Consider the following 288,358-nt stretch of genomic DNA (forward strand, 5'->3'; position numbering starts at 1 on the left):
AAAGAAACAATGTCCAATATGAAATATTAAGGTCCAAAGTTGTAATCCAATAACCGAAACACTCACTTTGCCAGGCAAAGTGAGGGGAGATGACAAGGTCCTTTAGTCCATGAACTTGAGCAAGGCTAGAAAATAACTTGATACTTGAAAACAAGGCTTGAATCGTGGAACAAGGTAACGAGGAACAAGAACAAGGTCCGTGGAATAACTTGGTAAAATCCGTGAAACAAGGCAAGGTTTAGTCCTGGGAAACAAGGCAAGGTCCGTAGGTAAACAAAGGCTGGGAAACAGGAGCGAAGGCTGGAAACAAGGACAAGGCTTGAGCAGGAACGAGGCTTGAAGCGGAGCGCGCTGTTCAGACACAACTCGCTCCGGAGGCTGACGAATTGACTCCGCAAAGTTACTCCGCGGGTAAAACACCTATATAGAGTCTAACTTTCCCGCCGAGAGCAGTTCTCTGGGAACCAGAAACGAAAGCTAATCTCTGAGACCAGATGTTTGACTCCTTAAAGATTCTCATGGAAAGCAGGCTTAATTGGCAAATTCTTAGCAATTATTCTCGCACTCCTGCGCGAGGCTGCTTCCAAACCTCTCTGTTGTTTACAAAACTCATGGCGAGAAAACACTGGAGATGTAGCCTCAGTATTTGTTTGACATACTTCTGGAACATAATCCTCTTGCAGGTGCAAGGTTCCCAGATCTGGCTGGGAAGAATCTGTCTGGGAAGAATCCAGTTCTGACTGGGAAGGTAAAAAACCCAAGTTTTCTTCTTCATCAGGCATCACAATGTCATGAGCAGGACTACAAGGCCCATGGGTCATCACACTATCCCCCTCCTCAAGCCCCCTCCCAAACTGGGACTCTCTCCCCGAGGCGCGAGGTCGTGGCTTGGCGGGATAGGTCTGATGGAAGCGACGGGTTAGATCAGGAGCGTGAACTGTGGAAGCGTCTTCCCAAGAGCGTTCCTCAGGGCCAAAACCCACCCAGTCAATGAGATATTGCAGGCGGCGGCGGTGAAAGCGAGAATCCAAAATGTCCTGAACCTCGAACTCGTCCTCCCCATCCACCAAAATAGGGACGGGGGCCGGCCGGTCTACATCTGGCCGCACACCATCCGCCGGAAGGAGCAGGGAGCGGTGAAACACTGGGTGAATGCGCATTGAACGCGGAAGTTGGAGTCTGAAAGTCACGGGGTTTAATTGCGCCACCACTGGATAGGGGCCAATGAAACGGGCATCTAACTTCCGGCAAGGGCGATGGGAGGGCAAAAAGCGAGTGGACAGAAAAACCCGATCTCCTACCTTGATTTCGGGGCCCGGCTGGCGATGTTTGTCCGCGTGACGTTTATAGTCCTCCTTGGCTTGTTCCAGTTGCTGGAGCAAAAGTTGTTGCACCGCTGTGAGTTCCTGCAGCCAATCTTCTGCTGCGGGAACTTCTGAAGTTTCAATGACAGGGGGAAAGAAACGTGGATGGAAGCCCTAGTTTGCAAAGAACGGCGTTTCTTTTGTAGAAGCCTGGACTCCATTGTTGTAGGCAAATTCCGACAGTGGTAACAGAGAAGCCCAATTGTCCTGTTGGTAGTTTACATAACAGCGAAGGTACTGTTCCAAAGTGGCATTGGTGCGCTCCGTTTGCCCATCCGTTTGGGGATGATGAGCTGAAGATAAACGAGAGTCTATGCCCAATAGTTTTTGTAGTGCCTTCCAGAAACGAGAGGTGAATTGGGATCCACGGTCTGTGACCAAACTCTTGGGCAATCCATGTAGTCTGAAAACATGTTGGAGGAATAAATCTGCAGTCTCTTGGGCCGTGGGAAGACCTTCACAGGGAATGAAATGGGCTAACTTGGTGAAAAGGTCCACCACCACTAGGATCGTGGTGAATCCACAGGAAGGTGGTAAGTCAGTGATAAAATCCGCAGAAATTATTTCCCATGGGCGAGATGGGTTAGGAAGGGGGTGTAGAAGCCCTGAGGGCTTCTCCCTTCTTATCTTGGAGCGCTGGCATACTGGGCAGGTGTTAACATATTTTTCCACATCCTTGCGGATCTTGGGCCACCAGAAATCTCTTAGGATCAAATGCATGGTTTTAAATAGTCCGAAATGCCCTGCTGGTTTGCAGTCATGACACAGATGAAGTGCTTTTTCCCTGCCCGGTCCGGGTGGGATATAAACATGATTTCTATAGCAAAGCAGTCCATCTTTAAGCGAAAAGGGAAAATGCAGACCTTGACGAAGTTGGTCCTGCGCCCAGGCATCTGCTTGCTGACTAGCCCTGATTTCTTGAGCACAGATGGGCCCTGGAGTAGAGGGAGTTGAATCAATGGGAGTGGATTTGGTGTTCCCCACTGTGAGCGTGGCAAAGTTCTCGGGTTGTAGTAGTTGGGATTCAAAGGTCTCCTTGCGTCCTGCAGCGTATTCCGGTTTACGTGACAGGGCGTCTGCTTGCTTGGTTTGGGCTGGGGTCACATAATGAATCTGGAAGTTGAAACGTTCAAAGAATAAAGCCCAACGTTGCTGCCTCTGATTTAGCTTGCGGGCAGTTCTTAGATGTTCTAGATTCCGATGATCAGTGTGGACTTCAATGGGAAATTTGGCCCCTTCTAGCCAATGTCTCCAAGTTTCAAAAGCTGCCTTTATGGCTAATAGTTCTTTTTCCCAAATGGTATAGTTCCTCTCTGGTGCGGTTAGTTGACGAGAATAATAGGCACAAGGATGAAGGTGATCTCCCACCGGTTGTAGGAGCACAGCCCCAATTGCCACATCAGAGGCGTCCGCTTGCACCACAAAAAGGGTTTCAGGATCTGGATGCTGAAGGATTGGCTGGGATGTGAATAATTTCTTTAGTTGCTGGAACCCTTTCTCTGCTTGATCAGTCCAGCGGAAGGGCTGTTTTCCACGGATGCAGCTAGTGATTGGGTCAGACCAGCGGGCAAAATCTGGAATGAACTTGCGGTAATAGTTCGCGAACCCCAAGAATCGCTGCACCTCCTTCTTGTTAGTTGGCGCCCGCCATTCCAATACTGCTGAAACCTTGGCTGGATCCATGGAGAGCCCTAGAGGCGAGATACGGTATCCAAGGAAATCTACCTCTTGTAGATCAAAAGCGCATTTTTCCAGCTTGGCATAAAGTCCATGATCCCGCAATCGTTGTAACACCATTTTGACGTGGTTCTCATGTTCTGATTGTGATCTAGAAAACACCAAAAAATCGTCCAGGTAGATTATCAAGAACCTATCTAGATAGTCCTGGAAAATGTCATTGACAAAATGCTGGAACGTTGCGGGAGCTCCGCATAATCCATAATTCATAACTCGGGACTCGAATAATCCGAATTTAGTCTGGAAGGCGGTCTTCCACTCGTCCCCTTCTCTGATGCGAACTAAGTTGTAAGCTCCCCGAAGATCCAGCTTGGTGTAAACCTTGGCTCCTCGAAGTCGGTCTAGTAGATCCGAGATTAAGGGCAGGGGATAGCTGTTCCGCTTGGTGATATTATTCAATGCTCTGTAGTCCACCACCAAGCGTAATTCCCCTGACTTCTTCTTCACAAACATCACTGGGGAGGCGGCTGGGGATTGAGAGGGTCTGATGAATCCCTTGCGAAGGTTTGTCTCTATGAATTCCCTGAGAGCTTCTTGCTCTGGTTCAGTCAGGGAGTAGAGATGCCCTCGCGGGATCGGGGCCCCCTCCACCAAGTCAATGGCACAGTCATAAGGTCTATGTGGGGGTAATTTTTCGGCTTCTTTTTCATTGAATACATCCCAATACTCGGAGTACTTCTTTGGCAAGGTGATAATGGGCTCGGTGTCTGTGGCATTGTCAGGACCCAGGCTGCAAAGGCACCAATAACCAAACACAGAGGCCAGAATCTAACTAATATCTTTATTGTAGGAATATATAAAGTTAATAAAAGCAAGTATATGAAATTGTCCAAAAGCAGACCTTTCAGGAAAGGTCTCAATTAGCCCAATAAAGCGATGTCCAATATGAAATATTAAGGTCCAAAGTTGTAATCCAATAACCGAAACACTCACTTTGCCAGGCAAAGTGAGGGGAGATGACTAGGTCCTTTAGTCCATAAACTTGAGCAAGGCTAGGAAATAACTTGATACTTGAAACAAGGCTTAAAACGTGGAACAAGGTAACAAGGAACAAGAACAAGGTCCGTGGAAGAACTTGGTAAAATCCGTGATACAAGGCAATGTTTAATCCTGGGAAACAAGCAAGGTCCGTAGGTAAACAAAGGCAAAAACAGGAGCGAAGGCTGGAAAGCAGGGCAAGGCTTGAGCAGGAGCGAGGCTTGAAACGGAGCGCGCTGTCCAGACACAACTCGCTCCGGAGGTTGACGAATTGACTCCGCGAAGTTACTTCGCGGGTAAATCACCTATATAGAGTCTAACTTTCCCGCCGAAGCAGTTCTCTGGGAACCAGAAACGAAAGCTAATCTTTGAGACCAGATGTTTGACTCCTTAAGGATTCTCACGAAAAAGGAGACTTAATTGGCTGAATTCTTGGCTGCTATCCTCGCACTCCTGCGCGAAGCAGCTTCCAAACCTCTCTGTTGTTTACAAAACTCATGGCGGGAGAACACAGGAGAAGTGGGCTCCGGATTTGTTTGACATACTTCTGGGTCACAACTTTCTTGCAGGTGCAAGGTTCCCAGATCTGCCTGGGAAAGATCTGACTGAGAAAATTCCAGTTCAGACTGGGAAGGTAAAAAACCCAAGTTTTCTTCATCATCAGGCATTACAGTGTCATAAGCAGGACTACAAGGCCCATGAGTCATCACAGGCATGGCAGACCTTGGCTACGAGGCAATGGTTTTGGCAGTACTTTGAAGCAAACTGCAGTTCTCTGTTGGACCAGGAGATGCTTGGGTCGTGAAGTGTCAGCCATGGAATCCCCAAAATCACAGGGAAATGGGGAACCTCAGTAACAAAGAAGGAAATCTCTTCCATATGTTCCCTTATCCACATCCTGGTGGGTTCCGACCACTGGCTTACGGGGCCCGTCTTGAGAGGGCGGCCATCGATGGCTTGCACCACACGGGCATTCTTGAAGTCATGATATTGTAATCCCAGAGAGTCGGCATACTCTCTATCAATGAAATTGTTGGTAGCTCCTGAGTCTATCATGGCGTGGATCATGACGGGTCCCTTTTTTGCTGACCATAAGGTGACCACTAGAAGGAACAGGACCCCGGTTGGCGGCTCTTGAATGGGTTTCTTGACCGGGTTGGCGAGCCTCTCTACGCCCGGTCGTTGGCTTCCCCCGCCGGCTGTGTGCCAGCCGCCTCAGACGCCTTCGTCTCCGTGGAGGACGCCGCCGCAAGACGGGCGGCGGGCTTCCCTTTGGCTGGGCACTCTCTGGCGAAGTGGCCCCCATTCCCGCAATACCAACAGAGATTTAGGCGTTGGCGGCGGGCCTTCTCGGCGGCATCTAATCTGGGACGCACATTGCCCAACTGCATCGGCACCTCCTCGCTCCCTCTGGGGTATGGGGATGGTGGTGGGGGTCTCCACACTGGACGCGGCTGAACGCTGGCGGGAGCGGGGGGTTTTGCCCCAGCTCTACCGCTCTGGCCTCGTACCCACTGTTTCCTGTTGGCAATCATGACTTCAGCCCGTAAACATTGATCGATGAGTGCTTCCAGCGTTTGGGGAGGATCCACCTTGGAGATTTCCTCCAGCATTTCAATGTTGAGACCCTCCCGAAATTGTCCTCTGAGGGCAACATCGTTCCAGCCGGTGTTGTGGGCCAGCACTCGGAACTCGGCTATGTACTGAGACATGGGTCTGTCTCCTTGGAAGAGGCGGCGGAGTTTGTGCCCGGCTGCCTCCAAATTGTCCTCGATTCCCCAGGTCGCCTTAAGGTGGTCCAAGAAATGTTGCGCTGACCTTAGATGTGGGGAGGCTTGGTCGAACAGAGCCGTCGCCCAGTTAGCCGCTGGCCCGTCTAGGAGACTGTAAATCCACGCCACCTTGATGTCTTCCTGGGGAAACTCGGCATCACGGGCCTCTAGATAAGCTTGGCATTGGCGACGGAAAACATGAACCTTAGAAGCTTCTCCAGTAAACTTGGTTGGCAACGCCATGGCCGGAAGACGGATTCCGCGTTCCTTCAAACCCTTTATTTCCCCATCCTGTGCATTGAGCTTATCACGGATTCGGTCCACCTCATCCTTGTCGATGGTGTAGGTAATCGGCTGGCCGCTCGGCCCAGGTACGGCTCCGGTAGACATTCTGGCCGAGGTTAATTGGTGCTTTTGGTGGCGGAGTCAAACTGTCACGACCCAGGCTACAGAGCACCAATAACCATACGCAGAGGCCAGATTCTATCTAATATCTTTATTAAGGAAATATATAAAGTTAGTAAAAGCAAATGTAAAAGTTAGTCCAGAAGCAGACCTTTCAGGAAAGGTCAAAATTAGTCCAAAGAAACAATGTCCAATATGAAATATTAAGGTCCAAAGTTGTAATCCAATAACCGAAACACTCACTTTGCCAGGCAAAGTGAGGGGAGATGACAAGGTCCTTTAGTCCATGAACTTGAGCAAGGCTAGAAAATAACTTGATACTTGAAAACAAGGCTTGAATCGTGGAACAAGGTAACGAGGAACAAGAACAAGGTCCGTGGAATAACTTGGTAAAATCCGTGAAACAAGGCAAGGTTTAGTCCTGGGAAACAAGGCAAGGTCCGTAGGTAAACAAAGGCTGGGAAACAGGAGCGAAGGCTGGAAACAAGGACAAGGCTTGAGCAGGAACGAGGCTTGAAGCGGAGCGCGCTGTTCAGACACAACTCGCTCCGGAGGCTGACGAATTGACTCCGCAAAGTTACTCCGCGGGTAAAACACCTATATAGAGTCTAACTTTCCCGCCGAGAGCAGTTCTCTGGGAACCAGAAACGAAAGCTAATCTCTGAGACCAGATGTTTGACTCCTTAAAGATTCTCATGGAAAGCAGGCTTAATTGGCAAATTCTTAGCAATTATTCTCGCACTCCTGCGCGAGGCTGCTTCCAAACCTCTCTGTTGTTTACAAAACTCATGGCGAGAAAACACTGGAGATGTAGCCTCAGTATTTGTTTGACATACTTCTGGAACATAATCCTCTTGCAGGTGCAAGGTTCCCAGATCTGGCTGGGAAGAATCTGTCTGGGAAGAATCCAGTTCTGACTGGGAAGGTAAAAAACCCAAGTTTTCTTCTTCATCAGGCATCACAATGTCATGAGCAGGACTACAAGGCCCATGGGTCATCACACTTATATACTTTGGCATACATAGGGAATCCACCAGTTATGTCAAAACCACTCACTTACTGTCTGTTTTATTTCCAAATTAGTTGGTGTTCAGTCATCTAAGCCAGTGGTTCTCAACCTGTGGGTCCCCAGGTGCTTTGGCCTACAACTCTCAGAAATCCCAGCCAGTTTACCAGCTGTTCGGATTTCTGGGAGTTGAGGGCCAAAACATCTGGGGACCTACAGGTTGAGAACCACTGATCTAAGCTCACTATGGAAGGGCCAGTGCTCCTCACACACTCCCCTGGTGTTCTTCCCCTCTTATTTGATGCTGTAGTGAAAAAAAAAAGGAAGATCAGGGACAATTTCAGTGGTCTACAAGAAACAATTTCCATATAAGAGCATATTGTTTAGTCTAGTAATCCAAAGTAAAGTTGTTTGGATTTCTGCCATCCCATCCTTTTTTAGTTCATATTATCTGACAGTTAATATGCAGTGGAAAATCAGATGCAACAGTATATGATAGCACATGACATTTCATATGTTAAGCAGTCAAGATTAAACCAGTATGTAGCTGGGGGGAAAGAAAGCATTTTTAGAATCAAAATTATATAATTTCACAGCTAAAGTGTTGATTTAAAAATTGAAATTTATTATTCAAAGGATTCATTTTTGACTCTTGGCTGTCATTCAAGCAACTTTTTCTAAGATGAACTCAGCGTGGCATTCATGGTTTTATTCCATCTCATTCCTACTATAGGCTTGTAAGGTCAGCAGTGCTGAGAGTGAATGATTCAAGGCGATCTAATCACAAAATAAACAAATAGATAAACAAGTATTTGAACAAGCAGGAACCTCATGAAAAATACAACCTCATATTTTGTAACATTCTAGACCTGGGGTGAGCAAAGTGTATCCAGGGAGCTCAGCAGACACAGTCTGGATCTACACTGCTTTGAACTAGATTATATGAGTCGACACTGCCAAATAATCCAGTTCAAAGTAGATAATCTGGATAAACTGGATTATACAGCAGTGTAGATGATGCCAAAGATATTGGCATTATCAGTGGGAAGAATGATATCTCTCAGGACCTCTTCACATGGGACTTTTTAGCCTCGTTTTGCTGCCTTTAAGCACGGCAAAGGTGGTCCTTTGACGGGTTCTGCCAGGCGACATCAGACGATGCATGGCAGGCCTCACCCATTTTTCCTCCCAGAGTTGAGGGGCGGGGGAGCACCGAAAGGAGCTACTCAAAACATGCTTGCCTTCCCAGGCCTGTGGTCCTAGCTTAAATCACTAAGATTAGGCTTTAGAAAAAGGAGAGAAAGGAGTAGGAGATGAGGGAGTGAACAGAACCTAGAGGCATGCACTCCTTTTTACTGTTCTTCCTCTTAATGTTCTGCAAAATATTGCCAAAGTCAAACTCCCTAAGATTTGTTGGCGCTGTAGGTGGGGTGTGGTGATGTTATGCACTATCAAGTGAAACACAGTTTCAGAGGTATACAACCCAAAGTAATTTTATCTGGTCTTAAAGAAAAGAATCCTTCCTATTTTTTTTAAATTGACAATTTTAAAAGCTGTTTCCTGTGAGATCCATATTTCTACAGGCTTGCACATATATAGAGAGAATGTTTAAAATTAAAGCTAGTGAATTTTAATGGCAGGGAGATGGGCCAGGGAGGAGGGAGTTCTCTGTTTGGGTGGATTCAAATCTCAGTCAAAGGAGATTTTGGAGACTAGTGAACTTCACCTCAGTTTCATAACAGCCCTTAACAAGCCCCTTAAATATGCTTCCCATGTTTGTTTTAGGACAGTGGTTCTCAACCTGTGGGTTCCCAGATGTTTTGGCCTTCCCAGACATCCTAACAGCTGGTAAACTGGCTGGGATTTCTTGGAGTTGTAGGCCAAAACACCTGGGGACTCACAGGTTGAGAACCACTTTTTAAGGAGAATATTCCTAGGACCTGTAGTGGTAGATACTTCACTTTTGCTGATTTTTCTCTCTCCGATGAACGCAGAGGAGCCCTTGGTGGCACAGCAGATTAAACCACTGAGCTGCTGAACTTGCTGACTGAAAGGTGGGCAGTTCAAATACGGGGAGTGGGGTGAATTCCCGCTGTTAGCCATAGCTTCTGTCAACCTAGCAGTTCGAAAACATGCAAATGTGAGTAGATCATTAGGTACCACTTCGGCGGGAACATGGTGCTCCATGCAGTCATGCTGGCCACATGACCTTGGAGGTGTCTACGGATAACGCTGGCTCTTCAGCTTAGAAATGGAGATGAGCACCACATCCTAGAATCGGACACAACTGGACTTGATGTCAAAGGGAAACCTTTATCTTTATCTATGAAACACAGAAATAATTTGTTTCAGATAGAATCCTTTCCTCACTTTCACAAAAGCTTTGTTTCCAAAAGCTGATGTTATTGTCTTAATTGCCTAATTTGTCCCTGAATCCTGCTCCCCAATTAGACCGTTTAAGTGCAAAGTGAACTGATTTTGGACCAGATCAGAAACAAATTTTACAGTTCCTTGATTTTCCCAACCAATAGGAATTCTTTGTTTTGAACCCTTTTTTTCTCCACAAGCTTTAACCATATCCAACACGATTTTCTTTCCTCCTAAATAATATTTTCTTAGCCCTAATAGTGAATATATAATGTATACAACGTTCGCTCACTGCTTCATCATCATCTAGTGGATTGATTTGTCACAGATGGTGTATTGGAAACACTATAAAATCCTGGAATAGGGAATCAGGAAGCAGGCTTTGAAACAATACATCTTGATCAAGTATGCCTTGCACTGTGGTCCTTCTTGCAGCCAGTACCAAAGCCAGATGAGATCCTCAGAGCTGCTCAGGGCATGGATGAGAAACATGTGTGTGAGTGGTGTCTATACATCTGACTCTGGCAAAGGTGGAAGCGGAGGGGGGGGGTGTCACAGATTGCTTATATCCTCTTAAATATAAGGCAGCTGGTTGTTTTGGCTTGAACTCCCTATTTAACCATAAGAACAGCAGTATTCCAGACCTCTATATTCCTATGGTTGCATATTGATAGCATTGTTATTGTCTGCTTCCCAGTGCAGTTCTGGAAAGAAATGATGTTTTGCTGGCATGTCCATTTTAATTTATAAAATTCACACACACCCCTGAAGATACTAGTAACACAGTCCTATACATGTGTACTGAGAGGAATAAGTCCCATTGAAATCAATAGAATTTACAGTTAAATCAGTCTTTGCAATTGCTTGCTGCAAGGCAGGATATAATCATATAATACTAGGTTTAATGGGGGAAAGTATTTCGTCTGGGCTCTGTTGATATACTTGAGGGAAATAAATCAGACCAGGTGCTTTGTTAAATATTTTGCCCAACATTTAATCTATTCCCCCCTTTCACCGTGCAGAACCCCTTATATGTTATTCTGTTCTTGTTTTGCTTGCATTTTACAGTTTTTGTTATTCTGTAGGTAAGACACAATGTGGCCACTTTTAACACCAAAAAAGTATCATTGAAATACTTTGTATAAAATAAACAAGTAAATAATACAATGAATTCCATGGAAGGATGTGTATCAGTGAATAATATTCCAGACAGAAACTTCCTAAAGATGAGTGATTGTCTTCCCTTTTACTCTGAAATTTATGGAGTGATTTCTGGAAATCACATCAAAACCAGAGTGTGCCTACGGCATACTGGAAGCATTAAAGATGGCAAAATATAGTGCTCTCTTTCTCTATATGTGGTGTTTTCCAATGTTTAATTCTGATGTCTTGTAAATAACAAAGGAAATGCCACACATAAGAGCTCAGAAAGAAACAGTAGTGCCAGCAATCAGCTGGGAACCATTGACATTCTGGGATATCAACTCTATCCAAAGAGCAACACATGAAATTAGACTTGCTGTGTGCTTGTTTTACAACCAATCTTCTAGTCTTTTAAAGGAAGGAGCACTATCTTTTGTATTTTTTAATAATTTAAATTAAGATTTATCCAAAGTATTTCTTTAACTTTATTTGGTTAAAGCAAAATCTTGAAGGAACTTTGATCATATTTCTTCAAAGATTAACTGACGTCCTCTAAAAGTACATCAGTTTCTTTTTAGGCAGGTATTTGTTTAGCTCATAGCAGGGTGTTGAATGTTAATAGACTTATACAGTTTCCTAGACTTCGCTGTAGATTTCCTTAAGACAAAGTGCTGACATCACGAAGTCTCCTTTCAGATTCCCTCCCCTCCCTTTGGTTTCCTCATTCAGGTAATTCCAACTCAAAACCCTTAGTAACTTGATTTTGACTGACAGTGAGGCCAGGGAGATCTAGGGTGGAGTGAAAAGGAAGGAGGGCTTTCAGAAGCATACATATATACATTACCTGAAGGATACGCCTTCGATGAAGAACCATCCGACTTGTTGTGAGAGTCCTTTGAAGAAAGAAATCTGAACCTTGCTCCTTTACAGGTAAGAGGAAATTATTGAGAGGAATGCTTTGTTGCTTGGCAATACTTGAAAAACTTTGCACAGAAGTGCAGAGTTGGCAAATTAAGACTTGTGTTCAATAATGATGTTTTTTTAAAACCCTTTTAATGTTCCTCAGAATACCATGGAAGGGAAGCTTGCTCAGAGTTGACTTTACAGAAGGAGCATAAAGGTAAGTAGTTCTTAATGGGAAGAGAAAAAAAATAGGAGTGTAATGCTTTATTCCACTGATGTGTGGTGCAGCTGATGCTGTCTTGGTGTTGGTGAAATCTAGGATTTTCTTTTTCTTGGGGTATTGATCCCCTCCCCCAAATGTTTATTCTTCTCAAAAGATCTTGATACTGTCTTCTCTTTCCTTTTTTTTTAAAAAGCAACTTAATGGTTATAGTTCTTAATTTGATCGGAACATTTTAAAGTATCTACTGCAGTATAAAAAAGTATTCGGTAACAGGTTTTGCAATGGATGTTTAAAAAGAGAGAGGAGAAAACCTTACGTGGAGAACATGATTATTGTACTTCAAAGCTTATAAAGTCAAAATCTGAGTTGCAAATGTCACCATTCTTCTAGACCAACTTGCTCTAATATTCCTACTGTTATTTATCCCCATTTAGAATATGTGCCTCATACAGATTTATAGTTAAAATAATATTTTCTCGATGTCTTTCAGAAAAGTGCTACTATCCATAAGCCAAAGTCAGTTGGGGACAGGGTGTTGTAAAGTGTATGGATCTTAGTGCACAATTTATTTTCAGTTCCCATTCATTTCTATGGCAAAGTTCAGTGTATGGGTCACGTGTAATTTGTTGAAATAGAAGGGATTTAAATCTTTCAGTTTTTCTGCCTTTTCTGTTATACATATAAAAGGAATATAATATAATATAATTGTGCCAATCCTCTATAACCTTCAATCACTTTTGTAAACAAGTGATTATAAGCTAGAGATAAATCAGTTGTCCTGGGTATTATATATATATACTGTATATACTCGAGTATAAGCCTAGTTTTTTAGCCCTTTTTTAAGACTGAAAAAGCCCACTCGGCTTATACTCGGGTGAGTTGGCTTATATTTGGGTCAGCTTATACTCGAGAATATATGGTACATTTATTATTTTTCTCTATTATGATTGGTATTATTACATTTATTATTTTTCTGTATTATTGTTGCTACTATTACATTTATTTTACTCTATTTTTATTATTAATAATACATTTATTATTTCACTCTGATCATATTATTATTATTATTACATTTATTATTTTACTCTATTATTACTTGTATTATTTTCCTGTATTTATCATTATTATTATTATTATTATTATTATTATTATTATTACATGTATTTTTTTACTCTATTATTATTATTAAAAGGATACATAAGCACATTTACATTGAAGAAGATGAGAATAATGATTTGATTAGCGTTGGACATTCTTATCTTAAATTTGAGCTTTATGTAAATATTCAAAAACATTTAACCTACTGATACCTCAATTAATGTAATTTTATTGGTATCTATTTTTATTTCTGAAATTTACCACCCTCAGCTTATACTGGAGTCAATGTTTTACCAGTTTTTTTGTGGTAAAATTAGGTACCTCAGCTTATATTTGGGTCAGCTTATACTTTGTCGTGAAATGCTTTTGACACGAAATAAAAAAAAATAAGCTTATACTTGAGTATATATGGTATATATGATCTGAGACATATATACATGTGGATAAGTGGATATTTGTGTTCAAGACGGCTTATGTCTACACAGCCAGCAGTGTATTACACAAGAAAAGGTAGAAGGATGTAGTGGAAGAATTTTCCATTCTGTCATAGCCGATACCTTACTCTCTGAAGTGAAAGCAATCAGAATTTTAACATTATATTTTGTTGCCTTTTTCCTGCATATTTATTACCTATTTATTTTAAAATGTTTCTTCTGCATAATTTTTCAGACCACTGATTTTCTAAACAGTTTACAACACATTAAAACAAAACAAAGTTTTAAGGGAAATTGGTCCTTGTTCCTGGTGGTTTCTAACTCCTCTGATGATGTTGGAACAGAGCTTTCATAACCAATAATTGGAGATGAAGTTTAATTCAGTAACACCCGAGGACCCAATATTATGATCAATCTACCCTGTGGCAAAATCTGGGATGTCTTCCCGCACTTAGTAATGTGTAAAATAGCTCCTGATAACTGCAATTTAGGGCAAAGGGAGTAGAATTGTTCTTGAACAGTTAGGACAATGACTCACAATTTGATTTGGGCTAACTGAAAAATCTGTTATTTTGAGTTAATGTGCAAATACAAAAGCTAAGACTGTATGTGTTTTAAGATTTGGCCTCAATGTACCCACATAGGTTCCAAAGTTCAGAATTTCCAACCAGTCCTGGTTAAAACAGGTTAAGACAGAATTTTTAAACTTGACCAGTCAAGCAAAGAAACAAGTCAATGTGACAGTCATCAACTCAGAGCTCAACAAACTTTTTTTGTTTGCTTTGATTTTTCTGATAATGCTGCTTCTTATATGTTATGGCCCTAGAGATCTTTAGCTAACAGACAGCTTGCAGCCACTTGTAGAGAGTTGAACCTTGAAGTACCAGACTGTATTGAGGTCCTGAGGCCAAAACAGCAGAGTTTAACTATTCTGCTCACTGACCCTGTGAATGTGTTTTCAAATCAACCTTAATTTTCTTAAAATTACAGATAAACTAGGCAATATATTAGGCTTTTGATTACGTTTTTAACTGTCTGCACCAAAAAAGTTGGTTTCCATATAAATACTGCAGGGACAAGCTTATGCAGTACTCTATAGTTAAAAAAAATATCATGAAAATCTTCTGGAAAGAGTTAATATCAAACTGCGCTCATCTTAGAGCCCTTCCCCACAGCCCTATATCCCAAAATATCAAGGCAGAAAATCCCACAATATCTGCTTTGAACTGGGTTATCTAAGTCCACACTGACATTTATTCCAATTCAAAGCAAATAGTGTGGGATTGTATTCAGCTGTGTGGAAGGAGCTTTACAGAATGCATTCAAATGTCAAGTGCACGGAGGCTGCAGTGCTGTTGTTCTTTTCCTAATCTGTTGGTAAAAGAACACTCATGAATGAGTTATGATAGTTTCAAGCAGAACTTTAAGGTTTTGGTTGGATGATTCATCGTATGGCAAAGAAAAGAAGAAGAAAGTATCACCCCCCCCCCCCAATGCACCTGTCAAGGATCAGGGTCTTTTAGGAGTTATCTGTTAAGAGCTGCTTGTTGAAGGCGGTAATACCAGAATTAAAAGTGAATGGAGTCACCCTCTTTGATACTTTTTGCCTTTTTCTCACTTTTGAACTTACATTGAAGGGCACAGGTTGCTCACTTCGGCCTTAAATTCTCACATCTTCCAAGGTGTGTGCGAAAGAACTGCTTCCATCAGATGTTTGGGAAATTGTGGAAGGATATTGTTGCAAGATGCATATTTGCACACTCTAGCTACTGATAGCTGGGTGGTCATCTGTCAGGAGTGCTTTGATTGAATGTCCCTGCATGGTAGAGGGTTGAATTAGATGGCCCCTGTGGTCTCCTCCAACCCTATGATTCTATAAGTGGGCCTGCTTCCACCGTCAGAGCTTAAACAGTCCTTGGATGCATTTATACAGTAGAATTAATGCAATTTGACACTATTTCAGTGCTATAATTGTGTAGTATGAAAGTGACTGGTTGCAAAGAATGTATGTTGCCCCACCATTGCTGGTTTATATGAACTGCCAGATCTGATTCCTTTCGTCCCATTTATCATCACATGATATGTGTTATGCTGTGAAGATGGTAGATGCCCTATTATCTTAAAAGAAGTTAAAGTGGAGGAAATCAACACCTTACTCCATTTTCTTCAGCAGTTAGGACTGGGGCAGAATAGGGGCAAGTGGGCTTTTTGCTTCCTTTTAATCTAATGGCTAACCAGAGCAATGAGGGCTTAAATCTTTCTATTATCTTAAAGCTGCCAGATACCCATTGGTAGTAATGAGTTCTTGTTTCAAGACTACACAGTAGTTTATTATAATTTTCCAGAAGTAATTATTTACTTTTTTATCTTTGCAAAAGGTCAATGTTAAAACATCCGTGATAATAGTATATATATAAGTAGTGCACACACATACACCCTGTACCTGAAAAAAATCAAAACAGTTACTGCTATACAGTAAAAGGGATGCATTAGAAATAAATCATTTGTATGTAATTAATTACAGTACTTCCAAATTCTGGATCCATGGCCCATGGATATCCGTGTAGAGGGGTTCTTCCTTCCTTAAATATTCTGTTTCCTTGGGTTTCCTTTATTAAACCCGACATTCACATGTATATGACTGCCTCTGCTTTTGACATAATCATCACTATAAGAAGGAATGATTTATCTGGGAAGACGTTTGTGACATTGTAATGAGAGGCTTTTGGAAGACTTGATGGGAGCTATTATTGGCAGTGTGTGTGTGTGGGGGGGGGGGGATTTCTACCTGTGGGGAATACAGAATTCCTTTCAGACCTTTGAGATTGACTAGAATATTTTTTCATAAGATATATGGAGTGAAGCTTCTATGGATAGACTTTTATACCAAAGGGTGGACAAGGTGGAGAGAAGTGTGAAATGTGATTATTGAGTACAGGCTGGGCCATCATCTACTCTGACTTTCCCATTTTCCCACCTTAATTCTGTTCCCCTCATGACAATCTAGGGTGAGCAAAGGGATGTGCAAGGGAAATCCAGATATAATATCCTTTCCTTTATACTTACATAAAGCCTACTAGCTAAGCCTGTAAATGTTATCTTTTGGACTGCTGCTTCCAGAATTCCCTGGCTGCCTGTATATGTTGGGGGGGGGGGGCAGGGTTGACATACAGTTAGGCAGTTTTACCAACCAAATAAAATCCTTTATGCATGCAACAACTCTGCATAAAATAAATGTGTACACAATAAACATGCATAGATATCTTTCACACATTCAGTCACTCTCTCTTGATATATCATGTAAACAAGGCTAAAGTAAAACTTGCAGCTGTTTTATGTATTTGCTGAGCTGAATCAGATTCTGGACAGAATCCAGAAAACCGAGAACCAGTTGATTCCTGTAGGGCACTGCTTCTTAAACTGTGGGTTCTGACCTCAAACGGGGGTTCCCTTAATTCAATAATGGGGGGTCATGAAAAATTTGGCAACAAGAAAATGTTTCTGAACACCATCCATTTGCACAAATCTGTTAGCAACAACATGCAATGTTTACAATGCACTGTGGAAAAGTTTAAGACACCTTGCTCTAGGGCAGGCCTGCACAACCTGTGGCCTTTCAGGTGTTTGGCCTCCAATACCCAGAAGCTCTAGCCAGCTGTTCCAATGACTAGGAATTCTGGGAGCTGAATTCCAAAACATCTGTAGATTGTGCAGGCCTGCTCTAGGGGATACTGAACTTTCCTATTGAAATCCATGAGAAAGATAGTGGGCTTTATCTGGGTTATTCCTTTTCTTCCAGGGCATTGTGGTCTTCCACAGAGGCAGTTCACAGTGCTTTTTCTTAGACAATTCATCTTTCAGAAAATCTTAATGAAGAAGCTTTTTCCAGAAAATGATTAATTACTATATCTGGGGAAGAACTTTCCATCACCTGTGTAAAAGGGGCTGACATGTTTGTGTGTGTGTAGGGGGGAGGGGGAGTATATATTTGTTTTTGCTTTCTTCCTTTGCGGAGTGGATCAGTTAGTATGTTGCTTTTGCTCTCTATCCACTATAACATGCAGCATCCTACAGAATCGTGGAAGTTTGTTGTTGAATGAGGCACTGTAGTGCTCTGGCAAATCTAAATTGCAAACCTCAGGATTTCATAAGATGTTGGCATGACAGTGAAAGTGGAATTGTGTAGTGTGAAATGTCCCTGTTATCCCTAAGTGGATCAGCCTGAATGCATTGTGGTGGCTGGGTAGGAAGACCAGGTGCAAACAAGTGGGTGTACTCCCACCAGAGAGGTACAAGTGAGGGCAGGAGAGGAGGAATGTACAGAGAAACAAGCTGCACTTCCAAAAATTCCATCTTTTACACAAATGTGTGAAAAAATTGAGGAGTTTTGTGTCTTTTTGGTACCTCTGTGCGACTCTTATATCCTGTTCCATCTGTTTCTTTCATGGTTTTATACCGTTTCATCCATTTGGATTGCACGGAATGGTACAACCCCATGGGAACAAAAGAAACAGTGAAACAAAAGACAGAGGGGAATGGTAGACATTTGGTTGACTAATATTTTTTTGCTTGGCTGTAAGCCCTGACTCATAGGGCCTTCAGCCAAGCACCGGGCACTTGATGTTCGTAGGCCCTGCCTGCCAGGCCTATGAGCATCAAGTGCTCAATGGCTCATAGGCCTGGCTACAGTCAAGCATCAAACACTCAATGCTCATAGGCCCGGCTTGCAGAAACGGAAATGGGGCCATATGAATGGAACAAACAGAAACGGTCAATAATTCCATACAAATGCACAAGCCTATTAAATATCTATCCTGTTTCCACCTATAAGATTGAATATCCCAATCAGAGCAATAATTTATCTGAATAAATGTCTGGAAGAGCTGAGAAATGATCCATGTGTTTGGCAATGGAAAACACATAACCTGGATTATCTGGCAGTGTAGAAGGGGCCTGAGAGTATAGTCCAAAAATATAGTTTTTCCAAGCTCTGATCATGTAGGCAGTCTATGTGAATTCTACAGGGTCCTTGACGTGGAACATCAAACTGAATAGATAGGAATAGATGTCAGAGTTGACTCTTCCCAATGTGACAGAGAGGACAAGGCACATAATGGTGTCCACACTTTCATGCAAATGAATTGCAAAAGGGGACATGAGTAAATAAGGTTGTTGCTCTCTTTCTGCTTTTGCGATATAGATAGCTAGTCCCTTCAATGCATTATAAGTGCTGAACATTTACCAAAGCCTGAATTCTCACTGGGAGCCAAAATGACTTGGGGCCCTTCTACACTGTCCTTTAATCCAGATTATCAAAGCAGATAATCCACATTATCTACTTTGAACTGGATTATATGACTCTACTCTGCCATATAATCCAGTTCAAAGCAGATAATCTGGATTTTACATGACAATGTAGAAGGGGTCTAGATGAAGACTATCAAACTTCAGGTATATCGTGACATGATCCGAGTCTGCAGAAAAGACAGTAATGTTTGGTACGATGGAAGCCTGCAGGAAAAGATTGATATAATCAAGGAAGCCACTGCTGCTCCACATTTCGAAGCAGTGAGAGGGCTGTTAATGACTGAGGCTCATGGAAGTCTCTTATTCATAAGATTACTCCAACACATAAAATGTTATGCTTTGGAGTTTCCCAGTAAAAGTGTTGGTGCGTGTGGATTTTGGATTTTGTTACATTTTGCTGCGTGATCACTGTCTAGATAGCTAGTCCCTTCAATGCATTATAAGTGCTGAACATTTACCAAAGCCTGAATTCTCACTGGGAGCCAAAATGACTTGGGGCCCTTCTACACTGTCCTTTAATCCAGATTATCAAAGCAGATAATCCACATTATCTACTTTGAACTGGATTATATGACTCTACTCTGCCATATAATCCAGTTCAAAGCAGATAATCTGGATTTTACATGACAATGTAGAAGGGGTCTAGATGAAGACTATCAAACTTCAGGTATATCGTGACATGATCCGAGTCTGCAGAAAAGACAGTAATGTTTGGTACGATGGAAGCCTGCAGGAAAAGATTGATATAATCAAGGAAGCCACTGCTGCTCCACATTTCGAAGCAGTGAGAGGGCTGTTAATGACTGAGGCTCATGGAAGTCTCTTATTCATAAGATTACTCCAACACATAAAATGTTATGCTTTGGAGTTTCCCAGTAAAAGTGTTGGTGCGTGTGGATTTTGGATTTTGTTACATTTTGCTGCGTGATCACTGTCTTGAGAAAATCGTAAGAACAACTGCTTTTTAATTTATCCTTTAGTCCAGACAAGGAAGGTGGGAAGTGGGGTGGGATTGTTTTCAGCACATCTGGAATCTTGATTGAGCAATCATTTATCAAATGACTTTTACTGCATTCAGAATGTTCTGCCAACGCAACTATGGTGCCATATCAGTGTTAAGATTTATTTCTCTCCACTGCTGCATAACTTTATTTCACCACCTGTTGGTATCTACCATCAAACATTATAGTATTTGGAAAAGACTAGTAAATTTGTGGTTCTGTTACAACAGGTGACTTAAATACACCACTGTCTCTTTCCTTAGGTCTGCAACAGTAAGTGAAACAGGTGACTAGGTATTTAGAGCATCATATCACAATTCCCTGATTATGATTAAAGGAGAAATCTGTAGATCTACAGTCAACAATGTTAAATTATTTAGTGCAATAATTTCAGGAGTCAAAGTTTGATATTCTCAAGACTGTTGAACTTTTGAGCAGAGACAGGGCAGTAAAGGAACAGTAATAAAGATAAGATAATGTGGAATGCAAATAAACAAGAACTACCACCCCACTTCACTTGGGTGCACTTGATCATGCAGAGGGTTTTTTTTTTTTTAAAAAAAGTTTCTGTAGGAAGGGAACACTGCAAAACTTTCCACAAAAGATGCTCACCTAAGCCTTGATACTCAAATTATGTTTCAAAAAGCACACTTAGGATTTCATCCAACTGGTTTAGGGCTCTTTTTCCATGTGGTTCTGAAATGGAGCCCCATGGAGCCTGACGTAGGCGTAGCACTTCCAGTGGGACTCCGTTTTTGCAGTGTATGGAAACGGAGCCCTAAATGCATTTTCAGGAGTTGAGTGTCACCTGACTCCAAACTGAGAAAAGACCGGGGAAAGACAGGCAATTACGTGGTAAGGACATGGGGTGGCTGGCCATCCAAAAAGATAGGGAAAGATGGGAAGGAACATCTGCTTTCCTCCTCCTTCCTCTCTTTGTGGGATGAAGTCCTTATTGTTAGTTAATACAAATTCTCTGGTGGTGATTTTTGCTTTGTTCTGTTCAATGTAGCTATATAGTGGCTTTTTTTTAACCTTCAGGCATTTATCAAATATCTCACATTAAGCATACTTTAACTGTTTTTCAATACATGGCTTAAAAAGGCTCAGCAAGCCCTTAGGACAGTGGTTCTCAACCTGGGGTCCCCAGATGTTTTTGGCCTTCAACCCCCAGAAATCCTAACAGCTGGTAAACTGGCTGGGATTTCTGGGAATTGTAGGCCAAAACCATCTGGGGACCCCAGGTTGAGAATCACTGCCTTAGGACATACATCTGTTAGTTTCAGGTGCTACAAGATCTCTTTGCCTACTGATCCAGACTAACACAACCATGTATTTGGGTTGGCTTTGACTGAAAATAGAATATGCAATAGTTTTCACTCATTTTCACCAAACCCAGAAAAGCAGATTGGGAAAGGAAGCATTACACCATCGAGGGCCAACAAAGAGGAAAATGTGGGTGTATATAGCATCAGCATATGGATATGCATGGATTTAGGACATACATAAGGCTTCTTTGACTTTGGTCCTAGCCTCATATCTTCCCAACCATTAGAATGGAGTAGGCAATATTGCTTGCTTAAAGTCTGGATAGGAGTGTTTTTTAATCCAGTGAGGGTGAATGACCTTGTCCTGTGTATGTCTCTTTGACTTCACCTGCCTGCATACCCAATGCATACTGATTTTATTAAAGTTTTAAGCAGGACGGAGTCAGTTTTAAAAGATTGGACAGCTACACGGCCCTGTAGGAAAGTTATTAGATAATCAAAATGATAATAATAATAATAATAATAATAACAACAACAACAACAACTTTATTTTTATACCCCGCCCCATCTCCCCGAAGGGACTCGGGGTGGCTTACATGGGGCCTGGCCCGATAAAACAAACAAATAACAGTAACAAAGCAATAAAACAATTATCCCAGTAAAAAACATCAACATCAATAAAAACAATCATTAAGATCAACAAGCAGGATACAGTATTAAAAACAGGAGACTAAGTCGTAGATCCCAGGCAAAGTGCAGAGTGTTGCGAAATGGGGAAAGGAAATTTCACAGTTGAATGGACAATAAAGTGCGGTATAAAATGGCAAGACAACAACAATGGGACTATTATGGAATGGACAGATAGATCAATCCAGAAACAATTAAACATCGAAGGCCTTTTGGAAGAGCCAGGTTTTTAAGCTGTCCTGGTAAGTGTCCTGAGGCATTTTAACATGAATGAAGTTATTTTAGACTTCTTTTCACAAACGGAGCTTAGCAGGAGAACCAACCAAATAACCGAAAAGAATATTTCAGCTTTTTCTCAGGGCCTATAATAGGATCACATATGCTACAGCTCCCATACCTGCAAGACTGGTATCAGCGATTTCACTTATCTGCACCCCCCAAAATAAGTTCTCTATAGGCACTCTAGGCATTTCTTAGGTCATTTGGTGCAATTATATGGTATGACTACTATGTTAGGATCCCCTTGGCACTGCCATTGCTGGTCTCAACAGGTCACAGAGCTCACGCAAAGTCCACAGCTTCATCCATTTTGTCTCTTAGGCTTCAAATGATAAGGAAAGGAGAACACAGTGCTCTCTCTGCCTTTTGCAAAACATGGATATCTATTAATATGCTTTTAATTAAGGAAAGGATGTGAAATAACAGCTGAAAGGTATCATTTCATTGTACAGTGTCCAATCATTTCCCTCTTATTGAACTTTGATGGTTTCACCTTCCTTGTAAAATATCAATGAAATTAAGGATGTTATTGACAAAGTATTGAAATGAAACAAAGAAGCATATAGCATTTCACACCCCTTCCATTTTATCATTATTTCAAGATCATGGCCATACATTTTCCCTATTTACTTCCAAACCTCATACCTAATGTCAAACAGGATAGGTTTCTTGTAAAATAAACCTTAACTCACCATTAGCACCTGAACTTAGCTAGGAAACACATTCAAGTTTCCAATTTGAAGTAACAGGTATATAAGAAATTCCTCTGGAGGCCCTTCCTTCCTTTCTTCAAGAATGTTCAGAAATGGAAAAAAAGCAAAAAGAGAGGACATTTTTCCATTAATTTTACGGAGAGAAAGAAAACTTGGCACAGTCACCAGGCATGTACTGGAATTTGGGTGGGTCTCGGAAAAAGCACAGACTTCAGTGGAAAACATATATGGGTGTGCGTGTGAAAAAGTATTTGAAACCATAAATTGACCACATACATAGATTGGTGAGAAAAAAAATCATCCAGTAAAGGTCCATAAAATATTGCTAGCAGACAGGACTGAAAAGAAGGATGAGTTTCCTTCTAAGAAAGCACCATTGATATTTTAATATTTCCATTCTGAAAAAAAGTTTACTGCTTCTTTAAAAGGAAAAAAAGCTATAGAGAGCTGAATATGTAAACAAACCAAAAATGGCTAGAATTAGGAACACATTCATCTGCTTCCAGTCCATGTCATTTTTACATGGTGTCTCATTTATGTTTGTTTCATTCTGTTTCTATATTAAGCTATATTTTGTTAAAATAGTAAAAAAAATCGTATTTACAGATGTATTTTTAAATCCACTTTCTCATTTTACAAAAATGTTTTTAAATAGAAAATTCTTTCAAAATAGGCCTTTTAGATTTTTTTTCCAGTTGATGACTATGCCAGGACCTTGGAGAAGTGCAAAAATGGGTGGATATAACTAAGGCCATGAGCTGTGCAGTAATTTGGGCAGTGCAGATCAGGTTCTTCATATTGGAAGTCACAAAAAGACTGAACTCTATAAGCACTCCTACTTGGAAGCCTACTTGGCAGCAGAAAATGTCATTCAATTAAGAAGGCATTAATAAATACAAATATGATAAACATATATGAAAATAAGCCCAGGTGATCAGACAACTACTGTCCTTAATATTCCAAAATTGATGTTTTTGTAATAAAAGGTTCCAATAAATAGTTTTACACACACACACACACACACACACACGTCATACATTTTTCCTGTTGCTTATGACATGAAGCACAAGAACAACGTATCTTTAGTTAGGGCAGTAGAAGGACTGAGGCACTAGCTTGTTGTTAATTCGTTCAGTCACTTCCGACTCTTCGTGACCTCATGGACCAGCCCATGCCAGAGCTCCCTGTTAGCCATGGCCACCCCCAGCTCCTTCAAGGTCAAGCCAGTCACTTCAAGGATATCCATCCATCCATCCATCTTGCCCTTGGTTGGCCTCTCTTCTTTTTTCCTTCCATTTTCCCCAGCATCATTATCTTCTCCGATCTTTCCTATCTTCATATTATGTTCTTTTAAAAAAAATTAAAATTTTATTACAGTCCATGAACCCACAGCTGTTAAGTGGATAACATACAGGAGTTTACAAAACATTCTCATTATATGGCCAAAGTACTTCATCTTTGCTTCTAATATCCTTCCCTCCAGTGAGCAGTCGGGCTTTATTTTCTGGAGTATCGTGTTGTGACTACGCCTTCGGGGATTATGGTTGATGGTGATGGAATTCGAAGAGGAAGAAAAAACCCTCGTGATGAGGGTTCACTAGAGGAGTTGCGCAGGAAGCGACTTAGAGAGCTATATGGGGGATCTTCTGAAGAAGATTCAGATGGGGAGATGGATGCTGAGGAACAGGTGGTGGCTGGGGAAGCGGGCACTGAATGGGCACAGCCACCGGAGATGTCTGGGGATTTGGGGCCTATGGATACTTCTGAAACTGGGGTTTCTGCAGGAGCTGATCCCAATTAGGATGCTTGGAGAAGGGAGGATGGTTCTTTAAGTGTTCATGGGGCTAAGTGTGGGCAGGATGATTGGGACTCCGACGAATTGCTAGGTACTCAAGATCCACGAGCTCTAGCTGTGTGGAGTTCAGACTCTGAGTAGATTTGGGACACCTGGTGTTTGGGTGTGAGTGTTTGGTCACCCAGGAGCAAGGGGAATAAAATGGGAATGTTTGGCCACTGCACTTTGCATGTGGCAAGGTGTTGCTGAGGCGCCATTGGGATCTCTGTGTTTCCATGAAGACTGGATTTGGACTATGATTTGAATCTGCTGATATCACCTAGCTTGGCTCTCGCTGTGTCTTATCGTGGACCTGTTTTGGATGACTACACCCTCTTCGGACTTTGGATTGAATTTGACCTGGCTTCTGTCTACTCCCTCTGACTGACGGCTACTCCCGGCTTCTGACTATTGGTTTGTCTTTCGGAATTTCTGCTGCCTCCTGACCTGACCTTGGATTCTTCTGACGACGGCTATTCATCATCCCTTTGAGGCTTTCGGCTTATCTGCACCGTGGAAGCAGCTTTATTGCTTTTCTAGTTTGTTTATTTTCCAGCAATTAACTCTATTTGTTTTCCAAAGCTGAATTGAAGCGTTATTTAGTTTTTTATTGAATGCCAGCATGGGAAATTAGCGTGACTCGTTTTTGAGTTATTATTGTCCAATCTACTCTCGAAACACTGAAAAGTGAAGTGTTTCAAGGATATTTCCTGTGTTTATGTTATTTTCTGGCTTATCTTCGGAATAAACTCTGTTTTGTATGTTGACTGGCGTCTGACTCTTGACATATCGACTGGTTGGATTTTCTTGCATCTATCTTTCTTCACACAGCCATCTTTATGATCTAGCTCTCACATCAATAGGTTACTACAGGGAATACCGTTGCATTAACAATGCAGACCTTCATTGCCATGTCTCTACTCTTCACTATTTTATCAAGATTGATGATTGCTCTCTTCCCAAGAAGAAAACGTTTTCTGATTTCCTGGCTGCAGTCCACGTCTGTAGTAATCTTTGTGCCTAGAAAGTCTGTTACTGCCTCCATGTTTTCTCCCTCTATTTGTCAGATATGAATCAGTCTGGTTGCCATAATCTTGATTTTCTTGATGTTTAACTGCAACCCAGCTTTTGCACTTTCTTCTTTCACCTCCTAAGGCTCCTCAGCTCCTCCTCACTTTCAGCCATCAAAGTGGTATCATCTGCATATCTAAGGTTGTTAATGTTTCTTCCAGCAATTTTAACTCCAGCCTTGGATTCAACAAGCCGCACGGCACACGATGTGTTCTGCATACAAGTTGAATAGGTAGACAAGGCAGTTTACACAACTATTCTTGTAAGATTACAATTTAAAACATGCAAAAACTCAACATTAAATCGAAATTGTTAAAACATATGCCCTAAAAAGATTTTAAAAGTTCAACAATGTAACTTAAAAATTATTATCACTTATAACCTTTCAATTCTAAAAGTCTTATATCTGAATAAAAATGTCTTTGTAAAGGGCAGGACAGCAAGAGCCACCAGAGCCTCTCTAGGGCGGGAGTTCTAAAGTCTAGGGGCAACCACTGAGAAAGCCCATCCTTAAGTGCTACTGTAAAAGTGATAGGACTGGGAGAAGGGCTTCTTCTATTGTGGATTTCAGGATCTGGGCAGGGGAGATATGGTCTGTCAGGTAACCTGAATCTGAGCTTTGAGGCTTTATTGATCATAACAAATGCTATGCATTATGCCCAAAACCAGACTGGCAGCCAGTGGAGACAATTGGAGCCTGGGAGTTGTATGATCTCTGTTGGCAGCTACAATTAATGCTCATGCTGCAGCTCTTTGTCCTAACTGAAATTTCCAAACACTCTTCAAAGGCAGCCCCATACAGAGCATGTTGCAGTAATCCAAATGACATATAACCAATGCAGATGTTTCTGTGGCCAAATCAAGCATTTTAAAAAAATGGTTACAAATGGTGCATACGCTTTAAGCTTATAAAAGCACTCCTGGCTACTGCAGAAACTGGGTACAGCTTGAATATTTCTTAATCACAGGCAGCTGAATTTCTGCAACACTTTTTGAGGATATATGCATACAAAAATGTAGATGAAAACATAAGTACAGAATGCATTGGAAGTGCACAGTGATGTGTCCCTTCCTTTTGTATATACTGTATTAAGAATGAACTGGGCAAAGTGTAGGGTCTGTCCACGATGTTTTATCTCTTGCTTGTGTATAACTCTGTGAGTAGCAGATTCACATCCAACTATCAAAATGCCTCATAAGAAAAGCCACTAGGCTCTGGGGAGAGAGGGTGGTATTTAAATCAAGTTTTATTATTACAGTATATTATTATTTTACCTATACAGCTAAAGTTGTTATTCCAAAACAAAGTGCTTGTTTTCTTTAAGCAGTTGACCATTGGCATGTGCTTTGTTACTATTTCAATTCCTTGTTAAATGACAAAACTGTAGTTAGGAGCCAAAACATGTCATTGGGTTAGTGCACTGGGAATTAGTCTGTTTTTAAAATAATAATAATTCCTGCCATTCTTAAACTTGCATCACACTCTACTCTGGAAATTCATGAGATTTTAAAATGTGGCACTGGGAGTTGCTGTTTGCTCAGAGATGTTTGCACAGTTTTCTGGCTTGTGCTGGGAGGACCAGTTAAGATATTATTGGTGTTCCTGTGAACAGAACACCACATTCTCCAACTGGCAGCACTTCCTGTTTATTTCACTAGAATGGACCTGCTGCCCAAACACAGAAGTATACACAAATTAGTTGTTTCCTTCTATTGAAATTAATTGGACAGCCTGCATTTGTGCTGGTTCGATATGTATCTCTGAGCCCAGGCAAGTCTATATCTTTGAAATGTTCTACAGATAAAGGTAAAGGTTTTCCCCTGACATTAGGTCTAGTCATGTCTGACTCTGGGGGTTGGTGCTCATTTCCATTTCTAAGCTAAAGAGCTGGCATTGTCCATAGACACCTCCAAGGTTATTTGGCCAGGATGACTGCATGGAGCACCGTTACCTTCCCACCGGAGCGGTACCTATTGATCTACTCACATTTGCATGTTTTCAAATGCTAGGTTGGCAGAAGCTGGCGCTAACAGCGGGAGCTCACTCCACTCCCTGGATTTGAATTGCCTGTCCTGTAATACTTCAGAACTCCCCACCATTTCAGCTGAGGTTTGCTATCAAGAGCCTCTCACTTTCTGGTTTTCATTAGCATTGTACCTTGATGACTTACATTTATGGATCATGTCTATTGATAGCCAGCAATTATGATAGACATGTACTATCTTCATTCCCATGAATGCCAGTCTTTGGGGGAAACAGAGAAAGAGGTCTATGCGCTTGTGTCCTGCTTTGTATAGACATTTGATTGCCCATTGTTTGAAACAGTTGCTGGATTTGATAGTCTATTCCAACAGGAATCTTGTTATGTTTTGAGGTTTTTTACTTGCCCTTATTCTCTGGTCCAGAAAGGATAAACAGTGTCAGGAGGAAGGCATGGAAACAGCAGCTGCCAGAAACTCACATACTTTCCAGGCTTGCTGTCTGACTGCAAGTGAGCAAATTACAAGGCTGAAGAATAGGAGCAGCAGCAAGACAAACTGGTCGCAAATACAGGAATGGGAGTGCAGATGGGAGCATGCTGAGGAAAGGGAACAATTGGAATTGTTTTGCCAACTGTGGTTATCAGTGACAAGAACATATTTTTATTTATATATATATATATATATATATATATATATATATATATATATATATATATATATATATATATATAAAAACATAATTTTAAAGCGTAAAAACATAAAGCATAAATAACTACAGTAAAGAAAATATACAAAGAAGTTAACAACTGTGACTCTACAAATTACTAAACAACACATCTAAGAAAAAAAATTATTTAAAGGGGACCTTGACAATGGCTTAATAATTATAAGTGTTAAAATGTCATACTTTCTATACTAAAAACTATAAATGAATTTCTCCATATGATTTTTCTACTAATCTTCAGGTCCTACTATTGATAGTTTTCCAAGTAGTCCTGAAAGAAAACAATCAGTATTAAAATTTGCTTTATGAGTTTTCTATAATCAAAATATTCAATTTCCCAATTTCCCGTGCAAATTCATTAACTAGTCCCTCTGTGGTGGAATATCCATGTCCTTTTGTTTCTGCACATACAGCAATCTGCACATATAATAATATAGTGCATTGTATTTCCACAACTCTTCTCAACCTGTTCATCCATCAGGCCCAGCAGGAAAAGTTTGGATTTCAGCTGAAATTGCATTTTCTGCATTAAGCTATGAATCTATACGTAATATTTTTTTTCCTTTTTTCTCCATGTCCAACATATGATTAAAAGTTCTCTCTTGTTCACATTTTCACTAGCTATAGATTTTGTGATGAATTTGTGGTAAAACCTTTAAATAGACTTTACTCTAATGTTTATTTCATACATTTTCTTATATTTGTGTGTATAGGGAGAATTCTGCTCTATTTCTTGCAGCCTGTGTTAACACCTTATGTGTTAAATAAAAGGAAATACGTATGTCCATAATTTTATTATATATTGTAAGATGCACTTAGCAGAGGTGTGTTTATACTGGTTAGCCTTGGGAAACAGGAAATCATTTGGGAAAAAAATAAAATCAAAAGTCTTCCTCTCAAGAAAAGATCATGCACAACATATCTGAAGACAAACTAATACAATGACCTAATCAGAAAATCAGAAATGAGTTGCACTATGACTTTTTAAACTTCTCTGTGATTTCAAACATTCTTGGTTAAAGAATAACACGCAATGCAATTAACACAACACTGAGTTCCACTGATTTAAAGACCCCATTTAAGATGCCAGATATGTCCTTTACAGTCCTAAATGGTGTTAGAATCAGTGGTTCTCAACCTGTGGGTCCCCAGGGGTTTTGGCCTACAACTCCCAGAAATCCCAGCCAGTTTACCAGCTGTTAGGATTTGAAGGCCAAAACATCTGGGAACTCACAGTTGAGACCTACTGGGGTATATGAAGGAGTGCCTCCTTCCACATGATTCTGACAGTCAACTGCATTTCATCCTATGTATCTCAGGACTGCCAGAGGCAAGATATTCTCAAGACAAGAGCAGTCTTGGTCCTTGTACCTATGTTGTGGAATTCCTTTTCTAAAGATTTTTGGTTGGTCCTCTCTCCTTTGGCCTTTCAGTGAAAAGGCATTTGATTTTGCTTGATTCCCTCGGCTATTGTTTAAGTATTAATTTGTACTTTTTCAATTAAAAATATTTTATGTTGTATGTCACATAAAAAACTGAACCCAAAAAGTTTTAGAACTCTACTATTGTCATAATCAATAGTAGAGTTCTAAAACCTTTTAGATATAGTTTTGGTTTGCCTGGCACTTAAGAGCTCTGTTTTCTTCCATCTTCCAGTGTCAAGGACAGGACTTAGGAAAGTTACTATTTTTGGACTACAGCTCCCAGAAGCTCCCAGCCAGAGTGACAAGTAACTGGAGATCCTGAAAGGTGGTTCAAGAAATAACTTTTCAAAGGTCTAGTTGGGGATTCTTGTAACCTTAATATCAGAAATAGCAATGTGTTGAAACAAGTCATTAAGATGAGACATTTACATTAAAATCCAGGTCAAATTAGCAACATGCAGTTCATATTGCATATTGCATAAGTAATTACTCAGCATTTGGCTTGTCATAATTGCTGCTGCTCCTGCTATTACTATTCTGGAAAATCTTATTTGTGCAAAATAAGTTTGCAATGCATTCATAGATAAGGACCAGATGAGAAAGCCCTCTATACTTCAGATATACCTTTGAGTGACTTCCAGGGTAAATGGGCATGAGATTGGTATCTAAAGCTGAGTTTTTCTTAAGGTTGCACGGTGAGTTCATAGCAGAAGCTAAACCCCTTTGATCTCCAGACCCAGACCATTCTGACTAGCACTTCACAAAAGGGTGGGTGGTGGGTGGGAAATACACTCTACTCCCTAAACCCACATATGGCATCAGTACACAATCCAAATGATCTTTCTGGCTCCCATGAACTTTATTTTGAGAAGGAAGTAAAAAAATCACATAGCTTGGACATTCCCCAATATGGGCCCTATTTGTCATGCATTCTAAGTGAGCCTATGTATTAGTGGAAGAGTAAGCACCAGTCAATGCCTGAAATTAGGTCAAGGTCTTCTGCCATTAGATCATAGTCATGGCCAATCCTGCCACTAAGTAAAGTAAGATCTCAAAATCCTATAGAGCAGCAGCTTGGTATATATAACATGTTCATTTCTTGCTGCAATTTGCAAAGACAGTCCATAAATGATTATGGATTTAATTGGCTACCTTTCTCTTTCCATCCAAGGCTGTCCCCAAGTCTTAGGTGTTGGTCCAAAAATTTCAAGGCCTAAGAAGACTCTGAACTGGCCATTCTGTTTAATTAAGGTTAGGTCTGCTTGGAATTAAAATGCAACAATATCTGGAAGATATTTGCCCCAGACTGAAAGGCTTTCTTCCACTTGCAGACACTGGGTCAATCTAACAATGCTTCTGCCAGTGCAGAGACCCAATTATCTGTGAGATAATTTCAGAGAATTAGAAGCTTCTTCTGAAGAATGCAGCTATATGGGTGGGAAAAACTGAATGGATTTTTCCCAGTGTAAGTAGCAGTCACCAACTTTCAAGCCACTGACTGAAATAAAGGACATGGGATTTTTTTACCTTTTTGGACAATAGTTCACAGAATCCGACAACTATCATAGTTATCTTTTACCTGTAATCTGTCCAAATAACTCATCCAAGTTGCCTACAACTTCTGTTGTTCCTGTCACATTGAATTTATAATTTAGTAATGCTTCCTGAGCATTCATACTCCATCAGTATTAAGAATCCGACAAACTGAGGACCCATCCTAAGGATACTTGGGCAGATGTCGAAGGTTTTTATGGCTGGGAATCACAGGGTTGCTGTGTGTTTTCCGGGCTGTATGGCCATGTTCTATGCCCACATCTATGGCAGGCATCCTCAGCAGTTGTGAGGTATCAAGTAGGAGAAGGTTAAACAGAAACTACATTGCTTTCAAGTGCTGTAAAAACTCATTATCATCCATGCATGATGGGGTAGGGGTGCAAAGATCTGGATACAAAAGATTTGCATCCAGTCTGCATCTTCCAGACTACTGTGTGGATCTCAGTGCAGTTATCTTTTAGAATATGTACTTTTCAGGATTGTATGGTGCAGTTCTCAGCTTACAGACTAAACCAAATAGTATACTAAAATGCATATTTTAGCATTTAAAATAGTTCATATTTGCATACTGAGAATGTTATAGGATCTTCCTTTGACCTTTTGGCTGGGATCCCAGAGGCAGTCGGATATATTAGATTTCCCTTTTAGGACAGAGAAAGAGCACCATTCCACAGTGAAAACAATAAACCTCAGATTCCCCATCCCAAACTCTCAAGGAATAGCCATAGTTATCAGTTTTTCAACACCCAAACTCCAACATCAGGAAGTGGGGAAAAGAAGAATTTATATGTATGTGGGATGGTGTTGGTTGTGATATGGAGAGGCAATAGATCCCAGATCCACAGTTCTCCTTGTCTCTGACTTTACCAAACCAGCGAGTAATCTATGTTAGCTTTGGAGACAATAATAAAATAATAGTTGGAAGGGACTGCAAGGGCTGTATAGTCTAACCCCATCATGCTGGAAGATGTAAATAAAGTAAAAGAAATAAAGCAAATTGGGAGGGGGGGAGATAGACAAAAAAAAAAAACACCCAACAGCATTTAAAGCTCTTGTGGCCAGTAAGTAAATCTTAGGAGAGTCATTTCAAACTTCTAGAAAGGAAGAAGAAACAAATGTTATAATACACGCAAAGCTGCTAAGTTATGGTGTCACAAGGAAAAAATGCTGCTCATTTGGGAGATTAGGTCAGGTTGCCAAAAAAGCCTGAATTGCAACAGGGTCTGAAGTTCTCCTTTGGCTTAAAGCAGTGATTCTGAACCTGTGGGATCCCCAATGTTTTGATCATTACATCCCAGAAATCCTAACAGCTGGTAAACTGGCTGGGATTTCTGGAAGTTATAGGCCAAAACAACATGAGGACCCACATGTTGAGAACCACTGGCTTAAATCATAGAAATCCCACCGCTGGTTGGAGGAAAGAAAGAGCAAAAATTCTGTTCTTACTTCCCTTCCATCCTGCTGGCATCAACCTAGCAGGGCTTAGGACATCTCTTTGAAATAAAGGCTAAGAATAATTTGTTTGGTGAGAAAATAAGTTCAGAATACATAAAAACCCACAAATCAAGGCAGAAATAGGATAGAGCGAATTTGTAAATGGATGAACCTATGTGAAATTTGGACTGGAAACAGACAGGATGAGCCAATTCCCTGTAGCAATCAGGCCAACCTTTCACCCTCCTTGATAAATGATCTTAATTGACAAGCGAAGGAAACATTTTGAGCCGAACAGATCAATGGGCTGGAGGTGAGGCAGCAGGACAAAGCACTTGTCTCTATGTAGCTCTTCATTAACAAGCGGAAGAGTCTGCAGAGCGTGCACTGAAAAGAAAAGAGAGACCAGAGCATGGAAAAAAAACAGAGGATGCCAGGGGGCCCATCAAAAATGAAGGGGAACGGGAAGGCTGGAAACTAGAGTTCGGAAAGGGGATAAAAGGCTAGTAGTGATGCCTGCCTTTTTCTTCTTGGCTCTGCTCCTCGGTCATCTTTACAGGGATCTGGATGAGATACTGACCACCCTAGGCTCCCTTCCTCCTCTGTAAGTAAAATGGAGATATTGATACTTGCCTTCTCTGCAGGATTGTGGTCAGGACTAATTAATGTTTGCATAGCACTTTGAAGCTGTAAAATGATACAGAGCTGGAGTGCTTGGTATTGTTTCTGGAAGCACATGTGGCTGATAAGATCTCTTTGTAACCTGCAGCTTTAAAACTGACACGTGGACCTGATTTAATGGAATGGAAAGTTTAGTCATTATGGTGAGCCAAGGTTTGTTGAAACTTGCAGTCTTAAAAAAAAGAAAGAAGAAGCAGCAGAAACAGCAGGTAGTGTGAACTGGAGTGAGGGTGAGAGAGGGAAGTGGAAAATCGTTCATCTCAGCTTTGAGTATCTAGTGTGTTAATGAAGATTAACGGAGGTGTTTGAATGCAAGGAAGTTGGATACCATATCCTGGCAAGAGAGAGCCTTGAGTAATTTGTAATTCCGGAAATGTCATTCATAAAAAAAAAAAAATCTGAATGCACAGCAGGGTAGGGGGAATTTCTCATAGAAACCTCTATTCTAAGAGCATTGTTAGAATGTTTGTTAAATGAATAGCTGCAGATGTAAACGTCTTTATAATTTTTATTTAAAATTGAATTTGATCCTACGAGGGGGTAGGGTGGAAATCCAGACCAAGAAGCATCAAGCATAAGAAAGCCTGTTTAGTCAATCAGTAACAAAAGCCCTGCACAAACCTTTCAAGAGAGATTATGGTGGTAATCCTGAAGACTTTCCCTGCTTGTAATTCTCACTCAAATCAATAGTTTTGTCTCAAAGAAGAAATAGTTTATGAAGACAGGCTATATCCCATAAATCTGTTGGCATAGCTTAGCACCTAAGCTCCCCCTCTAGGTAAAAGATACTGTTCTATATGTGAGCCTTAACTGGCTATGAACCAAATACAAGTCATTCAAACTATAGGAACATTCTTTGATTCCCAAGCGGGACCCTCTTAAATTGCTATGTTTAGAAGCTGGAAAAGGAATCATTAGAAGATATTTATATCGGTGTGAGGAAGCACAGCTATTTTTAATGAGAAAGGCATTCAGCGTTTCCAAATACATGTACCCAGTCTTTTGATCAAAACCTTTGTATTCAGGCAGGCCATTGGCACATGGGCTGATTTATTATTGAAAGGCCTCCAAGTGGCTGGGTGCTGGCATTGTCTTTTATTGTTGTTTTAATGGAGGTTTTTAACATGTTATGAATAGAATCATGATTTTGTTTACAATCTGTGTTTTATTGTTATTTTGAGAGCCCTGCTTGGCAAAAAAGGGGGAAATAAATAAAATCAGTAATGTTAGCTACCTGCAATACAAACAACTGCTGAAGTTCATTAGCGGGCCATAGATGGCACAAGCAACTGAACCTCAAAGACTGGCATCCAGAAACACAACTATAGACACTCCAACATTTCATGGCTGAAACTTGGTAGCAACATCAAAGTGTAGTTAAAAATGCAAAATATATTAATGAGGAAGAACTCACAAACTAAGAGAGGCTGCCACAATTTGCTTTTGCCTCAACCTACTGGGAAGGGCAAAAATTCCACTGCTGCAAACTACTTTTACACTTTTAACTCAGTTTTTTGCTATTGAAATAAATGGAGGACAAGGCGGGTGTGTATGTGTGAAAGGGGTTATTTTTAAAGCAATTGAAAAAGTAGGAATACAGGGGATTATTCAGAAGTGTACCTGACAAATTGAGAGAGTTAGTGGGTATGTAAACAACTCAAGACACACTGATTGACAAATCAGCTTTGAATTAGTTCATGTGGAAATCTCATATCTGAATTGGTCCCTGATCTTGGGAAACCACTTCATGTGGCAGGTGGCAACACAGATGTTGAAAACATTAGACAGTGGTTTTAGCATTTTGCCAAAATAGAGTTCCCAAACTTGTTTTGCTCTGATAGATGGTATAAGAGCACAATATGTAGCAGCACATATTTATGACATCATAGTTTTTCTCTTTCTCTGTGTGACTTTTATCTCTCACACACCTTTTTGACAGCATCCCAGCTACTTCTCTTCCAGTGATCATTCCTACCAAGATTTATCTCAAAGCATAGAAGAATCCATTTTTAATGATAATTCTCAGTATCCCCAGTATTCAGGACCTGTAATCTAGAAAGTAATTTTCTGAGGTCTGCCTTAACCCTGTCTTCAAAGTTTGTCTGTTCTGTTATGCCTTAGATCCTCAATATACATTGAATACCCCGCACATATCTGTTCTTTCTTTCAAAAATGTTGGCTCCTTCTTTGGAGGTTTTTAAGCAGAGGCTGGATGGCCATCAGTCGGGAGTGCTTTGAATGTGATTTTCCTGCTTCTTGGCAGGGACTTGGACAGGATGGCCCATGAGGTCTCTTCCAACTCTATGACTTTATGATCTCAGTAGGGGGAATACAAAATAGGCAGATCCAGAGAAGTCATTTGTCTGTGCAAGATCAAAGGAGTACTGAGTTCCTTCAAAAGGAGAATGTCCTCTGGCAAAAGGTAATATTTTCCATTTCAACCCAGAAATCAGACTGGAGTCTCACCACAACAGTGACAATGACAAGAAAACAGGGCACGTTTATAGGAGGAACTGGAATATCCAGTGTTACAACAGAGAACATTGGAACAAACAAAGCAGAGGTTTGGAAAGAATGCAATCTTTCATGCTTCCAGGCACAAGTCAGTCAAGTTGGGAGGGAGAAAGTGGGGATGAGGGTCGACTTTGTGGGTATGTTTATTGCTTGCTTCATGGTCATTATTTGTAATACTGCGCAGACTCACTGCCCTCATTACCATTTAACTCTGGATCTAATGGCCCAATGCAGCTTGCTAGTCCTTGGCAGTCCTCTCGCTAATTTGACAAGGATGGCAGAGAAAGATGGGAAATATTTCTTCAGCCAAAGAATCCTACACAAATTTCTGTGGGCTCTAAAGATATAAACAACAGGAATTCAGGATCACATGAGAAGAGAGATGATGAAAGAAACAGAATGCAGGAAGTGGAGGGGGAGAAAGGCCAGGATCGGATGGGATCCATTCCAGGATAGGAAAGGAAGTGACTAAAATGATACGCGCATGTTACCTAATAAAGAAACACAAATGGAGAGAGGAAGACACCAAGGACTGGTGAGATACTATTCTAATGCTTATTTCACAGAACAGGGCCCAGAAAATCACAGATTTGAAGCACTGATAGTAGAGAAAGAATCACTGCCTTGAAAACAGTGAGAAAACAAAGATCACTGGGGTCCTGGCAGGACTGGAGGCATGAGGGCGTTGTCTTTATAGGTCATACAGGGATGAATTGGTGGGGTTTGGTTCTTTACTCATGTTAAGGGACAGCCTAGGGGTATATTACCTGAGAAGCAATTTGGGGGAAATGTGTTACCTTGCCATGGAAATTCACAAGACCTCATTAAATAATTAGAAGAAGAATGCTGCTTAATTTGATCTTTTGAAGGCCTAGGGGGACTGGCTCCTCATTGTTCCAGCTAGATCTTTTAAGAATGCCTGATAAGATCTGGGATTTGAGTTCGAACAGTGCAAGCAACGCTGAAAGAAATTCTTGGTGGTTGCTCCCCAGGACTGGAGCTCCCTTGCTCTTGTGGGACACAGCTTCCTTAAAACTTTAAAAGAAAAATGATACATGCTAAGCTAGGAGTTGGGGCAGTTTAACATGTATAATTTTTCTTATTGTTTTCTACTCTTTTGCTGCTGTGTTTCTTTTGTTCCATAAGTGTTTTGTGATATTCTGGTTCAAACAAGTTTGTTTTTCAAATGTGCCAAACTGCAGTGTAGAGGCAAATTTTGAAGGGAAAGAACCAACCATCATATTCCCTCATAGCATACCATCTAACTCAAGAATGGGCAAACTAAGGCCCTGGGGGGCGGATGCGGCCCCTTGAGTGCTCACCTCAGGTCCTCCTCATTTTCTCTGTCCTTTCAGCATAAGGATGTGGTGGTCTGCAGCATCCTTATGCAGAAAGAATGGGGTAGGAAGGCACCCAGCAGTTGAGAGCCCTGCAGAGTGCTCTCACACGTCGCCTGTCTTGCCCTTCTCCTGGCAAAATGCCGAGAGGACAGCCTGAAGATCAAGGAAGGAGTATTGGGGAGGAAGTCCCTGCATGTCTCGTTTTCCTCCCGGCATTTCCTTCTAGTGAGCAGCCCTGTCCTTATGCCAGGAGGACAACCCCTGCACCGCCCCCTCTTGACCACGCCCTCTCTTGGGCCCTCCCCCTCCCAGGCTCATTCCACCCAGCATGTGCCTGGCCGCCCTCCCTTCTGGCCTGGCCCTCCTGGCCAGGCCCACAGTGTGGCTCCAAGGCAAAAAAGTTTGCCTATGCCTGTATTCTGACTTGGCAGGGAAAGCTCCAATCAGTCCTCCATTGTCCTGCTGCTTCAGCTGCTTCTAAAATGTTCCAGTTTGTCTTTTCCACTTTCTGCTTTCCTTCTTTGAGCTTACTTCAATTACTACAAATTAAGTTCAAAGTTCAAAAGTGACTTGTACCAGTAAGCTCAAATGAAAGCAAACTGCTGCAACTTCTCTTAGCTTGTGTGTTCTTCCTCAGAAACCATTTTTGCCACCTGGACCACATTGCTGTGTTGCTTAGACACATAAATGGCTAAGATGTCTTTTTGTCTGTGAATCTTTTTGGAGAGTATGCCATAGCTACATCTTCTGGGAGAGTCCACAGCCAAATCCAAGTTTTCAGCAATTCTGCTCAAGCTTCTCAAAATGGTGACAGAGGTCCCACCCCCTGAGCAGCCAGCCATCATCTCAAATCCTCCTGGTAGTTGTGAGGTGACTTCTCCTAAGGTTGGAAGAAAAGCTCTGGCTATGTGCTAACTGCGCAACCAAGGAATCTTGGGAGTACTTTTCTTTATGGAGAAACAGCAAGATAAATTCCTTCCCTATTGATAGCTTTTCTCATCTATCCTTCACTCAAAGGGACCATGCAGGGGTGCACCACTGGTTATCACTGTTAGAGGATGCTCGATCCATCATGTGCCAACTCATGTGTTAGCTGCACTGTTGTGGGGAGAAGAATTCCTTTTTTTCTCTTCCTACCCACCATAACTTTGAAAAGTGAAGAGGACTAGACCAGTTCCTATTATTCAGGAAACACTAAGAAATGATCCCAATGGAAAGAGGTAATCTACAACTGCCTCTTCTTGAGAAGATCACGTGTGTTGAAAGTAAGCAACGCAGGTGGGGATGGGCAGGGATGATTTCTCTTTACCGATTCCTGCGCTGTGTTTGGGAAGCAGGGAGTGATGGTAGTGAGAATGGAGAATTGTTACTTTGGACTGAATGGGAATATAGCAGAGACCAGAAACGTGAAATTTTAAACAAGATCCTCAGATTCTACCAGCCAGCACGGGTACTGGGTCTTGGAGCCCCAAAGGCAACTTTTTGAAACTGGAATATAGGCAGGTAGTCTCAGTAGTTCCTTGTGGGTTCAGGAGTTTTAGTAGGCTAAGGCAGCTGTTCCATCACAACACATGCAAGAGCCTTCTCAAGCATTTTCATTCCAGTGTGATTTGCTGTCTCACTAGCAGGGATAGATTAAATGTTAATTTTGCTTTGTCCCACATTTCACACTTTTGAACGCTCAAAATCTCTACCAATTTCCATTTATGAGGAAATTGGCAGAGATTGGAATGTTCTTCATAAAAACAGACTGAATGATATCCTCACCCATCTTCATTGAACAAATTCAGTGTGGGGATATTTGGTATTTATATCAAGCAGAGTGTATTGTAGCCAGTTCTACCTTGTGGTAGAAAACAGGAGAGAAATACTCAGAATGCTCTTGTAAAACTGAAAAAAAGTAAACTTGCATATACTATTTCAAGAAATCCCTCTAGAATAGAAAAGAAGTTAGATACCTATATTTTGGTAGAAGAGCCCCTAAAGCTGGCTTTTTGGATATAAGCCATCATGAGGCAGGAGCCTCATCAGTTCTGCCTTCCTAGACAAAGGAACATAAAAGACTAACTTTTTGGAGGAAGGAGGAAATGACTTATTCTTGGTGGTTGCAGGTAGGAAGAAAAAATATTTGAGTCCATAGATCAAAGAAAGAAACAGAGGAAACAGAAAAGGGCCAGCACACTCTCTAGAGTCCCTTGTGTTAATACAGGTGTTGATGCTTCTTCCCTTCTCATCCAGTTCTTTTCCGTATGGAGAAGCAGTTGTTGTACTTACCTTCCATTTCTCCCACATGTGATTCTTTAAACATTTAAACCATGTTCTTTTTGTCTGCTTAATGATTACATTTCCAAATCTCTTTTGTGTGTGTGTGTGTGTGTGCGTGGGGGGGGGGGGGGGTGATAATTCTTATTAATTGAATAAACAGTTCACTTCAGCGAAAAAATATCCAAGAGCTCCATTTGCACTGCAGATACAGGACAGTTTCCCACAATTTGGAGCCTTCCAGATGGGTTAGTCTGAAACTCCCATTATCTCCAGGCAACAATGGACCCATATACACTGGTGATTTAATATTGCCTCAAGCCGGTATTGAAGAATGTTTTGCTGTGCAGATAATTACCTAGGAAATCCTGGAACCAGTTTGAGGCCCAGATGTTGATTACACAAACTATAGAGCACTGATATTATTCAGGGCTTTCTTCCACACATTTTGGTGGGAATTTGTTGTCTGGACATGTAGTTTGGCATGCATCTAGCTTCAAATTGCATTAAATGGTCAGTATAGATGGTATCCTTGACAAAAGTCATACCTGCCGGTGGCTCTGTGTATGTGTATCTTTGATAACACCTATAGTTCAACATCTCTAGAGATTGCTGGAATGGAGAGATTTAGCCATTAAACTTAACAAATGTTTTCTATTTTAAATATATAAAAATTAAGTGTATTTTTATTACTGAAAATGGATAAGAAGATCATGCTCGCCAACTGTCTTGATTTGGCAGTGTCAGTCCCAATTAATTCTCTCTCATCCCACTTTAGTTGCTTTTAAAATGTCCTAGCTTCTCTCTCCTCCCATTTTCTCACTTTACTCTCAGCTTACTTCACTTGTGGCTGAGTGAATTCAAAGTGCAAATTCACATGGCTGCAAATTGCTTTTTCATGCAGTTAAATCAGCACATGGTAGAGGTGAGGAGGGGGCAGAATCTTTCCCTCCCCAGTAGACTCAAGCAAAGGCTTCTGATAGCATGTGCGTTCTTCCTCATTAATATGTTTTGGCTATATTGTCTCCACTTTGATATTGGTAAGCCACATGACTCCTGCTTTTCTGCTGTGAAATTCTGGAAGATATAACAGTCCTTCAGATTCACTGTTCTAGAGATTCCTTTTCTAATAGCTTTCTTTCACACTTGCTTTCCTTGCAGTTTTATGTCATTCCTTAACATGAGTTTCCTTTTTCCTGTGTCTCAGCTCTCAGTGTGATTGTACAGTATTTTCTCATGGAATATCCCTCTTGCCTTCTTTACTATGCTTGTTCACAGCACCAGGATTTTTTTCCTGTTTATTATATTGACAGGCTACATTGAGCATGTACATGTATGTTGATTTTACACTCACACAAAGATATTTTTATAGAAATCTCTATTATTTTGAGCTTTGTAGTATAAGCCTGAGGAAACAAAAATTAATATTGATTTACCAACAATCTGCCAATAATGATTCAGTCATGAGTATAAACATAAATATTCTTCTGACAAACAGGAAAGTTTCATTAGTGAATTTACATTACTATCTCAGCCAGGCCACACATACCTACTAGAACTATGCCTTTGGTTTCCAGAATTTTTCTTTTAAGCAGTTACAAGGGGAAATTATCTTCTTTCCATGTGATTCATAAAAATGAACCACTTATTAAGGCCTTCTCTTGAAGCCAAACAATAGAACAAAACAGTTCTAGCAGCACAAAGTGCCAGAATACAAAGGATGTAAGTTTCACAGTCTTTTTTTTAAAGAGCAGGAAGTTTTGTTATTGGAAACTCCTGCTAATGCAGTATGGTCTTGCACGACGTAACCCACTGTCTGGTCCTGGAAACTGTCTTTTTTGTTGCATCAAGCTGGCAATGACAAATTCATCCTGCTCTTTGTGTGCTTTCTTCAGTCTTGAATGTAGACACACTTAATCTTCATCTGGACCATGCGGAGATCACAGTAAACAAACCTGAAGAAGCTTGTGATCTAGTGCCTTCTCTGTTTGCAGAGGGCAGGGCCAGAGTGCTAGAAAGCTGAAGTTGTGAATGACCTTCGTTTCTCCACTGACTTTCTGAAGCTGGAGAGAGTCATGGTGTAGGCAGCCTTGCAGAGTTTTCAGGTGCAAAGATTTCTATCATGAATCTTTTCCTACATACTCCTGAGCATGCTTGCTTTTCTTTCTCCTCTAACCCAACTACATGCTCAAGAAAGTATTTACTTGTAAAAATCACAGTTCAGATCTGTGTTTCAAAGATAATTTGTGCTAACATTCTTAGAAGATAAATAACTGAAGGACTTATATATAGATTAAAGATAATGAAAGGTCATTTCCTCATGTGTCTGAATCAGTTTCAGTTTATGTATCTGAACCAGCATGGTAATAACCTCTGTGGGAAAGAGTGATTTTGATGGCATCCATGATCAGAAACCTTAAGTGATGCTGGTTGCCAGAATGCAGCATGTGATGAGGATGTTGCATTGTGACAACCCTCCTATTGGATTGTGACAACCCTCCTATTCTCAGTGCAGTTTTCTGGTCACTTTGAAATCAGGTAGAATTTTCATTTCTTTAACCATGGATTTTTGCCCACTCTATATTGATTCTGAGGGACTTTGACAATTGGCTGAGAATTGTGTCTGTAAAATGTGTGTGTGTATGGGGGGGGGGCAGGATTTAAGGTGATAGTGTATCCTGGCACTTCTTTTGGTGAAGAGTACAATTCTGGAAAGGTATCCACAGGTTCTGGTATCTGAAGAGTAGTCTACGTTTGAGGCAAACATATGGTTTTGATCTCACTTATGAGGTCCTGAGACTTCGTGGGAATACTTGGAGTTTACCTTTCAATAAATGGCCAGCTGTGGAATATCCCACTTATTGCATTGTCCAGGTAGGAGATCCAAAGTATTTTACCCAAGGGAGGTAGTTATTGTAGACACCTGGTCTCTGGTGGACCCATAACAGATTACTCTCCCTCTTGTTCGTTTCAGATCAAATTAACTTATATATGATACAGGCCAAATAAAATGACTCTATTTAACTCAGTTTCTGTGCATTATCTCATTATTCCATGGTTGGTAACCAGTGTTTGTTAAAGATGGAGTTCTTCCCTTGTGTTATAAGTATAAGAACTATTTACATTCCATGTAGGCATTCGGTAAAAATATTCTTCAAACTTTGAGATGAATTGTATATATTGACTTGGAAATCAGGGAAATAATTCAGTTCCCTTCAGCTCATGAAAGAAATAGCATGTTTGAGCTGACAGCTTTCAAATGTAGCAGCTTTCTGCCTATACAACTGGAGGATAAATATAAACCTGTTATCATATCTGTGTTGTTTTAAAATAACCATCCAACATGTTTCTCTCTCTCTCTCTCTCTCTCTCTCTCTCTCTAGGCCTGAGGCATCCGCTATGGAAGCAACACACATAAATATGTCCCAAGCCCCACTAGTTAATGGGGGCATCACTGCCAAGATTAAGAAACGCAAACCTCGTGTGATGTCCAAAAGTGGTCACAGTAATGTGCGGATTGACAAAGTAGATGGCATTTACCTGCTTTACCTCCAGGATCTGTGGACCACTGTCATTGACATGAAATGGAGATATAAACTTACTTTGTTTGCTGCAACATTCATAATGACCTGGTTCCTTTTTGGAGTCATTTATTATGGCATTGCTTTTCTTCATGGAGATCTGGAGGGGAACAAGTTGCCCTGTGTCATGAAAGTTGACTCACTAACTGGGGCATTTCTCTTCTCTTTGGAGTCCCAGACGACCATTGGTTATGGCTTCCGATACATCACTGAGGAGTGCCCTCATGCCATTGTCCTACTAGTGACCCAGTTGGTTGTCACAACATTAATTGAAATCTTCATCACTGGGACCTTCCTGGCCAAAATTGCTAGACCCAAGAAAAGGGCGGAGACCATAAAGTTCAGTCATTGTGCTGTTGTAACCAAACACAATGACCATCTTTGCCTTGTGATTCGAGTGGCAAATATGAGAAAGAGTCTTCTGATTCAGTGCCAGCTGACTGGAAAACTTCTTCAGACCTATGAAACCAAAGAAGGAGAAAGGATTCTACTAAACCAAGCCAGTGTCCGATTCCATGTTGACTCTTCCTCAGAAAGCCCTTTCTTGATTTTACCTCTGACTTTTTATCATATATTGGATGAGAATAGCCCTTTAAGCGATCTTACTCCCCAAAGCCTGAAAGAAAAAGATTTTGAGCTTGTTGTCCTTTTGAATGCCACAGTGGAGTCAACGAGTGCAGTTTGTCAGAGCCGAACATCATATATTCCAGAAGAGATCTTCTGGGGTTTTGAATTTATGCCTGTAATTTCTCTCTCTCAGAATGGAAAATACGTTGCAGATTTTAGCCAGTTTGAGCTGATCAGAAGAAGTGCAGATTTTACCTTATATAGTTCAGGCTCTGAAAAGCAAAAACTAGAGGAGCAATACAGAAAGGAAGACCAGAGAGAGAGAGAACGCAGAACAATGTTGTTGCAACAAAGCAATGTTTGATTTATCATCTATTCCAAACTATAACAAAGTTTGGACAGTAATCTGCATGGTTTCACTGCCCTGAAAATGGAAAGGGAGCAAAAATATATTTGACCAGCTGTGAGGTAGAAAATATCCATCCTATTATCATAGGAGAGAGTTTTCTGGGTTGGGAGCCCACATTGGATTCCCTCATCCCACTAAGGGCCACATTGCTGCCTCACTTTATGCTAAAATTTAGCAGTAAGTGCAATAACTTTCTATGTGCAGTGCAAGAGAATGCCAGAGCATCCACCCATACCATAGAGTACTTTTGTTTTGCAGTCCAGATTGTCTCTGTACTTTATGGAAGGTAAAAACAAATAGGAGGACGTTAATAATAGTCTAGGAGCCAAATATGCATATAGATTGCATGTCTTTCACCTCTTCTTTATACTAGGCATAACTAATAACATATAATTGTGGAATTATATGTTATCATAGGGCCTAAATACATTGAAGGAACGAGATCCCATCTGATCTTGAAAGCTAAGCCTGGTAAGCCTTATTTAGGACTTGGATGAAGACCACCAATGAATACCAGGTGCTGTCAGCTATATTCTAGAGGAACTGGCAAATTCCACCCCCTTTGAGTATTCCTTGCCAAAGAAAACCCCATGAAATGCACATGGTTGCCATAAGTTGACAGGCAACCTGGAGGCATGCAAATATGCTATCATAGCTGAGATGATGTCTCCTAGAAGGAAGATACAGACTGAGACTATTGGCCCACTTCTGTTGATTGACTACTGTTGTCTAACTGGCATCTTTCCCAATTCTACATGGATCTGTCAACAATTGAACCTGGGCCATTTTTCTTGTAAAGCCAACACTCCACCATGGACTTACAGTCTTTCTCTGTCTTTTAACAGTCTTCAGCATGGCAGGCTCCATAGCAGACAATGTTCAAATGCCATCAAGATATGGAGACTAATATATTAAGCAAATTCTCCAGATATTTATTTGACATAGTTTAGATATATAAGTAGGATTAAATAACTGATTATGAAATTTTATATTTGTGTGTGTGGAAGGCATTTATTTACCAATATTTCACACCTAGATCTAAAAACATTTATTTTATGCATAAAAATTGTAGAGACTGAAGTAGTGAAATATTTGGAAAATTGTAGGAAGCAATGAGTGGCTTCAGTTTAATAAGGTTTTGTACTTTAGGATTAAACAGCAATCTGTACTGAACACCCTAGAATTTCCAATATGCCCAAGAGATATTCATACCCATCTGTGAGAAAAAGGCCTTTATCCAGTTTGGTCCCAACTAGAGTAGACATATTGAATTAAGAGAACTTACCTAAGTGTTCGTTTACCAAATTCTCATTGAGTTAATGAATCTATTTGGGTTGGAAATATCAATTGTCTGCCCTGGACCAAAGTTATTTTATGTACTCGACTTAAATGTAAAGAACCAAAATGAGAAAGGACAAAGTGAGAAAGGACACAAAGGACAAAGGGGAAGTATATAGTATTGTTCTGGAGAAATGATAGAAAAATATTTCAAAATGGGGGGGGGGGGGCAATGTCACAAAACCATGCTAATGTGAATCATGTTCAACAGCCTGGCCCTGACAAGAAGCCCTTTCTTTGTTTCCCCCACCAAATCCCTGTATAGTTCTTGAAATCTGTTCCTTCATCTCTTCCCCAAGACTCAGAATTTTCTTGCCTACCTACAGAACAGTCAGGTAATTGCCAGATTAGAGCAAGGAGCAGTTGAGGATCAGTTGGTTATGTTCTTTTGCAAAGCCCACGACAGTCCTGGAATCCCTCAGTACCTCCTGGAGTCCTATTGAAGTCCCAGAGATTATGACAAGAGATGTACCAACCAACCATCAGAGTTTTGCTAGATGATAATTTGGGGAGGGGGGGGGAAGGTGGCTTCTACATGGCTGTAGACAGGCAAGAAAACAGTGAAGCTCTGAAATGAGTTTTTTTTTTTTTTACCAATTGCAGTTTTTGAATATCCTATCATAGTCAGGAGAATATTGAATGAATGGTTTCTTTTCTTTTGTGGGAATGAAATATTAAAATCCCTATGCTGGACTTTCTTGGATATTGTATTTGGTAGAAGCAAAATAGAAAGCAGAGACCTGCTACAACAATGAGTTAAGAGCTTGCCTCCTGCAAAAAGAAAACAAAAGGCTCCAGGAATCAATGTGCTTGTTCCTTCCTCATCTGCCGTGCAAGGCAGGGAGGATCAAGGCATGTCAATGGGTTTAATTGTAAGAATATATTCTGCCACAGAGTGTGTTTTTCTCTCTCTACACTCACATATTTCCAAATTAAAGGAAAGTCTAAATATGGGGTTACAACAGAGCCAACAAGGACCAGAGTAAACCCATTGAATCAATGGCAAGGGAACAAACGTATGTTCCATTTATTCAATGGTTCTAGCCTATTTTGGAGGAACAATTGGACTTTAATCCAAAGTTTAATCCAAAGCAAAAAAGTTGTTTTATCTACTAACAACACTAGTCATGTTATGGAATTTATACAGCATTAATGTATTTTAAAATGTTGCTTGCCTTGTTTTGTATATTTGTTTAATATTCTCAAATAAAGTTTGAAACATACCTTGTCAGGTGTTTGTGGGTTCATTACTATTCAGCTACACTTTTAATAAGCCAGAATCCTCCTGATAACATATACTGGAATAATTTAGTTACTTTCTTAGATGTTGGACAAGGAGGTATCTCATACCTTCTAGTTTGCCGTTTTCCCACAGGCTGCACAGTGAGATATATAGCACTGGGTTTAACCTTGCTCCCAATCCAAATGGCCACTGTTGTTCAGAGAGATGCACCAGGAGAGCTTTTTCTTGCTGTAAACCCTCCTCCCAGACTTCTTCCATCCTTTGCAGTTACACCTACTGTATAATGTGGGAAATCTCCACATTTCACAGCTTAGCCATGATACAGGGAAGAAGCATGGGGGATGTGGGGAAGTGTCTAGTTCATGGAAGTGATGACAGGGGAATGGAGGAAATCATACTCATGCAATAGTTTAATACATCTCAAATGGGAGAAAGTACCAGTTGAAATGTAGTTTAGTGGTAGCACTAATTACCTCTTCATATGGGCCGGTTTGCCCGTCGTAAGCTGCTTCCCTCTACTTTCAGCACAGAGCGCATTATACGACGCACAGGCACTTTTCGCTGGGCTCTATGCCGAAAAAGGAGAGGAAGTGGTGCACCCCACTGCAGCAGCAACACGGGAGCCTTCCTGTGGTGCCTTACTAGCAATGGGGGGAAGCCAGGTGGTGATGGCTTTCCCCATGGGATGAGGGATAAGCCAATTCATACAATGCAGGGTGTAAAAATGGGTTCTCCATGCCCCCTGCTGGGAACCCACAGATTTGCTACAATGTGGGGTGAATCCATGGGCCTTTAAGTTACACTACAAGCTGTCAGTATATCCCCAACATTTACTGGCCATTTGGATGAGCCCTGAAATGATTTGTTCCTAGTCATTTGAGTGTATTTGCTAGCCTGTAGTACAAAAGCATTAAAAGAAACTATTAAACAAAATTCATGGAAAGTCAAATATTGGATTACATTTTGCAATATAGAAGGGACAAATGTTTTTACTGGCTGTTCTATGGTATCAGATCTGTTATTCTTTTTCATAGATTACCTCCCCTGAACATTTATCTTAATAGTGTCTTTAAAAACCACATTGTTCTTCTATTTGCCACTAGTGGTGTTAATATAAATGATAAATCATGAAGAAGGGAGAGAATATAGCACCTTCAGCTTGCTTAAATAGTAGAGATTTTTATGGGTTTTCCTAAATCAAAATGACACCATAAAATCACCAAATAGTTATTGCTCGCATGAAAAAAAAACAAAGCCCATTCTAAATTGCTTCTACAAAATTGTCACTTGACAGATACATGTACATGTAAATCAGCTTGGCATAAGCAAAAAGAGATGCATATATTATGATATTTTTTTTTAAAAAAAATGTAAACAGAAGTCATATAAATACAGGGAGAGTATCCTTTATCCAAAATGAATGGGACCAGAAACACATGGATATGTCTCATATACACATCATACACAGAGCCTGAATGCATTTTTATACAAGATTTTAAATAATTTTGTGCATAAAACAAAGTTTGTGTACATTGAATCATAAGAGAAGAAGTGTCACTATCTCAATTACTCATGTGGCTAATTCTGAAGTATTTGTATCTTGTAATTCTGGATAAGAGATACTTAACCTGTACTCTGAAATTCCAGGAAATTTTTCAGAGGGAAATCTGATTACACCCTTCTTCTTCTTTATTCGTTCAGCTGTTTCCAACTCTTCATGACCTCATGGACCAGTCCACGCCATAGCTCCCTGTCTGCCGCCGCTGCCTTCAAGGTCAAGCCAGTCACTTCAAGGATACCGTCCATCCATCTCGCCCTTGGTCGGCCTCTCTTCCTTTTTCCTTCCATATTCCCCAGCATCATGATCTTTTACAAGCTTTCCTGCCTTTTCATGATGTGGCCAAAATACTTCATCTTTTCCTCTAATATTCTTCCCTCCAGTGAGCAGCCATGCATTATTTCCTGGAGGATGGACTGGTTGGATCTTCTTGCGGTCCAAGGCACTCTCAGGATTTTCCTCCAGCACCAAAGTTCAAAAGCATCTATCTTCCTTCGCTCCTTATGGTCCAGCTCTCACATCCATAGGTTACTATGGGAATACCATTGCTTTCACTATGCGGACTTTCGTTGCCAGTGTGATGTCTCTGCTCTTCACTATTTTATCGAGGTTGGCCATTGCTCTCCTCCCAATAAGTAAACGTCTTTTGATTTCCAGGCTGCAGTTTGCATCTGCAGTGATCTTCACGCTTGGAAATATAAAGCCTTTCACTGCCTCCATGCTTTCTCCCTCTATTTGCCAGTTATCAATCAGTCTGGTTGCCATAATCTTGGTTTTCTTGATGTTTAACTGCAACCCAGCTTTTGCACTTTCTTCTCTCACCTTGGTGATAAGGCTTCTCAGCTCCTCCTCACTTTCAGCCATCAGAGTGGTATCATCTGCATATCTAAGGTTGTTAATGTTTCTTCCAGCAATTTTAACTCCAGCCTTGGATTCATCAAGCCCTGCATGTCACATGATGTGTTCTGTGTACAGGTTGAATAGGTAGGGTGAAAGTATACAGCCCTGCCGTACTCCTTTCCTAATCTTGAACCAGTCTGTTGTTCTGTGGTCTGTTCTTACTGTGGCTACTTGGTCTCAGGAGACAGACAAGGTGACTTGGTATCCCCACACCACCAAGAACATGCCACAATTTATTATGATCCACACAGCCGAAGGCTTTAGAATAGTCAATAAAGCTGAAATAGATGTTTTTCTGAAACTCCCTAGCTTCCTCCATTATCCAGCGGATATTGACAATTTGGTCTCTCGTTCCTCTGCCTTTTCTAAACCCAGCTTGGACATCTGGCAACTCCCGTTTCATGTATTGCTGGAGTCTTCCTTGCAGGATATTGAGCATTACTTTACTGGCATGGGAAATAAGTGCCACTGAACAGAAGTTTGCATGGGGGATCACACCCTTACTAATCACAATTTATAGAGAGCTTGCAAATCAATGGAAAGGTACTGTTTTATGATCATGTAGGAAATGAGATGAAAGAGTCTGGCAACATTTTCCATCTTACATAATGGAGGAGAAGAAATGTGCAGAAACCACTAAAAGGTGGTATCAAGGTGAAAGGAACTGAACCATCTGAGAATCTGAATCCCAAGAGGACTGGATTTAGTCTCAATGCCAGGATCCTCCAATCCTTTTTCTTTACCCAAGCAAAAGTTGACCAGCATAATGACCACTGAGTTTACAGTACTTACTGAACTCCTTATTAGATTATCCACCACCTTTATATTTTCTTTATCTCCTCTGCAAGATTGCTCATACTTTCATAAACCTTATTTTTAATAAGCAAACTGATACCTGTATCTTGGCCATCCACTGTGCAATTTTGGCAATCCAGCTAGTTGAAAACTGAGTTTGCAGTATGAACATACAAAAACACAGTAATGTTGTAGCAGCACATCAGACTATAAAAGTAGGAGCCAAATTAAAGGTATTTACAATCCACATTTCTTAGATTAGGGCATGTTTTTCTGTGTTCCTTTGTTGCTATCTGGAGTGTTGTGGTTAATTTTCACTTCACATTTTTGCATTGGAAGATAAAAATAAAACTTTTTAAAAAGACAGACCAAAAGCAGAAAACGGAAAATGACACGGATCCAAAGCAAAGAATCTATGCCCTACCTTCTGGATCTGATTTTTTCTTCTGGACTCATCTAAACTTGTTTAGTAGCATGCATGGACTGGACATATTAAAAGCCCACCTATATTGCTGATTGTTCGGCAGAGATTCTGGAAAGAAAAAAGTTATTAAAAATATCCCAGATTTTCAAGCACTCCTTTATACCACAGTGCTTTTTGTAGACCAAATAGAAATAAAAACTTGAAAGCACATGGAGGAAGGGTGGAGAAATATTTCCTTCTCTAGGAAGTTATTAAGCATGTAACAACTAGGCAGCCAAATGGCACCATTTCCCCTGCCTTTCTCCTTTCATCACATCACTTCAACAGTCGGTCATGGTAAGGGCAGTTCTGAAAAATGTGACACAGATGAATGGGTCTTATGCTGGCAATGGTAAAATTCTTTGAGAGCTGGAAATATTATTGGTAGTCTCTACCAAAAATACCTTTTGGAAAACATGGAGAAAACCATAAAATGTTTACAAGTGTTGTAGCCCAGCCTGAGAATGGTCCCATTCAGCCGTTAATTGTCTCTGCACCTGCTTTGCCAGAAGACTCTGGGTTTGGGCCTGAGATGCAGCCAGAGCCTGAGATGCAGCCAGAGTTTGTCCCAGTGGATTCTGAGACCAGAGACAGAATGGTTGCAAACAGGCATTTTGAATCGCATTCCTTACTGCAGTCAAGGTCAGATCTCCAGGTGCCAGATGTAAATTCTAGTTTGGATGTGAGAGCAGAGACTCTGGAGGGGGATAATGAGTTTGACAGGAAGACAGCAATAACTCACCAGAGGACGAAAGGAGAATCTTTGCGAAGAAGCAGATGTTTGCTTTTGAAGCAATCTAATGAGCTATTTTCTCATGGGAGAAAGACCTTGGATTTCCCTTAAAATGGTTTGCTTTCCCTGCCACAGCTAGAGGTGGTAACATTGCTTATTCAATAAAGATCTTTGCTCCGCATTCCTGTGTATTCCTGCAGCCGTGTATCTTGTTTCAAGTTCCAGCCTTGCCTTGGCCTGTGATCCAGTTGGATATTCCAGTGACTTTGCTGCTTGGTTTTTATTATTTTATGCTTTCCGGCGTGTGATGGGCAAGCAGGTGATGCAGGGTTCTGGGCAATGGATTTGCCCTGCTGCTCCACAATTTGCCCCACTGCCTTACGGATTCCCCCACTGTCTTCCGAATCAAGGACCTCCATGTGATGAGTTCTTAAGTCAGGGTTAATTTGAAGACATGTAAGAACAATAAGGGCAGTTGTTAATTTCCACTTAAGATCTAATTCGCAGAATTAATGTGAAGTATTGGTCACAGTTCCCTGTCACTTGTAAGACTGATCCATTTTTTTATTTCTCTCCATCCCAACAACAAAATAAACCATAGGAACAATGCCAACCTTTGTGATGACCTCACTGTGGTATCCCTATTATTGACAGTTCTGTTTCAAAAACCAAATCCACACTATAGACAGCCCCTGGGTTACGAGCAAGATATGTTCTGTAAGTTTGTTCTTAAGTTGAATCTGTATGTAAATCAGAAAAGGTACATTTTTAAGTGTAACTCCAGCCATTTTTCCCATTTGGATAGCATAGGGAAAGGGAAACACACCACTGTAATGTTTGTTTTGCTGTCTATGCCCTTGTTCAGAAAATTTCACCTCACTTTATGTCCCTATGTCAATTGGATTTTGAAAATTTTGGCTTGTTGTGAAAACAGGGATTGGTGTTAAAGCTTCAGCTGATGTACCTTTCCTACATGATAACTCTTACAGGAACGAATTTCCCTTCCTAGGAGCAGATTTTCTCTCACTTCCTGTTGTCCCAGGGTCAGGAAGTGAGATTAAATCTTTCTGATGAGGATACAGACTGCAGTAAAATTCTCACAGTGACTCAAACCCCACGCCATACTAACCAAAACAACAACAAAAAATTGCATGGCGTTTTACTTTAAATGCAAGTTGAACAGATATTTGTCATAACATGTTATTTATTTATACCTGGGTATATAAATTCTGAATTATTTTCAAATATTGTAAAAGGCTAGTTGGCATGCTTGTTCCCATGCCCATGTTGTACTGCCACTTCTCACATTCATAACTAGGAGTCGTATGTACCGTAATTTGGATGTTCATAAGTCGGGACTGCCTGTATTTGGATTCCTAAATTATTCCTTGATTTCTAAGAAAGTTATTGTTGTTATTTACCAAATTCACTTGAAAATAATGAATGAGAAACCACTAAATATGAAATATGGCGACCCTATGAATGAGACCTATCAATAACTCTGCTCAGCTCTTGCAAACTCAGGGCCATGACTTTCGTGATGGAATTGACTCACCTGTAATGCGATCTTCCACTGTTCCTACTATCTTCTTCCAAGAATCATTTATAGTGAAACCATTTTATATATGAGGGTTCTTCAAAATGTTCCATACTTAAAAAAAAACTCTATTAAAAATTTCAAAAACAAATTACATTGCTTTTCTACATAGTGACCTTCCTTTGTGATGAATTTTTCACTGCATCGTACCAACTTTTTAATGCCATCAGCAAAAAAATGTTTTTGGCTGAGAACATAGCCACTGATGGCTCCCTCCTTTTCAAGCTATGGCCAAAACAATGTGAGCACCTGCAGAATGATAGCTTTTCACATGAACTTTTTCACATTCCTTTCTCTCTATATGCTTGTTTTTCAACTAGGTTTGCACCATACATGAACTGAACAGGTTCATTTAGCCACTTTATGCTTCTCTGAAAGTGTTCATAAAAAGTATTTATGGTCAACTCAAGGACATGGCTCAATCAAAATTCAACCATGTGAACAAATACACACAGCAACAGAGGGGAAATAATAGTTTCACATCCATAATTGTTGAATCATAACAAATTTATGTTCAGAGCAAAGTGAGCTAGAAGGTGCTCGATTACTACCTGTTGGCATCTCTACAAGGAAATAGCAAAATGTATGCAGGTGACAACAGTGTGTTAGATTAGTTTTTAAAACTAGTAACCTGTGACATGGAGAGAATAGGGTTCACTATATTTTATCACTGAAAACATTTTTAATCATTAGCTACAGTAACTAGATGGAGATAAGGGTTTTATGGGGGATTCTAACAAGCATTTTCAATGGCTAAAAGTCACAGTAAAAAAATCTCAACCTACCACTCCTGTTTTCAGTAAAGCAGAAAGACTACACTGTGCATGTGCATGTGTGTGGATGTGTACTGAGATACTGACTTATAAAACTGGTAAGAATGAAACAGGTGAGAGTGGGCAAAAGGGAAGAATTATTGTTTGCAAAGAGATTTGTTTAGGTGGTAAGTGAGGAAAAACAGTTGTGTTGGGAGTTGTTTCACACACCTGGAAAGCCACATGATTCCCATCCTTACAATAGATAGTTACGTTATTCTGGTGCTCTAGAGCAGTTTCTCAAACTGTGTTCCTCCAGATATTTTGTACTTCAGCTCCCACAATTCCTAACAGCTGGTAAACTGACAGGGATGTCTGGGAGCTGAAGTCTAAGATATCTGGAGGAGCAGAGTTTGAGAAACACTGCTCTAGAGAAACGGTTCCCAATGTTTGATCCTCCAGATGTTAGGGAATTCAATTCCAGAACCTCAGACAGCTTGACTAACTGTCAGGAATTCTGGGAACTAAAGTGCAAAACAACTGGATGACCAAAGGTGGGGAACCACTGTTCTAAAGGTCCACGTCCTTTATCACCATTCAAATTAAATGTATTTCCTAGAGTAGTTTGCACTCAATTAACAATTTTTGTAAGCCGCCCTGAGTCCCCTCAGGTGAGAAGAGTGGGGTATAAATGTTGTAAATAAATAAATAACTCAGGAGGGAATGAGAGGAGAAAAGGGGGCAGACTCTTGCCTTTTCCTGTACACCCAGGCAAAAGCAAACTGCTGCAGATACTCCTAGCTTGTGTGTTCTTTTTAATTACTGAATTTTGCCATTTTGACCACATTTTGATCTTGCTCAGTCACACATAGCCCTATTTCATCTATGAAATGTTGAAGCACACATGTTTTTCTGAATGAGTGAAAAGAAAATGCTAACACTGGACATTTATGGCAATGAGTAAGAATGTTATTTTGCTCAGCTGGAGGGCTTTAAATTACAGGCGATGCTGAGCATTACTAGTGCCCAGGCAAGGGAATAGTTTAAGCAGCTTGACTGATGTAGTGACCTCACCTTCTATAAGTGCAGCCTCAGTTTCACCTTTGTAAACTTCTTGTGATACCTTGGCAATAGAAAGAGTTTACTTACCACTCCAGATTATTGGCTACTAGGTGCTTCCAGTAACCTGTCTGGCTTTGTTTACAACTCACTGTCCACTCTTTCTTCTGAATTCTTGGTAGCAAGAATTAATCCCTACATTCTATAGTTAAAGCACAAATCCAAATACAAGTGTCTTTAAGAAATGTATTTATTATGTATTTATTGTATTTATATACCACATTTTTCACCCCGGGGGGGGGGGGGGGACTCAAAGTGCTGCACAACAGGAACTGATAGTCGTAATTTGAGAAACCATTGCAGAGCTATCCTGATGCAGTCTGGGAGTGTCTTCAGAGCCCTTTGGTCATCCAGATTGCCAGGCTGGCTAAAGGCACACTGGGGCAACCACTGCTTTCAATAGCATGTCCATCAGTGCATCTTCCTGGACAAGAAACCAAAAAAAAGTTCCTGGGTTTGATCAATCAGTGGATATTTATGGCCATCCTTGAACTGATTCCTGGGGTGCTTGTGTAGGCACTCCACAGCAAACCAGTTCTCTTTAATTCACATACTGATTCAGTTTAAATGGCTAGGTAGAATCACTCTACAGTCACTATGCAGCTTTCTGGACACTGTGGAATGAATCTAATTTCCTCTTGAGCCACATTAACTGTTGGATGCAATGCTTCTGCTGTGAATTGGTCTGTACATTGTCTGGACTCCCTGCAGTAGATGAGAAACGAGTCCACATTATCTGAGCTATGTAGACACAGCCTAAGGCTCATTGTCAGACAAAGTACATTTTGCTTCAGAAATTTGCAAGAGAGAATCTGGCAAACATTTACAAAGTGTAAATGGTTAACAAGTATATAATTAAAATACATGCAAATATGTTGTAATCAGTGATGAAACATTTACAAAAATACATACATTAGGGATAGCATCTAAGTAAATGAGCATATATACGCACACATATGAGTTTCTAAAAATACATAAGGAAAACATGTCAGAACCATTTATGCAAAAATGAACAAAGGATAGGACAGGAATTGTTGTGAATGCGCCTTCGGAGACTGTGAATGATAGTGGTGGGATCAGAAGAGGAAGGAAAAACCCTCGCGAGGAGGGCTCATTGGAGGATTTGTTTAGGAAAAGGGTCAGGGAGAGTGATGTGGAGTCTTCTGAGGAGGATTCATGTGGGGATCCTGAGGTGGAAATGGATGCTGGGGAACAGGTGTTAACGGAGGAATTGGGTATGGACTGGGCACGGGCACCGGAGATGCTTGGGGATGAATCGGGGCCCATGGATACTGCTGATGCTGGGGAAGCTTGGGTGTCTTCAGAAGCAGATCCTACTTGGTCTGCTTGGAGGAGTGAGAGGGGGTCCACAGGTGTGGATAGAGTTGGGCATGGGCAGGATGATTGGGACTCTGATGAGGAATTCGGAACACCTGACCCAAGGGCATTGGCTGTGTGGAGTTCTGATTCAGATTAAGAAGTTGAGACACCTGCCCTTTGGGCGTGAATAGTTTGGACGCCCAGGGAGACCTGGATATATTGGGGTTGTTTGGCCATTATACCTTGCGTGTGGCAAGGTGTTGCTGGGCGCCATTGGGTTTCCTGTGTGTGTTACTGAAGACTGGACTGGGACTTTGCAACGGATGTAAGTTTAATCTGGGTTATTCTGCAACGGAGGGCTGGAATTGTGTGGGTTTTCCCGGACTGCACTGTTATTACTATTTTGTATTAGCTGCTGTTCGCCCTCGTTGCTTTGGCTCTCTGTGCCTTTTCGTGATGTGACCTTCTTGAATGACTTCAACCTCTCGGACCTTGGACCTTGGACTGGAACTTGACTCAGCTTTGCTCTTCACTCTCAATCCGTGGCTTGGTGTCGTTCTCTATTCCGTGGCTGTCTGCTGTTGCTGACTACTACCTTCACTCCTGATACCAACGCTCTCTGCTTTTCTTGACTTCGGGCCGGCTTGACGATGTTCTCCCGCTCTGCTCCTTTAACTCCTGGTTTGGTGTATGTTCCAGCAGTGGTTGCTGCGAGCTCACCAGCATCTCGCTGTTTCGCTGGCTTTGCTGCTCTCAACTGGGAGTTCCCTAGCTCAGTTTGGGTGTTTATTTGTTTTGAACTCCTTTTATACTTTTGAGTTTTGGGAAAGGTTTGTGGGCTTCAATACTGCTTGCTTTAGTTCATGCCTCCGTTTCTCAGCCCATTGTGAACTTTTGGGTCAAGTTCTAGAACTTTAAATTTAACCCATATTATATCTCTGGCTAATCCGGATTATTTGCCAGTTCTTGTTTTTTGGGGTTTTACCCGCTTGTTCTACTTAATAACACTGAAAGTTAAGTGTTTTAAGTCTTTTTAGTTTGTTGAGCTATTTTTTGGACTGTTGCTTTAATAAGCTCTATTTTGCTCTCTAATTGGTGTCTGACTTTTGACAGGAATGCAGATGGAGGAATACAAAGAAATCAAGGCTAACAGTTTATAGGCCCTTCATATATGACAGAATGAGCCTTTCCTTTCCACTGTGGTATTGCATACCCCAATATGAATCAGTGGAGAGCTAGTCCCCAGAAGAATTTGCTCAATAGTCTGAAAAACCCTTTCATTCATTCTTAGACCTTCAACCAGGATCATTTGAATCTCAAGGATTGGTTCTGACTCACCAGGCAATTAGAGGAAGGATTTATTCTGGCCTGGACTGTATGTATTCTTTAACCATGTGCTGAGGAATTCGAAGAAGAGAGCCCACAGCTCCTGTAACATCAGGAGACAAAAGGCCTCCTTATGCAAGAAGTTGAAGGCCCTGCCTTAACCCGACCAAATCTGCTTACAATCAATTCTAAAAGTAGATTGTGTTCCTGTAACTGCAGAGTATGGTTCTTTCCAAATTCTTTACAGCTGAGAATATTTATGTTGCTGTTTCAGCTACTGAATGACCATCCTTTTTTGTTAACCTACAGGCTGGCTAATACTCCAGGGTGATCAGCTCATATTTCAACAGCAGAAACTAATGACCATCTCCAGATAGCTGGGAGTCTCTCTAAGGCATGTGGAAATTAAAAGAGATACCCATCAGACGCTGGAAAAATCCCCTCAAGCTCAGTGAGGGACAGACAGGAAAAAATATTTTGAATTAGAAAAAGCAGTAAGAGGGCTCTTTCAGACTGGTATATCTCTATAAATTTAAGAACCATAGAAATATAGAGCTGGAAGACACCAAAAGGGCTATCCACTCCAACCCCTTGCTGTACAGGTATCAAAGCACCCCTACTAGATTATTATCTAACCTCAGTTTTTAAAACTCCAAATATGGAGACTCCAGCATATTCTACTGTTGAACAGGAAGTTCTTCCTAATGTTTAGATGGAATCACTTATCCTGTAAATTGAACACATTGCTCCATGGTGTCGTCTCTGGAGCCACAGTAAACAAGCTGGTTCCATTTTCAATATAATATCCTTTCAAATATTTAAAAATGACTACCATGCCACCTCTCAACCTTTTCTTCTCCAAGCTAAACACACCCTGCTGTCAAATTCATCCCTCTTAGGACTTGGCTTTCAAACCATTACTCTTGTTCACTGATGAAGTTCATTATTAAGCCATAGATGGTACAAACAGCTGAGTCTCCACAGCATAAAGACAGCATCCAAAACATAACTGCAACCCTCCAACAATTCACAGTTGAACATGGGGAGCCATGAGGCCAGGATTGTGGTAAAATTGCAGAAGCTGTTAACAAGGAAAAACACACAACACAGGCGAGGTTGCAACACTTTTCTTTTGCCCAAGCCTCCTGGGAAGGAGAAAAATTCCACCCACTTCTCTCTCTGCTGGAAACTACTTTTGCACTTTGAACTCAATTTGCTGCTACTGAAATAAACTGGATAAAGCGGAAAGTGAAAGGGGAGAGCAACTAAGACATTTTAAAAGCAGATGAACATGTGAGACAATCTGGGATTAATGAGAGCTGTCCCTGACAAATTGGGAGAGTTGGAAATGCAAGCTACTCAAGATACACCGATCGACACATCAGCCTTGAACTGGTTTATATGAGAATCTTCCATCTGGAAATAACTTCATGTGCAGGGGTGGTGGCACGGGTGTTATTGAAAGCATTAGCAGACAGTGTTTTTAGCATTTTGCCAAAATATAGCTCCCAAGCTTGTTTTGCTAAAATAGTTAAAGCTGGTATAACAGCAGGACATGCAGCAGTATGCATTTATGACACATACAGTTTGAATAAAATGATAGAAACTAAATAGAGTTGGAAGAGACCACAAGAGCCATCCAATCCAATTCTATCCAGCCTCTGCTTAAAAACCACCAGAGAAGAAGACCCCATCACAATCCAAAGCAGCATATTCCACTGTTGAACAGGTCTTACCATGAGTAAATGTTTAGGTGGAATCTCCTTTCCTGAAATTTGATTGCTTTGCTCCATGTCTAAGTCTATAAAGCAGCAGAAAACAAGACTGTCCTGTTCCCAATATGACAGCCTTTCAAATATTTAAACATCCTTTCAACACGCTTCCACACCATCTTCTCTTCTCTTCTCTATGGCTTGTTGTATGTTCGAGATGAGCATTTTTCCAGTGCTTCCTTCTCTTAGTTATGTGGTAGGAAAATGACTTATTTTCAATTTACAACAGTATAGCATGTCTGTGTGCATTCATTTAATGTGAAAATCAGGGTACATGGCAACACTGTAGAATTAATGCAGTTTGACACCATTTTAAATGTTATTGTTCAGTGCTATATAATAATGAGAGCTGTAGTTTTGCAAGATCTTTAGCTTTCTCTGCCAAAGAGTACTGGTGCTTCACCAAACTACAAATCCCATGATTACATAGTATTGAGCTGATAGTATTAGTGTGCTATCAAATTGCATTAATTTGACAGTGTAGATGCACTCTAGGATTCTCAGGTAAAACTCTGAGATTTGTGGGCAAAACCTTGAGATCGAGGGACAGTTTTTGGTGATAATGGGAGTGGTGTTGGTTTCAGGTAATGTAATTAAACTTAACAGATTAAGCATGTTGATCAGCAGCACATGCCATTCAAATAAAAAAGGCAGTCTGATAAATGAAAAATATGTTTCTCTGGTTAGAAATTAAGCTTTACAATTCTGTTTTAATAACTGTTATCTCTGCTTTTGCCCACACATTTGAGTTTAAGTCTAACCAAAAAAAATTGTCCAAGGCCTGCATTAAAGACTAAAAAAAAACCCCTTCTTCTTGGTTCTGTTTTAACACTTTCCCAGGCACAGCTTTTAACAACATGTGGGAGGTGCTGTCCAACCAAATATGCTATTTCAAGAAAAAGAATGTTAAAGAACATTTAATAGACAGCATGCTGACTGCCTGGTAAACTACATTCCCCCTCTTTCTTTTTCTTTTTTCCATTTTGGCTGCAGAATCCTTCCTCATCACAACCTAACAACACAAGTAAAACACCTAATATGGAAGGACAGAAGAGAAGGAACAGGCAATCCTTTCTATGCATTCCTATTAAAATGGTTTCATGGGCTTCACAATTTTAAAATGCTTTTAATCTAACATATATATGTCATTATCATAAGGTTCTGTGGAGAGACTGAAAAAGAGAAAAGGTTGGAGATAGATCCCTTTGTCATTCATGGGCATTCCAAAATATCCGAGGTTATCATGCCTATGCACATTTCAGAAGGACAGAGGATAATGTCCTAAAAGCTTGGAGGAAACACTGTGATGCTTTTGGGGATTTTTGTGCCTGGCTTTGATGAATATCAGGTACTTCAGGAATGTGCTAGATGGATAGCAAACCACTTGATTCCAGTGCCTCTTCAAGGCAATCAGGAAGGAAAAGTTATCTATTGGACATCTTGTGGACAGGAAATTGAAAAGACTGAAAACACTTGGGATCCTTGCGAGCAACCATGAGCAATAGCAGGATTTCCTGTGGAGAACTATGGGACTATTGGTCTCAATGGAACACATCCTTGTGGCTTCTTAAAACAGGTCATTTTAATAGGCTGAAGGATGATTGATACACATGAAAATTATTTGGGAAATGTGGGAAAGATCTCCCCATTGCCACCATAATGGAATCACATCTTCCACCTGAGCTAGTTTAGATACTCTTAATATAAAGGAAGAACCAGGAACACACAGGAGGGAGGTGTGCATGTGTGTGATTGGGGCATTACTATCCCTCAACTATTCACCTGAAGTTTGAGGTAGTGACTATGCTCTGTTTAATGCTAGGACTTGTATAACATTTATTTTAAAATAAATGTTACAGTGTCTTTTAAATTTATTGTTCTTTTAAGTAGGGTAAATTTCATGGTTATTAATTTATACTTTTTGTATTTTGTTGTATTTGTATAGTGTTGTGTTATTGAGTGTTTTCTGTGGGCCACCCTGAGTTCTTTTGGGGAGATGGTGGCGGGATACAAATACAGTTGTTGTTGTTGTTATAAAATATTCTGAATTCTGTGGGTTATTATCACCCTCATGCTATAGATCAGATATGAATACAAGGCTGATTTGTGAAACAGATGTTTTTTCTGCACATCCACTTGGACACTGTTGCAACCATGACAAAGCATTGATTCTAATGGCAAGTTTTCTCTCTTATTTATTCTTTAAACAAGATAAATTAAGTGGTTTGAGTGAGTGTGTCACACAGAAATTACCAAGTTTCAAATGCTGGTTTTTAATGTGAAGCATGCATACATATCCCTTGAAAGGTGAAAACCATTGAAATACATCCAAAATAAAGGACACAGACTGTTCTAAAGAGATATCATAAGAGGTGTAGTTACAGAAAATGAGTTTTATCCTTCAAATAAAATTCGGTATGCCAATGAAATGTTCCTTCCCAAATTCCTAGACTACAGGGCGTAAGACAGTGACTTTTTCACACTTATAACTGTATTTGCTGTGTTCACATTTCCTTGGTAAATTTGCTATAAATGTGGGGATTGAAGGGAATTTTCTGATTTGGGGGTCAGTGCCATGATTCCCCCTCTTTGGGTACTAATACCACTGACTGTTGAATCTCCTGTGTTGTTTAAAGATCCTAGGAATACAGAAGTCGGAATCATATTGGTACTTCTCAACCAAAGGAGACCTTTTCCATCAAATTTTGAATGGTGAGACAATGCATAGGTGAATCTCATTGAGTCAGTGAGTTGGTTTTAGCCGAGAGTAAGAATTGAATTCAAGCTAATGTGCAAGAAATCAAACCCGATGTGCTGCTCTGGGGAAGAAGACAAATGGGATCAAAATATGCCAAATTATTGAATTCATGTTCTTCTAGTCAGAGTAGCATATGAAATCCTTTCCATTTTGTCCTCATAAGATTATTGCGAGATAGTTTGGGTTAAGAGACAGTGAGCTGCAGTCTAATGACGTTGAGAGAAACACTAGTGACCCATTCTGCATTCTACCTCCCTGACTCACTGTAGCTCTCTAAATGAGAAATAGCATGTTTAAACATTTTGGATGGTTAGTATGTTGAAGTTCAGCAAGTTGGTTAATAGAAACAGGATGGGACTTTAGAACATGATTTACTAGTGAACTATTCCTGTCCCCTATCAGAGTGAAGCCACCAGTTCCTGTGTAGTAAAAAAGAGCAGTATGAAAGCAATGCAGACCTAATCTCCACAAGAGTTGTGCTGTTTCTGATGCCAGCAAGTGTCAGCACTCTTGTTTTCTTAAATGAATTAAGATCTCTCCTTCCTCTGAATTGTTAAATGTTAATGTTTGATTGTCAAAGTCACACTCCATCATTTCCTAGTTAGGGATAAAGAAACATCCCTGTATTTCCTTATTGCATATCTTCTCTGCTATTCCAGATCTTCTATTTATTCACCAGACTTCACATTAATAGAGATCCACAGCATGTCACCAGAAGTGAATAAAACGAAACTTCAGTAGTGCAAATGGCAAATAAATATAGCTTAATGCACATATTACAAGTATCAGAAGAAGATTTGTAACAAATCTCATATAAAATAATGTTTGTGCTGTTTTATTTATTTATTTATTTATTTATTTTTCAAACTTATATGCTGCCACTCCCCTAGGGCTCGGGGTGGCTTACAAGAACAGGCTAAAATCATCAATTTAAAAACATCTTAAAATATCTTTTAAAAACATCTTAAAAACAACCTAAAAACACCTTTTAAAACATCAATAACAGAACTCAAAAGCCTGCCGAAACAGGTGTGTCTTACATGCCCTGTGGAAGGCTGACAAGTCCCGCAAGGCATGAATTTCAGGTGGCAAGGTGTTCCAGAGAGATGGCGCCACTGCTGAAAAGGCTCTGCGTCTAGTTGTTGTTAGACGCAAGGTCTTAAAACTGGGGACTTCCAATAGGTCTTGGTCCTCAGAACGGAGGGATCTCTGAGGTTTGTAGGGGGTGAGGCGGTCCCACAGGTACATCGGCCCTAGACCATGTAAGACTTTAAAGGTAAGCACCATCACTTTGAAAGTGATCCAGTACTCAATTGGCAACCAGTGCAGCTGCAGTAAGATCGGTGTTATGTGGCATCTCATCGGGACTCCAGCAAGGAGTCGGGCAGCTGCATTTTGCACCAATTTGAGCTTCCGGATAACTGACACAGGAAGGCCAATGTAAAGGGCATTACAGTAGTCCAGTCTTGGGATGACTGTAGCCTGGATCACCATAGCCAGGTTGTCCCTAGACAGATAGGGGGCTAGCCGTCTAGCCTGCCGAAGATGAAAAAAGGCGGTTTTGCTAACGGCGGAGACCTGGGCCTCCATCGTCAGTGAAGGGTCCAAGAGGACTCCCAGACTCTTTACCAGTGAGTCTTTAGTTTCCATGCTTGTTGGGCTTCTAGGAGTTGAAGTCCAAAATATCTAGAAAACTAGTGTTCTAGTGCCTTCTGCTGAACTACAGTTCCCAAGGTGGACACCTGGCAACCTTGCCAGGTGTTCTGAATAGTAGTAAAATATGGTTTATTCTCAGTGAATATAAAATAAAAGTTAACTCAGCAACAAAAATTACATCTGTCTTTGTTTTTATGAAATTACAGTTTTAATATAGATTTTTGGGTATGTACTAGTCAAAAAAGAGTCTGTACTTGACTGACTCTTCACCCATTTTGATTAATTGCTAGGGTGCCTAGGAAAACAAAATCTCTAGCATTAAGGCAGAGGAGGCCTAAATATTGTAATGGCACTAGATCCCATCTGGTCTAGGAAGCTGAGCAGAGTCAGTTCTGGTTAGTAGTTGGATGGGAGAGGGCCAATGAATACTAGATATTGTAGGCTATATCTCAGAGGAAGAAATTGGCAGAATCAACTCTGAGTATTCTTTACCTAACAAAACCCTATGAAATGGATGAAGTCACCATAAATTGACAGGTGATTTGAAGGCACACAGCAGAGGAGAAGGCACACAGCAGAGGACGTTTAATGCTATGTAATGGCTATAAATGTGTAACGTTTCCCCTTTGGGGTGTGGGGATTGATCGCCTGTTGCCCACAAAATATCGATATCCCAGGCTAAGGATTTAAGATTTGTTCAAGGATTATTCCATATAGACTTCTACATGGAAGGGGGCAATGCCTTTAGGGAGGACTGGAGGACTCAGAACCTCTATAGGGTAAATGGAGGTTCCCCCTGTTCTAATATGATGGCACCTATGATATTCCAGAACTGTAATCTGCCATTCAGAATGCTGAGGCTTGCCACGAAACTAACCATAAGTAGATAGAACAGTCAAAGCCAACATATTGAGGGAAAGATGGGCATGGGTTTATTTTATCTATATATTATCTAGGGTTTTCTGTCAATTAAGATGGGAAAGGAAGCCTGATCTAGAAAAGAGAGCACCAACGTAAGACTAGGGACAATCTCATTTCAAATGCTTGCTCACCCATTAAGCTCACCTGTTGACCTTGAAATAGATATTGTTTTTTTGACTGTTTTTCTGTTTCAGCAGAGACATGGATATGGTGACCAGTGAGGCTGCTTACAACTCTTAGGTTTCTACAGTTCTGTCCATCTCTGTCCTGGCAAAGCCGATGGGATTTTGGCCTGCATCAATAGGAGTCTAGTGTCTAGATCCAGGGAAGTCATTCTACCCCTCTATTCTGACTTGGTCAAACCACCCCTGGAAAACTGTGTCCAGTTCTAGGCGCCACAATTGAAAGGAGATGTTGACAAGCTGGAAGGTGTCCAGAGGAGGGGGACTACAATAATCAAGGGTCTGGAGAAAAAGCCCTACGAGGAGCAGCTAAAAGAGCTGTGTATGTTTAGCTTGCAGAAGACAAGGCTGAGAGAAGACATGATAGCCATGTATAAATATGTGAGGGGAAGTCATAGGAAGGAGGGAGCAAGCTTGTTTTCTGCTGGCCTGGAGACTAGGACGCGGAACAATGGCTTTAAACTACAAGAAAGGAGATTCCGCCTGAACATTAGGAAGAACTTCCTCACTGTGAGAGCTGTTCGACATTCTGCCCCAGAATGTGGTGGAGGCTCCTTCTTTGGAGGCTTTTAAGTAGAGGCTGGATGGCCATCTGTCAGGGGTGCTTTGATGCAATTTCCTGCTTCTCAGCTGGGGGTTGGACTGGATGGCCCACAGCTCTTCCAACTCTATGATTCTATGATTCTAACTGTACAAAGTATTGACTTTAAAATTGCCCCAGATTAAGCACAGCTATGTTTCCAATGATTTCTTTGCAAGTTTTCTTTATATTTCCTCTGCAATCTAAAATTAACCCAGTTTGGGGAGGGGAGACAAGAAGCATCCAAAATGTTTGTTTACTGGTTTAATGCTGTGCTAATCAAGTGTTAATCTCTATATGAATTTTGGATGCTGTGTTTGCCCTGAGATAAGCTGCATATTATAGAGAGTATCAGAAAATTCAATAAGCTGGTGACAACTTTCCACAAAAGCCCATTGCCTTTCTTAGACAACAGCTCACTTGTAGAGAAAGCCTTTTTTTTTTGTGAAAACATGTTTCCACTCAAGCCTTGACAACAGCATGTCTAGTACAATTACACACCAATGGGCAAAAGCAAAATGGCCAAAGTTTTCAAGTCAGTGGCAGCACACTGAACACTGCTCCTAAGAACAAATTGAGAAATGACCTGCGATAGTACAGCATTAAGGTGAACAGTTCAGATTGGATCCAGAATTGTCCTCTTACTAGTGGATGACAGGTAGTGGTTTTTGTTATTTCTTCCTTCCTTCTGGACTGATTCACATTACACAATTATAGTGCTATGAATTCACTTTTGCTGCCATGGTTGCATCCTATTGAATCATGAGATCTGCAGTTTGGGGAGAGACATTTAGAATTCCCAGTCAGAGAACTCTAGTATCTTACTAGACTTCAAACCTCATGATCCCACAGGATGCAGATATGCCAGATAAGATAGAATAATAACACTGTAATTTTGTAGGATTACTAATCTGCTTCTCATGATATTTTTGAATTCTCTCAAACTTGAAAAGCTTTTAAAGGGTACAAGATTTAAAGAAGATTGGGCAAAAATACCTTCTTTTCTCCTTTCTCCAGCAGACCATCAATAAGCAGAATTCTGCCAAGTGCATGTCTGGATCCAACATTTTGAAAATACTTGCCACAAAAGAACACTAATTATTTATTGTCTTGTATGCAAAAACACTCACATTCTCTCACTGAAATGCTGCAGAAGTTCTCGGGGAATCTATGCGAATTGAAATTACTATAGATGAGAGATGGAGAAATCTTTGCGTACTCTTGGACTTAAACTATCATTAGCCCTAGTCAGCATGGCTAATGGTCAGGAGTCACAGACCAGTAACATTGGGATGGCCCTATATTTCCCATTCCTTCTGGAGGCAATAGTGAACCAGATCTATTAGCTTGCTCTGTTTGAATAATTTGTAGATGCCACCCTGATTCTTCTAACCATGCTGGTTGCAGGGTACTGAGAGGATGCAGCTCTTGAGTGCTATCAGCTCCCCATCTCTGTCCTAGATGCATCACCATTTCTACTTTTTATTTGCTGAGCTTGACTTAGTCTTGGGCTTTCTGCCTTTATCTAGCTCAGAAGAAGCACAGCAATTTAGCAGCATAGCACATGTTTTGCATGCAAAGGTCCCCCTGGCATTTCCAGGCACAGTTAAAAACAACCTGGAGAATTGCAGCCTGTCAGTCTTCTGAGCCCAATGTACTCATGGTCTGACTCTGCCCAAGGCAACCTTCATTGGCAAAAACAGGTAATCCTCCTTTTTTCACAGGTATTGACTTTCTGCCAGAAAGGAGATGGTTTAGCATGATCTTATGGGTTTTATAGCCAGCAGAAAGATAAGACAATTGGCCAATTGATTCTCCAGCAGATATCTGTGCTATTTTCTTTCCTATTGATTGCTCTCTTTGCCCATTTGGACTGCACAAATATTTGGCACGTGGAACTTTGCCTAATCTGCCAATAGTTCAGGAAAAAAAAATACTGTCGGTTTGATCCTCAAAGCAATAGATTTGAACCGTCTGTCATCCTGAATTTTAATCTCAACATTTGTGCCAGACATACCACCTGTCTTTCCAATTCTCTTCCTGCAGTGTCTGCACAATCATTTTGTTTATGATGTTGTATGGCTGCTACAGAGGTCCCCCGCCAGTGGTTTCCAAACTTTCTGTCTTGAAGATATCCTCTTGATATCAATTTAGATACTGAAATGGTTTGGTAAAGATTCATAAGTATGTTCCAGAACAGTTATTCCCCATCTTTAGAATCCCAGATGTTTTGGATTTTGGCTCTTAGATTCTCTGGGGATTAGCTGTGTTCATTCTGGATGTTGAAATGTAAAATACGTGATGGCCATTAGTTGAGAACCACTGTTCTAGAACAGCCCTCCTCAGTTGGGCACCCTCCTATCATCATCCCATTAGGTAAAGGTAAAGGTTTTCCCCTGATGTTAAGTCCAGTCGTGAACAACTCTGGGGGTTGGTGCTCATCTCCATTTGTAAGCTGAAGAGCCGGCGTTGTCTGTAGACACCTCCAAGGTCATGTGGCCGACATGATGCATGGAGCGCGGTTACCTTCCCGCCAGAGCGGTACCTATTGATCTACTTATATTTGCATGTTTTCGAACTGCTAGGTTGGCAGGAGCTAGGGCTAACAGTGGGCGCTCATTCCATTCCCGGGATTTGAACCTGGGACCTTTTGGTCCGCAAGTTCAGCAGCTCAGCACTTTAACACACTGTGCCACTAGGGGCCTCGTCATCCCATTATGGGCTGCATAATTCCACAAAAAAAAAATTGAATACCAGAAAGGAATCTTTATCTTGTGCTAAAGCCAGTTCAACATGTTTTAAGAATGAACAATTTATAATTATTAATATATAGTGATAAAAAGTAGATAGATAGATAGATATATGATGATGATAGATATTTTTTAAAATGTGCAACACCCACCAGATTTGCCAATTTTTAGTTTATTGTTAAGAAAAGTGGGAAAATCAACAAAATAGTTCTATTATGAAACTTTACAGAAGCCTTTATGGAACATTAGATTTTGACATTTTGTTCTAAACATGAAGCAACCAAGGATGAAGAAACAAGAGTGAAATGATCAGATAAGCTTTCTTCTCTGTTTTCTTTTTCTCTTTTAAAAATACATTGAAAAGATAAGGGGTCAAAATTTGAATAACTTAGAAATTTGTTTTAGAGCAGGAGTCCCCAAACTAGCGCCCATGGACTGGATGCAGCCCTCTAAGGCCATTTACCTGAGGCCCTAAATTTGAGACTTAGGGTTGCCCTGAGTCTAAAATGACTTGAAGGCACACAACAACAACAATCCTAATAAACTTGACTATCTCCTCAACCAAAAACAGACCCACACTTCCCATTGCAATACTGGTAAGTTCGTTGGTTAAATATTGTACTGTTCTTTCATGTTCTTTTACACTAGAAATAAGACATGTGCAGTGTGCATAGGAATTAGTTCATGCCTTTTTCAAACTATAGTCCAGTCCCCGAGGAGTCTGAGGGTCTGTGAACCGGTCCTCTGCTTCAAAGATTTGAGGACCCTGGCCTTAGAGAAAATAATATCACTGGTCCATATTCTTTTAAGTGCAAAGAATATTCACTGAATTTGGAAAGTGGGTTGACACTGCCATCAACAGATTAATTGGCAGCTGGGGGAAAGCCCCTGTTTACAAGTGCCTGAGTTGTATACAGGCAGGCCTTCCTGGTTATGGCAAAATGACCACAGAGGGCCCCTCCCTTAATAGTATTGCTATCTTTGCATTTTGGTTCCTTCTACACACTTGCTCTTTTGCTCTGACATGAATGTATTTGACTTTCAAAAAGGAGATTCATTTGTTTCGCAATCTCCCTTTTGAAAATCAAATACGTTAGTAAAGGCAGACAGAACTTGTCTGTCTTTACTCTTGTCACTCATACTCTTCTACTATACTGCGAGGACCATTCCGATTAATCCTCTGCCATCCCACTGTTTCATCTGCTTCTTAAATGTTCCACTTTCTCTCTCCTCCTTTCTCTCTCCTCCCCATTTGTACTCAGCTTACTTCAATTCATACAAAGTGTAAAAGTACTTTGCACTCATTTATCTCAGAAGGAGAGGCTGAATCTTGCACCTTGTAATAGCCTCAGGTAAAAGCAAACTGTTGAAGCTCCTCCTAGTTCATCTTCATTAACAGCTTCCCCCCCCTCACCTTAACCACCCTCTGATGTACACAGGTGTGAAACTTAGCAGGTGTCTGGTGATACAGACTCTGATACCAAATTTGTGTGAACAAGTGGAGATGAAGGGTGAGTTGTCCCATTCCATGCAATCACAATCTTTCACAAGCCACATCAGTCTCATTAATCTGGGATAGGTACATGTGGTCAAAAATTGGCCCTCAAACCCCTGGAGTTGACTACTTCCAGAGTAAAAACAGGCTGTCAATTGAAGATTATTGGTTATATGTACTTACTGTAGAAAGTGTAACAGATCTTGCTACTGCAGAATGCTAAGTTATGTAGAGGTTCTTCATGAATTTCATTTGTCCCCAAGCAGATATTGTTAAGTTGCAATTTAATGTTTGTATTGCAAGGGAATATATACTGCAAACTTCCATTAAACCGCTTTTCCTGCATGTCAAGGGGTTGGACTAGATGGCCCATGTGGTCTCTTCCTACTCTATGATTTTATCTCTGAAGCTGGAAAACAAGAACATAGTTCTACTTTGTGAAGCTGATATATTTGAAATCAGAAACTGATGATATGGTAACTCTTTATAGTTTTGAAATTACCCTTGATGGAGATATCAGAAACAGAGAACTAACGTTCCATTCTACTGCATCCCCTAGTGGTCAGATAAAGCATTTTAACCTCACAAACACATGTCTATCAGAATAAGTAAATCCCAGTGATTTCAGTAGGGCTTACACTAAGAAAAAGGATATAGGACTGATGCTTAAAATGCTGCAAAATGTTGGCTACAATTCCCATGGCACTTGCATCAGAACTAATGCACTTGGCACAGGTGAGAAAAAGTAATCATTCATTTATTAATCAAAATATTGCTGTTACCTATATTTATTAGAAGATAAAATACTTTAAGAGAATTTTATTTAACACTGAAAAGTAAAGATGAATTCTAAATTAAAACAATGTCAAAGCATTAGATAATTCAATCATTTAATGGTTTTAAATAAGTATCAGAGTTTAAAATTAGGTGTCTGTATAGAATGGGCAAAATTGTTAAGTCTGAAATGCTTTTATAAAAAGCCATCAGTGACAATTCAAGGAGCGGGTACTATGTATCTATGGCACCAAAACAGAGAAGAGACTCTCTTAGTTCTTCATACTGTGTGTCGCTCACATTGGTGAGGTGTAGAGGAAAGCTCCTCCATGAGAGCTCAGTCCATGGACGACAGGTGATATGTAGGGAGAGAGATTTCTTAAGGCATGGCAGTCCCAGGCTCTTTAGAGTCAATACATCATAATAATAATAATAATAATAATAATAATAATAATAATAATAATAATAATAATAATAGTCTTAAATGTCTTCCCTTTCTATAGTAACTGGCAGTATTATTCTAAGGCTTAATAGGAGACCTGTAGTTTCACATTTGCATTTCATCCAATGATTTTGTCACTAAAGCGCTGTGTTCCTTCTTGACCCGTCCCTAACTGATGTTTGGATTACTTCACCCCACTCAAACCTCCAAAACTCTATATGCTCCCATATGCCTCTGTTTTCATTAAATGACAATGGAAGGTGACAGGATATGGCATGCTTGGGAACATACAGCAGATACTATCCAAGCAGCATCCTTTTACCAGTGAGTTCTGGTGCCATCTGGTGCCCAAAAGTAATATAGCAATATATATTGCAAATGTAGCTTTTTCTACTACTAAATTATGATTTAGTAGAGCATATTGTGTAGATAATTGCAGGAAAACTGATTGAAATCCGATAGGTGTCTTCCACATACATAAGTTCTCCTACGTAATCAGCTGGACATTTTTATCCAATGGGGAATGGTGGTGTTCAGCTCAAGTCTGCAAATGTAAAAGTGGGTAGGTATGTAATATCATTGCACAGGTGAGCACAGATGCACATTGCCTGCACAGATGCAGATTTGTGTTTAGTTGTGCATTGCTATACATCATCACAATTAACTAGCAATGTGCAAATTGCTGCTGAGTAACTGAGTGTAATCATGTTATTGGCCCTCCATGAAGAATCTAAACTTTTAAAAAATAAAAAAATAAAAATAAAAACAGGCCATTCCTTATGGTTTGGAAGGAAGGCGTGCTTTGGAAGTGTTCCAGGATAACTGACTAGCAGGCATGGGCAAACTTTGTTGCCTTGGGGTCACATTGTTTGTCCAGCCACAAGGGCCAGGTGAGGAGGGAGGGGGGCTGGGCACATGCTTGGTGGGAAGGGCACGGGAAAGGACATGGCCAGGAGGGGGCAGGTCAAGGCCCGGGTCATCCTCAGGTTGTCCTCCCAGCGTAAAGATAGGGCTGCTTGTCCCATTCTTATGCTGGGAGGAAGGCAAGACACATGGAGATTGCCCCGATCCTCCTTCCCACCCTCTTCCCTCAATCCTCCAGAAGGCTCTTAGCCCCGGCGTGCCTTCCTTGAGCCATCCTCCCGGTATAAGGATGGGGTTGCTCGCACTGTCCTTATGCCAGGGGGAGGGTGAGACACACAGTGGCTGAGAGCATTCCAGAGGGCTCTCAGCTGCTATGTGCCTTCTTTCCCCATCATTTTGGCATAAGGATGCAGTGGGCCACTGTGTCCTTATGCCAAGAGGCAAGGGAAAATGAGAAGGGCATGAGGTAAGTGCCCAGGGAGCCGCATCTGGCCCCTGGGCCTCAGTTTGGCCATGCCTGGACTAGTGGCTTCCATGTCAGAGAGGTGACTATTCTGTGCCAAATTTTAGCCCAAACTTCAAAAGTACTATTTACTGCTTTATATAGGATGGCCAAAAGTTACAAAAGCATCTAATGCTTTAATAACTTTTTGAATTTTTAAAAAGATTTTACATGTAGTGTGATGTAAATGTATCATTTATATATGCCATATATGATTCTATGGTATTGTAAATTAAAACAAAAAATAAAGAGGTTATAAAATATTAATACTCCTTTGTGATTTTTGGCCCACTCTATACTAAACTTCTCCCAGGACTGTTTATTACACAAACAAGCAGCGGCTTTCCAGAGTTTCAAATAGGAGTCTTTCTTTCCTAAGCCTGCCTGGAGACACTGGGGATTCAAGCTGGGCATTGTGCTCAAGTAGAGCATAGGCAAGTCAATGCAGGCATGCATCTCTGTATCTGTTAAGGATGCCTATATTTCATGGAATTGTACTTGGATAGTGGTACTCTATGAAGACAGGTGGCTGCCAGCTAACTTAAAAACTGAAATGAGAATAAACTCAATCCTACTGACAGCATCTCTCAGCATTTATGAAATTATAATGAAAGGCATTATACGTAACATGATAATACTCTAGAAATGTTCAGAGGAAGAAAATGATTGCTTTTTGCTTGCTTTTTGCTTCCAAATCTCAAGACTACCTCTGAATCTCCGCTGCAGTTTTCAGGATGAGAAAAGGAGATGATAATAATGATTCCATGTGATAGCACTGCATTCATCAAATGCTTAGGCAGCAAAGAGCAGCTTTTTTCACTCTCAATGTTTCCTTCCAGTAAATCTTGGTGTTGTCTATAGACAGCAGAGCATCAGTTTATTGTTCATTTTCCCTATTCTGTTTCTAAACTGTCCGTAGTAGCCAGATTATGAGATGCTTTATGAAAAGAAATAAAACAGCATATATAATAATCAAAATAAATGAGATAGTATAAAATAGACTACAGTATAGAATACTGTAATATAGTATCAGTCAGGAGGCTACTGAGTTTATCACATAGCAATGTCTCTGTATTTAGGTTATCGTAGTATATTACACCTCTTGCAATCCACCTTGTAACCACAGCTCTCTTCCACAACCATTACTGTGTTGTTGGACAGCAAGGGTATCAATGGGGATGTGGTCCAGCTATTTTCCTCTGGATGCTGCTGCATAACATTCTTGCAATGCACCCAACTGAAGGAAAATAGATTTTCCTGTTCTCTGATAATATGAAAATTGATATGTTGGGATAGGTTAGTTTGCTTACAAAACAAATGGGGGGGGGGGTTAGTTGCTGCATGAGAGAAGCAGAATTCCGATCTCTAAAATAACCCAAAAAGTAAGTTTCAATACTGTAACATAAGGCTGATTTATGCCAATGTAATTCAGGTCAGGGGGCCCCCTGGTGGCACAGTGTGTTAAAGTGCTGAGCTGCTGAACTTGCGGACCAAAAGATCCCAGGTTCAAATTCCGGGAGCAGAATGAGCGCCCGCTGTTAGCCCCAGCTCCTGCCAACCTAGCAGTTTGAAAACATGCAAATGTGAGTAGATCAATAGGTACCACTCCGGCGGGAAGGTAACAGCGCTCCATGCAGTCATGCCGGCCACATGACCTTGGAGGTGTCTATGGACAATGCTGGCTCTTCGGCTTAGAAATGGAGATGAGCACCAACCCCCAGAATTGGTCACGACTGGACTAACGGTTAACGTCAGGGGAAAACCTTTACCTTTACTAACTCCAACACCTTAGCAGAGTGTTGGAAAGCATCTCCATCCAGAAATCCAGCCAGGATCCAAGCATCCCTTTGTGTAGTGTAGGAGTAGGACTACAGGAACAACACAGAAACCAAATACAGTTGTTCTTTTCAAATGCAGGAAGGCTTTATCTTCAAAAGTTGCAGAAGATATTTACAGCTATATAGAATATACACTCCCCCCTCTCTCTCCTACAATTCACACCATCTATCACCATCTCCTCATCACTGAATACATGAAAGAAGCTTGCTTTTATACCTTCCCATATTGCATCAGCCACTTGCTTGGTTATGGTGACACAGCACCTTTCCATGTGGCTAGGCCTGAGTGACACAGCCATTTACCATTTTAATATGACAGGTATTTTTTTTACAAATCTTGACAATTCCCTAGTAAGATGCATTTGGAGGATTTTTTTAGTTACCCAACATTTGATACAACAAGCATGTGGAGCAGTTTTGTGAGGGAGACCATGTCCCCTTCTACATAGCTGTAACTTATCTGCTTTGAACTGGATTATATTTATTTATTTATTTATTTATTTTTCAAACTTATATTCCGCCACTCCCCTAGGGCTCGGAGCGGCTTACAAGAACCGGCTAAAATCAACAATTTAAAAAACATCTTAAAACAATTAAAAAACAATTTTAAAAACATCTTTAAGAAACATCTTAAAAAACATCTTTAAAAACATCCTAAAAGCACCTTTTAAAACATCAACAACAGAACTCAAAAGCCTGTCGAAACAGGTGTGTCTTACATGCCCTACGGAAGGCCAACAAGTCCCGCAAGGCACGAACTTCAGGTGGCAAGGTGTTCCAGAGAGATGGCACCACTACTGAAAAGGCTCTGCGTCTAGTTGCAGTTAAATGCAAAGTCTTAAAACTGGGGACTTCCAACAGGTCTTGGTCCTCAGAACGGAGGGATCTCTGGGGTTTGTAGGGAGTGAGGCGGTCCCTCAGGTACATCGGCCCTGGACCATGTAAGGCCTTGAAGGTAAGCACCATCACTTTGAAAGTGATCTGGTGCTCAATTGGTAACCAGTGCAGCTGCCGTAAGATTGGTGTTATGTGGCATCTTATCGGGACTCCCGCAAGGAGCCGGGCAGCTGCATTTTGCACCAATTTGAGCTTCCGGATCACCGACACAGGAAGGCCAATGTAAAGGGCGTTACAGTAATCCAGTCTCGATATGACTGTAGCCTGGATCACCGTAGCCAGGTTGTCCCTAGACAGATAGGGGGCTAGCCGTCTAGCCTGCCGAAGATGAAAAAAGGCGGTTTTTGGTAACGGCGGAGACCTGGGCCTCCATTGTCAATGAAGGGTCCAAGAGGACTCCCAGACTCTTTACCAGTAAAGACGGGCGTAGCACTTCGCCATCCAGGGTTGGCAACTGGATATCCCCACTGCCCGGTCGGCCCAGCCATAGGATCTCTGTCTTTGCTGGATTCACCCTCAACCTACTGGAACGCAACCATCCAATAATGGCCTCGAGGCACTGATGAAAACTGCTGGGTACAGACTCTGGTCGGCCCTCCATCTTTAACACAAGCTGAGTGTCATCAGCGTATTGATAACACTCGAGCCCGAAATCTCGGACCAGCTGAGCAAGTGGTCGCATATAGATGTTAAACAACAGAGGGGAGAGAATAGCCCCCTGAGGAACCCCACAATGTAGAGGGGACCTCTCAGAGACCAGGCCTCCCCTCTCCACTCGCTGTCCACGGTTGTGAAGAAAGGAGGCTAGCCAATTTAAAGCTGTCCCCCGAACTCCAGCAACGGCAAGGCGGTGGGTCAGAAGATTGTGATCGACTGTGTCAAATGCTGCTGTGAGATCCAATAACACAAGCAGCACTGACCCGCCCTGGTCAAGCTGGCATCGGAGATGATCCGTGATGGAAACCAATACAGTCTCCGTCCCATGCCCCGTACGGAAGCCGGACTGGAAAGGATCCAGTCCGGCTGTGTCATCTAGGAACTGCTGCAGCTGCACTGCTACTGCCCTCTCAATCACCTTGCCCAGAAATGAAAGATTCGAAACTGGGCGGTAGCTGGAGGGAACCGAACGATCTAAATCTGGTTTTTTCAGCAGAGGAGAGACCACCGCCTCTTTTAATCCCTCTGGAAAGACTCCTTGCTCAAGGGAGCTGTTTATTATCTTCAGCAGCGGGTCACGTAATCCCTCCAGGCAGGATTTCACCAACCATGAGGGACACGGATCGAGGGAGCAAGTGGTCGGTCTAGCTGCATCTATGAGCCTATCGAGAGCTTCTGCGTCCAGCAGGATGAACCGGTCAAGGGTGGGCCCAGCGAGTGGCCACGGCGTCCCAAGTTCTCTCACTGTGTCAATTGTGGCAGGGAGGTCCCGGCGTAGTAGCGAGATCTTGTCGGTAAAATAGCTCTGAAAAGCCTCGGCTGAAAGGGCCTGATCATCACTTTTTGGGACGATAGGGACCGTTGTTAAAGATCGAATAATTTTAAACAATTTTGCTGGGCGTGAGCTGGCAGATGCTATCAGAGAGGCGTAATACGCTCGCTTTGCTTCAATGATAGCATGTTCATAGGACTCCATGAAAGTCCTATAGGCTGATCTCGATACTCCGTCACGGAGTTCTCGCCACACGCTCTCTAGCCGTCTCTTTTCTCGCTTCATCGGTCGAAGTTCCTCGGTGAACCAAGGAGACCGGTTTCTGTGGGGCTGGAGAGGGCGTCTAGGGGCGATCTCATTGAGTGCATTGGATAGCCTGGTGTTCCATGAGTCCACCTGTGCATCGATCGAGTCGGTGACTGGCTCCAGATCTCTCAGAGCGTTCTGGAACCTACTGGGTTCCATAAGATTCCTTGGGCGAGCCCAGATCAGCTCAGCGCCCTTGTTGGGTGGGAAGGCATGCTCCAACTGGACTCTTAGGGCACAGTGATCAGACCATGGAACCTCTATAGTAGAGACTTGGGTCACTTGAATTCCTGTGCTGAAGATCAGATCTAGTGTGTGTCCCGCCTGATGCGTAGGCCCAGTACTACAAAGCGAGAGTCCTAGTGTCTCCATGGTGGACACTAGGTCTGTAGCCGCTAATGAACAAGCGTCCGCATCAGCGTGGACGTTGAAATCTCCCAAGACAATGAGTCTGGGAAACCTTAGGGACCACTCCGACACTGTCTCAAGCAGCTGGGGTAGGCTGTCTGCTAGTGCGCTGGGCGCACGGTACACCAGCAGGAAGGCTATACTCTCAGGAGAATCGCACACCAGACCAACACTTTCGATGCCAGAGATGTTCAGTACAGGAGCTGCCCTAAGAGAGAAGCTTTCTCGGGAGAGCATAGCCACCCACCCCCCGCTTCCCAGTTCGCATCTGGTTGGTGATTACATAACCTGGAGATGTTATTTCCTGGAGTAGGATCTCGTCCCCCTCTTGGATCCAAGTTTCTGTGATACACACTAGGTCAGCTCCCTGGTCAGTAAGAAAATCACTGATGGTAGCAGTTTTATTCCTTATGGACCTAGCGTTCACCAACACTAGAGTAGGAGGGGAGGAAACTGGTAGCCTGTCAGAAGTGCACTTGGGGATAGGCCGCAAGTCAGAGGGGGGCCAAGTCTTCCGTTGACTCAGCCTCCCTCTAATATTCGGCCTGAGCCTACTGTCATACCTCCCCCTCCCAGAGATCGTAGGAATTCTCATACACAGACCTGCTTCTCTTGGGGGTTCTCCAGCAAAAGCTAGGTGCCCAGAGTTTGACTGGCCCCCTGAAAAGGGGATGGAGCATGGCCAGTTAATAAGTGGTCATAAGGGGAGCCCTCAGGGTGATGAGGAGCAGGTGTAAAGATCAGAACACCCGGCCGGCATTGTGGGTAGGGGGATGGTCCAAGGGACGTCAGATCCAGGGTCCCTTGAGTGTGTTGGGGTGAGTTCTTAACTCCAGCAGACTGGGAGGGCAGTGTAGACTCAGATAATTCAGTTCAAAACAGAAATTTGCATTATCTGAGATTCTGGATTATATGGCACTGTAGAAGGGTCCCACTGTAAGGAATTTATGTTGCAGCTTACATTTGAGAAAATGTTAGTTCAAAGGGGAGCAACAGAGGTCCTTTGCATGTTTCTGGGCAGCAACTCCAGCCATTCCACATCATTGCTTACATCACAGTAGGGCTGTTGATAGATACAAAACAAAAACATATAGAGGACCAAAAGTAGCTCAGCCTTGTTCTAGATATCATAGAAATGTAGGCTGGGTCTACGCTGCCCTATATCCCACGATCTGATACCAGATTATCTGTTTTGAATTGGATTATGTGAATCTACATTGCCAAATAATCTGGGATAAGAAGATAATCTGAGATCAGATCCTGGGATGTAAAGCAGTGCAGATCATACTGTAGTGTTACCAAAACCACAGTTTGGATGTTATGGCAATGTCACAAATTTTATTTACTAAGTTTGGAGTTTTGCATACAAAAGGAAAAAGGGGACATTGCTGGGGAGGTTGTGGGTGAAATTCTTGTTTACTGTTTAATACTGTTCAATCATTTAAAAAAAATTGTATCTACTTTGTTTTAAATTGATCAAAGTGTGTGACTGTTAGCTGCCTTGAGTCCTCTCAAGGAGGAAGGCATGGTATAAATAATAATAATAATAATAATAATAATAATAATAATAGTAATAATAATAATAATAATGCCTGAAATTGTGGGGAAAACATTTTGAACTCTTGCTTCAGTAGGAAAAAATGTCATGAGTTGACCCAGATGCCACAAGCTTGCATATAATTTCCATGTGCTTTCTTCTATCAAACTTGGGGTTCATATTTAATTCTGTAAGCTCTCTTCAACAATCTTTGTGTGATGACTCATGGGCCTTGTAGTCCTGTTCCCAGTACTATTGTGGCAGACGAAGAGGAAAACATGGGATTTCCGCCGTTTCAGCCAGAATCGGAGCCTCTCCACCTGGAGGATGTTTGTCCTCAAGAATGTAGCCAAACAGGCCTTGGGCAGAATTCCCCCCCGTTTTCCCGGAGGGACAATTATAATAGAGATAGGGGAGCCAGGGAGGCAAATCGCCGGAGCCTGAGAATCGCTGCCAAACAATTAGCTGATTAGGTCTGCTTCCCTTGGGAAATTCTAAGGAGTCATGCATCTGGACAGAGTTGGGTTTCGCTTCTCGTTCTCTAGGGAAAGTGTTCTGTCGGCGGGAAAACGAGACCCAATATAGGTGCTGCTCGCAAGGGGAACTTTGCAGAGTCAATTGTTCAGCTTGAGGAGAGAGATCGTGTGTGGACTTCGTAACCCCAATTCCTTGTTTCCCGGATCAAGTTTCCAGCCTTGCCTTGTTTTCACGGACTTCCTTGGACTCTATTCATGTTTCGTGTTTGCCTCGTTCCAAGCCTTTGATCTAGCCAAGAATCAAGTTATTTTCTAGCCTAGTTGTCAAGCTACATTGGACCTTAAAGACTCTGTCATTCCCCACACTATTGCTCGGCAAAGTGTGTGTTTCGGTCAAGTGGATTATAACTTTGGACTCTAATATCTTATATTGGACAATACACTTCTGGACTATATTTGACCTCATCTGGAAGGTCTGCTTCTGAACTTTATTCTTCACTTGTTTTTATTGACTTTATATATTTCTATAATAAAGATATTAGATAGATGCTGGCCTCTGTGTAAGGTTATTGGTGCTCTGCAGCCTGGGTCCTGACACTTTGCTCATCAGCAATCAGCTAGATCCATCATGCATCCTCTGCCCAATTTACAATGTGGTAGAAGTCTATGGATCATGGCTTTAGCAGAGTGGGAAGGCCAATGGCACACTAAGGCGAGAGCCCTTAGAAAAAGGGTAGGAAACATACAGCCTTCCAGATGTTTTGGTATTGCAAATGCCATCAGCCCTAGCTGGCATAGACTATATTGAGTCTAACAGCATCAGGTGGGCTTCCTGATTTCTACTCCATTCTTAAAGTTCAGAATGAAAAGGGGCGCTGACCCTATACTATGGCGAGTAAGAAGGGCTGTTTGAGTATTCCAGCAAGGAACAAAGTCAGATGGAAAGCAGTAAAAGCAAGATGATCCTTGATGTTCTTCTTCCAAAAATGAAGGTGTTAATTCTGTTTCTCCTAGATCATTCTGAAGTATAGAATTAAAACAGATGTAGCCTGTAGAACAGTGGTTCTCAACCTGGGGTTCCCCAGATGTTTTTGGTCTTCAACTCCCAGAAATCCTAACAGCTGGTAAACTGGCTGGGATTTCTGGGAGTTGTAGGCCAAAAACATATGGTTACCTCAGGTTGAGAACCACTGCTGTAGAATATCTCAAAACATATTCTGAAATACAACAGAAACCGAACTACAATTCAAAAGATTGTCCACATTTAGAGGACAGGTTTCATAAAATACAGGTAAAAATAAAGCACATCAGCATCCCAGTAAATAATAATTTCAGAATATCGTGAAATTCCAACAAAATTCTAATTGTGTTGTCGAAGGCTTTCATGGCCGGGATCACAGGGTTGTTGTTTTGTTTTCCGGGTTGTATGGCCATGTTCCAGAAGTATTCTCTCCTGACGTTTCACCCACCTCTATGGCAGGCATCCTTAAAGGATGCCTGCCATAGAGGTGGGTGAAATGTCAGGAGAGAATACTTCTGGAACATGGCCATACAGCCCGGAAAACATACAACAACCCAAAATTCTAATTAATTTGATTTCAGCCAGTTTGTACCAAAACATGTGCAAGTCAAATTAAATAGTGCAAATTAGCTGCATAAGCGAATAGCATATATTGATAAAGAAGAATGTTTAGGCAAATTCTCTATTGCATTCATTTTAATGAATGAAATACAATCAAAAGAGGATGATCTCTGAATCAGAGAATCTAAAAGATGAGGAAGAGTATGAGGACAAAAGAAGCTCTGAAGTTATAATGCAGAACCAGGCACTTATAAAATATTAAGTTTATATGCTGAATGTTGTTTGTAAGTTAAGAGGACCTATGGTACTATAAGACTTTCCAGTTTTACAGAATTAATTCAGTGCCTACAGACTCCTACTGAAGTCCCCTCTCTTCCTCACAGGAACTGAATAATAGAGGAACTGTGAGCTCCATTGCATCTAGTTCCCCAAGTACATTAAGTGAAATTCCAGCTCTGCTCCCTCTGAAATCTAAAAGAAAAAAAGCAGCTTGACTATGAAATGTGGAACATTTTTTCTTCTGAACTCATTTGCATTTCTTGGATCTTCGAATTAAACTTTATCATGAAGCTTTACAGTGGTTCTCAACCTGTGGGTTCCCAGATGTTTTGGCCTTCAACTCCCAGAAATCCTAACAGCTGGTAAACTGGCTGGGATTTCTGGGAGTTATAGGCCAAAACACCTAGGGACCCACAGGTTGAGAACCACTGCTTTAAGAGGAAGCTTTGTTATTTTTTTTTTTAAAAAAAGTTCTTACTGAAAATTCAGGAAATTGTAACCATTCTACTACAAAAACATGAATTTGTTTCAATGACCATGCCTTTAAAAAAAACCTGGTAGATAATAACAGTTTTCAGGGGCTAAGGCTAATACAGTCAATTTTGGTTGAGATCAAAGCACATATACAAATACCTTAATTTAAATAATCAATTAGGAAGCAAGCATCATCCAACCAACACAGGATGCATATATGCAACACAGTGTAGTATTTGAGACTTCAAAGGCTTTTAATATTCATCTTTTAAGTTCTTGTTCTGGAACTGAATTTGGGATTAGAAGGGTATACATTCAGGAACCTTATTAGTCCAATCCTTAGTCTCTTTGATGATATTCGGCTATACCAAGAATTAGATGGCACAATGCTAGTGAGACCTGCCCAGTATTTGAACCAGGTAATTTTCTCCATTAAAATCTATGTGTCAGAGAGAGTAACACCGGGCAAACCTAAGCCACAGGCTTGTTATTTGGTTTTAAAGTAATGTTCCATCACAGTTAGTCTGGTGATAGGTTAACTCTTCCCTTTTAGATAGGAAGGAAATATCTAATTTTAAAGATATTTCTTTCCCCTACTTTCACCTGTAATCTTACCTCTTTGTGCTTTAGATAATAAACAATTTACACCACAATTTACACCAAAACAATAAAAGCAATAATGCAAATAGGCAATATATCTGAACATCTGAAGACATACTCTAATTTATGCTTTGCATTTTATTCCTACCCCAAACATGGTTTTTACCTCTTGCTGCCAAAATCAGATGGCTAAAAACCCTTACACTAAATTAAAGGGCTGGATCTTGTATTTAGAGCCAGTTTGCAAGTTTTTGATAATTTCATGCACATTCTCCATGGGTTAACACAGAACAAAACACACATTTTTATCTGTATACTAACTACTCTATGGTGGAATGGGGTGCATGCAGAATGCAGACTTACTGTTTTCTCTCTTATGATATAGTTGTTTCTTTGGGCAGACAGTATCAGCATAAAGTTTCTTTTTTTGAACCCTCCTAATTGTCCTTTGAATTTTTGTGTTTGCTATAGAAGTGTGTGTGTGTGTGTGGAGGGGGGGAATCCTGATTCACCCTCCTTTCTTTCCCATATTCCAGCTTCCAGTATGCATAATAACATGAGTTAATCTCAAGGAATAAACATTCCCCTATTTGTCTAGCTTTCTGCAGTTACTAATTCTTTCTCCTCTTCTAGAGTGATACTGATTCTTCCTCTTTTCCACCCACATTATCTGACAAATTGTTCCATTATTATCTGAAGTAGAGAAGAAATCCATCTCTTCCACCTATATCGTCCCTTGTATAATTGGCGTAAATATCCTGCCTGATCTTGGAAGCAGGGTCAGCCCTGGTTAGTATTAGGATGGGAAGTCCACCAATAAATACCAAGTGCTACAGGGCTATATTTCAGATGATGGAACTGTCAAAACTTTGCTTTAAAATGCAATGTTATTCATAGGATTGTCACAGGTCAACAGGTGACTTGAAGGATAATAAACACAGGCTCCATTTACAAGTTTGTTCATCCAGACTTATATTTCTAAATCAGCTCTATTACTGGTTAGAAAATACACTAACAGCTTCTGTTTGTGCATACAGCATCACAACAGTTTTGACCCTTAATTGTAGCTCCTTATGGTTGAAATGAGACATATGGGAAATGTCTACTTTCTGCTTCCAAGAAGAACATGAGCCTTTTGCTTCTCAAATCATGACTACCATTGGTGAAAAAACAAACAACCCTCACATAATTTAAAAGGTCATTGCATTGGCCAGTGAAACTGAATGGGATCATAGGAGAACAAGAATAATATACACCAGTCCAGGATTGCCATAGTCAAAACTGGAGAGGGCTCCTATACCTTTAATAAATGTGTAGAAGCGGGAGTTTCAACTGGTGTTGATTCTTATTTGGTTACATCTATATGCAACTATTAAAGGTAGAGCAGCCTTTTTTTGATCTGGCAACCTTATGCACACACACATGTACAAGATACTACCAAGCGGAAGGAGCAGACAAAATCTCCTGTGAGTACTCCTTGTTTAAGAAAACACTATGAAATTCATTGTGCCATTATAAATCAATGATACACACATCAAAGAAAAGGGGGAAATCTGCTGTTTTGAATTTTTCATTTAAATTCTTCCTTAGTGGTTTCAAATAATGCATTAACATTTGTTAAAGCGAAAATAATTAATGCTGGGCATGTTCTTGTTTTCAGTCTGCCACAGTTCCTTGCTGAAATAGCTAACCCTGATTTTCCTGTATCTTACCACCAGAAACTCTTCTGAGTTCTGAAAGCATTTTTTTTCAGTCTGGAGAAAATCTTCTACAACTAGTAACATTTCCAGGTCTCAGTTTTACAGTACCAGCAGAATGGGCATACCAATATTATACTCTTTTATAGCTCTTGTCAATCCAGTTTGTGGGCTGGCATTTACTCCCACCTGGTCTGTTGAATTGCATTGATGACTAACATTGAACTGTGTGGAAAATGAATCAACAATTGATGTGTCATTTTTGCTTTAATCTCCAGTATGTGCCAGATGTTCAGCTTTTGTAAAACTATCCATGTTTATAAATGGACAAAACCTTTTGAAGTCAATACAGAAAGAAATTACACATCTGGAACAAAACACAGTTAGCATCAAAGTCACAAGATGAAAATGCAGACTACAGTGTCAATTGGAATTGCCGTGCTAGGCCAAGCTTATTTTATTACATACATTCTGCTTTCTAAGTACTAGTTAAGTTCATAATGTAAACATGAAGCATACAGAGTTAAAATTCAAGGCCACAATATTTCTGATTGTCCCTTTCTGTATCTTTGGTTGGCCGAGATCAACTCGTAGTGTATAAATGCATAAGTTATATAATTATTATATAAAAAGGAAAAAAATAAGGCTGACTTGTATATTTCATTCTGACAAACGCACAGCGTTCGCGACTCAGGAAAGAAAAACTGGCGCTGCCTACCAAAAATATCTATATGTTTTCAGACTTTGGCAATAGGGGATTGTCTCTTACTTTCAAGCAGTAGAAAACAAGTTCCCTTAAAAGAATGAGGTCCTAAGTGTTACTTTTAAATATTAGACAATTCCAGTTTTACATTTTTATAAAGAGATGCATACTCTGATATGACTACTTTCCCCATTTTGGCCTTTAAAAAGTCAAGTCTTTTCTTTGATAATACTGGAAATGGCATAATACTCAACACAATATTTCTCAAGTCCAAACAAGTAATTCTTCAAGGTTCAAACACTGTCCAGTTTCAGTTTCCCACTTCATTACAGGAAATGTCTTCTCCTTCATTCATGATTGTCCTTCTCGTCCTCTGACCTCTTTCCACCTCATGTATCAGACACAGGGTTACATTAGTGCTCTTGTGCAGTTCCCATTCATTTCAACAGGGCTTGCACAGGGAACCTCCTGATGTATGGGGCCCTTAGTCTACAATCATACACTTGCCTTTTAGCACATTCTCAGTCCCAATATTTGGCTCAGAGCTCTTTAACACTGTCAAGAAATCTTAGCTTGCATTGTCTTCACAGTTTGAAATAGATGATCCCTCTTAATAAAGGAATGCACTGAAGCTCATCCCAACTAAGACCATTATACTCAAAATCAGCTCTTGCTCTAGACAAATATTTATGATGCTGTTCTCTATGTTTGTTTAAAACTGCAGGTAGTATTTTTATGCATCCATGTACTGTATCCTAGTTCAAAATAGAATTATCCTTATATCGCTGTTGTATAGTCTCAATTTTCACTTAGCATACCAACATGACTTAAAAGCTTATAACCCCTTACTGACCCTTTTTACAAAATCATTACCTTTTTTAAAACTCAGAAAGAGTATTTCATTGTTTGGTCTGTAGATTTGAAGTCAACATGGTTTACATAGTAGCATTGTTAAACCTCTTTAACATTCTGCTCTCATCCTTTTTTTATATAAAAAAACAACAACATTGTATCTTTTGGTCCTGGTCAGCTTTGGCATGTCTTTTAGGCACTTTTGCAAGTTTTTCAAATAAAATGTCATTATAATTCATTGTGTTCTATGAAGCAAGTCCTTTAAAAATAATCTTGTTTTAGTAGTAAGTGCCAAGGTGAGAAGGCATATGGGTGGTGGGAAGTCTAGTGTTAGGGTAGATACTTCCAGTTGGTGAATTCCAGTATGGAGTGGGTCCAGCAAAAAAGTTGGAGGAAGTGACTGGCAAAGCAGGTGCATGGGGAGTCACAAAGTTCATTTTCTGAGGGTGTGTATGGTAGGAACTCATGTAGGGCAGGTCTGATGGATATTTGTACATGGATGATTCTGGAGGATGTGGTTGGAGGGCTTGAGCAATTCCATGGAAGTCAAACTTGTAGGCATAACGCTTACCATGGACTTTAGTCATTATATTTTTGTCATAGTAGTAACGGAGAGCACGGCTGAGTTTGTCATAGTTCATGTTGGGTTTACTCTTCCTTTCTCCCCAGCGCCGGGCTACTTCATCAGGGTCAGTCATCTTGAACTCCCCATTGGTGCCCTCCCAGGTGATACAATTGGAATTGGTGCTATCTGACAGGAGTTCCAACAAGAACTGCCATAGCTGTATCTGCCCACTCCCTGCAGAACAACAACAAAACAGCATGGAAATAATAGTAAGTAGAAACATTTAGACATTCATTTTCAATATAATTCTGTTAGGAAATATTTGAGGGACTGTTTTTCTTGGCAAGTTACAGCCTGAGGGACACACAACCTCCATGGATCCCCTTCTCTGCCCCTGTATTTTCCTCACTTCTGCCAACTGAAGATATTCTGAATATAAACTTTTTTTGAGTCAAATATCTGACAGTAACATTTGGTAGCTAATTGGTAGAATTCGGTCAGTTTCATGACAGATATATCCAATGCAATTTTGGAATCTTGATCTCACAATATTATTTTGGAATTATACATGTCTGTACACCAGACCTAAACTATGTATATAAAGCCTGGAAAATGTATATCACCCATTCTCAATATTTAGAGTCAAGTAATGAAAAAGTCACTTTTTGCCTGATTGTCTGATGTTTGAGAATAACTTTTAAAAAGTATTTTCTTCCAGTGAAACATTAAAGAATTGTTTCTGAATTTATACTTCCTGATAATGTATTACTGTTAATTCAATAAGTCTATATGAATATAGATGTGCAACAAGAGAACAATAGCAGCTGACCTAACAGGTGTCCAAAGAAAATATTCCCGGTTATTACATTCAGAATTCAAGAAAGAGAGGAATACAGCATTACAAGAAAGCTCTCATGAAGCACGAAAAAACATTTTAGCTTGCTTTAAGAATTCCTAACTTTATTGATAACATAGTGGCTGAGAGACTGACCTATAACTTCAGAATATATAGTCTTGTTTATACAAGACTTGGAAAAATGTCTGCATAGCTCAATGGGACATATACCTTGACAAGAATTCTAAGCAAGAACATTTTAGGACTTCAATCTTTTCAGCTATAATCCTACCTACTTTTACAAGAAATAAATCCTACTAAGCCTTATAGGGCTTGCTTCTGAAAAGATACATGCAGGATTGTACTGTTAGTTTTAAGTAAACAAGCTAACTAGTATAGGTTTATGGAACCATAATCTCAACATGACAGCATTTGCTTTTCTCAAGCAGCAGCTATCAAACCCTGTGGTTACTCATTTGGCTTCTACAAGTTTTTTAAAAATCTAGTCTGCCACCTAAAATTATGCCCAGACATCTGTTCCATAAAGGAGCCTGGTGCTTCTCACAGGATTAGAACTGAATTTTATATTTTTAAAAAACGGAGAAGAACACTTTTGTGCCTTTCTTCCTCCTAACACAGCTAGAGATTATGCTGTGAACTCTAACATTATTGGGCCACTTGATAGGACCTTTGTCAATTGTCTGTAGACCTTCTTCATCTTGTCCTATCCTATATAGACTGTTAAAAATGCAACAGTGCTTAATGACTTAAAGATGTATTAGAGCAGCAGCAATAGCCTTAAATAGTCTTCAGGATTCAGAGTCTCCTCCCCTTATTCAATAATCCCAACCTATCTGAGGGCGCTTCCAGACATGCATTTATCCTGGGAATATTCACCTTTAAAAAACACGAATGTTCCCAGGTGCTTATCCACACACACACCAGAAAGCCTTCACTTTCTGGAGAGGGTGTCCAGATGTTCTCCTGGAACTTTCCAGGAGAACACCTGGACACTGTAACACCCTCTCCAAAAGCCCCCAAACCCCTTTAAAAGGTAAAATAACTTACCGGGCCTCCATTAGAGTGGTCCTGCAGCTCTCCTGGCATGTGGGAATGATGCGCCAGGAGAGCGGGGGGAGGGGGAGCGATTTCCCTCCCCCCCCCCACTCTCATGGTGCATCATTCCTACATGCCAGGAGAGCTGCAGGGCCACTGTAATGGAGGCCCGGTAAGTTATTTTGCTTTTTATAGGGGCTTGGGGGGCTTTTGGGGAGGGAGTCGTTGTCCTCACGGTTTTCTGGGCGAATTTAGCTCGGAAAATTGTAGAACTGCTGTCCAGACAGCGAAATAGTGGGTTTATCCTGCGCCTTCTAAGAAAAAAAAATCATTATCAAATTAATTTGCCACACACCAGGGTTTTCCTGGTTTGTGGCGAATTAATTTGTGTTTTTCACAGATGTCATCTAGACAGCCCCCTTTTGTTGCAGAAAATCCCACATTAAAGGGGCTGTCTGGATTCTTAAGGAACTTTCAAGTTTTTCTCTGCTCACACTCTTATTCCCATACTTCAGCTAAAAATATTAGCATAGTCCATTGGGTTATCTTATAATTTTTAGAAAGTTCTTACAATAAATCCTTAACTTGTTTCTTTAGCCACTGGTGTCTTTATTCCTTGATCTGTAATGCTGGCTACAGCAAACGCATACTCTTTATCACAAACAGCATGACTTAAATAATTACTTCCCTAATCCTTCCCATGATCATATTTCAAAACATCTTGATTAAAATGGACATATCTTGTCCATACTTGTTAAATTCAACTCCGTATCCTTCTGATCAGCACAGCTGTCTCTGCTCTTAATAGAATACAAGAACATCAACTTCACTATAATTTTAAGCTGGCAGTATATATTCATTTTGTAGATAAAAATCCTAGGGAGTATTATTTCTTAATACCTGGATTAGCAAGACGGCTGCTGGTAGGGCCCAGAATTTGGTAGGGATCTAGATAAGGAAAGAAAGAACACATAAATCATTATTAATGACACTAATGTTTTTAATCAGATATCATCAGAGATGAGCTTTAGCATGGTATACATTTGTAGTAATACGTCACTTTAGACAGAAGTGCATAAAACACAATATCATTGATTAAATGATAGTTATACTGCAGTGTTGATGTTCAGCTATGCTGGTTAGCTGAAGACAGAATTTACACTAAATTTCTGGTGACAGTGCAAGTCTAGATTATTGGAGCATATTGAATTTTTGATGATGCAGTAGTGTAACCTTATCTCATTATTGCACCAATTATAATATAACATGAAAGCCTGGGGTGATGAGAGAAATAGGCAAAGTTGGGGTATGATGGAGAACATATACTGAAAGTATCAGTTTGAGTCAGATTGTTTATTCATTGAAGACTACATCTTATATCCAGCACAGGCTTAAGTTAAAATTTTGTAACAAAAAGCACTCCCTTTAACCAAGAGTTAAATAACCTCATCACACGGGTAAATTTACCTGTCATAGAGCACTTTTACCACAGTTCAGGGATGGAGCCTGCCTGGATCCCATCAAACGAAGCACATCTACTTCCGGTGATGCTCAATCCCTGAACTGTGGTGAAAGCATCGTAAGAGGGAGCAACGAGAACATGGGAGAGTTCCCATGTTCTCGTTGCCTACAATAGGACAAGCATGGAGGGAAGTCAGACAGTGACACCTTCCCACATGTGATGGGGAAGGTGTTGCTGTGGGTGATGCAGGGTAACGGATTCTCCTGCTGCCTGTTGGATTTGCCACAATACCTGGGGAATCCCACCGCTGTTACCTGCTTTGGGCGACTGAATGTGATGCGGTCCTTATACAACCGATCTTCTGCATTTGCAGGTTTAACTTTTGCAGATTGGATTGTCTATACATTAGATATAGGCCCTTGTCAATGAATAACTGCTCAAATCTGCCTAGTCACCAGACCTGTAAGTGATTTCTACTAGTGTTCACATAAAAAAATCACGGAATCTCAGGGCTTCAAGGCATCACAACCCCTTGCTATGTAAGAATACACAACTGAAAGATACTCATCCAGCCTCTGTTTAAAGATCTCCAAAGATGGAGACTTCACCACCCTAACTGCATGAACTACAGACTTACCTAACTGAGGATGTTGGTCTTCTGTTTTGGGCACTGTTGAAGAGGATGCTTGAGCAGCTAAAAAAGAAACATGCACTTATGTTTTCATTTTGAAATAATCTACTATGGCTATTAAAATCACAAAATGCTTAATTTGATTGTATTTCATTATGTCGGACTTTGTAGTAGTGACAAGTATTAATAATTTCCTAGTATTGATAAGTATTGATACATTGCTTCAAGAAGAGCAAGTATGTAATTATTGATCACAGTCACATAGTACACTATGGACTTCATTGGAAAGGAAGCTGGGGACGTCTAACCTTCCTTGTCTTTTTTGGTAAATAAAATTCACAACATCTTGTAGAATAAATATAGGAAATTAAAGACAGTTAAAAACCATAAAGAACACTTCCCAGCCCCCAAAAATCATAGAGCTAAGAGATTGGCTTGAGGTATTTCAAAAGTTACCAACCAATTTCTATCAAATGTATGGAAGTAGAGAAATGTCTTAACCTTACACTAAAAATATGATAAGCCTGGGGCAGGTAGGTCTCCTTAAGGGCAGTATTTCTTAGACACTGGTGGGAAGGCATAAATGAAAAGCCTCATATCACTTTCTAAACCTGTGTTGGAGGAGATTCAAAATAACCAATATGCATCTGATTAGGTCAATCTCACAAGGACACGTGAGCTAGGAACTAAAAGGGTCTTAAATGAGTTGTTTTGAGTCTAAAATTTAGTTTACAGAGCTGAATTCTGTAAATTAAATTTTACATACTTCATACTATTTTCAGTGTGTTTCACTCTTGGGTCAGAAAACAACAAGAACAACAATCCTACCTGTACCTTTTGACTGGGGAGCTTGGTGACTGTGGCTTGTCCAGGCTGATCTCCTGGCTGGTTCATAAGGAATATCTGTGTTGGAAATAAATAATCTCAAATAGCTACAGCCAAAAGGAGGAAAAACAAGTAAATCTGAAATCTCTTCACACAGTATGGTTTCTGAAGGGAATAGCGCTCAAGATTGTAAACCTCCATCATATTTGATAGCTGAATTCCATCAAATCTAATTTCTAATTTCGGCAACAGTCCACCCCACTACCATTATATATAAACAATCACCTCCTGTAGTTATAATCATTCTTGTGTAACTTCTATTCTCTGTCTGCTTAACTTCTTCTTATCTTCATTCTTAAAATGTTAAGAGATTATTCAGGTGCATGCATATCTCGCTCATACCGTTTCCCCGAAAATAAGACATCCCCGGAAAATAAGGCCTAGTAGAGGTTTTGCTGAATTGCTAAATATAAGACCTCCCCCAAAAGTAAGACCTAGCAAAGTTTTTGTTTGGAAGCATGCCTGCCAAACAGAACACCAGAGCATGCGGGATTGGTAAATGTATATATCATAGAGTCTTGTATATGGAAATAATGGTAATAAGAAGAAATTCTTGATAGGATTCACAGTTTGGTCATGCTGGTTTGTGATGACAACTACTGTACAGTATATAATGTTCATTTTTTGTTCAACAATAAATGTGAATTCTTCCTCATGGAAAAATAAGACATCCCCTGAAAATAAGACCTAGCGCATCTTTGGGAGCAAAAATTAATATAAGACACTGTCTTATTTTCGGGGAAACACGGTAGTTGTGAATGGAAATATGGAATTGCCAGGGATGGACAAAGATTTTTCATGCACAACCCTCCATTTCTACTTTAAAAGAATGCTATTTATTGCTCTAAAAGTGGTTTTCTGATTTTCAAAGTCAGCAGGCTCATACCATTTTGTTCTAACATCTAAGAGAAGGATATAAAGTTTAGAAACCTGGATTGCAGCACTTTAAAAAATCCGAACATGCGCCCTGCATACCTGGCCTGGTAGTAATTCTTTGTGTTGCTTCAGGATATACTGAAGTATTTGGGAAAATAAAAGCTGCGCCTCCTGAAGACAAGAAGACGACAAAAGAAATAAGGATAATTTTGGAATGAAGCTTATGAACCAAGTATATGGATTTTGGATAATTACAGAGCACCAGATGTGCACAAGAAACTATTTCCATTCCAGGACAGTACACTGGTAGAAAACCAAGTGAGTCAGAACATAAATCCCTGCATTTTTCCAACTGGAAGAAGCTGTACTAACATGTGAACATATTATTCCATATTTTCTTTGCTTTATCTTTGTGAAGGTAACTTTCTAAAAGGGGTCTGCCAGGCATATCTTATATCAATTACTTGAACCACTGTGTAGAGATCTGGTTGCGGCTATGATTCACCATGAGCTGGACTGAGAAACATTCTAGTACCCAGAGATAAGAATAACCATTCTGCTTTTTACATACTGTTATTTCTGGTCACCATAAGTCATTAAAACCCTCAGGCATGATAATGTGAATGAAATAACCCGCACTTTTATTTCATCAGATTGAAGATATTATTTTCAAATATTGTTGTTAGTTTCTGATGCACAACTTTAAAAAGAGCTTTATTTTGATTTTCTTGCCTATAAGCCAAATTTGAACTCCCGAGAGCCAATAAGATGTCTTTTTGTCTTGCTTTGCATATATGTGTACTTGTGACATTATCTGAGGAGTTGTTGTGTACTTAATCAGTTCATGGTCTCACGAACTGGGCAGGATAATCTTTAGTGAAAGTTTAATTAGAACTAACTCAAAATCCCAAACTGACTAGATATCCATGTAGCTATATGCACAGATGTCTGTTTCCTTTTTTTTTTCCTTTTTGCTAGATATCCATGTAGGACTGGACAAGAGGAGGAAATTGGAAAAACTTCTGTTTCTTCCCTCTGCCTTCAAGGGCTTATAAAGAGAAGGATGTGTGTATCCTCAGAGCTAAGATATAGGGAGGTAATTCTTCATTACACAACAACTTTGTGATTCCAGCCATGAAAGCCTTCGACAACACTCATTACTTTTGTTTTTGAAGGAAACAACAATAATTTTAGCATTTTTCTTCCCACTGTAAGAAGTGTCAAAGACTGCAGTTTTGTAAAGACTAGGTTTTTGCACGGATTCAGTTTGGTTAGTTCCCTTCAGCCAATCCAGCTTGTTCGGCTGGCCATAACGGTAAGGGCTTAGCCTCCATGTTTTTTCCACATGGCTGCTGGGCATTGATTTTTCTCTTTTATTCAGGAGCATGTGGCATGCGCTTTTTTAACCCCGTTCCTCAAACCCAGGCTCCCTTGAAAGGAAGAAATAAAAGGAGCCCAGGAAAGATGCCTCCTTAACCATGTTCCTTAAACTCAGACTCTTTTGAAAGGAAGAAAGGAAAGGATGCTTCCTTAAACCCAATCCTCAAGCCCCTGTCTCCCTTTAAAGTAAGAAAGGAAAGGGTCCCAGGAAAGATGCCTCCTTAACCATGTTCCTTAAACTCAGACTCTTTTGAAAGGAAGAAAGGAGAGGGTCTCAGGAAGGATGCTTCCTTAAACCCATTCCTCAAGCCCCTGGCTCCCTTGAAAGGAAGAAAGGAAAGGGTCCCAGGAACAGAAAGGGGAGCCTGGAAAGTTCCCAATTGCCACCATTGGGCCAGATCTTTCCAGATATTTCGGCTACTTAGCCAAAAACAGATTTTTCCATTAGCTGATTTTCAGAAGGCTCCTGAAAATGAATCTGGGTATCCAAATGAAATTTGGATACCAGAAATGGAGTGCCTCCAGCCAAACTGCACAAGCCTAGTCAAGACTATTTTTAGTTTTTAAAAATAATTTTCTGAATATTTAAAAATATTCTTTCAATCTCTTGAAAATTGCAAATTTCTTTGCATGCATCTTGCTGAGGGGACTATATAAATTTTCCATCTCTGCAGAGAAGATGGGCTGAGGATAAGGAGGTGAAAAACTCTCAGGGCCCTTCTACACTGCCATATAAAATCCACATTATCTGCTTTGAATGGAATTATCTGGTAGTGAACTATGATCCAGTTCAAAGCAGATAATGTGGATCATCTGATTTGACAATCTGGATTATATGGCAGTGTAGAAGAGGCCTCAGTCATGATATCCATGCATTTTCTGTAACTTCACCTGCATTCTCATGTTACCCTTTATTTGCACTATATGTTGTGAGACTTTTTTTCTTCCTGCATGGCAACCCTTATTAATTTTCCACATGCTTTCCATATTCTTATGATATTTCTAATTTCTCATTTTATACACATTTCCCCAGTTAAATAAAGTATGTTTATGCATATATATATTTTTCAAATGGAAGTATGCTTAGGGGCTCTCAAGATTAAAACAGATACATGATTTCAAGCACATGAAATATACATCTTTCACAATAAATATGCACATTTCAGAAGAAAAATGGTCTTTGAGTAATTTTGGTAAGAATCTCAGAATTACTGAACTTCTTTTTCAGCTGAAAATGCCATTTTCTCTCTCTATATATATATATTAATTGCTCAAATGAATGTACGCAAAGAAAGCGATTCACTGGGGTTGCTTTTGTGAGTCTTGTTCCCTGTTCCTACTGCACTATATTAACATTTTTGCAATGGTATAAACATGATACTAGAAAAGGGATGGAAGTTGAATAGTAAGACATCCCCCCCAAAAAATCTCCATCTATAGTATCCTCTAAAATATATGGAAGTTTGTTGAACTCTGAGATCAAGTCTAGTACTTTCACATGACTTGATAAATATTTTTATTTTATTTTATTGTATTATTACAGGATGATGCTGTTGGGGTGGCTAACAGTAACTAACACTCAAATAATTAATACATAAAATCAATTAAAATAGTGAGAATGCAATCTTAATTCATAAATATGAAGACAGAGAGTGGGAGAAATAAAAAGATTAAAATACCATAAAATATCTCAAAGTAATAGGTTTAATAGGTTTAACAGAACATATAGAAAACCAGAATATCAAAGGTAAGGTTAGACTAGAACCCACTTCTTTGACTTACTAGTTTGATATGGGTCAAGATTTTTTAAAAAATTTTCAATTATGGGATACTATGCTAATATAAAATTTTCTACTGTAATGGCTAGAGCTCAGAAAAAGTTGAATGCTTCTGGTTTTCTCTTTTATTTTGATTCACTTGCAGGATGGCAGGAAACGTGCTAAGCAGTGGTTGGTATAGGCTCTCTGTGTTTGTGTTCATGCTAGACCTGGAAAAAGTTAATTTTTGGACTACAGTTCTCACAATCCCTTAGCCAGAATTTCCAGTAGCCATGCTGGTAGGAGGATTCTGGGGGTTGTAGTTCAAAAGGTCACTTTTTAAAGCTGGGATTCATGCACATGCAGAAAACATGAACACTGAATATTCTCTCTCCAAGGGGCCAATATTCTTGTTGAAGGACTTTGGCATGGACTTAATTGCACATTTGTAGCATCTGTGAGAGAAATTCACATCAACTCTAGAAACCATATTACACCCTTAAGCCTTGCCTTCCTTCTTAATTTACAGTTAGCATGCATCGGTTTAATAGAAACCCTGAACTTTAAAAATATGGCCTATAGGAAGGGGGAGCAGTGGCAGCATTACCTGTATTTCTAGCATGCATTAACCGTGGAGAGTTTTGTAAGGCCTTATCAACATCATCTGAAGTCAAATGTGGAAGAGGAGCTACAAAACAAAAAGCAACACCAAATTTTTAAAAAATGATATTCAGAAGTATCTTAATAACCACTTTCTTTTATTCTAATAGAATTGGATTTGGTGAGTCTAGCATCCTATCATTCTTCTCTTTGAGGATTTGAGTTTATGATACTCCTGAAAGCAGGGAATTCAATATACCGACATAGCCTGGTGACTAGTAAGCCTGCAAGAATGGCAATGTCATGTTGGTGTTGCACTGCATGCTTTTTTAAAAAACAGGTTTTGTTCATTCATTTTGTTTATTATGATGACCTCTATTATGTTTCTCTATGCTTCAATTAACCAATTTACCACTTCCTCTCTTACCTGTGGATATGACTTAAGATATTTGTTTTATTTCCATTGTGTGTGGGGGGTCTCTTTTTAATTTACCCATAACCATGTAACTTCCATTTTAATGGGAGTCTGAAAAAGTGCTCTTTTGTGCAGTGCAGAACACATATATTTAATCATGCCTGGAATTCCTTTACAAATAAATATGTCAATGTTATCGTTTAAAAGTAGCATGTCAATCATGGAAAGTAGAAAAAGTATGTGACCAGAAAAAACATTACTACTAAACATTATGTAGATGATGTTTACACTAACGTTGATTTTAGTAATCTCTAAAATTTTCTTAATTTGAAATCTAGATACAGTACATGCAAACATATTACTTAAAGTTGAAAACTGTAATAAGTATTACTGTAGAAAATACAGTGGACATTCATTTAAATATTTATAAATATATGAAAAGTACTTACTCTCTCTGAGGTAGTGTAGGTGTGAGAGGAGAATGTCGGCGTTATAGCTTGGTGTAAGCCTTTGGAAGTCATCTTTGGTCATCTTACACAACTCTTTCCCATCAATGTTCTGAAACAACAAGATATCCACATCTGGGAGACCATATTCCTTGACAGCCCACTCTAACCACTGGCGGACATGGTCGGTGCTCCATAGTGTGGGATCTGTTTTGAAAGAGAGTAAGTTTAATTGTGTTATGTTATAGATTATTAGCATTACTACAAAACCTATTGGCTGGGTTTGCTCCCAATGCAAACAAGCTACTGTGATATTGAATAATTTAATTATCCTGTTTCAGTGAATTTATTTCAAAAGTACTATCTATTTTATTAAAAGGAAACAACCAAATAGCAACTCAAAAGGCACTCAGTTCAACTGGAAGTGAATTGTACCTGCTGCCTAAAACAGAGTAGTAAATTCAATCTAGGATTAATAGTTAGAAAGGATCTTCAAAACTATTGTTATGTACTTTGAATAATACTTATGAGAAGACAACTGTGTTGAATGTATAGACAACTTTCCTGTGTCCTGTCTTCAGTGGTTTAGTCAGGGCATACTTAGATAGTAAATCCACTAATTTATTTATTTATTTACAGCATTTATATTCCGCCCTTCTCACCCCGAAGGGGACTCAGGGCAGATCACATTACACATATAGGCAAACATTCAATGCCTTTTAACATACCCTGTTTCCCCTAAAATAAGTCATCCCCAGAAAATAAGACCTAGTAGAGGTTTTGCTGAATTGCTAAATATAAGGCCTCCCCTGAAAGACCTAGCAAAGGTTTTGTTTGGAAGCATGCCTGCCCAACAGAACACCAGAGCATGCAGGATCGGTAAATGTACATACCATAGAGTGTTGTACATGGAAATAATGGTAGTAACAAGAAATTCTTGATAGGATTTCACAGTTTGTCTGGTTATGTTGGTTTGTAATGACAACTATTGTACAGTATATAATAAATGATCATTTTTTTGTTCAACAATACGTGTGAATTCTTCTTCATGGAAAAATAAGACATCCCCTGAAAATAAGACCTAGAGCATCTTTGGGAGCAAAAATTAATATAAGGCACTGACTTATTTTCGGGGAAACACGGTAGAACAAAGACAAACAAACATAGGCTCCGAGTGGGGCTCGAACTCATGACCTCCTGGTCAGAGTGATTCATTGCAGTTAATTGCACTGGCTTGCTCTCCTGCCTACGCCACAGTATGTAATATATACTGGAGTTTGCATCTAAGGTGCTATGCTTATCATACTTGATCATTAATCTAGCTATTTTTTTTAGAATTGTACTAAGAGAAACCTTTTGGGCATCTATACTTTAGGCTTTTGAAGGCTGCAGTTTCGAAGGCTGCAGTTATCCATGTGAAGCACCCATGGTTCGTAGTCCAGCCAGATAGTAGTGTGCCTCATCCTGCCATTTTAGGGATAAACACCTTGAGGATAAGCACCTTCCCTGTCCATACCATTGTCACACCATGGTCTGCTTTGATGTATAGCAATGTGGCAATAATTTTGAAATAGTACACTGCTTTATTTCTTTATGACGCACACCAGGCTAGCATTTAGGCTGACAAGGCATTTGAATAAATATTTCCTCTCTTCCACAGAACTAGTTTTCAATAATAACATATGAAGATGAACTCCATTCTGTCTGTGCTCAGTTGTTTTCTAACCATATGATTCTGTGCATGTGTATTCCTAAATAAGCCTCACAACATCCAACTGATTTATTCCCTACTAAATCTGTTTATGATTAGAACCTAAGCGTCAAACTAGACAGTATGCTTCACACATTTTTACAAGAGCGCTCTCTCAAGTTGTGAAAAACATCTATTTGTCATAGTACATGATATTTCTCACCTACATATCTTGTATTTAATGTGTTTTTGGCAGGTGTTTCTAAATAAGTTACACTGCAGGAGGGAAAACAAGTTAATCATAGTGAATATGTCTACTGTCTAGTTTGCCTCTCTAGTGTTGAATTTACACCTACAAGTAATACAATGGAGCATCTGAGGATCTGATGTTCATATTCTCTCTGTATGTGTATGGGACACAGAGATGGTATACACATGGAATATAACTGGAGTGAGAAAATTTTAGTACAACAAAGTAATTTCTAGTGAGTTAGCAAGGCTAATGCTTCACAGATAACTCGTAAATTATGTGTAGGAGAGAGGGAGTGTGTGTATATGCACATGTGTTTGCTTTTGTTTTGCCACATCATCTCGCAAACTGAAATGGCTGCCTATAAATGAAAACATCTGGCAGCCAGACAGTAGAGCATTACCCAAATATTTATTGTGCCGCTCCGAAAACAGCTGCGTATGCCTACAGCCCTCTTGCTCCTTGAAGTACATTTGCATTCCTTTCCAAATATATTTCTTAAGATGGATGTGGAGGGGAGGAAACCATTTGTGATCACTTGCAGTTCAAAGACTGGGATATGTATCAATGTCCAGGGTTTTGTTTTGCTTTTTAAAACACCAAAACCAAAAAAACCAAAATTGTTTTAGAAGCTGATGGCATGATATTATGGGCTGCTTCTGAATATTTTACCATTAACTGAATCAATCTGTGGTAGCTACAGAAAGCAAAATGCTATGTGAATGTGTGGAAGGTTATGCAAGAAGTGCATAGTATGACAAATAACTGACAGAAATACAGCTTGCAGTTTTAGCCGCAGCTAATGTTCTTGCAGTTTCTTGCTACTGTATAACTGTAAGAATATTAAGCAACATAGCAGAAGAAGAAATGTTTTAATTTAATTCATTCTTACTGTATTGTGAGTAAAGGTAGACTCTTATTTTCTATTAAAACTTAAGACCATACAAGTGGCTACCAGTGTACCCACTCCCAAAGTATAATTCCATTTAATACACAATAGCAAGGCAGATCAACAAGGTACAGTAAGTAAGAAAGCCATTTTTTGTGCAAGAAAGGTTGGCAGATCACTACCGTCTTCCTTATTCAACACATTAGCCACTATGTATCCTGGATTATCATGTACCTTTTCATGATTATCTCTTTCCAGACAAATATGTGGGTCTCTTAAATATAGTTTAGGATCCAGTGGCATTCATCTGTTGGATTCTGATGCGCCTCCCTCTCTTTTGCATCCCTTTGTCATGACAAAAACATATTGGGAGGATTCAAAGCAGGTTTCTAGGACACATAGGTGTTGCAAGAGAGGGTCGATCCCTTTCCACTTCTTCTGATGGAAGCAGGCATACTCTGTTAGGCCCTTGACATCTTTTATACAAATATGCAGAGAAATGTGTATGTGAAACACTGTGATTATGGGTACTTTCTTGACCAAATAGAAATCCCCTCAACTTTAAACTGCACACTTATTCTAACTAATTTCAAGCTCCTCAGAGATGTTAATGAACCAAGACTGAAGCTAACCAGGTACTGAAATGTTCAACAGCACTGCATACAAAGCATTTTGACAAGCATTTTGAACTAATTTATTTTGGAAATAAGTAACTAGTTTCTGCTGCTTCCATCAAAAGAATATCTAGAAGAAACCCAAATGATTTCTTTTAAAGCAGGCATAAATGCTTAAAAACCACCCCATTACATTTTTGATGTTTGAAGGAGGATGGGAAGGTCACAATAAGAGATAACTGTGAAATTCAGTGGAGGTCTAAGCAGCAGTAAGTCCAATAGAATTCAATGGGAATTATTCCCAAATAAAAGCATTGAAGAAATAGCAAAATAAATTAACAACAAGAGTTGGGGGGAGGGACTAACTTTTCTTTTTTTAAAAAAGAAAAAAAAGAAAAAGATCTAATTGCTATATTAGTTCCACAATTTGTGAATTGCATCATTGTTGTTTACTATGTCCTAAAAGTTCCAATCCACATTTAGCCACATGATTCACACACACACACACACACACACACACACACACACACAGACCTTATTTATTGGGTTAAATTTTTCTTTCTGACCTGAGGTGAATAGCTATAGTGGGTACAGTGGGAAAACCTCACATTCATTCCCCAAAACACTTTGAACTGGAAGTCCATTTCGTGTGTGTGTGTGTGTGTGTGTGTGTGTGTGTGTGTGTGGGCGGGTGGGGGCTCATATGGCTGAAAGACTGCATTATGTCATGTAGCTATATCTTTAATGGCACTTTCCAAAAACTAAATGCTAAAACATTAGTCCTGATACCAGATTAATTTCTGAGGTGCCGGAAAGCAGGACAGTGAGAAAGAATGCACCCAGCCTTCTTCCGGTAACAGAGTATGATGTCACAAGCAATGTCAGAGACACTTGCGCCCCAGAAATTCTTCTGTTGGGGGATTCATAGCTCAAAAGTAGGTTTTGCATGCAAAAAGTAGGTTATTCCTTGAAATAACCATAAAGGGAATTCACAGAATTCAGGTTTACAACATCATAACTACTGAACAGAATGCCTGTCATGTATTTTGATTCTGAACAGTACAAGAGGCCCTGGCAATTTATGTATTTTAAAGGTGAAATGTGTCCCACAGAACCTTCCAGGAGAGTCAATCTCTCCTTTTCTTGGCCAGAGAAAGAGCAATCTGCGGGAGCCAGAAGAAACCAAGAGCCCAAAATTCAGCTATCCAACTAACCACCCTTAAGCACTGAATGAGACTTTGGGGGTATGCTTTGCCCACTCCTCTTCTAAACTGTCACCTTCCTGTATTTATTGTTATATGTGAGAGACCACTTGAATGACTTGTGAATCAAGCCACTGCTAGTTGAGATATTGACCTTAAACATGTGTATCGTGACTGTAAAAAGATGAGAGAACAGTATGTCTTCTGGCAAAAGACTTTATGTATTTCTTTAATTCAGGGGTGGGCAACTTGTTAACCTCCATATCTCAGTGGGTGCTAAAGTCCTCTCAGCCTGAGGATAATGATCAGGAATGATGTTAGCTGCAATTCAATCACATCTGGAAGACTAGACATTGACCTGACTTAAGGGCCACCTATAAATCCAAATATTGTATACAATAAGGTATCATTATACTTGATAATTGACAACAGAAAATATGGAGTCAATTAGTTTGAGTACCATGTTTTCATGGTGCAGCCAGAATTAATCAGTTTTGATTCTCTGATTTTAAAAGGGAAAGTTAACCATGTGCTCAAATTTCCTTCTGAAATAATTATGAGACTTACAATAAGTTAAATTGGATGGATTGTGGGCTGTCTGTTTATCAGGAGGCTATATCCTGTTCAAAGTGTTTATTTAAATACACATATTTTCTCACCTGCAGGAACAATAACTCTCCGTTCATTGGTGGTCATGTTTGGTGGTGGGATGTGCTTTTCTTCCATATAATTTCCATAATTCATTCCAACATTTTCTGTGCTGCTTGTCATCTTTCCTCCTTTTGCCACACTGCAGTTATCAGGGGAATTCCTATGGAAGCAATTGGAGGTGTCATGGACAACAAAAAGAAGCTATAGTGTGTTTTAGTAAAAAGGCATGCTGCAAGAAGATTTTTTGTATGATGCTTGCTTCAATAACTCTCAATATATTAGTATCTATTATATACAGGCCTGTTTCTGGAGGCTATATCTGGTGGCTGCAGAATCCACAAAACACTAATGTGTTAAAACATATAACTCCGGATATTGAAAAAAAGCATATCATGGAAAACAATGTTTGTTTATGGGAACTAAGACTAAATGTGAATGTTTAGCCTAATAAGTTAGACCTGACAAAATTATGTCAAATTTTTTTTAAAAAATGGTATATTGTCTTACTACATTGGTGCATAAATGTATAAGACACAAAATAAAAATATTACAATTCAGCATATAACATTAAAACAGTCCTAACTGCTAGTAGTAGATTAACAGAATGCTGAACAATCAGAAAACACACTGGTTAAAACATCCAACCAGAGTTAACTCACTCAGCTCACCCAAGACCTGCAGAGTATTTGTTACCTGAAAATTGTCATACTCTGGATGTACTTACACTGAATATTTCACAAGTACAGGATCCAAGGCAAACATCCCCCCAACCCAATAACATACAGGAGGTCCCCAAGTTATGAACAAAACAGGTTCTGTAGGTTTGCTCGTAAGATGAATTTGTATATAAGTCAGAACAGGTACTTTTTAAAGTGTAACTCCAGCCAAAAAATAGATAATTTACTTTTGGATAGCAAAGGAAAAGGTTAACACCCCCATGGTGTTTGTTTTGCTATCTGTGCCCCTGTTCAGAAGATTTCACCTCATTTTCTGTCCCTGTGATCACTGGATTTTGAAAAATTACTGTGGAAAAAATAAAGCTTCATGATAAAGCTTCAGTAGAGACACCTTTCTCCCATTATAACACTTTCAGGAGTGAATTTCCCTTCCAAGGGGTAGATTTCTCTCACTTCATGTTGTCTCAACTCCATTCTCAACTAGGGATGATTTGTAAGTCAGATGTTTGTAACTCTGGGACTGCCTGTATTGAGGTTGGAAAGATGGTATGGGAAAAGCAATTTCCAAAAGTCATGCTGGGTTCAGTTTCTTTTCTTTAGAGATTTGTAGATAACAATAAGCTTCTTGACTTGGGTTTTGAAAAAGATAAGCAAGTGCAGAAAGAACACACATCTGCCTTCATTTTATTTAACATTTTTAATATACATTTATATCCGGTTTTTCTTCCAAGGAGTTCAAAGTTAAGTTCACTGGTTTCTTCCTCCTAAGAGCCTTGTGAGGCAAGGTGAGGCTGGCACAGATTGCCTCTAAGTGAATGTTATTGCTCAGTAAGGGATGTACACCTGGATTCCCCAAATCCTAGTCCAACAGCCTAAGCACTACACCACACTAGTTGTATGGTATGATCTTTTATGTTAGTGTGGAGAGCTGTTCAGAATTCTGTTTAACATTCTGCGTAATCATTGATTTCCAAACTGTTTTCAAGGGATGTCCATTTGTCACAACTCCTTGTATTAAAGATGTCATAACTCCCACTGTGAAATAAAGAGATCAGACACAGAAAATGGGCCATTTCAAGTAAAGCAATTATTAGCCAGGAAAGAGAGAAATGCTTGTCTCCTTTCCAGTAACAAAATCTGAGGCAGCATCCAATGCTACTGCTTTCTCTCACATGACAAATAAGGGAGGACCATCAGAGGTGTGGATGGACTTTAAATAGCTTGCCGATCCACCCTTGACATGTGATAATGGACAGGTGAAGCCAGCCAGCCCCAACCAAGCCTTCAAGTGCCCACCCACACCTTAGGCTTCGCCAGCCAGCTGTGGGTGGGATTTACTGCAACCAATCTTAACCAAGATTAACAAGGCACAGATGGCTGTGGCTAGAAAGGAAATAGCTGTGGGAAAGCAAGCAAGACAGACAGGCGGATTCTAGATATAGTAGGGCAGAGTAGGAAAATGTAAAGGTTAGGGGAACAGTATTTTATTAGATAGGTACATTTAGAAATTCATGAGCTAGAAGACTGCTTAGATTAAATTACTAAAATCAGAACAGAAGTTGGTGTGTGTGTTTCATAAACTTGCGTATATTATGACAGTTGTGAAGCACACAATAATTATTTCTCTTCTGATTCTTCCTTTCAAATTTTCCATTACCACTTTGGAATTATTTATATGCAGAAAAAGAATTAGTTATTACAGTATGTTATTTTAAGTTCTCCAAAACACTGTATTTGCCACCTCTGTAGTCCCCATTCACTTCTTCAGTCCAAATAAGTCAGAGACTACATGATTGTGCTAGTAACCTTAGGGGGACCTAAATTAATAAGGTACTTTTTTTATAAATGAAATTCCTTCAGATTTACATTATTAATTTTCTTTGAAAGGACCTTGGAATGTACTATAAAATTCTTGCTGTAACAATGAAGTACATCATCAGATTTTAGATTGCTATGAACAATTGTACGTTTAAAATACAATAAACACTTTTGAGTGCTTTCTTTAAAAGGCTGTGTGATAGCAATCGGAATTTGGCAGACTCTTTGGTGTTGCTAGGGTGGGACTCTGAACTAAATATAAACGGGGGGGGGGGGGGAGAGAAAAGGAGACATTTGTATTTCTTAATGTAATCCAGAAGTGTATGAATTAAGATCGTACATTTACAATTAACTATGAAAGTGTCGACTTTAGCACGTGTTATATGTGCTCCATATGTTTATGTCCACACATAGACTAGAATTATGAACCATAGAAACATTCAACGTCATAGAGAAAGTTGCTGTTGAAGAAGAAACATTTTAACACGTGAAAGCTCTTCTGCCCATCTGGAAGAACTCTTCTGGACTGCAGACGGATCATTTACTCATATTTAACCTAGCAGTAGCCTCCTAAAATGCAATTACTGTTCTATTTTGTATACTTATATATTTTGTTTGAACTAAATACAGAAATGAATCCTGTATGACTACTCCAGAAAATCCTACCCATTTTAAATGCTTATGGACCATCTACCACTGAATATGTAGTACTGTAATACGGTAAGTTTTTTTTTTTTTGCCATTTGCAGCCAAATACTATTTTTAAAAAGATGATAATGCTTTTAGAAAGCAGGAAGAAATGAGGAAAACTGGCTACAGGTAGACTTATGCAATCAAGGAAGCCATAACCCAAACCTCTCATTTCTAGGGTTGTCATAAGCAAGAACTCATTTGACAACAGGTAGCAGCAACAACAAATTTGCCCTCCCGCCCCGCCCCCCAAAAAGTGAGAAACATTCAAGATGTGAATAACATTCAAGATGTGCACCCTCTAGATGGGCCTGGCTGTCCCAGCCACCATGTCCAATAAGGATTATGGTTGCTGTAGTTTGGCACATTTGGGTGGCATCAGGTTGGGGAAAGCTGCTTCAGAGGATCCGAATATGTGTTTGACATGCTCTAGGTTCTTAATCAGAATAGGCATTATTGATACCCAAAATGTGAGGTTGTCAGATCAACAAGCAGGAAGTCACTAGCTTGCAGAATATCAGCAAGGAAGGTGCCTACAGAGTTAGAACTTATTGAAGGACAATTTGATTTATTGCCGCATTTCCAAAGGACAGACAATAATAAAAGCAAAAGCACCCTAGAGAGAACTGGGTCCAGTGAAAAGAGTGAAGTCTGGCTGTGATTCATTTAGAATTCCAGGGCTGACTGAAACCTTTATAGTGATCTGTTATTTTAGTGCTCTGTAACTGTAAGCATACTTCATCACCTGCAAAATACATGCCAACTGTTTTTTTCTCTGTTTTCCATTTCTCTCTCTTTCAAAAAGAAAAAAGCAAGAACAGGGATTCATATGTTAGTTTTGCTTTTTGCCTCACTAGATTTTTTTTTTAAATGTCCACTTTGTAATAGTTTTTAATCTTTAAACCAGACATGGGTTAGACTGTTCTTCTAGCAAAGGATGCTAATAAATAGAGAACTGTCCTCTATAAGGAAAGAAAAATGGCTACCGTAAGAGGGGTGAGTGGTTGGATCAACTGTAAAAGTTGGTTTGCACCAGGAGGCCTTGAGCTTAAGGATCAAATGGAAATAGAATGGTTCAGCAACCACAGCATATTTGTTAAATATGTCTGTGCATGCACTGAAAGTGTCAACTAAGTATTAGCTGAATAATACTTGACATCCAGTATGGAGGTAGGGATGAAACCATAATATGTAGCATATGGGCTCATTTATAGTGACCATTTCATGTGGCTCAAAGCCAACTCAAAATTGCGGCAGCCACAAACACACACTTCAAATGCGTGCTGCAGTGCAGATTAAAAGTTATACAGCACATTAAAGAAAGTTACATGAAAGTCCAGGTTTAGCCCTTTAAAGTGCTGCAGCAGAACTTGGGGCTAAATCTCATTATAGACACACGCCCTTGTTGATGCACTTTGTAGGATTTGGAAGGAAGAGGCAAGGGGACTGTTGAAAAAATTCCCAAGGGCATGGCTGGCTAGCAGAAGGCAAATGGACTCCCTAGGAGAGGTAATTTATTACCTCCATTACTGTCACTCCCCCCCCCCCCCCCCCCACACACACACTTTTTTCCACCTCCTATATCTCTGGAGCACTCTTTCCCCCTTCCCTTGCAGGTTTGAGGCCAGGTTCAATGGTAAAGATAATCACCTTCCTGGCCTCAAACTAGTTCCAGACCTGTCAATGTAATCACCATGCGACAAAACCACTTTCCCCCAAACTGCATTATAGTGTCAGTATAGGGTTCCTGGGGGGCCCTTGTGGCATAGTGCGTTAAAGCACTGAGTTGTTGAACTTGTGGACCAAAAGGTCCCAGGTTCAAATCCCGGGAGCAGAAGGAGTGCCTGCTGTTAGCCCCAGCTCCTGCCAACCTAGCAGTTCGAAAACATGCAAATGTGAGCAGATCAATAGGTACCGCTCTGGCGGGAAGGTAACGGTGCTCCATGCAGTCATGCCGGCCACATGGTCTTGGAGGTGTCTATGGACAACACTGGCTCTTCGGCTTAGAAATTGTGATGAGCACCAAACCCCAGAGTCGGTCACGACTAGACTTAACGTCAGGGGAAACCTTTACCTTTACCTTTACCTTTACTTTATAGATGTGCACTATGTCAACAATATATACAAAGCTGGTCAAGCATCTTGGGAGTTCATTACTACCTGTAAACTGATGTTTGGTCAAAATTTTACTGCTAGCTAAATTTCACATATTAGAATGGCAGCTAAATGCTACAAGTAAGTAACAATAACTTTAAATCAGAGAAATTCAAACTTATTGGGAATCATTTTTGTGATTACACTATGTGTCTTTGATAATACAATAAAATTTCTGTGAAGACAATTCTCTTACCCCATTTCATTGGTTCCCTGGTACATTCCAGCTGCTTTGAGCCTTAAGTACATCACAGCAAACTAACGCAGTCAATGTCTGGCTCATTTGAGGTCATGCAAGCTATAAATATTACTAGTGCCACTTTTTGTTTTTTCAGTGCAGAGAAACAGCTGGTTTAGGTTTTACTACACATGATCCTATCTCCATTACAGCAGACACTTCAATATTTCTTGTGCATGAGGTTAGAGTGAAGAAAAGTCTAAGAGAGTGGGAGCAGTAACCACCAGTTATGCAATGATGTTCCTTATATGCTTAATTTACAGTTTGGTTGGTGCTGGGAGAATTGTGTAATCTGATATATTGGTATCAAGACCAAAACCACAATAGCTTCCCAGTTGGCCTGTAACTTTCTAACTTGTTTCATCTTATTTTATTTTTATTATTTTACAGAAATCATATTATAATAGCAATGGATTACATTTCCCAAGTTATATTTCATTTTGAGAACATGTAAGCACATTTTGCGTGTGGTTTCATACGATACAGAGTGCACCAAAAACTATGACACTCTTATGTCTGTCTCTGTGGGTAAGGATTCAGATGCTATTTGAGCTTGTCTAAGCAGAAGTTGTTGGCCATAAGCAGACATTACTTCATGTGCAGAGATCAAAATCCTACATGTTTCTAGGAATTCCGTCAATTTATTATTTCTTAGCATTATCTGTTAGGCTGATTAAATTAATTAAAATATAAAGCATACAGGATTATCACTGAAATTTAATTTTTATAAAACTTATTTGATTACTAAAAACCTAATTTCCATCTCAGTGGCAACTCCAGCACTGGATTAAACAAGCTAAGACTTCACTTTAATTATACTTTTAGTTCTGTATGTTTTAGTAATGTGAGATTTTTATCTGTATCTGTTTTAATTTTTGTAGATTGCCTTGAGTGCCAGAGTGGAGAAAGGGCAGAATAAACAAAAATCAAATGAACAATAATATTTTGATACATTTTGGCAATCTGGAACATGATGCACATATAGCCAAAACATCAAGGCAATTGGAACAGTCTGACTTCAGGCTTTATACCATTTCTTCCCAGTTACTAGGGACCGGATACAGGCATACCCCAATAAATAAAGCATGAAGTGTTATTGCAATGAATGAAATGTAAATAAAGATAAAGAGCTAGTTAAGAGAACAATGAGTGTTTGAAGTTAATTAGAAAGCAGTCAGCACTTCAGCCAGCTAATCGCCATGACATACTACACAAAATCTGGAGCTAAACCAACAACAACCCTCTTGGTTTAATTGGCTTTTAAATCTATTATCATTTGCTTTATCCTTAGCCAGCTACAAAACAATTGACATATTTCCATTGCCTATTTTGTTAATCTCACACTCAGTGGAATACCCAATGAATTTTCCCTAAGCAGATCCTAGGAGAATTTCATTCCATGAAACCTTACCTGGACCCATTAACTTGATTTGGATTGCACTCCATCTTTATGGTTACTCTGGCTGGGGGTTGTGATAACCAGTCTTGCTGGGGAACACGTGGACTCATCTTTGATGTTTGCCCATATTCACTGGAAGAGGAGGCTGTCATTTCTGTCTTAGCAAGATGGGTAGTCCCGTAGGCACACTCAAATAGAGACTGGTCTTCGCTCACAACTGATAATGCTTCCTGAAAACCAGAGAAGAGAAAGCACCAAAATAAGGAGTAGACACAAAATCATGGGAATTATAAATAGAAACACTTTATTAAAAAGGCTTCGATCCATACATTTGAAACTAACATGTTTACTAAAATGTAATGCACATCTTTTTTGGCTTAATAGCTTAGCCAAAATGCAGGTGCGCATTACATTCGATGGCACATTAGAATTCTGACAAAATGTGCCTGTTCCCCTCAGGCTCATGGTACTGGATCTGCCACCATCCTACTAATGGAGGAACCATGACTTCCCAGCTGTCCTCATTCAGGCTTTGAAGAGGCCAGCTGGAAAGCTACACGCCTCAGCCCAGCCATACTGGGGTTGGCAGGAGGAACCACTTCTCCTTGCACCCGGCTGAGAAGCAAAGGAGAAGAAACCCCCCTTCCCAAGTCCATTTTCCATAGCCTCCCATTGAAAGGCTAAGGAAAAAGGATCCTCCCCCCTTTCCCACCTTTTTGTCAGAGAAGTAACTTCTGGTGCTCAAGAAAGGAAGATGACTTCTATAGTATATTTAAAGCTCTCCTAACTTCCTATTATGATATCTGTATTATTATTATTATTATTATTATTATTATTATTATTATTATTATTATTATTATTATTTCTGCTGTTATATTGACATAATATTATGTAATGCCCTATGGTCATAATGTCCTTCTTATACTGGGGGGATAGGATCCATCAGATAGTCTGGACCTAGGACTTTATAGGTCATAATGAACACTCATCATTGTGCCTGGAAACATTTAACAAAGGTGGACACATCTTATTTAAATGTTAAAATGATGTTTGAAAATAGGCTTTGCTACTTTCTGTGGACACTATGGTGCCACTGTCCAACACATGAGTGTCATCTTTGCCAGTATTTATTTATTTTCTCACCCCTAGGGGGACTCAAAGCATTTCCCAACATAATCAGTGGCAAAATTCAATGCCTTACATGTATAAAACATCAGAACTCAAATAACAACAATAACAATAGATTAAAATCATTACAATTATAAAACTATAAAACAACAATATATGTCCAAATAACATATGCCTCATCTGTAACATGAAACCTCTTTCCCTCTCTCTGCCTTTTCTTTCAAGGCTCCTTGAGGGAAAGGTTACCTGATGTTATTCTCCATTGCTGGAAGATTTGGTGATCTAACACTTTTTATTTTTAAAGAAAGAATTCTAAGTGCAGAGCAACACCTTTTGGTAACAAATTACAAAGAGGGCACTTTTGCCTCTTTGCATTACATTCACTAGCAAATCCTTTTTTGGGGGGGGGGGTTCAGGGTCTTGAAATTTGAGGTGCGCTTTAGATTTGATGGTGTACTAGATTTATGTAAATACGGCTACTGGGAAGGGTATGACTCTTAAAATATAATTGAGAAGGTTCTTTGATGAATCATGGGAAGTGGGCCTTTCTACAAGATTAAGGCCGCATTCTTTCCTGATCAGTACAATGGGAGAGGAAGAAGCTGAAACTTTCATAACTCCTTTTGCAGGCATGCTAATGTATTTATGATTAGGAGCAAAATGCCAGGGAAGTGAGTATTCATTGTTACTATAACATGGATGTTGTAGTTAAATATCACTTTTGAAAAATGTCTTTCAGAAATTTTGAAGTATTGGTCTCATTATAACACCCCAAGTATTATGAAAATCCCTGCTGTGTTTGTGAAGAGTCTCCTATGAGAAATATGAAGTCAGAGATCAAGTATGATGATTAGCCTGATCCAAAAATCAATGGAACTAAAGTTGAACTTCTGTACAGCGTAATCATGTTTTCAGTCTATAAATGCCATAGAGCAAGCAGAAGTCTATGTTCTATATAAGAGAAGTGGAGCAGAGGTCTCTGACTGAGAAGGGCAAGTGGTCTATGGTGTGCATCAGATTGGTTCAGGATTTTGTAGCATCTTCTCCTCTCCAGCTCCCACCCAACCAGGAAGTGCTCGATTCAGCTAATCCAGATTTAGTCTCCTCAGCTCTGCTCAACTGCACTTAATTTGACCACAAGGACTACTTTGCAGGTGTTTCAGATCCTTAGCCATGACACAACTTCTTCTGGTGGGAAAGATGCCATTTGGCCATGTGAGGTTTTTGAGATAAACAAACCACAAGTGTGAAAACTACTGAGCCAAACATTATCTTCACAAATGTAGGGAGGGCGCTTTCCCCTTGTCCCCTTTTGTTTGTGTGGGTGCAATCTTTTCTATCTCTTTACTTTGCCTAATGTAGTCTTGTGCCTCTTTTAAATTGCTCAGGCTGATTTAAAGAACTGTACCCATAAAAGTTCCTATTAGCGAACACCTTCTCTCTTCTACACAAAATACAGAATCGTAAAATTGGAAGGGGCCTCATAAGCCCACTGCTCAATACATTATCTCCAGCTACAGTATCCCCAGCAGGTACATTTACAAAAGGAATTCTAACCTTCACAACTCCTGTCTGCCTGACAACTTATATGTATCTAAGCATCTTTTCACTGTATGGAACAGCCCAGTGCTATGGGGTTTGCAGAATAAAGCTGTGGACTGTATTGAATTTCCAGGAAAGAAAGTAATATCCTAATATTATGGTACAAATGTAGTACTAGTCCCTGGCACATTGGTGGGGGGGGGGGGGGACAGCATTCTGCTAGACTAGATTGGTGGAGAGATGCTGGGGAGATCAGTACTGGCAAGAATCTTGCTAAGATCACTATGGACCTCTTCACACATGCTTTTAGAATCACCATGCATCATGGAAAATCTGGTGGTGCCTGACATGGGGCATGGGAAACCTGTCGCCCCATGCCCTGCATTGCCTGGCTCACTTGTTGCCCCATTCCATGGGGGGAATGGAAGTGTCAGCCACTCAGCTTCCCCCCATTGATCGCCATTGAACACTGGACTCCTCCCAACATTGTGGGATGGGAGCCAGCGGGCTTCATTGCAAAACTGTAGAGGAAGCAGCACATGCTGCTGAAAGACATACCATCTGATGACATTGCATGTCTCGTGTGTAAAGATTCATGGAGAGTACACTTCAAGGAAACCCACTGAAAATATAGTGCGTTTCTATGTGCTATGTTCACCCAGTGAGCAAAATCCCATTACAACATCCATTCATTCATTCACTTACTAATTCAAAGCCTTGGTAATGGGACATCACCGATAAATGTACATAATACATTGCCTTTGTAATATGTAATATGTTTGTAGTGTACATTTAAACACATATCGAGAAAAACCATAAATTAACAAATAAGGGGACAAGAAAGAAATTCTGTTCTTCTTCAGATTTTAAATGAGGTTTGAAGAAACTTTTGAGGGTTCAGCATTTGCCTCTGATTGAGGTATTAGAGTTCCACAAATTAAAATCTGGGACAAGGCAATTGAAGTTCACTGATAATGCTGATTTCTGCATGATCTGTCTGGCAGTACCTCCTGGGCACTTTAGTAAAGTTTATTTTAGTGCACAACCTCTGAACTACAGTGTCTGTATTACAAGTGGTTGGACAAAAGCACTTGAGCTGTTATATCAAAGTCAATTATAGAGGTTACTCTATATTGTAGCCTCCATGAAATTTACAGACATTGTGTATAATTCCTACCATAATCACATTGGACCGAAATGCTTCTGAAATTCCCTGTCCAGTCTAAAAGCAACAAGAACAAGGGCCATATCCACAGAGCAGAATTGTAGCAGTTTGACATCACATTAACTACTATGGCTCAGTGCTATGGAATTCTGGATTTCCTAGTTTTGTGGGGTATCTATTTACCTTTCTTGGCCAGAGACTTCTGGTGCCATAACAAACTACAAATCTCAGAATTCTCTAAAATAGATCAATGGCAGTTAATGTGGTGTTTAACTATAATTAATTCTGCTATAATTCTGCAATGTGGATGGTCTCAAGAACAATAAAAAACTCTATAAAACTTCCTCAATGAATAAAGAGACCCTAAAACAGTTGTAGAATGAAAAAGCATAAAATGAAGTATTCCAAATTATTCTACATACCAAATTCTGAATGAAGAAGATGTGTGTCTGGGTTCCAGACATTCAAAAGCATCTAGGGAAAAATCCAGATCTTTTGACTGAAGTGTTAAAAGCTATAAACTAAGCAGGAGCAGATGCTGGAGAAGTGTCCCTCCAAAATGAAAAATGCATCACTTCAGTTCTTCTAGTGTAAAAAGTTTTCAAAATGAATTGTGGTTTGCTCTTTGTGCTATCCTTTAGACACATTTTTGAAGCAGAAAGTCATTTTGGAGTTTTGAAAGCCCTTCAGTTATGAGTAATGGTAGATGCCAACAAACTGAAAATATATGAAATTTCTCCATTGCTCCTGGTGCCTTCTGAGGAGATTTAAAAAATGAAACTACCCAAGCCGAGTGGTTTAAATATTAATACCTGTAGTATTTATTGCACATATCTTTACTAGTCAATAAAGCAAATATTTACTTATAAATAAAAATATATATATATAACTTTTTATTCTGTGAATTGGACAATGAGGTAAGATGTAATTTTCTTAAATTTCCATGTTCCTCGTTTTTTGCATTGTTATCAAATATCAACAAATCTGCAATATTTGTCAACTCAACAAGTGATACAAAAATGTCTTTTAAACTGTCATGTATAAATAGTGTTTGTGCAGGATAGTAAGTGGAAGATAGCATTTAAAAAAATGTGTTCTACCTAAGGTAAGCTTGAAGTATGACATATGTATGTATAAAATGCAACACACAAAATACAATTTAAGCATTGCTTGTAAAAAAACAACAACAAAAAACGACTGGCATATGTCCAGATGACAAAGCTGAAAATATAAGCACCTGTGTCAAGAGTTGCCACACACATCAATAATGTGTTCTGCTTCAGTGAACCATTCGATAGCCACGTACCATGTTCATGACAGAGCAGACAAACAGCAAAAATGTTTGGCATGAAAAGAACAACAGACCAATGTTGTGTTCACCTCTTATCTATTTTTTTTTCAAATTGGAAAACATAACTCACTGACAAAAATATTACTTAGAAATAACTGATTAGCTCAACCAAGACACTGGTTTAATTTGAAAGCACATTTATTTATATATTTATTCAGTCAGTTTATAACTTGATAGTTCATAGCCCTTCCCTATAATATTCCTACATATTACAATGATCAAAGAACAAAATACAATAAAACATAGACAGAGCAGGAACATGGCAAATTAATAAAAGCTGGAACAATAATAGGGAGAGATAAAACAAACTATGGGTGCATTATCCCAGGTTCTGTTTTTGCTGATGTTATTTTCTGTTAAAATCAGAAACCCAATTTTATCCTGAGAGCTGATATAAAAAGTCTCTGGTTGTACTGACAGAAAATATTTTGGGATAAACAAAACAGGTGTGGACCTCCAAAATAAGATCCGAAAGAACAGGAACATAATCTGGGCTTTATTAATCTTTTTAATCAGTCTGGGTGCACCTTATGAGATGTTTGTAGGCCTCAGACAACAAAATAGAATATAACCCAACCCCCGCCCCCCCCAAACACACACACACATACACCCTGTATTTGCAAGGGATGCTTTCCTTACCAGACTGCAGGATATTGTTATTATTTCTTATATATGCCCCATTTTACTCTCTTAAATAAGACAAAATTGACTCAAAGAGATTCAACCCATAGAACACTATTAGATTACCTACGATCCCAGCATACCATAGGGTTTTGCCAGAGGATGTAGAGATTCCTGGAGATATAGCATCTCTAGCAATTTGCTAGATATTCCAATGCAATTTCATGGGAAGCATACCATAGCATCACTTGGAGGACATGGAAAATGCCTATAGAGACCATCTTCCTTGGATGCGGATATTTGTTCTGCCATTTCAGAATCTTACTGTAGTCTTTACCCCACATGTTAAAAGGTCAGATTTCAAGATAAATCCTCTTGCAAAGGAATTTCAAATATATGGTTCCACAACTAAGAAGAAGGTCCCTGGTCAGGACCTGCCTAAGTCCTAACTTCAAAGTATCTTCATGGAACACTGTAAGGTTCAGGTAGGATCCTAAGTAAAGCCTGATACATTAAAACTGATCTCCCTTGAATAAACACATGTAAATATAAATCAAAATGACAGGAAAATATAAAAGAATGTTCAGAAAATACAACATAGATGTATAGATGACAAAGCACAAAAAGATCTTCTCACTGGAATCTAATAGAGTTATCTGCTAGGAGTCACAATCCCACAGTTCTGACAGAGAGAACAATCTATTCTCCCCACTATGATCTTTACTGGAATTGTTTTACATTCTGTTTCATTTAAGGGAATGTATAAAACTTTGTTTATGTCATGTTGGCATTGTGATGAGATAGCTATGGGACATCAACTTCAAGCACAGCAGGACCATAAAACTGGCCTGCCAAAAACGGAACCATGTGTTTCCCCAGATGAATGAAAAGACAAATCCAACCCCTGGACCATAAACGTGTTTGTAAAATGGGAGTGATTCCTGGTTGCTGTGTTTACAAATCTATGGGAATAGACTAGCTGTATGATCTGAAATGCTGCAAAATACAAGGTTTGTAATTATAGGAAGGAACTCTAGGCAGACATAATTTTACAGTTAAAGTCTGTTCTGACTTCTGTGCAAGAAACATATGAACATTAGGGGCATACATGCTATTCTCTTCTTTTCACAGCATTCCTTATGCATTCTAATCAATGGATATGGTCATTTGATTGGCAGCTTTCCAATTCCAAGATTTTTTAGATTTGGTTGGAAAGTACCAGCAATCCCTGTTTGACTTTTTCCTTTTCATCCTGCCAGGGTTTTTATAAGCAACATAAATATGGGTTCATCATCATTCTTCTACAAAGAAACAATCTAGCAAAACAAATTGCAAGCTTATACAATAGCCCGCAATCCAAGATGATGCAATGTTGAGAAGCAGGGACAATTGGAAAAAAAGCTAGTTTTACTATAGTCCAACTAGAAAAAAGTCTACTTGTAGGGAGCTAAAACTCCCTACATTGCTCTCTCAAGAGAGTGTGCAGCCTTAAATACATATATAATATGAAAACATAATTAAGCTATTCACAATTTTCTTTTTTAAGGCTGCTTGAATCACTACTGCCACTTGCCAGCAAACAATAACACAGCTCGTTGAAATTCTTAAATTAAGGTATTTTGTTGTGTTACTCTGCAAATACAGTAGACATCATCTCAGTAGCAACGGTTGCCAGTCTCAGATCTGATTGATATATATTCAGGAAAAGCATGTTGCACATTTATTCACTATATCCCCTGAAAATGCAGTTTGAAGTCAGGTTGAAGTGAAGTTCACACCTTTCTAAAAATTGCTCCCTCACTTTTTAAAAATTGATGTATTAGTATATATGGTCACAGCAAGATTTCATGGTAATAATTACTGTGCTATTTTTTAAAGCTGTTTTCTGTGGCCCCTTCTACACACTGCCCTATATTCCAGGATCTGATTCCATATTATTCGCTTATCCCAGATTATATGGCAGTGGAGACTCATATAATCCAGTTCAAAGCAGAGAGATCAGCCCCCTCCCTTCTGATCTTTTGCAAGAAAGTAAAAACGTGGCTCTGTGATCAAGCCTTTAGAGAACCTGTACAGTAAACAAACAGATATGGATCCACATGTTAAGACTATAGGAATAGCCTGGTTTATGCTTGTGGATTATGTAATCCATTATGATTGTATGGTTTTAAAAATGTTTTTAATTGTTTTACTTGTATTCTATTATTTTTAAATGTCTTTTTAATGCTATACTGTTGTCAAAGCTTCGAATAGCTGCCTTTTATGTAAAGCTGCCTTGAGTCTCCTTGGGCGTAGAGAAACGTGGGATAGAAATATAGTAAATAGATAAATAAATAAATAATCTGGGATCAGATCCTGGGATATAGGGCAGTGTAAATCCAGCCTTAAAGTCAATTAAATTGGTTGGGTACTACCAGGCGCTGAAGTTTTGCACTGCCCTCTGCACTATAATTCCTTTCCTACAAAATGTGTGGGCCCCTGAAATTAATTTTTGAGCCTAAATAGCCAATAGCACGTAAATGCCTTTGGTAGGAGGGTTCAGATAGCCATCTTGCTCCATTGTCAGGTGTTTTGAAATACCTTTTTTCAAATCAGACTTCCAAACTTGGAAAACAGATTTTCTGTTCTTGTCACTTTCTGTTCCAAACAAAGGCCTATACAGTCTCCACAGGCTTTAAAAAGCAAGTGGGGTCACAAAAGCCCCCAAACATTGCTAAATAAAGAAGATTCTCTCTGCAGCTGAGGAACATTATTTGTCTTTTGAAGCCAACACCATTTGAGAAAATATTGTAAGACTTGGGGACATAAAATTGCTTATAGCTGCATGTGGCCCATAGGCTACAATTTGCCTACCTCTAAGGTTGGATCTACACTCCATATAATGCAGTGTCAGAATGTGGATTATATGAGTCTAAATAGCCATATAATCCAGTTCAATACAGTTAACCTACATTCTGAAACTGTATTATATGGCAGTGTAGATCCAGCCTCAGTTCAACTGTTAGTCCCAAAAGAATAGACCCATGACATCAATGGAACTTTAAAAGGTGTTGACTTATGAACTTCCCATTGATTCAGTGGTTCCACTCTAGTTGAAATGAATTGGATTTCTGCCATCATACACAATTGTTAAAATATGTAAAGCCAAATATTCTACTATGTTTATTTCCTATTTTTAAAAAGAAGATAAGAAAAGTTACAAAACAAAATTATTAAACAATAACAGTACCAAGGATTTTCTTTCAGGCTTATGCATTTAGCTGTGTTGTGCATTAAGACTTACATTTAGGAGGTCTGCAAGCAGTTGCTATTTTATTGCTTCCCTAAACAAACCCATTTCCTACAAATTATTCCCATATCTTTTGCACCACAGTCAACCTCCCAGAAAAACAGCAGGAAAACAAAGTGTGAACTCCAGCAACCCACTTAGACAGAACAATGCAGCATACCAAAAAGAAAGAACCTGCTTTTTTTTGGTTTTGTCAAGCAACTCGAAGAGAGGGGGAAAAATGGAAAGAAGAACTTTAAAGTAGAGTGGGAAGAATTGTGTAACTGTAGTTATGAAGCAGGCAGGTTGCCAATGATTTCAAAGGCTTTGAGGTTTCAAAATCTCCCAGAAAACCAACTGAACTGCACTAAGGTTTTTGAGCTTCCAGGAACACCACTGTGCTAGAAACCAGTAAAACTCTCTGGGCGATAAACAGCTTGATTTTAGTATAATGAGTGCAATTTGTACGTTAACAATTCAAAGAAAAGAAAACTGCTAAAATGTTCTAGTTTATGTTATGCACACCACAACATGTCATTGTATATAAATAAATGTATTTGAATGTTGATGTCAAAGTCAAGGGATTATATTCATACTTAGAGCAGGCAGACTGAAATTAAAGGGGCTTCAGTTAGTAATAGAGGAATTTAGGATTAGCCAGTACTAACTGAAGTTCTTTTCATTTCAGCCTGCCTGCTCTAATTATGACTCTCAACCCATAACTTTGACATCAACGTATTTAAGAAAATCCATGGGAAAAAAACTGTATGCAGACTCATTGAGTAGGTGAATCCATCAAATGTTTTTTCTGTTCAAATGTACTTCCCATTTAAAACAGAGAATCTGATTAATTTCCATAGTACATTAGGCATCTCTTCTTTTCCTTTGAGTGCTCAGAAAGGGTTTGTTTGTTTATAGTTTATATCTCATCTCACCTCAACCAAAATGAATGCATATGTCTGAAAAGTAAGTTTCACTAAGGGCATTCAAGATGTATTTTAACCTGTGCCTTATAAAACACCAGGGAGTGCAGACTTGGCCAAGGAAAACATCTACAGCCTTTATCCCTTGTTGCACGGAACATAGCTTTTACACAATACATTGGAGATGGGCCAGCTTTGCTTCCGTTCAGATGTTCTTTGAAAAATAATATTTAGCCTTGCATGCCTGACAGTGATGCTTAGTATAAATCTGCAAAATAAGGACATAAAAGGAGCTCTGCTAGATCTCACCAAGGGTCCATCTAGTCTAGTATCCTGTTTCCAACAGTAGACAGCCAAATCTATTTGAAAAGCACACAAACAGAACAGGAAGGTCACAGAATCCCCCCCCCCTTTTATCCCTTAGTGACTGTAATTCAAAACAAAGTTAATTTTTGAATGACAACTCCCAAAAATCTACAGCTACTATTTCCACTGCTGATCTCTGGATAGTGACTGGGGGGAGGGGGTGTTTATAAAATTGTAGAGTTGGAAAGAGCCATTGAGCCAACCCACCGCTCAGTCCAGGATCTCCAGCTAAGCATCCAAAGCAGGTTGCTGTCCAGCCTCATTTTGAAGATATCCCGAGAAAGAGACTCCACTACCTGGCAACTGGTTCCATTAACAAACCACCCTTATTGTGAAGACATTATTTCGAAAATTTAATCAAAATCTAATTTTAATCCATTAGACTGGGACCTAACATTTGGGGCAGCAGAGAATACATCTGCACCTTCCCTTCTGTGATAGACCTTGAAGTATTTAAAGACATGTCAATGAACATGCCCAACTCTTTCAACCTTTCCTCGCATGTTTTGTTCTCCAAAATTCTTGCTTTTTTGTTGCTCTTCTCTGACACTTTTCCAGCTTGTCTACATCCTTTTTAAAATGAGGCATCCAGGGCAAAACTGAATGAACCCTGGCTGGTAGAGAATATAATGGGAGTATTACTTCCCTTGTGTTTGAAACAATGGTTCTATTAATGCTAGCTAAAGTCTTATTTGCCTTCTTTGCTGCAGCATCACACTGCTAGGGCATGTTCAATTTATTATCAACAATAATCTCAAGGTAGAAACCGTGGTGGCGTAGACTAAACCAGGCATGGGCAAACTTCGGCCCTCCAAGTGTTTTGAACTCCAACTTCCACAATTCCTAACAGGGGGTTTGTTTGCCCATGCCTGGGTTAATCCTTATGCCGGCTGAACTGCTGACCTGAAGATCTGAAGGTCAGCAGTTTGAATCCATGAACAGGGTGAGCTTCCATCTGTCAGCCCCAACTTCCATGTGGGGACATGAGAGAAGCTTCCCACAGAATGATACCACTTCTGAGCATCCCCTGGGCAACCTCTCTGTAGATGGCAGATTTTCTCACACCAGAAGTGACTTGCAGTATATTCTCAATTCACTTCTGACATGATAAAAAAAATCGCAAGGTTCTTTACATTCTGAGAGCAGTAGTCTAAAAACCTATTTTTCTTAACCTCTGATTTAGAAGAACTTGATATGGTTATCTGACAATAACCACCACTACACATCCTTCATGAATGTTGAACTTTTTCTTAAAGTCATACTGTAAAAAAGCGACAAGTTGTAAAGCCAGTGTCTACTAAACTTGCTAGGTAATTAATGTAAATGTGGTGGAAGGAAGAGCAGGAAAATCTGATGCATTGTTTCCAAAATATTCACAGTTTTACAAACTAAACCCATGGCAGCCAAGTTGAGTTCATTCTTTTCAAACTTTTATTTTTTTAATCACGACTGTTTAACTCTTTCTCTACAGGATAATGCTCTGAAATTTTGGCGACTTGAGCTGTCCTTTCCCATGTTTATGATCACACAAGTTTTGACTACGCTAAATAATTTGATGCTAAAAATTCCACTATATAAGCTTGCTAGATTGTTTAATACTAAGCCACATAGCACGAGTCTGTATATACAGACTCTGTGACCTCCTTGCTTCTTGCTGCTTATGTATCAGCAAATGTTGGCCAGGAGCTCAGATTACTAGATGTGGTGCTGATGTCCAGCCTAAACCACAAATTGGGCTGAACGCGATCTGATCCTACTGTCCAAATTGCTGAAGCAATCTCCAGACTATCTCCTACCTTTTCCCAAAGCAGGGCAAAGTTGGTTTAAAGCAGTGGTTCTCAGCCTGGGGTCCCCAGATGTTTTTGGCCTTCAGCTTCCAGAAATCCTAATTGTTGGTCAACTGGCTGGGATTTCTGGGAGTTGTAGGCCAAAAACATCTGGGGACTCCAGGTTGAGAACCACTGGTTTAAAGCAGAAACCTGAAGGCACTCACCAGATTCTGCTGTGCATCATGGGGACAGTCAGCAGTCCGGAGATTGTTTGTTTGTTTGTTTTGCCAATATAGACAACCCTGAATAGTTACAAGGAATACTTATTTGAAGTATAGTGACTCTATCCACATTTGGATAGAGTTAAATAAGTTGTGAATAAACATATGTTGGCAACATAACATGTCTGTATGTCACTTGCTTCTTTTGCCTAATCTAGGACAGTGGAGCAGATTCAGATTTTATGTTTTAGAATAAAGATATATGATAAATCTAAGGGTTTCAAAAATTTATTCTCACCACTTTTGTTAGTGATAATGTCTTTTGCTGAATTCAGGAATTATACTTGTGGATGATGGACATGCTTGTCCAACCTATAATTTGTTTTAATGAATTACAGCAGAGATACTCAAAGCGGTGGTCCCTAAGCCATTTGCTCTTAGTAACTGGCAATGATAAGACCGATACAATTGTAGCCATGTAACAAATATGGTGCCCATCCCCGGAACATTGGGATAAAAATTAATTGCTGATTTTCTACTTCAGCCTGAGAAATTATTGTATATTGAGCCCGCCCCCTCCTGTAACTACAATAAGTCCTGAACATCTGAACTGAAATGGACCATGTCTGGCTTATTATTGTTGTAATTGTGCTTTTCAGTAATTTCCAATTTATGGCAATTCTAAAATGAACATATCCCCTCTCATTTCTTTTCCCCTCCTGACTTTTGGTTTTGTGAGAACCTTTCTAAAATTCAGAAAAGGTCTTATTTATAGGATGATTGTGATGATGTATATTATGTTTATTTATACCCCACAAAGGAGTACAAAGCGGCTTACATTAAAAGCATTTCAATACAATTTAAAGTCCAAAAATATACAAACATTAAAATAGAATTAAACATCAATGGTATTAATTAAAAATTAAGAGTTAAAATCCATAAAATTGATTAAAATATATTCAAAGCAAAAACTACAGCACCCCCTGACTTGATTTTTAAAACCTTGTTCTTTAAAAGCCTGTATGAATAAAAAGGTTTTAGCCTGCCAGCAGAAGGGCAGCAGTGAGGGGGCCATTCTGGCTTCCCTGGGCAGGGAGTTCCAGAGTTGAGGGGCAGGCACCGAGAAGGTCCGCTCTCTCATTCCTACCAACCGAGCTTGAGATAGAGGTGGGACCAAGAGAAGGGCCTCTCCTGAAGATCTCAAAGCCTGGGACTTTGAGAAGTACAAGGGATGCGGTCAGCCAAATAGCCTGGACCTGAATAGTCTAGGGCTTTAAAAGTAATAACCAGCACATTGAGTTATGCCTGGAAACAAACTGGCAGCCAGTGGAGTTGCTTCTAGGGACAACAGCGGGGTTGTCCCTAGAAGATAGGTGCTGACTAGGAGCCATGGCAGGAAATTCAGTGGAACCATAACACCTCATTTGTTGATTGATATTATTAATATTTTGTTTTCTGTTTTGGAACTTAATGGAGTTGCACGGAAGGAACCAATCAGTCAGGGCTCTTCCAAGTTGTGTTATTTTGGTTATATGATTACTCCAAAAATAAACCTAGTTCAATGCAGTGTTTTTCTTTGCAAAGGTTTTGTACCTGAAGCTTCTCTTACTTTCAAATGGTGATAAACTGAAAATTACCACACATTATAACTACTCAGTTAAGTGAAATGAAAGGGCAAAATGGCTTCCACTTAAATGATTAGTATGGATTATTTTTGACAACTCTAGGTCTCTATAGATAAAGAGGCTGTAATGATTACCATAGACAGCCAGAGTGGTATCATATACTATGACTCTGGAAACAAAGGCTCAAATGCCCATTCAGCCATGGAAACTCACTTGGTGTCCTTAGGTAAGTCACACAATATCAGCTTCCGAGGAAGGCCATGGCAAACCCCCTTTGAATAAATATTTCCAAGATAACTGCATAATAGTTTCACCTTTAGGTTGCCATAAGTTGGATTGGACCACACCAATGCCATTTCTGGTGACCACAAGTGATACTTTAGTAAGAGAAAGTCATTTTTGGTTGCTTTTAGAAGCCTTTTTGAACTGTTAGGTGGAGGAAAACCATATTTGGGTGCAAAATCACATCCCTCAGTTTATTTTTGACCAGAATGTTGTTGTTTTTTTTTGGGGGGGGGGAGGCACTTTAAAAAATCAAGAGCTACAGAGGCCCTCTACCATGGATCACATGTAGATACATTATTCCCATCCCTACTCTTGACTAAAATGGAAGGGAACATCTTTTTTGGAGGATAGTATTTCTATATTGCACATTTACGTCCATAGCCCAGCTATTAATAAAACGGAACCATTGTGCATTGCTTGCAAATGTTTGAAGGACTTCATATACATTAGCTAACTGCAATTTTTGCAACTATCCTATAAAGTACGTTTTTATCATTAGTGCAAATATTTGTAGATAGTGGGCTTAGGCTGAGAAGAGAGTTGACCTTATAATTAAACTGAGGAGGGCACATCAGACCATTGGTTTGGGGTCAGGATCAGACGGCAGGTTCTTAGCTAATCTTTATTTTAGCATGTGATTGCCCACAAGAGTTGTTCCTGCACAAATCTTATTTCCTTTAATGATGGTTATACAGGTGCACAACTTGGGCGTCCTTTAATTTTCAAGCCTTATAATGTTGCTTCTTTTGAAAATAAATTTTAACAGAATTTGTCACTGTGAAGCAAAGAGCTAGGAAGAGCCAGCCAATTACACCATGAGGAATCCCTTGAAAGGGAGGGGGGGTAGGAAGGAGGGCCAAATACAGAAACTCGAGGCCTGTCTTTTAAACTGACAAGCAGAGCCTGTTAGAAATGAGCTGGTGTCACAGAGGACACATCTATACAGACCACAGGCAGCTCAAAAATGCAGTGTTTAAATGACACAAGCACAAACATGCACAGGAATGTGAATTAGAAGTCTTAAACTGGGATACACAAAAATGGGGGACATGCTGAAATAGGGCCCATAATGTGCATCAGTGTGTGTAGGCGTAAATCACATTGTATGGCTAAAGTGATGAAGTGATGGACACTCCAGAGCACTGGGCTGGGGAGATCTGGAAAAAAAAAACAACCCTCTGAATTTTCCATGGCTGTGAAGCTGCAGATCCTACAGTTCCTGGAACTTGATTAGAGCTGAACTTTTTGGTGTATATAATCACTTCTTACACTTTTATGTGTGATCAGCTGTTCATTTGCTTCACTTCCACCTCTGCCACTTTCATCTTACATTAAGTGGTCAGTGTAGATGTGCCCATAAAAGAAGATACTAGCATAGCACAAACAGGAATTGATTCAATCTTTAACTATCAGTATGTTTTTTATTTTAAATTTACATATTCACAGTGAAACAAATCTATATACATGAACCAATACAATACTTCCTAACATCTATACAATATTTGGTTATACTCTTCCCTCCTCCCACCCCTCCCAATTTAGTGACTTCCTGTCCATTGGGTTGGAGACATTCACTCTTTAAAAGAAGTGGATGGGGTCAGTTAAAAAGATGGAAATAGAGGAAATCTGAACAGGTTTTTTGGAAGATGAATGTGAAAGAATTCAAGGAGAAGTCTTACTTAATTTGAATGAAAGTATAAATATGCTCATGCTACCAACTTTGTTTTCTCCATGTGTCTCGGTGCTACAAGATCCCCTGGCATACTTAGTATGAATGAGGCATTACAATGTATTGTGGAAGCAGCATAATAATAGATGTTTATTCATTACACAATAAATCTTTGCTGTTTTTATTTTCCAGATTTCCTTCTGAATGTTAGTTATATTATTAAATAAAATGTAATGGTTTTCATGAGCTATTGTTGTAAGGCATTTAAGCAGATTTTATAAACAACTCCTTAGAGAGTAAAGAAATGAATCAGTTATAATCAGTTTCTAAAAGCATTGCCTCTGAAAAGAGGACTCTAGAAGGATGTCCTTGCATCCTATGCTCATTAAGAGAGCTGATTCAAAACCTTACAATTGTTTCAATTGTTTATGAATCTCGACCTTCATCACAGCACTATGAAAATGTGCTGTCTCCTAAAGATGTTATTTGCCGATATGACACACATTTTGTATTGTTTCATGGCACACAAGCATTAAATATCCTAGAGGTAATCCACCCTGCTTTTAACGGCTGATGACAGGTCCAGTGTCTGAGCAAAATCAGTTGAAGGAAAGGGAAGTCTTGTCGGAAGCGAGATTAGTCTTGTAATGACTGTTTGGCCCTGATAACCCATCTGTGCAGAGAACTGCTTTAACTGGAGCACAATTAACCTTCACCTGGCAAGTTCTAGCCAACTGTTACAAACAACATGAAAGACATCCACTGCTCCTGGACAGAGTGTCCCACTGGAATACTATGATTTCTATGATGCACAACAGGCCTCCAATGGTTAGGTGAAAATGTTAAATGATACTATTCTCCAAATCATTTTTCCAACTTTACAGGGGGAGGGGGATAATGAACTAATGCACTGGCATATTTTGATGATGAAAAAGCTTCCCGGTAACATTTAGGTTGGTAGAGGGTGATAAACCTGAGTACTCTGAGGTTTTTTAATTGTTTGGTAAATACTATTAAGCTGCACAGTAAATATTTCTCATTGTATATTTGTTGATAATATTATGATACGCTTCCAAATAAATATTTTTTCAGTTTACATGTGCTGATAGATATGGCCACTAATATTTCTGATCTCTATTTTCGTATCATTACAATTTGATCACAAACTAGTATGATGGCAGTTAAGGTACTCCCTCTGCACAAACTGGTTATTTTTCCCTTGGTATTTTTGGGAAAAAATGTACTAAATAATCATCTTCTAATATAATAACTTGCCTGTAGATAGTAAGAGTTCTGCCTCTTACAGAACTACATATTTGCAAAATCTAGCTGAAATTTCTTGTCAGTGGTATTCAGCAGACATGCAACAAGACTACAGGATTAGATCTGCTTCCAAAGTTATCCATTCACTTTATAACAGGGGATTACATTTGTGCTGTCTTCCTAACTTTTAAAATAAATCATATTTTTAACTTCTGTGGCAATAATATAAATTTCAATATTTTCAACTACACTCATACTGAACAACAAAGGAGAATGCCCTTTTATAAACATAGTACAACCTGTAACAGCATGAAAAGGAAGAGTGGAAGGAGGAATCAAGAAGAATCATAAGACTAATTTATCTCAGCATGAGCTTTTATTTCTTCAGATGCAGTCATGGAGGGACATCAGGAGTTTAGTTAAAGAACAGTCATTATGCACCAATCTCTAAAAATCAGCAGCATTTCTGTGCACCGAATCTAAAAATGAAGCAAATTTCTACTGAACCTTTTTATTGAAAAGCAATAGGTCTGTTCTTTTTAATGAAACAGATAATAAGGGACAGGAAGTTCCAATTGAAAGAACTTCCTCTATTGTAGTTCCAGATCTGGTGAGGTATCAGAATAGGAAATGGAGGCAGGAAGTATCTGTCTATGGACTTGTTATCACTAGTATACTTGTTGCAGCAGTGTACTTACTGTTTACCATAGTAATGAACTTATTCGTTTAAAAATATTCTTAGGAAAAACACCACTTTATTTACTAAAAGGCTTTAAAGCATTGTTCAAATTCCATAGTATTGTTTGCAGAGCCGGCCCTAGGTATTTTTCAAGTGTAGGCGAACAGAATTTTGGCGCCCCCCAAACCAATCACTGAAAAATAAAAGCGTTGGATAAGCGAAAATGTTGGATAATAAGTATAAAGGAAAAGCTTATAAAACATCAAATTACATTATGATTTTAAAAATTAAGCACCAAAACATCATGTTTTACAACAAATCAATAGAAAAAGCAGTTCAATACATGGTAATGTTATGTAGGAATTACTATATTTGCAAATTTAGCACTAAACATTGAACAGGGATATAGGGCAGTGTGGACTTAGATAACCCAGATAGCCCTCAGTATTAAAAAAAAACCCTCTAAAATCAGGACAATAAATAAAGAACAACACTCTGAAAACAGAAGAAATCCAGACAGTAAACAATCAGGGACAGCTAACTCCTCCCAAAAAAAGATTCTCCCAGGCAAGAAGAAGCCAGGCCTTGAAGCCACAGGGCCATTAAATGCTAATCAAGGTGATTAATTACAACATTCACACCTGCTTCAAAGAAAAGTTCTTTCTCCCACCCTGGATCTTCTACAGATATATAAACCCCACATACCTAGCTTCCAAGTTCCTACAGACCTCACAATCTCTGAAGGCCCCAAAGGTGGGCTTGCGTGGTGCGAAGGTGGGCCTGCGCTGGCCGGAAGGCCCAGCGCGGCCCTGGAAGGCCCGAAAGAGAAGGAGGTGGAGAGTGGTGCCCTCCTCCCAGGACGATGGTGCCCCCGGGACGATAGCGCCACAGGCAAATGCCTATTTCGCCTTATGGTTGGACCGCCTCTGATTGTTTGTTAAATCCAATAATAAAAAGGAAGAGATGTTTTCACTTAGCATGCCAGTGACTGCATTGTTTAGAGAGAAGAGAGATGTGTCACTGTCCTCTCTTTTACTCTCCCACATTCCTCTGATCAAATCAATATATTTAGATGCTGGGGTTTTTTCATGCTACTTTTTCTCTGTCACTCTAACTGTTGTATCCCTCTTAAGCTGGATCTATACTGTCCTATATCCCAGGATCTGATCCCTGATTATCTGATTTGAACTGGATTATTTGAATCTACACTGCCAGATAATCTGGAATCAGATCCTGGGACAAAGGGAGGTGTAGATCCAGCCTTATAGAAGATGGCTGGATGTTACATTCACTTAGGGCTACTAGGTCAACTTTGATTACCTAAGATTTAAGAGCCCAAACCTGAAAGGAATGAGATTTTTGAAGTCACAAGAAATGAGTCTTTCTGATGTCACAGTGGTAAGGAAGGCAAAAGTTGCAAGAAAAGTGAGAATTGCTCTTGGTCCAGTTAATTGTGGAGGGGATCTGGAGGAGTCCAAGTAAATGCATCCAAAACCTGATGAAACCCAGCTCATCAGATTGTTGTTACAGTTATGTTCCTTCAAGTCATTTCTGATTTATGATGACCTAAGATGAACCTATCATGGACTGCATTTTTGGCAAGATTTATTCAACGGGGGTTTGCCTTCCTCTGGCGCTGAGAGAGTATTCTTGCCCAAAGTCATCCAGTGTGTTACCATGGCTGCATGGGGATATGAAGACTAGTCTTCAGAGTCATAGTCCAATGCTCAAACTAGTACATTACACTGGCTCTAGGCAATAAAAAGGACAAAGGAGCACTGTCTGGTGGTTGGGCAGATGGCAAAATGTACCCAGCAGCTGCAGCACTTGTAAGTATTAATCCTATAACTCACATCCAGGAGAACGATACATGGAGAGTACTTGAAGACACTGAGCTGCTGTTGCACCTGAGGGAAATATTTTCTAAGCTCTTTGTCATTCTTCTCAGAGTCCACTGATTCAGCCATAATATTGATATAATACCTGAAAAAAGACAAGGTCTCATCCCTCCACTTCTCCAAATGCTCCAAGTAGAGGCACACACCAGTTGCTGGCCCTGTCCCTTCCCCATTTCTTTGACCCAGCTTTTAGGCATGCTGTTGTGTACATAAGCACAAAATACATTAAAGTATATCTGTTTAAGTTTATGAGCCAGCTGGAAAAAAAGGAAGATGGGTTCCCAAACTTTGAAGTTACATGAGAATCAAGCTTTCCCTTCCAATGCCTCTCCCCCTGAGATCCAGAGTAGCAGAACTCCTTGATATTTCCCCTGTCAACCTGAGATCACATGACAAGTAACCAAACAGAAGCTAAGTCTGCAGAAATAGGCACAGAAAACTGGAGAGGGTCATAGGAACATGGAAGCAAAACTGCTTGCCACTTCTCCTTAAAATTTTGTTCACACATTCATTCATTCATTCATTCAAGAAAGAAAAAAACAATTGAAGGGAGTGAGATTGTACAAGCCCCACAAAAGCTTAAGTCATAATAGATAGATTAGACTTGCAAGACTTATTTCTCATGTTCATGGAAGCTGCTGCCCAGTTTTTAGAAGCAACTGATTCTCAGACCAGATATTTAAACGATCCATGCAAACTTAAAAATAGACTGTATTTGAGTGTGTGTGTGTGCGCTCAAAAATACACACTGTTCTACACATTTAACTGGAGTGGACAATCTCCAGATTATCCAGAGCACTCTGAAATACTGATGGAAACTGTAAAAATATGCAGAAGTAGAACCAAAGCAATAACAATGATGAAGTGCTGGCTAATGATGCTGCAGTGTTCTCTCTGAAATATTTGTACAATACCATCTTGTGACATTGCACTGGGTGAAACACTTTGGCTATATCCAATCCGAACATTTATTTACAGCTACATTGATCATTAATTATCCATTTTAGTTCATGGTTCTTTTAAGAAGTACATGTTAAACTATGTTTTTATCCTCCATGTTCAAACTGCCACTACCCTATATAACTATAATACTTATTTAACTAGACCCAGATTCACAGCTGGTCTGTATTACAGGACTAGGAAATTTTGGCCTTCATCCTGCCCTATCTATGTAATTTTTCAGAAATAAAATTGACTCTTTAAAAGTACTACATCCCCTAAGGGAATAATTTTCAAATTCCATTTTTCATACACATTTACATTTGAAAGCACAGTTAAGATACGCTTCTCACAAAATTAGGCTATTTGGGTCATATTTCTTTTAACACTGTTTCTTCAAGTGAATAATGGTTTATTTTAACTGTATGTATTGGGTCTATGGTAAAGATAAAACAAAGGCATAGAACTCTATGAGTGCTTCTGGTATAACATTTCCATGCACTTCATTAAAGTTTATGAAAATGTCACATTTGACATATGAATTTTACAGGAGAAGCTGAAAGAGGAAATAAGATCCATAAAAACTGAATTAACAGGTAAGGCCAGAATTTCAAATGTTTATACATCAAAACACAGAGTTTAGGAAACAAACAAGATGAGCTTGATGTCCTAGTACAGGCAGGTAAATATTACTTTATGAGCATAATGGAGGCCTGGTGGACTGACTCCCATTATTAGAACTGAAGGGTAGAGATGTGGGAGAAAAGGAAGTGAGTAGATCAAAGATAAATTCAGTTGCACAGAAATCCATGTGTGATCCGAATGGATCAGCTGAAAACATTTGGGTAAAATAAATAAATAAATACATGAAACACTGTGGTATGAGTTTACTACAGGCCATCAAACCAAGAAAAGATTGTGCACAGTGCTAATCAGAAGCAAATCTCAGAAACCTCAAAGTTGAACATGAGATAGCAATGTGATGTTGCAGCCAAGAAGGCAAACACTATTTTAGTCTGCATTAACACAAACATCATTTCCAAATCAACGGAAGTAATAGTTCTGATATATCCCATGTTGGTCAGGCCTTAAGTGGAGTACTGCATTCAGTTCTCAACATCTCATTTTAAGAAGGATATAGGAAAGGTGGAGCAGAACAACAAGGGTGATGAGAGGTATAGAGAACAAAACAGATGAGTCTGAAGGAGCTAGACAGATTGGTAAAGAGAAGGTTCAGCGGTGACATGATTGCACTCTGCAAATAGTTCAAAGGATGCCACAAAGGCTTGCTCTCTGCTGCCCCAAAGGGCCGGATCTGGTCTAATGGTCTGAAATTGCAAGAGTAGATTTCAATTGAATATTAGGAAGAACGTCTTGATGGTTCAGCAATGGAACCAATTGTTTGGAGAGGTAGAGAGGTCTCATTCACTGAACATCTTTAAAATAAGGGTAGACAGCTACCTGCTGGGGATGCTTTAGATCAGTGGTTCTCAACCTGGGGTCCACAGATGTTTTTGGCCTTCAACTCCTAGAAATCCTAACAGGTGATAAACTGGCTGGGATTTCTGGGGGTTGTAGGCCAAAAACTCCTGGGGACCCCAGGTTGAGAACCACTGCTTTAGATTGAGATCCAGCATTGAGCAGGGGGTTGGGCTGGATGGTCCCTGAGATCCATCCAACATGATAGTTCTATGACTCTTATTTCATGTACTAATAACATTACTGTAAAAAAGAAAATAAGAAAAAAATTACCAGGGAACTTTAGGTTTCAACTTTTTAGTAAAACCTTTCTAATTTAGAAAGGAAAGAAAAAACATTTGGGATTGAACACAGGATTGATACTTCTTCTAAACTTTAGATTGTAATGCCTGAGAAGGAAATGTTGCTCTGTGCACAGGTTTAGTGCTCCCCAGACAGAGTGATTTGTGGAACTGTCAGCTTGTTATGTTGAGATTGAATGCTATATACTGTTTATAAATTCTGCTTGAAAAGTCTTATATCATTGGTTGTGTAGTAAAAAGCACCAAGGGCATAAAACAGGATTAGTAATAGAGAGTTGCTATATATTCAGTGGCCATTAAAATACAATATCTTTACAAACTGGGGATCATGTAATAATAAGGTATTACCTTTGCTACTTTGGCAACTGTCATTTTTTAAAGTCAAAACGGCAACCATGCTGTCAGTAATAGTAATGTGGTAAAGATAATTCATCATGCCATGCTGTTATTTACCAGGATTGCAAAGCTCAACGCAATGAAATGACAATTCAGTCTAGGGAAGTTTAAGTGTTAGCCACTTTCTGTTCTCCCTTCTTTTCCATAAGATTGGGCAAGTAACTGATGTTTCTGAGCCTCCAACAAATCACTAGTGGATTGCAGAGAATTATCAGTAGAACAAACAGGTTCAAATGACTCAAGAAAGCAAACCTACAGAGCATCTATTCTGTAGAATTAATGTGATTAATACAACTTTAACTCCCATGGCTTCATAGTATTGGAATCACCAAAGTACATATCCCAGGTTGCCAATATCATTGAGCCAAGCCAGTTAAAGTAATGCCAAACTGCATTAATTCTACTGTGCAGATATGCCCTGAGCCTTGTCACATGGTTCATGATCCCATTTATCTAATAATGCAATCCTACCGTTAGGTTTTGTGGAATGATGCCAGAATTTAACGTAAATGCCACTTTGCTGATACGATGTACTTATAACAGCATAATGAGATTATAGTTAAAAGGAGATTTTACTGCTGTGGTACCAAAAGTAATTATGTTTTAGCAAATACAAGATAAGACATTATCAAAATCATGCAGCCCTTCAGATGTTGATGGACTGCAACTGCCATATTCCTCACTAGACAGACTGTGCTGGCAATTGTTGCCAAGACTTGCAGTCTAACATATCTAGAAGGCCTAATGATTTCCAGCATAGGACTAGATTTCTCGCTTCCCCTTTCCAGAGGACTTTAGAGTGTATATCTGGGAATTTCAGTGATAGAAAACCAACATATACAGAAAGATAAATGAAATGCTCTCACAAATTGTCTATTTCTGGAATGTGGACATAAACACCAACTAATGACATCAATTCTGTTGGACTGCACAGAGAAAATAATTCACACAGTAAGAAAAAGTAGGGACCTCCATTACCTGCATCTTTTCTCAATTTTTTAAAAAAAAGATATACAGTATTAGAACAAAAAATCATCTTATTATTAACTGCTATACTGCATGAATGAAAAGATACTTCTGCACAATAATCTATAATTCTAAGGGGAAAATTCAGAGGAGAAAATTTTCCCTCAGCACCACAGGATCATGTCAACAAACCAAGCTCTAGTACAGATCCCTCAAATCACTAAGTTCAGCTCCTCTGGAATGAGTGGATGTGGGTGAGACAGCAACCAACAAAACATAGCAAAGCTCAATGACCTGCGTATATTGAGAGCTTTAAGCCAATCTCAGATCAGTTTCATGCAGGTTGCCAGGTAGAGATCTTCCTATACCCCACTTCTTCTTTTGAGAGTAATGAGGATGAAACAAAACATGGAAGTTTTATCCATTTTGTTTGCTGTGTAGAAGGCCATCCACACCAGAATTATATCAGTTTGCCACTATTTTCATTGCCATAGTGCTATCCTATAGAATCCTGAAACTTATAATTTATAATGGCACCAGAAAGAGAAGAGAAAATACCTCACAACAGAACTATAGATCTCAGAATTTTATCACACTGAATCATAGCAGTTAATGTGGTGTCAAACTGCTATAATTCTGCAGTGTGGATATAGCCTAGATTATGGAACATCACCAAGGCTTACTCTACCTCTACTAATTACTAACAATGCACCAATCAGTTGAGTGTCATGGAGATGATGGTGGTGGTATTGGAGTTGAAAAGCAAAGTTTGGTGGGGAATCTGAATATATTGATAATTATCTCAAGAAATTAGGAATTATGTGATTTTTGTATTTTTCTCATAAGAAGGGACAACAGGAGAACGTTTTGACATTAGTTAGCAGTGGAACAGTTGCTACTTTATGACAGCAATTGTTGCCTTGTTCTCTCATTTTAATATCATTTTATTTTATTTCTACTGCTACGTTATTGATATTACAGCTTGGATACTTAAGTAGCTATGTTAAGGGACAACTATTTTAGTTTGGTCAAAGAATAACATAATGAAGTTATGATTCCTTCCCAAAAGAAAAAAAAATCAATGACAAACCTATGGCCATGATAAACTGAAGCCCTCATTTCATTGGATTGGGGATAAGAGATAACTATTAAATTTAGTTTCCTTCCATTTAAATAATTTTCTACACAATATTTCACTTCATATACAACTGTATATTTTCCAAAATATTTTCAGTTTTTACAAAGTAAGTGGCGTCAACAGTTTTAGAGCCCTTATATTTATTACACAATTCAGCTTTTTTGTCTACTTACCAAATCTTTTTAAAAGTCTTTTTATTTAAAACTAATAACCATAATAACTAATTTAATTTTGTAGCAAAGCCAGTCCAACAATGAGGCGAATTAAGCAGTCGCTTGGGGCACAAAACATACGGGGGTGCAGTCGAGACTGCATTTTCTGTTGATTTGTTGTAAAACATGATGTTTTGGTGCTTAATTTGTAAAATATTAATGTAATTTGATGTTTAATAGGCTTTTCCTTAATCCCTCCTTATTATCCAACATTTTCACTTATCCAACGCTTTTATTTTTCAGTGATTGGTTTGAGGGGGGGGGGCACAAAAATTCTGTTCGCCTACACTTGAAAAATACCTAGGGCCAGCTCTGTTTTGTAGATAATGTTACAATGAATTACAAAACAAGGCTTTTGTTATTATTGTCAATGTTTACCAGAGCTTGTTGAAATCTCATGAACTTCTTGCAAAAGCATTCTCTGTAAAGATAACATTTATTTGTTATAAAATTAAAAAAGCTTTTTTGTTTCCTACTCTCTACTTGATTTTATGTTATAATAAATAATCAATTTAGTATCCATATGATTAAAAAAATGTTTCTGCCACGTATATCACTTACACTTCTGAATATTTGTTATGATTTTAAACCTGGAAATAGTTATGGTATAGAAAGAAGATGAAAACATAATATATGTTTGCACGTAATTAAACAAATACACTTCTTATTCTTATTCTTCTTATCATTTTTATTACTTCAAATTTATTTTTAGGTGGCCAAAATTTAACCATGGTGTATAATCTGTAAAACATTAGAAATACATGCCCACAATCTATTTCTTAATTGTACCTCATATTTTACTGGTTACACCATTTCCCAACAACATTTGGGAAATGTTCAGTGCACTAAACAATGGAGCAGTGGAGTAACAACCTTTAACTTTCCGTACAAGTGATAAGTAATATATTCAGCAAAGCAGAAGATTAAAAAACAAAGAAATACATGATGCTTAATTTTGCATCATGAATCCAACTCCATGTAAAATATTTTTCAAGGCTCTGAATCAGCTGATTATCTATAACACTGAATTAAATATAGTTTGAGAAATAAATAACAGCTTTTTAACTACTAAAATTAAAGGTATGTTTTATATCAAATAATATCCTAAATGTTAACAACTATTTCACTAGATATTAGATTAAATAAACTAAATTCACCAGCATGGTAATTATATAAGAATCAATTATATAAATCTAGCTACCACTGAAACCTCAAATATTCCATTTCTAAATATGCAGTCATTTTAACTTAGATAGCAGAGCATCCCAACTGACCACAAAAAAGGAAGCGAGCAATTAAACTAGCTGCTCTGAGGCAGATTAGATGCTTTATTTTGAGTTAACTCCCCAGAAGGGCAATCAGAATACTACTACAGTGCACAAGTTTCTAACTAAAATAGTTCTTATTACAAAATGGAAATTGCACCATAGTCAATGAAAGCAAATAAGCAGAATCTGCTAAAATATGAAACATAACATAAAATTTTAATCAAACTTTTCATTGAAAGCTGGCATTGTGTATATGTGTGTCCTTTTTTTACTCTCCCACCTACCCACCCACTCACTCTATAGTTTCTGGAGGACAATGCCAGCAGTTACTTTTATTGTAACCACATAGGTTTGTATTTTTATCCTGATGAAAAGAAAAATCTGATGTCTATTGCTTTCTCTTCACAAGCCTGTAGCCCATAAACATGCATGTATGGCCTGTCTCTATACACAACTCCTGCTTGAAAAACAACCTAGCTGATACAGAATGTTCTCTGCTAGTTGAACAGTTTTTCATTAGCTTGCCAAAATGTCATATACTTTGCAATGAGGACAGCCAATAGATCTAGATAAAGTGACATAATTTGTTGTGGTAAATCCAACAAGGGTGCAGTCCACCTATTTATTTATTTATTTTTCAAACTTATATGCCGCCACTCCCCTAGGGCTCGGAGCGGCTTACAAGAACCGGCTAAAATCAGCAATTTAAAAAAACATCTTAAAAACATTCTAAAAGCACCTTTTAAAACATCAACAACAGAACTCAAAAGCCTGTCGAAACAGATGTGTCTTACATGCCCTGCGGAAGGCCAACAAGTCCCGCAAGGCACGAACTTCAGGTGGCAAGGTGTTCCAGAGCGATGGCGCCACTACTGAAAAGGCTCTGTGTCTAGTTGCAGTTAGATGCAAAGTCTTAAAACTGGGGACTTCCAGTAGGTCTTGGTCCTCAGAACGGAGGGATCTCTGGGGTTTGTAGGGAGTGAGGCAGTCCCTCAGGTACATCGGCCCTAGACCATGTAAGGCCTTGAAGGTAAGCACCATCACTTTGAAAGTGATCCGGTGCTCAATTGGTAACCAGTGCAGCTGCCGTAAGATTGGTGTTATGTGGCATCTTATCGGGACTCCGGCAAGGAGTCCCGATAAGATGCCACTGAAGTGAAGGCAAAAGTTACATTTCTTTTTCATGAAATGAAAACTTTAAAAATAATGTCTTCCTATGAGTTTTTCTTGCCGTCAGCATTCTTCAGCGGGACAAAGAACATAAGACACCCGCCCCCCCTAACTTCATTCTATTGGTTTTATTGCCAGAGGTCCAGTTTTCAAACCTTTTGCTTGAGGTCTAATACAAGCTGATTGAACTAATTCACAAAAATGAAAAGAATTTATTTCATCCTCTTCATCCACCAACAAAATCTGGCATTACATGTTCAAATCATGATGTTAATATGATGTATACAGAACATGTTATAGCAGTTACTGGTTTTTAACATGGCATCTTTTGTTGTAATGTCATAGAATCATAGGGTTGGAAGAGACCTTGTGGGCCATCCAGTCCAACCCCCTGCCAAGAAGCAGGAAATTGCATTCAAAGCACCCCCGGCAGATGGCCTTCTAATCTCTGTTCAAAACCTCCAAAGAAGAAGCCTCCACCACACCACACTCATGTATTTATTGACACATATTTGCAATGTTTTCATCCCTTTTTGTATGTTAGGTTGTGAAACATAGTACTTTGGTTTAGAAATCTATTTAATAAAATGTTAGTAAAATGATGTATAATGATGCACTTATAAATACATACACATACACACATATATAAAATACAAATAAAACCAGCTCTCTACCTATGTCTTGAAAACATTTTAAGAAACAAACAACTTCTAAGGCTTTGCTGTTTTAAATATAAGGCACACAATTTTAATATGTTGCTGCATATAATGGGATGTGAGCATCCATGGATTTTGGTATCTACAGGGGATCCTGGAAACAAACCCCAATAGATACCAAAGACCTACTGTATACATAAATATATACTAATGCAATATTTCCTAATAAAGGTAAACATAATCACATAGATACAACAGTAAGTAGGACCACTGCATTCCAGTACTGAAACTGACTTTTGTAAAACTGCCTGCCCATTAATTCTGTTGGAAACTCCACTTTTGGGTTTGTTGTTTTTTTTTCAAGTTGCCTGTCCCAACCAGAATATACCTGCTAAAGCAACTACTGAATGCTAGATCAATGCATATGCAAAACCTATTAATTCTAGAGACCTCTCTAATTGCTATTGTTTGGATTAAGACTTTAGTTTTCATGTAAAAGTGGAGGTACAATTTAGGTTGATATGGGGACCAATTTCATGCCTCTTAGAAGCTCCCAGGCCGACACTCAAACTGTGAAATAATGCTGAAAGGATGCTGGAGGGACAAACTAGAAGAAGACATAGGTCTATTTTGGTTTGGTTTGTTTTTAAAAAAAAAAAAATTAAGCAATGTACTGGGACCCTGCAACCAGAAGGTGAAAAATCAGAACCTCTGAAGATGCCAGCCACAGATGCAGGTGAAACGTCAGGAGAGAATGCTACCGGAACATGGCCATACAGCCCAAAAAGATCGGAGCAACCCAGGTGAAGAATCGTCACATCTGGATGCTTCAGGCAGAGGAAATCTGCTCTTTCATTTCAAAAACGGGTAGTCAGAGCTCACAAGAACAGCCTTTGGAACTGAGGGTCTAGGGTCACACTTTTTACCCTCCTCTATTCTAAAATGATAGGCCATCACTAGTGCAAATAGGGAATGACTTCACAGCAGTATTAAGTAAACATTACACTTGTGACATGTATGGAATAGTAATACAAATTGGCTAGATTTATAACTGCTTAGTTTTTCTTTGTGGACAGGAATCAGTCCTACCTTGTGAAAAAAAAAGGGCAGGTCCAAACTGCGAAGATAGCCTGCTACACTTCTTACAGAAATGTATAATGCCCCTTATTCAGAGTCCAGTCACCACTCCATTTAAAACAAAGTGCTGTCATTCAAGATGGATTGCCCACTTTGGTTTTAATATGACAAAGTAAATATAACACAGAGATCAAACTGTTATTTAAATGAGATATTTGATTATCATACAAAATAAGAAAAATCACGTAGTCATGGAAAATTTTTACTGTTTTCTATAAAGTCTATATTTTTACAGGATAAAAGACAGGTTTAAAGATGGATGCCAGATATGGATGCACAGTTTTCATATTTAGATTAGACCTTCCCCCTCAATGTCATCAGAGGAACTTGATTTGGTGATGTTAGCAACTCATTTATTTCCATCGATCTGTTCTATTTATGTCTACATCTGGTTCTAACATAGCATTTACATGCAAAGTATACTGTAAATGAAGTCTTGATTAGAAGGATGAAAAGTGTACCTTCCTATCAATGCTATTTGCTGACCTATGTGTTGACCAATACAAATTTGTTGTATTGTATTTTGATATTAATCACTAACATTTCAAAATATATTAATGTGTGATTGGAGGAACCAACACCAAAATTGCCCTAGGTTTCAGCTGAATCTCATTGTATGTGATTGTAACTAAGACATTAAATGTTTGCCTCTGTCTGCTTTATAATCTGCTCTGAGTCCCTTTGGGGAGAAGGATGGAATATAAATAAAGTGTATTATTATTATTATTATTATTATTATTATTATTATTATTATTATTATTATTATTATTTATTCACAGGTCTTCCCAAACTGAATCCTTTGAGAATTGTGTTTTCACCCACTGATATTTTAATTCCTTATTGTTTTCAATCATTCTTTAATATTTTTGATAGTTTATATTGTATTTATTTTAAAGGTTTTTTTACCTGCACACTACAAGATATAGTAAAGGATATAAAAATTGGTTAAACAAATACATACTTTACATACATAAAAGACATTATGTACTTCATCAGTTTGATGTACAGCCAACTCTAGGTTATTTGGGCTTTATAAAACAAAACCCATAAACAGAATAAGAGAGCTTTTGTCTATACAGCGCAATTCTTTGCATGCTTGCGCAGAAGACAATTCTATGGAGTTCAATGGAACTTTCTTCGAGATATGTAAATATAGCAACATAGTCGGATAAACTGAAATAAGTGAACTGAAGTAAAGGTCCCACTAGTAGCAAGTTCTAGTATTTCATTTTCATTTCATAGAGTACATGATGAAACAGAAAAACTTTTAAATCGAATCCTAAAATTTTCATTTGCAGGTTAAACTGCAAGATATGAAACATGTTTACATTTACAGCAAAATCAACACACTTAAAATAACCTGACTTTTGATGTATACCAAACATGTTTAATTCTCTGCCATCAATTAACACATGAAGATTTTATGATAGCCAGAATGATAAAAGCACCTCTAGCTATAGAAGAAAATGGTAAAAATCTTTCAAATCATAAAATCGATATTACCTCCAACCAGGACGTTTTAGTACATGGAAAATCAAAAAGACTAAATGAAATGCATTAGTGATTTTATAAAGTGAAATTAATCACTCATTACTGGGAAATCAGACTCAAACTTAACGATGTAGGTTGCAGTCCTAAACCTTTTTCTTGCTAAACACGCATAGAATTATGTCCATGTTCATGTTTTCATGCAATTATTATGCATAATCCTGTCACCTAATAACATGAAAGAGGTTAATATCATGATTGTAATAGTGAGCTCATGCCTATAGTTTTTGATGGAGGGTCCATCAACACACATTCTATTTCATTTTGATCTGTTTTGTATTATATGCACAAAACATTGACTTTTATCTCCAGCCATTAATCATATCAAGTCTAAGTCATAAACTACCAAAATACAAATTATACAGACAGAAAGAATTAATTATTTACCTGTACCACCAACACAACACCACAAAAATCCAAACCTTCACAACACTATTATCTTATTAATGCTCAGAAACTCATGATAGATTTTATTACTCTCAGATTAAAAAGAAAAAAAATCTTCAAATATCAATCAAATTGCTGCCTTCATTCAGTCAGTATTTAAAAAAAGATTTTGAATATTAAAAAATATCTGCAAAAACAAGCCAACAATATCCAAATAAGAGTAATATTGAAATATGTATCTAAAAATGCCTATGAATACGAAAGTGTTCAAATGAATCCCAAAATGTGTTATTTAAATTTTCAGTAATTACTTTTCCCCCTTACGACAGTCCAGAGTCTAATTCAGAAACATGTCCAAATTTCTTTTAAAACAAAGGTAACAAAAAAAAATCAGGTCTTCCCTCAAAACGTCTTTGACAGTATAATCCACAGCACTGAACGGTGAATTTTTAAAAAACACCCAAGTTTTTCTCAGTTTCAAGTTTTTAAGGCTTGTGGACAGGGAGTAGGAAAAAGGAAATTTACTAGGCAGTACAAAGGAAATCTTCTTGTCCTCTATTGTGGCTGTGGGGGTGTTGCCCAACTATACCTTACTGAGCTTTAGAAAGGAAACAAAAAAACCCCACTGGAATTCCCCCCGTAAAAACCTATGATAAAAAGACATTCCCTTCCTTACCTTAATAGTGCTTGCCATAATGTGATCTAGCTTATTGATCACTAATAATTGTCAATAATAATTATTGCTTCACTCTGACCAGAAAGAAGTTTTGATGAAGTTATTTAGAGCGGATGAGATTGTGCTAACTCTGGGAAATGAAGTCAGCCAGTGGCAGGAAGAGGTTTCTATTGGTCCTGGCTACTGCAGTTTGAAGAAACAGGATATTTGGGAGCTAAGAGATAAGAGGTCCTGAAACAATGTTGTTTTTCTTGACGATATGCAGCTACAAGATTTTTTTAAAATGTCAATTGGCTATGACAGTGTCAGCAGGTGTGATATGATGTGCAGTAAATATGGTCTGCCACACACTGAAGCAGGATGCAGATGTCGCATGAACTGGGCCAAATTTGATATGGTGCTCCCCAAAGAATTAAACATTAGTGTGGGGGCAGATTTAGGCTGGGGCAAATTATTGTAAAACTACTTTCATCAATGGACAACGGCATACCCACAACAATGGATTTTCCCCATTATCTATGAAAATAAGAAGCTCTAACTGTTCATCTGGTCTAATACCAGCTACTCTAACTGGCAATAGCTTTGCAGTCTCAGTAGAAGTTTCCACCAGTACCTGCTGGTAGATCTTTTTTTCTGGAGATGCCAAAGGTTAAAACTGAGGCTTTTGCATGTAAAGCATGTCATGTATTCTGAATTGTACTCCCTAAAGAGGAAAAATAATATGAAGATCCAATACATTTCAACATGGGGGGGGGGGGGGGTTCCTCATTCTCTTTAAATAGCTAGGAGAAGTTTTATTTGCTAGTGTACAATGATGGTTAATAAATTAGTAATTAATGCTTGTAATTCAACTATTTCAATATTTCAATACACTTATTACCAATAAAGCCAATGGTGGTAGTTGTGATGGTGTGCCCTCAAGTCATTTCTAACTTATGACATCTCTACAGTGAACCTATCTTTTTTTTCTTGGCAAGTTTTGTTCAACAAGATTTATTGTGCACAATTGATTTACCCAAAATTTGTTCATAAGAATTTGCCTTTGCCCTCAGTGGGTTTCCATGGCTTTTGCCTCCAGAGTTGTAGACCAGTGGTGAAGCCATTATACCACATTGGCTCTCCAATAAAACCTGTTACCAGTTTAGCATATCAGGACAGTATATTATATACAATGGCCAGGATCCCATAGGATTGTTGTGCTGTCAGAACTCTTTGGTCAGTGTTAACAAGTGGACTCTGCCTTCTTCTTTCTGTAACCCTGTACACACTGCTTCAGATGACTGGATTTTAGGGTAGTTGGAGTTGGCTTCTGCATAAAGCATGATGAGACTTTCCTCCTTGCTGATTTATGACTTTATTATATACAGTGACCAGATACATTTGGCTTATATTCCAGTTAATTATGGGTTAATGCAAAGACTGGCTCCCTGAGTCTCTTAAGAGACACCTATCTCAACTGACCCTTTGAGGCACCTTGCTTTAAGACAGTGATTCTCAACCTGTGGGCCCTTGGGTGTTTTGGTCTACAACTCCCAGAAATACCAGCCACTTTACCAGCTGTTAGGATTTCTAGAAGTCAGAGCCATCCCAAGGTAATTTTCAGGAGTAGGCAACCGAAATTTTAGCTCCCCTTCCAAATTTTGCCCCCCCTCCCCCAACAAATTGCTGATAAATACCGGCGCCGGCACACGCACAGGCCCATCGACAGGTGGGTAGTGGGCGATGAGTCCTCGGACAGCAAGGGAGAGCAGGAGGGCGGCCGCGTGGACGGGTGGCTGGGCCTTCCGCTGCCGATGGCGATGCCGCCTCGACAGCACCCCTGCATGGTCTGCGCCACAGACAACCGCCTAATTCGCCTCATTGTTGGACCGCCTCTGCTAGAAGTTGAAGGCCAAAACATCTTGGAACACACAGGTTGAGAACCATGGCTTTAAGACCTCTTGAGGACAAAGATTTAAAAGTTCTTAGTTGTTTGCCACTAATATTTTCCAGCTGAAGGGAAGGCAGTGCCTCTTTGGTAGCTGGAATTTCTTGATTTAGGCAAGAATGGAAGGAGCAAGAATAATCAGTGACACCTTTTCTGGCCACTAATAAAATAATTTATGAATGAAGTTTAATATAATAAATAAATCCAAAATTTGTCATATTTTGAGGAAATACCTAAAATTAATAAATCTCAGCTTAGTCAAGATGTTGAGTCCTGTGCAAGGAGAAGTTGGGACATATATATATATATATATATATATATATATATATATATATATATATATATTACAGTAAATCTCAGTGTTTTAATTATGTCTACTCCAAGTATGAATAATACTGGAGTCACTCAATGGCCACAATCCATTTGGGGGGATCCACTGATGAAACATCTGTCAGTGAAATGGAACTTCTCTCCTACCTCTTCCTACACTGCAATCTCCTATATATCTCCTATATAAACAAGTTTTAGAAATCCAAAAAATCTTCAGCTTGGTTTCTAAAACTGCTGAAGGGTCCAGGGAGGAGGGAAATATTTTCTGACACTGTTTTAGGGTGAAGAGATAATTTTTAAAACTGGAATGAAGGTTCATATGTCATTGATGATGATGATGATGATGATGATGATGATAATAATAACAATACTTTATTTTTCTATCTCATCACCATCTCCCCAAAGGGACTCCGGGCGGCTAACATGGGGTCAAGCCCAAAACAAGCCCAAAATATAACAAATTAAAACCAATGTCAATAACTAAGAAACAATGATACAACAATCAAATAAAATAAGCAATTAAAACACAACATACAGTAAAACATAGTGACCATACAAAATGAGGTAATGATACAAGCATCACCACTATGGATAAAAAGGGGTCAAAGTTCTGTTTAAAACTTGCTCTAAGCAATTAGGCAAAGAGTGCCAGTGTGGTGTAGCGGTTTGAGTGTTGGACTACAACTCTGGAGATCAGGGTTTGACTATGCAAATCCACTGACTAACTTTGGGTAAGTCATGCTTTCTCAGGCTCAGAGGAAGACCATGGCAGACCCACTCTGAACAAATCCTGTTCAGAAAACTTCATAGTGTTGCCTTAGGGTCAGCATGAGTCGGAAACAATAGGAAGGCACACAACATCAGACTAAAAGGAAAAGAGATGGTTGGCTCTAAGTAATTTCCAAGGAATATGGAGACATGTAGCTCATAGGAACTCCACCACCACCTTTGTCTTTTTAAAAGTGGAATTCAAGTGCTTTGGAAATTTTCACAAAGGGGCTATTAATTTTCTGCCAACAGAAGCACATGCTGTTAAAATATTTTCAGATTACTGGCTCATTTACTTGATTTCTTTCCTCCTTTAAAAAAGCTTCCCAAACAAAAGTAGTGCATAGATTAGAAATTCCACCAAAACATTTACATACATCTGTCCAGCTGAATATGTGGCTGAGCTTGGGGAATAATTATATCCTTATCAAGCCTTCCCCAAACATTTTTAACAAAGCTTCCTCTTTTTGATTAATTCAGAAACACTAAGTACCAGTACTCAATATGGTCCTGGCACAAACAAATCTTACATAAATTGTACTTCTCACAATAGGAAAAAAACTATCCCTTCCCAACCATTATTTTTAGACAAACTACTCTGAGTAGCTATCCTGGCAGTCGCCATTGTAAGAGCGTGCTTGTTATATGCCACAAATGAAGTTAACTACACACTACATCAGCCATAAAGAAGTCCCTATATAGTATTTCCATAAACACCACCATGGAGCTGTAGTCGTAGATGAGGGAGGTCTGTGAGGCCAATCCGGGGGAGTATCTCCACACCAGCCAGATACTTACAGGAATGCATGTTACTCATGGGGTAATTCTCATTTCAGATCACATAAATCAAGTAGTAAACATTTTCGTGCTGTGTTATAACTGTGTGGATTATCCAAAATGAATAAGCATTTTCCCTGGTCTACAAATGCCTAAGTACTGGTTGCAGATAATAAAACATAGTGGTCTTAACTGGAGGGAAGGATATTAAAGGCAAAGCTGAAGTACTTTGGCCACATAATGAGAAGACAAGAAAGCTTGGAAAAGATATGATGCTGGGGAAAATAGAAGGAAAAAGGAAGAGGAGCCAGCCAAGGGCAAGATGGATGGATGGTATCCTTGAAGTGACTGGCTTGACCCTGAAGGAGCTGGGGGTGGTGATGGTCAACAGGGAGCTCTGTCGTGGGCTAGTCCATGAAGTCACAGAAGCGATTGGATGAATAAACAACAAATATTCTCAAAAGGGCACTCTGAGTAAAAATAGAATAAAAAGCCTTTTAAGGTGAAGGAAAAAACAGTAATGTGAGTCACAGAGAATCCACAAGCTGCATTTGCCCAACTTCTGTCTTTGGTGTTGGCACTTGCCAGTCTTAAAAGCAAACTGCTTAACAAATAGACACTTTTTGCAAGTAGTAGAACAGAGAACTGGTATTAAACAACAGGTTCACTGAGATCTCCAGCCCAGAATTCTGAATTCTTTGATTTTAAGTCTGTTAAATTAACAGGAGCTTTGCCGTTCATGTCAAAAGGATATGGTTGAACACAGGTCAACTGCCTCCCTCTGGAGGAAGCTGAAGATACGCACGCACACATTGTCAACCCCATCCCAGAACCAGGGGAGGTGGGAAAGGTTTGCTTCCAAGGGACCAGTAGCAGCCCCTTAAGGCTTTGGATAGAAATTTTCTTTTCTAAGTGAAGATGCACCCAAACCGCTAAAAGCCAGACAAAACCACCTAACAGTTTCCTCCAGGGGCTTGGTGAAGCTCTAAGCCCTTTCAAGCTAAAACTCTCCCATTAATATGAGAGGGAGGGTGTGGACCAGGGGATTGGTACTGCACAAACATCCTGAGACCATAGGCAGATTTGGGTTGTGCCCTACATTTCTTGATAGCTCAGAATCAATTCTGAATACTGTTTTGGAGCTAGAGTACTCTTTCACAAGCCTATTTCTCAGTAGGATTTGCTAGTTTCTATACAACTCAGATTTACTATCTTGGTACTTTCTAAATAGGCATGTATATTTCACAAGTAGAATCAGATGCTAGGCTATCCATCTACACTGTTTCATGCAGTGTATAATGCATTTTGTTATATAGCAATGTAGATGGGGTCTATGAGAGCAATGAACACTGGATCTTTACAATCTTTCTACTATACCTCTGATATACCTTTGGTATTTCTGCAGAGGAATATCCTTTCATGTGGCAGGCTTTGGACAGCTGACTGGCTTCTGAGGAATGGTCTTTTAACAAGTGGTTGCATTGTTATTTATTGTATTGTATATCTACTTTTTAAATCATGTGATGACCTGTTTTGCATCCTAATGTAGGAAAGATGTGTGTTATGAATTAAATAAAAAGACCAGTTCTTCCCAGCGTTTTCTAATTCTATCACTCCATCTCTATGGAAATACAGTACTACAAACAGCGAATAGGGGTGGTTTACGGTAGTGGTTACATTCCTGTAAAGTACATCCTCCAAATTTGCAGTGACATAATTTATGAAGACTTAAACCAAAGAAAGTTGGACTAATCAAGGGTGACTGGTATGCAGCCCTTTCCACTACTCACACTGTGTGAGATAAAGCCAGTTTAGTATCATTTAGCTGTAGACAAAATAAATCAGCTTCAGGCTACATCTGCCTTACTGTTGATTTCAAGTGACAAAACGACATCAATATTTTAATACTATGTTTCAGTAATAACATTATAACAAAACTATTCCTGGAATTTTCCATTATCTCTTCTCTGTTTTGCAAAGTTTTAAAATAGATTAACAATTAGGTTCTTAACACCTATGCTTTCTCTACAAAAAACCCCAAAAATGTTGTTTTTCAGGATTAGTGGTAAGTGTCCGGAATATTTTTCATTGCATATGTGAAATTAAACAAAAAATTATTCCAAAATCTACATTAGGACAAAAAATTTTATTAGTAAGCATTGTCTCTCCCCCCCCCCTCCCCCAAATAGTCACTCTCATAAACTAGTCTTTAATTTTCAAGAAGTTTGTGGGGGTAATTTGATGGTGCTTTTCATGCACGGCAGGGGGTTAATATGGTCTCTTCCAACTCTATCATTATAAGTTTTTAAAAAGTTCACAATTTAAATGTGTTTTCATAAAAGCAAATTTGTCATCAGTTATAAATACAGATAACAAACACAATTGGCTGTATATTTTATACAGCTGGAAATTGGGTGGTAGATACAAATAAAATGAAAATTATCCCTAATGGCCATGGAATATATTTAACTCTGCAAATTTGAACATGAATATGTGTTTTAGACACTAGATGGTGCTCAGAGTTTTCCTAAAATGAAATACTTCCGTGAAAGGATTAGGCTATTTGAGCAGGCAGAAAGTAATATTTCTCCCCACTCATAGCAGTAGTTTGACCTGACTCCATTGCTAGCTCCAGCCTGGGCGATTAAAGGGAAGATTAAGTTATGTTAGTTGTCCTGAATAGGAAGTTTTTCCATCATTGTCCCCCATCAATGGATTATTAACTAGCCTTTTCAAAACACAGGGTGCTTTATGCTGAGTGAAATGACTTGTTATTACAGGGTTTCAGTCAGGGTTATTTGGAGATGGCAGAGATTGATCCTGGCACCTCCTGTGTGCAAAACATGCTGTATACCACTGAGCATCAATCCTTTCACCTGGACCCTCCTTCCTTTTGTGTTTCAGTCAAAACATGCATTTTTTTTTTCGTTTTATATATCTGGACATTGCTGTACTCCTTTTTTATCCATAAAGTCTTGCAGTTATTTATCATGTTGCAATATTAAAGTCCACACAAGACAATAAAATCAAATATGAAAACCATTTAAAAGTAATAAAACACTAAATTATTTCAATAAAACCATTCACATAGCTAGGAGCAGCAGACAGGTTTGATGATGAACAAAATGCCCCTGCAGTCAAGTACCCTTTGTACTCATGCCTATGTCTAGAAACTTCAGTCAAAAATCAACTCCAAAGACATGGGTCAACTTATCCACAGGCTAGTGTAAGTAAGTACTATATTCTCTCTCTCACTCACTCACACACACACATAAAGAACCATTCCCTACTCTGAGTAGAATGGTAAAAGGCAAGACCTTAGTCTATTATAGAGGTCCTAAAAGAAGCATTAGTCTCCTATACTCTCTCTGCCATGGCACTACTTCTGGTCTTTTTAGTGCCTGGGTGGGGAAGTGGTGGCTTCTACTCCTCGCATTGGTGCTTTCTACTGTCCTTAAAATGACTCTCAATTTATCCACAGGACATATCAAATCCATAATTTTGGTCCCATAACATGCCCTCCTTGACTTATATATGAGATTGATTTAAACGTGAGTATATACAGTAAGTCTTCCATCAGTGGATGAAACACTCTGCATTGGGAGTCCATCTAACTCAATGGGAAGAATACTGAACATATCATGAATACATAATGTAATAAACAGATACATAATATGTTTGAGACAAATATTCCAAGAAATGGGCAAAACTGGAGTCAACAAAAATTCTCTTTGCCTTGAAAAGCTCTTAGTGCAAAGCTCCTGGGCCGATCTGTAGATAGGCAGAGCCATCACCCCCGTGAATCTCCAATGAGCATCAAGGATCCATTGCCCCACAAATCATCAGTTGGCCACGGGACCTTGCCCTTATGCTGTCAGATGTGGCTGTGCATGGGGGCCAGAAGAGGAAGCCTAAAGGAAAATCACTGGCATATATATTCCACCAGTATTCAGACAGGATATTGGCCATATTCTCCTAGCCCTTGTAACAATACCACAGGCTCAAATTTTACAGAATAATTTTTAATAGAAAGCAATTTTTAATAAATATTCTACCCCATCAGGAAGTAAATATTGTTTTATTTATATAAGCTTCTTGCCTATTCCATTTTGTGCGATTTATAGGCTAGTGTGTGCGTGCGTGTGCGTGTATATATTACATGGAAGCAAATCCTAATGAATTAAATGGATTTTGTTACTGAGTGTGCATATGACTGCAATTTTGATAGAAAATTGGTGTATAAGCCTCATTTTAGACATAAGTTTAAATCCTTATAGGAGCAGACAGACAATTAAGACTGAGATGGTATACAGTTTATGCTTCTTGGTGACTGCAAACATAAAACAGATGTGTAATATTTGAATACACAACCTACTGAACCCAAAAGCCTGGGACTAATCCAGATCAATCTTAATCATTCAAAGCTGTTACCCCTTGGCCACCAAGGCATTTTCCTCCATTGTATATGCTGCAAAGAATACACAAAAATATGTAGTCTGTTCCCCCCAGAAGCATACTTGGCTTTGGTTTTTTTCAAATAAAAACAGGAAAATATTTTCTGTCACAGATATATCCTGATTTTAAAATAAGTGACAATAATCAAACTTCATTTGGGGCTCATTTGAACAAGAGACCCTAAATTGGCCTTAAAACCTCTTAGTGTTTGCACCTATTAACCTTGGTTGAAAATGAAATCATAGTACAATCAAGAATTGACCCAAGAGCATCAACAAGGCACATAAACAACAATCTTTGATGATCCTTCATCAGAAGTCTTAGAATACAATTGCTGCATGTAGATATATGGACAATCGTCCTATTTTCCCATCAGAAAGTGACCCAGCAAACAGGTGGTTGGAGTTCAAGAACTGTCAAGAAGTTAATTCAGTCAATGTCCGTCACAGGGTTTTCAGCGGAATGAATGAATGGTACCACAGCAGACCTAGCTGCCACTTTATTTCCACACACAACTATATCACTTTTATGGTAAGAACATACACATTTATGTTAATGGCACTGCCCATGTTCACATACATGGCACCACAATATCCCAATATGTCAATCTCATCCTGGAACTATCCACAGAACAAGTTCACTTTCTAGGCACCACTGTGGACATCTTAGCACCATAATATACTGCAAACCCACAGATTGCTACACATGGTTAGAATTGTCTAGTTTCCACCCTGAACATGCTGTCAAATCCATAGCTTACAGTCAAACCCTTCCATACAATCACATCTGCTCAGATCCACAAAACAGGAATGCCAAACTCCTGGAATTGCAAATTACAGTAGCATACTATAAACTGAAGAAACAAACAAATCAACAAATAAGACATATCCAAGAAAAACAGACTAAAGAAAGGAAATGGCAGGATCACATACAACTCCCGATGGAGAATATGTAGATGATTTATCAATGAGCTACAACCTGTTCTAGACAATAATGCTGCCTCTCAAGGGCTCTGAGTGCCTATAGACAGCCTGCCAATTTTAAAGTGTTACTTGCCTGTAGAGCAGTGGTTCTCAATCTGTGGGTCCTCCCGTGTTTTGGCCTTCAATTCCCAGAAATCTTAACAGCTGGTAAACTGGCTGGGATTTCTGGGAGTTATAGGCCAAAACACCTGGGGAGCCACAGGTTGAGAACCACTGCTGTAGAGGGACACACAACATGGATGGTGAGACTAGCTCATTCATAGCTGTTCCTAGGTACTTTACCCATGCATTCACAATGAAGGAGATTTAAGTTTACAAATGCTTGTACTACCAACATCTTTCTCTCCATCTCAAAGGTGCTACAAAATCCCATTCCCTATTGATTCAGGCTATATCTCTGAATAGTATGATCTAGTTATTTAACTTCAATAAAAAATTAGCCTTTTAGACAAAGCCTGCTTTCATAATGTCTAGTTCATTAGTCATTTTCAGCATGGCACTCAGCATGGTTCACCAACAAATTAGTGCTCATAATATAAACTCTTTCACCTGAAGGAAAATAACCACAGATTCTGACATGTGAAAAATACTAACATGAATTGAATGAAATTTGTGTTGTTTAGGAATTCCTAAAGACATTAACGCAGAGATTTGGCTATTTAATTTTTGGACTAAATCAACACAGTCAATAGTCATGCTAACTGCCATTTCTGAGAGTTGCAGTTTAGAACATTGTTTTTTTCAAGCACAAATTACATAAATTACATACAAACCTATGCATTGTGCTTCACGAGCTAACTTTAGAAAACAATTACTTCACAGTAGAGTGAAACTTCATCTTCAAGAAACATTTTCAGCAGCATCCTAATTATTATACACAATCACTTTAGTCCCACAAAGGGCTTTTGCAGCTGGTTCTTATTGGCAGCTTTGGAAGGTGAAAAGTCACAAGTATAAGCTGTTTTGTAGTCCCACAAACCCTAGCAGAAAAGCACACACAGCACTCACCTACTTGATCTGAGAATATAATTAGAAAAATATCACTTTTCCTCCTTTCAATCCCTATCCCTAGGTCCAAAAGCAAGTTTCAAATATTCTTTAATCATCTTTCATTATTTGTTTCTTATCGGCTACATCTTCCAGTGCATTCTTATGAACAGAATTATTCTCCCTCTTAATAGCAAAGCATGTACTCTGATTCTAAAGCTATGCATAGTCATCTTCGGCAAAGAAACTACTAAATAATTAGACCAGTTAGCTATGCTTGGCAATTCTGTCTGACTTCACTGCTAGCTCATTATAATTAGAGATGTACAAATCTGTCTAGTCTGTTTTAATGGACTTTTCTCCTTTTCTCATACTGCTCCGTGCAGATTATTTTCAATGGAAAAGTCTCATTTGGAATATACATATTTATTTTTAAGGGCATACATTATTGCTCACTTTTTTTCGATTTGTATACATTCTTTATATGTATCCAACCATTGACAAAACATGTTTGCCTATTTAAATCTTTGATCAACAATATTCAGACATATGCATTCACTGCATATGTTTTCCAAAATTCCAAAATTTGCCACTTTACAAATTCATAGTACATCCTGTGTATATCTCTTTTCCAGCGGTATGGATTAAGTAGCTTCATATTTAATTCATATAGTCCTTTTAAAAACTAATAACAATAAACCGGATTCCTCACACAATTTCTAATAAATTCTTCTAAACAGTATGTACTTAAAATGTACTTGACACAGTTAGTTTCAACATCTTAAGCCACTCAAGCTGCAGGGAGAGGCGGGTAAGAAATAATAATAATAATAATAATCATCATCATCATCATCATCATCATCTTAACATTTCCCTCACCACTGAATTCTACACTGAAAATTCTTACTATACAGAATCCTACTATAAGGCTGTTGTTTATTATTTACATTAGTCCATATGTATGTGGGAGGGGATGTTATATTATGCTTAGATGTTTTTAACTTTTTTATTTTAATGTATATGCATTTTATTTATATGTCTATTTATGCAGCATTGAATTGTTGCCTATTTGTAAGCTGCTCTGAGGCCCCTTTGAGTTGAGAAGGGCGGGGTATAAATATAGTAAATAAATAAAATAGTCCTGTAGTGTTTGGGCCCTTTCAGACAAGCCCAAAACGGGGCCTCGGGTAAAAACAAAGTAATGCAGAGAAAACTGGGTTTTCCCAGTTTACTCTACATTAATTTGATATCTGGAAAGATCTGGAACTTAAGATAAGGTCCTGATCTTTCCAGATATAGGCCCTGTGGGGATTGACTCTCGGGACTGCTTCCTCAGTCCTGGGGGTCAATTCCCACAGCCAGCAGGCCCCTCGGGTAAGTATTGGGAGGTAAAGAGGGGGCTGGGGGTGGCTGGATGCCATTGTGGGTCAACCTTTGGTTGACCTGAGATGTCATCTACCCCCCCCCCCCAAGGGAAAGCCCAGGGTTGTAGAAGGGAGGGGGACTGAAACCCAGGGGGAAGCAGGTTATTTTAAATGGCTTCCTCCCAGTTTTTTTGGGCAATGTAGAAGGGCCTTTACAAAGGACATCATTCCAATTGTCATTCTTTATCACATGCTATTTGTATGTTGCCGGTTTTACCGGTATTATCCGTTTTCACTCTTTTCTCACAAATGAGTGCAGGAACGCAGGCACTGATCTTGACAAAACACTACTTTGGGGATGCTGGGCTTTCCCCCCACTCTTAGTACTCTCCATTGAGGAAGTCCGAAACTTAAAAATCTAGCTGTACAGACAGGAAAAACAATAGTATTTTGAAATTTTGGTGTTTCAAATGATTAAATTAATTTTTTTTAAATTACCATGCCAGGCTCATGAAGCAGGATTTTGGAAGAGAAATGTTCCCCTTCCACAGGAACACCACATTACTCCATGTTACTGAAGCGATTCAACATGGGCAAATTAGACAGCTCCCATGCCACATGTTTTTTCTGTTTTCTTCAGTTATATACTGATTCCTGACTTCAGAAGATGATAACTTATTTCCTTCCCCCCTTGTTTTCTAGAACTTTTGAGACACGTCTCTGATGTTTGCCTCGCCTCTGTGTTTAGAACAGAGCTTGGGGAAAATGGACAACAACACTCACGAATTCATAGTTCCTGGTTGGTGGGGTTGGGAAGTTATTTTTTTAAAGTATTAATACTATTTTAGCTTTAGTTTAGCTAAGCACTGGTTTCGATTTAGCTATATGATCTGCTGAATTACTGTCTGTCATGCAGATGCAAAGGAGTTTGGAGAACAAACAGATTTGACAGTCTAAACTTCATCAGAAAAGGAATTCTATTTTAAATCCCAGTAGCCTCAACAAACTAGCCTGGGAAGTCATAAAAGTCATGAATACTCTGTGTAGATCAGTTCCATGGACTATGAGGAAAATAACATTTTTAATCCACCAGTAGTAGTACTATCAAAATTGCAGTTAAAGTGCCATTCTTCACTTGGCAGTCAGGACAGGGTCCCTTGAGAGAAATATAATTTGCTCGGTGCAGTATGCCTAGGGCTGTCTCAAATGGGCAGGTACAAAGGAACAGTAACGTATTGGCAGAACAAATGAGCACTACTGCTCCATTGATGCAACAGCTGTTGAGTTGCAACACAAGAATTAGGGGAGAAATAGTGTCCTGCTTGGTCCTGCCCTCCATCATGATGACTTAGGGTAAGAGTTGTTTGTGTAGGATACATTAAAGCTGGTGTTTTATTAAGCAAACATATTTCTCCCAATATTAGAAGCATGATTAAGGCCAAAGTAAAGTTTGCCAGCTCTCCAAAGCTCTCCAGGAGAGGAAAACATGGGATCTAATATTTGACTTAAGCCTACATCATTGCATTAAAATTCGTTAAATGGTTTTTAACAACCAGTTGGCAAGGGATGGATTTTGTGGTTCTAAATATTCAAGAGATACAGCAAAATGTGGTGGTATCTCTGAATCCACTTTCTAGGGGTAGAATAAGGTGTTTTGCTCTGCTGAAGACACACATGTTCCAGTGATTTCACTCAAATCGGTGGCTGCTGGAAGCTTCACAATTATTTGGGTTCTGGCCCATGGAGAGTTACAGCTAGGGGCCCCAAAGAAAGAAAGAAAGAAAGAAAGAAAGAAAGAAAGAAAGAAAGAAAGAAAGAAAGAAAGAAAGGAAGGAAGGAAGGAGCTTCTGCTTTATTAAAGCCAAGCAGGCCTTACAAACAAGAACATTGTGTTGGAAAACACCCAAATCCAACATTACATAGGACGGAATATTCATATAACTTAGGGGAAATCAACCCCTTCTAAGTCTCTTACCTAGCAGGTTTAGCGCTCTAAAATGCCCATAGAGAGGGGGGGGGGTGATAAAGATTTAGATAATAGCAATTAAATCAGTGGATTTACTGACACTTAACTTTATTGTAACATGTTTAAATTTTAGAAGATTATGTGTTACTAAAACATTTATTAGAACAGCTGGATCCACTACAAGAATACTGATGCAGAAACCTACTGTTACTTCTAGAGATGTGTTCCAAAAGCACAATTCATTTCAGATTCAACTTTGGCTTTTTTTTTCTTTTTTTTTTAAACAAGTTGCTTCACTTCAGGCTGGATTCATTTTTATTTGGGTTCAAAGCAGAGTCTTGCTTTAAAAAGCCAAAGCTTTATACGTCTCCCTGCACTGACTAACATGGGGGGAGTTCTAACTTGTAATAAAGTTGGATTAAAATGCACATCTTGAATGAAATTTAAACATCTACTGGCTCTATCTTAGAGAACGAACGCTGCCAAATCCTGCAATAATTACATATTTACAGTTTGAGATATGTTTTTTAAAAAAAGAATAAAGAAGGATCCACCTATAACTTTTCTGTGTTGTGGAAGAACTGGATGAAATCCACAGATACAGTTCTCCATTCTAAAAGTATAAATTCTGCAAAAATGAGAGAAATGTGTGATGTTTTTCATACAAATTTGTAGGGAAAGGGATTTACTTTCTTTTGTGGTTTGAGGAATCAAATCCCTTCCCTAACTTTGTATGAAAATGGCATATCTCATAGACATGTCCTTAAGCAAACTACCAGAAATATTTCAGAAAAATAAATATAGGTGATTTTATACAAAAAAAAATTATAGAAAGGAATATGCCTCCCACAATCTGTATGAAAACATTATGTTATTTCTTCAGTTAGCACCAACTGATCATCTTTTTCTACATCCTACTCCAAAGCACAATGGTATGAGACGTAAAAGCAGAGAAGCTAGTTGGTAAAAACAAACAAAATTATAACCATTCTTTCCCTTTTGCTCCTGACTAATATTTTTCTTTCATGGAAAGCTGAGAAGGGAAGAGTGAGTCCAAATTTGTCTGAGATGTCTGTGTCTGCCTGAATCTCCAAAGTGGGCTCAATGAAACTTTAGAAAGAGCTCAGTTCGCTTTGGATTGCTTTAGAAAATTCTAGTTTCATCTCAGACAAAGTACTAAAATAGCTTAGAAGCCTTTTGTATAAATTATTGAATCAGTGTTCATCCAATGTCAAGTCACACCTTTAGTATCTTCCCAATAAGTAGTGCAAACAGATTCTGCTTAGTTTTGCACATTACATGGATTGAAAGTAAATGAGTGCAACAATACATTTCAAAAATCCTAGGCACTGAAATTCTTGCCATTGAAACCACAGGGCAGGATTGTTCCCAGAAGGAAGTCTTGACCTTAGAATAAAAATCTAGATTCACAAGATTTTCAAGGAATATTAACCTTTAAAAAGGCATAAAGAAAGTTAATATCTGAGCAGTGAGTGGACAGTGTTTAGAGATGTTCCATCTACTGCTAGTCATGGAGTTCCCTACCATCCAGTGTTGAGGCATGCCAAAGAGTGCCCAAGCTGAATCTAAGCCTCCCTGCCTACATCCCATGGCCCCTAAATGGCATTTCAGTCCTGTACCTCCAACACAGAGGATCTGATCATCGGAGGATTCCCTGAAATGTCAGCCACGGATGCAGGCGAAACATCCAGAGAAAATGCTACTAGAACACGGCCATACAGCCCGGAAACCACACAACACCCCAGTGATTCTGGCCATGAAAGCCTTCAACAACCTATTCATAATATTTGAAGTAACTCAGGGAGGCCTAAAAATTTCAATAAATAGCCATGTGTTTACTGGTAAGAGGGTGAGACGAGAACAACAGCAAGTTAGTAATAAAAATGAAAAGTGATATGGTGGTGTAGGAGATATTTTCCTGATTTAGTAAATCTTCTATGACATCATTTTGAGCAAAAAACATACCAAAACAAGACCCTCCAAACCCCAAGAAGCTTAGTGCTCCCTAAATAAAATGGCCAAAATATATGATTTTTAAAAGAAACCTATGCTAGATATTTAACTCTATCATAATAGCCCCCTGAACAAAAAGTAACCTATTTCTGAGAAGATTAGGGATGGCCAGGATCCCAAATATGTGGGCTATCACAATGCGCTGTAGAAAATCTGAAAAGTAGTCTTCCAATACGGGGTTTTGAACATGCTTGCCAATTGGACATTGTGCCTCACAGCTATAATATCATGAAATCCATCCAATTTAAATTAATATATTTGGGCAGACAGCTATATTGGAATTCTTGTTGTTTTTCCTCATCTAATGGTAGCTTGTGGTATGACGAGTCCGCTTAAAAAAATCTGTGCTGTTATTGCCTTTTTTTGCCTAAGGCATACCATGTGTTTTTGATTTCAGTGAGCTGCACTGCACTAACTCATTAAAAGCAACACTTATGCAAAGCTAAAGATGTGCATCATGACACAAGATCTCTTTTCCAGCTTTGAAGGCTCCAGTTTTTCCAAGAAGAATATCAACCAGCAGTTAGCATTTTTTCACAATTTCTGAATCATGTTAAGATTTATGGAGATTGCTAAAAAAAAAAAAAAAGTGGGTTACGGAATAAAATTAGAGAGATTAATGATAACTGGTTTGTGGCTGGGATGTTATTACTATGTATAGCTCGTTTTAACTTCAATTTATTATTGTGTTGTCACCAGTTATTTTATTGTATTCTGTAAATTATTGCAAGTTATTATTTTATGTTACTTGATGTTGCTCATCAATTTGGGCAAACTTTTGTTGTATTTTATATGTTCTGTATTCCACTTTTGTGGAGATGGTGGCGGGATATAAATAAAGTTATTTATTATTATTATTATTATTATTATTATTATTATTATTATTATTATTATCTCATACAGAACATAAAGACATAGCTTTCTTAGTCTGGGTCACCACACAAGGGGAAATTGTAGCATCTTTGAGACTATTACTGATTTACTTTATTTCTACCCAGCCTTTCTCACACCAGAGACGTACAAAATTCGGCAAAAAATTCAATGCTACATAGACACAGAAAAATTACATATCCATCAAGGTATAAAACAGTCCAAACATATAAACAATTAAAACACGCATCAATAAAACAGATTAAAAACCTTATAAAATGCCAAGTCATGATCTCATACTTATCCATAAACTTTTTCCAAAATTCATAGTCCATTATTCAAGTTGTTAAAGTCTCATTCTGTAGTTCCGTATTCACCAAACACCTGCATAAAAAGCTAGTCTTAGGTTTTTTCTAAAAATCAGGAGGGATGGTGCCTGCTTGATGTCACTAGGGAGCCGAGGGGCCACCACTAAGAAGGCCCTGTCTCTTGTCCTTACCAAACGCGCTTGCAAAGAAGGCCTCCCCAGCTGATCTCAAAGCTCTTGTAAACTCGTAGAGGGAGATGCGTTCAGACAGATAAGTTGGATTGAAACCATTTAGGGCTTTATAAGCCAAAGCCAGCACTTTGTATCGGGCCCCATAGCAAATTGGCAGCCAGTAGAGCTGACGCAACAGGGTGGTTGTACGCTCACTCTACGCCACTCCAGTTAGAAACCTGGATGCCACAAGTTGGACTATTTGAAGCTTCTGGGCAGTCTTCAAAGGCAACCACACGTAGAGTGCATTGCAACAGTCTATTTGAGATGTAAAAAAAGTATGGACCACTGTGGCCAAGTCTGGCTTCTCAAAGTATGGGTGCAACTGACACAGTTTTAATTGTGTGAAAGCTCCCCAAGCCACTGCCAAAACCTGGGGTTCCAGGCTCAGTGATGAATCCAGGATCACTCCCAAGCTGTGAACCTGTGTCTTCAGGGGGAGTGTAACCCCATCCAACACAGGCTGAAACCCTATACCCTGTTTGGCCTTTCGACTCTGTCTCGTCTGGATTCAATTTCAATTTGTTTGCCCTCATCCAGACCATCACTGTAGTCAAGCACTGGTTCATGATCTGAACAGCTTCCTTAGCAGAAAGTGGAAAGGAGTGATAGAGGTGGACGTCATCTGCGAACAGATGACATTGAACTCCAAAACTCCGGATGATTTCCTCCAGCAGCTTCATGTAAATGTTAAACAACATGTTAGACTAAGTGAGAGAAGTTTGTAGTACATGCTTTCCTAAATTAGTTAAATTTCCACATTTTTTCTTTTGTTAGGCAAGACCCTCCATTTCTACTTTCTACTTGGTTCTAGCAGACAACCTCTAAAGAGGAGACTTGTTCTCAAAATATCTGTGCACAATCTATGTCCATAGTTGGAGCTTCCTCCCACACTCTTCTGCGGAAAAGCAGGGCCATTTTTAACTCCCTTCATCCAGCGGCTGTTGCCAATGTGGTTTGCTTGCAAAACCCCAACAACAACAACATGTTATAATTCATTTGAGCTTTATCACTGTTGGGATTGTGTAGATGGTGAAATATTTCATCTTTGTCCATTCACTGCAAACTTCTGTCCAAGGAATATTCTCCCCCATCCATTTGTATCGCTTCCTTCTTGACAAAAAGAATACAGTCAGTGTAACTGACTAGCCATCAATAGAGGTAATTCTGGACTTTTCCATTAACCTATAGTTAGGTACCTCTGAAATCACATCTAGATCATTTTGCAAGGCCTTTCTGTAAGTTTGAAAAAATTATGTATATAAGAAATTTTTATATGCATTTTATGAGGAGCCCTGTTTACAACTGCTAGAACTAAGCTTTGTATATTTCACTGGGGCATCTCAAGCTGTTTACATGAAAAGGTACATCATTACTACCACCAACTAATAAAAATTACACCAGCCCACTTTCTGAAAGCCAACCATACTCCTTGAATCCAAAAATTGGGGGAAATATGGGAATAATCATAAATATTGGGAGGAAATATAAGATGAAGAAGAATTGCTATATCTATCACTGATTTAAAATATATTTTACTATATTGTTTACTATATGCTTTTCTATTTGTGAAATTTAATTCATTGTATAACAAAAGGGGAAAAGCAAAATGAATATTTCACACATAAAGAGAAATGTTTTTAAACATCAAAGTAATCTTCCTTTTTCTATTTTTGGACAGCTCAAACTGCATGATAATTTGAAATGGCAGTCTTCAGACACGACTATTAATGTAATATGTTATCACATAAGTTTTCTTTAAAAGAGTACCCTCCACATACGTTGGACTACAGCTATTATTATTCCAGAACCAGTTTCTGGTTCTGGGAGTTGTAATGCAGTGTATCTCTTTGTCATCACATTGGGGCTGTCTGCTTTGGATGTTGCAGTGAAACTGACAGAAGTGGCATTACAATCTATTTTTATTTTCTATATACAAAATAACAGAATTTTTTTTATGTGAAGAGTAGGATTATCATACATACTCATGTATAAGTCAATCACATGTATCACTTGAGGCCAAGTTTGGAGGCCAAAATTATGGATTTTGATATGACCTGTGAATAAGTGAAGAGTCATTTTGTGAAGAGGGGGATGCACCAATGCCATCTCAAGGAACCATCTGCCCCTGGTTAATGCTGCCATTTCCCCACCCAAGTAGGGAGGGAGAGGGTTGAGAGGAGACCTGATAGCCACATAGAAATATGTGAAAGGATGTCAAAAGGAGCAGGCTTGTTTTCTACTTCCCTGGAAACTAGAACTCGGAGTAATGGGTTCAAATTGCAGGAAAGGAGATTCCACCTGAACATTAGAAAGAACTTCCTGACCATAAGAGCTGTTCAGCAGTGAAACTTTCTATCTCAGAGTGTGGTTGAAGCTCCTTCCTTGAAAGCTTTTAAACAGAGGCTGGATGACCATCTGTCAGGGGTACTTTGATTGTGCTTTTCCTGCATGGCAGGGGCTTAGACTAGATGGCCCATGTAGTCTTTTTCAATTTTAAGTTTCTATTATTCTAAGTGTTCAAAAAGGGCAGAAGTAGCCCCACAGCGGAGAGTGTAGTGGGGATTCGTGCTTCTTTTAGGTTCTCCTGGGTTGGACTAAACTTTTGCCTTTGGTACTCTACTCAAACATGCGGCAGTTCTTGTAAAAAAACATTTTTGACACATTAATCCATGAATAAGTTGTCCCAGGTTTTTAAGGCTGAATTTTTATTACAATCTCTAGGTGTATACATGTGTATATAGGGTTATTTATTTATTTGGTTTGTATAAATAATTATACCTCAGGGTGACTTCCAGTAAAATGAATATGAACTATTTAAAATAAATTACAGTATTAATAATAATTTAAGTCTAAATCATATTATGGATGGTATCCTTGAAGGCCAAAACCTGCTTGACCTTGAAGGAGTTGGGGGTGGCGATGGCCGACAGGAAGCTTTGGTTTGGGCTGGTCCATGAGGTCACAAAGAGTTGGAAGTGACTGAATGAATAAATAACAACAACAAATCATATTAAACCACACAACTACCTATTATGATATATCAGTGGTTCTCAACTTGTGGGTTCCCAGGTGTTTTGGCCTACAACTCCCAGAAATCCCTGCCAGTTTACCAGCTGTTAGGATTTCTGGGAGTTGAATGCCAAAACATCTGGAGACCCACAGGTTGAGAACCACTGTGCTATATAGATTGGAGTGAGGATTATGTAGTTTGCCAGATGTTGAACTGCCAATCTGAGTAGCCCTCATAGGCGGTCCAACATTAAGACCAATTAAGCTGTCGCTTGTAGCGCAGACCATACGGGGGTGCTATCAAGCTGGCGGCAGAAGGCCCAGCCACCCATCTAAGTGGCCGCCCTCCTGCTCTCCCTCGCTGTTGCCCGCCCGTCGATGGGCCTGTGCCGGTGCTTGAGCAAGGAAGCCTCTGACGTGTCACGTGAGACTTAGAGGGTGGAGGGAAAGCGTCCTCTGGCTCCCATTCCTCCTGCCAGCGGGACCTGTTCTCGCTGCTGGCCTGCGCACCCCCGCCTCCTCCTCCCAGGCGTGCGGCCTCTCGCCTGGCCGCAATGCCTGCCCCCGCCTGACCGGTGCCTGCCCCCACTCGCCTTCCACTTCCCCTTCCGCCCCGAAGGCGGAGCGGCGCTGCTGGACCATGGTGTGCTTCTTCGTCCTCTTCAAGACAAGGAAAGAGCCTCCTTATTATCCAACATTTTCACTTATCCAACACTTTTATTTTTCAGTGATTGGTTTTTTTGGTGGGGGCAAAATTTCTGTTCGCCTACACTTGAAAATTACCTTGGACTGCCTCTGGTAGCCCTGAACAGCATAACCAATGGCGAGGAATTCCAGGAATTCCACATAAGAGATTCTCACTCCTGCTACAAACTGTTTTATCTCAGTGATAAAAATGTACAAATATATTCAGGTTTCCTGAGCATGCAAGTCTTGTTGCCTTTTCGAAAAAGGCTTTGACTCTCAGATAAACAATGAACATAAACTATAATCACATGCTTTCTGAAGGAAAAAAAAAAAGACAGAGGAAACTCTTTGCCCTGCCAAGTCAGTCACACTTTTGGCTACAAAATGATTTTCCTCTGTTTTTTAAGCCAAAAGTTCTAAAACCAGCAGTCTTCCTGTTATATGGCTTGATCTAGAATACAATTAAGCCAAAGTTCTTGAATTTAAGCTGATTGAACATTATTTATTATAATATTAGCATGGCATATTGATTTGAACATTGGATAAAGATTCTGGAGACTAGGGTTCAAGTTTCCACTTGGCTATGGAAACCCATTTGGTCACCTTGGGTAAATCACACACTCTCAGTCCTAGAAGACACTGAGATACATTTGCCTCGGGGATGCCATAAGCTGGAAACAATTCAAAGGTACACAGCACCAACTACAAATATTATTTACTAAATTAACTAAAACCTAACTATTTGAATGAAATAGGGTTATTGACAGATCCTGAAGTCAGAAATTCCACAACAGAAGTTCATACATCTATGTGTGTGGGAGTGTTTATATATTCTACACACACACACACACACACACACACACACAAACATATATATATATATATACAGTGTTCCCTCACTACTTCACGGTTCACTTTTCGTGGACTCGCTGTTTTGCGGTTTTATAATAAACACTAAAATAATATTAGAAATATAAAAAATATATGATTTACAGTAGCGATGGTCTCAGTCGGGTGCGGATGGCAGGGCGGAGAAGGAGCCCAAATGGCAGCGGGAGTTGAAGGAGGCATTGCCATGTTTCTCTGTCTCTTTCTTCCCTTCTTCCCTTTCTTCCTCCCTCCCTCCCTCCCTCTTTCTACTTCCTTTTTAAGGAGAAGCCTAGCGTCCCTACTTCACGGATTTTCACTTATTGTGGGTGGTCCTGGAATGTAACCCCACGCGATAATTGAGGGAACACTGTATATAGGCTTAGATTGTGATCTAGGCATATCTAAGTAATCTGGCAGAAGAGGACAAAGTCTTTGAAACCTTTCCATGAGGAGCTCCACACAAGTGAAGTGCCTCTGACTGATTTTCAGGGATCTACCTTTCCTCCTCCACACAACAGACAACTCCACAAAGTAGGGTCTTTTGTCTTCAACCTATCTTTGGCATTCAGCAGGCCAAAGCAGCTGCTGTGGGAAGGAGGCCAGTTCAGTTGCACATACCAAAACTTGGGTCCCACCATATGTTAATGTGTATGGGGGTATGTATGTATGCATGCATGAAGTTAATTATTCTTTTATTTCAGACAAGTCATATAATGGTTGTAAAGTATTTGTATTCATTGCATCTAGGAGCTGTGTGTGTGTATGTGTATATATATATCCTAGCTGATGAAAGATTAGGTGCATCTAAACAGTGGTTGTACATTTTCAGTGCTCATAGCCTGTGACAGTTAATAATATCCAAGTCAACAGGACAATGAATCTATTCTGGGTTTTAATTTAAAAATTAAAGAAGTTATCTATTGTGGTGAACATTATCTTCAAAATGGGTTCAGCACCACAGATAGCTCCTATAAGGCCTGGCCTGCGTTCATTGCCGCATTGAGAGACAATCCACACCACAGAATTATAGCAGTTTGGCACCACTGTAACTGCCATGGCTTCATTCTGCGAAATCCTGGTATTTGTAGTTTGTTGTGGCACCATAGTTCTCTGATACACAAAGTTAAATATCTCACAAAACTCCAATTTCCTGAATTCCATAGCATCGGGCCGTGGTAGTTATGTGGTTTCAAACTTAAAATTATGCAGTGTACATACATCCTGAGACTGAGGTAGTAGGCACGATATACAGTTCATTGTTTCAATATATATATATAATAATTGCATGTATGTGCTTATTATTACAGCTCATATCTGACCCAAACAGCTACTTAAAAGGCAATAATTCCACCATCCCATTCTGTTTTTTTAAAAAAAAAATATTATTAGTTCTTATCTCTTGGACAACTTTGAATCAAAGTTGTATATATGCTTCATGTGTAAATGAATTACTCTACTGCACACTAAATATGTTTTTTTCCCATTTAAGTTAAGCAAGCCAATCCACAAGCCAAAAAAGGGGCTACTTCAACTGAAATGAATTGTGAGAAAAAAAGTTCTAGTTGGAAACTCTTGGGATCTATAGTTGTCATGACCAAAAGGATGACATAGAAATAGAGCTACATTTTCCAAGAATGTGAAGCAGCTGCTGCTGTATATTTCCTTCCCCTCTGTTTTTCATAACAGGTAGTGAAATTCACATCATGGATTTTCTCATCAGGGAATGCTTAGTACGTGTCATACATCATAGAATAAATCAAACTAATAGGAAAAGAAGAGAAGCATAACTTGGAGTAGACTGGTTCCCTATCGATCTATTTTTGGTCTCAGCACTCCTCTTTTCAGATGAAGATGATAGTGATCTCCTTTTCAACTTCTTTACATCTTAGGGCCCTTTCACTCAGCTGTATAACCCAGAATATCAAGGCAGAAAATCCCAAAATATCTGCTTTGAACTGGGACATCTGAGTCCACACTGCCATATATTCCAGTTCAAAGCAGATAATGGAGATATTATTCAGCTGTGTGGAAGGGGCCTTGGAAATGCAAGAAATACATTGCCAAGAATTCCTAATTTAATTTAATTTTCATCCATTACCTATTTAAAAAAAACCCTCTGGTCAGGGGCTGTCATGACTATTGCTAGACAAAGCATCTAAAATTAAGGGGTTTTGACATTCAATCTGTATTGTAGTAGTTACTTATTCATTGGGTTCTGGAGAATGTTTTTTAAAATCTTTCTTTGCATTTTGGCAAATTATTATTTTAGAAAACTCTCACATCAAATCTTTATACTATATTTTGAATACTTTCTTGATTCCTTAGGATATTGTGAATTATAAATAAAAATGACCAAAATCAGAAGACTTGCTTCATCAAGTTGAGCTATGAGTTAAGGATTGAGGATAAACCACCATGTTATTTTACCTATGCGGTCATACTGAAAAACTATGACATGTGAAAATTAAAATGAAGGAAACTGCCTTTAGCTGCAGTAATGTCATGTGGATGAAGCAAATGTTGGCTACTTCTCCATATCTCTAAATGTACTGCAGTTATATAACTATTCAACCGAAGGTCAGTTACTTACTTACTTACTTACTTAGGCGATCCCTCGTAGATCGAGGATGATTGTCCTCCAATTGTGGGGTCTTGCGGGTGGGTCCGTAGGTGGCTGAAGAGACCTATTCTTGATCCGCATATTCTCCTGCAGTGGAGACATCAGTTTCCAGGTGGAAGGAGGTCCCGGTCAGTGTTGGCTTGATGCGCTTTCTTCTTGGCATGTTTCTCCCTTAAGACCTCCATTCATGCCTCTTCGAATTCTGCAACACTACTGGTCACAGCTGACCTCCAATTAGAGCGCTCAAGTGCCAGGGCTTCCCAGTTCTCAGTGTCTATGCCACAGTTTTTAAGGTTGGCTTTTAGCCCATCTTTAAATCTCTTTTCCTGCCCACCAACATCCCATTTTCCATTCTTGAGTTGGGAGTAGAGTAGCTGCTTTGAGAGATGGTGATCGGGCATTTGGACAATATGGCCAGTCCAGTTGATGGTGTAGGAGCATCACTTCAGTGCTGGTGGTCTTTGCTTCTTCCAGCATGCTGAATCACTCCAGGAGTTGTGTGTGACATCTGTCGACAGTCCATGTTTCGTAGGTATAGAGCAGGCTTGGGAGGACAATGGCTTTATAAACGAGCACCTTGGTATCTCTATGGATGTCCCGGTCATCAAACACTCTCTGCATCATTCAGAAAAATGCTGCACTCGCAGAGCTCAGGCAGTGTTGTATTTCAGTGCCAATGTTGACTTTTGTGGAGAGGTGGCTGCCAAGGTAGTGGAAATGGTCAACATTTTCTAATGTGACACCATTAAGCTATATTTCTGGCCTTGCAGAGGGATTGGCTGGTGCCTGCTGGAAGAGCTCTTTGGTTTTCTCAATGTTCAATGATAGGCCGAGCTTCTCGTATGTTCCTGCAAAGCTGTTTAGAGTGGCTTGTAGGTCTTCTTCTGAATGCACACAGACTACGTCATCAGCATATTGGAGTTCTATAACAGATGTTGTGTGACCTTGGTTTTGGCTTTCAGTCTGCTGTAGTTAAACAGCTTGCCATCTGTCTGATAGATGATTTCCACTCTGGTGGGAAGCTTCCCATCAACAAGATAAAGTATCATAGTGATGAAGATGGAAAATAAGGTTGAGTCAATGACACATCCCTGTTTGATACCTGATTCCACCTTAAATGGGTCACTTTGAGAACCATTGCTCTCCAAGACTGTTGCTATCATGTCATCATGGAGAAGCCACAGAATGCTCACAAATTTGTTAGGGCACCCAACTTTTTGGAGGATGGTCCAGACAGCACTGCGATTCACTGTGTCAAATGCCTTTGCAAGGCCAATGAGTGGTTGTATTCAGAATAACACTTACAGCTTGACATAGCTACAAGACAATTGCCTGTTTTTTTACACTTTCCTTGACTACACTTTCCATAGGTTCCTTCCTTGACTATTTCCTTGAAGATGGAGTTGTCTCATTGATTTTCCCCATCAGCATGGCTACTATTTAACACTGGATCCAGATATAACGTTTGTGCCTTCCCATTCTGATTGTTACTGCATTAATTTAAAGCTTTTGGGTTGATTTATTTATTTATTTACTACATTTATATCCCACCCTTCTCACCTCGAAGGGGACTCAGAGTGGCTTACAAATAATATTTATATACAGTGTATTATATCACTAACACAGCACAACACTAGCACTATATACCAGCATATTGCACCACACCACTATACTGTAATATTACCAGTAATATTACATGTAATAAATAATATATAATTAATATTATATTGTATTATTATTAGTATTATATTGCATTATATTATAATATTATTATCAAGATTACATGTATATACAATACATAAATTATTATTTATTATTGTAAATTATATTGTATATTATACACAATATTATATATATATATATATATATATATATATATATATATATATATGTATATATATATACATACATACATACACACATTTACACACACACATACGCACACACATTTACATATACACACATACACACACACACAATATTATATTATTAGCATAGCATATTACTGAGGGGAGGGGCTTCCAGCTGATGGCACAGAAGACTAGATGGAAATGTCTTCCTAGCTTCCCCTCTTTTTATCTGATATTATTCTCATATCTATGTTGAAATGTGTGTCAATGCTTATTTGGGAACACTGAAGTATAAACATAAACAAAAAGTGAAAGAGCATAAGAAATCAGTTTCTTATTCCTAGGAAGACATAAAATGCCATCTGTTTTTGATAATAAGACAATAAATAGTATTTTTAATATTAATAATAAATTAAAAACATACACTACTGTTTCACTGACAAAAAGCTAGGAAAAAAAGCTAGCATGATAATTTTATTTTGAACATTAGAAACTGATTTTGTTACAAGGATTTTGGCTTCGTAATCCCCAGTATAGGATCCATCCCAACATCTGGCTAAAAAATTCACAGAAATTGTGCATATGTGGAAGAGACTGTGCTGCTACTTTGCTGTTCTTCAGGAGACACTTTGTCTCTGTTTGCATTTCTGCCTGTCAGTGCCCTCTCTCTTTCTTCTTCTTTATTTTTTGGTAAGACTTTGCATATGTTTCTTGCTTTTTTTTCTATGCATGTGACCAGATTATGATAGGATGAGATCTCTGCAAAAAGACTGCCAAATAACTATATTATTGACTGTGACCAAACCAAATGATGAGCTCTTGCAGTACAACAAACCAATACAGCTAGTTATTACACGTCTGAGTAACACATCAATGTCAAGAATTTATTTCATCCATACCTTTTTTTGATGGACAAGATTTTTAAATTTGATTTTAAAAATAATGTTATTCACTGAAAAGGCTTAGCTAAAAATGTTGGATCAATAGTAGCACCTGCAGCAAGGACTACTCTTTGTGGGGACTAGAGAAACTGTGTGGCCCTACAATACATCAGGTCTAGACACTTGGGACTGCAGTCAAGAACTCAGAAGCATACTAGGGGCCCTTCTACACTGCCATATAATCCAGAATATCAAGGCAGATAATCCACATTATCTACTTTGAACTGGATTATTTGAGTCTACACTGTCATATAATCCAGTTCACATCATTTTTATACAGATTTTATAAAGTTGTGTGGAAGGGGCCTAAGACTTAGGAGGGCAGCTATGAAGGATCTACAAACATAAAACACCTGCCAAGCACAACTCTGGACAGAAGGAGCTAACCGGAGGGCCAGAGGGGAACAATTGAATCCCTCTGTGAAAGACCAGTTGGTTCTGGCTGGCATTCCCATCAGTTGGCAGAGGAGAAGGGGAGATTTTGGGTTTATCTCTGTAGGCTCTATGGCTTAGGGGGTTCCACAAAATATCTCCCTTAGAGCTTCCTCTCTTTATGGTCTCCACAAAATATCTCCCTTAGGGCTTTATGGTCTGGGGGGTAGTTCCCAGGAACGGCCTTCCAGTAATGACCAGCCAGGACAGCAAACCATCAATGTCAGGTGTTTCGCCCAGTGGTTGGCTTGGCAGGTGGTCCCAAAAGATACCTGGCCTCACACCATTACCCATGTCAAAGTGTCCCCTCCCCACAACTAGTCAATTAGCTCAATTACCAGTTTCTAATTAGGTCAATAAATGGCCCATTTATTTCTCCACATCTTGTGTCTGGTCTCTGTTGATGGTTGTAGAAATAAATAAATAGATAAATAGAAGCTTTACCACAGTTTCTGAATCAAGATAAACCCTTTACTATAATAAAATGTCACTCAGGCTTGTGCAACAAATAACAATATCTTTACTTCAGTTCAAAAGTTCAAACAGGGCAACAATATATATAACAGTCTTTCTGAATCCACACAGAGAACAATAAGGGAATAAACAGTCCCTTTAAATATGCCTCATTTGCCTTATAAATAACTAGACTTCTGAGTATGGCAGCCATTTCCTCTCTAACCATTTTCAGTCAGCTGCTCTCGTCCCTCTCCTAGATGAAAGTGGCAGTTAAAACCGTTTACCTCAACACCAAGCTAGATGCAGCACCCAATCAGAATTCTGGCTCCTGGCTGGCTCAGCCATTCAGCTGTCGCCACATGCCCTTTCTAGTCAACTCACCACATCATGGTGCCTCTTTTACAAACCCTCGCAATCTCTTTATTTCACGGTGGGGATTCAATAATGTATACAAAATTCAGTAGCAATACCAATTTCAGGCTCATTTACACAATAGTATTTCCTATTCCTATGTATAGGTATGAAAGCTGGAGAGTGAAGAAAGGTGACAGGAAGGAAATAAACACATTTAAAAGGTGGTATTCAAAGGGGGGTTCCATGGATACCACGGACTGACAATAATGCAAAGAAATAGGTCCTAGAGCAAATCAAGCATAAACTCTCACTAAATGATGACATGACTCCATGGAAAAATGATAATGAAGGCAGTAGAAACAGAGGAGGGTTTATTAAATGTGTATCAATTTAAATAAGGAAGCCATTACCCTGAGTCTGAAAGGCCTGAGCAGGCAATGGATGACTGGGGCTCTTGAAGGCCTCCCATTCATAGCAACAACAAATGACAACAGTAACAAAGTTATTTGAAGTACTGTGTAATATTATGACTTTTGCCACAAGTTGCTAGTGGCATTACTGGAGAAATGGGAATACAGACTTGGGCAGGGATCTTTGGGCAGTGACTTTTGATTGCAAAGCATACAACCACTATGGAAGAGGAGTGAACACTATGTATTGGGTGTCCTATGAAGTCTGGGAAATTACAAAGCTTAGCTGTAACTACTGTTCTTTAAGCAATCATCTGGGAACTCACACAGAGCAAAACAGAGGCCCCATCTACATTACTATATAATGCAGTTTGAAACTGTATTATATGGACAGTGTAAACTCATATAATGCAGTTATATGAGTCCACATTATATGGGTCTACACTGACCATATAATGCTGTTTGTCTGTGTGATGTGTTATGGATGCTATAGGAGCCACAGAACTTGATGCTGTGAAAACTGGAGAAATTTTTCCAACCACAGTATATGTGGCCACATTTTTTGCAATGACACAGGGAAAAGTGTATATAAGAGGATGAAATACACATAAAAATGAACCAAATCAGTCATAGAGAAATGCATTCCCACGTTACCCATTCCACTCCCTCTACATTGCTGAGCCATCAGATTGGCAATTTCAATATTCTGCAAGGGATTTGAAGAAATTTTACAAAAAAAACTCATCAATGTTACTTATCAGTCATAACAGCATGTTATTACAGGCAGATTAGCCCTAATCCAAGATACTTGGGACCAGAAGTGTTTTGGATTTTAGATTCTTTTGGGTTTTAGAATAATTGCATATGCATAATGTGATATCTTGGATATGGGACTAAGTGTAAACACAACATTAATTGATGTTTCATAGACACCTTATATCTATAGCCAGAAGGTAATTTTATTCAGAATATTTTTAAATAATTTTGTGCTATCAAAAAGCAAGATATCACTATCTCACTCTATAAGAAAAAATGGGCTCCCAAGGACTTGAACTAACAAGTGTCCACTAAATGGAATAATAACAATGTATTAAACATCATTAAACATTGTATTATACACAATAAACGAATATAAATTTCAGATAAATGGTTACAAAAGCCAATCAAACTGTTGCATTCACAGCATGATGAATGGCAATCAACTTTCTTGGTTATTTTCTTGTTTCTTCTTCAAAGAAGAGTAGACCCTTGTCCACTATCTCATTATCACTATCTCACTCACCATATGGACAATTTTGGGGCATTTTGGGTTTCATATTTCAGGATGAGGAATACTCAATCTGTAATATATTTCTAGTTTTGTATTCTTAGTTTTCAAAGATTCACTTAATATACAAAATGACCCTAATCCCAAGAAGTAACAAGTAAGCATTCATGGTTACACTAAAAGAGAAACAATATTGTCAGCTGTTCCATTTTTATTTAAAATTTGTTATACCATTATAACTCTGCAAATTAAATTTTATAGGCAATTTTGTTACTTGTTACACAACTCTGAGCTCTGGGTCCCTTTCATAATTACACGGTTATGGTATATTTTGAGGTGCTAGAGTTCTGAGAATTGAGAATGCTTCTTTTGCTTGCTTCGGTTTATTTGCATGTATGTGCCTAACATGTATTTTGTTATGTCAAAGCTACTAGTGCCTTCAGAGGAGGATCAAGTTGTACTGAAGTATTAGCAGCAATGCTAGGCAAGCACAGTAATTAGAATCCAAGATGTGACAAACTCAAACAAAGAAACTAGTGAAAGAAACGACTGATGTTATAATAGGGGATTTATTGCAGGGCCAATGCTTTTTGGATAAACATCTCCTGTATCAATAATTCATAGGAACAAGGGACACTTCATTTAAGGAGTCACTGAAGTATCTATTGCATTTTTGAATCATTGCTGTAGAAATGCCCTGAAAAAGAGTATTATCTGAAATATATCAGCCTGTAATTAATATTTTTCTTAGCATCTGGTACTTCTTCTAATATTTTTTCCAAGGGCATCAACTAGCTCATTAGATGGGAACATATAAAATAAACCAAAGCGACAAACAATTCCTTCAATTTGTAAAGCTGAATAGGGGAGCTTCCTGCCCCAAATTCCATTTTAGCCATAGCAACTGATGAATATTAACTATATTGAAAATGAGTGATTGTGAAAGGGATGGACTTGTGGTTCTCGAGATATTCTTAGATTCCAGCTCCTTTCCTCCCTCTACAACAGCTGGACTAGGAGTTGTAAGTCAACAACATCTGGAAGATGACAAGTTGTCCACACTCTCAAAGGTTCTTCCCCAGTAGAAATGTTTGGGATTTATCTTAGTCCCAAATAACAAGCTCCATTCATTTCAACATGCCTAGTTGAGACTAGTATTAAGTTTAGCCCATGACATATGCTTATTTATGTTAATATGTTATGCCACTTAAAAGGAAAAAACAAACAAACCTGAGGAATGCTTATGACAAAAGGGAAAAAAAGCTCTTTATCCAGCAGGTACATATCAGCACCAGCAATACAGATGTGCAACCTGGAGCACAAGAGATCTCCACTGCTGTACCAGATCAACAACAGTGGAAGGCCAAGGAACAGGACAAAAGGGATGCTCGCAATCCTTGGATATTTAATAGGAATCATTAAAATCTATAAATGGATTCATATCAAATTCAGGGTGAAGATTAAAGTAACATATTGCCCTTTGAACACATCATTAGCACTGTTCCCCATCTGGCTGTTGGCAATGATTTTTGGATTTGTTCATAAATCCTGAGAGTTATAAACAAAGAAACTGTTCTTTCTGGATTCTTCTTCTTCTTCTTCATCTTCTTCTTCTTCTTCTTCTAAAAAGAAGTTTGCGTTATGCTTTCCATTGAAAAGTGAGGGGATGGAGAATGCTATTCAAGAATTTCCTTTATGAAATTTCCTTTAAAAATGCATCAAACTAAAATAAATTTAAAAGATACCAATAGAGAGAATAAGTGAATTTTCTAGCTTTTTTGTTCTCATGTAAATAATGCTTCCATAGCTATCTCCTTCAGACTTACGAGTATCATTACCTTTTCCCACTTTTTGTTTTTTCATAAATATTCAAGATTAATAGTTTCACTCAAGATATAACAAGCAAGAAGTGAAGGTACCATCACCAGGGGCTTGGAGGGAAGGGGCAGTGTTTGTTTCCCTTGCTGCCCCTGGCTCAGCTCCTGGGGACTCTGGCCGCTTGGTGCTGCCAGACTCCATCTTGACCCACCTCCGTTTCAGCATCCTGGGGTCAGCACCGAGATACTGGCATTTTTTCCTCCGGCCATGGTCCTTGACTCACCTGGGCCCTCTCGAGTGAATGCTGGCACTGCGACACCAGTTTTGTCTCATTGCCTGATGGAACATCTGCTCCTTTAAAGCTATGTTTTAATGTTTTATTGCATGTATATGTTTTAATTGTTTTATAATTTGATATGTTATATTTATTATTTGTTGTATAATGCGGCATTGAATTTTGCCATAATCTGTAAGCCGCTCTGAGTCCCCTTCGGGGTTGAGAAGAGCGGGGTATAAATATAGTAAATAAATAAATAAATAAAATAAAATAATTTAATTTACTGAGAATCTCACACATGATATATTGTAAATGTATGTCTTGCAACTGGTATTTTCAAAACACTATCCAAATCACTGTATTACCCAATACACCTTTTTTTTTAAAAAAAAAAATTCAAACAAGTTTGCAAGAGTAAGACACTTGCAGTTTGGAAATGAGATTGAAAAACAGTGGCTATTACTACCTGGGGTTCTGGACATTGTATTCCAAAATGCATTTTTTTCAAGCTCCCAGTGAAAGGATCCTGACAGAAAGGTGGTAGTTACTTCCTTTTGTTGTATTTCCAGCTCGTGATCTATGACTCCTCTATCCTAATTGAATCACTAGAAGTTATTTCATGCAAGAAGGCCAACAATGGGAAATACAGATAAATTCAATGTCTTCTTCAATTATATGTTGCAATCACAGTTGAGCAATCTGTTATAAAACTAAAGAATTGGTGAGAAATATAGCCCAATCTTAAAATGTACTCATTCCAAGAAATATCTGCAATTAAAAAAAACCTACTGAATTGGGAAATGTAGTCAAATCCTAAAATGTGCTCACTCCAGGAAAAATCAGAAGTCTAAAAAAGTCCAACTAGATATCTTCATTGTACCTTTTGTTCTGGAAATGGTATTCATGGTACCTATTGTATCATAGAATTGATGTGACAAAGGCCAGCTAGTAAAATTAACAATAAGGAAAGCAAGAGACCTATATGTTCAGCTAAAGTAGAAAAACAGGACAGCTGTGATTAAAAAGTGCTCTTGTTTAGAACACAGTGGGATCATTAACAAGAACAATTTGTGCCACCTAGCTGCATAAGACTGATTAGTTTAGATGTCCACAAACTATTGTCCAGTAGAGTTGTCTCCATACTAAGTACTTCAGGGTAGCTCCTGGCTTGATAATATCTGGGTCCTGTCTGAAAAACCAACACCAGAACAAAAGGAGAAGAATGACAAGGCAAAGAAGATTATATCATAAGACTGCAACTCACCAGCTGCTCTCTGATCTTGGCCACCAACGAAGTGATGAGAGAACATGGGGGAAAGAAGAACAGAAGAGGATCCCATGGGTGAGAAGGGATGCACTTGATAGGGATCCACCCCCATCACATTTTGCTGCGATACACTAGACACTTTTTGTTGTAAGAGGCAAAGAAGCCTATTTTGCCAAGATTAGACATCAACAAAGACCTGAAGCATGTTGGTTATCAAGTTGAGGTCTCTCTGTTGTCATCCTCTGTGAGTGGAAAACAACTCATCCTGCTTTTAAGTTTGTTCTATTTCTTTCTATTCTGTCACCTTTGCCTGTCACATAATAAAATCATAGACTTTTAACTCACTATCGTGCTTATTGTTTCTGAAGTCTCTAATAAATCTTTCCCTCTTGGCCAGACACACTGGAAACTGTACAAAACTGAAGGGGAAATTCATACATTAGGAAAATACATACATTAGGAAAATCTTCTATATCATTGGGTTCAGATTTATACAATGCAAGTTTGTTTATCCTTGCCTATGTGGGTTTCAAAAAGGGGTTCCTTCTCATACTTGTTAATTGAAAATAGATTTAGATACAATTTTGATTTTTTTATTTAATGAGTAAATTATATTTAATAGCTACTGCTACTTGTTATTAATGAATAGCAGAACAAAGAAGTTAAATAAATGCCAATAAAATGGCAATTAGCATGGTACATGTAAAGGAGTAAGTCAAGCTCCGGCCTTTTGGGAAACGTTAGTGGGTTTTTTGGCATTTTGAAGAGCTTCTGCTTGGGTTATATTTTTAACAATGAAGAAAATATAAATTTACATAAATTTTATGCTGTAGTTCAAAGGATAGGTAAATTAATGGCAAAGCCTTTTATTTCAGAATAATATGCATATAACTCATGTATTACATTCACTTTGTGTTTGATACCTTATATTACAAAGCAAATTTTATTAGTGAAATCAAACTCTGTTAAAATGTACATCCTGATCAGTTTTAGGCAATCCAATCCTCATTCAAAGTACTGCAATAATAGAGCACCAGAGAAGCAAACAGAACTTGGTTGGCTCTGTTTTTATAAACACATGGAAATACTCATTTTTAATGCCTGTTACATGAAAGCATGTAGATTTCCACTTTGATATGACAACTCCTTTACAGAAAATGTCTTTGTATCATGCTGTGTAATCCTACAGAGGAAATCCAGTCCTTCCAACATAAGAGTAATATAATATTAAAATCATTTCTGAAGACATGAAAGAAGATTCAAGTCATCCTACACTCATGGATGGCAATCACACACAGGGTGAATATATTATATTTTCATTGTATTTTTCACCCAGTGTTATAATGTTACTTTACAGTAGCAAAGGGCAAATGTGGCAGAGGCCAATTTTTGCATTTCTCCATGGCCACATTGACATATTTGCAGCTGAAGATGAGCGCGAAATGCATCTTGGAAGAACTGGAAGGCTGTTTCCAGTTTGTACTTCTGGGATTTGTGGTCAGTTTGCAGCTGATTTGGGAGATGTCAGGAGAAGGCAGTAAAGAATAAACTACCACTCACTACGTGAGCAATACTAGCCATTTTGGAGCCACCATTCTTTCCTGTCCTTTCCTTTTTTTTTGGACAGGATTTTGGGTCTTGGAGGCACTTAGGAAGCCATAAAGAAGTAATTGGGCCAGTATGTAGCCTGCTAACCATACTTTCTACATTTTCTAGAGTGAGATATGTAGAAAGATGTGTAATTTTTTCCCACAACTGGAAGAGAAGATGGGTAGCCTGAAGGAAGAGATATTTTTAAAGCATATTTTGTGAGTCACTATATTTAGAAATGTATATTATGACAAAAAAACCAAAATGTATACTTCACAACATATTTTTGGAAGATCTGTTCCTAAATGCAGCAGCACCATTAGGAATCTGACAGGAAACTAATCCTAATGCAGCATCATAAGACTTTCCCTCATACTGACCGTGAGCTTCTCTTTTCAATATGATCTGAAAATACATCCACTGAAATATCCAACTGCCTAAACTCCAAAAATACATAGATACTCCAATTGTTACCACCCATATTTCAGTTTGTTTGTATGTCAGTATAACATGACATTATTTCTTATGTCCTAAACATCTTCTGCAAAAAAGGAAAAGCCTTGAAAAGTCTGTTTTTGCATCTGTTCACTTATTTTGATGTACTGTATTGGGAACATAGATCAGAGTTATAGCACTGAAGCCAAAAATATTGTGGTGAATTTTATGAAAATGCACTAATAAAAAAAAGAATTAATGCATTTATTATTTATTAACAAAAAATGAAATATAATCAAAGTAAGTTTGCAAATACAGTTCTGACCACTGCTGAAATCTGGGCACCCAGACTCAAATCAAAACTGAGGAGTATGCTGAAGTTGAGGACTTCCTATTCCCTGATCTACATTTTAACTGACTAGGAGGACTTCCTGTCTTGTCTGGAATAAATATCAGTTTGTTTCCTCTCATCTCCTCCATGCCTGAGAGCAGATAATGCTTGAATATCAAAACAGCTTTCTTGGAGTTAAAACAGTAGACAGCAGAGTTGTATATTATCAGCATGATGATGACACAGGACTCCAAAGCTTTGGATAGCTTTTTTCTGTATTTTCATGTGGATATGAAACAGCACGGGGGATAAAAGTGAACCCTGGGGAAAGTCACAGGCCAAGAGTCAGTTTGCTGAACAAGAATCTCTCAGCATCACCTTCTGAATTCTCCTGTATCAGAAAAATTGGAACCACCACAAAGTAGTACCCATGACATCTATTCCCAAGAGGATACATTTATTGATGATATTGAAAGCGCCCCCCCCCCCCTCTCCTGGAAATCTCTATTTTAGAAGATGATGGACGGGGTTGGGGATAATATTCTAAAATATTTAATGTCATCTAGATTAAGAGAAAATGATCTAAAACATCCTGAAGGATGAGTCTATCCAATCAATTTAACAATTTTGTTCTTAGCATGACTAATTCTAGATTCAAATCAATGTTGAATCTAATCTATGCCTCTGTTTATTATTTTGTTTTTCAAAGCCAAACATATTGACTATAAACAATTTCAAGAAATAATGATAGAACAGTTTTAAGTAGACCTTCTTGCCTTCCATAGTATTGCAGGAGCACTGCGTCTCTGGATAACAAGTGCTTCAAAAGTATTTTACAAGGGCTTTTATGGAGTAGACCTGGTATGGTAGCTAAGAGACACAGTATATAGTCCATTAAACACAGTGGGGGATTCTTCCTAATAAATATGAATAGGATTGCACTCCCTGCTGTGAACCTGGACGTTTCCAGTTCACATTGCCCCCCAAGTTATAGTTTATGTACCATTTAGGAAAACACCACTGATAGCTTGAAAGCATCTCCTCACAAAAGCCTCCAAAAGCGAACCTTGATTTTGCCATTTTGTTTCAGGGACATTACTACGCCACTGCACACTTGAGCAACATGGATTTTGGTATCCATGGTAGGTCCTGAACCAAATCTCAGGGCATACCAAGGGCCCACTATACTAAAATATCCATCATTATTTAGTTGCATTTAAAATAAGTGATTGCCACAATATTTGGACAAAAATATTACCTGCCATTAAAGAACTTTACTAAAATTCAAACCCACCTGTCTGTGACAGGAATAATCACTTTAAAAATACCATCTCATTCTTTAATAATTAACATGCACAACATTCACTAAGTGATAAATACTGTTTTAAATGTCCCAGCAGTTACAGTACTACGGGGGAGCTATGTTTACTCTTATATTGATGTTTATTTTTCATATCAAACTTAAATATGAAAAACTATTATATGAGATGTGCTATCCAGACACTTTAAAGGTTTTTTAAAAGAACTGATTACATAAATTTTGGAAAGATAAAGCAATGTCACCTCAAGGCCAAATGAAGTCAGTTTACTGCTTGAAGTAAAGAACAAAATGACACTCTTCCCATTCATTTCTTTATATAGCAGTGAACTGTTTTTGCAGTTGACTCTTTCAGCACTAGCAACCTGAGACAACCACCCATACATCTAATGACTGACGGCTAGGCCACCTGCATAGAAGTGATGTTCCTCTTCCATCAACTCCGCTGGACTGGCCATGTTGTCCGAATGCCTGATCACCATCTCCCAAAGCAGTTACTATACTCCCAACTCAAGTATTCAAAACGAAATGTTGGTGGGCAGGAAAAGAGATTTAAAGATGGGCTTAAAACTAAAACTGTGGCATAAACACCAAGACCTGGGAAGCCTTGAGCGTTTTAACTGAAGGTCAGCTGTTGCCAACTGTGCTGTGGAATTCAAAGAGGCACGAATGGAGGGTGAAAGGGAGAAATGTGTCAAGAGGAAGGTGTGTCAAGCCAAACATGACTGGGACCACTTTCCACCTAGAAATCAATGTCCTCACTCTGGAAGAACATGCAGGTCAAGAATAGGCCTCTACAGTCACCTATGGACCCACTGCCAAGATCCTACACTTGGAAGGCAATCATACTCGGACAGGAGTGATTGCCAATGAGGATGATAAAAGCTGGTTTGTGAATCAAGCTGTACGATGTGCCTTGCTGCCATCTCCAGCCATTTGCTGCTTAAAGCAATCGACACGCTGTGCCTGGAGGAAGGACCAACACTGAGACGCCATTTCTTTATTTTAAAGGACATTTCTGTCATGGTCAAAAACAACTTAGCATGCTGGAAGATAAGGATGACTTTGACAAGGAATGGATCTATGAAAAGTGAACAGAGAGTTCTCTCACCTTCTCCTCTTATTTCATTTTTTTCAGCTGCATTTTAGACTTGACCCATACCAAGGCAAAAGAGGTAACTCGAGAAAGTGGAACAGAATGGTGAAGCACATCAACCAATCTGGTTTCCTTTGATCTCTCTCATATGCAAGGTCAATGCTTCAAGGAAAAAGGGATCAACCAGGCCTGATCCCTGAACATATGAAATATATAAGTTGCTCTACCAATTAATGATGAGAGGTTCTTCTGTAGTAACTTCCAGCCCATTTTCTCTGATCTCCTCTCAACACAACTGTCTTGGTATGTTTTGGAAGAATGTACAAAAAAGGCACAAACTATCAATAAATCTGTAATAAACATGAAACTTACCTTGATATGAGCTGCTGGATCTGGGACAGTCTGAATCATGTCCTTTAACAGCCAGTGTGTATACCAGGAGGTCAGACCCACAGGTAACTGCAGACCAAAGAAAACAGAATCAAGTAAAGCATGGTTTTAAAGCATGGTTTGTAGACAAACAGGACAAGTTATAATCCATCTGCTCTACATGGAAAATCCATACTGATTGTGCCAACCACATTGGCATAACTTTGACATAATTTTGAAGCAGTTTTGTTCTTCTCTCGATTCCTCCCTTGGCCATATTCAAATCCAAACCTTGATAACTAATGAGATTTGGCTTGTCTCTTCTGTAACATGTGAAACAGGACACTCACAGGAAAAGAATGTGGAATAAATTATTTTGGATTATTTTAGAAAACCTTATTTCAGCTAAGACATACGCTTCAGTTTCAGTTGATCGCTATTTATAAAGCACTCCGTTCCTGTTAGAGGCTATACAAATTCAAAAAGCAAGATACAAGATTGTCCTCTTTATAATAAATGCAAGGCTTATCTGCTAAGCTTGTGCTACCTTAGTAGAGCCTTTCATGTAGTCAAAAGCAAAGCTTGGAAGATCCTTTGAAATACCACAAAAATCACAGAAATGTATTTGATTATGCCAATACATATTATGCCCATACACATTACCCTCATAAATCTCACTACTATGAAATAATGCAATTTCATTTTTATCCCCTAAAAAGAGATAGTCAAACAAATGCAGTCATCCTGTGTTTCTTTTATGAGAAAGACATGCAGGTGAAGTCAATGGTCATGAATTCCTTGTCAGTTTTTGTTGGCATCTGGATGCTTTATTTCTATAGCAACATTTGTTTTCTTTCCCAGTCTTCTGTAAGACTTTCATCATTATAAACTTCCAATGAAAACATAGTCCGAAAGCCTTTAACATTTTATTGCAATTCAAATAAATAATTTAAAAACCAAAACCATTTTGAAATTGTGTGGATATTAATGCGCTCTTTTATATCAGTATTGAGTGAGTACTCCATTTAATCTGGTTAAATCTGATGCTTTACACCAGAGTTTCTGAAATGTTGCTCCTCCAGATGTATTGGACTTCAGGTCCCACAATTCTTAGCAGCTGATAAGTTGGTTGGGATTTCTGGGAGTTGAAGTCCAAAACACCTGGAGGAGGACATTTTGAGAAACACTGTTTTACACTACAATCGTTTTCAAAGTCGCTTGTTAGTTTGTGAACAAAACTGGCATCCTTTTACTTCCTCCTCAGTTTTCTTTTCTGTCACTAAACCACAAGTCTACTTTAACCCATTAATCTATTTCAAAATAGGACTCTTATACAGAAAGTGTAGTGCCGTATATAAGCTAGTCCAGTGGTTCTCAACTTGTAAGTCCCTGGGTGTTTTGGGCTACAACTCCGAGAAATCCCAGCCAGTTTACCAGCTGTTAGGATTTCTAGGAGTTGAAGGCCAAAACATCTGGGGACCCACAGGTTGAGAACCACTGATCTAGTCTAACCCCCTAGATGGCCCATGTGGTCTCTTCAACTCTATGATTCTATGAAGACTACTATCTTTAACCTCTCACTTACTTTAACTGAAATAAGTTTCCAGTAGATTGCCCCCTGTATGATTTAATATTAACAGAAAAACATGCAGTGAAATGTATTTTGTATTAAGTTTCTATGTTCATAGCTTTTTATTTATTGTGATGATATCTGTGATCCCTAATGAGTTTCTGTTATTTATAGATCCAAACCTAAAGAATGCTAAAGAAAGCAACGGCATATGTCATTTTAAAACCTAGATCAACAGTCAAAGTGTAGTAAGAATGTTCAAGAACCTAGATTCAATTCAGTATTGGTTAAAGGTTGCCATCTCTCCCCCCCCCCCCGAGAGTCATATTTCACACCTTTATGATACCCCATCATTTTTTCCAGGCTGAGAAATGCTGCACCTATTGAATCTGGCTGCTTCAAATGGGAGAGCATTTCATTACAGCATCTTTTTGAATAATTTACCCCTGCAAATTTCTGCAAATTTGGAAGGGACAGAACATGAATTGTAAACCATTTAAATGGGAGATAAAGCAAGCCTGACAAGATTCTCCCACCTCTATTATGTAGGCAAAATTTTTATTTATGTAATTTCTATTGCAGCATCTCTGGATACACTGAATGTCTCAGGCTATGGTACAAAAACAGTTCACCTTCTTTTTGTAATGTTTGATTCTTCACAAATTTAATAATTTTATTTTGCTCCAAACAATCCCCTCTGATTTAAATAACACTATTCTCTGTGTGTTATAGAGTGGTTATTTTTAGCTCCTTTAATGTCACATATTAAACAGTTGAGCTTATGAATTTTGAAATGTCAAATATGTCTGAAAATGCCAGAGAACTGTCTGAAAGAGGAGTAGGTATACTGTTGTGTGGCTCTTATTACACTTTTTGGTTTTACAGCCACTGGAAAAAATGTGAAAATACATCAAAGAAAATCTTAATTCTGTATAGTTGCTTATTTTTGTCATTACAGAATGTGCAAATGTTGCCATAGATGAATAATGCATACTATTATTAAATTTACATATCCTACTTTCCATTTTTTTCAAAAAAAATTAAACTGAGATAATCAGAATGATTTCTTCATAATGCAATAATGACTAACATGCTCCTACAAATCTGGTTTTGCCTAATGAAAGATGTGGGGTTTCCTAAAGTTCACCTTAATCACCTGAATGTGAAAATGTTCCACAGCTAGGATCATATGCCCCAAGTTGAGCTTTAAAATTAATAATCATGTAAAATTGCTCTGATAGCATAGTCCTGGTGGCCATAATGAGATTATAATGACAACACATGAGATTAAATATTAGAAGCACAGGACTAAGAATCACATGACATGGAAAGTCTGTGGCTGGAACTCCTGACTTGAACAAATGCCAAAATGGAGACTCATTTGAGTGGGAGTAATAGTGCTGGGTACATTCCATCATTCCCTTCCAAACCATATTCCTTGAAGCTGCCATTGGCCCAATGTGTGTATCTGTGTGTGTGGGTGGGAGAGAGATCTGTAATGTGACAAGATTTTTTCAGCCAGCAAAGTTAAGTTACTAGAAGTCTGAAGTGAAATGGTACAGCAAGCTCTCCAGGGTTTCTCTCTCATCTGTCTGAAGAGGGTCCAAACAAAATTAAAGTCTCTTCTACAGAAAACGACATTGAACAATGGCTGGAAAATATTACTCCCATCTTTGACACATATTTTGTCCTTCCACAAAATACTGGAGCTCCTACAAATTGTATGTGCTGTTGATCACAGGCCAGAAAATCACTGGGCCAGATTATTGTTAATGATCTCAATTTGGCATCCATTACTTCTACAAAATACACGTATTGCTGTATATGAACTAGGTTGTCATATAGTGGTATACTATGCAAAGTGAACTGAGTTATTTTTATTCAATAGTATATCTCTCAAATATCAACTACATACATTTTTAAAATTATCTGTGTTATTCTCTCAATGCCCAATCTTAAAAGTAGATTTTAGAAGAATTAGTGCAGCCCCACCTTTCGGCTCAATTAAGTGGTTCCCTTAAATAGATTCTGGATGGTGTGTACAGCTAACTGGTAAGCCATATTCAGTTTCAAAGACAATAAAAATGAAAAGCTGGTCCTTTGTCACAGAAGTAAGGTTGTTGAGAGTTGTAAGGGAAGTCAGTACTATTCTTAGTCCAGTTGATTTTGGAAAGAGACTCAAGGGGAATCCCAGTTAATGGACCCGGAATCTGATGAAACCCAACCATGCAGGAATTATGGTAATCCAAGATTAGGGAAGAGGGAACACATTTTGATGGCCATGAAGAGGGGAAAATGCACCCAGCAGGTGCCACAGTTCCACACAGCCTTACATACAACACATATGAAGCTTTTGCAGGTCCTATGTTTTTTTTAATTTTTTTTAAAAAAATGATATTTTAATTGAAATAAATGGTAAAATATCAAGTAACATCCATTATATTTTACTTATAAAATGCATTACTAAGTAAAATTAAATGGCACAAATGTGACAGAAGAATGTAAAATAAATACTAAATCAATTACTTTTTTAAAAAGCGCTCCAGTCAAATTTAAGGACATCATCTCATCAGAGAGCTGGTACTATATTTTAAGTACCGGTTAACCTCTGTATAGGGATAAATGCTGACTTTGATGCATCTATAATTAACAATATTGCTTCTGGGTGAATCTTCCTACAGCATTCAGCTCATGCATCTGATGTGACAAATTTAGAGGCATTTGAGGTAAGAGTTTAAAAGAAAGAGGGAAATAGACATATGATGGTTAAATGTTATGTACACCTTTTGAGGAAATGTGCCAAATGTTTGGGAACAAGAAAGGGAAGATGCTAACAGGACTCATGTCACTGTTTATAAGTTTCTCATAGGCATATGGCTGGTTGTTGGGGTGTTAGGTATGATGCAAATTGGCTATTTTTATAATGAGCTCAATATTTTGTCTTCTCATAATAACTTTGGTATCCTGAATTTGCAGGTCCTATGTTAATGCAGCAGTTTGTGGAAATTTCAAAGCCAGCCCAGTTATGATCTTTTTTTGAGTATCCATGCAATTGCTGCCAGGTTTGTGTAAACCGGCCATCATGTTGGCCCAGGCCTGCTCCATCTGGCACAAATACCAGCTCTCTGCAGACCCCTTTGCTTGCCCCTGGCTTTTGGATATACTGATGCACATCCAGACACAACCATCTTCATGTTCAGCTACTAAGCTCTGGTAAAAGCAGGAAATGTGTGGAGGTGAGCACAGGCTCACTCACAAAACTCCAACATTGTCTTCTTCCATTGTCTCATACCTTGAGACGTGGCAGCCCCAGAAAGGGAAGCTACGACATCTCACATCAAACCATGCCTCTCTGTTACAAGACAAAACTCTCACCCAGGCATCCAAATCTAGACACATTGATTGCTCTTTTCTCTTTTGGTAAGGGGCACAATGAAGTTCCACCACTAATATTTAAGTAAAATCAAATTCTCAACAGTAGATTTTGTAAACTGAAATGACAGTTGGATATCTAGTGCTTTACTTTAGACAGCAAGATGCCTTTGAGTGACCCTGAAGTGGAAATATAAGGAGGAAAAATATTCTGATAAAGAATCAAAACCCTCTTACATCAGCACTGAATGTCAAAAGGGAAAGTATGTGCCCACTCCTGAGAGGGAGGCAACTGGTTTGGTGAGAGCAGTCACTGTAAAAACCAAGGAACACTGGGGGACAGGCCAACTAAAAGAAAATCTACAAACTGGAAATGGCAGTTGCCAATGAAAGTTACTGAAACATTCTCTTTCCACCTCTTTCTCTAAGCACAGAGTCTGTGGAGAAGGAAAGGGAGAGTTTCATTAGAGCTCTTGTACTATAATATTTTCTGCCACAAGTGTTGTGATGGCCACAACTCAGGTGGGTTGAAAAGGGAATAACATTACCAGTGGCTGCTAGTGATGATGACATCTGATGGCTACATATTACTTGAACCGGTCTCAGAGGCAATATTTGTCTTGCATACCAATTACTGAGGAAAACGGGCTAGAGAAGACTGAAGCAGCAGTGGAAAAACATTGATCTGGGGGTCCAAAATAGAAATTGAGGTCAACGAGACAAGTGAACATTAAAATTTCAGCTGGAATCACCCCACGTCTTTCTTGTATCTCACACTAGGGACCTCATCACATTGCTTATACTCTGTTTCTGAGACCTTTTGCATATGACCCCTTTCATCAGCATCCTGTTGTAAACCATCTGCAAAAGGTCTTAGAAACAGAAATTGAACACAGAATTGAAGTCATGTTTTTACCTCAGAGCAATTCAAAAGCACAGCCTTTTCTGTGTGATTCTACATCCCATATGCACCCCCTCAGTTGTGCTATTAACATCTCCTTGGGGGCATGTTTGGGGGAAGATTATTTTATTTACTTGTGAGTTTAAAATATAATTTGTAATATTATAAGACGTGATAGACAATAGATAAAATAATGAAAATGCTGTTTCTATAGTTTTGAAAACTGAAAACTATCCACTGTATCACTCTTGCGCCTACAAAATTGTGAATTAATTGTCCAAAGTTTATTTAGTTGATTTAGATTTTAAATACATTGCTACTATACAGAACTTCTGAAGTTGCAACATCTGTGTTTTGTTTCACCATATGATGAAGGCTTTTATAAACCTCTCCTGCAATTAGGCCCTTTCTCCTCCCACAATAGTTTTTCTTCAGCAGGTTTGCAAATAAGCCTTTATTTCTCTCCTAATGAGCAAGCAGAAAGCATACAGAATGCAAGATACGAAGCTGAAGAAAACCAAAGTATTACAAACAGAGGCCTTTATGCCACACCAGTTATAGGGAAACTGGCTTTGGTTGCCTTCACTCAATCAGGACATTTAGTCAGAGCTCGCTTCTCTACTTGTAGCAAAAGGAGTGAGAAAGAAGATGTAAAGAATTCAGTGAACACATATTCCTGCTTACTTGAAAATATTCCAGTGTGCACACACACACACATAGAATAATAGAATTATAGAGTTGGAAGAGACCTTGTATGCCATCTAGTCCAATCCCCTGCCAAGAAGCATGTCCACTTCTCTTGAGAGAAATCATATTTTTCATGCTAGCGGGATGATTTGAACAGATGGAGTCCAAAAAAGGTAACTTTTTCTTTGCTGACAAGAAGACCCTGTGATAGGGTCACCTTACTGTCACCATAGGTTGGAAACAACTTGAAGTCATACTACAACAATAAACTACATAGTGATGCCTTTGAAAAGTGCTCAAGAACTTCAATTGGCCCAAAAAAAAGCTGCAGCCAGATGGTTAACTGGGGCTGGGTACAGGGAAAATGCAGCTCCCTTGTTCCAACAGCATCACTTCCAGACACAATTGAAAGTGCTGGTTATGCCCTATAAATTTCTAAATAGCTCAGATCCAGGATATGTGAAGATCCATGTCTTCCATATGTAGGAGGTTGCCTGAACATTTAGATCTTTAGTGGAGACCCTTGTCTCAGTCCCACCACCTCCTGAGGCACATGGGAGAAACCTCTCTGGGTGGCTGCTCATGAGGGAAAGTATCAAAAGGCTCCCTGCTTCTGGTTTTCCACAGTGAGTGAATGTTTTTCTCTTCAAGCTGGATTTTAGAAAGTAAGCACAACGGCTATAAATAGTATGTTTTCTGGTTTTTAGCATTTGCATTTTGGTGGATTTCTATTGAAGAGGCTTAATTCTATAGATTGTCTGGGTGCATCCTGACTAATTTTTTTACGTTTTTACATATAGTTATATTTTTGTATAAGCTACCTTGAGTTCCAATATTTAGGGAAAGTCAGGATCTAAATAAATATGACATATAAACAAATTTACATAAGCAGCAGAAATGTAAATTACAATACCCTTGGCAGGTGAGATCTTTGCACCTCTGCAATTTATCCATGCTTTTTGGTAAGTGATTAAAAACTGTTTATCAATATTTTATTCCTCATTACATATGTGAATAAATGCAGCAATGCAATAATCTTTTTTAACATTGCCTTATTCCTAGAAGTTCACTGAGCAAGTACATCTGCTTAGCAGATGGTTCGTAAATCCCTTTTTAAAAATGTGGATGTGTGCAGGGAAGTCACATTTCCATTCTACAAGTCTGATAAATCTTTGACCTTATTAAAATTCTAACCCTCACATCTTCAAGCAGGAAATGATACTGAAGTCAGTTTTTCTGCTATAGGAACTTTAAGCAAGGACCTGAAGAAAGTTATTATTAGCTTCTTTCATCTCATTTCTAAAACCCTCCCCCCAAACCACATTCTTATTCAAGGCCATATAATATGGATTATGCATCCATGTGGAATGCAGTGCAGCTATTCCTGGATGCCCCAGAATTGCATTAAAAAATTAGGAATTCCCCAAATGCATTTCTTCAGACCTAGAGACCAACAAATCTGGAAAAAATCAAATTAAAGGAAGCAAAAAGGAAAAGAGACCTTTGAGTCACATCTGACACATTAAACTGCAATGACTACTTTCCATATTTCAGGGTTTAACTGTCTGTCTTAATATCATGCTAAAGTGTTTTCTAGTGATTAGTCTTCTGCGCTTTTCCTGTTACAGGATACATATACTCATGACTCTTCTACCAAAGGAAGGGTAAAGAGTTCTGTGCATTCCTATAGTAGGAAACCACAAAGCCCAAGGGTATATATGTGTATGTGTGTGAGTGTGCATGGAGGCTCACACTTGCAAACACACAGAGAGAACTAGCGTATTTCTTTAGGTACTTTTTACCAAGTAAAATATTTGTTTTCTTTTCTTTTTTCTAAATTAACTTACTTTGTAAACTACTAATGCTTTGGATATCACTGAATTCCTTTAACTAGCAAGTTTCACAATAATCAATTCAATAATAATAATAATAATAATAATAATAATAATAATAATAATAATAATAAATCACTTGTTGCAAATTAAGTCATATGCATGCCTCTGCACTTCAGTATCCAGAATCCTATTCAGGCAGGTCCCTATATAGGTTAAATATCCCTTTTCTGGAATTCCAGAATTTGAAATACTCCAAAATTGCCCATATGGGTAACTGAGATAGTAACACCTTTGTTTTCTGATGGTTCAATGCACACAAATTTTGCTTCATGGACGAAAACATTTAAAATATTGTATGAAATTACCTTCAGGCTGTGTATATAAGCTGTTTATGAAATTCCATGTCTAGACTTGAGTACTATTTCAAATATATGTCATTATGTACATATATGCAAATATAGACATTTTGAAATCCCCCAAAAATCTGAAATCCCAAACACTTCTGGTCCCAAACATTTTGGGTAAGTGATACTCAATCTGTATATGGATATAAATGCCAAGCATAAAATTCTGCCTATATGATTGTGGTCTCCCATATCCTTTCTCCACATCAACCACTCTGCAGAGATTGTTTTGTCTGGGTTAAGACAAGGATGCAAGGTAGTATATACTGCCTGATATACAATTATTTAGTGACACATTCCAGATCAATGAATATGACTGCAGTTACAAATGCAGTATTCTATAGAAAAAGAAATACAAGGATCACTTCTTTAGTTGTGGTTCAAAAACCTAAAATCTAACTGATCCCAGACAAACTTCCCCTAGGTTTCAGTGTTGGACTACAACTCTTGACACCAGGGTTTGAATCAGTGTCCAGTCATGGGAACCTGCTGAGTGATCTTGGGAAAGTCACATTCTCTCAGCCTCAGAAGAAAGCAAAGAACCCTCCAAGCCAATTCTGCCAGGAAAACTTCATGATATCATCACCTTGGGAATTGACAAGACAGAAATAACTTGAAGGTAGGGCTGTAGCCAAGGGCGGGGGGGGGGGGGGTAGGGATTAAAAAAAAAACCTGGTTTACTCATGAATTTTAACTGGTTAACCAAATCCCCATGAGTGTCCACTGAAATTTATTGATGGAGTCTGATTTCAAAATTATTTTGCGTTATGGAACCACTCTTCATGATTCACGAAAAAATTGTTTCAAACCACCCCATTTTTTCTGGCTATGGTCTTGTTTTAAGGCATATAACATTAAACTCATAGCATAGAGAAGAATTTGTATATTGCTTAAAAACAAATTGCCCTTAAGATACTGACATTCTTCAAACCCTTTTATTTATAATATAGTATTTCATGCTTTCTCTTCATGCTATTATTTGGCATTAACTATTCATTTCTATTCAGATATTTTTTTTCTTTTGGAACTTCCATTTCAGACATATGAACTTTAAAAGAGGAGAAAATACCAGCTGTTCAAACATGAGAGTTTTAAAAGGAAAGTTAGTGCTTTTTTATTGAAATTGATTCTGGAAGGACATTTATCACAAATATCTTTCCCCCCTTTCCCATTCAAAAAAATAATAAAGATGATGATATGTAATATGAAAAAATGGTATGTCCACACCTAAACCATGTCTCTTAGAAAAAACATGCCATCTCCAATAAGTAAACCTTTGATTTCTAGTCTTTACTGTGTAGTTTTATTTTTATTTCAAGTACATAATATATTTAAATAGTTTGCTCTGATTAAACACTTTGGCATCTTCCATTCTGTTTGCCAGCATCTGCAGCAAAGTTTTAAACAAGTTATTTTTCCTTTTTATTGCAGTTTCTAGGATCTGTGAATTGCAACCAAAAGAGCAGCTTCCCAACCTAAGGTGTAAAATTAGTTTCATATGCTGTACAAAACATGTAAGATTTGATTTTTTGGCATAATTGCATTCACAATTACATATTCATCTTTTAAATTTAAAAACACACACATATACATATATGTACAATACATATATGTACAATGTACAATACATATATGTACAATGTACAATACATTTCTATTTCTCAGAAAATGAGTCAATAGAATGGGTTGAAAGGATTTCATGGCACAATCAATTCTCAACACGACCTGAAATTAATCACTGTATCAGTGAACCTATTTCTTTGTTCTCCAAACAGGATAACCCTTAGATATATCTTAAATAGCAGGGCTGGGAAAGGCTCAATTCCAAGTAGAAGTACATTATTATTGACTAAATGTATTTCTCTGGCTATCTGATATAGTAGACAGGTGGTTATTTTTCTTCCAGTGTGCTAGAAACCAACATTAAATTTATGACCATTGGTTACACTTGCTTCTTTATTTTCCAGAAACTTTCCAGCAATGGTCCAGATACAATTTGGTAAAAGACCCTTTCAAATGTTCAGGATAGATTCTGTGATATTATGACACTGAAACCATACAAAGATTTTAAGAATATTCTCATACCCACATACTTAAACTTAGAACTCCTATCAAAACTCCTAATTTAAAATTATCTCAATCTCAAAACATCAAGCAAATCTAAACATGATTTTTATTTTTGAAGACAATGTTGCAAGCACACAATGATCTCTCTTCCTTTGTCCTCATTTCTTAAAAAACTCTTCTACTATACCATCATCTCAACACCATTTTTTAGCTACAGTAATAACATATTTCAAATATATATAGTAATTTCTTTTAGACTTCCTTGTAAGGTGTATTACATAAATCTGAAATCTGAATTATTCCAAAATCCAAAAATGTCCCAATGGGTTACTGGGATCATGACACTTTTGCTTTCCAATAGGTCAGTATACACAAATGTTATTCCATGCACAAAGTTATTTTAAAATATTGGATAAAATTAGCTTTAGGCTATGCATATAATGTGTATAAGAAACATAAGAGAATTTTATGTTTACAATACTGCCAAGATATCTCATAATGTGTGTACTGTATATGTAAGGTAAGGTAAGGGTTTTCCCCTGACATTAAGTCTAGTTGTGTCCAACTCTGGGGGTTGGTGCTCATCTCCATTTTTAAACTGAAGAGCCGGCATTGTCCACAAATTCCTCCAAGGTCATGTGGCCGGCATGACTGCATGGAGCACTGTTACCTTCCTGCTGAAGAGGTACATACTGACCTACTCACATTTGTATGTTTTTGAACTGCTAGGTTGGTAGAAGCTGGGGCTAACAGTGGGAGCTCACCCCCTCCCCGGATTCAAATTGCTGACCTTTTGGTCAGCAAACTCAGCAGCTCAGCGGTTTAATCCGTTGTGCTACTGGGGGCTCTAAAGTATATGTAAATACAAGTATTTCCAAATAAAAAGGGAAAGGGATAGATAAGGGATATCCAGATATCCCTTTAGACAAGGGGTACTCCAGTTTCAGAATAAAGGCATGGAGGACTGGCATCGTTACTGAAATAGTGAAGTAAACAACTTCAGTAATATTTGGTTTCTCTGACTTTCAAGTCATTGAACAACAAAAAAAAGTTACATTATAGGATCAAGAAAGAAGATCTTAAAGTATGATATGGCTAAAACAGCACCAGTCAACACAGCATCCCATAAATGTTCTTTTCCTCAACAATCATGCAAACAGAAAGAATAATCTGTGTTGGAATATAACTAACTATAGATAGTGGGTAAGCATTTTGAATTCAGTTCTACTGAAGTCAAAATATTTGCCAAAAAAATCATTCATATCACACTTCAATGGAATGGCCACACAGCAGTCAATTTGACTGGAACCGGCTAGCAATTTCACTGAATAAGTTTGAGGAAAAGACAGTACAAAAGAGAGAGAAAAGACTGCATCAAATCTAAGTTATTATTTCGCTGAAAAATAAATTGAACTTAAATGCTTCTTTTTAAATCATGACTTTAATGAATACATAGAACTCATATAAACTGATTTATGACACTGCTGATGCCACTGCTAGTTAAAGTATTCTCTACTAAGGTTCAGTTTGGTTATGAATACACATTAGTTTTAAGACGTAGGGTTCACTCCCCTTTTCATCACTTTAGTCTTTAGGTTTCAGTTAATTAGATCCTATAGGAAATATGTTTGGACCACTGAAAATCATTTATGTGCCCATAAGTACAAGTTGTTGGAGGAAAGACTAAGCATGCCATTGTATAAGCATAGGAGTATGCCACAGTTAGTAATATCAGCTCCTCTGACACATAAGAGACTTTGGGGGGAAATCCCACTAATCTATTAATAATAAAGAGCCAGCAACACTAAAACTTATAAGCTCTTTCACTTTTTAAAGTACCTGAGGGACAGGTTTTTATGCAACAATAGCAGTCTCAATTACTATATAATACATGTGCTATGAATCAGGTTTAAACCAATACAGCATAGTAAGAACACTGTATTCCTGGCAGCAGCCTCCCTGAGAGCAATATGAATATGACAGAATACAGGTTTTACATTGTTTATGTTGAAATTTCATTAAGTTATTTACTTAGCTTTCTCACCCTATCCAAAAGTATGTGCATTGGGCTTATATTTTTACAAATGTAAATATAGGTATTTTAGAACAACCATGAAGATTTCAATATGTACAGGAGTAAGTAGGTTTACATAAATCCCCACTCAATCAAGGAAATTCAGTGCATGACTTTAGACAAATCACACTCTCCCATCCTCAGAAGGAGGCAAGGGAATTCCCCTTTGAACAAATCTTGCCAAGAAAACCATGTGATAGATTTACCTTAGACTTGTCGAAGTTAGAAACATCTTAAAATACACAACAAAAACAGCAGGAGCAACAGCAAGCATTTTTCTAGCCTGTTTCTCTTCTTATTTAGGGGATGCCAGATTTCAACTTTATTTAGAGTTAATAAATATTGAAGCCCCACATTAGTTCTCAAGTACCTCCCTTTCCAGCCCCTCAAAAGTATATTCTTTCCACATATTAATAATGCAATATCAACTGTCCTATTATTTGTCTCTTTCAGTAAGAACATTTTAATATAGTTAGCACTCCAGATTTACTGGTGTTAGGGACACAAGATCCCTGCTAAAGCAGAAAAACGATGAACACCAGCTGTTTTTCAGCCTGAAAGAACATCTATCTAAGAATTTCTAGATCCTCCAGTGCAACTCTATAGCAACTTATCACATGGGGCGGAAGAAGCGTCCCCAGTTCACCCATGGAGCCCCACATAATAATAATAAAATAATAATAATAATAATAATAATAATAATAATAATAATAATAATAATAACTTTATTTTTATACCCCGTCCCATCTCCCCAGTGGGGACTCGGAGTGGCTTACATGGGGACCAAGCCCGAAACATACAACAATAAAACGATAAAACAATTATTCCAACAGTAAAACATCAATATCAATAAAACCTATCATATGATGTAGGACAACTTCCAGTGGAGCTCAGTGAGTGAACCAGGGTGGCAGCCTGCTGGGACACTACCACCATTAACAAGGAAGCCACCCCCATATTCCATTAGGAGCAACAGGGCTTCGGCTGAGTGGTGACACTTTCCTTAGTGCTGCCCTGATTCACCACAGAGGCTGGCAAATTATGACGCTGGACCTCATCACATTGACCTCATCACATAGTCAACATTCAGCAGATGCTGACCATGGAGTTGCACTGGAGGATTTAGAGATTCCATGGACATTTTCCCATCAGCATTATAGGACAGAGGCCAATGGTCTGATTGGCTCCTGCAGAATTCTGGGAAATGTAGTTTAGGGAAGCCGAGGACCTCTCTAGCTGAGAATTCAAAAAGCTCCACACTGAACTAAATTTCCCAGAAGTCTGAAGGAGCCACTCAAACGACTGGTAGATGATAGTCTCCGTTCTATCAGTGCTGGCAAGAGATATCATATTAATCAAATTGATGAATAATAAAATCTGCACAAGTTAAACCCGCAAATGTAGAAAGCTGGCTGTTCTTCCATTCTCTTGAACGGTAATTGCCATCAACTCCAGGCAATATGATCAAAGGTGAGGGAATCATGGAAGCTGAGTATAACAGCAACTGAAGGAACACATGCATTCCCATTCCTAATGTAAACCTACTCTGCCTCATGGGATGTCTTTATAGCCATTTTTAATTTTGAATAGGTATCACTAATATATTACAAAAACTCACATGAAGAATCACTTTGTTTGTTTTCTTGAACAAAGGAACTACTTATTTCCTCCTCCCCCTCCTCCTCCTCCTCTTTCTAAGCTATTTCCCCAATGGAGGGGTTAGCATTGTGACTGTCGTTTCCATAGGGCTTTGTTGTGGGCATCCTCAGGTCTCAGGTTGGCAGCATGCATGTCTTCGTTGATGGTGTCCATTGATATTTTCTTTGGCTTTCCATGTGGTCCCTTAAAGGAGCCCCGGTGGCGAAGTGTGTTAAAGCACTGAGCTGCTGAACTTGCAGACTGAAAGGTCTCAGGTTCAAACCCTGGGAGCGGCAGGAGCGACCGCTGTTAGCTCCAGCTTCTGCCAACCTAGCAGTTCGAAAACATGCCAATGTGAGTAGATCAATAGATACCGCTCCGACGGGAAGGTAACGGCGCTCCATTCAGTCATGCCAGCCACATGACCTTGGAGGTGTCTACGGACAATGCCGGCTCTTCGGCTTAGAAATGGAGATGAGCACCAACTCCCAGAGTCAGACATGACTGGACTTAACGTCAGGGGAAACCTTTACCTTTACCTTTACCTTCCATGTGGTCATCATCCTGCAATCTCCAAATATAGTACTGTTTGTGCTACTGATGTTGGTTCTCTTTTCATGACATGGCCGTACCACCGTAGTCTTGCTTCCTGCATTCTCTTGCTGATCACTTTTATTCCTAGTCTTTGACAGATGTCATCATTTGGCACATGGTCAAGAAGTGTCAAGCAGTGTGACACTTCTTGACCATGTGCCAAATGATGACATCCATCAAAGGAACTACTTATTTTGATTTTATTTATTTATTTTTAAAAAACGATAAGGTATTCAAAGATACCAATAACACAAGTTTTCTTTTTGTATCCCTTACAGCAGCTGCTGTATAGACCACGTCAGGATTGTGTGCTTAGGCCTTTACAGCTTCCAAAATATTGATCCAAGCTGTCAGCAGTTCTTGGATCATTTCACAAATCTGTAACAACTTGTGCTACAAGAGGTGATAGTGATGAATGTTTCACATATGCACGAAATAACTAAGACTTTTTTGTGAACAAAGCAAGACCCTATTCAAATAAGGGTTAACTAGAAGAAAAAAGTGAAGTACTTTTCCACTGTCCCTGATTAGCAGTATTGCATATTTATGCAAGGCAAATGAAAGGATGTCTGTGATCCAAAAAGATCATGTTACAATCGGGGGGGGGGGGCAATATTTCCTGTTCAGAAGCTGCCCTACCTCCAAATTCCAAACTACGCTTTAAATTTCTCCTGAGTTCAAAAGGTTGCTTGGGGAATTAGCATAAGAGTAATTCAAAGGAAAAATATTTAGCAAATAGTGCCTTTTTAAAACAATCCATGAACTTGAGTGATGGGCAGATACAAATACAAATACATTCTTTTCAAAAATAAATTGAAGCAAACATACAATTTTGATGCAGCTGGTCAGCCGCCCAAGTCATGGATGACTACAGCGGTAACACAGCCAGCTGATCTTGGAGGGTTCTTGTTATTATTTTGACCCCCTCCAATACTTCCATCCTCCTTCAAAAGCCATGTGGCCCAATAGTAGAAAGAAGAACCCTGCCCTGGATCAGATAGATCTTGCTTCAGTTGTCACATTTTTCCCTGAGTTAGATTAACCCATAGTAAAATCATGCTAAGCAGGTTTGCCCTGGGTTAATTCAGATCAGCCCTATTGCTTTCTACACCAACCTAAGTGGTCAGTGTAGATGGAGGCCCACTTAGAAATATCCCATAGTGTTTTCAGGTAAAAGAAAGTGACTTCTATGGGGCTGAGTAAGCCATATGTCCACTTTGACCAACCCAGTTATATGTGCCTAAAACTAGATTATATCCAATACAAATGATGGCCACCAAACTGAATGGCTGTAGGTTTTCATGAATGAATGAAATGTAATCTATAAATTATATCCAATGTCTTCAGGTGCTACCATGTGTGTGCCGTGCCATTCTTTGTTTGTGAGAGGAAGGCTGGGAGGGAGGTTTTGCACATGAAGGGGTTGTACATAAGAAAAAGAAGGATTTACCAGTGTACTGGGAACCCAAGGTTTTCAACTGATATATTATAACAGATTTAAATGTCCTTATTCAGTGCAGCTTACATCTGGGAAAATATCATTATAGTTAGGTCTCTGAAGACATACTGCAGCCTAAGCTTTGAAAATGTTCTGCACAAATTTTTTTTCCATTAAAACAAGGATGATAGGTGATATAGCTGAGGAGCTACAAAATATTTTAGAGACTTCTAGGTAACCTTTACCAATGAAACCTATTTGCAATTCCCTAGTATTAATAGATCCCCACATGTGGCAAAGAAAAAAACAGGCAATTCTCTACAATTGTCTGCTTAACAGGTTGCACTTCTAGCCAACTGGTAGCAATCAGGCAAGACACTGTAGAGGGCAGGAAATCTAAAATTAGGTTTTACTACCTATAATGGAGGATTTATGGGATAATTTAATTGGCAGTCTTGGGACAGAAACTCATGGTGGGGGGGGGGAAACAAAACATCTTTCTCAATGTACTCTGTGAAGCTTTCTTGCTGTGCGCTGGAGGGGCGGGGGATGAAGGCCTTTAAAAATCAGTTTAAAGATGCAGTATACCTCTTTTTCAATGCTGAGTAATATGAAATAGGAGCAGAGGCACTGCAGTTTTGTATTCCTGCTGCCCTTCTTTGTTGAACTAACATTATATTGTTTCTTCCCACAAGCCATGTCTCTTACACTTTGAATAACAAATAGTTATTGAGTAAACAGAAGGTTGCAATTGAGTCTAAACATTTTTTAACATTGTAAATAATGAAAACACTTGTTCAACAGTTTGTAAATTACTGAAATTTTAATTAAGTTTTTGTTCATTTAGGAGCCAATAGCATTGTTGGTTACTTCTGTTAAACTGTCTTAAAAGACTTATAATAATCTAATTTAGAAAGGATTTTATTCTTTTACAATTGGGTGGGCAATTGATGTGGGTTCAAGCGTCAAAAATGTGGACCTTTTTTGCCCTTGGGACCTTCCAAGAGATGCACAGACAGCCAAAAACAAAAATAAAACTGGCAGTGGTAAGAAATTTATGCCTATTTTTGATAAATCTTTTTTTATGGAGTGGATTTGGCCACCTATTTCTTAAAAATTAAATGTTGTTCTGGGAGGCTTTCAGCAGAAGCAATTCACCTTTTGTTTTTTGAGCCAGTAAAGGAATCTGTGGTGAAAGAAGCCTGGGAAGATACATGTGGTTCCTGGGGCCATACTTTTCCACTTCTGTTTAGGAATAGCTCAATTAAGGAAGAGAGGTTCAACATGCTCCAAACATCTTATGCAAAACTAATAATATGCACATGTAAAGTGCACCAACCAGGTCAGGTAAACTTTGTAGAAGTAAGCAAAATCGTTTTGAACCTTCTACAGACCAACAATAAATCCAGGGATGATTCTTCTTTCACTACCCTCCACTTTTCTCATGGCGTTTTGGGAGCAAATCTTATAGATCTATGCTGTTTTAACATGTTAAGGGTTGATAGTGAGGCTGACTTGCCATTTATACTTGTATAAATGTCAAGTTGGGGAGAAATGTTTCCTCAAGGGCAGATTTTGGGACCAAAATTTTGGATTTTCATATGATATAGATCATTCCACAGAGATAAGAGAAGCACCAGTGCCACCTTAGGAGTCCAGTAATCCCTGGTCACTATCATTTTTACTCCCAGTCATTCAAACAGGTCTTTCCCACACTACTCAGAGATGTGGATGGTTCCTTTTTCTGATAAAAATTGAGGTACAATATTAACTCTTATCAAAAAAGCAACCATACAAATCTCCGAGCACAGTGGCTAAAGTTGAGAATTTAAGGCCCTTCCAGACAGGCCCTATATCCCAGGATCTGATCCCAGGCTTTCTGTTTATTCCAGATTATCTGGCAGTGGGGACTCATGAAATCCAGTTTAAAGCAGAAAACCTGGGATCAGTTCCTGGGATATAGGGCCTGTCTGGAAGGGTCTTTAGTCCATCCTGAGAGAATCTAAAAGAAGCACTTCTACTCTCTCAGTGCTCATTTGAGGGAAAGTGCCAAAGAGTCATCAGTCCCACCAGTTTCCCACCCAGGTATTCAAAAAGACCAGAAGCTGCACTGTAGCAGAAAGGCTGGATCTACACTGCCCTATATCCCAGGATCAGATCCCAGATTATCTGCTTTGATAATCTGGATTATATGGTAGTGTAGAGCCAACCTGAATATAATAATCTGGGATAAAAAATAAACTGGGATCAGATTCTGGGATATAGGGCAGTGTAGATCCAGCCAAAGAGTAGAGTGGGTCCGTGCTTCTTTTTGGTTTCCCTGGAATTAACTAACTTCTCACTTTACTCCATGATGCTGTTTGTTTTGATGAGTTAAGATATAAGACTTACAACAACCTGCAGATTAGTCTACCCAGTTTGCGGAGGATTATTTTTTATTAAACCTTTTAGAATTATATATGACTATATACATTATCTGTTATCCTCTTTTCTCTGTTTTCCTGTTCATGCACACTCAACAAAAGATTCTAGAGGCAGCTATCATTTAACTTGCCTGTTATAGGTAGATAGTCACAGCTAAAATAGGATCAGCTAGTGCAAAAATCCCTTTCTTTCCCAACTCAAGCTCTATTGCATTGTCTACTGTGGACACATTTTTATAACATGACACTGAAAGTCTGTGTTTCACTAAGACTTTTCGACAGTTCTTCCAGTATTGATGTTGCTATTAAAAACCCTTGCAATTAGAGAGATGACAAGGGAGAAATTATGAGGAGTGGAAGTAAATTAAAAAAACTTTGCAGAAGTAAGCATCATTGTCATGCTTTGAGACTTGCTTGCATTACATGGTTTAAGAACAAAAAGAGTTCATTTTGCTCTTTTTGGGGATATATCACAGTACTTTCAAGAAAAGAAACTTGTCATCCTCAAACAAATCAAGAGAGAGAGAGAGAATCGTGAACAGTCTGCCACTGATGTGCAAATATGTTATTAAATTCATCTGCATAGCAATCCTCGACGGCTGACTTGTCTGTCCTTTTCAGAAGCTGCAGCAGTGTCCGAACTTCCTGTGAAGTCAGATCCTTAAAGATATGTGTGCTATCAGCAGTGGTTTGCCCTGAGAATTTTATTTGAATTTTACCAATTTCCATTTTTTTTTGTTATTTCCTAGAAAACTCAAAATGGCTAACAGTATGGGTCTAAATAACAATAGCAAACAGTCAGAAATATCATGGTTTTGGAGCTAGAATATGTATTTCAGTGATAAAAGGATTCAACTCACACATATTTCCCTTCTTGTTTTCAGAGATCTCACCTCTCCTTTTAACTCTCCTCATAAAGGTCTCCCAACCCCTTGTGTACCACATTGTGAGCACTGGGGGAGACTACTGTGAAAAGTAGGTGGTAAGAAAATCTGGTCTAGCTAGCCCAAGTACACACACATAAATCTCAATACAACGTGATAATAACAGATTCAGAAATTGGAAAGATTTTTTTTTAAAAAAATAATGTCCTGTCTTAATCTAAATCCAGATCCACAGCATTTCCAATATAGATTACAATACAACAGTACTCAACAATTTAAAAATCAATAGGACACACACAGTCTGACAGCAGAAACTGAGAATGTTCTCTCCTATGATTTCAGCAGACATGTCTGTGAAAGTTTTAGGACTCAGAGAAAGCCTTTCCCCAATAACCTCAAAATTCGGAGAATGGTCATATGGCTTTCAGAGAAAATGCAACCAAGCATTAGACTTTTAATTGTTCTCAGAAATAGACTAATACCCAGCGAAGCTGTTTTATCAGCAAAGCCATCTGTTCCCTGTAACCAGCCCATTTGGATCCAGCATTCTGAACCTACTGAAATATTCAAATCTATCCCAAGGAAGCCCCATGTAGAGTGGACTTCAATAATCCAAATGGGATGTGGTCTGTGCATATATCAATATGGAGGGATACAAACCAGGACATGTGTGGTCAAGCAACATCACTGTTTGGTCAAAAGGATGTGGTCAGACAACAAGAGGGCAAAAGTAGAGTTATTAATGAGGAAGAGCACACGCCTACTATTTTAAGCAAAAAAACCTTGGAATGAATGTGCTGTCCTTGAGGAAGCCTAGAAAAAAATGAGGATGGGTAGGGGACTCAAATAACTAAAAGCAATTTATGTATATATGTCCATGTGCAGCAAAGATTAATAATCTATACACATAATAAAAGTAAATATGTGTATGCGTGTATGTGGCAGGAGTCTCCACTCACACAGACAGCCTCTGGCCTCCACAAACAGCTTTAACCCACAGTGTTGGGGAGCTACCAAAGCCCTCTTTCCAAGGACATTTCAGGTAACAGTGAGCACCATATCCCATTGTTCCTTTATCTCTCAATTGGTATGGAATTTGCATGACCCCACCCACTGCCTCTCCTTTAGCCCTTTCCTGTTCTTTTCTATGGCACACAGAAACTGAACATAAGTAGAGAGAGAGGTTTGATGATGATTCACCATGATTTGTAGAAGTTGTAGGGACTGGGATGTATAGTTCACCTGCAATCTAAGAGCACTCTGAACCCCACCAACGTTGGATCTGGACCAAACTTGGCACACAGACTCAACATGGCCAACTGTGCATACTGGCGGGATTTGGGGATGACTAACATTGGTATCAGGAAGTTATAGTTCACCTGTATTCAGAGGACACTGAACCCAGCAGATGACAGATCTGGACCAAATTTAGCACACAGACCCAAGATGGCCAACTGTGAATACTGTCGGAGTTTGGGGAGGATTGACCCAAGATTTTTGGGAATTGCAGTTTGCCCACATCCTTATGCATTTTCTAATGGGAGCATTAATAAAAAAAACAACAGGAAAGACTGAGTTTTTCTCTCTCTAAGAAATAGCATAACATATGACAAAATTCATATCACTTAACATCCAAAAACAAACAATGCCCATTTCAAATAACCCAGGCATTGTCGGCTACCCAGGCTAGTATAGTATTATATAAGAAGTTACTGTAAAATACAAAATTACTCACCCTCTGCTCAAATTGCAGCTTACTCAGATCTAGGTTCACTGCATAAGTACTAGGTTCACACATGCACACCCCTCTCCTCAATGTACATTAAATATCAGGTCAAGTTCCAGCTTACACTCATGTGGTTTATTTATTTTGTGTCAAAAGCATTGCATAATAAATAAGTTTAAAAGCGATAAAATAAAGGAATCACAAACAGCTAAATAATTTAGACCAAAAGTGGGCAACAGCAATCGCATTGTCCATAGCTCACCTCGAGCTTTTCAAACTAGCCTACATTATAGGGTGGTTGTTAGGGTAAAACTGCTAGGTTGGCCAAGCAGGTAGAAAGATAATTTTAAAAAATTGCAACCTGCACCGAAGAAAGAGGAGGAGAAAAAAAAAGAATTTTGAAATCAGAAATGCTTCTCTGTAATATTTATCCTTTCTTGTTTAATGAAAGAAGCTATTTGAAGGAGGGCAAACTTTATCATTCTACTTGCCCCAAGTAGGGAGAAAATTGCAGCAAGGCCAAGGGCTGTAATCTGGATGTTAGAAATGCAGAAATGCTGATAGCCTGCAACTTTTTATTATGTATTCATTAAAACATGATCTAAATAAAACAGGTTTACATATTTATTATTAAATATTTCTCTAGCTGATATAATAGCTCATTATTTTAATTCATTATATCTGAAGCCGAACATTAATTTCCCTATATAGTAATGAAATAACATTATTTGTCTGGTTGTCTATAAATAATATTTGGTTTCTACAACCAAAGAGATGGAAGGGAACATTTTTCTGAAAATTCTCCTTCCAAACTCTTATAACCCAGAAAAGAAGCAAAATCACAGTCACCCCACGTCTCCAGTCGCAGCCAGTCACTTTCTTTCTCTTCCCTTTCACGGCTCTATTGTTTGCAAAAGGACAAAGGAGAAAAGGATTGTCTTAAGGCTTCTGCTTCCAAGCCCTGTGATCACTTGTTTGCTTTGAATCTTTCCATGTGTGTCATTTTGAATGTACACATGCCCTTTCCTGTCTCTCTGATACTCTGGCTACAAAAGGATGCAGGAGAGAAAGGATTTTTGCCTCCAAATTGTGTGGGTCAGAAAGTAAGCTAGATCTTAGTTGCTTCATCTTTTTGTAAGTTCTATCATGCTCCCCCTATCTCACACAAACATATTGATACATACCATAATTGCTCTAATAGAGAGCGCCACTTGTCACCGCTTCCACACACTTTTAAGCTTGTTTATGCCTAGGACCAGGAAGTTCAATTGATGGAGACAAGATGAAGGGAAAACAAAAACCCTTGAAAAACTGTTGAGAATCTAGACATACAGAGCCCAAGCCATGGTCACCCTAATTGATATGTGACAGTTGAATGACATGGGTGCAACTGGTTCACTAGTTTTAACTGGGCAATTATGGTCCTCCTGACCACCATTAAACTCTAGACATCCAAGGTACAAACCAGCTGAACTGTTGTTCTGTGTCACCTTTTCCTTCATCTGTCATGGCTATATTTCAATTTGTTGATTTTCATCCAATTCATTACTGACACCAGATGCTGATTTAGCACTTATGTGACTACCATGAAAGAAGACAGAAATAAGAGATAGCGTTGGCTCTCATCAGCATACTTGTGGCATCAAACCGTCAAACTCCAGACAACCTCTCTCCACAACTTGGGGGACCAAATTGAACACATTTGGAGACTAATCACTTCTGTAAAGAGACAAGTTTAAAAGACCAGATGGCAGGCATTAGGAATTGGGATCTGCAGCCCATCTGGCCCTCAAGCCTTCTTTTGCTGATATTGACAATTATTCACTGGAAATTAGGAGATATGTAATCTTTAAACTCCCTGCACACAACTGAATTGTGTTTTACAGGAAAGAAAATAGAAGTATTAAACTGAAGAATAAGAAATGCATTTCACTAGGGCTGACTTATAAACATGCTTAGAGTTGATCTCTATGGGCCCTTCCAGACATGGCCCAAAATGTGGATTTTACCGGAAGCATAAAAAGAAAATTAATGTGGGACAAAGCAGGTAAACTCTGCTTTGTCCTGAATTGATTTAATATTGCATTAGATCCGAGCCTTCCTGAAAGGCTGGGTCTTATGGGATATGGGCCCTGTGGGGACTGACTACTGGGTAGTCTCATGACTACCCAGGGGTCAGTTCCCACAGCCCATCCTGGTTCTTCATGCTGCATGAGCCGGGAGAATCTAGAGCACCCCAAATCCCCAACCCATCTCCCAAAGCCCTTAAAATACAAGAAAACTTACCAGGCTGCCATGATGTCTCTCCAGAGGACTCCTGGCACGTAGAAATGACATGCCAGGAGACGGGGGCTGGGGTCATCTGGAAAGGCATCATGGCAGCCCAGTAAGTTTTCTTATATTTTAAGGGCTTTTGGGGGGATGGCCCCAATGCCATCACAGTACTTATTGCAATGGCATGGGGACAGACACCCAGGGTAGTCCAGGTTTTGGTGGGGGGAGCAAGGTATGGGGACAGCAGTGCAGGTGAAAATGGGTTACTTTAACCCATTTTCACCTGCATTAAATTGCTGTCTGGAAGCATCCTATGTTTTATACTTAGTGGAAACATTTCTAAGCTGGTAAAAAAGTACTCCTCACTTGCTAATCCATACATATCAGGCATGGGCAAATATTTTGACACATTAAGCTTTAAAATTAGACAGACAAGCCAGGCCAGTGGCAGATGGATGGAGAATGTTTGTGAGAACTAATTGGAAAAGGAATGCACTTGCATTTCTTGTGTGTGTGTGTGTCTGTGTGTGTGTGTGTGTGTGTGTGTGAGAGAGAGAGAGAGAGAGAGAGAGAGAGAGAGAGAGAGAGAGAGAGAGAGAGAATACAATATTTAAAATGAAGAACCATAATAATCATAATCATAAAATTAATAGTATTTCAGTGGAAGACCCTAGGGGCCATCCAGTCTATTCCTTCTTGATATCAATTTGAAATATTTTCTGGATTTTGCCCCTGTACTTGGAAATGTATATGTATATTTATACATTTTCATAGTGTGTGAATTTATTCGCATATGTTATCATTTTATGCACATTTTCCCATTGAGTGAAGTTTGTGTGTATTTTTGCAGTTGTGTACATTTTAGTCATTGTTTTGTGAGCACTTTGTTCCTCCTAAACACCTTGTGAGCCTTACAGATATACACATTCTAGAGCTTCTGTGCATTTCTTCCTGCAATGAGTCTCAAGTGTGAAAAGGGTATATTAGATTAGACTATTGAAGGAAAATTTCTATCTCTACAGTCTACATAGTTGTTCAAGACTCCAGTAATTCAATAAAAGAACTGAACAAATTTAGCTGAATTAGTTCACATGATAAAAATTAAAAGGAAGTGTTTGAAGGCCTTTCCCGCCTGTACTCCCAAGCAAAGAAAGGCTTATAAATACAAGTAAATGTCCAGTGGGCTGATGCAGTTAAGGACTTTTTATTTAAGTCAGTATCAAAAGGTGTGCTTGTGCTGGATTGCATTGCTTCTGACAGTGGAATTGGAAAGTGATGGTTTCCTTTTCTCTTACAGCAACCTAAAAATAATCCCAATTCCATTGGAAGAAACAGGGAAATCCTTCAGATGAAACCCTATTGGATTCTTACCAAATTCCTAGACATTTGATGTAGAAACATGTGGCATGTTTCATGAAATAATCTCTGCTTTAAACATCAATAGTCCCACTTAGAGGAGGTACTGTTCAAAGAACTATAACTCACCCTATACAATCTTATTTCTTTCACCATTTACCTAATTATACATTGCTGTTTTTCTTGAATTTATTGTCATTTTAAATAAGAAGGTTGGGCCTATTTTTTATTTAAAACCCCTGTAAAAATAGTCTATTTTTTACAGAATAGTGGATAAAAGCTACACAATTTATCACCATTACTGTATATCTGTCGCATATGCCATATTAGTATAAGTTGCCTAAGAAAACACTTCAGCTCACATCTGCTCTTATGAAACAAATACATTGCAAAGTAGCATAAAATAGTACACAGTAACTGTCAAAGATGCTGCTGCTAAAATACCAATAACCCAGTAAAATTCATCTGATGAACATATGGCATTTATATTTTTATAAAACTTTTGTCAAAGTTTATGAACCTAGCACCCTTTGAGTGTAGAGACTCCAACCCCTTTATTAAAATAAGCATATAATCTAACCCCTTTGTAAGTCTAGCAACACCTCCAGCTATGTATACTTTAATTTGCACTTAGCCTGAGGCCAGAACTTTCCACATTTTAGCCTCATTCTATTACTAGAAGTATCTTCCCAGGTTCTATTGTGCTGGAAAATCTACATTTCCCTATGTGCTTATAAATGAACAGAAATGTAGAAACAGGCATGAAGGTCATCCTCTTTCCATCTCTTTTTATGGTCACAGGCAAAGCAATTATCCATAAAAATGCTCCACATGGTCACTGTCTGAGTACACGTGTTGTGTATACTAGCCCATATGCATTTTAAGGGAGCCAGCCACCTGGAACTGAACAGGTTGGGCAGAACAGGTATATGAGCTGGCTAGTGGCAAAACATGGAGAAGTTATTTTTTGTCAAAAATTCAGATAGTGCAAAAAATAACTTTTCCAAATTCTATTTTAGCAGCCTGTTAAATGGTTACCTTAGTAGATCTTCTCCTTACCTCAAATATGCAGAGAATGCTGCAGTGTTGCCAGAACTTCTCCATCCTCCTTGTATCAAAATTTAAAAATTTAGCTAAGACTCAGTGGAAGTCTTGCTTTCTTCTCTATCACTTCAGCTGTATCTTTTTGAGTACTCCCCCTATTCACACATTTATTAAAAACTCCTTGCATATATCAAACATTAATGTGTCAGGGAGAGGGTTCTTTGTTGGTCTTTCTCTAGTAAGCTGGTTTTGTATGGATATGCAGGTTTATTTTATTATAATAAAACCAACTAGACTTGAGACCACACTATGCAGTTTAAACAGCAGCGGCTGACATACTACATAAGCCAGTGGTTCTTAGCATGTGGGTCCCCAGATGTTTTGGCCTTCAACTCCCAGAAATTTTAACAGCTGGTAAACTGGCTGGGATTTCTGGGAGTGGTAGCCCAAAACACCTGGGGACCCACAGGTTGAGAACCACTGACATAAGCCTTCTAAACTGCCAATTTTGGTTCCCAGCAAGAACACTAAAATAGGGTTGTTGTATGTCTTTCGGGCTGTGTGGCCATGTTCCAGAAGTAGTCTCTCCTGACATTTCGCCCACATCTATGGCAGGCATCCTCAGAGGCTGTGTGGCTTCTGTAACAATAGGCCTTGACATTTTAGTTGATAGAACATCTACAAACAGACTTCTTTGAATCCAATGGACTGAAACTAAGAATGTAGATCCTAACTTGGTTTGTTCTTATACAGTAAACAAGAAAATATAACAAAAAAAAAAACAATCGCATCTCTAGAGAACATGTTTCTGTTGTGGTATTTTGTTTTACTTTTTATCGGTATGAAAGAGATTGATTGTTGTACACATCTGTGTGTGTGTGTGTGTGTGCATGTGTAAATCTTACAGTGAAACCATAAAGTTCACAAGGTTTTCTTAGGCAAGGCATACTCAGAGTCAGTCTTGTCAGTTCTTTTCTCTTAAATATAGTTTTTAACACCTAATATTAGTTGGTGGTTTCCCATACAAATACTAATTTGAGCTGGCCCTACTTGGCTTCTAAGATCAGAGATGCTGGGGTGCCTATAGGGTATTTAAATATCCCTAAATTAGGTTTTGCATTTTTGCATGGATTAATAAAAAGTTATAGCATGTGGGGGGGGAGGGTGGCACAGTGCGTTAAAGCGCTGAGTTGCTGAACTTGCGGACCGAAAGGTGCCAGGTTCAAATCCCGGGAGCGGAATGAGCGCCCGCTGTTAGCCCCAGCTCCTGCCAACCTAGCAGTTCAAAAACATGCAAATGTGAGTAGATCAATAGGTACCGTTCCAGCGGGAAGGTAACGGCGCTCCATGCAGTCATGCCAGCCACATGACCTGGAGATGTCTATGGACAACGCCGGCTCTTCGGCTTAGAAATGGAGATAAGCACCAACCCCCAGAGTCGCTCACGACTGGACTTAATGTCAGGGGAAACCTTTACCTTTTACCTTAATAGCATGGGGGGGGGGGGGGAGACCATCTCTAAGATCAATCAACCTGCTCTTTGGGGCTTGCTGAGGTTGTGGACTTGACTACAGAAAGGGGAAATGCACCAGCTTTTCTGTAAAAACATTTTGAATTACAGAAGGTATAACAGAAAAGGTGATTAGTATCTTACTCAAGCCCTAGCACTGACAACTCTTATAGAGATTGGCAAATCCTTGATGGGATAACTTGCCATGCTGAGTTGTCCTGAATTGACCAAATTCTCACTTAGCTCTGAGATTTTTTAAATTCCTAATTAAAATCATGGAACTCAAAATCTGGTTCATAATTCCAGCTAGACTCTCATCAAAAGTTTGGCCAAATCACATTTGTAACAAAATGTGTGTGTTTTAGGCGACTGGGATCCATTAATGACTGGAGTCAGATCACCCATTCATCCATTCATTACATTCGTATTCTGAAATTTGTGCAATAAAATCAAGGTGGTTGGCAGCAATGCTACTCAAAGTAGTGGTCCCTGAACTAGAGCCATTGGCTGCCAATCCCTTGCAATCTTCTAAGAAAGAAAGTAACTGTGACATTGGGGGAAAAATATCTGCTGGTTCTCCATATCAGATAGTCTGAGTGCCATGAATATATACAGGACTCTCTTTCTCTCTGCTTTATTATCACACATCCCTGGATAGTACATTTGATTGACAAAGAAGGAGTAAGGACTCATGTACATGAGCAACTTAATCCAAAGCTGGTCGAGAGTAGCAATACTCTACTTGACCCCAGGAATCGGTCCCAGGGGGGCTGCACTGCCTGTCTCCATCCCACAGTGGTGACAGGGTGGAGTCCAGATTGTCAATTGGGATCGAAATTGATTCAGCCCCATTAGACTATCAGCTTACTTTGGCAGTACCCTGTCGCCACTGACAGACCCCCATGAAGCTCCTCTTTTTTCCTGGCCACACAGGCACCTTTGCTAAAGCCAGCAAAGGCACTCAGCAATGGCCAAGAGCTCATTGGAGTTCCAAGGCCATCTGCAGTGGTCACAGGGCAACAGTGGTCCAATCCATCTTCTTTTCCCTGTGCTGCAAATAGGTGGCAGAACTGGCCCATGTGGACTGATTCAGATTAGAGACAATCCACACTGATACCAAGATTTTCTGTAGTGGCCGTGTCCTTTTTTGGCCTGTGTTTATCTCTTTATAAAGGTAAAAGGATATATACAAATGAACGTAATTTTTGGCCATAGTCCAAGTCACCCTCTTCCTATGTCTGTAATTTGTAATATAAGAAAAAATAGAAAAAGAGCTTATTGAAAAGGTCAGGCACTACTCTATGGAATTTCTCCTCCTTTCCCCAGGTCACACAGGCAACATGGTAAGAACCAGCACTTACATTTTTCCAGTGTCCTTAGAACCAAGGACAGGTACTAAGTTTGTACCCATTCAATAAAATTGCTTCTTTGTCTCATGGAGCCAAAGTAGCAAATGGCTCAGGGATCAGCATTAGTCCCAGGACCAACACCTTTTGTAACATTAATCTAGAGCAGTCAAGACTATTTCTGCTGGAGACCTGTCAAAGGCAAGAGAAATATACTTTTTGCATGGAGGGGGAACTTGAGATTGCTATTAAAATAAATGAGAACTTCATTAGTATTGGGCTAAATATTTATCTGTATAAGGTAATTGTTTTTTGTTTTGTTTTTTTGTTTTTTAAAAAAGATCAAATGTAGATTGGGACAATATGAATTTTTGAGCCAGATTTCACAGAAGCAACCTGTACTGACAGACCCAGTCATTTCTTTCTCTTTGTTTTATTCTGATGTCTGATAGTGAGTTGAGATGTGGATTGTTTCTTCTTAAAATCTGGAACACCAGCATATTTTGTTCATTATTATTCTACCATCTACTGTGGATAACAACAACAACAATATATGTCATTTATATTTTGCTCTATCTCCCCGAGGGGGACTCAGGGCAGATTACAGAATACACATACGGCAAGCCATTATACAATTAACAAGGACAGACAATACACAAACAGAAGTAAAGGCATTTCCCATCTTATTTCCAGCATTATGGAGGCTGTGCTTGACTCTGGCCACCCGGGGGGGGGGGGGGTTCTATTGCTCTATCTTCCATGCCAAGGAGATTTTGTTCTCTTTAGATGTACTCCAGATCAATGTTCTTAAAGGCACCTTTTATTACCTCCATGCTAAAAGCAGTACCTATTTATCTACTCGCATTTCTGCTTTTGATCTGCTAGGTGGGCAGATGAGCTGGGGCTGATAGCAGGTGCTCACCCCATCCTGGGCTCGAACTGCCAACCTTTCAATCACCAGGATTTTCTGCAGCACAGCAGTTTAGCCCACTGTGCTAAGCCCGGGCCCAGGCCTTATGTAATTAGGTAATATAGGTAATATAATGGTCTGTGGTAAGTCTGATTATTATTATCTAGAATTACTGCAATTCATTTTGAACCAGAGTGGTGAACCACTAATTGTAGTAGTATTTTCAGTATTGAATATTTTTTGAATTTAATCACATTTATCTCTTCTAAACAATATCAATAATGGCTATTTTGACACAGAAACTAAGAATGTACAGTGCAGGTAGAGTTGGAAGGGACCATAAGGACCAACCAGTCCAACCCCCTGCCATGCAAGAATTCACAATCAAATCACTCCTGACAGATGGCCACCCAACCTTTGTTTAAAAACCTCAAGAGAAGGAGGCTGTCACACTCTGATTTAGCATATTCCATTAGGAAGTTTTTCCCTTATATTTAGGTGGAATCTCTTTTTCTTTTAGTTTGAATCCATTGCTCTGTGTCTAGTCTCAGAGCAGCTGAAAACAATCTGGTTCCATCTTGCATATGACATTCTTTTAAATATTTAGCTATCTTGTCCCTCCTTAGCCTTCTTTTCTCCAATATACCCAGCTCTCTGAGCTGCTCCTCATTGGGCTTGGCTTCTAGATCCTTTATCATTTGGCCACCCTTCTCTGGAAGTCTGTTTAGATCTCTGCTCAGCTATGATGAAGACCCTTTATAGCTTTTCATGAGTCATCCATTCTCTCAAAAACAACCCCTCTTCACCTATACATAGTGATTTGTTGGAGGGTTGTGTGTGTTTAAATATGTATTTTATATCAATCAAGAATGCTGTCTTGTAGGCTTGGATTAAAATGTATTTTTAATCACCAATATCCAGTGACTTTGCACATTTTTCAGTTTTACATCTCAGCCATTATTATACTCTCTCCTTCACATTAGTGATGAAATGTAGTTGGAATTCAATGAACAATGTGGAATCAATCTATTCTTCAGACAGAATTTATATTTCCTTTACATGTATTTTGAGAAACTTATCTATTCTTTACTTAGGTTTCCCAAAATACATGTAAAGGAAATATTAATTCTGACCAAATGTCAAAACTACTCATATTGGAGTCCTTGTCAAAATGGTCCCAAAAGGGTCCTTTCCTACAAGTTATGACTACTTTGAAAAGAAGTTGCTCAGATCCTGTAAGTTCCTTTTCCCTCCTTTTTATTCAGTTTTCCAAGAAAAGTGCCCAAGCAAATAGACTATTTTAGTAAGAGTTTAAAAGGCCATTATGGTTAGAAAAATGACTGTGTAAAAATGGCACCTTTTTTTTAAACTTCACCACTCTATTCATTGCAAGTATTCTGAGTCATGTCTGCTTATTTTAGGGCTCAAAATAGGTCTTTATTACTTTTCATTCCTTTTTAGTTCTGCAGCACCAAAACAGGAGTGAGAGAGCTAGACGGATTCATTCAGTCGCATGCATCATCAGGAGACTCGTTAGCTAAGTTGCTGTTGCAAATTTTTTATTCTGGGTGAGACTGTAGAAGCCAAAAAGCACACAGCTCAAGATTGGATTCCCAGCTTGTATAGCCAATGCAGTTAACTAAATAAATCACCTTTTTATGAGGAAAAGAGAGCTGGACAAAGATTTTTATTTCAGGGAAATCACCAAAAGACACCTACTCTGTGTCTCACACCTCAGCAGCAGGATATAGTCTTTGTATTTCTGTTATCTTTCAGGTCTCGCCCTATTAAACCTCTTCATCCCCATTTATAAAATCCATTTGTATAAGTATATGAATATTGGTTGTTTTGTGTGTGTGCTTATTTCCAAAATCAGACAGGATTTGGGGGTATTTAGGCCCTTCTATCACTCATAGAATTGATGTAAAACAAAATCAACTTGATAACAAATAATAACAATAACAACAACATGTGTTTATATCCTACTTTTTCATCTAAAAGATGATGTAAGGGGTGTAAAATCAATTTCTTTAAAACAAATGTGAAACAGAATAAAACACTAAAAGCCTTGTACTAGCAGTAGTTTTTGTGTGTTTGTGTGTGTCAAGAGCGACTTGAGAAACTGCAAGTCGCTTCTGATGTGAGAGAATTGGCCGTCTGTAAGGACGTTGCCCAGGGAACGCCCAGATGTTTGATGTTTTACCATCCTGTGGGAGACTTCTCTCATGTACCCACGTGGGAAGCTGGAACTGACAGATGGGAGCTCACCCCGCTCTCTGGATTCGAACCATCAAACTTTCACTCAGCAGTTCTGCTGGCACAAGGGTTTAACCCACTGTGCCACTGGGGGTTCCACTAGCAGTAGTGAAATAAAACAATAGTGAATAAGGATAAAGATCTCTTATATGGTATATGCTGTCAAAATAGGAGTAATATTATGCACACAAAATTACTGATGCTATCTACTTCATGTTTCTAATAAAACAGACTTCTGTCTATAAAAGTTTGCATCCTAACACATGAAATACAGGCACAGAGACAAGTCTCCAAGGAATTTAATCCAAGATAACTGTGTACAATATTGCAATCTTATCTTTTATTCTGAAACAAGTTTGGTTTAATAGAGATTCTTCCTGATACAATCCATGATGCTAGTAATTGCCTGGCAAAACTATACAGTATTGCTGTTCATACTTTGAAGCTTACAGAACAGCAGAGGAGTGATGTTCATGTGAATACACACCTGTGCATTAGTTGACTAGTGAATCCTGAGGTGGGCAAACTATGGTCCTTGTGTGACATGCAGCTCTCAAGCAGGCATGTAGCCAGGGGGCTGGGCTTGAGGGGCTTCAGCCCCCCCCCCCCTGAAATTCTCAGAGTGGTCCGCGAGAAGGTCTTACATTTATTATTTAAACTGACATGTTTATTCATATCATGATCTGATCACCATGCTCAATATATCCCATATGCATAGGGGTATTTGGATAATGATACAAAAGGTTTGCTAGAGTAGATCCTCTCCCACCCAGACTCAGCCCCCCCCCCCCAAGCAAAATCCTGGCTACGGGCCTGCTCTCAAGGTTGTTTTTGTGGTCCTCGGTTCCTCCAGATTCCATGGTCAACCATTTTTCTAGCATAAAAAGCAGCAATCTGCCCCTCTTGAAATCCTCAAGGTGCAGCATTACATTTTTTAAAAAGACTGTTGAGCCCCCTGCACTGTTTGTTTTTAAAAGTAGAAGTGTACATCTGGCACTTCCAAGTTTGGGGTTTTCTTTGGCATTTTCAGCAGTCTGTAAAGCCTCCTGAAGGGTCCCAAGGGCAAAAAAAAATGATCCCCAAACCCACTTCAGTGCCAGGCCCAACTTGTGGCATTTCATGAATTAGGCAGAGATCTTATCAGTGTTTAGATCGAAATACACAGCTATAGTTATTGAACAGAACAATCTCCAGTTACATGAGGTGTCAGTGAAGAGGAATGAGGGAAGAACAGGCAACAAGTGTGATCTGGGGATCTTATTACAAATCCTGTCATCAATGTGATGCATGTTGAATTTAACTGAGTGGCACACTGGCTGCTTTGTAATAAGGAAAAGGGTCATTGCTCAGTGGCAGCCATATATTCCGCACAGGCCCTCTTCCAGTCCCCAGCACTTCAAAGTAAGGCTCTAGAAAAGCAGTGCCTGAAATCCTGGAGAGCTAACACCAATAAATGTAAAAAAAAATTGCACTAAGTAGTTTAACTCAAAATAAAACAGCCGCCTGTGTTCCTAAGGTATGTAGGTTTTGTCAAATATTGGAAGTATTATTTTTTTATTTCAGCTTCAAGAAACTAGAGGATTCTGCAAGTTATAGGCAGAGTCATTTTTCCAAGTTCTGTTTTTGGGGTATTTTACACTAGACATTTCTGTTTAAACAGTCTAATTTACACTCCACTTGCCTCACCTTCAACAGACCTCTGAAGATGGCAACATAGTCGTACAACCAAAAAAACTCACAGCAACCCAGTGATTCCAGCCATGAAAGCTTTTGGCCCCTTTTACACTGCCATATAATCCAGTTCAAAGCAGATAATCTGGATTTTATATGGCAGTGTAGGAGGGGCCTTCGACAACACAGTCATGTCTTTAATTTTAAAATATGTTTCCTGTAGACACTTCTTAAATAGAAAATTAGACATTGTACACTGGAACTAAAGACAAATGAGTATTACTGGTACTTCTAGAATATCTAGCCTATAGTTTCATCACACCATCAAAGCTTGCTCCAATTCAGCAGAAGACTCCATATTAAAAATTAAGCATACATTTAAATTATTTGCAAAGAACTTGCTAGATACAACTTCATTCAGAGTTTTGCATGGAGTAAATTATCTTTATTGCATGTTGGAGATTAGATCTTAATGGACATTTAAATTTTCTATACTATGTGTGAGAGAAGTTGCAAGGTGATATTAGTTTGATATCTGGCCTACACAGTATGTAATCCCAAAGAAATCAGGCATCTCCCTCTAGGATCCAACATTGTTGAAAAGCAAATTTTGGCAATTATTCTTCATGGGTGAAGAAACTGAATTTAAGTAGCTGAGTTTATCAAATCCAGATTTATATACTCATTTTAATAGCCTTATAATTTGAAATGCAGACTATCTCTAAAAGTATTTGGCAGAGGGAAAAATAATCACCTCCAAAGCTCAAAATTACCCAATTTGTCTAGATGTGATATGTTTGCAATTACCGAATGCATAATAAACCCTGAGTTCATTTCAGTGAACTATAATGTTTATTACGCAAACCAATGTTGACTTTGATTATGTTTTTGGAGCATTCTATACAGCTAAACACCTAAATCCTATCATCTCTACCCATACGCATATGTTGATTGCTGCAACTGTTGCAAATGGGTTCTTTTCAAAGGAAATGAAAAGGTCTCCTATTTTAAACAAATTGGTGCAGAGTAGTTTTACTTTAATTCTTTAGTTTCCAGCATGTCAGTTCTATCTAGTCTCAGCAACAGGCTAACTTTTCCAGTGCTGTCAATGATGCCTATAAGTGGTAGATTTGCAGTTGCATCTCCCAGGATATATCTACACTATATAAGGAATGCAGTTTGACACAAAATTACCTGCCATTGCTCAGTGTAATGGAATCTTGAGATTTGTAGTTTGGTAAGGCACCAGCACAATTTGGTGGAGAAAGCTAAAGACCTTGTAAAACTACAACTCCTATAATTCAATAGCACTAAGTTGTCATGCAGCCAGATCCCAGGGCTGAATTTCCAAGCCCTGAATCTGACTTCATAACATAAACATGCGAGCACCTGGCGGGAGAAGATAAAATGAGCCTGGGAACTCAGGGGTGAAAGTATAAACAATTATAATTGCTGTAGTGTGGGGGGGATAGAAACCTTGGTGGAAATGTGATCCAGAAGGTGGGGTTTGATGATGATATTTGCGTGTGATATTACGTTGCATCAGAAGTGATAAAATTAGATGTATGTAAACATTAGGTCATTCTCGACTTTTCCAAAGTCATGTATTCTTCAATAAAGATTGTGTTTGAGAGCAGCTGTCTTTGATCTGCGTTCAGACTGGTCCTTTGAAGTAAGCCTGACATTAAAGTCGAGAATCCCATTTCTCACCCTCCTGCGGAATTCGCAGTGAAGTGATAATGAGCGAGGAAGAAGATCAAAGCCCAAATGAGGCAGAGAGGCCTTTGCAAGGGGCCCGGCCGAAGAGAGAAGAGACGCTGCAAGCCATAGCTTCCTCTACGGGGTACCCCAAGCCGAACGGCGTGACCCAGAGAATTCCCAGGCTCGGAAGAGGCGTCTCTGCAGCTGCAGAAACCAGTTGGGGATCTGGAGGAAGTATGCCGGAGACCGTGGCCCTGCGGTTATCCATCCTGGAAACTAATTTATCCAGGCTGTCGGAAACCGTGGGGAGATTGGTGCCATTATTGGAAGAGAATCTCCAGAAGGAGGCCAGCCGATATGGCGCCGAGAGAGAACCAAGCAAAGAAGGAGATTGGAGCCAGAGGGGCCAGCGGGCGTCAACGCAGAGCCCCGTGGCGGCAAGGGACGAGGGAGATGAGGAATACTGGCAGGAGCTGCAGTTCCGGGACAGCATGGCGCGAGAAGTGGAGCGTCAGCGAGCCCTGGGGACCCTGAGGCCGCCGTCTCCAACAGAGCTCCCAACCCCCCGAATGGGCGTCGGGGTGGAAAGGCCACTGGGGCCAGGGATCGGGTCCAGTGGATTCGCAGACGAAGGCGGAGAGGAGCGGGGGGTCCAGGAAGAGGAGGAGGATGTGCCGTACGACGAGGAAAGGCGAGATGAGGGGGCTACAGCTAGGCCAGTATGCGGATGGGCGGAAGAGCCAACAGCGGCGGCAGACTTCCAGGAGCCGCGCAGAATGACCACCGGAGTGGGGCGCGGCGTGTTCCAAGGAGCCACCCGAGGAAACCTGATGCAACCCTTCCCCATGCCGCCCAGACAATATCAAAGGGCTGCAGAATGGATGCCTAGAAGGGAAGATCTCAAGCTGGAATACGGAGGGGAATCAGAGGAACTGAACTTTTTTCTAATTAGCATTAGAGGATACATGGAAGACAACGCACACACATTTCCCTCCGAAGCAAGCAGGGTTCGAGCCATCGGCAACACACTAAAGCGAGGAGCAGCCAGCTGGTATGTGCAATTGCATGCCAGACGCGACCCATGCCTGAGGTCAGTGCCCCGCTTCCTCGCCGCACTGGAGAACCGGTTCAGAGACCGGCTAGAGCAATTGAGGGCTCGAGACCAGCTGAAAGGAATAAAACAGAGGGACAAAACGGTGCCCGAGTACGCAGAGGAATTCCTCCACCTCGCGGAAAGGGTACCGGAGTGGTCTGAAGTAACCAAAGTGGAACTATTTAAAGAGGGACTACGCCCCGAGATTTTCAGCTGGGCAGCGCACAGAGACGACCCCGAGAAGCTCCAGGGATGGATTCAACTAGCGGGGCGCGTCGAATCTACCCTGGCACAAGTAAAGCGCTTCAGGAGCAGCAGCGGCCAGCAAAGACCGGTGGCGAGAGGTCGAGGAGAAACGAGGAAGCAAGAAAGACCCGGAGGGAGGCCGGGGATTCCCTCCAGAGGAGACGACAACAAACCTAAACCGGGATGCTTTGTATGTGGGAAGACGGGCCACCGAGCAGCGGAATGCTGGGCCCGGAAGGGGGAGCCGCCAAAAGCCCCAAAGCCCAAGCCAGCAACCGGGAGGCGTGCGGAGGAGGAGGTGCAGGCCCCAGAATCTTCGGAAAGATTGGTGAGTCGGGACAAACGCATGATAGTAGTACCAATTTGCCTCTCGGGGCTAGAAAATCGGGCCACCTGCAAGGCGTTTGTAGACTGCGGGTGTTCTAGGAACATTATAACCCCAGAATTAGCAGGAGCGCTGAAATGCCAGCAGATGGCACTTGACTCCCCAATTGCATTTTCGCAGCTAGATGGATCAGTCGCTGCTGGGGAAGTATCTACAAAGGAATTACGGGGAGTTCCATGCAAAATAGGCAAATGGGGAGGAAGAATATCCTTTGTGATAGCCCCTATTGCCACATACCATGTAATATTGGGGATACCATGGCTCGAACAAGCAAATCCTGAAGTAGATTGGAGAGGAAAAAGCTTAGCATTTAAAGAACAGCAGATGCAATGGGAGATAAGCAAAATTGCAGAAGAGGAGGACGAGGAAGACGAAGCAGGGGAAATAGACCCACAGCTATTGCCACCTGAATACAGAGACTTTGCGGATGTTTTCAATCAGAAAGAGGCCAGTAAATTGCCTCCCAAAAGAAATATAGAAGTAGGGATTGAAATAACCCCAGGAGCAGACTTACCAAAACCAAAAGTGTATCCCATGTCTGTGCAAGAGAAGGAGGAATTGAGAAAATACATTGATAAAAACCTGGCTCGAGGCTTCATTAAGCCATCTAATTCTCCTCTCGGGGCTCCAGTGTTATTTAGGAGAAAGAAAGACAATTCCCTAAGATTGTGCATTGATTATCGAAATTTAAACGCAATTACCAAGGACAATAAATACCCTATGCCCTTAGTCAAGGATTTAATTACCGTATTGAAGAAAGGGAGCATATTTACTAAACTGGATTTAATTGAAGCGTATCATAAATTAAGGATCAAACCGGAGGATACTTGGAAAACCGCATTTTCCTGCGCATTCGGCCATTTTGAATACGAAATTTTGCCTTTCGGGTTAAAAAATGGAAGCGGCTGCTTTATGCAGCTTATAAATGAAATACTACACCCGTTATTGTACAGAGGGGTGTTCATATTCCTTGATGATATCTTGATCATTTCTGAAGATAAGGAAAAGCACGTAAAATTGGTCCGGGAAGTTTTGCAGAGACTAAGAGAAGCAAAGCTGTACGCAAAACTGTCCAAATGTGAATTTAATAAAACTCAAATTGACTTTCTGGGATATCGGATGTCTCCAGAAGGGTTAGCTATGGATCCAGCTAAAGTAGCAGATGTGAAAGAATGGGGAGTGCCTCAAACAAGGAGGCAATTACAATCATTTCTGGGGTTTGCAAATTTTTACAGACCCTTCATAAAAGGCTTTGCACAAATAACCGCACCCCTTACAGAACTTTTAAAAACAAAAGGGAAAGGGGAGACAGCAAAAGTGAAAGCTCCCGGCGCCAAACTGAGTTGGACGCCAGAATGCCAAAAGGCATTCGAGACCTTAAAAGAATGCTTCACTGAAGGACCCATCCTAAAACACCCTGATATCAGGAGCCCTTTCATAATCCATTGCGATGCCTCAGACTGTGCGTACGGGGCAGTGCTATTGCAAAAGGATCAAAATGGGAACTTAAAACCCTGTGGATATTTGTCACGGAAGTTCAGCGAAACTGAAAAAAGTTGGCCAATATGGGAAAAAGAGGCATTAGCCATATTAAAAGCCTTAGAATGCTGGCGACACTTCCTCGAAGGAAGCGGAATCCCATTCGAAATTTGGTCTGACCATAAGAATCTCCAGTATTTAAAGTCTCCTAGAAAATTGTCCCCCAAACAAATCAGATGGGCGCAATACTTCAGCAGATTCGATTTCCAATTAAAGTTTTTTCAAGGGAAACAGAATGTCTTGGCAGATGCTCTTTCACGCATGCCTCAACACGAAGGCCTAACCACAGCAAAGGAGGGGACAATATTCTCTGACAAACAATGGGGCTTAGCTGTCAGGACAAGAGCACAAACCCAAAAGGAGGACACGGCTTTTGTCGAACTCGGCGGGGAAGATAACTGGGGAAATGAACTAAAACAGTCTTATAAAGGAGATCAATGGATCGCGTCCAACGCAGAAAAGGGGGACCAGAAGGGGGGATTTTGGTTTGTAAACAAGAAACTGTATATCCCAGCAATATTAAGGATTAAGATTCTGCATCGTTTTCACAACAACCAGAGCGCTGGTCATACAGGAATTACCAAAACAACAAAGGCAATAGCAAAACATTGTTGGTGGCCAGGAATGAGGAAGGACATAAAGAATCATGTTGTCCAATGTGATGATTGTGCCAGAAATAAATCGGGAGGAGGGAAGCCTATGGGATTGTTACAGACAGTAGCGGAACCTACCAGGCCTTGGGAATGTGTAGCTATGGACTTTGTGGGAGAACTGCCAGTCAGCAAAGGACATCGTTATATTTGGACAGTATTAGACCTGTTTTCTAAACAGGCCCACTTTATAGCACTGACGAAGCTACCATCGGCTGAGAAACTAGCTGAATTGTACATAAACCATATTTACAAATTACATGGATGTCCAAGTAGAGTAGTCAGTGACAGAGGAGTACAATTCACAGCAAAATTTTGGGAAAAATTCTTGGAAATGCTAGGAGCAGAAAGGAGTTTAAGTTCTGCTTTTCACCCCATGACAAACGGGGCGGTAGAACGTACTCAGCAAACGCTTGGGCAGTTCCTTCGAATGTACTCTAACATGAGACAAAATGACTGGTCTAGGTGGTTGGCGTTTGCGGAACTAGCCTTTAATTCAACTATACATTCAGCAACAAACAAAACCCCCTTTGAAGTAGTTTACGGGTATGAAATACAACCTTTACCCCAATTGCCGAGGTGGACAGAAAATGAAGGAACAGAGGCAGGGAAATGGAAAACGCAAATGATGGAATGTTGGAATCAAGTGACTGCTTCGTTAAAAGAAGCACACAAAAAGTATAAAACGTTCGCAGACAGAAAGAGGGTGGAAGGCGATAAATTAGATAAAGGAGATCTAGTGTGGTTAAGTACCCAAAACATCAAATTGGGGTTACCTTCAAGAAAACTGGGCCCCAAATATATTGGACCATTCAGAATACAGGGTGTTATCAATGAAGTGACTTTCCAATTGGCATTGCCAAAAAGTTTAGGGAAAATACACCCAGTCTTCCATCGCAGCTTGCTGAAAAAATATATGGGGACTTTAGACAAAATGGACCCATAGAGTTATTGTTTGATTTGTTTCAGGACTATGGTGAAAGAAGAACCGAAGAGGAGGACGAAGAAAACGGGGGCGCCATGTCATGCAGCCAGATCCCAGGGCTGAATTTCCAAGCCCTGAATCTGACTTCATAACATAAACATGCGAGCACCTGGCGGGAGAAGATAAAATGAGCCTGGGAACTCAGGGGTGAAAGTATAAACAATTATAATTGCTGTAGTGTGGGGGGGATAGAAACCTTGGTGGAAATGTGATCCAGAAGGTGGGGTTTGATGATGATATTTGCGTGTGATATTACGTTGCATCAGAAGTGATAAAATTAGATGTATGTAAACATTAGGTCATTCTCGACTTTTCCAAAGTCATGTATTCTTCAATAAAGATTGTGTTTGAGAGCAGCTGTCTTTGATCTGCGTTCAGACTGGTCCTTTGAAGTAAGCCTGACACTAAGTTTTAGCAATTACAGTAGTATCAAGTTGAATTCATTCTACTTTACAGTACAAAACAATCTTAAGTATATTATTTTCAAACTTTATTTTCACCATGTTCAGTTGTTAATTCAGGATTTGCTAAAGATCACTAGGTAAAGGTAAAGGTTTTCTAGTCATGTCCGACTCTGGGGGTTGGTGCTCATCCCCATTTCTAAGCTGAAGAGCTTGCTCCTTAGATACCTCCAAGGTCATGTGGCCAGCATGGCTGCATGAAGTGCCATTACCTTCCCACTGAAGTGGTTCCTATTGATCTATCACATTTACATGTTTTTGAACTGCTAGGTTGGCAGAATCTGGGGCTAAAAGAGGGAGCTCACCCCGCTCTCTGGATTCGAACCACCGATCTTTTGATTGGCAAGTTCAGCAGCTCAGCGGTTTAACCCACTGCACCATTGGGGGCTCCAAATATCACTATGTACTGTAATTTACATATTGAGTATTGACATAATTCCTGTCTATGAAATTTATCTAATGCATCTGAAGAAATACCTGGATCATATGTATAAAGCTTTGCATAGCATAAAAACCAAGGCTGCTATCCTGGAAACATGTTCAAAACAGTATACTGGAGTTTATCACTTTTTCCTCTCCACATCTGAAGTTCCCTTTGCTTTATTTATTTATTTACAACATTTCTACCCGAGGGGACTCAAAGCGGTTTACAAAACCGGCAAAAATCAAAGCTGATAATACAAACCACAGTAATAAAATAAAACATAAACATTTAAACACCTAACTATAATCAAATAAAAACAGTATACAAGATTAAAAGGTGGCTCGACGTAATTGAGAAGTTTGGGGAGATAGCAGGTATAAAGATAAACAGGGGTAAAACCAAAATTCTGACGAAAAACATCTCACAATCACATAAAGAGGAGCTACAACAGAAAACAGGAATTGAGATAGTAAAAAAAGTCAAATATTTAGGGATTGAACTAACAGCAAGTAATGTTCAATTACAAAAAAATAATTATAGCAAAAAATGGAAGGAACTGAAAAAGAAAATGGCAAGATGGGATGCTCTACATCTTTCTCTATTAGGAAAAATAGCTGTTATAAAAATGAAGATTCTAGCGGAAATGCTATTCCTATTTAGGAACCTACCCATTCTAAATAACAAACTTTTTTTGAAGGAATGGCAGAGAGAGATTAATAAATTCATCTGGGGAAGAAAGCGAGCGAGGATAAAGTTTCAATATATGAGAGATGACATCCGGAGAGGAGGGTTGGGCGTTCCCGACATTCAGCTGTATTACGACGCTGCTGCATTGGAATGGGTAAAAGAGTGGGCTAACTTACGGAAGGCTAGGATATTGGCACTAGAAGGTCAGGACTTAAACAAAGGATGGCATGCATACTTATGGAAAAGAAAAGGCCACAAAGAGAGAAATTTTAACAACCATTATCTGAGGAAAGCATTATTAGCAACATGGGAGAAATATAAACACAGATTTTATAGGAAAACACCATTATGGCTCTCTCCCTTAGAGTCAGAACATATGAGAGAGATCCCTAGGGAAAGATGGCTAACCTACAAACAAATGGTGAAAATAGACAATCAGGGATCAGTGTTAAAATCATACGAGGAGATCAAACAAATAGAACCATCTATAACCTGGCTAAACTTTTGGCAGATCAGGGAAGGTTTTAAAATAGATAGTCAAATAGGATTTGAAAGGAACGAAACAGTATGGGACAAGATTTTAAATCTTGAAAAGAAAGTAATTAAAATTCTATATCAACAGTTGCTGATATGGGAAACAGAAGAGGTTCATGTAAAAGAAAACATGATTACATGGGCAAAAGAGTTCGGACATACTATAAGGTTTGAGGAATGGGAAAGATGCTGGCAAAAGAGACTAAAATACACATATTCAATATCGTTAAAGGAAAGCTGGTATAAAATTTACTTTAGGTGGTACATTACACCGGTAAAACTGACAAAAATTAACAAGGGCAAGAGTGGGGAGGAGTGTTGGAAATGTAAGAAAGAGAAGGGAGATTTATTCCATATGTGGTGGGGGTGCAAGAAGATAAAAAGGTTCTGGAGAACAATACAGAAAGAAATGGAGATTATATTACAAACAAAACTTGCACTAAAACCGGAATATTTTCTACTAGGGTTAACAGACTTTTTCATGGACGCAAATAATGAAAAACTGTTTATATTCATGATAAGCGCCGCCAGAATCATAATTGCAAAATTCTGGAAAACAATGGAAGTACCCTTGCTAGAACAATGGTTGCTGAAATTAATGGATATACGAAATATGGACACATTAACGCAGATAATCTCAAAAAGAATGGATGCAAAAACAGACTGGGATAAAGTAAACAGATATTTCAAGGAAAAAAGAGACTTGGAAATATAGAGGAAAATATTGTGTAAGAGCAGTTACTCTTGGGTTCGAAGATTATCGTTCGGGAAAGAAAGGGGAAAAGTAAGAAGTAACCGCAGAGCAGGGGAACTGGAAGACCACATGCAGGGGAGGGAGGGTCGCGGGGTAGTGGTAACTGTTGTTGAGGTTGTTTATTTTAGGTTTTTGGCATTTTGTTTGTTTGTTTGTTTGTTTTTGTTTTCTTTTGCTTGTTTTTGAGTGTGTGAGTGTGTGTATTCACATGCGGCTCTCTTCTTTTTATTGTATCACTATAATTATAAATAAAAGATTAAAAAAAAAACAGTATACAAAATTTAAAACATAATATTGCTTAAGTCCGTTAATCCAATAACTTTGTTATCCTTAATCCAGACCATGTCGAGCCATAAAGTTTACTCATTAAACACTTGCACACATAGCCAAGTCTTTAGTTTTTTTCCTAAAACCCAGGAGGGATGGAGCCTGCTGGATATCGCTAGGGACGGTTTTCCACAACCGAGGGGCCACCACTGAGAAGGCCCTGTCTCTCGTCCCCACCAGCCATGCTTGCGAGGCAGGTGGGACTGAGAGAAGGGTCTCCCCAGATGATCTTAAAATCCTTGTTGGCTCATAGGAGGAGATAAGTTCTGACAGGTAAGTTGGCCCAGAACCCAGAATTGTCAAGGGAGAAAATCCCACAATATCTGCTTTAAAGAGCAGACCGGAAGATGGCATTGAGGTGGCATGCTGTCAAAAGGAGAAAACTCAAAATCTCAACAGGGAGGCAGCACTACATATTCCTAGCAACAAAGTTTCATTGAAAACAAAAGACTGGTGGAAAAACAGCAAATTAACTCACTTGGGGAAGGGTAAACCCTTTAGGAGACATTCCCCAAATGGAATTTTCCACTTAAATTAATGGTAATTGTTGGAAATGTGAGCATGATGTGGGATCACTCATGTTTGTTTTAGCTCAAGTGCCCCACTAGCTCTTTAGTCCTGTAAAAATAATAATGCCAGGGTCAGTCAGTCATCCATATATATTCATCTTTAACTGAAATTTATATTAAGTCAAGAATCTGTAGGTCTTCCACTTTTAATACTTTTACTTACTATTACTGCTGGTAAGCATGTATTTTTTATAATTACTGATTGACTATTCTACCATTCTGCATTTCTGCAAAATTCCAAACTAAATGTGAGTTTACAGGAAATATAAAAAAAGAAAAATTTGCCTCACTTAACAGTACATAATTACAGTTACAGTGAAATAAAAGAAGAAAAAAGGATCTGCACTGATTTGATTCTCTCATATAGACACTAAAGCTTCATGTGGCTAACCCCAACCTGTAGACAAATATCTTTATGCTTTATGCTGGAACTATCCTGCCAATGTTTATTTTATCAATTGTCACAGGGTCCAAAAGAAGCTGGGTATGGATTATTATGTCCAATCTTGCAAATATTCCATATATGTATTTTCCATTGAAAGACATGCTCATAGATTGCTCAGGCTGAGGCTTCAACCATTGCCTTCCTTATTTTTGATTTTACATATACAAGTTAGAAGTGCCACTCTGGATTCTGTGCTTTGAGAATACAATTGTAACAGAATAAGACTTGCTGTGTATATATTCCTAATAATTCTGGAACTGCACATGTATATAGTAAAGGTATTTTCCATGATTTTTAGATATCGTTGAACAAGGGGATTGTAAACTGCTTTCTAGACATTGTTGGATTACAACTCCCTCTAGTTATTCTGGTTGAGGCTGACAAAGAGTTTTGAGACCAACACCATCTGAAGCATCTGCTTCTTCTTCTAATTAAACAACTGCCATCAAATGCTCTTGGACCACATGGACACCATTCATTTCATATATAAATAAAATTTCAAAAAAATAAGAGGCAATGTACTAAAAAGCATAAAAGGGATGGCACCACCCAAGGTTTTTTTTAGTTTTTTTTTACTGCTTTATTGCTGCTGTCAGGTTAGTAGCAGCAGGAAGAACTCTTCAATATACCACTATTATTTTTCCCCAATATGGTAGCCAAGGAACAAGTAATTATCAGGAAGTTACTGTTGTCAGTAATTCTCCCATCTCACCTTTTACTCTGGCCTACTGAAAAATTACTGAAATGCTCCTCTGGGCTCCCATCAATATGGCAGAAAAATAAAGCTAGGGTTCAGTCTTAGTTGGGTTTTTATAGTTTATAATCAAAGCTGATTATTTATTTTATTTATTATTTATTTACAGTATTTATATTCCACCCTTCTCACTCCGAAGGGGATTCAGGGCAGATCACAATGTACACATACATGGCAAACATTCAATGCCATATGAACATAGAGACATAGACAGAGACAGGGATGCAGATGCACTTTAACATTCTCCAGCTTCCATCATACTGAGGGTATGCTCGATTCTGGCCACAGGGGGAGCAGCTGCTTCATCACCCACTGTGACACTGAGTCCTTGATGGAAACTTCCTCATTCTAAACGCTGCTGGATGATTTTTATGGTGTTGTAAATTAGTTAAATTAGCCTCCCCGCATAAGCGGTACCTAAGTTTCCTACTTGATAGATGCAACTAACTTTCGGATTGCTTAGGTCAACAACAAGCAGAGCTATTTTTTAATGGTTGGGTGCTCATTCCGACACGGGTTGGCTCATGATCTCTTGGTCATAGTGCCACAGCTGTGCCACAGTATAAGGAATATGCCAGTTCTAATGTATTTTAACTTATTTCTCTAATCTTGAATTATTTGTCACAAAAATTGTGGTTTTTTTAATTTTAAAAAGTTAATGCAAAAACCCATATGTACATATATGGGCTTTCCAAACCATGTATCACAAGATATTAGTGTGTCACCTGTAATGTCTAGGTGTGTCGCACAAATGTAACAAAAAACTTCTAAGCCTATGTGAAATAAGCAATAAATCATATATTTTAAATGTATAAAGGTTTTCATGAGATACATTTTGTTCCCATACACTTCATTATTACAGTATATGTATGTGCCTGTATCTCTTATAAGAAGTTGGTTTAATCTTTGGTTTGCCAATAAAACTGAATTAATGGGTTGCAAAACGAGGCTTACCTAAAAAGTGTGTCACCGACATGAAGTGTTTGGAAAGCTCTGTTCTAACACATGCATTTTTATATATAATTTTGTTTAATATCCATTTTTGTGAATTAATGTGATGCATTTTAACAGTATTTCCCGACTTGATGCATTTGTGTTTTACACCATTTCTTCTAACATGCAATGTTGTGTGCATTTTTTAGAACTCCACTCTAAAATTCATAATGTTTAAAAGTCTTCATCCATGTATTGGTTTAAAAATGCAAAATTGGGCTAAACAAATCTCTGCCTGCTCTCTAGGGTTGGAATATCAGTCAACTGACCAGTCAGATACTGTCAATTCATCAGTCATTTCACTACTTGTTATTTGACTATACTTGAATATTACACAGTACAATGCAGGTGACAGGCTGCTTTTTCAAAAGGCATTATGATGCTATCTACCAGCAAGGGAAAGAATGGAGGGCAACCTGCTCTCAAGGCCTGCAGTGGATCGAAGCAATGAAAGCAGTGCAGACACACTTTCCCCTCTATCTGTAACTGCAATTACTCCTAATAGGAACACAAGAAACTCAGTAGCAAAGAACCAAATAAGGTCCTCAGTGATAAAGATAGAGTATTAAATACCAAATGAGAATCAGTTTTGTGGATTTTAACTGTTAATGTTTAATACCATTGATGTTTAGTTCTGTTTTAATGCTTGTATATTTATGGATTATAAATTATATAGAAATACTTTTAATGTCAGCAGATTTGAGTCTCCTTTGTGGAAAGAAAAAGCAGGGTATAAGTAAGTATAACAATAATAATCATAATCATTCCTGTCATGCAATTTCCAATCTCTTTATATGATCTTGAACACTCACAGGAAGAAAAGCAACTCATAGAAAGTACTGCTGGAGAAGAGATCTGATGAAACTGTGGACCACTAAAACACAAGTAAATAGCAATGTAGAACAAATCAAACCCAAACTCTCACAAGATGAAGTCGTCACACTTTGGACATATCACGAGATGACATGGGTTATTGGAAAAGACAAGAACAGTAAAGTGGAAGGCAATAGGAGAGGAGGGAGATCATATTACATAGGAAGTGATTCTGTCAAGACCTGAGCAAAGCATTAATGACCAGGACTCCTGGAAGACTCTCATTACTAGGACAAGCATGTGTCATACTTGACTTGATAGTAAACAAAAATATATCAGACACAAGGGCTACATAGTTTCAGAGGAGAGCCAGAAAGATGTAGTTTCAAAGTTTTACTGAGACATAAATCTCATTAGGGAAGAGCCAACCACCATTTATGGACTTTCAGACTAATCGGAACCAGAGTGATTATCATAAAGACTTTTGCCACCCTATGCTCCCTGCAGAATGAGCAAAAATAAAAAATAAACAAAAAATAAATGATTTTGTCTTTTACATGTGCAGTTAGTGTTTCATAATAGCAACTATGCAATTTGTTTTTGAATCAAATTATCAAACCTATTGACAGGGCCGGTTGTTACTAGGCGGCCGCTGACGCGGCCGCCTCGGGCGCTGGCTGCTAGGGGCGCTGTCGAGGCGTCGACAGCGACCCGTAGCGCCACCGACGCCTCCGGTGTTGGCGCGGGCCCGCGGGGCTTCAATCCCCGCGCCCACGCCAAACCGCGACAAGCACCTAGGCCATTTTGCCCTTAGTAACAAACTAAGGGCAAAAATGGCCTATCTGTGCTGTGCGCATGCGCACAGCCAGATAAGCCATTTTTGCCTTTAGTTTGTTACTAAGGGCAAAATGGCCTAGGTGTGCTGTGCGCACGCGCACAGCACAGCTAGGCCATTCGGGCCTTACTTCCTGGTCGCGGCCGCCGATCGCCCGGGCGATCGGCGGCCGCGACCAGGGGGCGGAGCCAACTCTGGCCCCGCCCCCCGCACTATCCGCCCTGGCCCCGCCTCCCACACAGCGTGGGAGGCGGGGCCAGGGCACGCTGGGCGGGGCCAGGGCGTGGGAGGCGGGGCCGGTGGCGGGGGCGCTTTTTAGCACCCCCGCTTAACATTTAAAAATATCTCCGGCCGGCCCTGCCTATTGATGACTATTTTCTTTGTAATTCTCATAGCAGGAATATTATACCACAGTCTGACAATATATGACCAATATTTGAGCAGTCAATTAATCAAAACTTAAACAACTGAGCAAAAACCCAACTCTATTTTGAAATATAAAATATAATTCTAGTTATTGAAAATGATATTCTCCACTAAATAGTTTTAGATTTTGAATTGGATAATTTTGATTTACAAATATATATCCTACCTCACCCCTCCCCCTCCAAAAAAAACAAACAAGTTATATCAATGCACCCAGCAAAATAAATATTCTTTGCTTTTCTCTTTTGTGGTGTGAATATATTACATTTTTGTATTAGTAGACATTCAGATTGTCAACAATACAAATTAACAGCATTTTTTAAGTAAAAGTAATATTTTGAAGCCAAGATGGCAGTCTTTTGATTAAACAACAGGCACAAATAACGTATTATGTAGATATAACATGAACCGTGGTACCTAAATCAAAGATACACATGGCAATGCCATAAACAAGAGTTCACGGATTAAATCAAAATAACAAAGCTAATATTGAATCTGCAGTTTAATAAACTATCTTTCTTTTATTACTATGAAGTAACACATTTTCAAGAGCATTGCTAATCGTGAGCACTTGTCTATCTTGTTATGATTTTATAATATATCGTACATCACCACAGCACAGTGGACTTAACTACTGAAAAGGTGAAATGCAATCCTCACTCAAACGATTTCAATGTGGGATGTGTAAAATAAAATTCTGCTAGATACATGTGAGAAATGCATTAAGGTACAAAGTGACGGAATAAAGATAACTCTCTGAAATAAAAATAAAGTCAAGCATAATAAAAAAAATCACAATGATCAGACGAAAAGCTAATTACATTTAGAATTGAAGATCATTTATACCAGCCTTGCAATTTAATGTAATTCTATCTAGAACTATGGGATTTAACTGTGGGGAACAGATTTGGAATAGTACTGCATTGAAGTGATATAAAACTGCAGTCATTCTAATATATTGGGCAGGGGATGTCCATTCAATCGATCATTAATTCAAGATGTTTTTTCTACACAAAAATTAAACACTGCAAAGGGAAAATGTGCTGCCAAAAGTGGCCCAGACAAAGCAAATGCGACGATCATTATCTGTCACACCAAAAAAATGTTAACTACTGCCTTTTAAAGCAAGTTTGGAAAACTATTTCTTGATTTCTTCTGAAATAGGCAAAATTGTCCAAGATAACTATATAGTAGGTCATGGATTCAAGGGAAGATTATTTTCTTTCAAACGACAAATATAATTGCATTTATTCTAACCTAGGTTAATAACGGTATGTTCACATATGATGTAAAAACGTCCTAATGGAATTTTGGTGAGGTCTTTTTTGAACTCAAAGCACTCTTTGTCTGCTCCATTTGCTTCAAACAGACCATAGACATGTGCTTAAAGGGTTAAAATGAAGGAATGTGACAGTTCTCCATGTGCAGTCTATAGACCTGGCTGTTCCATTTTCCCTGTTGGGGCTCCAAACTATGCAAAAACAATGCAGCACACAAATGACTATTCAGACACTGAAGGTTTTGTTAACTCCAAGAATGGAAGGAGCCCAAAAGTTGTGAAAGTAAAAAATGGCAATGACTATAATATGTATTCTTAGGGGATACAATCATGAATAGGCCTTTGCTTATTTTACCGCATACAGAGAATAACTGAAAAAATAATTATTTATATTTACTTTGCAATCACCTGATCAAAAGAATTAATTTCCTGCATTTGAGTGAGCTATTTACACACCAAACCAAACCCGAGCTCTGGTCATGACAATACTTTAAACGCATAAGTGCTAGAGGACTAAAATTAGAGTCTTTGACTTGTACAGGAGCCCTGAAGATCCAAAAGGCAGCATTGTATCCAAAGATTGAATGGTGCATTGTAGTTACCGGCAAAAGAACATTTCAGAAACATCATTCATACGCATAGATTAATCAGTGAAATAATAACTCCTAAAAGTGAATGAGAGGTGAATGCTGGCTGCTAAACAAAACATCTGAAATTAATTAAACTAGATAATAAAAAGGATGAATAAAACTGGAGTGACAAAAGGGTACAAAATAATCTTTCAAAGCCAACTGAATGACCAAAAAATGTGAAAATTCCCCTGGGCCAGAAGGCAGAGATCAAATGGTCAGAGCTGCAACAAGTCAATGTAAATATCCACAAAATGTTCAAATGTGCTCATTATTTAGATTATTATATGATCTTTAAAGCATTCGTTTGGAAAAGCGCATACGGTGAAATATAAATGTAAGGGCAGAGAGCTGGGGAGGGAGAGCTGGGGGAATTAATGAGAAAAACCAGGTAGTCACATCAAAAGTGCGGCATGTTCTTTACCACTTCACATGTGGCATAATGAATGTGTAAACTGTGTATTTTTCACAGCTGTCTTGGATAGGACCCAAACATGTGTGCTGTGCCTTTCCTTATAACTAAGTTAAGATAGATTTTGAAAAAGAAAAGCTTGCCGCAGGTAACTTTGAGAAAGTTTGCTAACAAGAGGTATCACCAAGAGCCAAGGGGGTTGTAGGAGGTGTGATTATTAGACAAGTCGCTATCCATGCTTTCCATGTCCTACAGAAGCTACAAGGCAAGTTACCAAATTATACACAAAAAGCTAACAAGAGCTTCTAGAATCCAGTGCCCCAACCCTTTAAAAAAAAATAATTTCTTGAGCCATGTTATGAGGTGTCACTATAACTTGGACATCCTGTTCTTTTGCTCTCCTGTCTCAGCATTTAGCTCTTTCCCAATACCTTGAGTAAGTGGTTCCCTTTATACAAACAGGCAGGCATGCCTACTGATTTATCCAAATAGAGGCGGTTTAGAAGCCAAAACACCACTGTTAAGTGCAGGGAGGCAAAATCCTAGGACCTCAGTTTAATACCTCAAAATGTTGTGATATTTGAAGCAAAAATAGTATCATTCCTCTGAGGTCAAGCAGGGTGTCCTATCTCTGCCTCAATCTCTTCCCTGTAATGAAGGCATTCCCATCCCAGACTGACTCCCTGGACTAACTGAGGCTGGATCTACACTATCCTATAATCCAGGATCTGATCTCAGAATATCTGCTTATCCCAGACTATCTGGCAGTGTAGACTCATATAATCTAGTTCAAAGAAGATAATCTAGGATCAGATCCTGGAGTATAGGGCAGTGTAGATCCAGCCTGAAATACCGAATTTGGTACAAGAAGTTTTGTAGACCATTTCCACAGATACCTGGACTTAAATCGGGGACTTCCCCAGATGCCTATAGAGTCAGAGGCTGATGCTACCAACTTCACTCTCTCAGCCAGGGTGAGGCTGGGTCTACACCAGATGATTAAATCATTATCTGCTTTGAAGGGAAATTATATGGGTTTACACTGCTATATAATCCAGTTCAAAGCAGATAATCTTGATTTTATATGGCAGTGTAGATCCAGCCTGAGTCTCCTTGTGGTGAGAAAAAGCGGGGGTATAAATAAACATCATCATCATCATCATCATTATAGGGTTGCTGTGAGTTTTCTGGGCTGTATGGCCATGTTCCAGAAGCATTCTCTCCTGACGTTTCACCTGCATCTATGGCAGGCATCCTCAGAGGTTGTGAGGTCTGTTGCAAACCAGGCAAGTGGGGTTTATATATCTGTCCGGGGTGTCTTTCCAGTTTAAATCCAGTTTCTGCCCCCTGCAGTATTCTGGGGTTTGTAGTTTGGTGAGGCCCAGGACCTGTCTGGCTGAGCTGTTTAAAGCCCCCTCCCTAAAGTGGATATGAAGTAGATTTAAAGTGGATCCAAGCATTTAATGGCCTTGCAGCTTCAAGGACTGGCTGCTTACCTGGGGGAATCCTTGTTAGGCCCTGATTGATTCATGCTTGGAATTCCTCTGTGTTCTGAGCGATGCTCTTTATTTACTGTCCTGATTTTTTATTTTTAAAAAAATACTGATAGCCAGTATTAAATAATAATATACTGCCAAATAACTGCAGTATGGACCACATGCAGCAGTTCAATGTAGTTGAAAGTGACCTGTATGGTTCAATACACCGGTTCAGGCTGGCAGACAGTCCCGAAGCAGGCTAAGGTGAAGACCCCTTTGCACGCCGTTATCCCTGACTGTGTTAGTCAGGGATAGCGGCGTGCAAAGGGCCATGCCTTGGAATGACCGGCGAAGCCTGTGCAGAAGCCTTTGGGTCTCCCCATCCCTCCAGCCCTGGCGGCGCGGAGCCGAGCCGAGCGCGACTTACCTGGCTGGCTGCGCCCGAGTGGCGGGTCCCCGTCGGCCCCGTCCCGTCCCGTCCCGGCCAGGCTGCCCCAGAGCTCGTCCCGAGACCAGGCAGTGGAGGGGGCGGCTCAGGCCTGCGGGCGCTGCTTCCCACCGCCGCCTCCTCCTCCTCCTCCTCCTCCTCGTCGTCCCCTTACCCGGGCGACTCCTTCCTCTCTTCCCCTCCGCAGAGGAGGCCAGGAGAAGGCGGCACGCTCCCGGCGCGAGGAGGAGGAGGAGGAGGAAGGGGGGCGACGTGCTGCCTCTTCGCGCCGCCTGCGGGAGCGTTCAAACCCACGGACTTGGTGTGTGGAGCTCTTTCGGGCCCCGTCTTTCCAGGATCCCGCCACCTTGGCAGTCTTTTTTTCTTTGAATGACTAACTTTATAAACACAAACCAAATGTGAGGGATATCCTCAAAACACACCCGACCCACCGGTGTATTTTAAAAACCGCTATATAAAGAAAGATACAAAAACGATAGGCACCCGGAGAGACAAGAGAAGAATGAAGACACCCAGGGCTGTAGCCAAGGGTTCAAACCCTCCCCGCCCCCCTGAAATTTTTCTGGTTTACTCATGAATTTTAACTGGTTAACCAAATACCCATGAGTGTCCACTGAAGTTTATTATGGAGCCTGATTTCTAAATTATTTTGAGTTATGGAACTACTCTTCATGATTCGCTAAAGAAAAGTTTCAGCCCCCCCCCCCCCTCTTTTTTTCTGGCTGTGGTCCTGAAGAGACCCAACTTGCCCACAGTGCACGGAATTGGGGAGGGAGGGAGGGAGCGGAATCAGAAGAACCCTTCCCAGACTCATCACACTAGAGTTTGGATCCACTTTAGATCCACTTCAGGGAGGGACCTTTACACAACTCAGCCAGACAGGTCCTGGGCCTCACCAAACTACAAACCCCAGAATTCTGCAGGAGACAGAAAGTGGATAAGTGGGATGAGGCTCAAGTGGGATGAGGTTGTCGTGAAATAAGGGAACGGTCTTGTTTCTTCAAAGCTGAAGGGACAGCAAAGGAGCCGAAGGAGAGGGTCCTATAATTCAGCTCCGCAAGAGGTTTGATTTGCCAGCAAACAGCGCCAGGGGCCTGGCTGTCGGAGACCCGATCCGACAGTTTAGACATCCCGCCTCGGGAGCCTATGGGAGAGGCACCCAGTTGACTTTTGCAGCCGGACTGCTAGACTCGGAGCAGTCCTGGGGCAAGGCAAAGCAGGAAACAACGAAGCCTGAATCTGTCAGATTTTGAGCCCTTGAGGATTGGGAAGCGAAAGAGGAGGAGGAGGAAGAGGAGGAGGAGGGGATGCCTTACCGTGGAGCCTCTTCTCCCCGCTCGGCTGCCATGGTGTTTTCCTTGGCGGGACAGTGGGGTCCAGCAGCCTCCCACGCCCCTGGCTCTCCTGCCCGCTTGGACTGCGCGTCTGCGAAGGCACCGCTCCTTCCTTCCTTCCTTCCTTCCTTCCTTCCTTCCTCCCTTCCTCCCTTCCTCCCTTCCTCCCTTCCTCCCTTCCTTCCTTCCTTCCTTCCTTCCTTCCTTCCCGGCGTCCCAACTGACAGGGAGACGGGGCCAAGCGAGCACGCAAAGCTGAATCCCTTGAATGGAAACCCGGGCGGCCGAGAGTGCCGTGGGCTTTGCTTTCTCTCCCCCTCCCCTCCCTTCCCTTCCCTTAAAATCAGAGTTACATAATGTATTAATTGGTTGCTATTAACGCGCTTTTATTGAGCGTAGCGCACAGAAGTCTGATTGTGAGCGAGGAGTGTTTTCAATGAAAGTGGAGTTATTTTAGCTGCAGACGTGTTTACATTTCTGTGGTTGAGTCTATAACTTTCTCTTTTTCTTGCCTCAGAATTCAGCTCCGTGAAGCAAAGCCCTTCGCTCCCAGACATTCCAAAAAGTCTGCCAAAATAAGAGGGGAAAAAGAGAGGGTTTAGAAAAAAAAAGGCATGCGCATATAGAGACCCCCAAGTCTGGGTCAAGCGAAGGACTGGATCGCCCTCCCCACTTTCTCCAGTTCAAAAGACTCCAGAGCTCTATTTCCTGTTTCTAAGCACTGGGGCTGGTGGTGGAATAAAGCGGGTCTGCAAGTAGCGATTTTGGACACACTTTGTACCAGATACACACTCTAATCCCGCAATCCTTTTGCTCGGGAAATAGAAGTTTAGACCTTAGCCTTCTGGCAGTTCTATACAGTAAGAAACCCACCCCATAAAGAAAACAAACCTGTTTTGCACTAATGGTTTTCTTATCTACACTCACACTCATTTGAGGCACCTGTAAAGAGCTCCTGCATATGCATCAGCATACCAGGAAAATCAACGTTGTTTAGTGCTGAAATATGCTTGGATCTGGAGAAGAGCTCACTTCTCTTCATCAATACAGTAGAGTCTCACTTATCCAACATAAACGGGTCGGCAGAACGTTGGATAAGCGAATATGTTGGATAATAAGGAGAGATTAAGAAAAAGCCTATTAAACATCAAAATAGGTTATGATTTTACAAATTAAGCACCAAAACAACATGTTATACAACAAATTTGACAGAAAAAGTAGTTCATTACACATTAATGCTATGTAGTAATTACTGTATTTACGAATTTAGCACCAAAATATCACGATATATTGAAAACATTGACTACAAAAATGCGTTGGATAATCCAGAACGTTGGATAAGTGAGTGTTGGATAAGTGAGACTCTACTTTATATGATGATAGTATATGATAGTAGATGGAGGAGGCAAAATAATGGCTTACCTCAAGGCAGAGTTCTTGCACCAGCCTTGTTTAACATCTTTATCAACTATCAGCCACAACCACCACTCACAAAGAACTTTATATATGCTGATGACCTTGGAATAACAACACAAGCAAAAGACTTTGAAACAGTTGAAATCCAATTTACTAATGCCTTGAAAAATCTCTCCAGCTACTACAAAGATAACCACCTGAAGCCTAACCTTGCCAAGACACGAGTGTGTGCTTTCCACCTAAGTAACTATGAAGCCAACAGGAAATTGAAAGTTACCTGGGAAGGCCAAGAGCTTGAACACTGTTTCCATCCCAAATATCTTAGTGGTTTCTTAGACAAAACACCAACATTGAGGAAACACCAAGCACAAAGTATCTGCATGCAATAACATCCAGCAGAAAGTTACTGGTAGCGCATGGGGTGCAGACCCAAAATTAATAAGAACATCAGCCCTGGCCTTATATTACTCAACTGCTGAGTATGCCTGCCCTGTTTGGCACAGGTCTGTCCATGCTAAGCAGGTGAATATAGTACTGAATGAAATATGCAGAATAATCACAGAATGTCTTAAACCAACACCTGTTGATAGACTCTACAATCTAGTTGGCATTGCCCCCCCCCCCCAATGTGCGATGGGAAGTTGCTGTGAGAGAAATAAGGTTGAACACTGTGAAAGCCATGCTCTTCATGGCTATCAGCCTGCTCGCAGTAGACTCAAATCAAGGAAAAGCTTTATGAGAACCACCACCCCTCTTAACACTCTCCTAGCAACAGCAAGAGTTGGGCAGCTCTGGGCAGCTAAACCATGAAATCCCAATCTCAATTGGACCCCCATGAGTAATCTATGTCCAATTTTTTATATTGTACTTCATCAGCTTGTCACTATCCAGATCATTAATTCTCAACCTGTGAGACCCCAGCTGTTTTGGCCTATGACTCCCAGAAATTCCAGCCAGTTTACCAGCTGTTAGGATTTCTGGGAGTTTTTTTTTTTCGTGTCAAGAGCAACCGGAGTTGCTTCTGGAGTGAGAGAATTGGCCGTCTGCAAGGACGTTGCCCAGGGGACGCCTAGATGTTTTGATGTTTTACCATCCTTGTGGGAGGCTTCTCTCATGTCCCCACATGGAGCTGGAGCTGAAAGAGGGAGCTCATCCGCGCTCTCCATGGGTGGGATTCGAACCTGGCAGCTTTCAGGTCAGCAACCCAACCTTCAAGTCACGAGGCTTTTATCCCCTAGGCCACCGGAGGCTCCTTCTGGGAGTTGAAAGCCAAAAATCTGGGGACCTACAGGTTGGGAACCACTGCACCAGATCTATTGGATGGTAACCTCCATTATTATTGAACTATCACTGTTGAATGAACACTAGCAATGCCATCATTTTCACTAAGTAAAACCAATTGATTGATGGCTGGAGATGATAAGTTGTGTAATCAAACACATCTGGAGGGCAAGCAGTTGGTCAAAGTCAGTTTCATCACACTGGGTTTTCATTAGATTGAATTGCACTGAATAGTCTTGCAGCTTAACAGCCTGGCTGCTTTCTACATAGGGCATCCTTGCTAGGCCAGGTTGAATGGGACGAAGTAGCCTCGTGGCTTCAAAGTCTGGGGGTTTGTCACCTAGGGGAAATCTGGCCAAACAATGGTTCCCCTGAAAAGGAAGTAGCCAGGCTTCAAAGCGGCTCTTTGATCAATGGTGCTACTCCAGATGCTCCAGAAAATGGCCAGGCTTTGAGGCTGCAAGGCTATTCACTGCTATTCCACCTGGCCAACAAATGATTCCCATAAGCCACAGCAACGCGTGGCCGGGCAAAGCTAGTAGTTATATAAAAATTGTGCTTCTTCAAGTTTTGAGGACAAATGTCATTTATAGCTTTGAATGTTATCTCCAGCACCTTGGATTCAATCCAGAAGCACATGGGCAACCAATCCATCTCCCTCAAGACAGATGTGATGTGGTTTCCATATGGCGTTCTAGTCAGCAATCTCAATGCAGTGTTTTGCACTGGCTATAGTTGCCTAATCATTTTAATGGCATCTCCACATTGAATATATTATGGTGGTCTAATCTGGATGTTACCAGTGCATTAATGACTATGGCTGAGTTGTCATTTCATGCTGCATTGCCTCCTCATACAACAGTCAAAATATACACAGCAGTTAGATATTCAGACACATTTTTGATGGAATTACAAAAAAAATCTGGTGATGAGCTGGAGGCAAATCATAGAACTCTAAGTTCAATTGGAATATTCTATTATATAAAGAATGGTCAGCCTGTGTTGTAGGACCTGATGGACAATCAGTCCCAAACAGCATGAAAAATGGCCACAGATGGTGGAAAATGTAATCCAATAACTTCTACAGCAGTGCTACTCAAAGTAGTGACCCATTGGATACTAGTATGTGGAGAGTTTCCAGAAAAGAAAGAGAGAGAGACTGAAGAAGAAACAATTACAGATAATGGGCACATATTTGATACTGGACACTTGCAAATTAAAAAATAAAATGATGTTCCTCAGTCTTGTGTTCCCCCAATAGTCTTGTGTTCCCCCAATAGAAACCAATTAAAAAACCTTTTTGTCATTCTAGTGATGGAAGAAATCTCAGTAGGCGGCATCCTATGGTTGACTCTTGCCAGCAAAATGACAGAATGCAGAGACATTAAAAGGAGGTGAAATCCTCTCCTAAGACAACCCCTCTAATCCTACAAAACCAGATTGGTGGAAACTAGGGAAAAAACATACGCAGAACATAGATGGCATAGAGCAGTGTTTCTCAACCTGGGGGTCGGAACCCCTGGTGGGATCGCGAGGAGGGTTTCAGAGGGGTTGCAAAAGACCACCGGAAAACGCATATTTCTGATGTTCTTAGGAACCCAAATCCCTACAGTATTTCCTGTTTGTTTTGGGGGTTCTGTGTGGGAAGTCTGGCCCAATTCTATCATTGATGGGGTTCAAGGGACTCTTTGATTGTAGGTAGAGTTTAAACCCCAGAAACTACAACTCCCAAATGTCAAGGTCTATTTTCCGCAAATTTAGGCATATTGAGTATTCGTTCCAAATTTGGTCCAGATCCATCATTGTTTGGAATCCACAGTGCTCTCTGGATGTAGGTGAACTACAACTCCAAAATGCAAAGTCAATGCCCACCAAAGTCTTCCAGTATTTTCTTGTTGGTCATGGGAGTTCTGTATGCCAAGTTTGGTTCAATTCCATTGTTGGTGGAGTTTAGAGTGCCCTAGGATTGTAGGTTAACTATAAATCCCAGCAAGTACAACTCCCAAATGACAAAATCAATCTCTCTCTCTCTCTCTCTCTCTCCCCCCCCCCCAACCCTACCAGTATTCAAATTTGGGCATATCGAGTATTTGTGCCAACTTTGGTCCAGTGAATAAAAATACATCCTGCATATCATATATTTACATTATAATTCGTAACAGTAGCAAAATTACAGTCATGAAGCAGCACTGAAAATAATTTTATGGTTGGGGGTCACCACAACATGAGGAACTGTATTAAGGGGTCACAGCATTAGAAATGTCGAGAACCTCTGGCATAGAGAATGGCAGCTGTGTGGCTCATCAGTCCCCAAATTAGAATGACAAACCCTTCTCCCAGCTCTGTTCAAAATGCAACAAGATGCTATTTTATAAAAGTCATTTGATTTGTATGTATTCATCTTTCTCACCTACAGGGATGAGAAAGATGAAATTTTGACCTGGCTAGTAGGTGAAGAGATATATTTTGGGGGATCCATTGAATACAACTGTGTGTGTCTATGTGTGTAAGGATTACGATCATCAAACATTTGTTTTTAAAAGAGAGGGAGAAGAGCAGTAAAAAGGTCTCTGCAAAAGATGTTTTATATTAATTTAAGTATTTGTTGCTGGAGAATGTCAGGCTCTCTCTCAATGAAATGTCCAGCGTGGGTTGCCACACCTGCTAAATATAACCCCCTCTTTCTTTTGAAATCCTATAAAGAGGCCTTTAAAGGTTTACATCCTCCAATCTGGAGGTTTAATTGCTTCATTTATAGTTTTTTTTAAAGGTCTTGTAAATTTCAGAATTTGGGGATATTTCAAAGATGAAGGGACTGCTCAATGAGGATATGAGGACTGAAATTTGAAACAATTCACTGTGCTAAATAGAGCATTGATTCTATTATGAAGGGGTATGGAGGGGGTCCAGCTTCTTGTTCTGCCAGTTGTTTGAGTAACTATTGCTTGCACTGATTTTATAGCTTACAAGAAAGTTCAAGATGAAAATAAGCAGCACAGGTTCACTATGGTAAGTGTACACTAGGGAGGAAGTGACAGATTCTGTCTTATATAAGGTAATGGAGAATGATTGCCCATATTAATATTCTTTCATCTACAAAACACATAAATCTAGTATGAAGAAATTTGTTGTTGTGTGTCTTCAAGCTATTTCTGATTTATGGCCTAAGGTGACCCTATTGTGGGTTTTAATTAGCAAAATTTGTTCAGTAGAGGCTGCCTTTCCTTTCCTCTGAGGTTGAGAGAATGTGACTTGACCAAATCACCCACGGAGTGATTTTTAGTTGTTATTTTTACATGCCTTCAAGTCATTTCTGGCTTATGGCAACCTGAAGATGAAACAAAGGGTACCTTATTAGAGTGTTTTCTTGGCAGAGCCTTCCTCTATAGCTGAGACAGGGCAACTTCCCCAAGGTCACCAAGTGTGCTTTCATGGCTAACCTTGGTCTCCAGAGTTGTTCAACTACCATGCCATGCTGATTACAGAAGCACCCTCAAAATGTAAAATATAAAAATTACTAATTTTCTACTTACCTTAGATCTTTATTAATAAAGGATATCCATAATTTGATTAGATCAAGACACAGAAAAATGCAGCAAGTACCATATTTTTCTTTTTGGTTAAAATGAATAGTTGAGACAGATTAAACATTCTACATCAACAGAGTATGATTTAAAAACTCATGGCACAGTAGCATAAGTAGTTTAATTTACCATTAATTTCTATTGGAATTTAGGGATCGTTTTCTGATTCTGGGCTGGCAAAACTCTCTATGACATCAAGGTAGAGAAACAATGACATTCTGAAGTATGCCTCTTCTGCCAATATGGGCTCATGATAAGATCAACACTGACCAGCCACTATGTTCAGAGATGTGGGGTGGGCAAAACTATCAGAGCTTCACAAGGATAATGTAAAAAATTTAGACTACTCCCTGATGTAGAATAAAATTAAAATCAAAATTGGCCTTGATTGGGATTACCAAAACCACAAGTTTTCAAGAATTTCATAAGCAAGAACAGATCACCCATAAGAAATGTAAACTAAGGGGCCAAAGCAAATCCAGTTCCTATTTTTCTCCCCATGTTGGGCAATACTGTTACCAGAGCCGGCCCTAGGTATTTTTCAAGTGTAGGCGAACAGAATTTTGCCCCCCCCCCCAAACAAATCACTGAAAAATAAAAGCGTTGGATAAGCAAAAATGTTTGATAATAAGGAGGGATTAAGGAAAAGCCTATTAAACATGAAATTACATTAAGATTTTACAAATTAAGCACTAAAACGTCATGTTTTACAACAAATCAACAGAAAAAGCAGTTCAATACCTTGCGGAGGCAGACCGCAGGAGACAGGAGTTGCCTCCATGGTGCCCCGAACAAGATGGCGCCACAGGCAACTGCCTAGTTGGCCTGGTGGTTGAACCGCCTCTGACTGTTACACCACCTCATAATATGAGAATATCAAGGGTAATTCACTGGCTGTCATTTCAAAATCATATATGCTGTCATGCCAGAACTATCTATTGCCATTCTAAATAAAACAAATAGATTGTGCAAATAGACAAAACTCTGGTGTCAGATTGAACCAACAATCCAGTATTTGGGATCAAAGAGATCAGTTTCCAGCACAGCCTGTTGCTGGTCTGAAAGTTGTCATTCTTGAACAGAAGGACTTCAGAGACTGTTGCATGAAACTGCTGAATTACCATTGATCGTGAATTACAGCTCCAATGATGGAGGGACCTGCTGTCCCTGGAAGCTTATCCCAGAGAAAATTAGTTCATCTTTAATGGGCCTCAAGATTTCTTATTATTTAACTCATCCTGTTAAGTTTTATTACCTTTGACTTGAACTGGAATTTCAGAGGTAGGAGGAGAGATGCAATAATATAGCCTACTGTACTAACCGATATTATAAAATATACAATATGAATTGTTAGGAATTTTGTTTAAGCTATGGAGAAACATCCCAAATATGTATACTCATATATGAAACCATTTTGGATGCAATGAGCTTTACAGTCTGCTAAATTAATAAAGGATTACAAATGCAACTGTTATGGTCTAAAACCAATAGCTAATCTTAACTAGAGTAGAACCGTTAGGGTAGTGGGATTTAGATAAGTGTTCTTCAATCATTGATTTAATGAGTCCACTTTAATAAGTCAATATGGAAGACCCAAATAAATAAATAAATAAATAAATAAATAAATAAATAAATAAATAGTAATTTAGAAAATATACAATTATTTTGTTTTTTAAAAACAATTTCTTGTTTTTCTAAAGTTTAAAACTGCAACTGCATAAAAGGCCACTGCAACAGAAGGCAGAATAGAAGAAAAATATCTTACATTTTCATTGTTTATGTTTTTTGTTGAGTTTTGAATTTCTGCTATCTGGCTGTATAATAACAATCAAGATATAGGAACAGTTTCCAGCATTTCTATCTGAAGCATTCAAATGTCACTTTATAAAAGCAACAACCTTGGTTTTTAAGGCTAGTCACTGATATGACTTTTCATTGTAGTTTTCTTCCAGGTTCACACTGACAGCCAGTTCTCACTATTTTGGAAGTGACCATGTTGAGGATAAGTGGTCTGGGTCTGGGCATGCAAAGAAAATCTCAAACAACACTTTGCTTACATGATTTAAATTAAACTTCCTATTAAAAGGTAAATGTGTTCCCCTGACGTTAAGTCCAGTCATGTCTGACTCTGGGGGTTGGTGCTCATCTCCATTTCTAAGCCGAAGAGCCGGCATTGTCCGTAGACACCTCCAAGGTCATGTGGCCGGCATGACTGCATGGAGCGCCGTTACGTTCCCGCCGGAGCGGTACCTATTAATCTACTCACATTTGCATGTTTTCGAACTGCTAGATTGGCAGAAGCTGGAGCTAACAGCGGGCGCTCACTCCGCTCCCGGGATTTGAACCTGTGACCTTTCGGTCTGCAAGTTCAGCAGCTCAGTGCTTTAACACACCGCCACTGGGGCTCCCAAACTTTATATACTAACCAGCAACCTAATTCTAGCAATGAAAACTCAGTGGCAGCCTCTGCTACTTTTTCTGCCTCTAGCACTATCACTAATTAAACTGTTACGAATGTTGTAAGCATGAGCAGTGTCCAACCTGCTGAATAGAACATCAATTATATTTAAGTCAGTCATTTGATAAACTAGGTATGGGACTGCTAGTGTGCTGTGAGAAATTGATTGGTGAATTAAGTCAGTATTTTCTGTGAACCAAAAGCAAGCAGGAAAGCCAGTCATATTTTTAAATTATTAATTGGTCTCACCTTACTTCTTCCTATATTCATTGAGGCAGACTTAAATTGAACAAGACAGCGTCCCAATACTTCCACACTTATCCAGAATCAGTCAGAGCTCCAAAGGTGATTCGAGACTCAAAGTCTAGTGAAGTAAGGAGTCTTCCAAAAAGGTACGGTCTGAAAAACTCTTGAGGCAGAGGTCACAAGAAACCAGATCACAGAAAGGTCCAAGGGAGCCCTTTTAGCTGTAGTTCTTTCTCTTTCTTATACAAACTAGGTAATGCAATGATATAGCACACAACCAAGAGGCGATAAGGAGACAACCTAACTGACTGTATCTGAGGCAATATCAACATCCCTGTCATAGAAGCTAATGGTTGGAAAACCTGTTGTAAGTCAGTCACAACTTCAAGGCATCCAACAACATCATACTTTAAGGATTTACTGGGGACTAGTCTTCTTTTGTATTTAAGGAGGCCAAAAAAAGTCCTATTTCTAGTCAGAAATGCATAGAAAAAAGTGTGGAGAGCTTCCCCCTTGCATCTTCTCCCTATGTGTGTCTTACTTTAAAAAATAGCAGACAACAGGCTGTTTAGTGTTATCGTAACTGGCTAGCTATCATTGAGTAGATCCAATAGTGGTGGTGAAGTATGATTTACTGGCTACAATCAGCAGCATTCTTAAAATTGTTTTGTATTTAGATACAGTATCTTTCGATATGATTAATCAGAAACAGTCTGTTCTCTGCTATTTGTGCTGTAGAGATCATACAACATGTTTCATTGATCACAAACCTTCTGAAGACCAGAGAGATGTTTGGGAGATAATAATGTAAAATGCATGACCTCCATATTCTAGCAATCTGCCAAAGTGTCAACAAGAAAACCAACTATATCAACATATCTATCTGTACTCACCAATTGTGCTTGCAATGGTAGTGGGACTGGGAAAAGTGCTCTTCCTGATGATCTCAGACCTCAGACCAGCTCATGCAGGGAGATACAACCTGCCAAACTTTATCTGAGGCATAGAGAGCTTTATAATAATCACCATTTTGAAGTGTTTTCAGAAACAAACTGGCTTTCAGTAGAGCCATTTTAACAGTAGTGTAGTATAGATCCTGTAACCTGCCCAAGTTAACAGTCTGCCTGTGATTTGGACCAGCTGAAGTTTCCAACACATTTCAAAGGTAGTCCTGAATAAAGCACATTACAATAGTCCAATGTAACTAAGATATGCTACCACGTCCTGATCCAATGTCTCAAGAAACAGGCACAGTTGCCACACAAGCTTTGAATGTGAAAAAGCACTTCTAGCCAATGTAGAAACTGGTTTTCTGGATTTAAAGCTGAGTCCAGGAAATGCTTGTCTCCAGAGGAAGAATAATCCCATCTAACACAGGCTGAATCCCTATTCCATTATCTATCTTCTGACTGACTTATGTCTTATCTGAATTAAGTTTCTATTTATGTGTTCTTGTGTTATCAAAGACTTTCATGGCTGGAGTCACAGGGTTGTTGTGTGCTTTCTGGGCTGTATGGCCATGTTCCAGAAGCATTATCTCCTGATGTTTCGCCCACATCTATGGCAGGCATCCTCAGAGGTTGTGAGGTATACCTCACAACCCTTATGTGTCCTTGTTTAGTGCATTACTAATGTAAGACATTAGTTTAGGGCCAGGACACCCTCTTTTGATTGGTGTGGAAAGGAAGAGTAGAGCTGGATGTCATACACATCTTGATGGCACCTCTCCTCAAACCTCTGGATGACTTCTCCCAGCAGTTTGATTTATGTTTAACACTATGGGGGCAAGATGGAGCCCTAGGGGACCCCGTGGGCTGAACAGGAGTCCATCAGCAGCACGTTCTGGATTCACCCCCACAGGAAGAAATGGAGCCACCATAAAACAATGCCTCCAAAATCCATCCCAGTGAAGTGACCAAGAAAGATACCATGATCAATTGTATTGAAGCTTCTGACTGGTCCAGAAGAACTAACAGAAACATACTCCCTTGGTCAAGTTTCCTGCATGGTTAGCCACTAAGGGGATAATAGCTATCTTTATTCCATAGCCAGGTCTGAAACCAGATTAAAATGGATCATCCAGGAGGATGAAGTGTAGATTGTACGGAAAGATAATTTAGCAGAAATTGTCATTTTTTTTATAAATCATTTGGTGCCTGTTACATTTAACTGTCTTTAGTACACACATCAGTTCTTAATAATCCATAGTGACCACAAAATGCTCCATAAAATTGCATAATGCATAATCCCTATCAACTTGCACAGAATACACAAAGAAAATGATATGAAACACATTGTACATCTGCCACTGAACTTTAGTGACAAATTTATGCAGGATTGCTCAGAGAAAGATCTGTAATTTTAAAAAAAATTAATACCAAATGTATGTACCATTTTAAATAGGAGAATCAATATTCCATTATGTACGATAACTGGTTTTGTGTAGAAGTTAAAGCACAAATCTTCCTTTCTAGGACTGTAATATCACTTAATTCAATGGAACTGTTTTGGTATGAACAACACCCTATAAGCCATGTTTTAATGTTTAAATGAACTATTGTTTTTAACAAACTAAGGCTGTGTGTGTGTTGTCTACCTTATATTTCTTTCTCAGATGTGATCAGGAATGATAGAACAAATTAACCCATCTGGTAAATTGTTTTCTTACACCAATTTAGAATGTCATTTTATTTATTGTGCAATTGGGCTTAAAATAATATATAGTAGAGTCTCACTTATCCAAGCTAAATGGGCTGGCAGAAGCTTGGTTAAGCAAATATCTTGGATAATAGAGGGATTAAGGAAAAGCCTATTAAACATCAAATTAGGTTTTGATTTTACAAATTAAGCACCAAAACAACATGTTATACAACAAATTTGACAGAAAAAGTAGTTCAATACGCAGTAATGTTATGTTGCAATTACTGTATTTACGAATTTAGCACCAAAATATCACGATATATTGAAAACATTGACTACAAAAATGGCTTGGATAATCCAGAGGCTTGGATAAGCGAGGCTTGGATAAGTGAGACTCTACTGTAAGTGAATTTGTATTAATTTCACTTCTTAAAGTTAATTCAGATGAATTGGAACAGGCTTTAACTCTGTGATCAATGTATCTACTAGGAGTCATTAGCTTAAATCCACTGCATGCAAACAATATCCATCAGTTGCCATGAACAGCCTCAGCCAGGTTAAAGGCAATAGCAATGATCAACTGTTCCACTGGGGAAATGGAACAATTGGATTCTAGGCCCCATTTCAAGAACTGATTAATCCTATTGTTTATTTTTCTGATTTGCTACTGAATCAGACCACAGCATTGTATGCACATATTGGCTAATGTTCACTGATTGAATTAGGAATATAAGCATGGAAGCCTGTTTGTGTGTTCAGGTGTGACTTCTACTTCACGATCAATACAACACAGACCAAAATGTGATTAAAATTAGAAATAAAAGGACACAACTTTATTTGGTTACAGCTGTATTCTAGGATTCACTTTCACATGGCTCTGGATCAAGGCATTGACCAATCCACCTGTGGAATGATGACCCACCCTGATCCCGCCTGTTGCTAGATCAAATTCTGTGTCCAGTTCTTTGTCACAATTCAAGAGGGTTATGGACAAGTTAGAACATGTCCAGAAGAGGGCAACTAAAGCGATCAAAGCTCTGGAGAGGGCATGTTTAGCCTGTAGACGATAGGTATGTTTGGCCTGCAAAAGATGAAGAGAGGAGACATGATTGCCATGTTTAAATATTTGAGAGGATGTCATAAGGAAGAGGGAGCAGGCTTGTTTTTTGCTGCCCCTGAGAATAGAACTCAGAGCAATGGGTTCAAATTTTAGGAGATTCCACCTGAACATTAGGAAGAACTTCTTGATCATAAGAGCTGTTCAGAAGTGGAACTCACTGCTCCTTTTTTTTAGAGGCTTTTAAACAGAGGCTGGATGACTCGGGTGCTTTCATTGTGCTTTTCCTGCATGGTAGGGGTTGGACTGGATGACCCTTGGGGTCTCTTCAATTATGATTCTGTGAAATTATGCATGGTCTGGGTAGAGTCTGCTGGAAAGATAGAAAGAATGGAAATTACAATGTGCTTGTGATAATGAACAAAGCGACAAATAATACAATGCAACAGAGAATTAACAGTGAGGCATGATGAAATAAAATTAATAATTAACAATGCCATGAAATTAACAGATACACGGCTAGGTGGGCCAAAGTCTGGAGCAGGTTAGGAGCCAACCAATGAAGAAGCAGCAACTTTCTTCAAGCTAGTACCTCATGCCATCTAAGGTATTTTGGCACATAAGGCACTCCAAAGTGTCTCTCCTCCAGTCAAAGCCGCTTCAGATGTGAGGGAATTGGCTGTCTGCAAGGATGTTGCCTAGGGGACACCCAGATGTTTTACCATCATGTCAGAGGCTTCTCTCATGTCCCTGCATGTCCACTTCTGGTCCCAGGCATTTTGGATAAGGGATACTCAAGCTGTGTGTCAAATTCTGTTATTTTAAACAAACTTTGTTATTTAAAAGGACAAAAAGTTACTTCACACATATATACATAGAAAGAAACACCACAACAAAGATGTTTTCAATTAAACATTTCTCTTCCAATTTTATATCTGCTTAATATGTGACATGGTGATTCCAAACATGGAAGAACTACCATGCTGAGTCTTTTAATATTTTTTTGTATTTTTTTGTTTACAAAACATCAGACAATTCCAAATACCTTTTAGACAATGGCAACTATAGTGATGACAACATTAACAACACACTTACACAAGCCAAATATTCAAGTAACAATTCACAGACTACACTACCATGACTAAATGCATCACCTTCGTATCAAAATGTGAAATGCTTTACTGAAGAGATGGGGGGAGGGACATTGTTTCCTGATGAAAGGGACAAATAGTTGTCTTCTCATTAAAATAAAATAAATTAGCATTTCCTGTCTGAAAATGACTGGGATCTTCAAATTGTATGAAAAGTTGACAGGGCTGCTAATGCCACCTATCAGACATTTAGATGGCATTCATTAAAAGGATTTCTCTAGTTTAAAAATGACATTTTAAACTAGGATGGAAGGACAGATTGACATATCCTTTCCCCATCTTTCAACTTTCTACACTTGGACAGGCTCTGAAAATTGATATGGCAGAAGCAGAATAATGTAATATTAGCAGTCCTTTCCCTTCGGCCCTCCACCAGAAAGGATACATAGCTGGATGATGGTCTAATCAAATGTAAGACCCAAAGGACTGCAGCCATAATGGTGTAAAATGAAACACAAACCATAATTTAGGCTGTACTCTTACAGAAACTATGAAAGGAAGGATCATAGACATTTCTGACTATGTCAGTGTTCCATGTATTCACTCATACAAGTTTTTATTTTTTAAAATACAAAAATATTTGCTTGATATTTAGATATGAAAATTAAATTAGACCGGTCTAATTTATATTCAAACTCCAAGTATTAGATCTTAGCTAGAATAAATCCAGGGAAACAATAGGAGTTATACAAGTGTTGATTTAAAATTCAGTCATTGATTCAGGCGATCTACCCTAGCAATTGAATATAAGAACTGAATGTATGTTTAGCCACTTTAATGATACCATTTTTGTACAAATTTTATCCTAAAGCATAATTTTAACACACAATATTTTTAAACTCTCATTTTTGTATTTTGTGCCTGGAAAGGTGAATATGAAGGGCTGACAGTAACTGTACTGGTGAAAACACTGCTCTGAATCCCCTCGAGGAGATAGGGCAGGATAATAATAATAATAATAATAATAATAATAATAATAATAATAATAATAATAATAATAATAATACAAAATAAATTTATTTCAGAAGAAAGCCTACGCTCTTTATATTTGTGTATATTATAGAATTAATACAAGATAATTTAAAGGACAATAAAGGATATGAATAGATACGTTGGATCAATCTCATATCTATGGTGGATATCCCCCAAAAAGTATTCGATATCTGATATAGAGAAAGCCTGAAAAGACTGGTGTCAATTCTTATATTGCCTTGGGGCAATCATTGTGAAGTGTAAAAATTTAAGCACAGAGCGTATGTATTTTCAGAACTGTGTTGTATCTATATCTCCTCCTTTTTTTCGTGTCAGGAGCGACTTGAGAAACTTCAGGTCGCTTCTGGTGTGAGAGAATTGGCCGTCTGCTAGGATGTTGCCCAGGGGACGCCCAGATGGTTTGATGTTTTACCATCCTTGTGGGAGGCTTCTCTCATGTCCCCGCATGGAGCTGGAGCTCATAGAGGGAGCTCATCCGTGCTCTCCCCGGGTGGGATTTGAACCTGGCAGCCTTTAGGTCAGCAACCCAACCTTCAAGTCTCCTCCTGACCAATTAGATAAGTGTGGTCAAACTTCTTATGCACTCTAGGTCTGTGGTGCTATGACATTATGTAACAAGACGTGTATTTAATCTCAATAATAATTGTTTTTAAAAATACAGCTTCTGGGACATTTGATGGAAAAATTGCAGGGATAGGAGATATAAGTATATATTTCTTTTAAAAAATCTTTGTAACTATCTTTATTATGGTATACCGTGTATACTAGAGTATAAGCTGACTCGAATATAAGCCAAGGCACCTAATTTTACCACAAAAAACTGGGAAAGCTTGTTGACTCAAGTATAAGACAAGGTTGGGAAATGCAGCAGCTACTGGTAAATTTCAAAAATAAAAATAAATACCAATACAATTACATGGAGGCATAAGTAGGTTAAATGTTTTTGAATATCTACATAAAACTGTAATTTCAAATAATAATAAGACTTCAATAAGATAAGACTGTCCAACTCCGATTAACAACCTGAATACGAGCCAACCAGGGCCCTCACTCGAGTATAAGCCAAGGGGAGCTTTTTCAGCCCTAAAAGGGGCTGAAAACCTCAGCTTATACTTGAGTATATACGGTAAATGCTGTAGTAAAACAAAACCAATCAATTACAAACTATTAATATTAGTGAAACAAAACAATCCTTTAGAACTTAACACCCAGACTATAATACCTCATCCCTCCAGGCCCCTATCACCCACATATAGAAAGAAAGACAAAATAAAATTGACATCCCACCCTACAGCCCAAATAGATCTTCATACAACTACACAATACATATAATCCTTATAGATAATAAACATAATGAAATTCTAGATGTGTCTTCACATTTCCCTTCTGTTTAAATGAAAACTAAAAGGGGTTCCCTCTCTAAGAGCTTCTCTTTAATCAAAGATCCATAGTTAGCAGGATAAGTATTAATCTCCCAAACTATTTCTGCACCTCAAAATTCCCCCATTGAAAAGAGCCAACATGGTTTAGTGAGTGAATGTTGGGCTATGACTCTGGAGATCAGGATGCCATAAGGAAAAATCTTTCTCTTCCAGGTGGATTTCCATCAGATTGGGGTTGTCAGAAGTTCTTGGTCGAGATTCTCAAACAAATATCAGAAGAATGTCAGAACTTCTTGGGTGAGATTCTCAAGGAGAATCGTATTAGATGAGAAGGTTTGAATTCTATTACCCTTCACGATGAAAAATATATTGTGTGACAAAAGTGGCCAACTAGATGACAGATGTTTTGGAAGAAGACAATAATATATTTTCCAACAATTCCACATAACAGAAAAACAGAACAATTAATCTGCAAATAATTTATGGTAAAACCAAAAGGTTGGGTGGAATAGGGTAAGAAAATAACATAAAGCAGATGGATATCTGCAAATCTTTATTTCAAAGAAAAGAAAGAAAATTGTTAAGAGAACAATAGGATCAGGAGGAAAATACAACGTTTGCCATTAAAATAAAATAGCAGCAAGGTTGGCAGTTTAAATTGGAAGTGTCTAATGGTGGGAGCCTAGCTTCCATTAACGCCAGGACAATAGGAATATCTTATAAATTATAAGCCTCACAATACCTTTATAATTGAAATTTATGATGACTTACAGGTGGTATTCCATCATAGTACTCTTCAAGACCTTCAAGTCACCAAATGTTTTGATGTTTATAAACCATTGATCTATGGAACTGAATTGCCAAAGATGGGATGTGCTGGTTTGCTCTGGAACTCTTCCTTTGAGGTTGTTTCCACTTTCTTTGATAATTCAAATTTAGATAGAGCTGTAGATAATCCCAGACAAGATCCTATAGTTGTGCTGCAGGACAGGATTCCACATCACCATCTAGCCAACCATCAGCGGCTAGGGAACCTCATTTTCCTCTTGGGTTGCATTTCTGACTCTAGTCAAACTAAATTACATCCATGTACTGTTATAAAGTGAATTGCCATGTGTGAAATTTAGCTCTTAGGAAAGAAAACTGAGGTGTCAAGAATGGTAAGGATACCAGTTTATCACTAGGTAGAATTTTCTGCCATGAGAAGGCAAGGAGTAAAAACTGTGGAGAAATATGTTTTGTTGAAGCAAAGGACAATCCCATACCATATTATACAACAAAGTACAAAAGATAGGAACTGACTAATTTTCAGTTTAAACAAACATCTCCATAGCATGAAACCACACTCTGAAGCAGAGAAACATCATAATAAATGGGGAAAGGGTTCTTCGCTCAGCAGCATGGGGGAGGGGGAGCTCTGAAAATTGAAGAGTTTTTACCAAAGTCCCAGTAGCTGACACCCTCACACTAATCAAACAAAACTTCCCAGAAGACATCACAGCCCTGTTTCACCATTGCCTCACCACTAGCTACTTTCAGTGGGACACTGGATTCTACGAACAGAAAGATGGAGTGGCCATGGGGAGCCCACTCAGCCCAGTAGTAGCAAATTTCTATATGGAATACTTTGAAAAACAGGCCCTAGAAACAGCACCAAAAAAGCCAACTGTTTGGTTCAGATACGTAGATGACACCTTCACAATTTGGAGCCATGGAGAGGAAGAACTCAACAAGTTCCTGGACCATCTTAACAGCATCCACCCAAACATCTATATTTTATAAATGCATTTTATGAATGTTATATGTAAGTTAATTTTTTAACTGATTTATAGTGTATTGTACTGTTTTTATATGTCTGTTTTATTGTAAGCCGCCCTGAGTCCCCTGTTGGGTGAGAAGGGCGGGATATAAATATTGTAATAAATAAATAAAATAAATAAACATCCAATTCACCATGGAAAAAAGAAAAGGAAGGAAAACTGCCATTTCTAGATGTTCTGGTCATCCGCAAAAACAATCAACAATTGGGCCACACAGTTTACAGAAAACCTACACACACAGATAGATACCTTCATAAAAACTCCAACCATCACCCAAGTCAAAAAAGGAGCACAATCAAAGCCCTGACAGACCGTGCACAAAGAATCTGCGAACCTCACTTCCTTCAAGGTGAACTAAACTACCTAAACTGGGCTCTCCAGGCCAATGAATACTCCACCACAGACATCAGAAGAGCTGCAAGGCCAAGAACAAGCCATAAGAGTCAAGACAAAGATCCACCCAGAGGAAAGGTGTTCTTACCATACATCAAGGGAACCACTGACCGCATAGGCAAACTGATGAATAAGCACAACCTACAAACTATCTACAGACCCACAAAGAAAATCCAACAAATGCTACGGTCAGCGAAGGACAAGAGGGATCCTCTCTCCTCTGCAGGAGTCTACCGGATACCATGCAGCTGTGGACAAGTCTACATAGGGACCACCAAACGCAGCGCCCAAACAAGAGTCAAAGAACATGAAAGGCACTGCAGACTAATTCAACCAGAGAAATCAGCCATAGCAGAGCATTTGATGAACCAGCCTGGACACAGAATACTATTTGAGAACACAAAAATGCTGGACCATTCTAACAACTATCATGTCAGACTACACAGAGAAGCCATTGAAATCCACAAGCATGTGGACAACTTCAACAGAAAGGAAGAAACCATGAAAATGAACAAAATCTGGCTACCAGTATTACAAAACTCCAAAATCAAAACAGTAGATGGGAACCAAAACTCTGAGGGCTTGACTGACAAAGGATGCCCCCAGGCAAGAGACAAAAAACATCTCCAATGCTGATTAGGGTGATTAACTGAAACATTAATGCTGGCTCCCAGTGACAAAGGACCCTTGCCACACCCCAGACTCTACACAGATATATATATTCTTTCCTTTCCTTACTTAGTTTATCCATACCTCACAACCTCTGAGGATGCCTGCCATAGATGTGGGCGAAACGTCAGGAGAGAATGCTTCTGGAACATGGCCACACAGCCCGAAAGACATACAACAACCCCTTGAAGAGTTCTGTTTTTGAAAATAAAGAAAAATAAAGAAAGTAAAGCAAACCAAAAACAAAATGAGCAACATCATATGACTGTGGTTTGAAGGCACAGCCATTGCATCATTGAAAAACATGGAAAGGTTTGGGAGATAAATAGGCAAAAAAATACACTTTAAAGGGAAAAAAAAACTTCATTTAATGGTATGGATTGTATTTTCTTATTTGTATGTCTTGACTTTTTTAAAGCCACCCTGTATCTAAGAGGACAGGGTGGGACATGAGATTTTCAATAACAGACTCTTTTACTTACATAGCACACATCCACATTTCTTAGAAAAAACAAATAATACAGTTGGAATAAAACAATGTGACTAAGAACTTCAACTTTGGCAACAGCTATTCCTTTTAAAACTGTTGTCACACTGTCAAATACTATCCACAAAGATCAGTGAAATAATTTTTCAGGCCTTCTTTTTTCGGTCCTTTCCAAGGATGGGATTTATGACTTAAGTAGGTATTGGGTACATTTGGAAATACAATAAAGTCGCATGGTTTTCTGGAGAGAGGTGTTTCTTGTTTGAACCTGCTGTAGTTTAGCTCTGGCTATAAACATTCTCTGCTCAAGATGCACCTGGTTTTGGAATGGCATCTATTATTTCATTTAAGTTTCCATCTCCGAAGAGGACGCTCAGAATTTCAACAACCATGTAAATAATCTTGGTTTGGTTATTCTCTCTCTCAGTCTCTCTCTCTCTCTTTTTCTCTTTTCATTCCCCCGCCTCCTTTTTCTCTGAACTGAACCACACCTCTCTAAAAATACTCACTTTTTAATGAAAGCCATATTTTAAGAGCCATTGTTTGTGTGCGCATGACCTGCTGAAAAGCTTGCAGGATCATTAATGTCAGTTTCAGATGACACGTGTCTTAAAAAGTCTGGGATCCAGCTCTTGTCTGGGCCTGGGAGATCTGTCCCAAATCTTTATGAGAAAGAGGGACAAAAACTTCTGGTTTTGGCATTTTGTATTGGAGCCTGTTTTAAGCTCAGAAGGCGGGCAGGCAGGCGGGAGGGGAGCGGGGACCAGCAACGTAGAGTCTAGACAGAAGAGATTGGGTTGAAATCTGGAAGCTATTCAGTGAGGCTACAGCACATGGCAGCTTGACTGCAGAAAGGGATCACATTACACTGCCTAATTACACATGAAAAATGTACACATCACTCCTCTTAAATGCTTGGAAAAATAGATGTTCAGATGGCAATTGTGAACTGTAGCTACACACAGGCAGTTTGCACATAACTGGAACATTTCAGAAACTGGCAGTTCGGAACCATTGTACTACTTCCCCCACCCTCATTTGGTCTTCTAAATGCATTTCCCCTATCCCCTAAAATATTTATAAAGTAAATGTGTATGTGTGTTCTAAATGTAGTGGATGCTACAACAAAAATAGACCATCAGAATAGAAAATTGCATGAATCTAAAAGCAATTCCAACCTATTCACATTTATTCAGTAGCAAAACTGAAACAGGGCAGGCAATAATATTGATGAGACCATGTCAAAGAGACATGAACAAAATCAAAAATGTAACATTAGAACATATGCAATCTAATTTTTTCCTCAGTCATTGAACTTCTGGACAAGCAAAAAGGTCTTAGGGCCAAAGTTTTTGAGAGGCTGCAAAATTGTAGTCTGGTTGTTTTTGCTTTATTCAAAGCAGCCATGAGATATGCAGCTGGGGAGGGGGTCAATTCAGGGGACCAGTGCTGGAAATATTTAATCTACCTCTGACATATTCCTGAGTTAAAACATTCCCACAACCCTGCAACTTGTCTCATATTGGAAAATATACAAAATGAAAGTTAACAAAAATGCACAAGTTTAAGATTCTAGGAAGCAGTTGCAGCTGACTCAGAGTGACGAATGCCTTACGGATCTGTTACACATTGAATCTTGTTTTCCTGTGAGCTGTACCTTTGTTTTTAATTTGACCCACACAGTTATACAATGAATTATTCAAAAGGGTGCTATTTGTGTTTTGCTTATTTGCTCCTCTATTTTTTTCCCCTACATTAGTGATACTCCTGAAATGTATAGATTGAGTATCCTTTATGTGTTCCAAAATCCAAAATACTCAGAAAAACAGACTTGTTCACATTGGGATATGAGTCTGAGGATGATATCACATTAACATTGTAATACGAAAGTGCCTGCTTTGCGATCATCTGCTTTGCTCCTGCAAAATCCTGGGAAATGTAGTTTAGAGATGCTGAGGACCTCTCTGGCTGAGAATTCCGAAGGCCTCGTCTTAAACTACATTATCAATAAAATTCCATCTACCCTTCAGTTTCATTAACTGTGATGCCCACATTACCCTCCACATACTCTCCTCCCAGCAGCAAAGGTGCGCAAGGTGCGCAAGGTGCTCCAAATGGCTCTCCAATCACTCTCCTGGAAACAATTGTGCCAGTTGATACAGTCATTGCCATTCCGAGAATTCTGCAGGAGCAAAGTGGGTGATAGCAAAACAGGCACCCCCTGCTTTAACACGCTAATGTGATATCGTTTTAAGGTAGCGACACCTTTGCTTTTTGATGATTCAATGTACACTAACTTTGTTTCATGCACAAAAGTATTTAACATACTATACAAAATTGTCTCCAGGATTTGTGTACAGGCAGTCCCTGAGTCACAAACATCCAACTTACAAATGACTCATAGTTAAGAATGGGGGTGAGATAATAGGGAATGAGAGAAATCTCCCCCTAGGAAGAGAAATTCACTCCTGAAAAAGTTATCATGGGAAAAAGGTGTCTCAACTGAAGCTTTATCCCCAATCCTTGTTTCCAGAACAAGCCAAATTTTTCAAAATCCAATCATCACAGGGACAGAAAGTGAGGTGAAATCTTCTGAACAGGGACACAGACAGCAAAGGAAACACCACAGGGGTGTTAACACTTCCCTACACTATTCAACCCGCCCCCCTCTCCGCTCTATATATACCTGGAGATACACTTAAAATGTACCTATTACAATTTATTTATTTATTTATTTATTTATTTATTTATTTACAGCATTTATATTCTGCCCTTCTCACCCCGAAGGGGACTCAGGGCGGATCACATTACACACATATAGGCAAACATTCAATGCCTTTTAACATAGAACAAAGACAAGACAAACATAGGCTCCGAGCGGACCTCGAACTCATGACCTCCTGGTCAGAGTGATTCATTGCAGCTGGTTGCAGCTGGCTTCCTCTCCAGCCTGCGCCACATCCCGAGCCTGTTACAACTTACAAACAAATTCAACTTAAGAACAAACCTGTAGACCTTTAACTTGTGGACTGCCTGTATAAGGTTTACATGAAATATAAATGAATTTTATATGTAAACCTGGGTCCTTTCTCCATGATATCTCATTATGTAAATACATAGAATCATAGAATCATAGAATAGTAGAGTTGGAAGAGACCACATGGGCCATCTAGTCCAACCCCCTGCTAAGAAGCAGGAAATCGCATTCAAAGCACCCCCGACAGATGGCCATCCAGGTGTTTCAAAATCTGTAGGGAAATCTAAACTCTGAAACACTTCTGGCCCAAAGCATTTTGGATAAGGGATGCTAAACCTGTATTTGAATAAAACACATGAAATATTCTTTATGAAAGGAAAAATGTGAGTGAGGGAAATAAAGAGCATGGGAATGGCTATAAAGAATGGCTAGGAAGCTCAAAGTGGTTCTTCGCTTCCATGGCATTAACCTCACAACTACCCTGTGAAATAGTTTAGAAGTTCTCCCTTCCATTTTGCTGGTCACATGAATGCCTCTGCTAATGTCAGAATGGTGCACCTGCGATGGCTAGTTGCTCAGAAAGAGTGATGTGGCTGGTTGGGAGCAGTGGCAACATGAGCACTCTCCAGCAGCTCCCCCTACACTGATGAGAGCAGGGAAAATGAGATGGTTCCACTGTCCCATCTAGACAATGGATCAGTCAATCAGATGCAACCCCACTATCCAGACTGTCTTGAAGCTTCAGGATAACCTGGAATTTCTAGAAAGCTCCAGAATACCACCCAACTTTGCTCAAAGAAACCACCCATTTTGGCAAGTTCCACCCAAATCAATCCCATTAAACTCTTTAAAACAGTGGTTCTCAACCTGGGGTCCCCAGATGTTTTGGGCCTTCAACTCCCAGAAATCCTAACAGCTGGTAAACTGGCTGGGATTTCTGGGAGTTGTAGGCCAAAAACATCTGGGGATCCCTGGTTGAGAAATACTGCTTGTGTGGTACTCTCTGGAAGTTAGTAAACATTGCTGAGACAGCCAACACTGGATTCGACGTGAGTCCATGTTTTCTTGCCCATGTAGACATGCCTCTATCTCAGGCATCTATGTGGACAATTTTGTATTTTGGAGTATTACGTATTTTGGAATTCTGGAAAAGTGTGCCTCTTTCCTCTTGTTTCTGGAAATAATATGCCAAGAAACAAAACTTAAATGAAGCACTTTGAAGTATACTGAAGGAGTGGGGTTAGTATGAAGAGAGATCCTACCTGCAATTTTCCCTGGGTATGCTCAGACCTTTATACCAAAAGAGGTTTCTGCATTCTGGACTATATTGATAGACTCCAGAATATATACTTCTTCAATTTATATTAGGAATGCAAGGGTTACTTGAAGTCCCCAACCCTATCTTACCTATAGGTAAAGGTAAAGGCAAAGGTGTTCCCCTGACGTTAAGTCTAGTCGTTTCCGACTCTGGGGGTTGGTGCTCATCTCCATTTCTAAGCCGAAGAGCCAGCATTGTCTGTAGACACCTCCAAGGTCATGTGGCCGGCATGACTGCATGGAGCGCCATCACCTTCCTGCTGGAGTGATACCTATTGATCTACTCACATTTGCATGTTTTCGAACGGCTAGGTTGGCAGAAGCCGTAGCTAACAGTGGGCACTCACTCCGTTCCCCCGATTTGAACCGGTGACTTTTTGGCCCTCAAGTTCAGCAGCTCAGTGCTTTAACACACTGTGCCACTGAGGGCTGGGATTTCTGGGAGTTACCTATACATGAGTGTATTATAAATTTAATTGGAATATCTTTCAGTGACAGATAGTGTGACATTTTCCAGTAGTTCCACCCAAAACAACCTAATTAAATTTCAAAGCTATCTGAAAGCACCCCTATGTGAATTAGGGTTTATGTCATGACTTTATGTCTTGTCTTCTCCCATCCCCAACTTTGCACTGACTTGTTTCTTCATTACCTTCCATTCCTTTGCATGCAAATGTCATACTCTCCTTCTTGCTTTGCTTTAAGGAAAGAGGGAAATGCCGATGTACGCAGTGGCAAAGGCAGCTTCCAAAATCTAATTTACTGTCTTATGTATTTCTATCCTGCCGTACCTAAACCTTTAAGGATAGGCTTCCTTGATAAATCAAAACAGATAAGCCCAACTTCTATATACAGGCGAAGGAACCCTGTGAATGTGACCCATACAATGAGAGGAGTATTATCATAGCAATGCAGATGAATCTATTAATGAGTTCCTTATGATATACCTTAAATTATTTTCAGTCATTTCCCCTTCAGCTGATCCTCTCTTAAGCTAGTGGCACAGAAGATGGAGCTACCACAGGAAATGGACCACTTCCTGTAATAACAACTTTGCCCACGGCTACGTTATTTTTAACAAATCTTATTAATTTTGCCATCTTGTCTTCTGGGCACATGAATGAGAAAGCTAAAAACAAATAAGACAAAGTGGAAAATAAAATCATTGGTTGAAGTACCTCTTTGCTGCCAAGGACTTATTTTAAAAGGCAGGTCTCATACAACAACAATGGCCTTCTGGAAACTCTTCTTGTGGTCATTTTCCCTTTGGCTGGACATCAAAAGACTATTTTAAGACCAGAATGACAAAGCATTCTAGAAATCTCATTGATGGAAAAATATTTTGCTAGCTTACTGTTAGGACATGGAGTTCACAGTGGCGCAATGGGTTAAACCATTGTGCCAGCAGGCTGAAGGTTACCGGGTCGAATTCAACCCAGGGGGAGTGTGGATGAGCTCCCTCTGACAGCTCCAGCTCCATGCAGGGACATGAGAGAAGCCTCCCAAAAGGATAGTAAAACATCAAACATCTGGGCATCCCCTGGGCATCGTCCTTGCAGATGGCTAATTCTCTCACATCAGAAGCGATTTGCAGTTTCTCAAGTCACTCCTGACACAAAGAAAAGCTGTTAGGACAATTTCATTGGCTGGATATTTGATTTAAAATAGATACGCAAAGAGATCTTAAAGGTATAAAGAGCTACACACAAATAAGAATCCTATAAGGTGGCACTTTTCTCATCCCAGCACTGTGTCCAGTGCCCAGTGGTCTCATTCCACTTGTGCAAATGATGTTGTTTTTGCACAAAGCTAATTCTGCATTTATGCAAGGTGTGTGTGTGTGTGTATGTGTGTGATCTGATACAATTCTCACTTACACAACAGATTGAAGAAATAGTTGCAAAACTGGCAGAATGCCTAAGGACCAAGAATAAAATTGATCCATTGCTTATACAACAGAAAAAAAGACAACAAGAATTCTGCTCATGTACTGGTCTCTCCTGCTAAGATCGCATTGGATTCGAATCCTGGGTGTTGCAAATAGATGTATCTGAGAAATAAAATCTTTCAATTTTTTTGAAGTGAAGACCTTTCAGACTCTGCTAAAGGTTATGGGTAGCTGCTTGTTGATTCTGAGACCAGAAAGAGGTGTGTTTGTACTTTGCAAACACCCACATACAAAATTGTAGTAAAAACAGGTCTTTGAAAAAATAGCAACATTAATGGAAGACTTAATGTGCACATTCTATGTTACGGTATTGAACAAAAAATGGTTATTAATACAGAGCTCGCTGTGTGATCCTGCTCTCATTATCTAATTTCAAAGAATAGGTGGTTATTTTTATAATAATTATATTTTATAATAATTATTGTTATTGTTGTTATTTTTAACATTATTCTACGGTTGCTTTAGTTACCATGCTTCATATTTTATTGTTTTATACTGTAAACCACCTGGAGGAGGATTTATTTAAATGTATCAAAACATTTAAATAAAATAAATAAATGAAATAACTACACAGAAAGAAATCTGGGATGGAGCAGGGAAGAAATGTGGAATTAAAAGTGCATTTCTCTTGCTCATAGAGCAGGCATGGGCAAACTTAGGCCTTCCAGGTGTTTTGGACATCAACTCCCACAATTCCTAATAGCCTATCAACTGTTAGGAATTGTGGGAGTTGCAGTCCAAAACAACTGGAGGGGCAAAGTTTGCCCATGCCTGTCATAGAGTCAAGCCAGACTATATAGTGGGCCCTTGGTATCTGCTCCAGAACTTACTTGGACACCAAAATCTGTAGATGTTGAAATCCCATTATATACAGTGGCATAGTAAGTGGCAAAATCAATGTTTGCTTTTGGAATTTAAAAAATATATGTCAAAGACATGTATGGTTGACTGTGGATGGAGAATCCATGGTTATAGAGGGCCTGCTGTACTTTTATTGTGTTTTAAAAGAGGTGCTCCCTCAAGTGGTGAAAAATAACTTTTTCCAATTCATGTAACTTTGCTGACATCTATATCTTGTCTGAGAATCAGAGAATTATAGAATCATGGAGTTGGAAGAGTTCATTCAGTATCTTCAAAAGATGTAGAATGCCCACTTCTCCAATGGTTAAAATATGAAGAAACATTTTATGACCTGAAATAGGAGAGAGCAGAGTTATACACAATTGTAGAGCTATCTCTAACTTTACCGTCACAGCAACAAACTTTGGAATCCCTCATGAGATGAGGTGACACATTGGAAAAGAAGGAATAGTAAAGTGAGAGGTAGTAGAAAAAGGGAAAGTATAGTACAAGTGGATTAATTCATCATCTTGAGTTTGTAAGATCTGAACAGGGCAATTGATGATGGGGAGAGGGGGTAGGATCTTTGACTTTTCTCTTTCATTGGTTCATCATAAGTCAAGTTGGTTTGACAACTAACTAATGATAACAAAGTTTGAATTCTCAACCAGAGAATTATGGAATCCCAAGATTCCATGATGTGTTGACATACCAGTAAAAATGCAATATACTATGTATACTCATGTACAAGTCTAGAAACTTTAGTCAAAATATAACCCTTAAATGAAAGTACAGTGGAACCTCAACTTATGAGCATCCCAAGTTGAGAGCTTTTCAGGTTACAAGCCATCACTCATCTAATTTTTTTCTTTGACATGTAAACCAGATCCGAGTTATGAGACCCTTCCAAAATGGTGGATGCCCAGGAGACTGAGGTGTAGAGAGAATGGCCAGAGCGTCAACCACTCCATCTGCACACTGAGGGACTCTGCTGTAATTTGGGCCCAGAGCAGACCATGCAAGGCCAGCAAAGGAGCTTGAAGGGAGCCTCTACAGTGGCAAGAAAGCCAGAGATAGCCCCAAAGGAAGGTCAAGCTCACAAGGAGGGGGAGAGGAGCCTTGGCATAGGTGACTGGAGGCCTCTTTTCTCTCCATCTCTGCTGCTGAAGGGTGGACTGCGGTGGGGAGGCCAAGAGGGGGCCACTGAGGGAGGAAAGAAGGAAAGAAGGAAAGAAGGAAAGAAGGGAAGGGAAGGGAAGGGAAGAGGGGCGGAAGGGCGGAAGGGCTGGATGAAGCCCCTGAACTCCATGGGGCATTGGCAAATGGATTTAATTTGTCCTGTGAATGAGCTCTGGAAGGGATTAGTAGCATTTCAATACAGAAATTTGCTTCGGCGCTCCATGCAGTCATGCCGGTCACATGACCTTGGAGGTGTCTATGGACAACGCCGGCTCTTCGGCTTAGAAATAGAGATGAGCACCAACCCCCAGAGTCAGACATGACTGGACTTAATATCAGGGGAAAACCTTTACCTTTACCTTTTTGTTGAGGTATTATTGTATTGTACCTTAACTCTTATCAAAAAAGGAACCATCCCTTTCTCTGAGCAGAGTGGTGTAAGGCGAGAGCCAAGGAGAACCTAAAAGAAACACCAACCCTTCCTACTCTCCCTGCTATGTTGCCACATCTGTCCTTTTATAATTATGGATTTTGATATGATCCATGAATAAATCAAGTGTCATTTGGGGCAGGAAAATCGCAGTGGCAATTGGGGGCAGCTGCCCCCCTGAGATGACACTGGTGCTTCTTCTTCTCTGCACAGTGATACTTGTCTTATCCATGGGTCATATCAAAATCCATAATGTTGGCCCCAAGGCCTACTCTCAACATGCATGAGGTAGACTTATGCACAACTATATAAGATAGTGCTATAATTGTATCATGTGAATAAGTCCTATGTCTTGGGAGAAGCATTTCAACTTTTCCAAATGAGGGGAAACAGTGCGAAGCTGAGCAGCCACCAAACTATAGTCTCATGGGGAAGGGATGTGGCTATCTGGGAAAGCCAAGAGGAACCCACGACCCACATAACCTGAAGTTTCTCACCTTGCATTAAAGTGGATTGTGAGCTTTCTTATTATAGCTAAGGAAAAAAACATCTACAGGCTGTAGATCCAACTGACTCTTTGAAAGTCTACCTATTCTCTTTTGTTTTAAAAATGCTATTTTTCCTGTTCTGAGATTATTTCAAACATAAAGTTATTTTAGTGCATTATTCAGTCTTTAAAAGATTTTGACTACAGTTCTTTGGCATTTTTTAACACAATGTATCTTTTAAATATATTTTGCCAATACACTCACATAAAGGCCCTATTATGAGGGTTAGAAAAGGCCTTTCAGCAGCAGACTGCCGGCAAAAAAAAGGCTAGTCCAGTATTACGCCAAACAAGGCATATATAAAAATGAAACATCCCAGGGGTTTCATGAAACACCAGTTCACACTTTTATAAAATGTGCTTCTAAACTACACTACAAATCTGGCAGATCATAGTGTTACAAATCTTGTGGAATTGAGTCTGGCTTAATTTGTCTCAAAGGGCAGAACTGTAATGGGATTTTCCCCGCCCTGCTTTTGCCTTTTTAAAAGAAATGTATCAGGTTTCCCTCCCCCCAACCCATGAATTAATTCCAGTGACAGCAAAGGAAACCATTCTAGTGTGTAATTAACTCATTGGAGGGACCCCAAGGAATCAGTAAATATTCAGAATCCTTCAGACTCTGCATTCAGTAATAGATGAGCCTGAAGCCCACTTGAATCCAAGCCTTTCTAAACTCAAGTAAGAATTCAAATGTTATGCATTGAGTGGGAAAAACATACTTGTCCCAGACTGAAATCGAGATCCTGTACTCAATTAGGCTTCTTATCAATCTCTTGAAGTCAATGTGGTCAAGATCAGCCTCATGTATGAGACAAGAAATCAGAATAATATCCAGACACTGGGGCTGCTGTCCAAGACGTACAGTCTGGGGCCAGCCATACATGCGGGAAAGAGGAATGCAAATGTGTATCTGGAGGTGCCCTGAAGTATTTAACTACAGTGGATCACCTGGATGAAAAACCAAGCAGTTCTTAAAATGGAAAAATTTCCTACTCATTCCATGTCGGCAGTAAAAGCTTTCTCATCACCTTGAGCAGCTACAGATGTATTTCTGTTTCGGTCTTGTACATGACAACTCAGTCAGGCCTATCCAAAGCCCTCCTTCTCCCCGTTGTTCTTGCTGTTGTTATATGAGTTTATTTATAAGTTATGATGATGCTAAGGTGAATCTATCACAGGCCTTTGTAGGGCTGAGAATGTGTGGTTCTCTCAAGGTCACCCATGGGTTTCCATGTCAAGTAGGAAACTGAACTCCTGAGTTGTCTCCAGAGTTGTAGTTCAACACTTTTTTTCTCATGTCAGGAGTGACTTGAGAAACTGCAAGTTGCTTCTGATGTGAGAGAATTGGCTGTCTACTAGGATATTGCCTAGGGAATTTTCTTGCCATCCTTGTGGGAGGCTTCTCTCCTGTCCCCGTGTGGAGCTAGAGCTGATAGAGGGAGCTCATTTGCACTCTCCCCAGGCTGGATTTGAATCGGCAACCTTCAAGTCATCAGTCATAAGTCCTGCTGGTACAAGGGTTTAACCCACTGTGCCACCGAGGGCTCCAGTTCAAAACTCTCACGACTATACTATGTTGACTCTCATTTTTATTGACATGGAAATGTGGAGGGTCTCATCTGGATTAGGACCCTTGGATGTTGGTGAGGAGAGGAAGATTCAAATCTTTACCTTTCATCTGATTTGGAAGCTAAGCAGGATTAGCTCTGGTTAGTGTGTGGACAAGTGACCAACCACCAATGAATGCCACGTGCTATAGGCTGTAAGAGAAAAAAAAAGATAAAACCACTTCTGAGGCCCCTTCCACACAGCTGAATAAAATCCCACATTTTCTGCTTTGAACTGGAATATATGGCAATGTGACTTAAGATAACCCAGTTCAAAGCAGATGTTGTGGGATTTTCTGCCTTGATATTCTGGGTTATATGGCAATGTGGAAGGGCTCTAAGTATTCCTTGCTTAAGAAAACCTACCTTCCCCCTTACTTACCTATAGGGGCTATGTGGATTGGAAACTTCAGATTGCATATTTATTTGAGGTCCACATCAGTGCACACAGATGTCACATAACATCACTTCTGGCTTTGTTTGTGGTCAGTTTCTGACCAAATTGGTGGAATGATGGTAGTCGTATTTCAAGCTCTTGTGTCCTGAGGGACTATGGGAGCAAAAGGCTTGCATTTTGGAAATCCCATGAGCCCTTATTAGCTGGATTTCACACACACACACCCCACAAACACACACATCCAATTTCCAAAATACATAATTTTTAAATGTATGTAAATCCAAGGATTTTGGAGGCCACATCTTCCACATGCCATAGCTAAATGAAAGAAAGAAAAATGCCTTCATTGGTAAGATTATAGAAGTATGCTTGGATATGTTTTTTTCCAGTCTACTTAAAATTCTTGCATTCCTGATGTACTGGACTTTCATTCCCATAATGCTCATTTGTTAACAACACAATTCTCTAATACTTGGGGAGTTCTAGGAGTTTTATCTGGAAAAAACTTTGGAGACTGAAAGGTTTGAGGAGGCTGTTTTAGGTTAAGCATTAAAGCAGCAAAGAAAAGCCATCATTTCTGGCAAGAAAAGCCATCATTTTTCTGAAGTCCTGGAGCATAGCAATTTTTGTAAACTTCAAATCATTTCTAATGACTAAATAGATTCAGAAATTAGGTAGACTTAACAGAGATTATTATTGTATGTAGCTATTTATATAATGTAACCAACTATTATGTATATTCTACTATGGTAATCTAAGGGCTGCTTATGAAATACCATCCATCTGAATTGCCTGAAGCATCAGAGTATGCTCTTTGCATATATGCACAGTTCCTTTTCTTTGGTCATGATCCTGCCTTGAGAGATGGAACTATAGTAGTCCCCCACCCAATCCCCTCTTCTCACAACCCTTGTTTTCTCAATTCAACTCCCTAAGCCCAAACATTTTTTGGTCAGTGGAGAACAGGTGGAGCAGCAAACAAGTGTCCAGCTAATTTCCTATAACTGGGCACAAATCAGCAGGTATCCAGATAGAAGCCCATGGTCCCATATCCTCCAATAATGGAGTGATCAAATGGCAAAATTTATTAATGAGGAGGAATACAGAAGCTAGGAGAGGATGCAACATTTTCCTTTAGCCAGACCCTTCTCCTTCCTTCCTTCCTTCCTTCCTTCCTTCCTTCCTTCCTTCCTTCCTTCCTTCCTTCCTTCCTTCTTGTGTTAACTGAGTAGAGATTACTAATGGGGATGGGTTGTGGCACAGGCTGGTTAGTAGCCAGCTGCAATAAATTACTATGACCAAGAGGTCATGAGTTCGAGGCCAGCCTGTGTCGGAGTGAGCACCTTACCATTAAAATAAAAAATAGCCCTGCTCGTTGCTGACCTAAGCAACTCGAAAGATAGTTGCATCTATGAAGTAGGAAATTTAGGGACCACTTATGTGGGGAGGTTAATTTAACTAATTTATGACACCATAAAAAGTATCCATCAAGGTGTCACAGTGGATGATGAAGCATCTGCTTCCCCTGTGGCCAGAATTGAGCATATCCTCAGGAAGCTGGAAGCTGGAGAAGGTTAAATTGCCTCTGTGTCTCTGTCTCTGTCTCTATGTTCATATGGCATTGAATGTTTGCCATGTATGTGTACATTGTGATCCGCCCTGAGTCCCCTTCAAGGTGAGGAGGGCGGAATATAAATACTGTAAATAAATAAATATTGCACTCTGAACTCACTTACCAACAATGAAGTAAGCTGAGATAAAAGAGAAGTGTGTGGGGGGTGGGGAAGACTGAGATGTTTTTAAATCAGCTTTAAAAAGAGAAATAAAATGGCTAGTTTGAACTTTGAATCAAGACAGAGGGTGTGTGGTCTTCTGGAGGTTCCTGAATCTAATGTTACTACTCCGCATTGTGAAGCAGGAAGTGGCTCGATTCAGAGTTCTGCACCTGACAAAAAGTCAAGGTTGTGTGCAGTCAACAGTGCATTCTGACCTCCACAATTACTAAAACTGTTAGACCCCTTCCACACAGCTGTAGAAAATCCAAATTGAACTGGATTATATGGCAGTTGTGGACTTGGTTAATCAAATTGTAAGCAGATATTGTAGATTATCTGCTTTGATATTCTGGGTTATATGGCTCTGTGGAAGGGTCCTAAATTGCAATTGCATTAGTCTGGCTCATGCCATTGTAATTCACTAATATGATGCCAGCCTTTTTATCCTTTATTACTAATTAAAACATGTGCTCTAAGATACCAATCTTTGCTTCTTGCAAGTTACCAAAATACACCGATGTTTTCATGCAGGTTTCATCACTATGCATCTGTGCTGTTGTATCTTGATAATCTGTGGGAGTGGAAAAGAAAGGAAATTTATGTATGTATGGCCACTCAGATCACCAGGGACCCCAAGGCAATATATAACAGATAAAAACACTTAAAACATTAAATACATATAATACTTTTATTTCAAAAATGAAAGCACTTCTTAAAAATAATTGAAAGCCAGACAGTCAAAACAGCCAAAGAAATTTCAAAGACCAAAGATCAGCAGAACAGTACTGTTTCAGCTGCCAGACTCAGAAAAGATGGAGCTTGCCCAACTTCCTTTGGCAGAGACTTGCACAGTGAGGACACCTAAACCCTGGTCATCTGTACCTACCTGTCCACTGACAATCTCAAATTTCAGGCAGGCTCATATGGGTGGAGGAGGTCTTTTAGGTATCTTTGAAATAGTAAACAATGCATCTACAAATTCCAGATTATTTCTAGAAATTCTAGAAGTTAAAACAGAATACAGATAAAAACCAACATACACAATCATAATGGAACTGCTTTGTGAGTGTGGATCTAGGTGCCTTACTAACTGTAATGTACAAGAATTCATATCCTAAAGTGACAGTGGTCCAGGGGGGCAGAACATTTTCAGTCAAATAAGGTGAATGATTCAGATAGCATCTTATAAATGGTCATACAGATCAGTATCATTTAGGAATGGCTGACAGCTTTCATATCTGGTTTAGTCTAAACTTTAAAGGAGCTATCCAAGGTGCTGAATTCTATCCTCCCTTTAATCCCAGAGCAGATTAATCAGCCTATCAACATGAGAAACACTAGCTAGACACACCATGTAAACAGGAGCTATATTTTTAGGTAGTAGTAAATTTCATTTTTAAAGTTTGAAGTTATTTCCAAATAAATGTTAACAATCACATTTATTATTAAATGCTAAATATCCTAGCTGTGGTTTGTCCTACTGGCTCTCATCTTCTGTTGAAGACTTCTATGGGCAGGACATCATACCAAGAACAATGACCTGTCAGCAAAAGCTGATGAAATTAGTAGGTTTTCAACACTGGTCCTGAAGTTTGTGCCTATCTAAATTTCATTTAGAGAATCCCCTAAAAATCTGAACTTGGATAGTTCACAAAATGGACAAGTACCACCCTGCTACAAGATAGGGTTTACTCGCTTTCCTGAAATTTCTTAGAGTTTAGAACAATAAAGTATTGGGCAAAATAGATGAATCAAGGGCCCCTTTCATACTGCACAGTTATGGTGCTATAGTTGCACTTTAACTACAATGGCATAGATTGAGGACTTAAAAAAAAAGTCAGCCCGAGATAGTTAATTCAACTCCAAGCTCCAGGATTGCATAGGACACAGTCATGCCAAAGCAAAATCATAGAGTTGTAACTTCATAATATGAGAGGGCCCTAGATGAACACAACCTTCCCATGGAAAACAATGCTTGTTATACTTTTTATCAGTTTAAGCCAGTTTGCCACCTACAACCTCTTCAAGAAATGGCAGTTTGGCCGCTGAGAAGCATGATCTATGAATTACCAAGCAACCTGTCTGCAGCCATCTACCATTCTCTTGATTTGTTCAATCTATCTGTTATTGATCTGACAGAATATTTATTTCTTTATTAGCAATGTGTGTACAGCAATCAATAGCAGGAAGTTATTAATGAGACAAGACTACAGTAACATAATAGTAGGGCTATTTTTGGAAACCTGTCTGGAACCTATGATTACTACACAATTCAGGCACTGGTTTGATTACAGAAGGACAACAAAGGGAACTTGTTATTGCAGATACTGAAACAATGATTGTCAGTGATAAAATTACTGTATGCTTCAATATTGGTGGTGTAGTGAATCTTCTCTGGGTGTTAGTGCAGATTTTAAATGAACTATCCAAGGTTCTGAGGTTTAATAGATTGTATAACTGCTCAGACCTTTGAGCTACAAATCAGAGTAAATTTCACACACTACTGACATGGAAATCACATGGTAATCAGTCTTAATATGTTTTCAGTTTACACTTCTTGTTTTATGTTTGAAGCTCTAAACTGTCAGGATCCAGTTTATCAAAGGCAAAAAAGAAAAAAGAGTTAATAATTAACTGAGTCCCTACCAGGAGATAGGGTGGGATAATAATAATAATAATAATAATAATAATTATTATTATTATTATTATTATTATTATTATTTTATTATGACACAGCAAACAAGATAGATATGCTGGATTTCATATCACAAAATCACAAGTCGAACACTTCCCAAGTGTCTAGGACTGTGTGATGTATTTTCGGATGATGCGTGCAGATCCCAGCAGGGTGGCCTTTTGCAGCTGGCAGATCGTAATTTTGTCAATGTCTAATGTTTCCAAATACCGGCTGAGCTCTTTTGGCACAGCACCACCTGCAATGGTTTCTGCCAGAGTCTTTGCAGTTCAATCTTGAGGTCCTGATAGCGGCTGAGTTTTTCCTGTTGTTTTTCGTCAATGCGACTGTCACCTGGGATGGCGACATCAATGATCCAAACCTTGTTCTTTTCCACAACTGTGATGTCTGGTGTGTTGTGTTCCAGAACTTTGTCAGTCTGGATTCGGAAGTCCCACAGTATTTTTGCATGCTCATTTTCCAATACTTTTGCAGGTTTGTGATCCCACCAGTTCTTTGCTGCTGGCAGGTGGTACTTGAGGCATAAGTTCCAATGAATCATTTGGGCCACATAGTTGTGCCTCTGTTTGTAGTCTGTCTGTGCAATTTTCTTACAGCAGCTGAGGATATGATCAATGGTTTCGTCGGTTTCCTTTTACAGTCTGCATTTTGGGTCATCAGCTGATTTTTTGATTTTTCGATCTTGGCCTGAATTGCCTTTGTCCTGATGGCTTGCTCCTGGGCTGCAAGGATCAGACCTTCTGTCTCCTATTTCAGGGTCCCATAGCCAGGTCTTCTCCTTTTTGAAATCTTTCAATACAATGCTTAAAAACTGGGGGGAAATCACATTTTGGGGAAGGGGGGTCTTCTCCTTATCAGCTTTTCCTTCAATTTTGTCAAGGAACTTTCCATGCAATGTTTTGTTGTGCCAGCTGTCAGCTCTAGTTTGTAGTGTAGCTTTCTTGTACTGGTTTTTTGTCTGCTGTGCTTTGAGGAGTTTCTGATTTTTTTAAAAAAAATATAGTCTTTATTAAGATTTTCCATACAAGATATGTAATAAAGAAAAAAAGACGAGGATGGAGGGAGGGGGGGGTGGTAAGATGAAGATGGTAGGGATGGGGAGAAGCAAGATTGTGGAGGGGCAGGGTAAGATGAGGGTAGGGAGTGGGTAAGGGAATAAAAACAAAAAACAAAAAGAAAAACAAAAAAGAAAAAAAGGGGGGGAAGACCCATAGGGAGTATAAAAAAATGACTTCCGAGTCCTGTCCGATGGGTATGTTCCTGTTTTCCGTATATCTTATCTTTTGTCTTCATTTGGCTCTTCGGGTTCTTTCAGTCGGATATCTTCTCCGGATTGGTGTGGGTTGTCTTATCCTTTTATTTTTCTAATATAGATTGGTGTAAAAAGATAGTTAACTATGATACCGCTTTTTAATAGTATGCATACATATTCCTAGTTTCTTAACAATTCTGCATGTATTTATTCACCTGTTGCCAATTAGTTTCTTTTCTTTGTTTGCCCTGGTATTTGGCTAGTAAGAATGTTAGTCTATCCATATTTTTAATTTCTGCTATCTTAATTAACCATTCTGTTTTTGAGGGTATTTCTTTTAGTCTCCAATATCTGGAATAAACAATCCTCGCTGCTGTTGTTAAATAGGTCATTATCTTCTCCTCGTTTGAACCTGCCTGCATTTCTGAGATTCCCAAAAGGTACAGTTCTGGTTTTATAGGGACCCTAGTTTCCAAGATTGCCTGGGTGCTTTCGTGGATTATCCGCCAAAATTCCCTAGCTTTTTTGCATTTCCACCACATATGGAAAAAAGAGCCCTCCTCCCTTCCACATTTCCAACATCTGGTATTAATGTTTTTCTTGATCAGTCCAAGCTTCTTTGGTGTAATATGCCATCTATAGAATAGTTTCATCCAGTTTTCTTTTAGGTTGGATGCATATGTCAATTTCAATTTCCTGTTCCAACATTTCTGATTTTTGACTTCAATCAAAGCAGGTTCTTCACTTTGCTTTACATATTCTGCCAGGGCATGTTCTTCTTCTTTGACTACTTGTTTTACTTGTAAGAGTCCTCTGCCCCCTGATCTTCTAGGCAGATACAGCCAGTCAACATCACTGTGAGGGTGCAGTGAATGATGAATGGTCATGAGTTTTCTTGTTTTTCTGTCAAAATTGTCCAGTTCCATCTGTGTCCAGTTTATGATGCCAGCAGTATATCTTATGACAGGTATGGCCCAGGTGTTTATGGCCTTGATGGTGTTGCCTCCATTGAGCTTGCTTTTGAGAATTTTTCTGACCCTTTGTGTGTATTCTTTACTGACCACAGTCTTCACATGTTCATGCTTGATGTTGTCCAGCTGTAATATGCCCAGATATTTATAGGCCTCTGGCTGGTGACACTTTATTGTTTGGCCATTAGGCATATTTATGCCCTCACTTTCAATGATTTTTCCCTTCTTCAATGCCACTGTCGAACATTTGTCCAAGCCAAACTCCATGCTGATATCAGTGCTAAAAATTCAGACAGTGTTAGTCAGAGACTGGATTTCAGTTTCCGTTTTTCCATACAGCTTCAGGTCATCCATGTACATCAGATGCGAAATTTTGTGAGAATTCTTAGATGTTTGATTTATTATTATTATTATTATTATTATTATTATTATTATTATTATTATTATTATATTAGGATGCTTTGCAGTAATTCTTCAAGAGTGCTTTTGATCCCCAACAAAGTATTGACAGCAAATACATTTTCAAGGGGAAAGGTATGGCTTTTTTTCAAATTGCTTATCTCTGAGCCTCTGTACCCCCCTCTGTAAATGTGTTTATTTGTCATCATGTGTCTGGCAGTCCCAGTCAGCCAGCTAATGCTGAGGAATACTGGGAATTATAGTCCAACAAAACCTGGAAGACCCTACTGTTTTAGAGTGATGTGTTAGAATCCTGATCTCTGTAACTCATCTAGAGTCCACATTGTAATATAATTAATTTAAGACTAAATCAGATAAATCATATTCCATAGTAATACAGTAACTAAAAGTAGAGTCCATGGCTCATTCTGAAAAAATATCTTACCCTATACTCAAAAATGGGTTTTCCGGGGAAGGCTATCATTAGCATGGCAAGGTACAAGTTGGGGTTCATTGCAACTGAGGCAAGTTGCTACTATTCCTTTGTTCTATTTTTTAAATGGTGTGCCACTGCTTACTTCTTGGTGTAATGAATAGAAATGTAGGGCCAGCGTACAGCTGCAGCCATCTTCTTTGTTTTTCATAATGTTTCTGGATGATGAACCAACACAATGTGTAGAAAGTTAGTAGCACAGTTTTGAACCACATAGCTCCATAGTGGTCTAGAGTTATTAAAAAATGAAGCTGCTGGCAGCTGTTGCTAGTGACCCTGATGCTTCTCTTTTGAGCTGAGTTGAGCATCGCTACTGAGCTCTATTAACATTATAAAGCTAATGGGGAGGGAGCACTAGTGCAGTGCAAATGAATGGTGTATTACACCTTGACAGGCCCCATAGACAGCTCTTCCCAGACCAGTCAGGTTTCACTGTTACCCTTATTAACAAAAAGGGCAACCTAGACTCTATGCCACACTCCTCCATGGCTGTATAATCTGACAGAAAACATGGGTGAACGGGCTTTCAGAGCTCACTGTCTACAATGACTGGCCTCCTTGTAATTCAGGAGCTCTTAATTCATTCAAAGAACATAATAATGTTCCCCAACCACAATTTTACTCTCACTTTGCAAAAAAGGGAAAAGCTGTGTCCCTGTTGATAGTAACTATGATAAACAGCAGAGACCGTTTGTTAGAATGGGAAGTGCTGCCAAAGAAGTAAAAGAAGATTTAGACAAGATGTGTTTTGAGAAGAAAGCCACAGGGCCTGCATACAGTTAATCTTCTATAGAAATGCTTACTGTAGGACAAGAGCGTCAGGCCAATGTTCAGACATTACACAGTATATGGCACATTCTCATAGTAATTAAATACCAACATAGAGGACGTGTTAACATCCAACTTCAAGTGGATATCCATCATTCAGTGTTGTTGTGTGGGCTAGCAAAGACGATACACATTGGACACATAGTTGGCTGTAGGTGTGAGCCAAGAGGGGCCAACGCTTCTCTGCCTGAATGTGTCTTGTGCTGTAGTTCTGGATCTGAACAGCTTTCAACTGTACACGATGCTGCTCTTTTTTGGCTGTTCTAAAGAGGGGGAGAAAAGATGTGGGAATCAAATCACTGGAAAGGGTGGGTTTTAAAGGGGATTAAGATGACAGCCAAGAATATGAAGGGTGGTGGTGGAAAACCCAGGAGGCCCCACAGCTCCTGTCTAGCGCATGCCTGCCAAGTCACACAGCTCTGTAGTGTGACACATGTCTTCCATTTTAGATTGCACAGACGCACAAATAACTCACTTGTTTCGCCGTGCTTTTTCACAGGATCCGTCTCTTTTTGCTCAAAGTGCCAGCACCACACACTGTGTGTACTACTGTATGGCTCCTTTCTTCTTCGTCTCTTGCCTAAAGTGTTTATTGATTTTAAGAATCAAAAACAACATACAGAACGTACCACAGAGGTTAAACTGATGTAATTTTTGCAAGTAAATAATTCCTCTGGAGTTCTCCCATGTCAATGTTCTCCCTTTGCCTTTTTGTATATGGCTTTTGTGGACAGGCAAGAAAAGAGGCAAGACTGAAGGGGAGATGAGGAAAGCAAGTGACAAACTCATTGCTTCAAGGTCCACATTCTCTTTTAACCAAAGGTTGGACTTAGACACTATTATTCAACCCAGTGCCCTCTGGAAGTGTGACCATATAGCTGTCAACATCCCTAAGTAACATGGTCATGACCAACTGGAAAAAAATAAAACCAACATTCGCTCAATTGGGATTTTTGTGTGTGTGTCAGGAGCAACTTGAGAAACTGCAAGTCACTTCTGGTGTGAGAGAATTGGCCGTGTGAAGGGACATTGCCCAGGGGATGCCCAGATGTTTTGATGTTTATACCATCCTTGTGGGAGGCTTCTCTCATGTCCTTGCATGGAGCTGGAGCTGATAGAGGGAGCTCATCCGCGCTCTTCTGGGTTGGATTTGAACCGGCAACCTTCAGGTCAGCAACCCAACCTTCAAATCATCAGTCCTGCCAGCACTGGGGGCTCCTCTCAATTGGGATGAGGACAAGTCATTGCTCTCTAAGAGAAATTATAGTCGTGTGAGAGAGGCATTACTTCCCCTAGTATCAGCACATTAATTTTATTACAACAATTATTCTAGTACTAGCTTGGGGACCCGGCGGTGCACTGGTCATTTAAGAAAGGCATTGTTTTCCTGTGTTCCAAAATCTAATGTCAGCTGAGATCAGTGGGTGCAGGTGAACAACAACTCCCATATGCAAGTCCCATCGTGCCTGGTCCATCCCCCTCCAAACATTGCCAGAGTGTAGAGTAGGTGATGGGGGCTTTATGTGCCATGTTTGGTCTTGATGAGACATTGGTGGGGTTCGCAATGGTCTCGGGAAGTGAGGGAAGGTACTGTAAGTTCCATCATCCATGGTCCCATTGTCGGTGAAGGTCAGTGTTTTTCTCTTGCTGCAGGTGAACTATAACTCCCTTTCCCCCAAATTTGTCCAATATGTTGTATTGGTTATGGGGGCTCTGTGTGACAAGTGTGGTCCTGGTCCATCATCGGTAGGGTTTGGAGTGCTCATTCATTGCAGATAAACTATAAATCCCAGTACCTACTATTCCCAAATGTCCAGGCCAATTCCCCTCCAAACCCACCAGTATTCAAATCTGGGCATATCGGGTATGCATGGCAAGTTTGGTCCAGACCCATCCTTGTTTGGGTTCATAGTGCGTTCTGGGTGTAGGTGAACTACAACTCCTCTAAATTCCCCAGTAGGAGTCACAGTGCTCTGACTTGATGCAGAGTGAACTACAACTTCCACCATGCGGAGTCAATCCCCCAATCTCCTCCAGTAAGTTTATTTACAGCTCAGTTCTGCTCTGTTTGTTATGCAGACAGATTTGAAAGGGAAGGGCAGTAGGCGGGGCCATGCAAATTTCACAGCAATGGAGAACCCTGGAATGCCTGACTGTGGTGGAAGAAAAAGCAAAATCTAGGATGAAATTGTCCCCAAATGAAAGCATTCCTTGGGTGGTGGGCCGCAGTGTTTGGGAAGGACATTGGCAGGGGTTGGGTTATATGTTCATGGAGCTCGCTGGAACCACAATGTCAGTGCAAAGGAATGACTTGCTGGCTTCTCAGCACTGGGAACTGTAGTCTGTTTGTGGAGGCCAGAGGCTGTCTGTGTGAGCGGACTTTTATTTCACTTTTATTATGATTTAGAATTTAGAATTAGAATTTAGAATAGAATTTAGAATTAGAATAGAATTAGAATAGAATTTAGAATAGAATTAGAATTTAGATTTAGATATCAATTGATTTTTTGAAAATGGAAATTAGAATACACTGCGAATACTAATTCCATTGCTCTGTGTCTTAGTCTCTGGAAAAGCAGAAAACAAGTTTGCCCCATAGAAGAACAACAGGACTGTGAGTGGTGGGGATCAAGCTTCCCTTGGAAGGGATTTTCACAGCCTGGGAGCAGCTACCAGTCAGAACTGTTGTGGAATAAATTAATTCATTGAAAAGGAGAACCAGAAAGTATTTTGGACACTGAAAAGTGGTATACTGTTGCCTCTGTACATGGCCTAGTGGTTGAATTGGGATATCTTATCCAAATGAATTCTATTTAAAGACGTTACTCATAATGAAAGAAAAGGGACAACTAAGAAAAAAGTCATATTCCCTTTTCTTGGATCAGGCTCTGTGGTGGCAGACATATGCAGGTTTACTAGCTACACTGTAATCCTTTTTTAAAAAAATAATACACTGTAATCCTTATCATGAAGCTAATAATCATGAAGAATACATTTGGGCTTCTCAATTTTATTCCCCAGAATCCCAGTGAACTCAATGGAGCTTACTTCTGAATTGCTGTTGCACTGAAATCCACCACAAATCTCAGCTAAAAGCAAATTTCATGTTCTGAGGCAGGAGCCAGCATGGCATAGTGGTTTGGATGTTAGACAATGACTCTGCAGACCAGAGTTCAAATATCCACTCAGCCATGAAAACCCACCTAGTGACCTTGGGCAAGTCATACTCTCTCAACTACAGAGGAAGGCAAAAGCAAATTTCCTTTGAACAAACCAAGAAAACCCAATGACACGTTTGCCTTAGGATTGTCATAAGCTTGAAATGACTTGAAGGCACACAACCACAACAACATTCTGTGGAGTATAGTATTTTTTCTGTGGAGTTTGCTGGTACCACTGCTGGGCAACTGTAGATGTTTCCATCTACAGTTGCCCAGATGCTGTAGAAGTATATGTAATACACCCTTATATGCATTTCATATCACTTTAATTTTAAAGGAGTTCTGAGATTTATAGTTTGAAGAGATACTTAAAAACCAGAAAGAGAAGGCTTGAATTTTAAATATTTTTTAATTATGTAGTATAAACAGGCTCTTGGGATACTCTAGAAATTGTGGTTTAGGAGGATGGACTCCATGGAAAGGAGCTATGCCATTTAAAGTGCTACAAAACTGCTGTAACTGTGTAATCCAGATATACATTACAAATCAGGAATTGGTAACTATGTTCCTTGGAAAGAGGAAGTCAATAACTTTCCCATGGTGTGGTGAAAAATAGAACTTTAATTATCTCATTGATTAAAAATAAATTAATAAAGTTTTTGTGAATTGTGTTCTCCGGTAAACACAATAAAGTCCTTCATGGTTGTGAGGCAGTGTGGGTGCTACTGGAAACAATAATAAGCATGCTCATGGATTCAGCTTTGAAATTCACTTTCCATGAATTTGTGCCAGCGAAACTCAATAACACAAAATGTTCAAAAGAAAAGGAACATGAAAAGGGACACAAACATAGCCAAAATGAATCTATTTGGTGACGAAAATGAATATGCAGGGAAAGCCGAACAATGTTCCTTCAGCAAAAAGGCTAATAAGTTGTAATGCCAAACCTCAAAGGGCATCTATGTTTTGTTAGCTGACTCTTTCACCTTAACACAAACGTGGCAAACAGCACGAGTGCAAGAACAAAATCCGCATCCAAAAAAAGGGAAAATGATTTATTGAGGCGTATTCCAAGAGAAAATGTAAAGAAGTAAGCTAAACATGATCATATGTCAGTTATCAAATAGAGCTCATTACTTACTTTAACTGTGCATTTACTGATGGTTGATGGACAACTTTAAAGATGGACAACTTCAAGGTATAGCTATACTGTCCTGATAGTATAAATATTGTACTGTCCGCCCTAAAGCAGGACCTAAAGTAATTCTTTGAAGTAGGATTTACATGATAGTGTCCATGCCATAAGGAACTTAGTTAAAATGCTGGCTTCCCAAGGGCTTTGTTCCTTAAAATAAATAGTGATGGGTAGTGACTTAGCCACGGTGGTCCACATCTTAGTTACATCTAGAATGGACTATTGCAATGCACTCTACATGGGGCTGCCTTTGAAGACGTCTCGGAAACTGCAGTTAGTGCAAAGGTCCGTGGCCAGATTACTAACTGGAGCTGGTTATAGGGAGCACACCATGCCCCTATTAAAGCAGCTCCACTGGTTGTCGATGAGTTTACTAACCCAATTCAAAGTGCAGATTATTACCTGTAAAGCCCTATAAGCTTCAGGTCCAACCTATCTTCGAGACTGCATCTCTTTCTATGAACTGACATGAGCTTTAAGATCTACCGGAGAGGCCCTCCTCTCAGTCCCACCTCCGTCTCAAGTGTGGTTGGTGGGGGCGAGAGAGAGGGCTTTCTTGGTGGTGGCCTTCCAGCTTTACAATGCCCATCCAAGGGAGATCAGGCTAACCACCACCCTCCAAACCTTCCACACACAACTAAAGACCTGGCTTTTCCAATAAGCCTTCAGTCATGTTTAGACTCTCTAATAATACTTATGAGGACCTTTAGATTCTTAGATTAGCCCTTTATAATTCTGAGATTGAATACTGCTGTTTTACAGCAATCACTGTATTTTATTGATTTTACCAGGGAGTACTGTGAATTTATGATGTTGTGTTTGGCTGTTTGTTGTCTATGTTTTGTTTTGCACTTGTTATATTTTGTATGTCACACTTTGAGTGTTCTGTGAGCCGCCCCGAGTCCCTCTGGGAGATAGTGGCAGGATATAAATAAATAATAATAATAATAATAATAATAATTATTATTATTATTATTGACACAAAGACATAGTATGACACAGCAAACGAGATATATATGCTGGATTTCGTATTACAAAATCACAAGTCGAACACTTCCCAAGGCTTTCCCCAACCCTGATGGTGCCTCCCTCAAGTGTGTAGCTGCTTCCATTCTGGCTACATGAACACAGCACTGAAGACTTACATTCATTCTTAGTTCATATGATAATATTGAAGCGAAACTCCATTTGTTTCTTCCACACTTAATAATATTCATTTTGGATGATTTGTGTGTGCGTGTGTGTGTGTGTGTGTGTGTGTGTATTAAACTCTGTCTCTCTGTCTTTCTGTCTCTGTCTCTCTGTCTCTCTGTCTATCTCTCTCTCTCTCTCTCTCTCTATCTATCTATCTATCTATATATATTCTATTAGAAAACTGTTTTGGAACAAGATTATTTCCCATAGCTTCTGCTTCTGCTATGCCTGGAAGCACACTTCTAGGCAAATATTCTGGATGTTTGTCCTAGAAATTTCAAAGAACCTGAGGAGGTTACCCTTGGGTTTCTGCCATTTTAGAAAGCATTGGTCTGAAGAGAATATTTGTTTGTTGGCTTGCTTGCCTGAATGTAACTTTTGTGTCCCAGTTTCCTTCTTCAGCTTGGTCCCTCCACTTAAGTCACAGCTGCTTCTTCATGCCTAGACACAATGTAGAATAACCCAAAATGTACTGCTAAAAATACAAAGCATGACCCTTAGCTGACCATCACAGAAAGACCTTCAGCAGAGCCAGTCCAACAATGAAGCAAATTAAGCGGTCGCTTCAGGCGCAAAACATACAGGGGCGGAGTTGAGACTGCTTTTTCTGTTGATTTGTTGTAAAACATTATTTTTGGTGCTTAATTTGTAAAATCTTAATGTGATTAGATGTTTAATAGGCTTTTCCTTAATCCCTCCTTATTATCCAACATTTTCGCTTATCCAACGCTTTTATTTTTCAGTGATTGTTTTTTTTTAGGGGGGGGTGCCAAAATTCTGTTCGCCTACACTTGAAAAATACCTAGGGCCGTCTCTGACCTGCAGTCATAGAGTTGGAAGGGACCACAAGGGCTATTTAGTCCAATCCTCTTCCATGCAAGAGCACATAGGTAAACCAAAGCACCCTTGAAAGATGCCCATCCAACCTCTGTTTTAAAATATCCAAAAACAGAGACCATCTTCTGAGGCAATCCATTACACTGTTGAACCATCAGAAAGTTATGATGGTTCATAAGAAAGTTCTTTTGAATGGTATGTAGAAACACTTTCCTTTCAGTTTGAATGCCTTGGTTTGTGTTCTGGTCTCTGGAGCAGCAGAAGACAAGCTTCCCGCATCTTCTATGTGACATGGCTTCAAATATGTAAGACGGCTATTAAGTTATCCTTCAAGGTACTTGTAGGATTAATGCAGTCTGACACTACTTTAACTGCCATGGATCATGGCAATCCCTGGAGTTGTATTTTTACAAGGTATTTAGTCTTCTCCACCAAACAATGCTGCTGCCTCACCAAACTACAAATCCCAGGATTCCATAGCATTGAGTTAAAGTGGTATCAAACTGCATTAGTTCTACATTGTACATGCATGCTCAGTCGTTTCTTCTCAAAACTAAATATATACAGATCTTTAAACTCCTGGAGCTTTGTTTCCAGAGTCTTTGTCAATCTTTGTCATCTTGTTTTGAAAACTTGGCTCTTCCAACAGGTTTTTGGCGACTGATTTCCTTAGTTTGGGATTGCCCTCTTTGTCCATTCTATTTTTATAGTATTTTTTACTCCTTAGCCTTAGTCTTTAGGTGTATGCCTCCTCCAGCACCTTAATGGGATAATAGTCCCTCGTACCTACCTCTTTCCTAATCTGTACCGTACAAAACTATTTGCACTTTTCTGGCCCACTACCCCTTTTAGGAGCCAACCCAGGTTTTTATCAGTGTGCTTATTGTTTATTGGTATATGTGATTTTATGTTTATGATTTGTTTTTATTGTTGAGTTTTATATTGCTTGTTGCCTGGGCTTGGCCCCATGTAAGCCGTCCCGAGTCCCCTCGGGGAGATGGGCGGGGTATAAAAATAAAATAATAATAATAATAATAATAATAATAATAATAATTTGACTGCAACTCCCATAAACTCTAGGTTATTTTAGTCAGTGGCCATACTGGCTAGCTGATTCTGCAAACCGTAGCTTCCAATTTTACCATGTTTTATTAGAAGCATCTTTCTGGCCTCAGGTAAAATATTAATTCAGTTAAATACACACACACACCACTCCTGACATTTAACAATGCAAAGACTTTTGTAAAACTGCCAGAAGGTCACTACATATTTTCTCCTCAAAGAAAATGCCATAGGCTATATATTTATACAAATTAATGTTTGCCCAGACAAGCAGGACCCTGGAGAAGAAATTTCCACTTTGTTTGCATCAAGCCAAAGCATAACATTGTCTTTTATGTGGAGCAAATATGTCAACTGCCTGACCTCACAAGGGAGATACCTCCCCTTAAACAGTTTCTCCTCTCAGCCTATATTGCTTTCCCAGAACCAGGGGTTTACTGAAATAACTAACTGAATGAAAGGGAAAATGGCCCATAACTCTCAAGCAGTTGAAATGGAGTTGAAACCTATTCTTCATTTCTTTCATGTGTTGTGTTGAAATATGAGTACAAAGGGAGGCCAGCAGAGTTAAATATTCTGTCATGAGGTAATTCAGCTTTGAATGAGAGAATACAATGATACCAGTGTGCTTTTCTGTTTCCATAAAACCTCATATAACAGTGAGCTCAACAGGCCCCTGCGATGCAGAGTTGAAACAGGAATAGGCAGGAGTTCCCCAATCAAAACGTTCAGATTCGACCACCACAAATCATTCGCTAACAGTCTCTGAGTGCCATCCAGATGAAAGAGGCATTAAGTTAGCCCTCCACATTTACTGGGGTTAGGGGCTTAGGACCCTTGGAAATGTGAAAAGCACAAAATGAAATCCACTATCTTTTTAAACTAATAGAACACCGCTTTAGGAATCTCTAACACAATTCTATAATCAACTTCTCCCAGACATTAACCACAGAATTGCAACATATGACCTATAGATTTCTAGAGATGCATTCTCTGTAGGAATCTCTAGGTCTTCCAACATTACTCAGTGGTCTACTTCTGGTACAATAACATTGGAGGACCTGGGTATTTCTAGAGCAGGGCTCCTTATACTTTTCCCACTCATTACCCCCTTCCACCTAAGACATTTTTAGGTGACCCCAAGTATAAAGGTATAAAATAGATATAAAAATAAAATGTTCATTGATAATAAATCAGAATTTGTAAGTCTTGCCAAACAAGTTGATTTTCCTTTTTATGAAGTACAGCTGAAGCATTTTCTGCAATCTACTGTGAACACTGCACATTGTTACTAGCAGATTTGTATAGATGGGTGGCCTTCAGAAACCGTTTATTATTGCCAAGTTTTTTTGCGACCCCAACACTGAGCTGAGGGGACCACATTTGGGGTTGGGGCTCACATTTTAAGAAGCAATGGTTTAGAGGAAACAATCTGATCATCTTATAATCAAATCCTCAAAAGCCAAATTTACAAGTGACTGTAGAGTCCCCCTGGGGGAGAAGAGCGGTATATAAATAAAATAAATAAATGTGACTGTAGTTATTTTTCAGTCAGATATAGTTTTTGACATGCTGGTTACTACCTCTTGCAAACCACTACCTACAATGGTTGGCATGGCAGCATGGGAAAAAACTTTTTTCAATCTGAGATCTGGGAAAAGTTACTCAAGCCAGTATGGTCATTCTTTAAGTCCAACAGGAATCTATAAATGATCATAAGCTAAGATTGATATTTTTTAACATAAAAGTGCAACATACATTGAATTTATTTTAACAAGTTATAGAATTTCATCATTAACCTAATTCCTGACACACATTATTAGTTAAATTATTAATTTAGTTTAGTGAGTGAATATGCTAAGAACCAACAAATGTGACAATTCCCATCTGGTTCTTTACCCAAAGCATTTGAAAATTACTGCTCCTTTTTCAATTACAGTGTTTTGTACAGTTGGAAATTACAGTGTTTCAGTCACAACATTCAAACCACTGTAAATGTAGAATACTGTAGGAATCATTGTTGAACAATGGAGTGTGATAATTGGTTAATTCCAGAGCTAGAAATGTTAAACCAGCAAAGTAAGTGCAGTATGGAAGGGCATAGTATTCTCTGTATCAAGATTGGGACAAATTGAATTGGGAAATAAAATCATGCATGTCATTTTCTCCTTCATTCTGTAATGGTTTTGGTGCTGGATTTTAACTTTAACTGTATGTTTATTATTATTATTATTATTATTATTATTATTATTATTATTATTATTTCTTACCCACCTCTCCTTGTGGCTTGAGGTGGGGCACAACATAGCTAAAAACACAACACCAAAAACCTATTAAAATGTATTTCTGTGAAATATGTATATTATAATACACAAAATAAATAATAAAATACAGTAAACACAAGACATGAGCTTAAAATTCATAATTAAAATTGACTGGGTGGGCCTGCTAGAAAAGGTAAGTCTTCAGAAAGACAGGAAAGGGATTATTGCATTTATGTTAAATTGCCATTTAGTTTTTAAGCTTATTAATGATTAATTAACACATCTCTAATAACTTTCCTATGTCTGGACTAATGCTATGGAATACAGACACTGTAATTTCAAAAGGTAGCAAAGCATCACAAGAAGCCTCCTTCTACACAAACTGAGAACGAAAGCCAATACACTCAGACATACTGGTATGGTGAAAAACAAGATGCATTGAGCATAACATTTATATTAAATTTTGTATGGATTTTTCTATCTAGAGAAAGTTATCCTCCAGATGTTTTGGGATACCTTCCTTATCACCCTCTCGCAGCATGGCCAAAAGTAAGGGATTCGGGGAGTTGTAGTCCAAAGGTTGGAGGGGCAAAGATTCCTTACCCTAGTCTAGTTATTTTTGTTGTGTGCCTTCAAGTCATTTCTGACTTATGATGACCTTATCATGGCATTTTCTTGGCAAGGTTTATTAGGGGTGTGTGTGTGTGGCTTTGCCTTATTCTGAGGTTGAGAGAATATGACCCGATGGGTTTCCATGACTGAATGGGCATTCAAACTCTGGGCTCCAGTCTTAGTCTACTGTCCAAATCTTGACACCACATTGGCACATAGTTAAAATGGCATTATTGTATATTTAATATATGCCTTGCTCAGGATTCAAGGAGGTTACACTTCAATATAATCTCAATATTCAGGTTTACCATCCTTATAGTAATTATGGTCTTTTCAAAAGCTATGTAGTGGTCAGACGTTCAGCCGTGCCAGAGCTCTTCATGACAGTATATAATATCCTGACCCAATCCATCCTCTTTATAGAGAAATAGTAGCACATAGCATATTGAACAATATATTAGGATCAATGTGAATGTATTACCTTCTGACTATATGGATTTAACCTGTGAAACACATTGAGCTTTAATGAAAGATCTTCAGTCCAATGAAATGCAATATTTTGCTTTTCATTCGAAATGAAAACAATCTTACAAAAATGTGAGGATTTCAGCAACTAGTGTGCAGTAGGAGTCTTATAGAAAAAAGAAAGAGCAGTCTCTGCTTAAATATTTTCCTCATTTTATTACTTTTTTTGTTTATCTGTTTCTCATAGGAAATTTGCAACAAAACAGGAGCTTTTTGTTGAATTCCAGGACCAGAGAAGCAGATAGCAAAAACAGAAGAACGACCTACCTCAGGGGAGCATGCTTGCTCCATCAATGTTTAACATTTACACAAATGATCAGCCACTGCCAGAAGGGACAGAGAGTTTCATCTATGCTGATGATCGTGCCATCACCGCCCAAGCAGGGAGCTTTGAAATGGTTGAACAGAAGCTCTCCAAAGCTTTGGATGCTCTTATGACTATTACAGGAAAAACCAGCTGATTTCTAATCCATCTAAAATCCAGACATGTGCTTTTCACCTTAAAATCAGACAAGCATCTTATGCTCTGTGAATTACCTGGGAAGGAATCCCACTGGAGCATAGCAGCACACCAAAATACCTGGACCATGCTCTGATTTACAAGAAGCACTGCTTGACTATCAAGCAAAAAGTGGGTGCTAAAAATAGCATTGTACGAAAGCTGACTGAAACAACCTGGGGATCATAACTAGACACAGTGGAGACATCTGCCCTTGCGCTTTGCTACTTTGCTGCTGAATACGCATGCCCAGTGTGGAATACATCTCACCGTGTTAAAACAGTGGATGTGGCTCTTAATGAGACATGATGTATTATCACAGGATAGCTACGTCCCACACCACTGGAGAAATTATATTGTTTAGCCAGCATTGCACCACCTGACATCTACCGGGAAGTAGCAGCCAGTAAGGAAAGGACCAAAACATTGACATTTCTAGCCCACCCCCTGTTCAGATATCAGCCAGCATGCCAACGCCTTAAATCAAAAAATAGTTTTCAAAAATCTACATAGATACTCACAGGAACACCTCAGCTAGCGAGAGTCCAAAGGTGGCAGGCTAAAACCCGGAATCTCAATCAGTGGTTGACACCAGATGAAAGATTCCATTCTGGTCACACAGAAGACAGGGCTTGGAAGGCACTGAACAGACTGCGCTCTGGCACCATGAGATGCGGAGCCAACCTTAAGAAATGGGCCCACAAAGTGGAGTCCACGACATGTGAGTGTGGAGAAGAGCAAACCACAGACCACCTATTACAATACAGTCTGAGCCCTGGCACATGCACAATGGGGGACCTTCTTACTAGAACACTAGAGGCACTCCAAGTGGCCAGCTACTGGTCAAAGGACATTTAGTATAATGCCAAGGTTTTTTTAACTTTGTGTTTTCAAATACATTACAACTTGTACCCTCGGTTTGCTTCTGACATGATAAATAGCAAATATTATCTGTTCCAACCAAGGCAGAAGCTTGAAGTTCATCTTCATCTACTTCTAACCCAGGCATGGACAAATCTAGCAAGTTCTCTTCTGTTAAAGCTCTTATTTCTCCTCCGTCCAGCATTACATGCATTCTGTCCCATTCCATATTAGTTTGCTAATAAAACAAACAAATAAATTTAAAATTAAAGACGGCGGAGAAGTTTTATATATTTTTTCAAGTATATTCTCCTAATCTAATTCATACATTTTGTATGCAGTTTTCCTAACACAAATATTTTATCAAAACATTTTCCTTAATATTATAATTATTTTGGACATATTTTCCCTAATATACACACTTTTATGATAGGTTTTCTTATTTGATGCAAAAATGCAGTCTGTAGTATGATATGGGGAAAAGTGTGCTGGACATTTGACTGTGGTCATGTGTATTTTCAAGTAGTGCAGATGGGATATATTTTCATTGAAATGCATTGAATGAAAATCACATCCAATCCTCCCCCTATTCCAACTTTGAAATGATATGACAGGAGACCTTTTTTAAAATCTACATTTCTGTCCAGTGACATTGTTTCTACACATTTGTTGGGTGAATCTGTCCCATAACAATTAATGAAGAAAGATTAACCTTGCTGTAAAAAAAATTAAAAAGATTCACTCTTAAATGTGGAATTATTCCTTTTTAAGCCAGGGGGTGGCACTAAAAGCAAATACTTGCTTTACAACAAAGGCTGTTTGTATTTGCTGCCCTATAATTTTACTACCACACATCCTGTTATTATTTATGAATGTATTTCCTCAATTGTTTAACATAATTCAAGCTGCTGAGCCTGAGATCACATATAACAACAAATGTTTTATAAAAAAGGCAGAGTTAGACAGATTCATTAGGTACAAATTCAGAGGAATTCACCCTTGCTGTAGCTGACGTGGAACTCTTGGTAAATTGCCAGGATTCACTGTGTAGCATATGTCAAAAGAGCCAGAAATAGGACTGTTCTCAGGAGCCTCCCAAAATAAATAAAACAGTCAGGTAAACAAGAGTTTGGTTTCATACACAAGAGGGCAGTGATTGTCAGGCTCTTTTCAGAAGGGAGAACAATTGCCATGAACATTTTTTTTTAAAGTATTACACCTGTCTGTAATTCCAATATTAAAACTACATTGGCTAAAAGTGTGTATGCGTAAAATATATGTATATATTGTATGTATGTGTGCATACATGTGTGTGTGTGTGGTAAACTATGAAATGCAAAACATTCATTATGATAATGAGTAGTTGCCATGGCTAAGCCAAAAGAGATAGGAGAGTAGGTAGATAGGGAGATAGATAGATAATAGTGGTCCTTTTCCCTTCACCCATTCATGTAGAGTTTACTTGTTAAAAGAAGACTTCACAATTGTTACAGCTTTTTTACCCCTGTTTTCTTCTGAACTCTGATGGTAAAAATGTCTGTACTTAGATATTTTTCATATTTCAGCAGTCCCATTGCTGACAACAGCATTACGTTTACATGCATTAGAATTTGGGTTTGTTTTGATTGTGTGTGTGTGTGTGTGTGTGTGTGTATCAGGAGCTACTTGAGAAACAGCAAATCGCTTCTGGTGTGAGAGAATTGGCCGTCTTCAAGTACGTTGCTTGGGGGATGACCGAATGTTTTGATGTTTTACTATCTTTGTGGGAGGTTTCTCTCCAGCATGGAGAGCTAGAGCTGACAGAGGGAGTACCAGCAACCTTCAGGTCAGCAACCCATCCTTCAAGTCAGCAGTTCTGACAGCACAAGGATTTAACCCATTGCACCACTGAGGGAATTTGAGTGAGTGAATTTCATATTTAGAACAGGATGCCATTCCTTTTAGCTCCATTCTGATCAGTAATGCACTGGATGAGAACAAAGGAATTGAACCTCTTAGTCAGTCAGAGGGCAGATCTGGGATTAGGGACTCAGCCTGTGTTAGATGGAATTAACCTCCACCTGGAGGGAAAAGGTCACATTTGGAGGTTCTCCTGGACTCAGTATTGAGCCCAGAGGCCCAGGTTTCTGCAGTGGCTGGCTAGGACTGCTTTTGCACATTTAAAGCTTAAGCACCAACTGCATTTATTCCTTGAGATGTCAGATCTGGCCACTGTGGTACATGCCTGGGTAACATCCCATTTGTACTATTGGAATGGGTTACATTCTGTTTGTACTGTTTGAGCATGCTCTACCTGGAACTGCCTTTGAAGAATATTTGGAAACTTCAGCAGGTCAAAAAGTACCACACTGCTACCTGTGATAGGTTACAGCAACCATACTATGCCCCAGTTGAAATAGATCCACAGGCGGACAGTTGTTTCTGGGCATACTTCCAAGTGTTTGTGCGACCTAGAAAGCCCTATATGGCTCAAATCCAGGTCATTTGGTGGATAGTATCTCCCTCTTTAAGTTGGACCAGACTCTGATATCATCAGGAGATAACCTTCCGTCTGTCCACCATCATCGCAAAACTGGCTGGTAGGACATGATGGAGGGCCTTCTCAGTGGCTGCCCTAGGCTCTTGACCTCTACTCCCAGAATGCCTCCTCCTTGTTGTTCTTCTGTCAGCAGGTTAAAATTTCCTTTTTCTGATAGGCTGAACTGTTTAAAATTATTTGTAGTCCAGTTCTTTTTTAGTTTCACTTTTTTGTTTTTAATTGTATTGTTCTTTTACATTGTAAGCTGCTTTAAGTCCCAATTTTTTTGGGGGGAGGGAGAGGGAGCAGAACATAAACAAATGTAGTAGTAGTAGTAGTAGTAGTAGTAATAATAATTCTGCAAATCCGAATGATTTCTCAGTATTACAAAACTGGATAATTTCTACCTTGCAAAACAAGGCAGTTTTCTACCTTCTAAAAGAGTATCAATACCAAGTCAAATATTTTTAAATACATACTAAATTATCATTTCCATTTTGCTATAATGGGGAAATAATACACATGCCTAAAGTGTAAAACATTTTAGCCAACAAAATGTAACAAAATGTGGGAGGAAATAGGCCCATCTCATCCCACATTGCAACAGTTTCCAGAAGTATGGTTTTCTCAACCTATTAGGTCACAACAACAAAGGAATCTTTTGATATCTTAACACATAATAAAAATGTCAGACTTGAAGTTGTCACAAGTTGCTAGGCTCTTTCTGTAACATTGTACCTATGTAATTAAATGATACAGTTAAAAACAGCTATTACACCAAATTGTGGCAGCATCTCATGAAAGAAACCAGCCTGTGTTCACTGCAGAGCCACAAAGAGGACAAATGTCAGTGGGTTCTGGGAAGCAAATAGCTATGCTAAGCAAGCCAAATGGCAGCTAAGTCCTAATAATTAGCAAATTCATGTAAGTCTCAATGTGTTTTGGCTTCCTAGTGAGGATATACTAGCCAGAGGTGAAAGAAAATGGCAAAGCAGAGGATCAGAGGACGACAACTAATGCATACATTTCTTGAATATATTCTTTATCCTAGACTGTGGAATGACTTCAAGATTGCATATCATGAAGAGTTTTAATGCATACAAATATTTGGATGGTTTGGATTTTAATCTGTCACTGTTCATTCAGGCCAGGTTACCTAATTTTCAACATCCTGAATAAATATAGGAATGTACATGGTAATGTATAATGGCATATTGTGCTCATGGTTTAACAATCCTTTGTGCTTGAACTTTGAAAAGCTTTGTGCTTGTATTGATATGGCAGTGGCAGTCAGAGCCGGTCCAAGGTAATTTTCAAGTGTAGGCAAACAGAAATTTTGACACCCTCCTCCCCAAAAAAACCCAATCACTGAAAAATAAAAGTGTTGGATAAGCAAAAATGTTTGATAATAAGGAGGGATTAAGGGAAAGCCTAAATAAACAACACTCTGAAAATGGGAAATCCAGACAGGAAACAATCAGGGCCAAATAACACCCCCCAACCAAGGATGCCCCCAGAGAGGAAGCCCCACTTGCCTTGCTTCCTAGACTTCCTACAGAGGAGGAGTTGGATGACCCAGTAGTCTGAATCAGTACAACTATTTCTGA

General features: G+C 39.4%; 2 protein-coding genes and 1 long non-coding RNA gene across 17 annotated transcripts; 1 reads left to right on the top strand and 2 right to left on the bottom strand.

Annotated features, from left to right (window-relative positions):
- Nucleotides 1-7,866: 7,866 nt before the first annotated feature.
- Nucleotides 7,867-11,661, bottom strand: LOC134297465 (uncharacterized). Its single transcript, XR_010004220.1, has 3 exons — nt 11,617-11,661; nt 9,423-9,585; nt 7,867-8,039 (listed from the first exon to the last, which is right to left on the bottom strand). It is a non-coding gene; the product is annotated as an uncharacterized LOC134297465 (long non-coding RNA).
- kcnj15 (potassium inwardly rectifying channel subfamily J member 15) lies at nt 11,349-46,624 on the top strand. 6 transcript variants are annotated; one of them, XM_008107517.3, is made up of 3 exons: nt 11,349-11,702; nt 11,839-11,892; nt 42,890-46,624. In XM_008107517.3, the coding sequence occupies exon 3, from the start codon at nt 42,906-42,908 to the stop codon at nt 44,016-44,018; it is 1,113 nt and encodes a 370-aa protein (XP_008105724.1). In that variant the 5' UTR covers nt 11,349-11,702; nt 11,839-11,892; nt 42,890-42,905; the 3' UTR covers nt 44,019-46,624. The 6 variants fall into 6 exon arrangements, with proteins under 6 accessions (XP_008105724.1, XP_008105727.1, XP_008105721.1 ...); XM_008107520.3 differs by lacking the exon at nt 11,839-11,892; XM_008107514.3 differs by lacking the exons at nt 11,349-11,702; nt 11,839-11,892 and adding an exon at nt 32,854-33,313.
- Nucleotides 46,625-83,674: 37,050 nt separating this feature from the next.
- On the bottom strand, nt 83,675-232,925 carry erg (ETS transcription factor ERG). 10 transcript variants are annotated; one of them, XM_062975091.1, is made up of 11 exons: nt 232,771-232,924; nt 178,611-178,697; nt 108,174-108,391; nt 101,194-101,345; nt 95,893-96,096; nt 95,036-95,116; nt 91,391-91,462; nt 90,359-90,433; nt 89,537-89,593; nt 88,338-88,385; nt 83,675-85,780 (listed from the first exon to the last, which is right to left on the bottom strand). In XM_062975091.1, exons 2-11 carry the CDS (start codon nt 178,647-178,649, stop codon nt 85,260-85,262), a joined length of 1,467 nt encoding a protein of 488 aa, XP_062831161.1. In that variant the 5' UTR covers nt 178,650-178,697; nt 232,771-232,924; the 3' UTR covers nt 83,675-85,259. The 10 variants fall into 10 exon arrangements, with proteins under 10 accessions (XP_062831161.1, XP_062831162.1, XP_008105729.1 ...); XM_062975092.1 differs by having other exon boundaries at nt 90,365-90,433; nt 232,771-232,923; XM_008107522.3 differs by lacking the exon at nt 232,771-232,924 and adding an exon at nt 231,434-231,819.
- Nucleotides 232,926-288,358: the final 55,433 nt, after the last annotated feature.

This window comes from Anolis carolinensis, chromosome 3, assembly GCF_035594765.1.
Source record: "Anolis carolinensis isolate JA03-04 chromosome 3, rAnoCar3.1.pri, whole genome shotgun sequence".
Classification (NCBI taxonomy): domain Eukaryota; kingdom Metazoa; phylum Chordata; class Lepidosauria; order Squamata; family Dactyloidae; genus Anolis; species Anolis carolinensis.

Excerpts from the sequence above, each read along its gene's own strand:
- kcnj15 (XM_008107514.3), top strand. The coding sequence starts at position 33,222 with ATGCCTGCCTTTTTCTTCTTGGCTCTGCTCCTCGGTCATCTTTACAGG. Across the intron at positions 33,314-42,889 it reads CTAGGCTCCCTTCCTCCTCT|GCCTGAGGCATCCGCTATGG; the intron begins GTAAGTAAAATG and ends CTCTCTCTCTAG.
- erg (XM_062975091.1), bottom strand. The coding sequence starts at position 178,649 with ATGATTCAGACTGTCCCAGATCCAGCAGCTCATATCAAG. Across the intron at positions 95,117-95,892 it reads CCTACACTACCTCAGAGAGA|CTCCTCTTCCACATTTGACT; the intron begins GTAAGTACTTTT and ends TTTGTTTTGTAG. Across the intron at positions 88,386-89,536 it reads AGACCAACATCCTCAGTTAG|ATCCCTACCAAATTCTGGGC; the intron begins GTAAGTCTGTAG and ends TTCCTTATCTAG.